This window comes from Hippichthys cyanospilos, chromosome 4 (genome assembly GCF_059441005.1).
Source record: "Hippichthys cyanospilos isolate Australia breed blue-spotted pipefish chromosome 4, RoL_Hcya_1.0, whole genome shotgun sequence".
In the NCBI taxonomy this organism is placed as follows: Eukaryota; Metazoa; Chordata; class Actinopteri; order Syngnathiformes; family Syngnathidae; genus Hippichthys; species Hippichthys cyanospilos.
In genome coordinates, this window is record NC_142372.1 from 16,458,945 (window position 1) to 16,707,320 (window position 248,376).

The 248,376-nt window shown below is 39.4% G+C and overlaps 13 protein-coding genes across 31 annotated transcripts; 5 read left to right on the forward strand and 8 right to left on the reverse strand.

Moving 5' to 3' along the window:
* Positions 1–855: 855 nt before the first annotated feature.
* On the reverse strand, positions 856–8,378 carry sinhcafl (SIN3-HDAC complex associated factor, like). 4 transcript variants are annotated; one of them, XM_088413553.1, is made up of 6 exons: positions 8,251–8,378; positions 7,184–7,352; positions 6,185–6,284; positions 5,797–5,911; positions 4,675–4,825; positions 856–2,606 (listed from the first exon to the last, which is right to left on the reverse strand). In XM_088413553.1, the coding sequence occupies exons 2-6, from the start codon at positions 7,309–7,311 to the stop codon at positions 2,414–2,416; spliced, it is 687 nt and encodes a 228-aa protein (XP_088269679.1). In that variant the 5' UTR covers positions 7,312–7,352; positions 8,251–8,378; the 3' UTR covers positions 856–2,413. The 4 variants fall into 4 exon arrangements, with proteins under 4 accessions (XP_088269679.1, XP_088269676.1, XP_088269678.1 ...); XM_088413550.1 differs by having other exon boundaries at positions 4,675–4,828; XM_088413552.1 differs by lacking the exon at positions 8,251–8,378 and adding an exon at positions 8,093–8,223 and having other exon boundaries at positions 4,675–4,828.
* A 389-nt stretch (positions 8,379–8,767) lies between these two features.
* Positions 8,768–43,615, reverse strand: dennd5a (DENN/MADD domain containing 5A). 3 transcript variants are annotated; one of them, XM_088413481.1, is made up of 24 exons: positions 43,390–43,615; positions 32,599–32,670; positions 31,697–31,806; positions 29,552–30,221; positions 23,144–23,331; positions 21,410–21,721; positions 20,312–20,527; positions 19,538–19,772; positions 18,382–18,532; positions 18,204–18,297; positions 17,937–18,041; positions 16,973–17,104; positions 16,606–16,758; positions 15,432–15,519; positions 15,269–15,356; positions 13,833–13,961; positions 12,833–12,954; positions 12,608–12,753; positions 12,343–12,461; positions 12,077–12,258; positions 11,725–11,807; positions 10,740–10,863; positions 10,494–10,662; positions 8,768–10,128 (listed from the first exon to the last, which is right to left on the reverse strand). In XM_088413481.1, the coding sequence occupies exons 1-24, from the start codon at positions 43,487–43,489 to the stop codon at positions 9,945–9,947; spliced, it is 3,972 nt and encodes a 1,323-aa protein (XP_088269607.1). In that variant the 5' UTR covers positions 43,490–43,615; the 3' UTR covers positions 8,768–9,944. The 3 variants fall into 3 exon arrangements, with proteins under 3 accessions (XP_088269607.1, XP_088269608.1, XP_088269609.1); XM_088413482.1 differs by lacking the exon at positions 32,599–32,670; XM_088413483.1 differs by lacking the exon at positions 17,937–18,041.
* Positions 43,616–44,843: 1,228 nt separating this feature from the next.
* tmem41b (transmembrane protein 41B) lies at positions 44,844–53,882 on the reverse strand. 7 transcript variants are annotated; one of them, XM_088412828.1, is made up of 8 exons: positions 53,498–53,882; positions 49,436–49,553; positions 48,959–49,027; positions 48,665–48,793; positions 48,168–48,261; positions 47,795–47,899; positions 47,096–47,234; positions 44,844–47,008 (listed from the first exon to the last, which is right to left on the reverse strand). In XM_088412828.1, exons 2-8 carry the CDS (start codon positions 49,519–49,521, stop codon positions 46,839–46,841), a joined length of 792 nt encoding a protein of 263 aa, XP_088268954.1. In that variant the 5' UTR covers positions 49,522–49,553; positions 53,498–53,882; the 3' UTR covers positions 44,844–46,838. The 7 variants fall into 7 exon arrangements, with proteins under 7 accessions (XP_088268954.1, XP_088268953.1, XP_088268952.1 ...); XM_088412827.1 differs by lacking the exon at positions 53,498–53,882 and adding an exon at positions 53,110–53,235; XM_088412826.1 differs by lacking the exon at positions 53,498–53,882 and adding an exon at positions 51,879–53,099.
* Positions 53,280–69,911, forward strand: ipo7 (importin 7). Its single transcript, XM_088412823.1, has 25 exons — positions 53,280–53,743; positions 55,966–56,047; positions 57,879–58,032; positions 58,475–58,633; positions 58,703–58,859; positions 59,960–60,049; positions 60,144–60,238; positions 60,309–60,393; positions 60,488–60,622; positions 61,686–61,785; positions 61,883–61,959; positions 62,098–62,214; positions 62,599–62,688; positions 62,846–63,011; positions 63,100–63,260; positions 63,690–63,818; positions 64,868–64,934; positions 65,090–65,215; positions 65,335–65,432; positions 65,514–65,609; positions 67,284–67,504; positions 67,712–67,920; positions 68,329–68,535; positions 68,611–68,727; positions 68,836–69,911. Exons 1-25 carry the CDS (start codon positions 53,660–53,662, stop codon positions 68,931–68,933), a joined length of 3,120 nt encoding a protein of 1,039 aa, XP_088268949.1. The 5' UTR covers positions 53,280–53,659; the 3' UTR covers positions 68,934–69,911.
* A 1,253-nt stretch (positions 69,912–71,164) lies between these two features.
* LOC148424809 (switch-associated protein 70-like) lies at positions 71,165–80,476 on the forward strand. The gene is made up of 12 exons (XM_088414047.1): positions 71,165–71,323; positions 72,255–72,395; positions 73,362–73,535; positions 73,628–73,852; positions 74,647–74,793; positions 75,625–75,733; positions 75,805–75,986; positions 76,862–76,969; positions 77,807–77,973; positions 78,053–78,251; positions 79,133–79,229; positions 79,620–80,476. Exons 1-12 carry the CDS (start codon positions 71,228–71,230, stop codon positions 79,736–79,738), a joined length of 1,764 nt encoding a protein of 587 aa, XP_088270173.1. The 5' UTR covers positions 71,165–71,227; the 3' UTR covers positions 79,739–80,476.
* Positions 80,477–82,401: 1,925 nt separating this feature from the next.
* sbf2 (SET binding factor 2) lies at positions 82,402–164,503 on the reverse strand. Of its 3 annotated transcripts, none has more exons than XM_088412989.1 (42): positions 164,391–164,503; positions 155,672–155,757; positions 135,541–135,678; positions 131,197–131,331; positions 130,991–131,101; positions 129,836–129,941; positions 126,221–126,353; positions 125,709–125,817; positions 125,392–125,505; positions 125,022–125,099; positions 124,719–124,832; positions 123,988–124,116; positions 123,723–123,821; positions 122,571–122,775; positions 122,378–122,487; positions 121,393–121,542; positions 113,881–113,949; positions 107,740–107,910; positions 106,897–107,162; positions 105,493–105,665; positions 105,169–105,242; positions 102,147–102,342; positions 101,916–102,043; positions 100,904–101,079; positions 100,602–100,735; positions 100,297–100,498; positions 99,478–99,674; positions 99,196–99,336; positions 98,265–98,348; positions 97,068–97,142; positions 94,195–94,373; positions 93,372–93,548; positions 93,069–93,170; positions 89,115–89,300; positions 87,557–87,683; positions 87,195–87,322; positions 86,752–86,976; positions 86,571–86,678; positions 85,378–85,568; positions 84,572–84,659; positions 84,368–84,499; positions 82,402–83,449 (listed from the first exon to the last, which is right to left on the reverse strand). In XM_088412989.1, the coding sequence occupies exons 1-42, from the start codon at positions 164,443–164,445 to the stop codon at positions 83,351–83,353; spliced, it is 5,700 nt and encodes a 1,899-aa protein (XP_088269115.1). In that variant the 5' UTR covers positions 164,446–164,503; the 3' UTR covers positions 82,402–83,350. The 3 variants fall into 3 exon arrangements, with proteins under 3 accessions (XP_088269115.1, XP_088269114.1, XP_088269116.1); XM_088412988.1 differs by having other exon boundaries at positions 135,541–135,703; XM_088412990.1 differs by lacking the exon at positions 97,068–97,142 and having other exon boundaries at positions 135,541–135,703.
* A 4,307-nt stretch (positions 164,504–168,810) lies between these two features.
* On the forward strand, positions 168,811–171,108 carry adma (adrenomedullin a). The gene is made up of 4 exons (XM_088413501.1): positions 168,811–168,929; positions 169,525–169,626; positions 169,745–169,858; positions 169,944–171,108. The coding sequence occupies exons 2-4, from the start codon at positions 169,532–169,534 to the stop codon at positions 170,245–170,247; spliced, it is 513 nt and encodes a 170-aa protein (XP_088269627.1). The 5' UTR covers positions 168,811–168,929; positions 169,525–169,531; the 3' UTR covers positions 170,248–171,108.
* Positions 171,109–174,500: 3,392 nt separating this feature from the next.
* ampd3a (adenosine monophosphate deaminase 3a) lies at positions 174,501–187,435 on the forward strand. 4 transcript variants are annotated; one of them, XM_088412438.1, is made up of 15 exons: positions 174,501–174,640; positions 177,869–178,091; positions 178,836–179,022; positions 179,792–179,957; positions 180,029–180,248; positions 181,158–181,287; positions 181,368–181,562; positions 181,666–181,797; positions 181,908–182,071; positions 182,148–182,274; positions 183,567–183,730; positions 183,813–183,933; positions 184,641–184,814; positions 185,064–185,174; positions 186,381–187,435. In XM_088412438.1, exons 1-15 carry the CDS (start codon positions 174,577–174,579, stop codon positions 186,552–186,554), a joined length of 2,352 nt encoding a protein of 783 aa, XP_088268564.1. In that variant the 5' UTR covers positions 174,501–174,576; the 3' UTR covers positions 186,555–187,435. The 4 variants fall into 4 exon arrangements, with proteins under 4 accessions (XP_088268564.1, XP_088268566.1, XP_088268568.1 ...); XM_088412440.1 differs by lacking the exon at positions 174,501–174,640 and adding an exon at positions 175,930–176,323; XM_088412442.1 differs by lacking the exon at positions 174,501–174,640 and adding an exon at positions 175,930–176,323 and having other exon boundaries at positions 177,892–178,091.
* On the reverse strand, positions 187,301–191,789 carry lyve1a (lymphatic vessel endothelial hyaluronic receptor 1a). The gene is made up of 6 exons (XM_088412443.1): positions 191,450–191,789; positions 191,199–191,376; positions 190,977–191,116; positions 189,381–189,563; positions 189,224–189,296; positions 187,301–187,658 (listed from the first exon to the last, which is right to left on the reverse strand). The coding sequence occupies exons 1-6, from the start codon at positions 191,532–191,534 to the stop codon at positions 187,592–187,594; spliced, it is 726 nt and encodes a 241-aa protein (XP_088268569.1). The 5' UTR covers positions 191,535–191,789; the 3' UTR covers positions 187,301–187,591.
* A 1,707-nt stretch (positions 191,790–193,496) lies between these two features.
* On the reverse strand, positions 193,497–220,868 carry LOC148424814 (inositol 1,4,5-triphosphate receptor associated 1-like). 3 transcript variants are annotated; one of them, XM_088412437.1, is made up of 22 exons: positions 220,181–220,868; positions 218,875–219,016; positions 217,991–218,019; positions 214,116–214,322; positions 205,895–206,001; positions 205,759–205,820; positions 205,060–205,233; positions 204,502–204,548; positions 204,304–204,345; positions 203,541–203,942; positions 203,367–203,445; positions 202,147–202,264; positions 202,037–202,067; positions 200,564–200,704; positions 199,898–200,029; positions 199,121–199,274; positions 198,661–198,710; positions 198,451–198,585; positions 197,327–197,391; positions 196,244–196,366; positions 195,773–195,904; positions 193,497–195,485 (listed from the first exon to the last, which is right to left on the reverse strand). In XM_088412437.1, exons 1-22 carry the CDS (start codon positions 220,622–220,624, stop codon positions 195,323–195,325), a joined length of 2,979 nt encoding a protein of 992 aa, XP_088268563.1. In that variant the 5' UTR covers positions 220,625–220,868; the 3' UTR covers positions 193,497–195,322. The 3 variants fall into 3 exon arrangements, with proteins under 3 accessions (XP_088268563.1, XP_088268561.1, XP_088268562.1); XM_088412435.1 differs by having other exon boundaries at positions 199,898–200,014; positions 220,181–220,714; XM_088412436.1 differs by lacking the exons at positions 217,991–218,019; positions 218,875–219,016; positions 220,181–220,868 and adding an exon at positions 217,024–217,179.
* Position 220,869: 1 nt separating this feature from the next.
* On the reverse strand, positions 220,870–224,977 carry LOC148424815 (inositol 1,4,5-triphosphate receptor associated 2-like). The gene is made up of 14 exons (XM_088413196.1): positions 224,959–224,977; positions 224,384–224,503; positions 224,114–224,294; positions 223,133–223,291; positions 222,889–223,006; positions 222,751–222,801; positions 222,295–222,372; positions 222,173–222,229; positions 222,049–222,108; positions 221,888–221,943; positions 221,520–221,613; positions 221,316–221,444; positions 220,992–221,235; positions 220,870–220,934 (listed from the first exon to the last, which is right to left on the reverse strand). The coding sequence occupies exons 1-14, from the start codon at positions 224,975–224,977 to the stop codon at positions 220,870–220,872; spliced, it is 1,431 nt and encodes a 476-aa protein (XP_088269322.1).
* Positions 224,978–226,221: 1,244 nt separating this feature from the next.
* ctr9 (CTR9 component of Paf1/RNA polymerase II complex) lies at positions 226,222–237,504 on the forward strand. The gene is made up of 23 exons (XM_088412220.1): positions 226,222–226,370; positions 226,860–226,958; positions 227,361–227,600; positions 227,676–227,793; positions 228,988–229,077; positions 229,164–229,420; positions 229,495–229,602; positions 229,722–229,958; positions 230,111–230,329; positions 230,473–230,656; positions 230,743–230,831; positions 231,055–231,240; positions 232,044–232,131; positions 232,226–232,374; positions 232,450–232,566; positions 233,313–233,458; positions 233,566–233,637; positions 234,346–234,481; positions 234,564–234,710; positions 234,937–235,085; positions 235,684–235,774; positions 236,716–236,825; positions 236,896–237,504. Exons 1-23 carry the CDS (start codon positions 226,326–226,328, stop codon positions 237,350–237,352), a joined length of 3,534 nt encoding a protein of 1,177 aa, XP_088268346.1. The 5' UTR covers positions 226,222–226,325; the 3' UTR covers positions 237,353–237,504.
* A 409-nt stretch (positions 237,505–237,913) lies between these two features.
* eif4g2a (eukaryotic translation initiation factor 4, gamma 2a) lies at positions 237,914–245,894 on the reverse strand. Its single transcript, XM_088413197.1, has 21 exons — positions 245,884–245,894; positions 245,438–245,545; positions 245,258–245,314; positions 244,796–244,921; positions 244,607–244,709; positions 244,379–244,510; positions 244,200–244,266; positions 243,966–244,117; positions 243,393–243,503; positions 243,120–243,302; positions 242,865–243,018; positions 242,612–242,775; positions 242,426–242,533; positions 242,180–242,287; positions 241,998–242,102; positions 241,698–241,913; positions 240,435–240,693; positions 239,791–239,995; positions 239,501–239,709; positions 239,317–239,438; positions 237,914–238,910 (listed from the first exon to the last, which is right to left on the reverse strand). Exons 1-21 carry the CDS (start codon positions 245,892–245,894, stop codon positions 238,845–238,847), a joined length of 2,766 nt encoding a protein of 921 aa, XP_088269323.1. The 3' UTR covers positions 237,914–238,844.
* Positions 245,895–248,376: the final 2,482 nt, after the last annotated feature.

Sequence of the window (248,376 nt, forward strand, 5' to 3'; positions counted from 1 at the left end):
AATTAGCAATAATAAACTCAAGACCAAAAACGTAAACATTGACGCAGTTAAAACTACAACTTTAGTACAAAACGGTTGTTTTGTACTTTGGGACTAAACGTAAATATGGCAGTAACTAACACCTAACAACGTGGTTGCTTAGCAACAGTTTTGTCACTTCAACCATTCATAATGAAACGTTTTTTGTTTGTTTGTTTGTTTGTTTTTACAAAATACGAACTGGACGCTTGCTTAACTTCATGCGGTTGTTTTTGCCTATTTAATAGTTAATGTGAATAAGGAAATGTAAGCGCCTGCAGGAAACTGCATTACGCGCCCACTTTTGGACACTACCGTGAGCAATTTGACCCCGATAAGAGTTGGGCTTTTTATATAAACTAGACAAATCATTCGCGTGTGTAGAACCTGCACCTCGCATGCTTTTGATCCATATACTGTATATACACAAGTTAACTTGTAAATGCACGTCCACGTGCATGACGTTTTTGGGCACTTTTGCACAATTTATTGATTTCCAATGAGCGAGTTTAGAAGGTCAAATAATGTTACAGTGCGTTATAGTTTTCTTGACATTTCGCCATACACCAATTGGCTTAACAAGTAGCCGTGCATTGTTTTCTTTTTTTTTTTTTTATTTTGTATATTATTCAGTCTGAACCCTGAGTGTTGGAATGAATCTAATTTTTTTAAGGAGAGTACACAAACCCCGAAGAGTAATATGTGGCCGCTTTACCTCGGAAGCAGATCATAACAAGTAAGCTTTAATATAGGATACCTCCTGAAAACAAATTTGTGTTAAGGGTTTTGAATATGTAAATATAGCTATTTGGCGCCATCTAGAGGTAATACAAGACATCAATGACACCGTTTTATTTTGTGTTAGCTTATAACAGTACAGCTCTATGCGATGGTACAGTATATAAAACATCCATCCATCCATTTTCTACAATTGGGAAAAACATCAAAAGCTTGCATGTTCAAGGGAAGTGCGCAAAAACAGTTGGAAAACCGCTACTACACCAGCTAGATCAGTTAAAAAAAAAAAAAAAAAGTTCTGCAATAAATAAATATAAATTACATGAAAAGACAAGGTCAGGTAATTCATTAAGGCACATCTCACTTTCAAAAATGCACCTGCCAAAAAAAAGCTTATCGAGCAGTTTGGAAAGAAGCAAGCAATTCTCCTCTCGATGAGAACCTTAACAAAATAAAATAACCCTGCCACAACAGAACAAGTTCTGTCAAAAAAAAAAAAAAAAAAAAAAGCGTGTGGGGCAGAGGGACAGCATGCCATGGCTATCACAGTGCAACCTGAGCATCATGAACATTAGACATTTTTGGGACATTAACAATGACTAGTCATTATGGGCTTTTCATACAATTCAATTTGGTGGATTCAGGACCAAGGTCACTTCACGCTGGCAAATGGCAAGCGACTGAAAGCCTCACATTCAAAACGTCTGCATAGTTCTTGACACTTGACATGACAAATCACATGCAGTCACCTACGCACACAATTTCGAATATATTACACTTTCCTGAACTTTGTACCAAATTAAAAAAAAGTTTATAAAGACATTTTAGCATTGTCAGTAGGAATGGTAAACTGAGTTAGCATAAAAAAGCACAAGTAGTGGATTCCCGTTGTTGCAAACAAAAACTGTTTGTGGACCAGAATTGTATTTACAAGAAAAACTCATTTCATTGGTGACTGTACAAAAGAAATAAATACACAATTTGTTCAACCCCCCTAAGGGATGAGAAACATACTGCATGCATTTTCTAGCCACATCTATTCAGATCAATGTGCTCAAAAAAAGAACTAAAAAAAAAAAAAAAAAGACATACTTCATCTGGCAAAAAAAAAACAATTGCTTTCTTCTACAAAAATATTAAAATCTGATTTAATTCACTTTGCATCTCTGCTTGCTCGTCGCTAGCTGCCATCCTCATACTCTAATAAAAAGTCAAATGTGAAACAGATGACAGGATAAAAAATTGCAGCATCGTGCAGGAACAGCTCCAACACAGAGGGGCAAAAGCTGGTATTAGAAAAAGCTGGTGTGTGTGTTTTTTCCTCTTTCAAAAATGCAAATCATGGAAAAATAGAACAGTCTTGATATGTATGAAAGTGACAAAATATTTACACAAGAATCAGAGAATGAAAAATAAACAAGCATTTTACAATTTTTCCTATAAATAGAACTAATGCCCATAGATTGATCTTTTTTTTTTATTCTTTTTTCTTTTGTTTTGTATTTTTAAAAAAAGTAAACATGTAAAAAAAAAAAAAAAATACCCACGTGAAAAAAAAAATCAATACAGCTAACTAACTGATCAAAGAAGACTGAAAAAGGGAAGTCTGCCACTGGAGACGAATTCCGGGTGAGAGCCTCAGATAACTCTTGCGAGGTTAAACGAGCGCCATCACCAGGCTTCGTTCCTCGGGGAGTTGTGGTGGGAGCGTTTCCGGAATTAGGGAGGGAACTTGTGTGGATGTCAGAGTCTTCTGCGTGTTGGAATTGCAGCAAGGCTTGAAAAGCCGAGGATCGATGATCACTTCTCCGAAACGACCCTTGTACACAATCCCGCAGCAAACTTTTTGTCTGCAGATGATTACAAAATAAATAAATAATAAGGCATTGCTCATTAAACACCTTGTCATGTCCAACCATTTTAAATTCCATCCGCGTGATGGCTAAACACTCAAACATGGAATCTCAAAGTAGCCCCCAAAAAAATATTTAAGCAAAATGGAGAACAGATAAGAATACTGTAATATCCAATCTGGCAATTAAACAACACAAGTGGGAATACAGATGTGTGACCACAAAATAAAAACGAGACTGCTTCTTGAGAACACCAAAAGTTAAAAAAAAAAAGGCCAGAACAACTGATGATATTTTTCCCACCACAGAATGTTTTACTTACATTTCTTTTTTGCTTTTTTTTTTTTAGCCAAGCCACAATGGTGATTTTTCACCCTAAACACCCCCATTTTTTCCCTTCATTGATGCATTTCTAAGCATCCCTTGCTTATTCCGCACTCTAACACGGGCGCCGCCCTGGCAGGTAAACATGACTTGAAAAGCTTAGGACGCCAAAAGAAATTGGTACCTCCCCTACAACGCCCCTTGCCGCTCGTGAACGAGTAAATACTGTATATGGCGATCTTATCCGCGTCCTTAAGTTTCCTTTTGGTTTGGTTCCGAGTTGAGGAGGAAAGATTTTGCACCGAGCTGGCCAAGTAAACAGCAATGTTTCATTTATTACTGCATTTCCTCAAGTGTAGGATGCACCTGCGTGTAGGACACACCCTTTAATTGGGGGTCAAATTCTGGTATTTTTTTATGTTACCACCAGCACCAACAACTTGGCATCAATGTAAAAACTTTAGCAAGGAGGATAAGATTCACCTTTGTAATTATTCATTCTGTTTTTTTGCATTTATATTGGTAAGATACTGCATGTATTTGTTGCGGGTATGGTGGCAGCGGACAGCTACGTATGTGTAGCTTGCAGGTAGGTGAGTGAGTGGGCGAGCGAGCGAGGGTGCCCTGGGTCTCCTCGAGGGAAGAGCAATCGGGTGCGCAAAGGAGCATTTGGTGGGAGCACACAACCAGACATTCAATGTCTGTCACCCATGGGTGGAACTTTAGGAATACTGGGTTCCCACGAGACCGATTTGAGATGAGGAACATATACCAGTGAATGACATCTATAGACACTGTTTTGCACTGTTCAAATCCAGCGCATTTTCATTTACTTAGTTTCCACCCCTTTGAGATGAACCATCTCATTTGAGAAGGGGCCCAATACAAAAAACACAAACCAAATGAGGAACTACAGCATCATTGTGCTTACTATGTGGAATTGAACCATTGTCCTCTCGCATGGGAGTCAAAGCGTTTACCGTTTGCATGTTCTCCCTGGGCCCGCGTGGGTTCTCGTCTGGCACCCTCCCACACTCCAAAACATGCATGACAGCTGTATTGGACATACCAAATTGTCCCTGTGTGTGATTGGGTGTGTGAATGGTTGTTCGTCTCTGTGTGTTCTGCAATTGGCTGGCAACCATTTCAGGGTGTCTCTCGCTTACTGCCTGAAGACGGCTGGGATAGGCACCAGCAAGCCTGCGCCGCTTTTTGGGATAAGTGGCTCTAGAAAACGGATGCATGGAAAACACCTGGTTTTGGCTCCTTCATTCACTTGACAGTCCCCATTATGTTGTCCTAACTACATAAAAGTTGTTCTTTTGAGGTTGAAATGGTTTAACTTAAGTAGAATCTCCTATTGTATCATTTCCATTGAGAATCTGGTTCAGTTATCAGTGATTTTTACACCTTTTTTGTTGATGTTGCTCTTTTGGCATTGGAGCTAATTCCATACACATTCTTTTCCAATTTCAATGTCAAGTGGCATTCCCACGTGGTTTAAGTCCGTAATTGTCAAACGTGCACTCGTACCAAACTGTCGCCATGCAACTAACACGCCGGTTTCTGCGATGTTGCATCATTTGACCTGAGTCCACGAATTTTCATTTGTTCAATAATTTGTCATGCCCATTCCACTGAATGGACTACTTACCGATCGATTGAAAGCTTTAATAAATAAATGTGAAAAGATAAAACACAAATCAAAGCCAAAAAAATAAAAATAAATAAGAAAGGTCACCTTTTCCAGTAGGAGCGGTCCAAAAAAGAGAACGCGGAAGGTGAAGAGCGCCTTTGTTTGGACTCTATGTCTGAGCCGTCATCAGACAGGTTGCTGTAGCTGGGCGACTGGGCGGGTGAAACACTGGAGGTGGTGCTGTGGGCATCTGAGTCTGCTTGCAAGACAAAACATTAAGTCAAAAGGGGAGATTTGAAGCAACGATTTACTCTCAATGGCGGTTAGGTGAGCAAGGCCTGACCACTATCAAGAAGTGCACTTACATTTAACCTTAAAACTTTTATTTTGTTCCATTAAATTGTGATATAATTCCCAACACTGCCAACAGGCTTCATTTTGTAGCATATTCTTTTGAATAAAATCAGATTTCAGCATCATTGTGTTGCCCTGTGATGGATAATGTGCCCGGGGCCTTCAGAATCAGTCATGCTGGCTTTACCAATTTAACTCAACAGCAAGTGGCCTGTTCTTTCCTCGATTGGATTTGAAGTTTTCTGACCCACGATGACATCAACAATTTTCTTTCCTTTGATTGGTTATTCAAAACAAAACTGTCCGTGGCAATCTGGACACAAGAATTAATTTAATAATCAATATCTCTGGTGAGTAAGATGCACTTGATTTATGTTGTATTTTTTGTCATGTTATTAGATAGTCATTTTAAACTGCTCTAGATGATGGTTGTGGCACACTGTGTGCTATTTAATTGGATGTTTTATCGAATCAATACCTTCCACTGAACTTGGCGAGTTGTCTTCAATGTAGAAAACCAATTTCTAACTTATATCTTGAGGTGTGAACGTTTGTAGAAACCCTGATATAGAATAAGCCATGAACAATACACTTAGAAAACTGATTTGTCCATGGAATGAGAAATGGTCTTAAAAAAAAAAAATCAATATATAGTTGATTGCCACAATAAAACATATGTATTTAATAAATGAAAATGCAGCCATTTGGCTTGGGTATTATCGATATTGGCACTGATCTACATATTTCTAACGAATGAAAAACTACATCATCACAGTGATGCCTTACTTTCTCTCAAACCAAGAATAAAGTAAAAGGGCCGAAAAATGCAAATGGGTTTAAATTAGCAAGAGCCACAGAGTTAGGTGAACTCACTTTGTCTCTTTAACTTGTGAAGCCTCTTAAGCTTGCTTTTCTTCTTGCCATCGCTGTTCTTGATCTTTTTGGGTTTTGCTACTTTGAAGCCTGGTCCAGCTCTGGCATCCACCACCTGTGTCGAGTCAGCCAAAACAACAAGTCTGACAATAAGTCTGATGAAAAGACAATGTATGTTTGTCCTATGCAGATGGTGAAAATTGGAACAAGCTTATCTGAAAAACGGAGGAGTAAAAGGTGCAGAGATATTTTTAGTAGGACGTAAAACTTAAACGGTGGAAAATTAACACACTGAAGTAAATTGCAGACACTGAAATATCTACTTGAGCGCACTAACAAAGTAATTGTACTTTTCACCACTGGTGGAAGAATGGCAGATATGACTTACATGGTTCCAGTTCTTCTTGGAGCCATTGGGTAGTTTCTTCCACCTTTTCACCAACAACACACAAGCATTGCAGATGTCTCCAACACGGTCTTCCGACAGCCTATTAATAATAAATACAATTGAAAGCAGCACATTTTCATACAAAGGATGACCTAAAAAAAATACTTTCCAAATACCCACATCATGACAAACAATTTTTGAAGAACTTAAAATAAGCCAAAATAAGCCAGCTTTTGTCAAATCCAGTCGCCAAAATGCTCCCATACTGTTGATGTGAATGGAGTTTGAAGGGTCCACATTTGCAGCATTAGTCAGACTAACCATCTTTTCTCCTCTTCGCTGCTATGCTCTCCCCAGAGCAGAGTTCGACAAGCCTTAATCACAGTTTTGTTCACTCCTGGTCAGATGACTACCACCAGAGAAAGTCACATGACATGTAATTGGAGGTGGCTTGTTGAAGAAACGTACTCAAATTGGTGCATATTTTTTTAAATGAACGATCTATAATTGAAATAATAATTGTGAATATCATTTTACTGAATCTGGTAGCACCACAAGCGCAAACGGGTGAACCTATGATTGGAGGCATAAAATAAGAGATGAAAAGGGTATGTCCTGCCACTTCAGAATCAAGACAAGTTCTAGTCTTAAAAGCACTGTGTTACAATATTTGGGTTTTGATACTGCCCGGAGTGGAACAATTGTCAACTAATCAATTATCACATCAATCAATTAGAATTTGGATAATCGATTCATCATTTTATTTAGAACCATTGCACTTACATTTGTCCAAATTCTTGAAATTTCAACACCAACAGTAATTGTCCAAACATTTCTGTGATCCATGACACTAGACTGGCTTTGTTTCATCAAGATCCGCCTATACTTTGTAAACCAACATCCATCTTTTCCTGACATTTATAGACAAAAATCAAACCAGTTAAAAGCATGCAAAAACAACAAAAAGAAAAACGAACAAGCACAAGGATGACAAGTTACCCAAAGCACAGCCGGAACGTGTCTTCATATCGACTGCTGTCTGTGAAACGCGAGCTGGATGACTTGGTCTTGCATATGCAACAGCCGTCGTTACTCCGGTAGATCTTTGACTTGTGAAAGCCAAACATAGTCTCCCTTACTTTGCAGCTCAGTGCGCACGTGAATGAACCTGGACGAAGAAGACATCAACACAAATACACAGGTGAGAGCTCGTTCGAACTATTCGTGCAAGGGGAGTGTCTGCGCTGCACACTCTGGCGCTCTCCACCATTGTGCAAGGGGGGCGGTCCCCGCACCGACGACACGTTAAAAAAATTAACGACCGTTTTTAAATTTACACTTGTGAGCCCTAAATAGAGATATTTAGACATCGAAACGCACAACATTGGACTTTACAATCACTTTTTGTATAAATCCAATCTTCAAATGGCGATTTAAGTGCGGCTAAACAAGGTCTTCACAGGCAGCCAAATGTGACTTTTAAAAGCAAACTGCAAGGCGACATCCACCACCAACTGACAACGACGCCGCTTCTACAGACGGTCGTTTACGCGCAACGCAAGTCAGTGTTAAAAGTGCAAACGTGATTATCAAAAGTCTATAGGTGTCATTCCGCTCGAAGACCGAATGCAAAGACGGCAACTCGCGTCTGTCGGAGAAACAAAAAGCTACCCGGGGCGATTTGTTAAAACGTCAACCACTCGTTTTCAACACGGGCAACTTTGTTTCGTTTGGTTATCCACACTCGAATTGGTCGTGTTGGTGAAAGTGCGATTCGTCGCGTGAGAATCGGCGTCCCCTTTAATTTCAAACTTTTGCCCGCTAGAGCGCCAATAGAGCGGCTCATTGTTGTTAGCCGTTAGCATGCTGGCTAGCCCACTCCCCGCACCACGCCATGCTGCCACTCACTTCCATTGTCGGCGGCTCTTTGTGCAGCCCGATCCGTTACTAAAGACGATAACTACACTGTCGACATTAAACAACACTCCCAGTTCACTTTACTCAAAACTCATTAGCACGATTTCACGAATGTCACAACGACGCGATGGAAATAAACGGAGACTTACCGAAGAAAAACTTTGAATCTTCACCGTTTTCTTGTCACGTACTGCGCATGCTCCTTACTACTACTGCATACAGCTGGCCATTAAAATGTGATTAGCATAAAAAGCCCGAATGAAGCGCGCGAGTGCACGATGACCATATAAGGCGTGTAGGCGTCTGGTTTGAAATGTGCTCGGCCAATCGGAGAAAAGCAAAGAAGAAAGGAACGTTGGGAATTGTGGTTTTGAGCTCTGTGGGAGCGTTGTTGGCGGCTTATTTCAAACTACAATACCCACAACCCACGAGGTGTACTCTTTAAAGATAAACAACCATTTGACATGGCGCGAACGAGTTTGTTTACATGATCGAGTTAGAAAAGAATCATTATGATGATGCGATCGCCGAAATAAAAACATTTGTGTTTCATTAAAAATGGCATCTTTGATGTCTGTTACAAGAAATCAGTTTATACTTTAACCATCTTTCTAAAATAAATAAGTTATGTCCATTACGAGTAAAAACTTGCGAATTACACCAAAATTACATTACAGATGCTTTATTCTTGATATATTTATACACTGTACATGGTCTCTCACTTAGTAAACACTACATTACTACATTATTTCATAAATGTACAACTGTCCTTTTTTGGAAAACAAAAATATATATCTTGCAAGATGCTCATGTATGAGTCATACAGAAAGTTAATTCCAGACAATGTTGGCACAGAAAAGGAGTCGTTCCATTATCAAATCTCTTTACTCTATATATACAAGTCCATGAGAGATATCCAGGCGTGACCTCATGTGACCCTGACCTAGGCCTTGTAATGGGGGCACATTTACTGCTGTGGGAATTGCATAGCAAGAAACCATGACAACAAAATAAGGTGGAGAGCCATAATTTTGCTCCTTATATGGATGACTGAGGAGAAGTAGCAAGGTATCGAGGACATTTTTTTTTTTCCAAAGATGCTGACGATGCCTGGACAATGGTTGAGGATGGGCTGGTCTGCGCTATTTACATAAAGGCTGCCATTGTGTAGAAAGTTGAAGAATTGGGAGCTCAAACAAATTGCACACTTGAAGGTGTTCTCGTATGTTCCATCCAGGACAGAGTCAAGTTCATGCAAGAAGGATCCTTTTTCTGCACTGAAGGTACGAAGGAATTTCACATAAAAAGGTCTGCATACATTTCCCAAGAAAAGGCTGCAATGGAAGCATCCTTTGCCTTCTTTTGTAGGTTCCACAGTTCAATTCTTCTGTCTGTGTCATATTCATACTTATAAAGCATACGTCTACATTTGCTTTAAGCTCATCAATATGACATTAAAATCTGAGTTAACAGAGCAAGCAACTTGACTGATTTAACAAAATAATACTGTTTTTCTCTGACAAAATATATTAACAGTTTTGAACCCCCCACCCCCATTAAATACAGCCAGCAATTCACTCCAACAATTAAAATATTAAGCTTTTGATAAAACGTAGCACACAAGTCATTGCCAATAATATGGAAAACATGGTTCATAAAAGAAAACATGACCACATTAATCAGGATAAAAACGAGATTTAAAAAGGCTCATTGCACTTAATACAATATATGGCAAATGTAACAGTATCTTTAACATAAGCCAAAGTATGTCATTTGTTAAGAGTTTGTTCCTGCATATAAAAGGTTTACTGAATTGGAGCAACCAGTGGAAAGCAGGTTTGGTTTAAATGCCGACACCTTTAATGAGCGATGCCTCCAGGGTGATGTTGAACTCCTGCAAAGTCTGAAGAACTCGAATAAGAGAGTTGACCAGCGAGCGATCCTTGATCAGTGCGGCGTCCTCGTACATCTGCGTTGTGATCGGACAATCTGCGAGGAGCGCAATCCAGTGATGCAGTAAATGGTCCCTGAGAGAAAAACACAAGCAGCAGACTCAACACAAATGCACAACTTTGTCATTTAAGTATATTTTAAACTAAGCGTGAAAAATGGCTTCATGATCTGCTCAAGACAAACTCTTGACATTGGTCATTAAAGTGGGAACAAGACTGAGCTTGTGTGCTTTTCTAGTTTGCGAAATGCATTTGGCTATCAATTGCAACTGTTTCAGCCGCCTTTGAAAGAAAAATCATTGGTTGTAACATCACCGAAAGCGTCAGTAGTTTTCTTAAAAACATCCTATGGTGGGATTAAGGTCATCTTTTCCAAGAAAGGTAACATTCATCATTGATTTTTTTTTTTTTTTTTGAGCTGGTTACTTCAAAAAGATTACCTTGCACCCAGACAAATGAGCATCTGGAACTTTCCATCCTTGCCGATGTTTCTCGACGTGTTGTTGATGGCGCGCATGAAGCGGCAGAAGTGGCGCACTCGGCTTTGCCAGTTCTCATCCGGATTCACCTCCCGCTGCTCAGCGCTTTCAAAGTACACTTGTGCCTTTTCTGTTTCATTAAATCGATAAAAAAAGGTTAAAAAAAATGAAGCAAATATGTTATTTAAAAAAGATGGTGACTCTTACCCAAGAAGTCCCAGATGAAGACATTTTTAAAGAGCCTAGGAGATTTAAACCCATGCTGGAAAACCTGCTCCAGAGCCCAGACGAGGCCAAACTCCCCGCAGAGGAGAAGAGTCAAACTTCCTCTCTGCAAATATTAGAAACAACTGTTGTGATTTAAATTTCTCTCCAAGTCAATGTTAATCCAAACAGGGCTTTATTGTGTATTGTTGGGTTATCTTTAGATTACCATTACACATCAAGACGAAACATGTAAATGATACTGTGCACATTGAACATAAATAAAATAAATTTTGCTTTCAAACTATGTACATGTACACCTCACTGCAGTTGAGGGGACATGCCGTGTGTTTAAGATTGAAAGTCCAGATGTTTTTTAGACAATGTCAAGTGATAATAGTTAGGTTAGAGACATTTGACCAGGTAAATGTCTACAAATTCTGTTCTACGTATTATGCTGCTTTTTCAGCTCATTGTTTTATTTACGGCATCACCCTTGCATCTATGTGCCTTGACAAAGTTGGGCAGATGCCGTAACCACATGCTCATTTGCTTTGTTGAACTATAATAGACTTTTTGTCTGGTCAAAGTTCGTCAGTTTTTTTTTTTTTTTTTTTGTGTGTGTGTGTATTAAATTAGTAATTGAACACGACTTTGGGGTGGTGTTCTGTTAAGCAGTGCTTTTAGAGATGCAAGCATTCTGTCTGATTCACAATATAAAATTACACCAAAATCTACATCCACCTTTCAGTTCAATGGAATTAGAATGATTTTCTTTGGTACAAATGCTACTCGTCATTATTCTAGGTCAGACAATTCATGTGAGGTTCAAAACAGCTGTATCATTTAAACTTTAATATGTTTTTTATCAGTCCGAAAGGGACCATACAGTGGCTCGGGGATTGCCAGTGGAGGATGTTGCTGCTTCTCAACCTGAGTGATGAATAATAGAAGGACATGCGGGTTTGTCTAGACTACGGTCTCCCACCTCCTTTTCTGGTTTGTGGAAGTGCTTCACGATGCCGTTGATGGCTTCCCCCACTCCTTCTTGGATCTGACCTGTGTTTAACTCTTCCAGAAGAGAGAGAAAACGGGGGTTGATGAGTGTAGTCATACAAAGGGAAAAATACTTCATTCTCTCTTTAGACTACTGAAATGTAACCCTTGGAATTCTTTTTATCCCAGCTGACTGCCAGAGGCGGTGCTGAAAGCACTCAATGTTAAACACAAAATAGTGCTAATGTCACATGACCAAAAAAGTAACGTATGCAAAAATTATAAAAACAATGGATGTCCTGATTTAAGGGGAATTGGCAAAGTTGCATGCAGCTCTTTCATACTTGGTTTGCTATTTGGTGAGATGGTCACAAATCTCCTCATCATTCCCGGCGACTGTTGCATTGGTGGTGTGCGACACATCCTTTCGTCGTTCTCTGTTGTGGGCGTCATCAGCTCTCCAACGAGGATCCTCTCCAGGCTGCCATCATCTACACCCTTTCCCAGCCACCGGCCGCATGGAAACCTGCCCAGTCAGCAAGCTTTTTTGTCTACCGCTTTTGGTCAAAGCAATGTTGAGGAAAATGTTCCTTGAAAATTCTCATCTTACTTGTACGTGTGTCCAGTAATCTCATTACGAACCATCACGCATTCCACCAACCACTTTGCGTAGAGACCCGTATTATCATGACCCATCTGCACTGTGGTGAGCTTGCCAAGGTTCTGGCACTGGAAGAGAAGAAACAAGTTTCCTTTAAACTTTGCATCAACGTATCAGTTGGATTGAATAGTCCAAATTTGTCCTTAACAGTTTGTAACTTTGAAACAAAATGACAATAATATGAAAACAAACTCTACTAAACTACAAGTCAAACCTCAAATGTGATTTCCTGAGTGTTCCTGGGGACTTGCAGGACGCCCGTCTCGGCCAGTTCTCCTGACACGCACACCCAAGGATTGGCTGTAAACATGGAGCCGCCCAGCTTCTTACTGGGAACCACCACCACGTGATAGGGGATCACTGGCAGGCAAAGGGGATGAATGTTAGAAATGTCACATCAAATTGACAACAAACTAAAGCGTTTACAGCGTAAACTCACTGATGGTGGTGAAGACATTGGTGAAACAGAAGTAGTCCACTGCGTTGAAAGACAGGAGATGGTAGAGAAACTGTTCTTTTTCATCATCACAACGCAAGAAGGCATATCGCTTGTATAGTTTTCTAAAAAGAACGTGAATTGGGGAGAAAAATATTCAGAGGGGTTCATGCTTCCACAAAGGCATATACCGTATGTCACAAAAGAGGTAGAAAAGTCCCAAGTAAGTTCTGATGAAGTTTTAGGCACATCTTCATTGGAGGTTAAGGGGGAGAATTTGGGAAATATTAAAACACAGGAAATTTTCCATGGCAATTAAATGTAATTGAACCGATAAGTCATCACGTTGACTTTTGACTGTCATTTAACATTTGTAGTCAACTAAACACTAATCATGAGTTTTTGGAATGCCATCTTACAATCTGCCTGTTTACAGAGGACCTCGAAGTCACCCGACTGACTACCACTAATGACTACAAACGACCGCAGGCAATGACTCAAGACTCAACACACTCCTAAATTGGGACACTTCTAATTCAAGGCACTACTGTACTTGCATGAAATCTAAGTATAAACAACATTTGAGTTAAACATCAAAAGGTAAACTTTTTTTGAATTGCTGCTTTATTCTTGCTCATTCCCAAAGTTTCCTCCGACTCGGAAAATTGCTGGAATTTTGCCACTAATATCACATGTGAATTTGAGATGATTTGCTTAAGTTAATCGTTGTTGTTTTTTTAAACACTGTTGTTTGGGTGAGGTCAGAAAGGCAGACAGAAACCCTCCTGACCTACTTCACTACTCGCCATATCTATTATGAAGTGATGTAAATTATTTATGCAACGGCAGACTGCAGTGTGATGTTTTGTAGTTTCAGAGTTCATTTATTATATATGAAAGGGTCACATCTTAATTTCTTGTAAGACATTCTTCCACAAACATTAGGTTGCTTGAGCTACTGTGATCTTTAAGCGGCAGAGGAAAAATATGTTGTTTGGCTCACTTTGTAAGCTCAAGATCAGACAGCAGCTGCTTCAGGTGTCTGGAGAGCAACTTCTTCTCCATGGAGAGGCGAACCCAGGCTCTGGCCTTGCCCACGTCGGTCTTGATCTCACTCATGTTTTGAATGTGTCTGCAAGAGAGAAAATGTCATGTCAGCAAAACTTTACACAAAAGAGAAACAAATATTAATTTGGACCTTTTGGTGACATGGGTATATTGGTACCATGGTTACAGTTTGTGATTTTCTGAGGTGCTGCAAAATAGCAGCTTAAAACTACAGCACCTTTGAATAAAACTCCTCACATACCTACTTATTTTTCAACTTGTTTCAGTGAGTTGAAGAGTTTCATTTAGATGAAAGTATTACTTTGGCTTCACATTATTATACAGGAACTACACTACATTGAAGTAAATGAGGAGTTTCATTTGGATAAGTAGGGCTTTGCTGGCCTTTAGGGGCATTTACAGAAAGTTGTCCTTAAAACCCATGAATAGCGAGGGAATTCATTGCAGATTCATTGCATTTACTTTATGTACCCCAATGAGATGGTTTTTGTTTTTTAAAGTCCTTGTTATGACAAAAAAAATTAAAAAGAAGATCCTTGTCGTCGGACTGTACCAGTTGACGTTTGCGTGTGTCATTGCTGCAAGCCACTATCATGCCACTAATGTCCAGACACATTCCCTTCCACTCCACCTGTGCCATAAGGTTGTCTGCTCTCCTCTGCCGTCTGCAGCTCCCCGACTCCTCCCATGTCCCCCATCCTTTCCATCCACTGAGTAACCCACTTTCACTGCATGACATCTCCATGGCAAACAAAGTAACATTGATATGGCAGCCAAATATTACAGTGACCTGTTACCTAGTTAACCGATTGCACCATTAGAATATCAATTTAAATATAATCTATTCATCTATATTCAATCCAAGCTAATACAATGGGATGAATACAATTTATCAAGCGATGTGTGACGGTTGTTTTTGTTTTGTCAGACAGAATGCATGCAAAGTCTGGGTGTCAACAATGACTTGGAGGTGTAGGGGCGTGTCATACTAGGGGCACAGTGTTGTGTATGTGTGTGTGACCTGACTTAACCCAGCGGGCGTGTGTGGTAATTAGGTTGGAAGTAATGTACTGGTTTACACACACACTTCTTCATGCTAGACAAATGCAGGCACCTCATGGTGACAGTTCTGCAGACATAGTAGGAGTGTCAACAGACACAAACATACCAACCAACAAACAAGCAAACAAACATATAGCCACAACAAACAGTAAGGTTCAACTTCATCATCATGGCTTTCACAACGGACTACAACAAGGGACACACTGTGTCACTTGGCCACTTATTAAACACAAAGAAAAGAATTAGAATGCTACAGTATTATGTTTGGGTGCAAAAATGAGCCCCACTGTTCTGTTTGTTGTTCCTCACCTCATGTCCTGGATCAGGGAAACTTTAAGGGGAGGCATGGCAGATCCACCACCATCCGATTTCCGTCTTTCAGTGTCGTGAATAAAACCTGTGGCAGGGACAATCACCAGGTTATATTTTTCAGTCTCTTTTCATACAAAGTCAGTGTCAGGATTTTCTCTACCTGGGGGTCCCAAACCAGCTGGGGTTGCACTTTTCTTTTCTTTGCTTTCCTGGTAATGCAGCAGGTGGGACCAAAGAGCAGATTTACCCTGAAAAGAGAAAACGGGGTCATCAAATCCTGCATCAAACACCTGAAGCGGGCCAAGTTGAGTGCTGGACAGTCCAGTAGTAAGTACAGTGGGCCCCCGGTTCACAAACTCCCTCTTTTACGAACATTTCATCTTACGAACGTGGACCGCAGTGTTTTTTGTCCCCCTCTTACGCACAAACCTTACGTCTTACGCACAATCCAATATGCCGGTCAATGTGTCCGCACTATTTTTTTCGCTTTGCTGCATCAATGAAATTAACTACTCTTGCATGTCACGGTGTCAGTCACGGAGATGCCGATATGCTATTGGACGATTAAGCTCACAGTCCCGGTCTCAGTCACAGAAGTGCGGATATGCTATTGGCCGGCGTCACGTCAATCACAGGAATGCCGATATGCTATTGGCCGAACGCCTTCATCTAGCTTGATGACACAGCTGGTCAGTGTGTTGTGAAGACTTTGCAAACTTTATCTGTTAGACATGGCTTCTAAAATTGCAAGTGGCGGTAAAGGAAGAAGTAAGAGGATGATGTCAATAGAAACGAAGCAGGAGATAATAAAAATATACGAAGGAGGCGCACGGATAGTTAACCTTGCTCGTGAGTATGGCCGTAACCGCTCGGCAATATTAAAGGCAAGACTTTCCTTGCCAGGGGACGGACCTCGGTCAACAACAAAATGGAGAGGCTTCTTCTTTTATGGATTAAAGAGCAGGAAATCGCCGGTGATATGTTGTAGTTTGAGAAAAGTTCCCGTTTAAGAAAATAAATAAATAAATTCTGCGGGTTGGTCTCTGCTCCCCTCCGCCTCCGCCCAGCTCAAGTCACGTCGCTCCAAAGATAAATGTCCTTTTTCCTTTGTATATTTATGTTATTTAACTGTACAGTAGATTATGTTACTAATTTTTAATATGTATATAAAGTTGTGATGTTTTTACCTAAGGTTTTTGCACGCGTTGCACGCATTCACTAATTAACATAGGTTTGGATTGCCCGTCATACGAGCAATTCGAATTACGAGCATAGCCGCTGAACGGATTAAGTTCGTAACACGGGGGCCCACTGTACTGTGTTGTTTTCCTGACCTGTTTAACCTGCAGCCCATGGCTCCAGATTCTCTCCAACAAGTCACAAAGACTTGCAATCAGAGTGTTCTCTTCCACACCAGTGATGCTGACCTCAACATGACCCAACTCCACTGCTTCTCGACCCATCTTCTCAACAAGCATGCGTTTGGTCTGCAGAATGGAGGCAGGGGTTAAGACCAATGCGGGGATTTTTTATTTTAATTTTACTTAATTTCAGGATTTATTTTCTAACAAGTCATTACTCCTTCAAAACAGTTATCAGTACTATTAGTTAAGTACAGAGTGTGAGTACATTTGTCACTTCAGGTTGACACTTGCATGAAGAGGCAATCAGATCAAACATCAAAAGGTGACATTAACAAACCTTGATCCGACACTCTTTTAGTAACCCTTCGACAAACTTCCAGTTGGTCTGAGCAATGACAGAAGGTGAAAGGTTGGACAGTTTGGGTTGTCTGATGGTCGTGCCCAGGTTCCGTGCTTCTTGGATGTATTTCTGTTGGAAAAACACTTCTTTCAATAAACCCTACTTACAAGATCACTATTCACACAAGAAGAACTGTGACGATCACACCTTCATTAGCATTACAACAAACAACAATTAACAAAAGAACAGGAACTAACTCTTAAAATAAATATTGCCTCCTTCAGAAGAAGAGCGAAAAATAGTAGTCTCGTGTCGATGTCAGTTGTTGGCCTTTGTTATTGAGATTATGCAGTTTGGTTCAATACACCAGATTTTTTTTCTGTTCAGTTTTCCCATAAATTTCAACAGGTAGTGGGAAAACTATTTTGAATTTAGCACTTTGCCTTCTTTTTGACTGTTGCCTGAGCTGACAAACTTTTGCTTTTAAGTTGAAATACAAGACCATAAAAAGTGGTTCTACCCAAACATCCAAGCACAATAAAGGTAATCTTGTAACAAGCTGTGAACCATATTGTCAGTCATGTTGTCAGTTAAGATGACATACTGGATCTAAATCCCAATGACAATTTCCAGGTGAGCTACAAGTGTATTGTCAAATCAATATGACCTAATTGGATTGTGTAGGTGTATCTTAAATTACTGAATAACACAACAATAAGACTGCAACTTGCTTTTGCAAGGATTTCACTGGTCCCAGACAAAGGGATTTGAAAAAAAAAGATCACTTTGAATTGTTTTTCATGATAAACATATGTTCAGTGCAAAGAATTTGCTCTTTTCTGACAAAATGTCAGGCAAAGCTGGTTTGATAAAAAAAGCAAACAGGAGGAGGGGAGAAAGGACACGCGTATGTAGCTCATGTGGTCTAAGCATGGAGGCCTGAGCAAAGGCCAGCACATACCACATCCACAGTCACCGACTTTAGACAGGGCTTGAAGGACTGCAAGTGCCAGTAGTAGTCTAGAAACAGCAGGAGCTGCAGCTCCGGAAACAAACACTCTACATGCTGAGAGTGTGCGAGCATGAGTGCAAACAAAGAGAAAGACACCAGAGACGATGAAAAGGCAGAAAAAAACGTGAAGGGAAAGCAAAAGAATCAGAAAGCATCATGCAGAAAGAACACAAGAAAGCTGAGGACGTCAGTTCGCATGAGGAGTGAAACACTAACCTCTCTCTGGTCATTATCTAAATAAAGGTGCTCCGCGTGCTGCTTCTGGCGGTCCCTTCTCCTCCACTGGGCAGGAGCGCTCCTCTTGGCCCATCTGGAACATAAAATGTGGAATAAATGGCAAGAGCTAAAAGATGGGACGTGTCGGTTGAACATGCAGATGGAGCAATGTAGTCACTTGTTGCTTGTGGGCCCAGAGGAGAGTACATCAGACTGTAGTCGCGGGAAGAAGCCTTGCTCGTAACGTCCTTGGCCAATCTTCATGTCCAGCAGGTGAGGATGTAGGGCTGTGTGATCGATCTTCATCAACCTCATCTCAATGGCCTTCTCTGTGAGGAAAATAATCAACTGATCACAGTGTCTTCAAAAAGAGTTGCAAAATTCTGTCTTTATTTTAACATTGGAAATTTTCTATGAGAATTTGTAGACATTAGCATGAGTATCTCAGAGAACACCACAGATTAACATAATTTAAGGTTGGCTCTTAATGAGTAACATACTATAATTGGCAGACTACCCGACTAAAATGCAAGTACTGTGGTGCGTCTCTCAACATGTGATTTTAGAGATCCAAGCAGTCACTTGGGCGACTTTTTCTTTGAAAGCTTTGGATACGCTGCCACGTAAGTGAAATGAAATGAAATTACTGTAATGCCATTACGTGAGCAAGGAGTGCTATTTCGCAAGAATGATTGTTTATGAAGAAATTATAATGGCAGCTTATAATTACAGTAATAACCGATTAAACTGTTGATTAAAAAAAACTTTTTCATTACCATGATACATACATTCATTAAAAAAAGATGGCCTGTTTCACCATTGCAATAATACACAAACAGAAAATGAGTCAGTAACTGGTTTGGCCCATAAAATTTCAGATGTTGTTTCTTTTGTAAAGCAATATCCAGTGTACTTTTGTGTTTCAATTACCTTAATTTCATTGAGGACAGCAGAAAACTGAAAAAATATTTACCTCAACCACTGCCAGTGACGACTATAGACGTCACAGATACATTTTTTCTAGGTCGCAATGAATGAGGTATTGTTGAAAGGCTGAAATGTAGGGGATTGTGTCACTTTTAAATTGAAATGAAATGAAACATTGATTCATTTCGAATCAATTAGTTGAATACTTGTTGCACTTCTAAGATATAAAAAATGTCTATTTATGCACAGACTTCAGTATTAGATGATAAGATATGGAAGTCTGTGATTTACGCCTGAGTATACATTACCTTCCCATTTAATAAACCTCAATTTCCAGTTAATTTTAGATGAAACAATATGTTGATCTTAACTTCCCATGCAAATTTTCCAGCCCTCCTCGTACTTACCCGCCTCTTCAATGTTTGTACACTTTTGGTACATGGAGGTGCGAAGGGTGGGCGTGCGGACGTTCAGCATGCGGACCTTATCGACACGAGTGTCAAATACCCTCAACGTGTGCTCTTTCTCGTCATCATCATGGCAGAGGATCTTGCTGTCAATGAAGGATGCAAACATCTGTGTCTCCAAAAAACGAGACAAAAAAGGTAGGTAGGGCTCCGGCTGGTCGGAAAGAAAGGAGGCCTAAACACACACAAACATGTAAACACATATTAATGAAAATTTGGTGTGAAATGGAACGGAATGGAATTGACTATACAGTAAACCTTTATTTATCAACGTGGCTATGTTACAGATATACCAACGACTGGGGAAAATATATACTTTTTAAATAGTACTACCGCTACATTCATCAATAAACATTTTCATTTATTAAAAGTAAGCCCACCTAATGCTAATGTATAAATTGGCACCTGTTAAAATTTCCATCACTGCTAAGAAATGTGACACCAGCATACAGTACACATATTCTCTTTGCTCTGTTTGAACACAGACTTTACCTGGACATTAGTTGGTGACCGCTGCCTCTTCTACTGTACCTGTGCAGCATTACATGCTGCATTTCTAAAGGCATGAAACTTTAAATACAGATTTGCTCGTACACTGGACAACCCCCACAAAAATGGTCACTTACACATGCGGTGCCGGGCACATGAACGATAAACCGCTATAAAGGAGGAATTTGCTGTGCAATAATTATCAATAAATCTGCAATATCTCACCTTGTCAAAGTTCTGCATCTGGTCTCGATTGGTGAACCAGGACTCCTTATCTTGGCTGGGCTGGATCACAAACACCTCGTAGTCAGCAAACATCTGGGTGAAGCGATTAGCAAAGACCTCACGCAGGTGGATGTTGAGTTGATGCATCTTCAGCTCCTCTTCATCGCAATGAAATCGCGGGTCCTTATTGCCGCCGGCGTCCTCTCGAGCCTCCAGCTGATGTGCACAGATGCATGTGTGAAAAGCAGATAAATTGGATGACTTACATATTTACTTAGGAATAACTGAAGGATGAAAAAAAAACATCGAGACAATGCTGGGATGTCATTGATTTGCTGCCTAAATTAAAATTCATCATTCAGCACTAGAGCATTTATTCAGGAAAAGTTACAACTGTGCAAAGCTGCTTGAGTTATCCTTTATATATGACGCTTCAACGTATTGTTTTTATTTTTTATTTGACATTTATACTTATTTCTACAGCTAAACAAAAAAATGGGCAAATATCCAGGATTAAACATTTTGTATCCCATACTGCACAGTGTAGACCATTCTCCTAATAGTTAACACGTCCTAAATTCGTATTGCTTAACTCCAATTAACACCAAGTAACACTTCCAAAAAAGGTTGCATCTGAGAATCAATGGTCATGATGAAGTGTGTAAAGGGCGCTCTCTTGTGTTTAGTCAAGGTTACTGCGGTATACATTCTTTTTTTTCCACCTTCAGTAACTACTTAACTACATTGTTGCTACAAAATTCTCATTAAAAAAACAAACAAACATATTTTCACAAGTCGAGGTGAGTTCTAAAGGCAGCATTTCATAAGAAAATCGACATTTTACTATGATGGAATTTTTTATCTAAAAATACTAAATGAATAAGTACAATTATTGACTTGTACGTTTTTAGATGGAAAAGTTGTTATGTTGCGTTTTGTTACAAATTCCATCACAGTAAAATATCAATTTTGTTATGAAATGCAGCAGTATTTTTCAAATGCCTGTAAAAATATATATAACAAATCGAACTCATTTGACTTCATTTAATTGTTTTGACTGAATTTGACTTAATTTGACTAGTAAATGTCATGACCAACCTTTTCTAAACTGACACCTGTCCTCTTGACCAGAGCCTGTAGTCTGGCAATGGTGACGTTCTCCCTCAGCAGGTAGGAGTTAAGCGGTGATCCCAGGTTACCGTTGCGCTTGTCAGAGACCGTGTCGACGGATCGCAAGCCTCTGTGCTTAACCTGGGTATCGGTTGAGCGGATGTTTCCTTCCGGTGCCATGCCAAAGGACACAAGTACCTCTGAGATTTCTTGTATGAACTCGAGCTTATTAGGAAACTGTGGCAACTCTTCTGGAAGTTCAATAAAGTGGTTGTCGATGTCCACAAAACATAAGTTGGCCTGGAAGAACACAGGACACCGAAAACTGTGAAATAGCAGAAATGCTAGCATATTACCATAATTTAATGGGTGATCTGCTCGGGAAGTGAACAGACTAAGAATTTCACTGTATGATATAGTATTATACATGTGATAAAAGAAAATCTCCTTGAATCTTTAAAGGCAATTGTTAAAAATAAGTAGTTCATTCCCCCTCACGTGGTGTAAAAGAGAAATGATGAGAGCTTGAGACACAAAGCTAACAGCAAAAGCTGATCTTGCAGAAACTATCTGAACTGAAAATCTTATGTTTTACAATGAAAGCCCAAAGGCTAAAACATCTGGAGGAACTTTTAAAAAGGTCAACATGCATGAATGTGAGTTATGAAAGTGTGGTACCAGTGCTAGTGAACCAAAGTGTCTATACTGTGATGTTAAAATGTAACTTGCACATTTACTGTGTAGTTAATACAGGGTTTTTTGACAGTGTGGTGGTGGTGGTGGAGCAAGAGGTTAAAAATATACTGTATATTTAAAGGTCAACCAATATCATGGACCAGTTTGCCTTCACAAGTCTCCAATATGGAGAGTCAACTGTTTTCTTTTTGTCTGACAGTGTGAACCTTTAAATTTTTTTTATACTTCAAAAATAAAATAACTTTAAAAACGTTTTAAGGTTCACACTGTCTGATCAAAAGACGTCAACAGTTGATTTTAAACTATGGACAGAATGAAGGTTGTTCAAGTACCATGGAAAGTCACCTGAGGTTTTATTCAATATTTGGTATCCAACTTAAGGTCCATTAATTTATGCCTTCTTTGTCTTCTTCTATCAGCTATCATTCTATTGTCCATAAAGGTCATGCAGTAGTGGAAGAATGTTACTAGTGACACAATGGTTCTACTATTGCACTGTATATTCTAAATGGGCTGAATTGCGAATGTATCTATAGTAAATGGATGCTCCAATGGCTTGCCATAGCTCTACCGTATTCAATTAGGAATTGTAGAATGCTGAGCATCCAATGGTACGTTAAGACAAATGGCGCCTTTGATATATTTTTTTCAGATATGATTTTAGAGCACGACAAAAATACAGCTCTCAAAATTCAGATACAGCACTGCAGTTCTTGTTTAACAAAAGAACGTCTGTGTACAGTAGTACTCCAGTGGCGATACTGCATTTTTTACCCCATAGATGACACGTGTGGGACAGAACGTTCCATCGTGTCTATGGATGAAGTTAGTCACAGAGCCAAAGTGAAGGCTGTAGATAAGGACAGCTGGAACAAGTGGTCGTTGATGCCGTCATGTTACATGTCACGCGTCACACAGGATTATGGAGTGTGCAAGTCATACAATATGCAAAGCTGATAGAAGCTAGCTTTGTATGGTTCAATCCTAACAAGTGACGTGACAATGATGGGTTGTGAGACTGTGTACCTCCTGTGGCAACTCTAGCTTAGTTCGGTCATCCTGTCCATTGGAGTGCAAGCCCATGAGATACGGAACAGGGGCATCAAGGAAGTGGAGGAGAGAGGCAGGCAGAATGGGAACGTACACATGCTGCCATTGGTAGGGGAACATTAAGGCTGTGATGCTCTCTGCAACGGTCATCAGCCTCTGGTAATCTGTTTGACACGGACAAAACAAATCAGTGAGAAACACTTTCATTTGCCATTTGGGTGATGAAAACAAAACCCAAGTAAGACAGTTTCCACCAGTGATAAAAGATATCCATCATGTATAGGTATATATATTAAAAAAAAAAAAAAACCTAAATGTGCCCATCCACCAAACAGGTGCCATTTGAACAAACAACCAGAAAATAAAATGCAAATAGCAAATGCACAACCAAACTGATTTTTAAATTATTATTACATTTTTTAAAACATGATGTAAATATTAACTGCCTTTCTTGAATTTGACTTAACTAATAAAATGTCCTACTTTTAATGTTTTAAAACTGTGGTTTTTTTTTTTACATAATTGTGTTGTGCCAAAAGATTTTTTATTAAGGTCCAATTTCCAAAGAAAACAAAAAAAAATGTAAAATAACATGTTTGTCATGTTTCCGTGTCTCAGTCTTGTGCACCTTCAGGAAAAGACAGTGAACTTCAGTTTATTCACAGATATTTTTTTAAACATATCCTGTTCTGTATTGAAAAAAAAGCATAGAAACAGCGAATAACAGCACTGCTTTGGTGCATCATTTTGCTGATAGACTATAGAAGTTCCGTGCCCCATTTTGTAGCATTTATAGGCATTTACAGCACAGTACAATACAAAAATAAGAGTTCAAAAATGTTCAATAACATCTCTTTGGTAGAGGCAATAAAGTCTGTGTCATTTACATGGAAAAGTTGAACGTCAAAAGCTAAATTAGTGTGTCTAGCAGACAGCTCCATAGCAGCTTCGGTCTCATGTCCTTGGGAGATCCCAATCTCTGAAGTGTGACAGCCGAATTCAGCTGACCCTCTAAGCTCATGACAAATTCCCTTTTCGTGACTTCACACATCAGTACTGCTTTGTATTCATAGTTTCACCCCTGTCAAGTGGTCCACATACAAATGCGTCTCCGCTCTTCCGCATTCACATTCCTGCTCTATCCTGTTGACAGCTACTACACAGAGCTGCAGCTCCTCTTATGGTGACGGACTAAATACCCTTCCTTCATTTGGTCATGTGCTGCTGGTCCACAAAACAAGACAGCTACTTCTAAGATTCCATTCTCAGGACGGGGGCTAGAATACTAACATGATCCCCTTCTCCTTTGCCGAGGCCACAAAGACAAGAAGCACTTCACCTCAATGGCGAAAAGCACTAAATATTCATTTGTATGTTATTTACAAGATGAAAACTCATTGGACACCTGTTGAGTATGATTTCCAAAATTAAGGACATTAATGCTCAGTTTTCACTGACCTTTAAAAGATTATATCAACGCACAAGGCAGAATCACCTCTCGAAATGACACTGAAAAATTCTACCACATTGCCTCCACAGAGAGAAATATTTCTTGTACTCAATCCTCAGCATTCGTTTACTTCTGTGTACAACTTCCCCTTTACAGTTTTTATCAGGTTTATTCGTTAGACATTTGTAAGAAACTGAGCACCAAAAGGAGACAATGCAAGTCATCCTGTAAATTTTATGGAGTGGATATCCTCTCAAGGATGTCCTGATTAAATTTTGGGGACAGCCCACACAGTTACATCATAAAAGTATTTGCGTAAACCGAGAAGATCTTCATCTTAAGAAAACCCATTGACTCGTACCTGACTTGAATGTCAAAAACCCTGTTATGTTTTAGATATGTGTCAGATATGGTTTTGCTGTGTTGCAGATGCTTATATCGTTGTCAAATGTTATAAGAGGTGGTGGGTGTATTTAGTAATTGCTGCGCAGTGTCTCTAAAAAAATGACTTAAGAGTCCTTCAATGAAGTAGCTGCGGTTTTATGTTTGACCAAGATTTAAGAAAAGTTGAAAGCAAATGCAAGTCCACAACCTATTAAAAAGTCTCTTGGAGCTGTACTGTATGTTAAATCATACAGAAAGCCTGCCAATGCCACTTTTAATGTTCTTTTACTTTTGACCCATTTTTTGGCGCTCTATAGAGGTTACAGTATAAATTTTAACTCCTCCCAAATATTTTATCTAATTGTCTTGAACTGAGGGTGTTTAATCAAAAGATGTTCGAGATGAAAGGCAAATGTTTTTATTTTGTCGACGGTGGTGACATGCTATTTGCCCCAACAAAAAATGTGTTTTTGAGAATCGGATGGTGAATGGATGCCCATTTCCTCAAAACTGTGTTGGTTGTAACCATTCTCCTGGTGCTTACTGCTTGCTTATTGATGCAGTCCCAACTACGGTACCGCTTTGAAGCGCTCGAGCAATGGATGGCTGGAAGGTCGGCTCTTACCTTGTGCATCACAAAGGTATGCCCAAGGCATATTTATCACCGGACAGAATTTGGAGAAACTATTGCTGCCTAGCAGCTTGGCATGCTTGTAAATGAATAAAACCACAAGATGATGATTTGTATAGCTGTGTATGCTTGTATGTATATTTTTGTATAAACAAAGCCACATAGACACACTTTTATTTATTTTACACAAAAAGGAGAAAATGATCCGGGTTTAAATATCCAGGGTTATGTGCAGACAAGGCCTAAAACAGTTTGAGCTGTGTTATGCTTTGACTAATAATTAAAACTCTGAAAAGGTTTGTGCTCTTTGGGTGCTCTTGCTGTCTATGATATTTTTTCCCCCAATACCAAGACTTGTGCAAGGAAGCTAATCGAGGTTTGTTTTCACACAAAGTATTTGACAGCGAATGCATATTTTACAACATCTTCCTATATTTACACACACACACCTTTTATACTTTATTTCAGGAACCAAGCAAACACTAAGCTATGCAGATTTGGGAAGCATATGTTGCAATTCCCATGCCCACGGGTTTCCAATTGACATTGGCGCAGCATTGTAAAATTGATGTGTGAAATTAAAATTTTCTCACACTGACTGCAGTTCTACTGTGAAGCCTAAGCCACCAAATGGTGATGGCATCACATCTGTCTAAATGAAACCTGAAAAAAAATTGAAAAAAGAAATTTATAGTACTATTGGGACACCTTGTATTGAGCCCTCAAAGTGTTTCCCCATCACTCTCTTTCTTGCCAAAACAAAAAAGCAGAAACAAGCAATAATGTGACTTGAACTGCATCATGGCACAATGCTTGACACATGACTGACAGGATGATGCACCCCTTGAGAGATTGAGTAAACAGATCATGCGAACCACATGAGATCATGCCAACCACAATTCTTGACCAAATATGAATCCCAGTGTCACTTAAAAAAAGCCCATTATCGTCAACTTGTTATAAAGCATCCATTTCATCAGCATGTAAATCACAGTATGTACTGTGTGTTTATGTGCAGCGTTTCCTCCAAACAATCCTGTAGTTTTTTTTTTTCCCTGAGGAGTACTGCCAGCCGACACCCTTCACACATTCTGCAGCTCTCTCTTGGGAGAGAGGCCATGATGTCACCTCCAACCAATGATAATCATCCTGCATCCTGGCTATCCTCCCTCTTCAAAGGTTGCCTGGCAACACCACGGCTTTCCCCTTGAAAAGCTTCTCATCCAGCTCATGGTGTTTTATAAAACATTTGCCCTTCTCTTACTATTGTAATGGATCCAAAGACCACTCCACATCTACCACACATTTTCTAAAGCGGGGGGGGGGGCAATTCCGACCCTCGGGGGCCGGAGTCCTGCATGTTTTCCAGTTTTTTCTCTCAAACACAACTGATTCAAATGATCAGCATCATTTTCAAGCTCTGCAAGAGCTTGCAGACAAGCTAATCATTTTAATCAGGTGTGTTGGAGAGAGAAAACAGAAAAACATGCAGGACACCGGCCCTGAATTGCATACCCCTGAAAGGCTGTTTCCTAAGCAAATAATTGATTCACTCTTGCATGATAAAATAACATCCTACAAGGCTGAAGAAATCAAAATGGTACTAAGGACGTATGTAAATGCAGCATCATTACATAGTACATAAAAATCTCTGACTAGAATGGACAAGGGTCTGTGTATTATACAAGCCCAGACTCAAACTGCATTACTTTAATGGACACTTAGTAGGTTATGTAACCAGAAGTAACAATAGTGCCAAGACGTATCTCAAAGATTTTCCAGCACCTCGGGTCTATTTCATTTAGAGAGAAAGATGTTACATCACGGCAGATCAGTGGTGCAGTGACTAGCACTTTCGCCTAACAGTTAAAGGGACCTGAGTTCAAATCCACCTGGCTCCAGCCCTCATGTGTGGAGTTTGCATGTTCTCCCAGAGACCGCGTAGGTTCTCTCTGGACACTCTGGCTTCCTCCCACATTCCAAAAACATGCATGGCAGGTATATTGGAATACAGTGGTACCTCGGTACTCGACCGCCTCTATACTCGACCAAATCGGTGCTCGACCAAAAAATTCAAGTAGATAATGCATCGGACCTCAAACAGATTTTCGGTGCTCGACTAGCCGAGCCGAGCCGAGCCGAGCCGAGCCAAGCCGACCCGAACGCGCTCCTCGGCCCTTCTCGGCCAGCGGGTAAGCGCCAGTTCAACTCAGACCGCCAGCGGAGTAAGACGTTTGTTCGAGTATTTCTTCCCGGATTTAAACTTTTTCGCGTTGCTCTAGCCCTTAATAATGGGTCCAAAGAAAGACAGTGATAAGGGGAAGGCAAAGAGGAAAACAATGAGGACCACTATTGAACCGAAGAAGGAAATTATAGCAAAATATGAACGCGGTGTACCTCGCGTCGCAGTTAGCTAGCGTCATCATGGAAGGAGTAACTCCCTCCCGTCCTCTCCACATCCATTCCTGTATGCCATCAACCACTCTCCAAAACGTAAGTAAATTATACAAAATGGTTTATAATGCTTTATTTATCTTTATCTTTATCATGTACTGCTTGTGCACATTTACTTGTGCACACATACTTTCCATTATTTCTTATGGGAAAATTGCTTTCGGTGTTCGAACAAATCGGTGCTCGACCACCACCTCAGAACGGATTATGGTCGAGTACCGAGGTACCACTGTACTAAATTGACCTTAGGTGTGATTTGGTGCGTGAATAGTTGTTCGTCGCTGAGTGCCCTGCAATTGGCCAGCAACCAGTTCAGGGTGTCCCCGGCTTACTGCCCGAAGCCAACTGAGATAGGAAAGTGTGTGTAAATGCCAAAAGACAACAATTAATAAGTCAAATGCAATACCTTTCCATGTTCTCTAACCGGTGCATTCTTACTTCAGACCTGAGGATGTCGGCACGTATTTGGGGGTGAAGGAGTTCCACGAGCTAAGATCTGTTAATGATTTGTTAACAAATAGAAGTACTGTATCTTCAAATGAATTCATGAATGTACAGGGAACCAATACAGGAAGGCCAGAATTGCCACCCTAAAACAGGGGTCACCAACCTTTTTTTGAAACCGAGAGCTTCTTCCTTGGTACTGAGTAATACGAAGGGCTACCAATTTATGTGAAGACACCGATCATGTTAATGATTTCTCACAATAATTAGGGAACAGCTGTAGTAAAGACGTATATCAAGTGTAATATGTAGTATAAATGTTATTTATGTATAATTGTCTGTAAAATTCATAGAAAATTACAATTTTCTATCACTTGTATGCGATTGCAGAACAGGCCTGCGGGCTACTCATGCGATCCTTGGGGGTTACCTGGCGCCCGCCGGCAACACGTTGATGAACCCTGAGCTAGAGACATTACAACTGTCCATGATCCTGTTTTCTGTTTTCTATTACCGTTTTGGTAATATTCCTGTGTGTGAACAATGATTGACTTGGACGGTGGTTCAGCCTGCTCGCTTCTTTTATTGAGAATAATGCCATAGCGACCTCAGCTAACCCGGTCTGCTGTTAGCTGCAACATGCACTTGCTGCTAACAGCCAACTGACGTCCCCCTCCAGCTCGTCCCATTTCGGTAATTATTGAAAGTAAGAATGCACATCTGTGCGTCTAAACTTGGCTTTTGCAGTTTTATTGTCTGACTGAAAACAATCTGCAATCTATTACATTCTGTTCAAAAGCAGGGGTGCCTTGAAATATGACTGAGTGTGTTGACAGAAAGAATTAAACTTGGACTTTGAGGCACAACTCTATGTAATGTACTGAATCTATGTTACAGCTTAGGTGTATATCATCTGATTGTATGGATGTGCCTTATGTGGATGTTGGATTTATAAGATATTAAACATGTTTCGGTCATGATGGAATCATAAAATGAATATTAGAAGAAAGGTGTTACTTACGCTGTGAAAAGAGCAGTATCTGCATTTCGAGCAGAGCACAGGTGAACAACTGAAGAACGTTCTCCACCCCCAGCAGGTTAAACATTTCACCAATGGCAAAGTCAAAAAGCGGAAGTTCTGATGTGCTCGGCCTCTGGCACACAACCGGACCGTAGACGCCTGAGAACTTTAGAGATCGCCCAGAGGGTGGCAGGGGCACCTCATAGAGGATGTTGAAGACGTAGCTCTCCAGCGGGAGAGGGGGGGGATGGGGAGAGGTGACCGCTTGGTAAAGTTGTTGCAGCACCTTCTGACATGCTTGGGCAAAGGCCATGGGTGTTATCAAGCAGATGCACTTTGACACGTACAGCGTGTCTCGGCTTATGTCATACGAATTGAAACGTTGCAGACGAGAGATGGCCGGCGCGGCGTGGAGAATGGGTCGAGGTCGTGGGTCTTCGGGTCCACGAGGGGAGGTAGGAGTATGCAATATGTCGTACTGTTCTGCGTTGTGCATGTGGTAAAGAGTCTGCATGGCACTGCAGATTTGCTTACTGGTCACCTCCTCAAAAAAGGTAAGAGCAAATCCGTATGTCCGAGAGCCATCCTCCCTGGTGATGATGAAGGAGTGAAAGTGCGGCTCCCGGGAGTCCACTTGCGTCCTAAAGGCCAAACCCTTCGGCATACAGAGCTGCAGGGGGGTGGAGAAAAAATGTGAATTACAGTATTATTTAACTGTAGGGTTGAATGATTTAGAACAATAATATATATATTTTTTTTTTTTTGCTCAATGCCACAATTGCAAACAGAGCTGGGGAAAAAAGTCAACTAAGTCAGGTAATTCAACCTAAAAAATGAGTTGACTAAAAATATCTACCTTGAAACTCCGCCAGAACGATGTTTGAGCCACTGTTTTCTCTGCAAATCTTTCTTGCATACATACAGTGTTGCAGTGGTGTCAAGGGAAAAATATTCCTCAGACAAACAGGGGCTATCATGAGTTTGGAATAATTTCCAATAATAAAAAAAAGAATGAAAAAATACAGTAATGTTGAATTATAGCAAAGTGGAAAAGGTATTCCACAGCATTAAATCCTTGTTAGCACATGGAGCTTCCCTCAAAATGCAAAGAACTTTCCACAAAGCACCACTTATGTGTGCACTGAGTTAAAAATCTGTAAAATCCACTTGACAGTCAAAGCATTTAATCTAACACAGAGTAATACTTACAGTACGTATACTGGCAGTGCTCAGCCAATCGGAGAAAATTATGTCATATGTACAATAGGTACGCTGGCCGCACTAAACCAATCCAAAAACAATATGTATGTAAAATACATGAGATTACCTCTGCCAATCCTCCATTAGATATACGATGGTATGCTGCAGAACAACATTAATTTGTCTGAAAACCCTCGAAAATGGCATCAATGAAGAGGCATGCTTATGATGCAGACTACTGGCTATCAGTTACGTGGTTGTAAATGGGATTGAGTAGCTGCGAAAGAATTGAGCATTATTGAAACTTTGGTTCAGAAGTGGATGAAGCAAGAAAATGAAATGCGCCAATTTAAGACAAAACAAAGTTTACCCAAGAACAAACTGTTGGAAATTGGTGTAAACAAGGCATTCAAAGTGAAATTGGGAGTGATGGATGAGAGACGGCGAACAACAAGACTGATTAGACAATGATGAGAGGGAAAATAACATGTTTGATTGTGAAATTGCTCACTCTGCAATTCCACTGCAGAGGACTATAGAAGATGAGGACTAATGGATTTATGGGAGGAGATTGATCAAAAATGTGAATACATTGTGAAATAAAGTTAAATTTAACTCAAGGTTTTGCTTCACTTTTCTTTTTTTCCCATTAGTCGCGTGTTTGATCATGCACCTTATAATGCGGTGCACCTTGTGTATGGGTTATGTAAAGAAATAGACCCAGTATCTCTTAACAAATATCAAGCTACAACCTCCGGTGTCGAAAGAATGAACTTAAATTCAGTGTAAATCGCTAATGCATAATTCAATGCATTCTACACATAACCTTTGGTCAGGGCCTTTGACAGAGAGGTACAGTACATTCTTGTCAAAGACAAAAGTGCAGTATTTCAGAAATAATTCTTTCAAATCCAGTGGGAGCCACTGAATGATTTGTAATCTTACCATGCCAACTGCATCCTGGTCAAACGGATTCCACTCCACATTGTCCGGGTAATGTGCAAGAACTTTGGATTTAAAAGTTCTCCGTAGGGGACTCTGCTCAAAATTTTCACCTGAAAAGGTGAAAAGGAAAAAAACAGGAAATGAGAATAAAAAGAAAATAAAGACTCAGCAGGAAATAATAGGCAACAGGAAGTGGTTGATCAGTAGCAGGCACAACTCTAGTGGGGAGAGAGTAAGTCAGCAAATTGGTCTATAGAGTAAGACTGTATTGCATCATGTAAAGCTGCCGTGTATTATCATCTTTATAAATAAAAAAGCCAGATAAAATATTAATGGGCTATCTGATGATGCTCAACAGAAAATTTGAGAGAAAAAAAAAACTTTATAGCTCAAGAATCTTTCTGACAGCTTTAATGGCAATACACAGAAACACACAAAACAATCTGCCAAGATAAGGCCAAACTGAGTTTGATTTGAACCCACAATGAAACAAAAGTGATGCACACGCCCAGGCAGTACTGAAAAGTTAATTCAGAGTTGTAGAGAGAGAGTAAATATTGGCCAGGCAATACCAGCGCAGGCAGCACCGGATTCACCAGTGAGTGAGCGCAACGCGAGCCCGCACAGGAAACAGGAGCAGTGATCGTCAAACATAAGCTCATTGTTCAGCCGCTGCTTAGGGACGTGAGGAAGAGGGGGGAAGGAGAAGCTGGGAGGGGAAACTTGAACTTAAAAGAAAGTGTGCAAAAACAAAAGGGCAAATCTCCACAATCTTTGAAAGTAAGGCTTAAAAAAAAGGTTAACGGATGAAATTTCATAACCAGGTTACAGGTTGAGGGGTTAAAGCTGAGCAAAGGTTAAAACAAGGGAAGGGGGCAAAGAGTGTGTGGTGGGAGGGTTACCTTCATTTGCCCCTGCCAAATTTCCTCTGGCCCCATCTCTGAATTTAGTAGCCTCTATATACTGGCATAAAGCTACACAGCAAATAAAACAAAAATATAATTACAAGCCTGGTTCCATAAATGTCGGATAGAACGTTTTTGTTTTTAGGCTGGTTCTGCCACTTCACAGTGTTTTAATTCGCAGATTAAGACATTTTGCATGTGGAAATTACAAATGATTTGACAAATAATGTATTCAAGTACTATCATCTAAGCCTCTCGCTTGGTGCCAAGTCAGCCAAGAGTGATTCGCTTCCTTTTAGTTTCACAGACACAATAAATATGTTCCCGGGTTTGAAGCTAGCAATCGCTTCTTAATTGGAAACCCAACCATTTGCATACTTTTTTTTTTTTAATTACAAATAATTACAAATGTATGTGTGGTTGAACTAAATAAGCGTGCACTCTCCTTCACCAAAAAGCAACAAGTAAATTGAGGAAGAAAACTTCAAATGTCTTATATAGTGCACATTTTAAGGGATACTTTACTTGTTTGGCTGTTGTGTGTCCATAACTGATTTGATAAACCACAAAAAAAAAAAAAATGTAGAATTAATACTTTTAAAAACCCATTTTGTTGCTCTCTGTTGATGATCCATCACACCTCACCAGTGTTCTGCGTTTGGTCATATGTCACCAACTGATCCTTGATTGATTGTTACCTAAGCTCTGAGTACATATGATATCATTGTCAGTAAACAGAAAGTGGCAAAATGTGTTTTTCAAAGTATTCATTGCACGTGAATAGTTGTTCAGAAATTACAGACATAATATTAACGTTTTACTGTTGAAAAAGGCTAAAAAGCGAAATACTCCCTTTAAGTGAGATGGCTTGTTCAGCAGTTTGTTGGCAAACCAAAACAATTCATGGGAAACTAAAGGTGTTCACAACAATAAGCACAAGAATACAAAGACCAGTCTTGATTAAATGTATAATTTCCAGTCTAACATAACTAATTGACTACAATATACAGAGTGTCCCAAATTTCACCACGCACTTATCTTTTTCGATTTCAGGTATCATTGAGACTGACGTGAGGCCATCAGCATTTGACATTTTAGTCTTTGAAGTTTTTCCCTTAAGCATGTCATTACCTTGTGGCTGGCCGTGACTCACAAAATGAAAGCAGAGCTGCAAAACTCCCACCTGGGAAGAGATTTTTCTACCCATACCTGCAGTTGAACACCAGTCTGGGAACCTACAGTATGTGGACATCACACTGCTCCAGCACATAGCTCAACGTACAATATCCATGCAAATTTCTCGAAACTACACATGAAAACGTTGATCTGATGTGGGGAAAATTATATTAAACTACGGGAATATACGGATGGTAGTACGCATTTCGCATGTATTTTCTGAGAAATTATGTAACATTTAAAGCCTATTTTGGTCACTGTGACCTCAAGCTATAACATGTTAAGGTGGAGGAATGTCAGAAATATCTGCATCCAATCGGTGGACAGTCATGGGTTTGACTTCTGTGAATGGCTCTTCTTGTGTAACAAAGCCTGGAGCAGTTGAGCTGAGTGAGGTTATCTGAACAGAAATGAGTCTCACTGGAGCAAGTCAAAGCTTTTCGCTATTCATAGACAATAATTTTTCAGTTTCACATAAAAATGATAGGACTTACCCCAAAAGTTGCTAATGCAAACAAAAATGTTCCCCCAAAAAATCTACATGCACCATTGCACATGTAAATCGCATTAGTAACTGCTTCTCTTATTCACAAATAAGTAAGGGGAATTATTGCAATTATTATTATATAATATAATATATTATATAATTATTGCAGTATGTACGTTTACATCTGGAGAAGCTAGCTGGCCATACGTAGAGTATGTTCAGTACGTGTCCTGTGATTGAATAAGCACTCCCGGGAGCCTGTCATTTTACCACAAAATGCTGTGAATAGGAACCAGATTTTTTGTTTGTTTCAGACACGTTGTTTATTTATTTTTTACTTTTTTTCGACTTACGAAGGCAGAATGAGGATAAGAGGTGGATCTGGTTGTGAATATACTCGGCACAACATTTTCAAGGAAAATTTGGATATTGTGAGCAGAGGTCAGCAGACTGCTGTGCTAGCTAGTCTGCCCCAGTAGGGAAAAGCCAGAGAATTTAGGGCAGAAACACGACCAGACTGACGCAGAATTCGGCATTAGCCTTTAAGTCTTTAAAAAGAAAAAAACCTGATAGATCTTAAACGTACAGATAAATTGCACAGATAAAGGCCAGAGTTGAAATGAATGATCGCTACTGGCCATCTCAAATCTATATTTGAAAATATATTTACCAGCAACTGTAATTGCTCATGTAGTCTTGTCTATTGTTTAATAATCAGTCTGTTAGAGGAGTATTGTCATTGAATATCTGATAATCCACCCACATTGCAATCACTAGTGACTCAAGACCACGAGGCGATGAACATGCCTACCTAGAGATAACCCTAATGATTGGATTTGTTCTTGTGTTTCTAATCCTAAATGGATGGAAAGCTCGTGGTTATTCTGACCAGTAGGTGACACAGCAGAGTGATGTGTGCATATGTGTGTGTGTGTGTGTGTGTGTGTGTGTGGGGGGGGGGGGGGGGGGGGGGGGGGGGGGGGGGGGGGATTATGTCCACGATCTAATCTTATTTCAACACTGCAGTGAGAGATGTTGAGTGGAAACGGGAAGTAGTGAGAGGATACTCAGATTCATTACACTAATAAACCCTTAAATCTTCAGGATTAAGAGAATTAATCTGTTGTTTTCTTCCACCTCCACATTGGCCACATGGACCAAACACACTGAAGTTTCCATTACATAACAAAAAAAAAAAAAAAAATGCTAAATGAAGCTATTATGATTATATTTGCTGAAAATCAATCAAATATGAAGAAGTAACCAAACCATACTGGCAGGAATGTAATTAGACAAAGAAAAGGAGGGAGTAAGCATTTTTAATTAAACACAAAGAAGGTAGAAATGAGCAAACAGTGATGTTTTTCTCTGCATCCCATCACGAGTTGCATGCTGAAACATGACACACCATTTCTGAGCCTCTGTTTTCATTTATTCACAGAAGACTGTGCAGGTGTCACCTGTCTGAAACTATCGGTTTCCATTTACTGCCAGCTTATTTCCACAATGTCATTCAAATATATGCACAGATGTTGATTTGATTGCAAATAACAAAATCAACCACATGGTTGGTGTTAATTTGGCAGGCGGCTCATGCATGCTATATCTATAACTGTATTTGTATGCCCTCCTTTTGCCTACAAAAATACAAGCCAAGTGTTTTGCCTGCTTGTTAGCGGTTGTTTTTGCTTCCATTTACTTGAGTCAACACACTCATCATAGTTCAATATTTCACAATAAAAAGCCCACCGGTCTCCTGTGACATAAACTTCTATCAATACATCAACACAAAAAATGCCATACAGTTGCTTATTAGAACAAGCCAAGGGATTTACTGTATGTCACCTACTGTACAATGAATTGCCCACATTATGTGATATACACAGTTAGAACACTGAAATTCTGTATAATTGAATAATGCCAACCTATCCATCCACTTAAGTTTCCAAATTGTCAAAAGCCATCAAAAGTGGTCCAATTAAATTGAACAATGTAATCCAGTAAAATACTTAGTCCGCGCCAAGCTTTACATTCATAAACCAATGTAATTTGCTTCAGGAAGCTTTTTACAAATTCAATTAGATACGTACAGTGGACCTCCGTTTTACAGCGTCCCCGGCTTACGCTTTTTTCATGTTTAGATGTGGAATACTGTGTTTTTTCATCCCCTCATTACGGTATTTTCCCCGCTTTGCGACAAAAACTGTCATGACCCTAGGGGCTTGGCTGTATTTATGTTGTTTTGTCTCCATCTGCAGGCGTTTTTAGGTAATTGCACTTATTTTCTGTTGCCGTCAATGCCTGCATGCAATGCATCACTACAATGCTGGTCTGCTATTGGTCGGCGTCTCCTCACGGGGATGCTGGTCTTCTATTGGTCGGCCTCACTCGTTTCAAAATGAAGGAATGATAAAGCTTTGTTCTATTGTGAGTGGTTACAAAACCGTATTTATTTTACTGCTTAATTCAAACTTGAATGGGTTAGCCATGGGTCCAAAGATTTCTAGTGATGTTAAAGAAAGGATTAAGAAGGTGATTTATATGGAAACGACATACTAATCATCTTCTTAATTCTTCCTTTAACATCACTAGCAATCTTGGGGCCCATGGCTGGGCCCATGGCTAACCAAGTAAAGTTTGAATCAAACAATAAAATGTACGATAAATACAATATTGTATGCACTCAGACTAGGATCAAGTCTTCAGCATGTCACATCTTACTGACACAGTGAACCGACCGATAGCAGACCAGCATCTTAGTCACGCGATGCAGCGTAGACAGTTTGACGCGATCATAAAATAAGAGCAATAGAAGATAGAGACAAAACAACATAAACACAGCCAACCCCTAAGGTCATGATAGTTTTTGGATGTTGTAAAGTGTGAAAAATTCCGTGAAGAGGGGACAAAATAAATGTCTTCAGTCCTTGTAGTAAAGTGAAAAAAAAAGTAAGGCAGGGAGTCATAAACCGGGGATCCACTGTACTTAGAATTTGCTCACATTGGTTTGAAAAAAATTGAGTCAGCAATGTTCTGAGCTTAAACATTTGCTACAATTAGGGCTTGAACAACAACTATCTGCATTTCCAAGTATTGGTTTCAAGTAGTGTTGTAAGACACCCAGGTTTCACTAAAATTCCATGACAAATAGACTAAAGAAATGCAATCTCACAAATCCATTGTAAGGGCTTCAGACACATACATTTACGTCTTAATGACAGAGATGAGCACAAACCTACTGCAGCAGCACTTTCATCAGACTAAGACAACAATTCAAAACAGCTTTGAACTGTTGATTTGATTCAGCTGCCTGTCATGATAAATGCAATGTCGTTTCCACATGACCGGGTTGTAATGGGCAATGATAAAGAGACAGTGAGATGATTTGTCCAAACACTGCCTGCTCTTTGCCAACTCTTAGTATATACCTTCCCCAGGAGCGTCCACAAAAAAACAAAAACAAACATGTGACATGAATTTAGAACTTGAACGCGCTCAGTGAATTTTGAGATATCCATAAAACACACAGAAATATGTAATCCCACTTTAGTTGAGACAGTCATCTTCTCTTTTGTCTGCCGAGGAAGACTGGGTGGGGACAATTTGTGAAATTCTAAAGGTTATTTAGCATTTGAATGAGTGGGGCCTGCGTGTGAATGCACTTATGTCCCTGAGCGCCCCATTTTTCTGTGTTGCCTCTGAAGCAGCAGGGTCATACATATGCTAATCAGAATCATCATGTGCCAAAAAGAACAATCTGGTAAAGTCTTTTTGTTTTACTGTAGAACTGGGCTGAACAACTGAGGGTTGGCTTCATGTAGATTTCATTGACAGAATTTGTGATTTCAATTTGACTTGCAATTTTCTTTTCAAATCATGCTTCATTGCTATCAAAAATATAAAAATATAAAATAATTAAAATGTTGATAATTATTACTGTGTAACATTCAAAACTGTACTCTGGTGCAAAATTGTACAAATAATGTTGATATTTAATTAACTTTTGACCTCAAGATCTTTGTTATGGCTAAAGTCAGCAGTTAATGTAATTGTGCCTGTGCTAAATTACTAGTGTAACTGTGATCTTGGTTTATGTCTCGATATGTACGTATTAGTTGTGACACAAATATGCTATACTATATATATACAGCCCAAAGATGTAAAAAATGCAGTTCCTAAATGATTGTTTTATTAACCAAGGGGAGAAAATACTGTAAACAAACCTTTTTGACCTCATGTGAAAATGTAATTTCCCTCTGAATCTTATCGCGAGTTGTGTAACCTTTGACAGCCAAGACTGAAATCAAATGTTTGTGATAATTGGTGATGAATCTCACACCACTGAGGAGGAATTTTGTGCCACTGTTTTTTGCAGAAGAGTTTCAACTGCCATATTGGAGAGTTTTCTATCATGCATTGCCCATTTAAAGTCACATCATAGCATTTTAATTGGACTTAAATCCAGACTTTGGCTTGGCCACTCTGAAACCTTGATTTTGTTCCTTTTGAACAATTCTGAAGTAGTCATGCTGCATGTTCCAAGATCGCATGAGCTTAAGGGCATAAACGGATGGGCAGACGCTCTCCTTCAGGATCTTGTAGTAAAATAGCAGAATCTATTTTTCTGTCAATCACGAGAAGTTGCAGGGTCGCAAAACGGCCACAGACCAAAAGACTGCCACAATGATACTTTACAGTTGGATTTGTGTTCTTTTTATCTAATGCTGTGCCATTCGTAGGCCAGATGTAACGGGCTGCACACGTTCCAAAACCTTCCATTCTTGACTCATCAGTCCATCAGAAGGTTTCTCCAAAAGTCTTGAGGATCATCAAGATCCTTTTGGCAAATGTGAGATGAGCCTTTGTGTTCTCTTGTACCATCAATGGTTTCCACCTGGTAACCCTCACATGGATTCAATTTTTTTGGACAGCGTCTCTCTTACAGTGGTGTCGTAAACACTGAGATAGCGAGGGTCGACATTCTTTGGAAGAATTTCTCGGTTCTTTTCTGAGCTGTCAGGTTAGTTGTCGTCGCACTCTAGGAGTAATCTTCATTCGTTGAACCCCTATGGGAAGGTCTGCAACTATTCCAAATATTCTCCATTAGTGGATCATGGTGCTGAAAGTGGTGCCCTGTAACTCCCCAGAGATGTTGTAACCTTTTCCAAACTGATCAATTTCAATCTTTTTTTTTTCTCTGATATTAAAACGAAGATGAAATGAAACCTTTGTGGGTGATTAAAAAAAAAATCAGGAAAAAGCAAATACTTTTTCATAGCACTGAAGGTATGGTCAAAATACTTTAACTTTGGCTTAATCAGTCAAACAAAATCCCCTAAACACATTTCTGAAAATGTTTTATGTACTCACTGTACCTTGCTATAGTTAAAAAAAAAGCTATGATAGTGTACATGAGTAAAGAAGAAACTATGTGGTATTTCAAAACTTTCACATTGAAATTTGTTTTCGAAAGCAGATCAAATGTATTAGTGGTGTTCTTAACAAAGCTGAGTACCTGCGGGAGTTTTTGGAAAGATACCAAAATGTACAGCTAACAGTAACTGCCACACCATTTCCTCCCTTCGACTCAAACTGAAACAATTGACAAACATATGCCTCCTGTTTTTGACGTGCAGTAAATAGGACAACGCAAGTGACGAGAACCCAGAATCTTATCTTACATTTTACCAGCCAGACCTTATATTTTAAAATCAAATCTGCAGCCAAATTGCTAGACAGTACACTCATCTTTCTATGAAATTTACAAGCAATATTTATGAGAATGATTGCGTGAGATGATAAGAAAAGCAACAAATTCTCACAATTCTGCCTTCCTGTCACTCCATATATACGTAGAATCTGGCTTCATATTTTTTTTGCCCTCGAGCATTGCTACGCAATGAGAGCACGAATGACAACACACGCCAGCGTTTTCACAGACCGCTAATGCAAGATCAGCAATTTTAAATGCATTTGCTGCGTGTTCAAAAGGCCTTGCAAGTGGACAATGGTGACTCTCAGGTAATAGAGGCTCAATGCAGATGAGACCAGGATGGCGACAAACATTCTATATCCTTTTTTTAATGCATTCAAAGAGGAACCTCATTGTTAGAGTGAAAACAGGAAGTATGTGTGGAGAGAGCGGTGTGAATCTTCGAAAACCAACTGTTTGGGGTTAAGCGATGTTACTTCGGAAGAAACACTTTCACAAAGACTTTGACCTCCAGCACACTGACTCAATATGACTAAACATGTAATTCACACTACAGGTTGGAGTCGGAAAATAACTAGACTGAATATCAGTGACTGACTTCTAAAATGTCAAAATTGCTGCTTGGTTAATTTAAATACTTCAATTAGAAAAAGAAACCAATAGTCAAGATTACAAAATGTTGATAAATGTTCTTTCAGTATATTTGGAGTCCACGGTCAAAAATAAATAAATCTTTCAGTATATTTGGGGTAAAAAAAAAAATCCTGTCAAGAATCTTCCACTAGTAAGTCTAAATTTTGTTTAAATTAAAATGAACCTTAACATGAACTTTCCTTATTTAAAGACATAGTGTATGCACCACACTTGTACATTACCTATATTTAATAATGTTCATAATACTTTTGCTGTAGTTTAGATTTATTACTGACGTGTGATGTACACTACACCATCGATCCGCCCACAGCGGTGTCTTCGATCGACATGCAAGTGCTGCCCTACTCAAAACACTGGATCACAAATCATCTTTGCCCATTGAAATGAATGGAAAATGGATATTACCTTGTGCTTCTGTCCTGGTTCAACCAATGTTTACATTCAAATAACTCTAAAAATTGTATTATTGCTGCTGTAATAATGATATACCTACAATAACAAATTTGTCCATTCGCAACTTATCTGTTAACTAATTTAACACTATTTGTCATATATTTTGTATATTTGTAACATTGATTCTGTGTCACGTTATTTTGAGGCAAAAAAATATTATGGCATCCCTAATTATCTTTTTTTTTTCCCATCAATGTCATCTGGCGGGCCAGATGTCATTGGTGCTGGGCCAATTCTGGCCTGTAGGCCAGACGTTGCTGATACTTGACCCCTTTGAACAATTGTTCCCTATTTGTCCAACTGCTTCTTGAGTTTGCTGCCCCAATCTAGCGCAAGTATCTCAATTTTTTCATTACAATTTCAGAGAAGAAATATATTGACTGACCGATGCCTTGGATGGTGAGGAATGCATCAGGTGGGCCACTTGTAAATCAACGTACCACTGTACTTAAAATGCCTCTTCCTTTATAGCCAATTATTATCCAAATTTGGAAGAAGCTTAATTTCAATTAAGGATAGTCAAATCTGTGCTTTTCATGCTACTTTACCATGTCCAAATTGTGCCACTTGGGAATGAAACATTTGAACTGTGCTACTTGAGCCACGTAGCATAAATCCAGCCTGAAAACAATTCATGACAAATTATGACAATACAACCTCTTCTCACTAAGCAACATAAATTAGATGAAAAGCCCATGAACCATTAAGTCCACTATAAATGAGACCACAAATCTTATGTATGATAAACAAGTTGTTACTGTCTTGTAATTTGTTTTTTCTTCATAACAGGTTAACTGACTACAGCAATGTTACACAAGTTCTATTATAATGTTAACATCATACCTACAGTAGTTAATAACGTATTGCATCTTTTCAAGGGCTTTATCTTAAAAAAAAGAAACAAACTGATTTGTAAGTTTTACTGTTGCCAAAAGGTATATGTACACAATTGCCTAATGCCATTGTGCACTTCTTTGTTGCAAAGGTAATACATTCACATGTGGCATTTCAAGACACTGATTAGAGAACTTGGTTTTTGTACAGGTGTGCTTGGGCTGCCCATAATAAAAGTCCACTCCCAGAAAAAAAAACGCCTTTTGTGTGATGCACATAAAGAAAGATTTAGATATTTGTGTTTGGCTCATGAAAAAGTAGAGCAAAAACAAGTATTGCATTGCTATTCTGCGATCTACTGTATATATGCATGAGTCATCACTCTGATATTAACGTGAGACATAACTTCAATTGAACAAATATTTATATTTATATAAAAATATATACATATACACACATATATATATATATATATATATATATATATATATATATATATATATATATATATATATATATATATATATATATATATATATATATATATATACATATATATATGTATATATATATATATATATACATATATATATGTATATATATATATATATATATATATATATTTTTTTTTTTTTTTTTAATTGCGTCCGACTGCAATATATTTGTGTATCTTGATCTGCACTTTGGCCAACCCCCTTATCAGGTTGACCTGCTGCTATCAAAATAAACCAACCACACCGCGGACACACATGCACACAAACAAATATTGACCTATTAGGTTTACTACAACATTGAGAGAGAATAAGTTGTTTTTCATATTTTCCTTGATACCATGTGGTTTCTAAGGGAGAAAAACAAATAGAAAGGCGAGCCATGTAAATGACGCAAGAAATAGATGCACTATATAAAGACAATTGTACTTACAAATTACCCTTTAACCAAGATTATAAAATATATCGAGTTTGTGCTTAAAATCAGAGGACTACTTTTCAACATGTTTTTGAATTATTATACAATTCAGACTGGTATTACCACCATATGTTTGCTTGTTGTTTTCATCTAAGTATTGACGACATCTTCATCTGAACTCCACAAATACACCACCGACCAAATATTATATAATGGTGTGTATAACGGTTTCGATTGGCTTTGACATGAAGAGTATTAAAACCCACAGTACACTTGAGGCTTTTAAATAGAAATGCACATAACAAGTCCATAATCCCTCGCTCTGTACCGAGCATTGAAAACAAACACAGCAGGAAAGGGTCTACAGCCAGGCCTAGCATTAACATTAGCACCATGTACGCTACGATATTAACGCAGGGTGGCTTTCGGGAGAGAGGAAAATACCAGACATACACCAGATTTGTCTTCAAATGTCAAGGCGGGCTGACGAGGATTATTTTCCTTTCGTTCTGAGCTACAGCATTCGCCCAAAGAAAATGTCCTCGATGGCTAATGTGCTTACCGGAGAGTTCGTCTGGTTCCAGCCCGCTTTCGGTGTCCAGTCCGCAGATCACAAAATAATCTGCGAACCGGCAGGAGACAGGGCTGATGCCGGTGGTCATTTTGAGACTGGTCCGTTGGCTCCCTTATCCCAGCGACGGGGAGCATATTAGGTGGAAGCGGAGCAGTGATTTGCATCTGCCATCACCGATGTTAGGTATGTATGCAATTGAGTACGCTACGCACAGTGTGAGTCTAGCGAAGCTAGAAAATCACAATTGAGCTTTTTACGCAACCCTACATCCTTCCAAGCCATTTCCGGTTAATGACCTCTAAAATAAAACCAACTTTTCGAAAGAAAAATCTCGCAATTTGACCAACACTAACGCTGCTTTTATTGTTTATTTTGGTGAAACTTAGTTACACATCCAATTTAGATCACAGTACCTCTAGCTTCACACTTGTGTGTGAAGCGTTGCATAGTTTAGATTTTCAGTCCAAATCCAGTATTGGCGATAGTGGCGCTGGTTTAAATCATAAGAAATCTTGATAGTTACAGGTGGTGATTGTCCACTGAATTTACAATTTGCTATACTTTGTTTCCTTTATTTTCAACAAAATGTGATCAATGTAATATGTCAATTTCAAAAGATGTTGTCAACATTTTTGGCTGAAGAATGCATGTAATATTACCGCCCTCGTACGTAATTAAAGATTGACACAGGCTCTTTAATTGTTTCATTGCCCCGAGAGGTAACGGGATGCACATTTACTCAAGAGAGATCACAACCTACGCCCTATCAGTCACTCGCGCACTTACTCCTAACTTGAACTCGCGTTCATACTTTTATGTCCATTTGTTCGTGTGTCGGTCACCTGTACGTGAAACAACTCGTTACAAGGAGCGATTAAAAAAGCATGCTGGCCTCGCCGTTGCCACATTGCCTCAATCTAACAAACTGTCACTGTCACGACTGTATATTTTGTTTAAATATCGGGGAGAGGGAAGTCTGAGCTTCCCTGATCAAGATGCTACAGCCGCGATCCGGCCCCACAATGCAGTGGTAGAAAATGAATGGATGGATGGAAAACACTCTAGTGCGATTTCCCCCATTAAAACACTTTAAAGAAAATCTGCAGTGTTTCATAGAGTAGAATAGAATAGCGTAGTTTCATTGTCATTGTATAACGACGGGTATACAACGAAATTAGGAGCGCTGCTCCGATTAGTGCATATTAAATAAATATGAACAATTCTTTAACGAAATCCGAGAAAAAAAAACGTGTGTGTGCCGGGCAGGTCATTAGCTAGTGTAGCCACCTAGTGGCGCATTAGCTTCTTCGTTTGCAAGAATTGTTTGACTACACAACAACGTAGTCATAGCATTTAACTCCGGCAAAGAAACAAATAATCATTGGCTTCGTTCATTTTCACTATTGATATACTAATGACAAAAATGACAGAAGAGATGCAGGTTTGATCTTGAAACAACATTTAAGACATTTAATTCACCACTTCAATTACCCTGTAAAATACAGTGTCCTCACAGCGAGAAACAAAAGAAGTCCCCAAACACTGGTGAAGAACACATACGACAGGAAATGTTCATACATTACATGTATCCACAACAAGTGGTTTATCCACTTGTGTTTGTCTACTCATTCAAAATCCTGTTTTAGGAAGCTATTACAGTAATTAGCATAAATCGGTGTTAAGACTTTTCATTGGACAAAGGGGATCAAATAAAAACTGTGAAAACACTCAGTAAAAACCTTTAAATTGTTCAACAAATTGTCATACAAAAAGATGTTGTATGCATGTTTACTTCAACATTTACTATAGTACATTTCACAAGCAGCAAAAAGTTATATGATGGGGCAAAATTCTTGGCCTTCCAAAAAACACTAAGTCATAATCAGTCATTTTTCACCTCAACTACGATGCAAACTTGAATCAATTGGCACTGTGCTGGGAGCATTGCTGTGACTTGACATAAAATCCTCCAGATTCCAATAAAGAGGGTTAATAAGTGCGCCCATGGTTTATGTTGTCAATTAGTTAGGGGCAAAAAATAAAATAAAAAATTAAATTAAAAGGTATGTGGCTGTGGATTCAGATGCATTTAGAGGTAGAAACTCAAACAAAAGATGTATCTCAATGAGGTTTTTACTCTACCATTTACATTTGCTCTCTTGTACATTTTTAATTACTTCTTCAAAGCACATTAAATAAAGCCAGTACTATACTTGATACAATTAAAAACAGTGGTAATTATTGCTCTTGTAAAGACAGAAATAAAATTAAAAAAACAACCTAAGACATAACAGGGAGTGAACGCTGAGGCGCTACAAATAGGATGTTGATGTCATTCACTGAAGTGGAATACCTCAGCAGTGAATGTCGCTCTGAAGGGATGTTATTTTTAGCAAGCAGAAATAATATAATATCTAGCAAATTGCAGGCAATTTAATATTTTAAACCAGTCATATCCTCCTAGAAATAGTGCATTTAAAACTTATAAATAAACACTTACGGATGTCACAGAACCTCTTTAAGGGGAAGCAAAGTTGAACAAAAAATCTTTACAATATATTCCGTGCATCATTACACTTCTAAACACGGCACTCGATTAATTTTGTTGTTGTGGAATATGAATAGAGCAGAAAAATCCACCTTAAGGTAATAACAGCTATAGCTACCCGTTTTCTAATTTTGGTCATGACGACGTTCAAAAGCTGTGCCTTTAAGCACTGTGATGTCATTTTCAATCAACAACAAAAGGCAAAATGTCCAGCCCATAAGATGAGTAAAAACTAGAGAATTTTGCTGCTTAGTTTATATCCATCAAATGCAATATTAATCAGAATGCTATGTTTAGACTGGTGGATATGCAAATAATATATAGAGTATAGAACATTGTAAAGATTTTTGACTTGCGTTCCCTTTTAACAGGTATGGGGGGTATGTTTCTTGTACGCACCAAAAGTTCATCTAACATGGCAGACACCTTTTTGGGTGACACAAATTTTCTTCATGCATGCCAGAAAGTTTTCTTGTGAAGGTTTTGTAGTGTGGATCAGTAAGTTTCAGGTCTTTCCCAGAAAGTTTAAGCCATGAACTGTCACAGAGGCAAAAGGCCAGAAACTCTATTCGTCCACACCATATACTGTCTCCTGCGCGACAGAAACATGTTATCCCCTTTGACACTCCGTAAGATGTGGCACAATCAATAAGGTATAGAACACATGACACTATGTGCGTAACACCAGTAGGAAGCCACCATTTGTGAGGACCATGCCGTTGAGCCATGTTCATCATATTACTGGCGGAGAATCTCCCACTAGGACTTCAAACAGCTGTGACCAATGTCCATCGTGAACGAGAGGCACATGTCCTGAGGCGAAAAGATTTGGGGAGGGGTTGTTAAGTTGGGGTCGGCTTCTAAATCACATGCTGAGGTCTTTTGTGGTCTATTCTAGTTTCTGCTGCAGCTTTTTCTGGAAGCAGACAGGCAAGATGGAAAGCACAGCGAGGACGGCAAGCACAGCCAGAGAGTTCCAGGACACGGCCTCGCCGGCGGTTGTCAGTTTGTACAGTGTTGTACCAGCGTTTATGGCAACGAAAGATGGCGGTGCCACACCTGTGCATAACACAAGCGATTTCATTAAATAGGAGGCAAATGTTATTTTGGCACAACATAGAAAAAAAAATAATCCTGAACACCTACCCAAAAAGGTTCCAACGAAGAAAACCCCTAAAGGCACGTTGATGACTGGTGAGGTGATATTGATGAACCAGTTGGGCAGAAAGGGAGTTATCCTCAGGAAAATGATGTAATTGATTAAATGGCTTCTGTGTTTATCCACCTGATAGTGAAAGACAAAATATTGATGGTTACATGTCTAATCAATGTATTATCAGTGTCTACTGTCAACTTTGTATACTACCTAAAAAAAAAAACGTCTTGTATGAGTATCAGCATCATGACCAACATTTGTAAAAAAAAAAAAAATAAATAAAAAATAGCACCTTAATAAAAATCTGGACAGATTTGATTCTTTTCAGGACCACGGTCTTCTATTAGTGTTAAGACAGCTGCCTTTCTTACGTTACGTGATTTGATTACATGCATGTGTGATGTTTGTTGTATGTTAAACATTACAGAAAAATTACACTCAAAATGGCAACCAACAGCGGTTTGTGTGCTTGCCAGCTTATATCTAAAAAACCCTTAGGTCAGGGGTCACTTGTAAGTGAAGGTACTCCTGTATAATGGGGACTTCTTTTTTTTTTATGTTTCCACAAATCACAAAAGGGAGCCTACTTGCCAACACACTGAAAATTATGGGGCAGCCACCTTTCTACCACTAAAACTGCACAGGCACACATGGATCCTATACTCATCTCCATTCATATTCGTTCTTACCTGGTGTGACCATTTTTGGGCTTTTTCCGTGAGATATTTGTGCACGATGGGTCGGCCAACCAAGTAGGACAGCATGTAGCAAAAAGAAGCCCCCAAACCAGAGCACTGCCAGAGAGACAGACACATATGACAGCTAAATTTTTCATCTTGATATAATTGACTGAAACACAAAAGATTTCCTAGCTGGCACAGGAAAAAATACTGTTGCCGTTTGCACTCAGTCCCCACCATTTGACATTTTTCTGTATCTTGTTATACATTCTAATAGTGCTAATTGAGAATTGGATGGGTATATCAAACTCAAGAGGGCCTACATGAAAATGTGTATCTTGAAAATCAATGTATATTCATAGAAATAATATGTATTACTCACCAAGCAGACTAAGAAGAGAGCCAAGGGGAAAGGGTAGAGATATCCGGACAAGATGCTGAGGAAAATCGATCCAGGGATTGCAAAGGTCTGGAGGCTAATGGAGGGTGTCAAGGTATATCTTTTTTCAAGACATTAAACCGTACATTTATTAAAAAAAAGAACTGCGATGAGGACTCGGGATATGAGTACAGTTAATTCCATGACCACATTAAACCGTACATTTATTAAAAAAAAGAACTGCGATGAGGACTCGGGATATGAGTACAGTTAATTCCATGACCACATTAAGTCAAAATAGAAACACCTTAAAACATCTTTGCCCATTAAGTTCAAGGGAAATTTGATGAATCAGTTCTAGCCTCTCCCATAACACAGATCTTTTTTAAATTGTAAAATGGCACACTAGAATACTGTACAACAACAGTGTAAACAACTATGTATTCGCCTTTCGATGTAAAAGTGAAAGGGGATAAAAGAAAACAAATTCTGGAGGATACAAAACATAAGTTGCAAAGTAGGCCACCAAGACCTGGCTGTAGTAGGTGTCTTTGTATTTGGACAATACAGTTCCCAAAGCTTTGGCATCGTCCATGTCTTTGGGTACCTTGATTTTCTCCATTTCATCACTGGAAGAAAATAAAAACAAATACTATTTTTGCTGTTCTTTTAAATTGATCATTCATTCGTTGATTGATTTGACAGTCAATGTCGATTCTACACTGAACCTATGACCATCAATACAAAATTTGGTGTGAGTTCAATGTACTATTGTGAAGAAAAGCACGCCCTACCGATTTATACATTCCAGTGACATCAAATGTGTTCGCTGACCCATCCCATAGGAAATGAAACCACCACAACTGACTCAACAGATAGACGGCAAACAAAGTTAATAGTACAAAACACCATTTATTTTCTTTCTTCTTTGAAACGATAAACAATAATAAAAGACAACGCTTTGGCATGTACTACAAACGTATCGTTAGAAAAAATGCGAATACTGAGCTAAGGATGAAGTAATGACAAATCTGCTCAACCAATGAGTGATTAGCAGTGAAATGCAACAGCTTATCAAGGTGACATTCTTTCATACATATTGAAATTAAAGACAACTAAAGCAGTGTTTTTCAAATTTTCCACAACAAGTGCCAACTCAAAAACTACTTGAGAAGTTTAAGTTAAAATTTTAAAAATCTAAAAAAAATGTGTGAAAACAAGTAGTTCTACACTGAAGTGTGTTACCACAGTAAAACAGAACTGCAACTTACTCTGGAAGCTCTGGGAAGTTCCTATAGACCAGGTACATAAATGAGGCTGAGCAGGTGAAGATAGCAAGGAGAATTAAGAGAGACATGCGTGTTGACCCCCCTGCGGCATGATGGCTGCCTGTACAACAAGAACAATTTGCATCAATAAAGTTTGTATGCGCACTTCAACAAAAATGAATAGTAAATGCTATTTTCAGGTTCACACCATCCATACCCCATGAAAGCTGGTTTGGAACATCCTAAGTCAAACATAACCTGTTCCCTATAACATGTTGATGTCCACATCGTTCTACTTTCTTCAATAGTCGTGAAATGAAAGTGATTGAATTCTCTCCTGGCTCAAACTGTTGCCGTTATTCAACCTCAAATTGAAGGTTGTACCGTTTGTAAATCAGTCTCTCCATTGCTGATTTTTATGAGAATGAAATAATGTGTAAGTGTGTTGGTACACAGCTCCATACATCCAGTCTGGGAGGACGCACCAACTCGCACATTGCTCTTTGCCTATCTGGGGTGAGGATCTGTGACCATAAAGTTGTCCAGATATTTTCAGACAATGAAGTTAAGAATGAGCAGCACTACCAAAAAAAAAAAAAGTCCCTCCACAGTGGCCACCCATGACTGTCAAGTAGGCCCTATCACTGGAGGTCGGATGGTCCACATTTTTATAAGTCCACTTGTGCATTCATCTATATATATTGTGTGTTCCTCTATGCATCCTCAACAGGGTTGCGTGCAAGCGTGTTGGATTTTTCACCAGTTATAATTTCTTGAAGACTTCTGAGACTTGTCACAGCTTGCTACGCAAACACGGCCAGACTCAAACAGCCATTTAATGAGCGCACGTCCCCCTGCACTGTGGGGTTACCTTATAGCTATAAGTAAGGTGTTAATCTGCAACGCTTCAAATACCAGAAAAGGTGGCAAAAGCACTCACACTCTACAGTTGAATATTGAGTTCTGTTATTTATGTTGTAAAACAAGACTGGAAAATGAAGTACTCATTCAGTTCTCTCATGCTGCTGACACATAAAACAGAAAGAATTGTATATAACAATTCTTCCTACCAATGCTGATAAAAAAAATCAATAAACGTTTTCAACGAACAGGAAAAATGTGGCTAAAATCAGAAAAAATATAAAAATGTAAATAATGACCAAAAAAACAAGATGCAAATTTGCAGAGTATATGGGAGGTCAACTGTATAAAGTCAATTTGGGTTTAGCAAGATTTCCTATAGTACATATCTTTAGGGAAAAAGGAGGGAAATAATATTAACTTTCAATTTATCACAGGAAAAGAAACCTAATGTATCCACTGAACTTGAAAAAAGCAACTAGACTATTTTGACAAAGAATCGAAATGACATTGCAGTGTGAAAAAAAGTCGCCATAAAATAAACAGAAAGTACAATTGAAAAATAAATTTAAGTACAGTAACAATGTATTCGTACAGTACTTGACAGCACTCGAGTCGTAAAATACATCACGCCATATGGAAAGATGCGTTAACCGCCGTACACCACAAGTGTCAGACTCAGGTCTTCGAGGGCCGGAGTCCTTCGTGTTTTCCAGGTTCCTCTCCCCAGAACACCTGATTCAACTGATCAGCTCATCAATTAGCTCCGTGGGAGATGAAAATCGTTCTGATAATTTGAGCCAGGTGTGTTTGGGAGGGTGAATTATCGAAAGCAATAAGAATATAGGCCCTCGAGGACTGGACTTTGAATTTTGCCGTACACCAATTATCACGTGACAGCGACCGGCCACTGCAACATGACAGCACTGGTTCAGTCTTTATGCTAAGCTAACGGAGGTTTCAAATAGTCATTAGTAGCCGCATTCAACTAGCCGAACGAAGCCAAAAGTACATTTCTCATCAGCGCTAATTTGAGAGAACATGGAATTCTAATACACACTTAATAACACTTTACTTACGGACGTTATTTGTTAAATTAGTCACGACAAGCATACCTGTCAATGCTATAGGCTCCTTAGCATTAGCATTCACTTCCTCCCGTGAGAAAATCAAGCCGTCCGTATCTCGCCGCTTTGTGGCCATTTTCTGAGACACAACTATTGGGTCTCGCCGATGTGCTTGTGAGCCGGCGAAACGATAGACACAAACACGCTACCGGGGGAAGACGCGTTAAACCGGACGAGCCTTTCTCATCGCTTCCAAGCATAAGGCGTACAATGGCCCCGTACAAACAGCGCCCCTAGCTGGAGCACATTGTCAATACACTCATTGGCACACGCACTACGATGGTTGAGCTTGCGGCCGCTTATCCTCATAAGGCTTGCTGGTGCGTATCCCAACTGACTTCGGCGAGTAGCCGGCGGACATCCTGAACTGGTTGCCAGCCAATTGCAAGGCACAGAGAGACGAACAATCATTCACGCATCCAATCACAGCCAGGGACATTTGAGAGTGATCAATATACCTGACATGCATGCTTTTGGAGTGTGGGAGGAAACCCGGAGAACTCACGCAGGCTCGGGGAGAACATGCAAACTCCAAATAGGAAGGCCGTAGCGAGGTGGATTTGAATTCGGATCCGTTAATTGTGAGGCTGATGTACTTGATGGTTGAGCGCTCAATTCTAATTTCCTTGACTTTATAAATAAAGTTGACTTATAATGTAGCCATCACAGAGGCTGTGCCTTATACAAGCTCACAGTTGTCAACAAGCTTGTAAAGGCTTGTGTCACTATAGCAGTGCTTCTCAATTATATTTTGCAAAGCTCCCCCAAGAAAGACAAAACATTTCACGCCCCCGACTTAACACGCCGACCATAAATAAGATAATCTACAAAAACTGTATACATATACCTCAAACTGTATCGTTTTTATTATTGACACAGGGATGAAGCAATCTAAATGAAACGTTCAACAACAGTTAACTACTTTTTTACAGCATGTACATGTTAAAGGTTTGTCTAAACAGAATAAAAACCTGAGTGCATCAAAGTGCCTGAAAAAAGATGCCAAGCCTTATTTTATCACAATTACACTTCTCATAACCCTACCCAGCCAAAGAGTGGCCCACCCCACTATTTGAGAAACACTGCACTATAGTAACAAGTAGTTGTCCTATTCTTCCAGCTGCTCGACTTTAATATCTTAATTAAATGTACACTAACAACGAGCAATGATTTTCCTATATTGCTTTCCATCACCTTACAGTACTAAATGGTAATTCTGCACACTTTGAGGACAACTTTGACAGTACTAGCCTATTATATGACTTACTAATGAGGCAAAAAAAAAAGGGATCCAGCAAGCTTGTAGTGCGTATCACATGCTTTCGAGTTGGGATTGCAGTAGTGGGGTTGCCAGAGCAGCATAGTCGTTTATAGTAAAAATTTTGCAATGTGGAAAATAATTCGAGGTGAGTCGAATAATAAATTTTAATACGCGAACAATACTGTAACACTACAGAGCTCACGCATATTTGAGAATGTTGAATGATCTGATCTATTTTCAGAAATGCGGAAGTTGTTATATGACATGAATATGAAGAGAATAATAGTAATAATTGAAATAACGCGTGAAAATAAAATACCTATTTTATTAACATGTCTAATTTTATTATTGAAATTATTTCGTTCGGTTAGCAAAATAGCCACTAATATGAAGCCCTACGACTAGAGCTAATACACCCTCTGACTTACCCACTGTTCTTTGCTTCAAGGTGTCAACTGGTGTTTTCACGAGACACTTTACAATGGCATCATGAAGGATATTACATCATTTGCTTTGAAATTAGTCATTAGTCATCCTTTTTTTGTGCTATCGCGCATTTTCCAACAGCAGTCTACTCACCGTGAACAAGTCATCCGGTAGAAAAACACGTTGTTTTATTATTATGGGAGAATAATATACACAGATAAAAATGTTTTCATCTTTCCAAAACCTAACCAAAGGATGATTCAATAGTTGGTTGTTTTTAATTGTGGGAAAAATATGCAAAACTTCGGTTATTTGACAAACTTATTTAAAGGGAACAAAAAACTACAATTCCCACAGGCGAGCGGGCGCAGCCGGAAATTGGTTACACACATTTTGCGCTGATCTATCCGGGTCCTACATTCGCTTCTTCCTTTCGCGCCGGGTAACTGGAGAGCAGTGCGTCCATGTGCGCAGTGCCTGGGAGCTGATAAGACATCTGAAATAGCCTCAATCCGAGTCAAGCAAGATTTTTTTTTCCTCCCCCTCCCAGCTATGGATCCCGAGGCTTTGGTCGAGGCCCTGCGGGGCACCATGGATCCCATTCTGCGTGAGGCGGCGGAGAGACGACTGAGCGAGGTAAATGTTTCCAACTTGGGCTTTTTGGTGGCTGATGATGGCGCGGTCTCACATCGGGCCTCGGCTCACAACATCAAGATGGTGCGATCGCGCAGGCTGGGCTCTTATTGGTTGCCGTGACCGTCCCACTCTTTCGTTCTTTAGTGTAGTGACACAACGCGAGTACACGACATAACGGCCTCAAATCACAATCGAGCTGTTTTGTCTTCTTCGTTTATCGCCAGCTCAATGAGCCAGCTGTGTTGCTAATAAAATGCTAAGCTAGCTGCCTCATCGTGTAGCCCCCGCCCCACTCTTTCCCCCGCTAAAGGGACACACTAGATTAGCACGTAAATGTTTAAAGTAAAGCGCATAAATAAAATGTGAAAAATTTGGCGAACAGTCTCAATTTTCCGCACCGAAAACCTACATGAGCTATTTGGCTAATGATGAGCCAAGTTAGCGGGGGTTTACTTCGCTGCCGCTGCTCACGTGTCACTAACAAGCCAAGGAGCAATGACATGTGGATTCAACGCCGAAAAACATTTTATTCTTCAAATTCAGCATACACTAACTGCGAATCATTTACGACGATATTTTAAAGAAACCTTTTATTGTCAATTTCTTGGGAAGTGTTTGATTACGCGAGTTTGGCTCGAGTATGGTTGACGTCAAGATAAGAAAAGTTTTGGTTCGGGCAGGGCAATGTTGGCTTTTTAGTCTTTTATTTTAAGCACATATGCTTTCCACAGTCAGGTAGATAAACAAAGAACGTTATTTGGATTAGACCCATGTGCCAGCTCCTAACTATATGTCTATGGAGTTGCGAAAATGAATAAAAGTTATGATACAGTTATAGCGCTGTCAGGATAACCAGTGCCCCTTGACGCCTGCTTTGAGAAATACCTGAAGAAATGAAGGAAGGCAAATTGTCACAATAACGTCGGCGTGTATAGCCAGTGCACATTTTTCTTCTTCCCTCTGTTTGCGCTGTTGTTGTCGAGATTTACTGAATTCTGTCATACAACAATAACATATACTTTTAAACACCTAAAACATTGGTAAAAACAGTCGAATTGTGGGGAAACAACTGAATGTTCACATTATTTTATATAAAATGCGACATTACCGCTGATGTATATTTTTTTGTTGTAAGTACAATATTGAAAGACTTTTGTCACAAAATGTGGTTCTGGGTATATCAGGACACATTTCTGATTCCCCCCTCTGATTTATTCGTTTTGAAACTTCATATTAGACTTTATAGACTAATTAAAATTGTGATCAATGCTCAGTAAAGCACAAATGTGTATTCTCATCTGTGTGACGCCTGCCTATAGTTGAAAGTACTGTTGTGAGTAGGTTCTTAGTCATGCCAGGCTTAAAAGTCAAGAGAATTTTATTTTCATAATCATTCACTGGCATTATAAATTGTATATATTGCTTTAGGTCAGTCCTCTTAATAATACAGGCGGTAAAAAGATGTTGCATCTGAAGATTTTTGACATCGAGGTGTCAGTATTTTTTAGTAGTGGTACATGATGCAACCCTATGCTGTCCTGTTGACGATGTGAGGGCAGTCCAACCTTACTTGAACTGTTGGATGTCCTAAAGTAGCAGGATTTTTGCCACCCAATATAAGTTGTGGCTTATTCTCTGATAACAGCCATCTTACATGGTTGTGATTCATTATGACTGTGATTGTGACCATTATGCAGCTGGCAAAAAGTCCAAATTTGTCATTGTACTGGTTGAAATTCTATACTTGTCATCATGTTGTGTAGCTAGTGAAAAGCACGTTGTCTGGGGGAGGATGGCGTCCTGCTCAAGTGTACCGTTTCTAAATACAGATCTGTGCTTAGTCATGGGTGTGTGTGTGTGTGTGTGCATGTTTTTTTTTAATGGAAAATGGCCAGGTAGTGACTGAACAAGCAGTGTTATATGTTGGAATGTATGGGCTTTCTTGGTGAATATTTAAAATATACCATAGATCTTCTCAATTTAAATCCACAAACAATTAAGAGCTGTATTGTGCCATCTACACAAAAAATGGTTGGGTTATATTGCTTGAAAAAAAAAAATAATAAATATATATATAATATATATATATATATATATATATATATATATATATATATATATATATATATATATATATATATATATATATATATATATATATATATATATATATATATAAACATTTATAAGTGATTGCAAGTTAAGTTATGTCCAATTTACAGGGTCACACCCAGGTAAACTTTTTATCCACCCTGCTGCGCATCACCATGACTGATCAGCTGGATTTGCCAGTCAGGCAAGCAGGTGAGTCTCTCGAGCTATAATGGTTATTACCTTCTTTGTCAATTGTGTTTAAAGTAACATAGATTAAACCTCAAAAACTGAAGGGCTGTGATGCATAAAAATTACAGAAGTTAATCTGACCATCATTACTTGTTCAAGCTCTGCTAAACAATGTGGGAATTTTTCAAAAGCCATCAGTAATAATCAGTACGTCACCAATGAAAGGACACCATCTGCTCCTGTTGCTTTTGAAATCCCCCTACCGTATGCGCAAATATTTTATATATAAACATTCCTTGAGTGAAAACGTCCTAAATTGACATTATCAGTGAGGTGGTTGTCAAAAGAATTTTGTCCATTTGGCATGTACAACTCGTCTGTGCAGCACATTTGTTCTGCTCAATACTTAAGTGATGTGGAAACAGGACTTCAGAGAAAGCGTACAGAGAGCAAGACACCAAAGAAAGTCAACTCAACTTTATTTATACAGTATTTTAAGGAAAGTATTGCTGCATACATAGTGTACATCACACTGAAATCAGTAAGTTAACAAATTAAACCAATAGACCAAAAAATTAACACAATAATAATAATAATAATGATAATAATAATAATAATCATGCGGAACACCAGCTTAAAAACACTGGCCTAACATAACGTAACACCACTCCAAAGTGAATGGCCCCCTCGGAATCCCTCTGAGGCGCCGCTTATTCCTCAGTACCTCCATTAGCATCTGATCTGCATTCCTGAGGCTGCCGGCAGGTATTTGGGGGTGAAGAAGCTCCACCAGCTAAGACCTTTTAAGGATTTGTAAACAAATAGAAGTATCTTCAAATGAATTCATGAATATATAGGGAACCAATGCAGGAAGACCAGAATTGTCACCCTAAAACAGGGGTCACCAACATTTTTTGAAAGTGAGAGCTGCTACTTTGGTACTGAGTAATACGAAGAGCTACCAGTTTATGTGAAGACACCAATCATGTTAATGAGTTTTCACAATTAAGGGACAGCTGTAGTAAATATGTAAATCAAGTGTAATATGTAATATAAACGTATGTGTAATTGTTTGTAAAATTCATAGAAAATCGCCAATGTTCTATCATTTGTAAGCTATTTGCCGAAGAGGCCTGTGTGCTACACGTGTGATCTTTGTTGGCTACCTGGTGCCTGTGGGCACCACGTTGGTGACCATGGCCCTAAACAATTTTTATCAAGCAAGAGTGCAAATACAAATAATAAGATTGCAATGTACTTTGGTAAAATCGCGCTGAAAGGGCCTCAACAAAGATGCAGAAAACGGCATGTACCCTATATGACTCAATCTGTGCCAGCTTCCCGCCATGCTGACTGGTGTGGGTCCACGCCTGCATGATGTCATTGCATGGGGGGGGCATTTGGTCTCTAGAGACTCTGAAGATGGTGTTGAGCAAACCTAATCTAGCAACGCCACAGCATAGTCCAATTGAATCAAACAATGAAATGAATACGAAAAGCAGCCAGCACACTGTACAGTTTGTAACACGTCAAGTAGCCCAACGATATAATTTCTGTTTTGCTCGTCCCACTAAGCAATTATAATTTATAATCTTGAACATGATCTAGTTTTTGTATTAATTAATCAGTCAACACTGGAATACCAGAAACAAGTTATCTGCAGTCACTTTACTAATGTTTAAATGTAAAGTTTTTTTTTTTTTAATCTGGTTTAAAGTCTGAATCTTGACTCCCCATTGAAAGTCGTTGACGAATGTCAGCAGTGTGACATTCCTTCAATCTTCCAATGTATATGTGTTATGTTTGTTAGTTGTCCTGCCTCCTAATTTTTTTCTTACCTATTCCAATATAGGTGTTATCTACCTTAAGAACATGATAACTCAGCACTGGTGTAGTGGAGATGGTTCTTCTACTGAGACGCCTGTCAACAATATCCCTGATGAAGACCGACAATTCATTCGAGACACCATAGTAGAGGCTATCATCCACTCACCTGAGCGCATTAGGTGACTTTGACAGTACATCATTCCTAAAACTTGTCCCATTAGTCTTAATGTCAGCAAATATGTTTTCCTCATCTTTTCCTGCCTATTCGCTAAACTGTGATATCTGGTATAGCAAACAAATATAGCTCAATACAATTCGGAACCCTACAATTAAAATGCAATACCTCAAAATGATTGCAAAAAATTGATTGAGTGACAAACCGTCTAAATTTTCACATCACATTCAATGAGGAAAAATGCATTGAGATAATTTATTAAAGCCTACCACCATCACTAGTATTAATACTCACCGCTAGTGGTTAAGTGGAGACAAATCCACTGGTGGGCTTTCAATTGTTCCAACTTAATTTCTGACTTGGACTTGTGAAGATTCACATGTCAAATTCTTATTATCATGCTAACATGTCAAATTCTTATTATCATCCATTTTTGTTTTGTACAGGGTCCAGTTGACAACATGCATCCACCACATGATCAAGCATGACTATCCCGCTAAGTGGACGACCATTGTGGACAAAATTGGCATTTACCTTCAGTCTGACAATGGTGCAGGATGGCTTGGCATCTTGCTTTGCCTTTACCAGCTGGTGAAAAACTATGAGTGAGTCAGTGTACCTTAAGAACGGGAGTCCACCTTCATATTTGATGCTGACCTGTCCGTTTCAAATAGATACAAGAAGCCTGAGGAGAGGCGACCTTTGGTGGCTGCCATGCACATCTTCATGCCCATGTTGAAAGACCGATTCATCCAGCTTCTCCCAGACCACTCCCCCAATTCCGTACTCATACAGAAACAGATTTTCAAAATCCTCTATGCCCTTTTCCAGGTGAGTGTCAGGGATACTTAAACATGCTGTTTTGAAAGCTTGAATATAGATTCTTTTGTTACCATAAATTCAAGAGTTTTAAAAGACCTATAAAGTTATTTTTTAGGAGTGTAAAAATCAGGTGCACCCCCACTATTTCTGAAGGAATTTATTCATAATGATAGGTACAGCTGGGCGATATATCGTTATCAAGGTACTAATATCTTGAATATTTTTGAAGCCGTTTATAAGTAACCTTAAGGACACTATTACACATCTAATTTGTGAACTAAATGGTAGTGTTGCTAGCTAATGTTAATTTTGACTGCCAGCCATTTTTATTTGGCAATGTATAAAGATAATAAATTAGATTCAATTGCTTCAACTTGCGTTGAACTTTAGGAAATTAAAAGAAAAAAATAGCTCACAGTCAACCTTAGATTATTTTTTTAAAAAAAAACAACAAAAGAGGTGGAGATTCCAGTATTTCCCCAAATATAGGACGCGCCTGTGTATAAGAGTATCGGACGCAGCCATAATTTGAGGGTCAAATTATGGTATTTGTACAGGACGCACCAACAGTTTGGCGTCAAATTAACAACTTTAGCAAGATAGAAGGAATCTAATCTTTGTAATTTCTTTAAATAAAATAATTTCTTCTCCACTGAAAGCTGTGTAATGCATCAGGCCACACATGTATTTTATTACATATCATATCACAGTTGCAGTAGAACCTGAATTCATATATATGTAATATATATACACACACAGATAGATGTATGGATTTTCCTTTTTTTTTTCTTTTTTTTTTCAGATGAAGGAATTAATTTAAATGTGACCTCACATTTGACAGTATATATTAAGACAATTATATTGAAACCTGTCCATGCAAAAAATGTGTTGTCTCCCTGTGCTGTTGAAAACCATTTTGCTTTTATGGTTAAAACTATCACTTATTGTTTTGAAGTAAAAATGATATATTAGATTCACCGCGACAAATATGAAGTGCTGGAAAAGCTGAATATTGAATGTTCTACATTAAAATGACGTTAAGGATAAACCAATTTTGATCAGATGTGGGTGAGAATGATTAAAAGTGAATTTTCCTCCTCTGTGCTCAGTATAACCTACCCCTGGAACTCATCAACAGACAGAACTTGACAGAGTGGATGGAGATTCTCAAGACTGTAGTGGATAGAGATGTTCCCGCGGTGAGAGCATTATTCTCCATGTCGCTGAAAAATCACAAATGATCTCTTGGGCATGTCTGTGCATTATCCACTGGCTTGGCTGTTTTTGGTTCAGGAGACATTGCAAGTTGATGAAGAGGAGCGTCCCGAGCTGCCTTGGTGGAAGTGTAAGAAGTGGGCCCTTCACATCTTAGCACGGTTATTCGAAAGGTATATATTTTATTAGTCTTAACATGTATGTTATGTCACTTTCAAATGTTACAAGTTAGTTCATTTGTAGATATGGAAGCCCAGGCAACACAACCAAAGAGTACACAGAATTTGCAGAACTGTTCCTCAAGGAATATGCAGTGCCAGCACAGCAGGTATGGTCCAAGAGCTGTTATGGACACTGCTACTCTTTGGCCAAACATTGAACTGATAATGATTTTAAAGACTTTTTCATTTATATGCTTTTAGGTGCTGCTGAAAGTCTTGTCCCAATACACGAAAAACCAATATGTGGCACCCAGAGTACTGCAGCAGACGCTCAACTACATCAACCAGGGGATAGCTCATGCTCTAACATGGAAAAACCTCAAACCACACATTCAGGTACAGTGAGCCCTCACTTTTTGCAGTTAATTGGGACCGCTAAGTGATATATCCCCCCCCCCCCCCCCCCCCCCCCCCCCGAATTTTAAACAAACAAAAAAATTGCATTTCTTTCTTTTTTATGTGAAGTCGTCATACTACATATTTCAGACAAATATTAGTGCAGTACATTAATTAAATCTTGATTCATTAAACCGTATACAGTAAATCCTGTCATTCCTCCCCACATCCCCTCATCTGTTGCCATATTAGCAGCGACAAAAAGTCAAAGTGAACGCTGTAAAAAACATGATAAAAGTCACAGTTCACACTTGAAATTCCAACTTATTAGAAATTAGAACCCCCCCCCCCTTTTTAAATAAAAAAAACAAGTCTGCGATGTACTGAGGGCGCGATAGGTGAAGCGAGATATAGTGAAGGATCACTATACAATTAACGTCAAGCCATCAGAATTTTTCCTTTGGAAACTTTTTCGGGAACAGAAGATTAACAATTGGATTGGCGTTGAAAGACTACAAATGTCAGACACAATATTTGTATTTATTATAATGTGCATGTTTTGCTCATTGATTTGATTATACAAGTTCGCCCATGGCGCAAGAGTGGAAGAGTAGTTAGCACATCCGCCTCACAGTTCAGAGTCCCAGAGTTCAATTCCAGCTTGCGCCAGCCTTCCCTTGTTGATTTTGCATGCTCTCTCCATGTTCTCTAGTTCCATCCTACATTCCAAAACATGGATGGATGATAGGTATATTGGACACTCCAAATTGCCCTAAGGTGTGATTGTATATGTGTATGGCTGTTTGTCTCTGTGTGCCCTGCAATTGGCTGGCAACCAGTTCAATGTCCCCTGCCTACTGCCCGTAAATAGCTGGGATAGGCACCACCAAGCCAATGACCCTAGAGGATAAGCTGCTGTAAAAAGTGGATGGATGAATGAACGATTGCCCAGTCTTAATATTTATAATGCTCAGTAATAAAAATGGAAACCCTAAACCTGGAACTATTTTCTGTTCTTATGCTACAATGATACTGACTTGTGTCTTCTGTCTTTGTCCTACAGAGCATCATTCAGGATGTGGTTTTCCCCCTCATGTGTTACACAGATGCTGATGATGAGCGCTGGAAAGATGACCCCTATGAGTACATTCGCATGAAGTTTGGTAAGCCAACCAGGCTACAAACAGTATCAATCTTTAAGCAATTAATTGATTCACTGATGAGTAATGTAACCAATGAAATAACATTTATCCCCCTCAGATGTATTTGAGGACTTCATTTCTCCCACGACAGCCGCCCAGACGCTTCTCTTTACAGCCTGCAATAAACGAAAGGAGGTCAGTTGAGTTTTTTTTTTTTTTTTTAACTTCCTGATGTCATTGAGTATGCTGTAGTTTTTAGAATCTTCGGAATGGCTCAATCAACACATTTAATGAATTTTTGGCAGCAATATGATTTTGTCTTACTCTGTTAAGGTGCTGCAAAAGACAATGGGCTTCTGCTACCAGATTCTCACTAATCCTGCCACTGATCCCAGGAAAAAAGACGGTGCCCTCCACATGATAGGCTCTCTGGCAGAGATCTTGCTCAAGGTAAGTTGCATCCCAACCCACTTTTAAAAGTGACTTGCCCTGACAATATTTTTGGCAAACTTTGTCACTCTGACATAAGTGATTGCCTGCAAGTTAAATCGAGGTTGCAAAACTGGAAATGTAGATTACCTGATAAATTCTTGAGTGGTTTATTGACCTAGAGGGATCTTCAATAGTTTGTTTGTAGTAAGTTTAGTTTGTCAACTTGTTTGAAAGACCTTTCATTCGGCAATATATTCAATGTAGGATTTTAACCCAGTCACATTTGAGGTTTTAATGTCAAATCATTTTTGGGAAGTTATACATCCTAAAGCTACAGTGTGAAGTGTTTTGCTTTGAGTAGCATGACGATTTGACACCCTCCTTCTCCTACCACCAACACAGAAAAAGGTTTATAAGGACCAGATGGAGTTCATGCTGCAGAGTCACGTCTTCCCCCTTTTCCGCAGCGTACTGGGCTACATGAGAGCCAGAGTAAGTGATCATCTGAACATTGTGGTTTGTGCATGAATAGCTATGATCAATTCTCAATAAAACAAGTAATATACCTTCGCAATTTCCATCTTAGATAATTTTGTGTTAAGTCCCTTTTATTTAAAATGTTATTACCTGTCTACTGAACCTATTGTAGGCCTGCTGGGTGATTCAGTATTTCTGTGAGGTGAGGTTCAAAAGTGAGCAGAACCTACAAAATGCTCTCGACCTCACCCGTCTATGTCTAATAAATGATAACGAGATGCCAGTGAAGGTGGAGGCTGCCATTGCCCTGCAGGTTCTCATCAGCAACCAGGACAAAGGTAATTTTTTTTTTTAAAAAAGCAGGAATTTAACGTTTTTCTGACCTTTGTTGCGTGACTTATTTATTTTTTTATTCCCCCCTCTCAGCCAAAGAATACATCACCCCCTCCATTCGGCCAGTAATGCAGGCATTGCTGCACATTGTCAGGGAAACGGAAAACGATGACCTCACCAACGTTATACAGAAAATGATCTGTGAATACAGCGAGGAGGTTACACCTATTGCAGTTGAGATGACTCAGCACCTGGTAAGCACCCGTTTTTTTTTATTATTATTATCTTTTTAATTTTTAAAAAGCCAAAAGTCCGAATTGACTAATGATAGAACGAAGCTAGAGATGCACCTAAATAGTACTGCATTGATTAATCAAGTACGATGAAAAATTCAATTCTAAAATGCAAAATCTTCCACAAAGGTTCACAGTGGTCAGCTTTCCTCACTGATGTTGCAGCAAGCTTTTGTTGCATCAATCTGTAGAAATAAATTGGCACCACAGGAATGAGCCCAGGGGGAAAGAGTGCATAAAAACACCTTGGTACCTGCCCTTAGCCACATCCCATAAAAATGTTGTTTAAATTTGCAAAACCAATTTTTCAGCGCTTTTGTAAACGGATACTCTATGTTCAAAAGCTGCAATCATACTCCAAAAAACAAGTATCTGTTTGCTCTCTGGCAGGCTATGACGTTCAATCAGGTAATTCAGACTGGGCCTGATGAGGAAGGAGGAGATGACAAGGCTGTGACTGCTATGGGCATCCTCAACACCATTGACACCTTATTGAGTGTGGTGGAGGACCACAAAGAGGTAAGCAGCAAAGCCTCGAAGCAGGCTCCCTACGCGTTGTCACACACATGCGCCTGGCTTATCTGGGTACCACTTCCTCTGGTTTAATGTCATTTTTTTTGCCAACACACTTAAGCCGCCCACCAACTCCTTGGAACCTGCTCTGTTCTCACTGTGTTCTGAAACACTCATTCAGGCAGGACCTACAAATAGTTCCAGGCATCGGTGCCAATGTGTCTGTGCAAGCACAGGCACACAAAGCCCAAATGTTGTTTAGATGTTACAAAGCCTTGAGTAGAAAAACTTGACTGTTTAATCCATTATGAATATTTTTTACTCCACACGTATACCAATATACAACTTTCGGACTAAAAATGCATTATAATGTATTACATTACTCTCATTTGTAAAGAGTACAATATTACTTAATTTTTCGTGTGTAATATATTACACTACCGCGTTACAGCAAAAGTAATGCAATTACAGTAATTACTTTTGTAATGCATTACTCTCAACACTGTTAGCTAGTGCGTATAAACCCTTCGTAAAAACAATTTGGTAACAAAATGGTGTAGTAAATGTTACTTATACATAATATACATGTAACATCATAAATGAAAAATGTATATAGGAAAAATTTTATTTAAAGCATGCACTTCTGAAAAGTAATGACTTACCACAATTTTGAAGGTCTTACCACACTTGGCGGTGTGTTTTACTGTCCCGCAGAGCATTAACAAGCAGCACATTCTCCTTTGTACCCCATGTCATAAATAACAGCCAAAAGAACATAGCTCTCATGCTGTGCAGGGATGAAAAATCTTGTGGCGTTCTAATTTCGCAAGAGAAATCTTTAGTAATCTTTTCCCATCCCTCTTTATGACATTAATATGGTATATAGTTGTGCTGAACCCCCCCCCCCCCCAAAAAAAAAAAAAAAGACTCATACACGCATGCATTAAATAGTACATTTTCAAAATCTTCCAGCAGTGCATGCCCCCCCCCCCCCCCCCCCCCCCCCAAAAAAAAAAAATCAGATCTCAACTTGACACCATTTTCTAACTGTGCAGATCACACAGCAACTGGAAGGAATCTGCCTGCAGGTGATTGCCACTGTGCTGCAACAACATGTAATGGGTAAGTTGTGGCCAGTTCTTCCTGTAGAGCCACATTTTGTCCGTGCTTTGTTTGAAACACTGGCATGTTGCAGGCTTGGTGCTGGATTTATACAGATAGAGGAAGTCCTGTTTTCATTTTGTGACTTTTTTTCTTTTTTCTTTTTTTTCCTCCAGAGTTTTACGAGGAGATCCTGTCATTGGCTCACAGCCTGACTTGCCAGCAGGTGTCACAGCAAATGTGGCAGCTCCTTCCACTGGTGTATGACGTCTTCCAACAGGATGGATTTGACTACTTCACAGGTTCACACCCTTGAACAAGTGGCACCTGTCAATGCCGGCCAATACTCTAGATCCACTCCAGTTTTTTGTTTTAAACTTCACCATGGTTGAAACCAGTTTTGTTTTTGTTTCCATTCCAGACATGATGCCTCTCCTTCACAACTATGTAACAGTTGATACAAACTTCCTTCTGTCAACCCCTCAATATCTGGAAATCATGTATGACATGTGTAAAAAGGTAAATTACTGCACTACTCAGTGTTCATAAGCGACTTGTATTGTTACAACAGGTTAAACATTTGTTTTTAAATCTACCAAGATCCTGACAGGCGATCCTGGTGAAGATCCAGAGTGCCATGCAGCCAAGCTTTTGGAAGTCATCATTTTGCAATGCAAAGGTCGAGGTATTGACGAGGTTGGTTTAGGTTAATTTTAGGCATGGGTCAATAACAGATTCTGACGGTATAATAACATTGAGCAAAAATATTTTTGTATTAAAATCGCAACCCTATTTCTTTCCATTGAAGACATTTTGTTTTAAACAAAATGCATGTTTGATACGTTAAGAAAAGTGTACTGTGTTTAGTACAAATAGCTAAAAATGTACACTGACATTCTATTTGGTTTTTAATTGATTTGCCAATAGACCACCGACTGACAAACATTTTTAAAACAACGGACCAAGATTGGAACAGTAAATTTGGTCTGTCATTTTAATCCGTCGTCAAAATCAGCAGCACCTGTGTCACCTGTCACTTTGGGTTATGGTTTGTCACCCATTTAAATCATCAACATTTTTGAGAAGTTTAAATTGCCATGTACTTGGCTTGGCAGTAAGGTAGAAAATAAGACAGCAAGCATACATACAATCACCCAGGAATGAATTAGTGAGTGCTAGGGCTTTAGTGTCGTCAGCTGCTAATAGTGCTGGCAAGTATATTTACCTTGCGCAACACTTTCTCCTCATTGAAAGTATAGTTACCTTGGGCAACACTTTCTCCTCATTGAAAGTGTCTAGCTAGCATGGCAGGTGTGCTGCGTTTCAGTGTCAGGGTTTCATGAACTCAAGACCTAAAGTAAAAAACAATGTTCAGAAATAAGTATGAAGAGATTTTTGTGTTATTTTGCTTTTTAAATATGAATGGAATAAATAAATTGCTTGCACATAGTTGCGCAAAGCATTCTAGGATGACTTTGCATTTAAATAACAAATGAGCACGTCACAAAGTGTTCACATTGGTAGCTGCTCTCTGGGAGCAAAAGATCCAGTGGACCGTTGTTGCGACCATGTTTCCGGGATGAACTTCAAATAAAACCATACCAAGGCTGTTTGTGTCATGCAATACTTGTTATGGTACTCTTTATTCTGAAACAATTTGGCTGTTTTACTACATTGGAGGAGAAAGACGGGGGGGAAAGTCGATCTCGTCCAGTCCTTAGTAGTTACTGTCTGGTAAATGTGTGTATCCTGCCATTTTACTTTTTGTTACGCGATATCACTGCAAAAGAGGAGTGATTAATTAATTATGTAGGTTGCCAGGCTGTATTGGCCACCTATCATAGGTCATTATAAGCCTACCCCTGGTAGAGCATGGGAGGCGGGCTTCTGGAAAAGTAAATCTCAGAACAAAAAGTTTGGGCGCCCCTGCTCTAAAATCTATGATGTGGTATATTTTCAAAATAAATAAGATTGTTATCACATGCAACTCTTCAAATGATACAGAGAACACTTTTGACTGGTTTCAGCATAAATTTGTGTTTTTGATGAAAAATGGGCACTTACTAATTTTACTTTTTCAAATCACGTTTTGAGTCATCTTGTCAGTCAGATACAAACAACTTGATTTTAAAGCTCTATCTAATCACCCAGAAGCGAGCAACATCAAAATTGGGCTCATTTATTGTTTTAGACAAGCAAACATATCATGTCTTCGAGTGACCGTAACACCGCGCTAAACCGTCATCACGGTTATCGGCCCATGCCTAGTACATTTCAAGACATACATAAGGGTTACACGACTAAAGGTTAATCTACACAATGCGTATACAATGCCCAAATGTTTATTTATTTATATTTGTGCAATTTCAGGTCGTTCCCCTGTTTGTGACTGTTGCACTGGAGCGTTTAACACGGGAGGTGAAGACCAGTGAGCTGAGAACGATGTGTTTGCAAGTGGCCATTGCTGCACTTTACTACAGCCCCACTTTGCTCCTCAACACTTTGGAGAATTTGCGATTCCCCAATCACACAGAACCAATCACGAAACATTTCATCACACAATGGCTCAAAGATGTCGACTGCTTCCTTGGGTAAGGATCAAGAATCACTCAATACGCTAATACATCAAGCTTTGCAGTATGTCAGCCAAGAAGACTGTCCTAAGCGGTTAAAAGTATACTAAAATCAAAATGTTGAAATGACCGTAAGACAACCCTAATTAGATAGTTGGGTCTTTTTTTTTTTTCTGCGTATGTCTAGATCATCCCTCTTTTTTGTCGCCCTGCTTTTCCAAACAGCCTCCACGACAGGAAGATGTGCATCCTGGGACTCTGTGCTCTCATTGACCTCGATCACAGGCCACAGGTTGTCACCCAGGTTGGAGGTCAGCTGCTACCAGCAGCTATCCTGCTTTTTAGCGGACTCAAGAGGGCGTACGCCTGCCGAGCAGAGCATGAAAATGAAGATGATGACGACGACGAAGACGGCGATGACGACGACGATAATGGTATGCTTTAAGTTTGACGGTATTTGTTTATCATATAGCTAGTGATGCACCTAGGAGTACAAGTATTTATATTTGAGTGAAAGACTGTCACTACTGCAGCACCTACCCAATGTACTGCAATGACACTCCCACGTCCTAACGTGGCCGCCACAAATGACGGCACTTCTGATTAAAACTAAAACGCTTTACAATGCATATTGCATTTTGCGTGATATCTGTCTTGTGTTCATCAGCACTGTTGAAAAAGAACTTTAACTTAGCTAAGGGAAATCATCAAAATTTGTATTAAAATATAAGAAGCTCAAACTTAGCAGTCAGCATGAAAAAGGGCGGAAAGGCCTCAGATGCTTTACAAGGTGTAATTTGGTAGTCACCCATGCCCATTTTAAACCTTTGCTCCGTTTGCAGCCGAGCTGGGAAGTGACGAAGACGACATTGACGAGGAAGGTCAGGAATACCTGGAGATGCTGGCCAAGCAGGCAGGAGAGGACGGAGACGACGAAGACTGGGAGGAAGACGATGCGGAGGAGACGGCACTCGAAGGCTACACTACAGCTGTAGACGACGAAGACAACTTGGTGGACGAGTATCAGATCTTTAAAGCCATACTACAGAGTAAGTCAGCCACTCCGAATAGCTGTCTCACTTGCAGTCCCTGTCTTTTGACCATTGAGCATCACTCGTGCGCAGATATCCAGACGCGTGATCCGGCGTGGTACCAGGCACTAACTCAAGCGCTCGATGAAGAACAAGCCAAACAACTAGTTGACATTGGCACACTTGCAGATCAGAGACGGGCAGCACATGGTGAGTGGTTTTTAAACTGTACTAGGCAATCGTTTTTCCCAGAGTATGTGCATGTTTTATAAGTAATAATTAACATTTTGTGGTCACATTCCATTTTTTAACTTTCAGAATCCAAGATGATCGAGAAGCACGGCGGATACAGATTCACAGCGCCAGTGGTCCCGCCTACTTTTGACTTTGGAGGCACCGCTCCCGGAATGAATTGAGTCACCTGCTCCACTTTTTATTACTCTGTGACTGATTGTAGTGAAGTGAAAAAAAAAAAAGCTTGTGTTGTTCCCTTAAGTAGTGGTTCCAGAACTGGTTCTTCTCAGTCATTCTTCAATCTTATGAAATGGGGAAAATAACACGAGAAGACATGGGAGAGCAACCCAAATGCAACCGATGGCTGGGGAAAACAAACCAACAACTTGAGCACGATGCAAGAGAAAATGCTCTGAACAACACTGTCTTCTGGAGTCCAGTAAAGAGGGCTGTCATGGTGACAGCGCTTCTGGTTGTTTTTTTTGTTTTTTTTTTGTTTGTTTTGGGGGAGGGGGGGGGGGGTCCCATTTAAAGGAAATTGGAGGATTAGCCTAAATTGATAATGGGACTAAATATTACATTATCACGGTCTCAGCCACATGGCCGTAATAAGATTTTACCTCTGGTAGTGGTGATATTGTTTGTTTCCAGCATAAACGGGAAGGTTTATGTATATACAAGCCAAGGTTATTGATTTTTTTTTTTTTTTTTCAAAATAGCCTTGAAAAGCAAACAGGCATTTCTAAGGCATCAACAGCTATATTCATATGTAGCATATTGGATACTTCATAGCGCTATGTGATGCCTGATCTCTGTAAATTAATGTCTAGCACTTTCATATTGTTCAGGTCTCATAGCCTCCTGTATCAGACTGCATTTTTTTTTTTAAGAATTGAAGACTATTTAAAGTAAGCTCATTAGTCGCGACAGCTGCTTGTCTGCATACATAGCGGATCGAGGGGCAACATGGAAACAACATTTCTACAAGAGGAGACTGCTCTTGGTGTTAAATATGGCTACAGGACGTGTTTGTGAGCACTGAAAAGTACAATTGATTACTGAAGCATGTACAATTGGACTTATCGTGAAGATCTCAAGCTTTTGGTTGGTGTATGGATGAACCATCTATATAACATTAAAAACAAAAAAAGCTAAGGGAATTTATGTCCCACTGTTTTTGATTATGCAGCCATGTTTTCTGTGCATAAGATCACAAATATAGCAGATGTCAGTTTGACTTTACAAAAGTAATGCTAGTAGTTTAAATGATTTAAATCAGGGTCTCAAACGCCTATCCTCGACGGCCGCTAAACTGCATGTTTTCGATGCTGCACTCTTAAACCCGATTCAAACGATTAGGAACATTTTCAAGCACCTGCGGAGCTGCTGATGAGCTAATGATTTGAAGAGTTTTCATAACAGAAGTCTCAAAAACGTGCAGGATTGCCGCCCTCGAGATCTATAACTTAAATAAGTCATGCTCACTAGTATTTTAAATTAAGTCAAACTGAAAGGTAGCACTGCTCAAGTGCAGAGTTTCAGCAAAATACGAGTACAATGATAGATGTAAAAATGAATCTAAAGTATTTGGATAATTTTGTTTCAGTAGTTCAGTTTGGAAGCAAACCAAAATAACCCGTCTTAAGAAATATGAATCCATTTTTAATGATTTTGTGTAGTCTTGAAGATTTTTCCTATTTCTAGTAAATATTAATCTCAAACGGCCGTCCAAATTTGGGCAACATTTTCTGCCACCCTGAAATTTTAAAGGCACAAATTACAAAACATGCACTTGTGTAAATTGTAGTCTTGAAATGCTCTGTCGTGAAAGTGATGCTGAACACTTAAAATGCCAGATAAATGTGTGCTCGTAAGTTTACACATGGTGATATACGCAACATTTCTTTGCGACTTTCAGATATGAATGTTATCAAAAACCTCTCACTCATGGTGCGAGAGTGCAGCCATTTAGTGTCGGAACAACTCTTGAAATCATTATCACAACAAACTCCACTCCTGACTGATCACAATTGTACATACCCATGAGTTTTGACTAATAGCATGCTCATAATTTTGCGTTTGGCTTTGAATGGTTCCTGAAAGTAGCCGTCTTGCGTTTTTATAACCCTAACCCACTCCTCTGGATTCTGGTTTATTCGTTGAATTTTGGACTAGAATTGAAGGATCCCTCAAACCAAAGATGTCCATTTTTAACAGTGGTGGCTACTGATTGCGGAGCAGAATTATTAATAAAAGGAAGTGTTTTAAAAACATACATTATTATTACTTATAAAGTAATAACACATTCGTTTTTAAACGCTTCCTTTAGTCAAGGTCTTTGCTCCAAATCTAGCACAAGATGGCGCCATCAGCAGGATTTATTGGCCAGGACAAGAGGCAGGAGGACACCGTCGCATGAACTTTCAAGAGGCACAAAACTCGCACAGACACACAACAAGGAACCCTTGAAGACGAAATGTGGCTTCGCGAAGACCTTTTAAAGTCCATATGGCACGCTTTCACAGCCCTGGATGTGGACCAGCGTGGCAAGGTGTCCAAATCGCAGTTAAAGGTGAGGGTCATAAATTCTCAATGTCACGTTTGGGAAACTAGATTTAGATTTAGATTATTATGCGTAACATTACGCCCATACAGTATGAAAATTGACCAACACAGTGGGTGATATAAAAAAATAAAAAAATCATTTGAACTGTCGTACAGGGCGCACAGTGTAAATGTCTATTTTAAGAAAAACAAGCATATAAAATTACCCTTTAACTTGTTAACTTTTTGTTGTTGTTGAGAATTTTGACATTTTCAGTACACTGAACCCACGAAATGAAAGCATCATTTCTTCCTTAAGCTTCAGGTTTACAAAATGGTCTCAGTGGATTTTCAAACCGCGTTGCTCTCATATCTAAAACAAGACTTTGTTGTCATCTACTGACATTTACAGTTTACAGAATAAGATACTTCCCTACCCATACACGTTGAAAAAACAATCGCCATCTAGACTTGCCAATGACTCTTTAATCAGAAATTCAGTGTAGACATTGTTGATGTGGTGAAAAAAATGTTTTAAGATGACTAAGAAAGCCAAAAGATAGTAGATTAAAACGCATTGTATATATTGTATAAGGTTTCTTAATACGGTATCTTCAAACAACCATTGTTATACGTTCTGTGGCATAATTTGTGGGTGTTCTGTGAAAAGTGTTAATATGGCATCCACCTTGGCAACAACAATTAACTCTATGTATAATTACTTTATCAAAATGTGTTTTGACAAACCTATGAATAGTTATGCCTAATTGAAAAGTAGCGCTTAATCCTGCTAAATCTTTCTGCTTCAAAGGTTTTTCTGAGAACAGAGTTGTCGCTTGGTTGGTCATGCTTGCAAATGTCATCCTTTATTTGTGCATTTGCGCAACCTTACACATTTGTACTACTGACATTTTAATGTTGATGTTCATGTGGATTAATCTTTTTGTGTTCTTCCTTAGGTGCTGTCCCATAACCTGTGCACGGTCATGAAGATCCCCCATGACCCCTTGGCTCTTGAGGAGCATTTCAAAGATGACGATAAAGGGCCTCTCTCCAACCAGGGCTATATGCCCTACCTCAATAGGTTCATTCTTGACAAGGTGGGGCAGCTCTGAATGAATTCCCTATCTTAGCTAATATCACTATTTTTGATGTCTTCATACAGTATACACTTATGGAAATGTACACTTAGTAAAAACACTATATTGCGCATTATTGTGTTTGACAGAACCTTTGGGTTGTATCACCATCTGCTTGGCCATTGATTAGTAGAAATTTTGTGACCATGACGACTATGTTCAGAAAGAGTGTTGGCTACCCTGAATTTAAAATAACAAGTGACCTCAGCGCACAGGCAAATGCCTAAAAAGACAGCATGGATTGTGTTTTCGCTCATTGAGACATCATCAATATGTGTGCAGATGAAGTACATGTGTTTTGAGGTCAATATTTTCACTTTTACTTCAAATGAATATCTGCAGCAAATATCTGATATTGGCCTCTTTGACTACCAATAATTAATAGAGTTAGTGACTCGGAAATAAACATATTGATCGATTTCCAATTGAGAAAATTAATTTTCAATAACATGTTATCTCCTTTAATAAGTTTCTATCACGGTTGTTTTGAATCTGTGAATACATTTAAATACATCCTGCTCTTCAATTATATTTAAAAGGGAAGCAATCATAACCTTATGCCCTGTGGGTGTGTAGCATCACTTGATAATGCGTCAATAAATACGTTTTAATAGGTAAGCTTTCTTATTCACACGTTTGAAGCAAAATAAGTGAAGTGCCGTCGTTTCTCTTTTTGTTCTTGGGAGCTGTTTACTTGCTTCACTCTGCTGGGCTCTGACTTGAATCGAAATGAAGTCTTTGGCTAGTTGCACAATCAAACACTGCTCACACTTGCAGAGTTTCGAGAGTTGTGGCTATCTATAGACGCAATAATTCTCAGTTTTGATTGACACGGGTTTGTTTGAAAAAAACAACAACAACAACAACAACATTATATCATTGATATTGTGTGAGAAAAAGTACTGAATGCTGCTTTTTCAAGTTCAGGTACAAGAGGATTTTGATGTACTGGAGTTCAACAAGATGTGCTGGACGCTGTGTCACAAGAAAAATGTCTGCACTAATCATCTACTCATCTCCGACTACGATGCTTTTAAAATCTGGTGCATTTTCAATTTCCTGTCTGAAGACAAGTACCCGCTCGTCATTCTGACTGAGGAGGTGAGTGGCTCTTTCTTCTGCTTCATCTGTCTTATTGTATTTGTGTTTGAGCTCTGAGAGTTGTCTGCATGTGCGCGTGTGTGTGTCTTTAGGTGGAGTATTTCCTGCAAAAGCTGTCTGAGGCCATGGCGAGCGGGTGGAGGGAGGAGAATCTTTCAGATTCCGTGCTTCAGCTGAGGAGGAGAAGCTGCTTGACTGTGTGGGAGCTGATCCAACTGGTGGGAACAGGTGCCTTCAGCAAGGGCATGGAGCAGCAAAGTCTGTCTATGGGCATCAATGAGATCTTCCAGGAGCTCATACTGGATGTGCTAAAGCAGGTTGGCACCGAGAAGTCACCCGTCAATGCGGAGAATTATATCCTCTGGCTGTCTGATGCAGTGCATCTCAACCTTATTTAAAATTATAAATGTATTTTCCACTCACGTTAAATAAACATTTGACCTCATTAAATGTTCAAAAACGAACAGATCTTGAAGATAAAGTGCATATGTATTGCACTCACGCCAAAAAAAACAAACAAAAACAAAACGGTACTTAAATATTAAATTCATTTATCGTAGAAGTGTTAGCCATAAATGTTAAATACACATTGTATCATCCTTCACTTCTAAAATAATCATGATGGGAATTATGATGGGAAATAATCAGTGCTTCAAGTGGGGAAAAAAAATCGACTGTTGCCAGGTAAATGGGGCATGGGTAACAGCAGGTCATGAATGAATTAATAAATGTATTTATAATAAATAATAGGTAATGAATACATAAATTCTTTCTGATTTTGAAATCTCTGAATGCATTTTAATACACCCTGTTCCTTTGCTCTTAATTTGAAAGGAAAAACATACCGATTTTGTCACAGCATTAAAAACAACAACAACAATTACTGTTATTTTAAATTTATTGATACCTGCAGAAACCCTTTTAATATCTCACATATTTGTTTGTAAGCGCCTTTACGTACCACCAGGGGTATTTCTACCTCATTTGAGAAACACTGTTCTAATGTAATTATGAAGAAAAATAACAATTAAATAGAAGTGTCAGATTTTCAGTAGGTGAACAATTGCATGTTTTTAATGCCTAGATATTAATACTCCCCATGTATTTATAGGGCTACATGATGAAAAAGGGCCATAAGAGAAAGAACTGGACAGAGCGCTGGTTTGTGCTGCGGCCCACCTCCATCTCATACTACATTTGCGAGGATCTTGTTGATATGAAAGGTCATATCGCCCTGGACCAAAACTGTTGTGTGGAGGTAAATTATCATTGGTACATCTTAGATTTTACTTTGTGCAGGGATGAGCGGCAGATCCTAAACCAAACACGATGGGAATCATCGCCCTACATGTACATCCTAAATTCCGAGATACAGTATTTGGGAAATACCCATTCGTTGACATTCTAATGATGGTTTTGTGTTGTTTCTCTTAACTGCGTTGCTTTCAATGTGTATGGAAATGTTGGATTTTGTTTTTTTTAATTGACAATTAGATTTCATTCTAAATGTGATTGACTGCTGTAATGACTTATAGCTATTAGAAATGGGAGTGTTCCAGATTTCGCCATTTGTACGCACAATGATTTCACATTCGTACACATAATGTGCAGTGACCTTAAAAAGTCCACACACCCATACGGTATCTAAAAATACAAAATTTAACACCCTGAGGTGACTTATGGGGAAGTAAAAATATACAACTTAGATACGGTTTTTACACATTCAGGCACACCCTCGAATAATTGGGGATGGAGCTGTATTGAGAATGAAGCAGTCACTTTCAAACTCCGGTTCAATGCTAGTTGGCACACACCTGCCATCATTTCAAGTGCCTCTGATGTGCAAGAGCTTTCATGAGCTTTATCTTTTCATTTCTTGCAAAGGCCTAAATGTTTTCTGCTAACCCATTGGCATTTGGAACTACCCCATAGGTTCGTCCATCCTGACCAAGGCCCTTCTGAAGGAAAACTGTGTCGACAGTATTCATTTTGCATTTGTGTGCTATCACATATTTGTTTTTTTTTTAATAGTAAAAATGGTCCTCACAAGTGGGAAAATACATGGATCAAATAATATTCTGCCCTAAAGTCTCTCCCAGACAAAGAAACCAAGAAATGTCTGTTCATCATCAAATGCCCCGATAAAAGCTTTGAGATCAGCGCGTCCGATAAAAAGAAGAAGCTGGAATGGATTCAAGGTAAAATATGTTGATTTCTCGTTGCGCCGTCTGTGCGCGTTTGACTCAAGTGTCCCTTGATCACCGGGCAGCTGTCCAAAGCTGCATCCAGCTTCTGCGATTGGGGCTGCCCTCCCCTCATCGCGAGGCCAGGCTGAGACGGCGCGAGCTCCGACAGAAACGGCAGGAGGAGGAGGACCACCTGGTCGAGAGGATGAAGCAGCTCCAGGCGGCCAATGACAGCAACCAAATGCAGCTGGACGCCATGAGGAAGGTGCCTCTTTCCAGGACACTTTGACAAAGAAAAAGAAGTTAGCCACAAATTTCATTCAAAACCCCAGCAGCATGAGTGTCAATCACAAGGACACAACCGTGCTGGAAATTTGGGCTGGGCAAAGTTTATCATTCGTGATATAAATCATTCATATCAGTTAACATTGATATATATATATATATATATATATATATATATATATATATATATATATATATATATATATATATATATATTTATTTTTTTTTTTTTTTGCCTAATCAAATTAAGATTTAAATCCAACAAGCATATATATTGCATTTAACGCCAGACATTCAATTGCAGGTACCTAATGCATTTTTTTAAATGAAATTAATGAAATATTAGAGTAATCAATTCCTTCATACACACTAATCATTTACTTTAGTGAATTTAGTAACTAAACTAATCCAATACTTCAGTGGTAGACTACCGAAATAATTGCTTACTTTAGTACTTATTACCTGCATTAATTGATAAAAAAAAGTATTAAAGTAGTAGCTCTAAAAGTATCAGAGTAATCGATTACTTTAAGCACTCATTGCAGGATTTATCTCAAGGCAGATTCCATTTTAAACGGTTACAACTACACAAACATGCTAATGAGGGAAGTGAAACCTCATAAGCAAATAGAAGCTCATACCGTACACAGACAGCTGCATCTTTAAGCTTATCGCTCACGTTCCTCTTTTCCATGACACATTCTATATTAAAATATGACAGCATCTACAAGCGGCTGCAGAAAACGGATGGATGAATGGATGTGGGTTTTTTTTTTTGCATGCCATCTACTGCAACGGCATTGCACCCACTCAGCTCGTGTCTCAATGTGGCCCGATGTGGTGCTTTGCCGACAGAAAATGGAGGCGGCCGCAGCTGAAGCGGCGACAGAAGAAGAAAGGAGGAAGAAGACGCAGATGGACCTGCATGATCGTTTCAGATTGGATCTGGAAAGAGAGAAAATGGTGAACGAACAGAGGCGTTTTATTTCTGTACTTCTGCCTTCACTCGTGCGTGGCTGCGTTCTTCCAGGACGGGCAAGACGTGCAGATGATGTTGACTCATCTGACTGTATGTGTCAGATTCATGAGCTCTCATATCGCCAAGACTACGTGCAAAGATTTAGATGGATGTTCAAAATCTGCACATTATTCCAATTTTACGATACAGAAAATGCACAAAACAGACGGTTGCTGGTTTTGGAAATTGGCGAAACTTTTGATATAACATAACATAAGATAACATAACATAACATAAGATAACATAACATAACATAACATAACATAACATAATTCACCACAAGATGGCATTATATCTCTACAAATGCCACTATTCCTGAATACTTGGTGCTATAATATAATATAATATAACATAACATAACATAACATAACATAACATAACATAACATAACATAATATAATATAATATAATATAATATAATATAATATAATATAATATAATATAATATTGTATAATTCACATTACCACAGGGTGGCATTTTATTGCTACAAACACCACTATTCCTGAAGACTTAGAAATAAGCCTCCTTGAATGAATCCAAATCCAGTGCTTGTATCTCAGGTTTTTGCTCATGAGTCAAAACTACGCTTTGACCGACGACCAGCTCTCTGTAACAAATTTAAAGTGGGATCACTCGTATCTCCACTTTCGAAAGGTTGGAGCCAGACTTTGCGCGCGTTGAAGGCGGCTGAAAGCCTCCCAAATGCAAAACGGAAACAAGACACCATAGGTGTTATCCAATGTGTGTGTGTGTGCGCGTGTGTGTAATTGCTCTCGTGCAGGTGCGTCAGCAGATGGAGGAGCAGGTGGCCCAAAAGGCCAGTGAACTGGAGCTGTACCTGCAGCGTGTCCGCGAGATGGAGGACATGTACCGTCAACTGGAGGAAGCCTTGGAAGACGAGAAGCAGGCCAAGCAGGACCAAGAGGCCATGCGCAAGCTGCAGGCCAGGTCTCACACACACACGCACACACACACACACCTGCCTTACGAGTGACGAGGAGGAGCGTACTAGCACGTTGCATCACAGGCTGCTGGAGGAGGAGACGGCCAGGAGGGCGGAGCTAGAGCGCCTCCACCTGCAGCAGGAGCAGACGATATGCCAAACGCAGGCCGAGAAGCAGGAGCTGGTGGTGGAACGCTTGGCCGAGGAGCGAGCGCTGCAGGCCGCCGTGGCGCAGCTGGAGAGGGTGGAGGCCGAGCGACACGGCGCTCTGCGCAAGTATCAGGTCAGCTCACAGTTGGAGGCTAGTAAAGGGATTCATTCTGGAATTTGAATATTACATACATAAACATAATCAACTTTTATTTTTCATGAGGACCACATGCATGATTGTTTTACTTTTTGAGTTGCCTTTTTTCCCAATGTTCTTCTATATTTTAATGTATGTCAGTCATCAGCAGTTTGAACCTACCATCACCTTTCTCCCTGTTACTGTGTTTCTTCATATAAAATACCGGATAAGCCCGGTCAACCGATTAATCAGCCTTCTGATTAAATCGGCCATTTTGGGGCAAAAATAATCGGCCAAAAATAATTGGCCAAACGTCTCACATTTGACGATTATTCTAACTTTTTACCTTTATTTACTCTATCGATTTTGCAGCTGTTGTATACAAGGTGCTGTCATTGTTTGTTCCAGATAATTCTATAATCCTTATATGCTTAACTAAATATCATGAAATGTGTTGATGAGGTCATTCTGTGGACCTGTCATGCAAAACAAAGTGAATCCTCATTTTTACAAGCGGTGCCTGAGCTATGCAAGGAAGTGACAAACAACCTAAAGTCACAAAAATCATAACATAGTGCAACATAAATTAAGCATAAATGTCTCAAATATAACATACATTCAATAACTGGTAACATCCTCATAACTTCAATTAAATACTTTGAGCCACACAATGCATTCTGAAAACCTTAAAAATATTTACAGTTGACCCCAGCTATAATCTAAGATAAGTTGAAAGACATTGGAAGAAAACAAATGTTATTTGACTCAATATTTTTTTTAATGAGTTAATCTATAATCTGTATTTCCGTTCTGCCAAAAGTCAGCATCGGCCTAAAATAAGCCTAAAATTTTGGTCCGGCCTTAAAATACTACAGGAGGTGTCGAGAAATCTTGAGCGAGCCACGAACAAGACCAAGAAGTGGAAAGACCAAGTGGCTAAACATGAAGGACTGGTGCGTCTCATCCAGCCAGGTACAAACAAAAGCATTTTTTTTTCATCACTATTAAATTAAATATTAAGGACTCTTGTACCATATAGTACAGAGGTGGGAAAAACATAACCCACTCTGCTGTTTTAATCCGACCTAAAGGAAGAATTTTTTGCATCAATTGCATTTTACTGGGATTGGTTAAGTATTTGTATATGTTTATTTACGTTTCTAGCAAAATAAATAAAAAAAAAAAAAACATGGTCTACTGTAAGTGATCAATGGAAACCAAAATATATCGCATGAAGAATTTACCGTATTTGGTACTTTTAACTCAGTTTACTGTGTAAAGAAGTACAACCTGACAATCTATAAACTACACATGCGACCTCTAGCATGAAAAGAGGAATTGAGAACATTTTTATTCTTGTAGGCCACAAGGGTCCTCAGAGGGTGAGCAACTGGGGGCCTGCCTCGGTGACTGACGTGGAGCTTGAGCTGAGGAAGAAGTTCTGGCAGGAGAGCAAATACCACCAAGCCCAGACTCCATGAAGGAAAACCGAAGACGTTTTGATACATTCCATTTGTTAATTACACACTTTGGTACCTTGCTTAATGATCATTTAGCTACTACGCTCCAAATATTCTGACCATCAGTGTCCACTAGATAGCAGCATCAGACCTTACTCAACGAGACTTTTGACTGTAAAAACCCGAGCATTTTTTGGAACATTTTTTACACGGTGTAGATTAGATTATTTATATATTAATCAATGTAACACATTGTACTTGAATACTATCATCTGCCTTTTTTTAATCATGATAGTGATTAAAGTTGAATGGAAACATTTGAATAATATTGTATATGTTTAAGCATTTACACCATTCGTCAAGTTCAGGAGGAGGTGACATTAAAATTGGGTCAACGTTTTGTTGGCTTTCAATTGTTACAAAACGTTTTACGCAGAAAAGGACACGCTTTCATTTGAATCATTTGAAAACTCATCGTCTTGTTGTCTTGTCTCATTGCATTTGTACTATATGCAGGTGTACCATACACATTTAATTCTGCTTTCTCCTTTTCTTTTTTTTTTTTTTTTTTGCTCTGCTTTGCTGGGTCATTGCTATAAGAAGATTGGACTAGTACACGCAGGATACCGGCCCTCAAGGACTGGAGTTCGACAACTGTGGACGAGTCAGTTGCGAAAAAAAATAAATAAATAAAACCCTGAACGGGGTTGAAAAAGCCTGTGTAACAAGACTAAAACAATAAAGGTGCTTTAAAGTCAAGATCTCTGTATTAGTTTTAAAGGGATCGTGTCTAATATTTAGACCTTTTTCATCATGGCCAGCAGGAGGTGCTGCATTTATCATTGTCCGTAGCTGTAACAAACGTGGCCGCTTTCGGGGAAATACCGCCTCCCATTTAATATAATTTAATGATAACTATACCAATTCTTATATTTAAAACATACTGTAAGTCATTGAGGACACGTTCATTTGCAAGTTTTTGAAATTTACAATCATTTAATTTATTCCTTTAAATGACAAAACGGCCTAAATCTTACACACTGTCCATTTAAAGATATGTTAATTGGCAATGATAGAGCCCACAAAATGCTACGCTTTTGCCTCATAGTAAGTTCGCCCATCATCATTTTTCCTACGTATGTAAAGTATTTATATATCTTAGCCAATAAAAATGTAATCACCCCCTAGCCCCCAAACCTTCATTTTCAACTTTCACAATCACACAAGCATTCCGAGAACATCTCCAGTTGTTTTGCCTCATGTCCCCCCCCCTCAAAATCACCCGGAACAAATTCATTTGGATTCCTCTCCAACATCATCTCCTCATCCTGATTGGGAACATTCTCTTTCGTTGGGAAAAAATAAGTCTGACAGATGCAATCTTTGCCTGGTGACATCACGGGCCAAAGTTTCACCGGCACTACAGGACAGCAACAAGATACACAAGTCCAACCTCAACAGGCCTAATTCTGGTTCAGTAAATTCGAAAATGTTATTCTTTATGCATTCTTATTGCAATTTTTAAAAGTAATGTATATAAAGAGGCTGCAATGATGAAAGCTTGCATCATTTCAGAGTACCAGATGGGCGTCTGTGCCCAATTTACAGGCCACATGGGGGGCCAGGTTTGCCAAAACCTCACACAATTTCTTGTTGATTGTTGCTTACATTTGTATTATTGCCCACACTGCGCTTACATAACATCAATAGTGCGTGCTTGTCCGAGCGGATTACACCAAATATCCGCATCCTCATCTGGGCTCACGTCGCAGGAATGCAGCAAAGAGAAGAAAAAGGCTCTGGACGTGGCATGGGTCCACGCTTCCTGCTGGAAAGCCTTCATTAAGTATTATGAGAGCACGCTTCCTTCCACAACAGGGGTCAGAAACCCGCGGTCAGGGCCGTGCAGAGGCTGGGGCCAATATGGCAGCTGCCGGGGTATACACCTGGAGGAGGTTGGGGGTGGAGGGAGGCGCAGCACAGTACACCAATGTGTATTTATGGACGTGCATTGTGTAGAAGGCATCAGCGTATGAAAAAGGCCATCTGTCTTATTGTACATGCACAGAGTTGAACAAAAATGACGGTTTTAAAGCAGGCCTTTAAAATAAGGGTTATGGGTTCCAAAGCGGGGTTTTACTCGGGCTTCTTCTTCTAAACAGGGTTTAAAACTCGGGTTAGGGCATGCAGAGGGTGAGCATTTACCAATTGGGGTCATCTACTGCACCCCTTTCTATAACAAGTGGAGAAGGACAGCCTGATGTCATCAATGGGCAAAAAGTTAGGATAATCTTCATCATAATGTAGAACCCATGACACATATACATTTTTTTAAAAAAGAAAAAAGAATTTTCTCTCAATAGCCGCTTGACTGCTATAAAGCTATTGTAAAACTGGCTAAACTGGAACAAACACTTTTCAGGTGAATCCGAAAAGCTCATGTACGAAACTGACAAAAGGAGAAAACAGGTCACGTAGTTTGACTCAGTGTAAACTACAGCTAATGATTTGCTACTGTATCAGAGCACACTCACAGCTGACAACAAAGCACTCTAAAGGGGCCAGATTAGCATGTTATCTGAAGGGTAGCCCCCACGTCGGAATTGCTCCACAAAACCGCTGATGTGAAAAAGGTTATATCGTGGAAGAAGAGCGACTAGTACAAACACATCACAAGCACAATGTGTATTTCAAGTACGTGATTTATTTCCCCCAAAAATAAAACAAACAAAAAAACAATAGGTTTCGGCACAACACGGTCAAAATATAGTGAACAAAAAGCATCTGATATCTTTGAATAGCTTCATTTTGTTTTGATGCGACAGTAAGACACACACAGTAACAAAGCGTCTGATATCTTCAAATAGCTTCATTTTGTTTTGATGCGACAGTAAGACATTTGTTTTATTAAAAGCCTTAAAATCCAACAAAGACATCTTTGTGACAAAGAGGAACAGGCCACTCAGGTGTTTATTTGCACATTAAAAAAAAAAAAAACAATTAGTCAAGTCAGGAAAGTTAGAAAAGTTTTGCTTTACAAAATCAAAAATGGTCACACAAATATTTACACAAAGCACAAAAAAACGGTCCCTAAAAAAATAATTTACAAGCCACGAGACAATGTCTTTTGTCTTGATGGACATTTCACAAAAACAATTAAATATAAGAACGTAAGGTAACTTTCAAACTGGCTGTGCAAATTGTTTTGTTTTTTTTCCTCTTTGTTTCATCATGAATTTTATGTGTCACTGAGCTGGAGAACAGCTCACGTGTAGTGTGAATGGAAAAGCTAACAAAATGGCTTCCGCCTCACTTGGGGAGAGCATACGGTTCCTAAGTGCAACAAATTGCCTTGTCATATTGTGCATTCAACACGAAGCAGCAGTAACTTCTCCTGGTAGTAAAATAGAACTTCTTCTCCGTTAGAAAAAGGTGGCCACAGTTTTGACGGCCAGTGAGTCAGATTGCTTACGAGTGGTCCTTCGACCTCCTCCGCAGAGAATGTCGGCTGTGGTCCCTAAAAAGAAAAATGTCTGAAGGGGAGGATGACAAGCTGTCTTTGATGTCTGATGGCCCCCCCCCACCCGCTCGCCGCGGCGTGGATAACCTCGCTCGACCTCCCGGCGACACAGCTCAAGCGTCGGAGATGCAGTTCTGGATCTTGTCCATCCACAACTGAGCACTAGCCGCATCCGATGCGCAGAAGTTGTACACTCGCTTGCTGGTCTTCAACTAAAGAAAGAAAAACGACAAAATGTGACAGTTAAACTGACACTGAAGTGCCTTGATTTTGACGGACTGGGGAACCGCACTCCATTCGCTTACAAATGCATCTACTGTCTTATTCCACAATTAACGGGACCTATAATCTGCACCAATTGTTTTTATAATATATTTCAAGGCAAAGAAAATAAGAATCAAAGCTCCAATCATCCTAAATTAAAAGCTAAAGCTAATTATTACAGTGTTCATTTTAATCACTGGAATTCTAATAAGGTAGGCAAACTTATGACAAAACACACTAAACTCACGATTCAATCCCTAGCGCACATGCAATAATGTGTAAGCTGTACATTTGTTTAATGTATTCCCCCGTAGCTGGACTATATCAAGTAATCACGCCCACAAGAAAGTATCATTGTGTTTCAAACAGTGTTCAACGTCTGGATTCATTCTTTGAAAGGCCGTTTATAGTGACGGTTACATAAAACAAAATTCACATTTGAACACATCATCTGTCATATACATTACAAGTGAAAAGCAAGGTTTCCTGAGCTTAAGTTTCTAGATAATGCCTTTAATGGGGGACTTTTGAAACTTCGATCCTGCATTTCCTGGCTAAGAGCCAATCAGAGTGAGATTGTCACTTTGCAAAGTGCCCATTGGTTACCTATAGTCACCTCTTTGCCCGCGTAAAGGTATGCCAGAACTTTTTGCTCGACTATGTGCAAGCTATTTATTCATTCAAATCATAGTTAAAGAGCAAAATAACACAAAACGCAGAAGCTTGGGGGGGATTTGTGCCAATCATGACTACTGTACTAATTCCTTCAATTCCTAGGTATTTTAATATTGCTTTTAATAATGGGGTTCCGATAAGTAGAATAAAATCCTTATTTAAACATGGAAGGAAAATAGCTAACAACTCACATCAAAGAAAGCCTTTTCGCTAATGTGTTTGGGCGCTCCGGTGGTCGGCGCCGCAATGAACACAGACTCCACCTCGGCTAGCTCAATGTGACCCCGACAGTTGGTATCCTCGCCGGTGTCGTAGTACCTCATCTGCCGAGGGGAACAAGCCACGTCGTGAACACCAAGCGCTCTGTGGCGCCCCCTACAGGGAAGTTGTCTGACCTGGTGCTTGGTGACATCCAGCACGAACCAACGAGGCTTCCAACCTTTTAGCAGGGCTCCACGCTTGTATAGGACACCCTCGTACGACCTGCATGTATGGGAAGTTGAAAAAGCATAAGTTCTCTGCCGGATACTTAAGACTACTGACAATTTAGCAAAAGTCATTATAAAAAAACGAAGCATCTAGCATGACTTAGGACACCGCCCCCTCCGGTAGAACCTCCCCAGACAAAGGTTCGCTTGAGAGAGGCGGCTATCACGAATATTCTAGATAGCTATCTTTAAAGCCCGGGCCTCACAAGGAGGACGCCTTCCTATATGCGGTGGATACTGTTAGCATGATGTGGCGCACGCTAACACATGGTGACACCACAAAGCAAACTGTACATTGCGTTCCTGCTGTGTTGAGGGGGGCCGGCTGAGGGTTCCTTGAAGAGGTTCACACATGTTCTCTGGAGATTTCCATTCGCGCTTGAGCCTTCTAACAAAGCCATTCGCGCAGTCGCGTACGTGCACAGGAAAGTCAACCGATTAGGACGCTCAGGTATTAACACTCGGCCTCGCTGAGGAAAGGTATTAACAATTAATCGGTGAAAGACGATTTGGGAAACACAATATTCTCAAGTAAGATTGGCGGAAATCACCCCACATATGAGCGCCAAGATATTGTACGACTTGAAGCTCTCTGACGCCACGACATCACGCAACATTCTCCAGCGATGACTCAAGAGCAGGCCTGCGCCAAGTAAATCAAGTGCGAACCTCCGACGCGGGCGGTTGGGCGGGGGGGGGTGTTCACGACCCACCTGTTTTCCTCGCTCTTGGGGGTGAACTGGTTGTAAAGCGTGGCGGCGCGGCGATTGATCCCATTGGACGTGGCCGTGCTGCGGTCTTCCACCAGGCTGCTGTCTGGCAGGTGCAGCATGGAGCGCCGCTGGAGAGCCTGCAAGCTGGACGTGGGAATGAGGCCGGAAATGGACAGCGACTGCTTGCAGAGCTGCAACACATAAAATAGGCCACCGATGATGCAGCGGCGCATAAAGAATTATTTTTTTCCCATGTGGAAAGATTATGTTGGTATAATAATACTATACATATGACACTAAAACTCTTGAATCTTGAACAGGGTGGATTCGGAGGATCAGCCCATCAGCACGCTGAGCAGCTGTCAATCAAGATAACCATCTTGACGGTTTGAATCAGTTTTCTTGGATACAGAGAAATCAAAAACATGCAGGATAGCGGCCCACGAGGACCGGGTTGGGCGCCGCTGGTGTAGACGCTAAACGTCCATAGGTATGAATGTGAGTGTGACAGGGTCGAAGATACAAAGCTCAAAAAAGATGGACAAACAGATCCAGACACAGCTTTTACTTTGGACAACTACCACTCTGAATAACAATCAAACAGGTACACGGTGAAAATAACGATTGCACTCCTGTCAAACTATGATTTATATTTTATTTGATTTATCTTTATATATTATTTATTCTATTTATAGTTCATAATATTAACATGCACCAATCGAGCAGCACTCCCAATTCTGTTGCATAATACCCGTGTTCAATCACAATAAGGGCATTCTATTCTATTCTGTACTATTGTATTCTAGTTGTCTGTATACTCTGAGATCAGACGGTAACCACTTCCTTTTGCCGTCTCCTCCTGTTATCTCTTCTCAATGCGTGCTCATCGTCTTTAGGTTCGAATGAAACATGTTAGAATTGCGGCTTATTGCTGGAACGGAGACAACATTTAGTGATTTAAAGCAACTGTGGTAAAAGGTGTCTAGTCGCTATTGCTAGCCAGCCAGAGGTTTTTTTGGAGCACGTTAACTTAGCGCCTAGACTCAATCAATGGCGTCCAAGTAATGTGTTCAAAGTGGAAAGACCATTTTTTGTAACTATCTCGGTGTGGGAAAGATGATGCTGTGGTCAGATATGCTCGAAGCCATTTTCACACTGAGGCAGTGCTATAAAATATGGGTTGATAGACTCACACTTCCTTCTTGCTTGAGGTCTTCCTGGATACTGATGAGGACTCTGTCCAAAGTGGTTTGCCATCTCTCAGGGTTTTGGTTGGCCTCACCCTCCAGTCTCTCAACGTCCTGCAGTACACGAAAACGACGGGTGAATAGAAAATGGCCAGCAAGAAAGAAGTCTGAGGATTGGAATTATTACGGCGAGCAGCTTGGTGATGGCATCGGGCTGAGCGCGATTCACGCTATTGTAGCAAGGCCACACGATTCTCCTTTTGCTGCTGGAGATAGCCTGGGGTTCCTCGGAACCGTCCGGCCTCGCCGCCATTAGTCTCCAGTCATAGCACGGCCCCGTCGATAGCGTCTCGTCAGTGAAGAAGTCCCACTTACTCAGGTTGGGGACGGTGACCAATGGCTTGAGAATGGTCTAGGAGATCACAATGGTTTTAAAGTGCTATGCTGTATACTTGAAGGTTGTGGTTGATAAATAAGCATGTAGAAAATGACTGAGATTGAGCTATATAATCAACGAACGTTTGGGAATCATTGAGTATTGCGGCCAAACCATATAAAGTGATCATCTCACAGCTGGTGGAAATGAAAAAGTGCTGTGACAAAGCGCCCTAACCGGAGGGAGAAACTCACCTCGCTCTCTGATGCGTTGTAGAGATAGTTGCAGAAGATTGGACTTCGCCGATGCATCCTGTTGATGCACTCCCAGATGCAGATGCCTTTCCTCGCCTGCTTGTCACCCTTATCGTCAAATAACAAGCCTGACAAACAATGGGAGAAGAGGCTTTTGAGCAACAAGAATGATTGCTTCCAGAGATTGCTTTCTTTGTGCTGAAAAGATGGAATTTCAGAAGGATTAATTATCTGCCTTGGGGAGCATGTATGAGAACAACAAGGGGACAATACTAGCCGTAACAAAGTGTCCATTTAAAATAAATGTTCAAAAAAGATTAAAAATCAATCCCTGCTGGTTTGGACCGCAAAAGAACACCAACCGTGTTCCAAGCGCTCGTAGTCGGAGTCCAACAGGAAGTTCTTGAAGCGGTTGGAGATATGATGATAGGCTAGAAACTTCAGATAGTACTGATTAAACTCAAACTCCACAGGATGCTGCATCAAAATCTGATAGGATACACACAAATGGACAAAGGCAATAAACAGTTATGAGAATAACATCACAAAAGTGTTTCCCTGGAACAGCTCATGTAACTGATTACTATGTCAAACATTACTTACCATTAATTACCATAATTACCATAATTACCATTATTGTTATAATGTTTTTTCGTGATTCACAATTAAAAACAATTTCATGGTAGGTCAATCAACGTTAAGTACGTTGGTTTTGTCGTTGAAACCTCAAGGTATGCCCCAAACAAGGTCGAACAGTCGAATGAAAGTACAAGCACTTCTTCTATGTCAATGGCTTAGCCCAATTATAGGTCATCCCTGCCGACCGGCAAATTATTCTACCATTAAATTCCAACCCCACTCACAACAGTGACAAAATGACCCAGAAATGCCAGAAAAAAGTTAACATAATCTTGCTCCAGAAAAGGTGCTTAATTGAGCCACCCACTGTTTTGTTGAACTTAAAAGTATACCTCACATTACATTTACACTTTATTTGGCAACTGATGTGCTCAAAAGCAAATGACCAAAAATCGGTGATATCAGAAGTACGTCATGAACTTAGACGCGCATCGTCTATTACTATTAAAAAAAAAAAAAGTCATTTCAACCCTGGTTAGACAGGATGAAGGAATCTCCAGAATGACAGCTGGGTCGTGTCCTAGTGACTTTATGACCCTCCAGGGCCTAAAAGATCAATTTTGAACAGGAAAGAACTGGTGGTTGTCTTATGGGGGGGCAAACTATGTCATCACTACACAATCCAAAACTAGCCAACGGCGTCCAGCGGCATTCCTCCCGTCCAGTAGTGTGAAGTGGCCACAGAATTTTTGAGGCCACCTGGGTCTGCTGTAGAAAACAACAGCTGCTTTGGACATGAGGCTCTTCTATTTTCAGCTCTTATCTGAAATCTCAGTGTTTAGAACCCCCCAGAGACCCCCCCCCCCCCATCATCTGCCAAAACTAAACTTTCAGAAGACAAATGCCGAAACTATGTGTTGATGTAAGTGGGTGTGCACATGAATACACAGTGTTGTCTAAAGTAAGCATTTGAGTGTGAACCTCATGTGTTTGCACTTCATTCTTAAAAGCCCCACACGCGCACACTAGCCTTCCACTCAATCCCCCAAACGGTACTTTTTCACGTGTTGCTCCTAATGCGAGGAGATGCCGAAACACGCAAGCACAGACAGTTCTATGCTGCTCACCGGGTTCACGCGCCATCTGGGACACAGCCTCGCTGGCGCAAGGCATTCGTTCTAGGGAATTGAAAGTGCAAAACGAAAGCAAATGTATGGCTTTGCACTTGTTGCCTTCTTCCCCCTTACGCCTGTTCCGTCCTCGGGAATGTGATGAGCTCACGCAGAAGATATGAACGATATGGGGGTCATTTCCAAAGTGGGGCGTAATCAAAATGCTCACCTGGTGCACACAGTCTAGAAACTGCAGAAAGATGGGCGTAAAACCGCTGCCCTGACTGCTGGGACTCAGGTTGCTCCGTTGGCTAAACTTGTGGCCGAAGGAGAGCCACTCTTTCTCCAGCAGGACCTGAAAACCCTCCAAAGTGCGGTAGAAAGGGTCGCTCAGTAGCTGCACTAAAGACACCACCTGTCAAAAGAACGCCAAAAAGTGGAATGACTATTTGATGACAATTCATATGTGAATTTGTCCGAACATTACGAAGTGTCCTCATCAAAATTCATCGCAAATAGTTTACAAAAGACTCTGTAGGTGGCTAAAAATTTGCAGAAAATACATAGAGCACATGTCACTCTAAATACATTCATACGCTAGGATTTACTCTAAATATTTTATTCTCCCTACCAAATGTGTGACTTTTATATTTTACTCTGTTTAGAATGGGACCAAAGATAGTCCTTTTAAGTCTAAAATGTACTCTTACTAGAATAAATCTTGGCAAGCCTTTACCCCACTGAGATGCAAACATTTGCAATGGTTGACAAAGGTAGCGAATGTACATTCGTGTCAGTGATTTGTCAGGGTTCATTCAGAGGTTCTTAAGACATTGTGAAACGAGTCGAAATTGACTGCATTTCCACTCGTTGCAGGCAGAACTTCATTTCCATGTGAAGCATGCAACCAACATATTCCTAAACCCGAACATCGCAGTTAATTATTCCGTTTTCAATAGGACAAGTAGAAAAAAATAAAATGTCATTATGATGTCATTATGGAAAAAAAAAAAGAGTAAAAGGGAAAATGTGAGCGATTAAGAAAAGGGGAATGGGGGTTAAAAATGTTCCCAGGAGTCATAATTTTGGCCAAATGATGCGCAATTTTTCAAACGTGTTATCTGCTTTTTGGAACACTAACATTTAAAAGTCACAGGTTCTGAACAGTTTTGATTGAATCTTGTATCTTTTTTCTTGATTTTGTTTTGTCAATTTTTTTTTGAACACGCTATTTTGGCAACGTTAAACATTTCCTCACGACACGAAAAACAATTAAGACTCTTTCAGAATCAATACTGTTTCAGAATGTTGTAGAAATGTCTTCTGAACAATTGCGACCTTGCACGAGCCCAGACAAGGTGAGCCGCAACCTTTGTCAACCGTCGGCAATTTTTGCATCTCAGTGGTTTTATTGCTGAGAAAAACAAACCAAACAAAAAAATCTTGTTCTTCTATTTTCATAGAATATTTAGCATTTTCCTGAAATGGCTGTTCACCTAGTCATGAAATTGTAAATGCCCCTTTAAAAAACCCTCTGATGTTTTCAGTTTGAAAATACGACCAGAATTTTGTCCTCCTTCAATGGAAGCTAAAACAACTAATAGTTCCCAAATTGTTTCATAATACTATTCATTAGGTTATGTTATGCTTACCATATACTTTTTAGGTTTACCTTGTAAGCAAGCTCACGTATTTTTTTGCTCTGTGAATTTACATTGTTAGCTTGCATTTTATTTATATAAACAAAACAAACAGACAAAAAACATCCATCTGTATTTCTAAAAGCATAACATCTGATTAATACAATAAAAAGAAGTTAAATGAGAAGTGAAACACTTCAAAGGCACTCACTGGTGATATTAACTGCGGGCTGCAGCATCAAAACACAAATAAGTCCCCCTTTAAAAGTGTAATGACGGTGACGCAGGGTTTACTATAGTAGTATTATTATCAATAATAAATATCGCAGTTGCAGGGTGCACTGGTCGCTTCTACTACTTTGGATAATTTACCTAACACGAGCGCAGTATGACCCATTGCAATTCTTTACTACTGCTGAAAACTACAACCTTAACAATAAACACATTCTTAAAATACTGCCTCGTTGTAAAAATGTCAAGCTGAGTTTAGCTTAACAGCATTTACTGCCTTGGTGAACACAAAATTCACTGTGTGGAATACTCCTTTGTTTAATGCTTACATAACCATGAATAAGAATTCACTATTTTTAATAATCTGTCTTTTAAATATGTAATGAAGACTGACATTTTAATCATTCTGGGCATTGAATTGGGATTTCCTTTGTCACCTTTTGCGTTCTATGCTAAGAGACAGAATGTAAGATAGGAATTAGTAATATTAATTTCAGTACAAAAAAATACTAGGAAGAAATACTGTACTGTATATACTAGTAAATGTGTAGTTGAAGCATTTTACTAGTGAATGGAAAAAGCGGCCTTCTCAAAAAGCAGCGCTCAGCATATTTGTCAGACAGGGCATACATGCACCCCCTTTGTAGCTGATCCCAATGTCAAACCGATCATCTGTTATCAATAACACTTATATAACCGGCTAGTTGAATTCCGGCTCACTCCACTTGCCCACACATGCAAGATATTTGGACGGCCTTCCTGTCCGTGTCACCTCCGACGCTTCTAATGAGCCCTGACATCGACGGAATGAGAGGGACGCGAGGGGGTTCGCGGCTTGCCTGCGGGCTTTACTCTCACGTTTAACCCCCGATGATGGAGAAAGCCACCGGCGCCCCGGCACTGATACGAGGCATTTAAATTACGGGCAGACCACAGAGACAAAAAATGAGGACTTATGGGGGGAAAAAACGTCAGAAAAGTAAGTTGCGTTTCCTGTCTGCTGGGTGTCTGCGGCCCGTGGAGAGCAGCCAGCGCATATGGACGCCATTTGCCTGCGCGGGCCTGAAAGACAATCGCGAGATGAAGCCGGTGGCTCGAGGAGAGAGAGTGCCCCGGGATCAAACTTCAACCTGGCATCAAGCACCCACAAACTGCTTTTTTAATAGAAAGCCCAAGGCTTTGAACACCCCATAAACACTTTGATGGCCACGCGCTTGCAAAACAAACATGGAAAACATGAGCAATGAGCATGACGAAACACGAACACCGAAAGGACCCTGACAAGTGTTTACATGCCTTGGAACCACAATCAGAAAACCTTTGTGATTGAATTCAGCACAAATCGGTGACATCAGGCTCGAAGAACCTCAAGCCCTCTCATAATCCGTCTTTGCACGATAAGTGACACAATCGACTGGAAGATGAGCAGAGAAAACACGTTTATGATTCATACACGGACGGTTACTAAAGTGGAGTCAGTTCCTCCGTACCTTGTTAATATTTTGACTCACGCAGGGATTTTGAGGGACTTTTTGTACTGTGTTTGGGAATGGGATACTTTTGACACAGCTAGCGAGGTTTCATGTTGTGCTTAATCCAGTTATTAGTCACGAAAAGCCAGACAAGGTCATTCAGCATCATAAAATGCGGGCGCTTTCAAATTCAAAGCGCGCTCAATGTTTTACTATATTGAGCGAAAATGAGGAATCACAACTTATGTCGAAAGTCTTATAATTCGGGCCTGGCCAATTAACCCGGCCGATTACGGTCGTTCAAATACTGGCCAAAATAATTGTCAAAATGTTTGCCAATTATTTTACCCAAAGTCACAATATGTTTAAGGGAATCATCAAACATACAGGCCAACATAAATTAAGATTATTTGATTTAAATATGACACCCATTAAACAATTAGTAGCACAAACATGCATGGCAAGAACGAATTTCCTTATAACATAATTTAATGTGCCATGCAATGTATTTTTAAAAAATAATCAGCTGGTTAACCCCCCCCCCCTTTTGTATGTTTTTGACAAAAAAATCGGCATAGGCTTTAAAAATGCATATCAGGTCATTTTTGTTTTCAAAAACAAGAAGAAAAATAATGAACAAAACATTTTTTTTTTTTTTTTTTTTACTGTGAACTGAACAATAATCTGATTGGAACTAATGCAGTAATCTTGAGGAAATGTAGCACAGTGGACTCAGTAGACTGGGCCATGTGGTTATCATGTCACCTTTCTCTGAAATCCTTACGCATTCCTGTTCTTTTTTCGGTGTATTTGTGTACACTACATGTGCAATATTCTCACTTGTGTGGTGATGTCCCAGCCGTCCTCGAGGCTGAGCAGCACAGAGGAGCCACTGTCCAGGAGCTCCACCAGAATGAGAGCCAGCTGCAGGATCTTGTGAAGCTGTGACAAATGGGCATATGAACAATTTATCTCAGCACTAAATCCCTTATAAATGTTGCTTTGTTTCTTCTTGTCCGGTCTTTGACCGTGAAGTATATGTATCAAAAATAAAACAAACAGTCTACAGATGGTCAAGCAGATGAATGACATGAAAAATGTGTGGCTTCACGGAAAAAGCACCCAGGAAAAAAAAAATGTCACCTGCAGGATCCATTCCGAGTCCTCCAAGGCTTTGAGGAAGGAGTCTTCAGAGTCGGACGAGTTGGCACTGGGAGCGCATGCCCTTAGCAGCTTCTTAAAGGAGCTTTTCACTTGCCGTATGTCTGCAAAGTCCACCGGCACCAGTTCACAGTTCACAGAGGTGTCCACTCTGAGGCCCTGCACAAGGGAACACACATTTCATGCAATTTCGCATGAACCAGTTTTTCACCACTTTAATTGAGCCGCGAAACACATTTCAGGTTTGGAAAAGCCCCCTGTACCACCACCCAACAATTCATTGATAGTGCTTATTATGATGCTGTTATTATTATTATTATTATTACGGTATATGCTATTATGATGTAGTTCTATCATTGAAAGTACATTCTTGTTTACGGTAAGATTTTAATAAACATATTTTGTGCTACAACATGGGTTTCTTTTTTTTTTCGGAGGGAGGGGGTTATGCGCAGGCTTTTATTTGCAGCTGGTCTCAGTCCTTATCCCCTGTGAAGAGATGGGATACACTATACTTCGGTATGAATGGCAACAGTTGGATAAACAGTTTAGGTCAGTAAAACGTTATTTTTTTAAATATTGGTTTAACTGTACAATATACAATACAATACAATGATTTTATATGTAAAATACTGAAGGATATTAATTGGCCCTTCGTCATCAGGAGTCAGCAATGTACAGCTGTGTGTCATCTGTATAACTGTGCAAGTAGATGCCAGAAGAGAAGAAGAAGGGCTGCATGTATAGATTTAAAATAATTTGACCTAAAATTGACTGTTGGAGCAAAGCAAACCTCCTTTCTTACTCTCAAATGTGACTTTTCACCGAACACGTAGAACGCAGCTTGCTGTTTGAGTAGCTGAGCCTGTAGGCTGTTACTCCCTGCAGGGGGCGCCAAATCCTTCCCCGCGAGTCTGGCGCCCACGTCTGCTGTGGATGCGTGCTGGCTGAGCCTGCTGCTGGAGCGCAAGCTGGCCCACATGCCTGCAAACGCAAAGACGTAAACAAAAATCACAACACTCATACACATACACACGTGTTCATTTACACACACGGGGCCGTTCCAGTGCCTCTGATGCAGGCATGCTGTCAAACAAAGTAGGACTGAGTGATGAACAACACATGCAGACGGCGTGTAGAAGTACAGCAGCACAAGGAATTATGTAAACACCTTCATTCTTTAGTCCACTAGCAAAACAGTTAGTACCCCGAATCAGGCGGTGAGATATTAGAAGCAGGGAGTGATGGATTGTTTTATAGGATGTCAACAACTCTACAGACGTTTCTCTGGAAAAACTAGCATGCAAGATCTTCCAAACACCACAAACTACAGAGAGGAATTACATTTAACAGTAAATCCCTTTAGTTATTTCAGACGAACATTTAGATGTCAGATATAAGGGCCAATCAAAAAATCTTTGAGTTAACCCCAAATGTATTTGATGGGCTTGAGGTCAGGGCTCTACAGTTCTCTTGCACCAAATTCTTTAGGTGGAAGTATGGCACTGTCACAGTATGTTTAAAAATTAAGGTTATGCAGAAACAAAAAGCAAGGTCAAACCGTGCAGTTACAGTCAAAAGGTTGGACACACAATTCCACTGACGAAAAGCCACGTCGGAACATAACGTTGTAGTAGGACATAAAATAATAGTACAGTTGTGCTTCCCCCACCCCCCTCAAAATTCCATGCCACCAAAATACACTAGTATTTTCGTATGATGTTTTGAATGGTAAGAATAGCACTCTTTATCAATATACTTCATAAAAAAACAAATAGTGATGACAATTATTTAGGACGTAAAGAATTAAAACCATTGTTGCTGCAATTTTTGCTTTGCTTTAATGAACTTTGTTCAGTCTAGGTGTGCACACCTTGACCAGGGGCAGGATGATACAGACATACGCAGTACCGAATATAAACAGACTATGGCCAATTTAAGATCTTGCCACGTCTCGCTGCGACTGATGCTGATTGGCTTAAAGTGGTCACATGGTTTTCATGGAGGGATCTTGAAGTGTATTGCCTGCTCTCCCAATTGCTTTAGTCTATTACATTTCATGAGACTTTCTTCATGTAATCATAATAAAAAAGAAATATTAAAAAAAAAAAAATGTTACATGCTAGGCTGTCTGACGGCGCCCGTGAAGTGGAGAAAGTGTCGAGCGACACAGATTCACTGTGACCACAAACAACTCAAAGTATGGGCAGAGAAAGTGCGTGGCCAGGATGATTGGACATCAAATGACAACTCTTTGCCATGTAAGTTTATTGTCCCTTTTCCTCTTTGTCAGTTAGAAAAAATGAATGAAAATATACAGACAGGGCATCCAGAAGTAGTTTGTTTAGCTAAGAAATCTTTTGTTGGAGTGTCCATCAGGTACCATATAGTCGCCTCATAATATGCTTTGCAGCAGTCTATTTTTTTTCATCAGACAAAGACCCTTGTTGCGACATGTTGATCCCTCAGTGTCATGACAAATGGGACTAACCTCTGAGAAAAATTCTTTACTGTGCGCCTGCACATATGTGCAAAAAATGCCAATCAAATTAGCAACATTGCAAGCTGGTGTGGAAGAAGACTGCAAACGTGGCAGTGAATCAGTGACCATGACATCTCTGGTTAAAAAGAAACAAAATCGCCTTCCAGTACATATGTACAGCAATTGTACAGATTGTTTTAAATACACATGTACTTATCTCTGTTTTATGTTTAGATACAACAGTGAATCTCAACTGGAAGTAGAAATAAACAGTTTGAAGCCACTTCTGAAAGAATTGCACCCAATCTGACAAACTGCTGCTTGGTGCGAAGTTAGTTGAATTCACTGTCATTATACAATACTCTATCTGAAATTTTTGACCGCAAATCAAAAATTCTAACGACGACTCATATCTGGGAAAGCCCATAATTGGGTCACTCGTATTTCAAAGCCCCATGGTTTCATACTTTTGCTTATTGTGTGTACTGCTCTTGTAAAAACTACAAAATGTAGCCCTTGAGGGTTTCTACTTCTTTTGTCAGCCATCTTTTTTCACCAATTTAAAATGAATACCTTTGACGTCAAACAGATTCATAAATAGACATCTTCACAATTTGTCACCTAAGAGCGCTGGAAAACAACTTGGTTAACCTTTGACTGCAGCTAAATGAAACATCAAGACGATACAGGAACGAGTCCCGACGGTTTGGAATAACGAACGATGACGAAAACCTACAACCAATTGGAGTTTATGGTCGTGTTGCTTCGCCGGGACTCAAATGAGTTATTCCTTTTGAATTACATTTAGACTTTATCTGGGCTGTTGTCGCTGAACTACGTGCATGGTCAGAGGTGCCTCATTTCATTTGATTCATGACGGTCTGCCAGGATAAACTGCTTCTTTCTTTCCGCAGTCTGCGCTTGGCTTCCAAAACTGACCACAGTGGGCCTTGCTGAGCCAACACATTAGCCACGGAACAGGCCAGATCAGAGGGGCCACTTGGGTTTGGGAAAAACCGCAGCTCCCAGAAGTGCACTTATTTCACTCCAGTGATGATTAGTCATTAGTATCTCAGAGGGACTTTGGAGAATGGCAATCTGCCTGGTGTCTGGTTAGTTTGTGAGAGGAAAGATGAGATGATAGAATGAAACTCAGCCCTGAAGGAGGAAAGTGTGGTGGGGGTGCTGCACCCTACCTTGGTTGTGGAGTCTCTCCTTATTGGTAGGTTTTGGGTTTGAGTGAGTGAATAGTTTATCTCTGTACTCAAGCACTGCATGGTGGTTGTGTAGAGGAGGTCAAGATGAACATGAAAAATAATGTCAACGTCATAAAAACATTTCAGCTTGACATAGCGCACACGGTCATGCATGGTCGGAATGAAGAGCTACAGCTAAAGGTCAGAGATTGCACGGCCAATTTTAGAACCTTTTACATTTTGAAAATGAGTAAGGGAAGCATGCATGATATACACATCTGTGGTTATGTTTTGTCGTGAAATGATGTATGTAATCTTTCGCTCTCCACAAACACACACATCAAGTTCTCAGGAAATCGAATGTTTTGCACGTTTTCAATAGGCGAGACTCACAGAGATGTGTTTCCCTCCCTAAAAAAAATCGTAATCTTGAAAACAAGCTAAAATGTAATCTAAAAAATGCATCATTGCTCCACTTATTCCAGTATTGCAAAGACAAGTCGGGAAAAAAAGGCACCCAAGAAAAACTCTCTGGAATGTGGATAGATTTTTTTGGAAAGGTCATCCTGGCAATTTACAAGGAACTAATGTGGGAGCATGGCGATTAATTGGAGGTGGATTACGTGTCCAACCCACTGCAGCGATTAAGGTTACGGCCACCTTTAGAGCGGTCAGTCTGGATTTGAAAAATAACGTGCTGGGAGAATGAAGCAATATAATCACGTATTTCATAAGTTTGCACATGCCCGATGAATGAAACCAATTTGTTTTTGACATTTTCTTGGCACTCCTGTCAGTCCTTCCTCTGTGGGCAAACAGTGTCAGCATCTATTTGAGTAAAAACCATGTAGGTAGACAAACCTGTGTAAGCTGTCCTAAAATGAAATATGAGCCTGAACGCATTTTTGCCTTTGACCTTGATCTAAAGTAATGACTAACGCCTCAAACATGCACCGACTCTAAGCACGATGCCATTAGGTCAAGAAAAAAAATTCAGTGCTAATGGACTCCTAAACGCTTCACATTCTTGCATGACGACATTTACAGTAATATTTATCTGGCGACAGGTTTGTACAAGTTGTAGTGATCAGTCAACCCGGTTTTATGAAGTTATTGCTGACTTTGCAATCTGCATATTATATAATCTGTAAACTTTGTGACATTTTGCCTTTTAGATTAGAACATTGCGACACTCACCTCCTCTGGTAAAGCTGCTCGAAAATGGGATGTCTAAATGGACAGGAGCCATCTTTGGCTTTCTTGATGTCCTCCTTTCGCTTCCTGAGGGGACACAAAATTCACTCATGATGCAAGACTGTTAAAACAAAGCCAGGATGGTTATTTTCCCTGAAGTACAAGAACTACACAAAACGTCAAATCTTTTACCAAGTACTTTTATCAACAAGTAGATACACCCCAGGTGTCTTTAGCCTGACATGTTTAGTCAAAAACTGCTCATATATATATATATATATATATACCTGCAACACTAAGCACGCTTTACATAGAGAAACAATAAATAGGGTTTGCTTGTTTGTGAGAGCAAAAAAAGCTGTTGTGAAGTGCTTGAGAGGAGGATACAAAAAAGGCAGAAAAGATGGATGAGCCGAGTGGTGACCCGTGCTCTTGAATAACCTTTTATTGTATGCGTTTCCTTCCAAATGGTATCAAATATCAGCTACAGTGCCACATTGTCACATAAAACACATGCACGTGCACACACAATAAATAGGTATAAAATAAGCAACGAGCAGCACTAGGGAAAAGATTGATGGCAATGCACAACAGACCAGGAACAAACCAAAATAATACTGTGTAAAAGTGCAAGCCTGCGGTTTCGTCTCATTAAAAAAAATACAGCTGGCCTCTTTTCCTTTAGAAACACAATTGAGTTATATTTTTCCCACGGCGAGATGTCACTTGACAAATTCAGGTCAGGTGGAAGTGCCAGTATGAATTGTCGTATCACAAAGATTAATTTGATGGCCGCTAACTTCAAGTCTGGGAATTTATGACGAAATAAAGAAAAAATAAACACAGCTTCTTGACTCAACATGGTTCCAGAAGGGGATCAAAATAGCAGGCATCATAACAAAAACGAATGTGTACATAATAATGATCCACGTACCTGGGGAGAGGCCTATGACAGAGCGGTTTGAGAGGGTGCTATGACCATTTATCTTGAAATACATGGGTATGGAGTCCAGGATGGCTTGCAGGTATTTCTCTTGTTCAAGGCTACTGGATGACTCAGATGAAGAGGCAGGTGCTAGATCAGAGCAAAGTACGCCATTTAAACAAAACACACGAAAATTGAAATCTGGAAACGGCTGATTGAAATTACAAATTGGATGACTTGGTTATAAAAACATGTCCTGAAAAAGTAAAGTATGTGCACATTTAAGCTCACCTGTTGAAGAGGGGTTCTGTGACTTAAACAACCCCACCACACTTTTGCCGTGGAAGCCTCCCGATCGTAGCAGCACAGCTTTGGTGCGAGGATGTTTCCAACACAAAACAGGCAGGCGATTGTGTCTGTAGCATCGTGCCACTTTGTGCAAACTGCTGTCTTGTATGGCCTGGGGAACCACCAGTAGACCTGGATAACTTTCAGGCAAATAAAACAGAATATTTTGAAAATTACCGTGGGACCAGTCTTACGCATTTTCGCATGTTTGCGGCACTGCTGCGAGTTTGCTGTGCAGCACCACCATCTGTTGATTTGAGCAAGGTATCAATGTTGCCGATGCCAAAATCTTTCATTGGAAATTACAATAAACAACCTTTGCCCCCTCGGTGTAGGTTTTAGACACATTATACAGTCTAACAGTACGTATGTAAATCATTTATCCAAATGAATAAACTTATCATCTCACACTTTACATCAATAATCATACAGTGCAGGATGAGAGAGGATTGAGATTCAATGATCTCTTTCGATACTACAGGGCGAAATAGATATTGGTCTTGAAATACATTGCGTTTTTACAAACGTATGTACACAATAGTGTCCCGAAAGTGGAATAACAACTAAAATAAGAAACAAAATTGAGTTATGACCAGAAAAGAACAAAAAAAATCAGTTAGAAAGTGAATTTGGAACCGCAATGAAGGGGGGTTGTTGTTAACCTCAAGCCAACACATCATGGAGGAGAGGCCAGTTCAACACCTATGCATCACAAGCGTAATGTGTGTCAGTGGAGTTTTAATTTCCCGAGATGTGTGGTACCTGCGACAAAGGGAATACAGCCTATTCACAGCCGTAATCCTAAACTGGTCGCCCGACTTGGAGCGAGATGAGCTGGCTGTGATGGTTCCGAGGCCCATTCGTTGGTAGTCACGGAAACAGGATTGTTCTACAAGCTGTTCCATGGTGGACTTCTCTGATGCTCTCAAAGTGCTGCAAGGTGGTGGCTCGCCATCATCTGATACTAGAGCGCACATGCAGAAGTGAAGTTTGACACTTAGCCTACAATTACTACTTTCGCTTGGATAAGAAGAAGTTGATGGATGCATTTTTTTCCCGCCTCTCACTTGAAATTTCATCATCTTCGTGCCACGTCATTCTGCTGGCCCGATCAATCCTCTTCAGGGACGTCTGGCTACCACGACCCATTGTGATCTTGCTGGCTCTTTTGGCTCCCTTGACTATAGTTTTGGATAGTGTTCTGAAGTGATGACAGAGCAGAAAACAACATAACTTGTATGTTTCTCGCCCCAAATGAAGATTGTCTATCACGACTAGCCAAATGTAAAGGATGCCAGACTTTTGGAAATGAAAACCTCAGAAAATCAAAACGGCGTTTAGTGAAAATCAGTAGATGTTAACCACAAACCTAAAGCCAGTGTTCCTCTCTTTTTGCTTTGGAAGGATAAGCTGAGGTTGCGTTTGCCCTGCAGCAAATGCAAAGGAGCTGAAGATGGACTGTGGGTAGCGTATCCGCTGTATGTGCTTCCTAAACATCTCCACCATCTCCGAGCTCACCTCTTCATCGAAAGCCACCTTTATCAACTGCAAAAAAAAGGTGATTCAAAACACATCTATCACAAGTCCTTCCCATTTCCCACTGTAATACTGTAAGTGGAAATGCCATTAATCCATTCACCCCGACCCACTCCAAGAGAACCCTCTCCAGTTTTTTTTTTTTCAAATCAAAATAAATATTACTCAAAATCCTGCATTGTACGAAAGCACAGAGTAATCACACATAATTGATCGGAATGTAGAGATTTAAAGCATTTGTGTATCATGATTTGATGCTGCAATCTAATTCTTTATGCTGCTCTTTCTGTTATGCCTGCCTTGGCCACCAGGAAGTTCATTTTAATTTAGTCATTTCGACACCAATGAACAAAAACATGACCTTAGGAGTCACTTTTTGCAGGGATTAAGGAATATATAAATATTGTATTATCTTTCTGCAAGTGAATAACGAGTGAACTATGTTACTCCACCACTGTATCTGTTGCTTCTTAAATTGCGACTATTGATATTGACCATCATTATATTTCCCACTTTCAATCAAGCATTGCATTTATAATTTCCCAAAGTAAAGTTATGGGGTTGTTTTAAATGTATACTTGTAAGTTGAAATTCTATATTTTATGTTTTGGTAGAAAGTAAACAAAATGTAAGCAGTATTTAAAAAGTCTAAAGGCTTTTTATTGGGAAAAAACACTCTATGTAGCAAATGGCTGCTCAATGCAAAGAGAGATGCATTGTTGTTCACTGTGACCAAGCAGCACTCATATCTCAAGCTTGGTCCCTCAAACGAAAACATAACGAAATGCCGGAATGTCGATTCTTATTTAGCAAAAACCTTTCAGTCGGGTCGATTGTCTAATCACCTGAAAGGATGCAGAGCGGAGCTGGAGGCCCTCCTGCATATTCTGCTGTAGCTGATTCTGGATACTAATCTTCTTCTCTTTAGTCAAGGTGGACACCGGGAAAGCTCTAATGACTGCCTGCTCCCCCACTGCAGACAATGACACATGTACACTGGCTTATCAGCTTGAGCACACCACCACAGTGTACTTTCTGTTATTTTTGAAAGCGTCATTGGCGCAGAGTAAATTTACCCAAGGGGTCATGGGGTATGCCTTTGAAGATGATGCGATATGTGGTGAGGAAGAGTGCTCCCTCTGCTGGTAGGATATGTGGGCCCCCCAGAAGGCCCCCAGTAGCTTCTTCCCTGCCATCAGGATCCAGAAGTACCCTCAGCCCCTCGGTTACAAACTCCTCCCCAGGAAGCAGTTCCGGACGTAGGATTTTAGGCTGGTGGGACAACAGGTTAAAAATTAACTCGTCGAGAAAAGACACAATATGTCAAATTTCATTTAGCGCTTGATATCCAAATCCAGTCACAGATGATTTAAACATTTTAAATTACAATGTTAAATTACAAATCACAGTGCTATGATGGACATTTGAGCTTCACAAGCATGCCACTTTCAAAAACAGGCACGCTTACAACTTTTATTTAAAATAAATAATTAGCACTTGTGGTTTCATTATGGCAAAAACGTAATCACGGAAACGAAATTCAAAATGTCACGTATTAATTCCAAATATGACGCATGCTAAATCAAGCTCATTAATCAAAATAACAAAAAATGATTGCGCTTCTCCAGCTGAGATTAACCTTATTTTATCCCCCAATTAAATTGAGGCTCGTCAATGTAGAGCTGCAATATATTCAACACCTTAGCAACCAAATTGGGTATAGCCTCATTCAAAAAAAACACCAAAAGCGAAATCAATAGCACTCAATGTGGCTGGCAGGTAAATAATTACAGCATGCGCATGTCACACTGACAGAATATGCAGCTCGCACTAGGATCACAGCAGCCGTGGAACCAGTCTCATAACACTGTTGTCAGTTTGACATTAGCTGTTTTTGATGAATGTAGGCCAATGTGCGAGTCCGTACTTTGAACTGTATTTGACACAGTACCCACCACAATAGACATTTTTACAATGTTTTGGAAACATTAAACTCTCGGGTACTTCCGGATGGCAGAAAACAAAAGGCCACCACTGACTTGGACATAAAATAATGGAAAAATAATGTTTGTGGTCCAACAGTACTACAAAAGGTTTAGGGTATTTCAATTTTGTAAAAAACAAATAAATAACTTAAGAACAATTGCAAAATTTAACAAAAAAAGAGGCTGCAATTAATCATACAGGCAATATGACCAATCTGCCTTGGACAAATGACATCAACAAGTTTGTTTACCAAGTTATTGCCACCCGGAAGTACAGAAATCATCATGATGAATAGGTGTCGAATTCAATTCTAATATCCATAGTTAAATGAGTCAGGCAACGCCAAAGGCTCCCAGTGCATTAATGGGGACCTTTTAAGAACGGTCCAGGTTTGCTTATTGCTCAGTTATGCAGTTGGTTCTTGCAAAAGAAGAAGAACATTGGCCCAAAAACCTTCTTTGACCCAGGTCAGCAGTTTAAAAGCGGTATTATATTGCATCTTTAATGCAGTCCCTCTTTTTTTTTTTTCCTTCCAGGAATCAGCATTGTTATTACCAAAACTACACTGACTCGTCATGAGGCCGGTGCCACTGTTGTTTAGACACTTTTTAGTATTTGGCATGCGTCTTGCATCTAGCGATCCAGCTTGGAATGAGCCACAAAGTTCAGCGGAGAGCTCACCACAGCTTCCAGGTCGGCCTCAAAGCAGTACTGGGGTGCTGTTTGTCTGTGTGTATGAGTGCGTGTGACAAGGATTACCAAATACTGGCAGACACAATAAAAGCGCAGCAGGGTTCAAAATACCAAGTAAAATATTTGAAAGTACACATGAAAACATTGGCAATCTTCCACTTGCTGCACATGAGCAGGAACGAGAATAAAAACAGTGAATGGGAGTGGGATGACTGTCGGTAAAAAGGTCAAGATATATTATCAGTTTAAGTTTCAAAATAGACCGTCTTTTGTTGTTGTTTCTATAGTTGAGCAAAAGTGGTTCTGAAATGAACATGTGTTGTTACGTTTAAAAACAATGTGGTACCTAAGGAAGGTCATCAAGGAAAAACATTATGTCTTATTTGCCTGCTAAACTGCGGTTGTTTACAGTGTCACAATATATAGTTTCATATCAAAGGTTAAATTGTGTTCATGTTGGGGAAAACAAAAACACAATACTGACAAGTTAGTGCAGCACAGTGAGAAAGTGGTAACATTCAGTGTGTGCTTTGTGGGAAACTCCTGCTCCCCAAAATATGCATACTGAGTAAATTGAAAACTAAATTGCCCTATTATTTATTTATTTATTTATTTTTTACTAATATTGCCCTAAGTGTGTGCATATTTGAGGGGTGTCAAACTCATTTTAATTTAGGGGCCACATGGAGGAAAACATTTTCTTAAGAGGGCCATACTCGCAAAAGATGTTTTCCTTGAATTGCATTTTAATGAATGGCAATTTTCTGATCTCTTCTCCATTTGTTCATTGAATACATATTTTGCAGAGAAGGCATAAGATGAACTAAAATAAATAATAAATACAATGAAACAAACACCTATTGGGTGCTAACTGCTGAGCTGTAAAAAAAGTAAATCTGAAAACAAATACAAGACTGATCGATCGTAATACAACATGGACCAAAGTTGAACGGTGATTGCCTAGATGGCGATCCTCGCCCATTGTGAATCTCTTCAGGCGATCAATAGATTTTACCCATACTGAGCAGTAGCACGAAGTTAGATACAAATGCTAGCATGAAAGCTAGTAACGTGTTCCACTTTCTGTCACTGAAGGGATCAGCAAGCTATTTCACACAAGGGTGTCAAGTGGTCACTACCCCTTGTAAGTTGCAGACCTCAGAGCGGCATCGCTTGTAAAAATATATATAATTTTTTGTTTATTGATTATAGACAGCAGACTAATGGGTCTTATTCATTTTTTTAAATGCTTCACAAAAGCAACTTGCGGGCTGGGGCTGGCCCGCGAGCCGTACGTCTGACACCCCTGGCATATTTGTATAGAAGTACAGTAGTTACATTTCTTGAGGTCAACCTTAGAAAGGAGTGATTCGGAAGCACATTTTAAGAATATATGTTGCAATGTGGAGCATCACACACCTTCTGAATGGGTGGTAACCTCCTGCTCTCCCTGTGAACTGCCTCGAGAGCCTCCATCTGCATAGCGACCACGCCTGTAGGTCACAAGATGAGGTTACCTGGTGTCCACACACGCACAGAGCCCATACAAAGAAACACATGTGCTCGCACACATTCACACAAAGCAGTGTGTGTATTTAGAGCTTTTAAGGCCATTTAACATGTCAGGAGTTAATCCGCTCAAAGGACGGTGTTGCTGAGAATAAACACCGGCAGGAGTTACTCTGCACAAAGCTGAGGGAATTAGGACAGCAGATGCGTGAATGAACACTGTCCGTGACGTACCAGGGATCATGCTGTGGAGGTTCTTGATGTGTTCTTGGGTTACACCGCTCTCAGTGCACACCTTGTCGATAAAGCGAGCCACAAATCGGACCACCGAGTTGGCCACGTCGCTGTTCTCCGAATCCTCAAAGCCGCTTTCTGTATCGAAGCTTTCGGCGACGCTGCCGGCGATGCTATAAATGATAAATGGCATGATGAAAAGCAAAATATGTAAAGGCTGTGTCCCTGGGAAGACGTGAGAGCTGCTTGTTGACAGAAATGATCAGCAAGTGGTGAGCCAGGCACAAATGTGTTGCTGCTAGGATCAATATATCAGTCATTGTTTCACAAACTGCCTTCTAGAATCCTCACAACTGAGTGGCACGATCCAAATGTCTTCTATAATAAAACCAAACATCTGGGTCGACAATGAAAAAAAGAAAAACAACGAAAGCAAGTCACGAGACAAACAATTTTGCAGCTGTTGTCTCATTAAAATTGAATGGAAAGAGTAAAGAATACATTTCTACATCTTGAGGCAGTTTCATGACTAAAACACCAACATTGGGTGCAAAAATAAGTATTATACTACAAACAAAATAAAAACACTGTGTTCATCTGAAGGATTTTGGCAACAAACTAGCCCCTTTGAAGTAAAGATTTCTTTCACAGTGCTCAGCAAGGGAAATCACTTGTTATTTTGTTTGGTTTGAAGTGAGTGCAGAGTGGGCCCATTATGACCCCCGAAGGGTTGACAGCCTCCCTTTTTGTGCAGTAGCAACATCCTGAATGCATCTCAGGTTGGATTCAGAACCAACATCGAAGACATCCTTCACTTGATTTCGCAACATGTGAAGTAACATGAGTGATTTCCACCCACAAGTACCTTACATGTGCTCATTGGATTAACTCAACGGCACTCAAAGATTTTATGAATGAAACAAATCCAAATTCAAGATTCAAACTTAAAGTTCTAATTGTATAAATTATTTTTTGAGCGATTGAAAAAAAATAGGAACATGCTACAATATTGTACTTTATGACAGACACGATAATGCAGAATAAGTTAAAAATAATTCCCCTGTACTGGTTGCCAGCCAATTGCAGGGCACACAGAAACAAACAAGCATTCACACCCACACTAACACATAAGGGAAATTTGGAGGGTCCAAATACACCTACTATGCAAGTTTTTGGAATGTGGAAGGAGCCCAGAGTGCCCGGAGAAGACCTAAGTGAGCATGGGGAGAACGTGCAAACTTTACACAGGAAGACAGGGGCAAGCTGGAATTGAACCCAGGACTTCTGAACTGCTATGCAGATGTGCTAAAGTCTGCCACCGTGCCACAACAACAGCCATATCCAAAGCCTAAATCGTAAAGCACTGACTCAAGCGCGTAAACGCGATTTCCTCTCTATGCTGACCTGTTGGTGACGATGCTGTTGCTGCCGCTCTCCCAGTCGGCTGCGGGCGTGTTGCGTAGCAGTTTGTTCTTGCTGGTGTCCAAAGGAACGAGCAGGTATACCATGAGGCTGGCGTAATGGATGGCCTGGCTGAAAATGGTACTCTCCTCGTTCTTCACAAGTTCCTGCTGTTTCTCTTTGCTGAGTTTTGGCCACAAGCGCAGCTGCTCAGCAGCCAGATCCATAGCTGTCTGCTCCTCGTCTTTTGCAGGCGCTGTGCCCACATCCTGGTAGAGAACGGTAGGAAAGAAACATTTCAAAAGAATTCTTGCTGACAACAAAATGCTGGTCAGCAGATAATTATTCAACACAGTCTCATTGGCTTTAAATATAATTATACACATCGAAAATATGTCAACAAAATGAATTTTGACAAAGCTATTTACAGTCATTTGATTATTCTAATAACCATGTTTGACCTAACACATGTGCCAATAAACATCACCTGTCAATCACTTGAAAATTGTATTTAAAATTAGGTTAATAATCTGCTTTGAGAACTTATCTTTTCCATGATCTCAAAATTGTATACTTTATTTATTTCAAAATAGTTCAACAGTGTCCACTATACAATTAACATTTTAAAAATCCGACAATGACGGCACAGTCTTTGTTTATTTAGTTATTTTTAACCAAAAATGCTTTGTGTTGGTTAGGGGATGCTTGGCTGAAAAGGTTTACTGAGAGTACACCACAAAAGAAAAAGAATGAGAACTACTGTTCCAAGTGATCTTTAACAGTGATTAAGAGAGATCAGCTACATGAGACTCTAGATAAATCCATCCTCAAGTGGCATAATTTTACCTTTAGCGTGGCAGTGATGCCCCACTTCTCCTCCGGGGTGTTGAGGTACAAGTCTCGGATCTGACTCTGGACCTCGCTATAGAACGTGGCCTCCCAAAATTGTTGATTTGTCCAGATGGGGTGGTCCTGGATGCAGGTGTAAGCAAACTGGTTCACCCCAGCAACCAGTTTCTGAGAAAACAAAAATAAATTTAAAAGGCAACGCAAATGAGTTGTGTGTGATTATTCTAAGAAATGCATCCAGAAACTATCCACGGGGCTTAATTTTCCAAATTTTGTCATGTTACCCCAAAATTCTTTATTATGACAATTTGAAAAAAAAAAAAAAAAAGTTTGGAATTTATTATGACATTTTTTGAATTTATTATAAATAGAAATAAGTAATCACATTTACATAACTATTTACAGCCTTTGTCATGGATCTAAAAATTGAGCTCAGGGGCATCATTTTCCACTGATCATCTTTGAAATGTTTCTACAGTTTAATTGGAGTAAATCCAGTTGATTGGACATGATTTGGAATTGCACACACTTGTATATATAAGGTGCATGTCAGAGCACAAACGCCATGCACAAAGTGAAAGGAAGTGTCTATAGACCTGCGAGAAAGTATTGTCTTGAGGCGGGCTGCCTAAACTGAGTGATCAGGGGAGAAGAGCCTTCGTGAGGGAGGTGACCAAGTCACTCTGTCAGAGCTCCAGCATTATTCTGTGGAGAGTGGAGAGCCTTCCAGAAGGACAAGCATCTCTGCAGCAACCCAACAAAGTATTAAATCATGTAAAAGTGTGTTTTTTTTTTCGATTTTCAATAAATACAGAAAATGTCCATCAAAACGTTTTTTCACATTGTCATAATGAGGTATTGTGTGCAGAAATTTGAAGTAAGGAATTCATTTAATACAGATTGGAAAGGCTGTAACATAACAAAATTAATACTACTAATTTGCAATGTGATGACGCTGACAGGTACTCTTGTTTTTCCAATGCACTCAAAAACAGCGGTTGAACCAGACATCACTTAAAGGACAAGCAATAACCAAATTATATTCAGTGAAATGATAAGGTCACTCAATGCAGCAAAAGATCGTCGTTTTTTTTTTCTTTTTTCTGGGTGTTGTGGAAACTATCAGTGTTGCTTATTTGTCGTTTGGAGGCTGAAGATTAAGCACTTGTTACTTGCAAAAATAATCCAGGAAGGGACTGCTCAATGCTTAGCTTCAGGCAAGTGGTCGCCACCACTGGAACACTACAGCATAGGGGGGGCGGGGGGGCAGGTCAATTCCTTCCCCCAAGAATTACATTTTTTTTTCTTTTGTTTTGTTTAAATTTTCATTTTGTTGTTTCTCCTCAAGTATGAGAAGTGGAGGCAGTTGCTATAATTATAACCACCCGAAACAGCTTTAATCCCTCAACGATGGGAGCGAAGCCAAGAGATGGACAGCCCGGCATGCTGTTCCTGATGTGGCCGATCCAAGTTCAACGGATTCATGATATTCTTTTAAATACCAAAACTCTTGGAATTCAACATATACCAAAGTGGCAAATTATCTCACTTAAGTCCCTGTAATTGTCAGATCAGAGGTGTTTTAAACGTTTTGAAATGTTGAGCTCTTCTTGGAGCTTCTTCATGTTACTTTTGCGCGCACTGGAATACACACTGCACACGCTGCTCTTTCATAATAAATCATGTCACTTTAAATCAATACACGATGAGTAATATGCCTTGTTCTCTATTATACAACATTTATGGCAATAAAAATGTCCCTTCATCAGCGAAACTAATACAATTAGTCATTCCGGAGTTCTTTCAGAAAAAAAAGAGCTCAACATATGCCGTCCTATATAATTCGAGGAAAGGCTTTCACTATGACCAAAGCTGACAGTACATGCTGAAGAAGAATGTGTCTCACTCTAGACTTCGCACAGACAAGATGTAAGGTAATGGGATGGGTAATGAGCAAAAGACGAAAGAGCCTCTATCCCGATTAAATGCGAACAAGTAACACCTCTCTGTTTCACATGCTCTGTGTCTAAATGCAGATATGTGAACGTGCTAGTGTGTTTGGGGTTGGGGCTTGTGACGAGCTTATGCTGTCTATACTCAGCCTGGGTGTGTTTTTCTGACTCTTCAGATATGTGCAGGTCATTTTGACCTAGGTCTCCCTTCTTAATAGAGCAAGACACTCACAAGACAGATGGCAAGGCGAGACACGGGGAAAGAGAGAATAATGGACAGGGAGGGGGAAAGGAAATAAGGAAGTCAAGTTAAAGGGAAAAGGGGAGTATACTACTATCAGGCCCATCTGGCTGAGAGTCTCGATTCATGTAGGGTGGAATGTAGAAGTGTACAAACAAGCCAAAAAAAAAAACCTCAGCAAGGTATCTGAAGGGGAAAAATTGTGTTTAGGTAAAAGATAAATGGGCTATCAGGACCTGAGGTCGTTATTAACTTTAGACCCACAATTCGGAGGTTTATAGTATGGCAAGAAGCCTTTAAGCACCGACTGGACATCAGGTTAATTATGTCACGCAGATAGTGAGTGATGGTGCATGTTGTCACTGGAAAAACGCTGAGTCCTACCAAACATGTCACCAGCCTGGAGACAGAAAGAGTCTTAAGAAATTCGGGAAATTCCCAAATTGCAGAAAAAAATGATGATTTCTTCCTCAGGGGGAATGCATAAATGTCTTGCAGATAATCAATCTCTTTGTGTAAATTAAAAAAAAAACAAAAAACTATTTACTCACTGAAAGATGATCCTGAAAGTCCAAATCATAAACAAACCCACCAGTAGAACATAACTGTGTAATAACACAATGTACAAGTAATATAAATGTTCCAAAAAGAGGTAAACATAGATTAAATAAAACGGAAGAACATTTTTAGAGCGAACCAGAGCATCACTTTCCTCATGTGGACAAGCTTAAGGAGGACTTCCCACCTAACTGCGATATGTTCTTGCAATGTTGGTCATCATTTTGTTTTTTTTTATCCAGTTGAATAAAATACATTGTTTTCAATAAGACAAAGACGCTTACTTTGGCACATTTAAATAAATCAAATATTATGCAAAAGAAAAAGTGAAACTGAAATGTTTGTGACCTATTCATCTCCTGATAAACACACATTTTGCATAACAAAGGGCAGAGGAACTGTGCGAGTCTAAAATCTAGATGAACTTTACCAACTAGCATCATACATGCAAATACACAGCAGCATTTTTATTTCAGTTTGTCCTTCTATTGCAAATATATTGCCAAACATCTGAGGTGTAACAGAGTTGTTTTAAGAATGTACGGAGAATGTGGGTCAATAACTTCAGCTGATGAGCCTCAACATATGATAACAAACCAAACACTATGTCGAGTGATGACAAATGCGGTTGCAGTGTGAGGAAGTTCACATGTTCCATGGCCTGGGGAATCTACGTAGGAGCTTGTGGACGGCACCACTGGTAACATGAAAATAGGGCAAACTCGGACTTCAGAATGTGAATTTTGTTCTATTTAAAGACTTACAGTATGATAACAACACAAATAAAGTGGAAGTCAATGTTTATTTTATAAAAACCCCAATGATTTCACTCAACCAGTGGTTCCAACAGAGACTTAGAATGTTTAGTTATTTCGACATCAGGTCAACTGCGATCTTGACTACAATATATATTATGTACATTCAACACCCTCCCTTTTCAAAGTAAAAATGTGCAAAATGTGATTTGACATGACTCAAATATTAATTGACATGACTCAAATATTAATAGAAATGTATTATCTTAGATTTCCAACCAAACTTCAAAAACATGATTAATAGTGACTTGTACTCTGTTGTACAGATAGTGACAATCAAATGATCAAAAATACAATAAAAAGCAGAAAAAACCCCCAATGCATGCTGTTTTGAAGGGTTGCCAAGAGAAAATAACTAAACTAATCTAATAATAATCATTTATAATAATAATCTAATCTAGAATAAACATGGCAAGCGGTCTTTGTTGTAAAAAGGAAAACAAACGGACAAGATTTGTCAAACAGTCTTTTTCGGAGTATAAGCTCAAATTGGAGAGGCCAGGCCATAAGGCAATGCACCAAATTTAGCCAAAGCCAAACATGTCTGGCTTACTTCGCAGCTGTAGAATCTAAGGCACTTGTAGTCATTTAGTCAAACACATCGTTTGAGTACCAACATATTTTGGAGTCACTTGATAGGACATCGCAAAAATGATAACGCAAGGTCTTGGGGGGCGAGGGACAGTAATGGTCTAGTCCAGTACTGTTCACTGTTCTGTATTTCTTGGTTTATGTCTTGCACCACAGCATGAAGAATTACAGAATCAATTAAAAAAAAAATCTGACATCAATACAATGCTTGCACTCACCAAAACAGCCATCCTATAAAACACTTAATTCAACTCAAAATCCATTCTTCTTTCTTTCCTCAAGAAGACTTCAATGACTTGCTTGTAGAGTTTGTCTGTGCATTTCAGTGCCAACAATAAATCCTTTTCTATGCTACGTTTTAATTCGCTATAAAAAAGGCAGAGAATGACCATTCAACAGAAGCCAGAAGCGCAGGACACAGGGATTGCCACAGTCAAATGGCCAAGCTTGTTTGACCTGCATAGCGCTGCCCCCCCCCCCCTGGTGAGTATTCAATCACAGAGTGCATGCGTGTCACGTTAGAGGTGAGGCTTTCTAGCTGGCCTTACTGTCGCCACCTCGTGATCTGATTGGCTATTGCGACTGTCAATTTATTCTATGTGCCCGTTCACTCACAATGGAAGGAGCGTAACCAAATGGATATAATACGACACGAAGAGACCAAAATATGGAGACTAATGATAACCAACTGGTATGAAAACAAATGAGGACAGTAGTGTCTGCCCCCTCAGGGCAACGAGCTGTGGTTACATGTGATGAGCGAAGGTGAGCTACTCTACACTGTGGTTTGGAAATCTCCTGTGACATTGATGCCATGGAATTCTTTTGACTTTCCTCTTCCTTCATCAGATATTAGCACAGCAAGACAGGTTGCTAACTCATATCAGTTTTGTGGATAGGTTTTTATCGGGCATGCTCTTCCTGCTGCAACCCAAACACTTAACCAAATGGGGGAATTCCAGTGGATGAGTTTTCAAGAATTGGCCAGAAATTGAAGGGTGTCAATTTGTTCCACTCCACTAATATACAGTAGGAAAAACCATATTACAAACAGGTTATACAAACATTAAAGTGACAAAACTTTTATCGAGATTTATCAAGTTTATCGAGATGCAAGCCATTCTTTGCTGTGAGCAAAAATGTGAGATCCATTACTAGATGTAGGCAGCAAAATTGTCAACAAGCAGCAATTTTGAAAATAGTGGACAATTATTTAGAAAAAGAGGTCAAGTGCTTGCTTTGAGCCCTTCATTGCCATTTCCAGTTGAAGTTTACTGTACAACTAAACATAACAAAAGTGACATACAAGTTGTATAATCATAATCACATGACTTTGCCTCAGGAAAATGTGCTGGCATAATGAAAACGCACAATGCCACAGATGGGATAGTGTAACTCGCACTGATGATGTGGCTGCACAACTCACTAAGCAACTGATATTAAAAAAAAAAATGGTGCAGCAATGAAATACATGCATACGGTATATGCTTTATCGTCAACAAAAATGTAATATTATTAGAGCTTACTGAGAAGTTCTAACTGTATTTTATGTGCTCTGTTATAGAGTACTGATTTCTGGTAGGTAAGGTGCCCACCCATGTGAAGCAAGCGTGAAGCAAGTACAATTCTGTATAGTTCTATTTTTGTTATCTAAAAAACACATTACTTTTTTGTATTGTATCGAGGGGGTGCAGCCAATTAATGCATTTCAATTCATTGCAACGGGGAAATATGAATACAACTGTTTTAAGTTCCGAAATGTATCAAGTAAAAAATTAAACTCATCAGTAAGGTATTGCTGTATAATGCAAATGGTATATTGCTGAGTATCTCAAGCCCCAAAACACGATTTCAAGTGAAGTTCTGGAAGTGGTTTTCGCAACAGGCGCACCGCCCGAGCACTTTGTATGCATTATCTGTGAAATGAGCGAAACAGAAGCCTTACGTGGAACACACATCTGTATTTAATGAACCTACTTACTCTGTAAAAAGCTGTTGACAGTGGCAGCAGTGCAGCAGCCACGGTGTACTCCTCTGAGCTGGAACAGTCCTGTGGGTCAAACAACAGGGGACAAGTGAGAGCGGGGCAAGACACAGCAGGTCACAGGTTACGCATTTCGGGTAAAGCTCCCAAGACACACCAGGACCACTGGAAAAAAAACATGCATGTTTTGGTAAAGGAAAAGTGAGACATTGCGTTATTGCCGGTACGTGTTCCTAAGCTATATCTTAAAAAAAAAAAAAAAACGTTCTAACTGGACATCAAGCATGCATGTGACATATGGGAACGATAGATGTGATGAATACTAAGGGGTAAACAAGCCAAACACACATTACATAAAGACTGCCATATCCTGTTAAATGTCAGCGCCAAGCAAAAAAAAATGTCTGCCAAAACCACTCAATTCACCGTGTTCCATAGTTGACATAGACATATGCTTTCAATAGCCTTATATAATCCTTGCCCTGACACACTTGTTAAAGCGGACGAGTCTTGAATTTATTTGCAACTTTTTTCTCAATCTTGAACCAGATTAAACTAAAAGTCTTATCACAATCAAAAAGTGTTACATAAAATTTCACAGTCATATGGCCAAGGCGAGATCCAGAACCAATCATTTTTCTTTTATGCTTTTACTATATGAAAGAATAGTTGCAAATATTTCCTTAGCGGCAAATACAAACGTTATTGTTTCTTTTGTCATCTCCATGTCCCTGTCTTGGAATCCTTTTTATTGGCCAGGGGCACATTTCAAAAATAAAAGAAAAATAGATGATCTACGGAAAATAATCGACACAAAATGTTATTTAACACTAAACTATTAAATCCTGGCCAATTTTGTGAATTTATATTTATTGAATAGCTAACCTTTGGCTAATTATTCATTTTTAACATGTACTATGGAATCAATATTATGCATAGTGACACACTTTTTTAAGGTATTCTACATTTGTGCATCTTAATTTGGACTTGTGACTCAAATATGAGATCAAACATTATACTTATAATATTATAATATTAGTAATAGTATAATATTATAATATTATACTTTCCCTTACACAAATTGCATAAACTTTGCCATTGTATGATTGGACATTTTTATCATTTGATTCTTTCCGGAATTTTGAAAATCTGATTCTTTCCGGAATTTTGAAAATCAGTCACATCTATGATTTTGTGTAAACAAAATTTTACCATTGTAAAGGCTCCATCTAACACAACTTTCCTGTGCATTCTAATCATTTAGAAATCTAGAATCCTGGAAAATCCTCTATTGAGAAAGAGTAACATTTGACGTGGAACTTTTTGTAATCACAATATATCAAATGAATCTATCACTTATTCTTTTCACACAATTTTAGAGTGCCTTTATTGATTCTTGATCATTTGTGACTAAAAGATAGTGAACCCATTGAACTCACAACTCAGATAAAATACATAGATAACTGACCAACTTACATACTTATCATGTGCATTATGCTTCGAATGATATAATGCAATGTTTCAATGAAAACAATGGCAACTAAGTGGGAACCACTTTGGCAAGCATGTCCAAACTAGATTCAGTCAGGTCAAAAAGGTGGCGCTTATCGGTGTTTTAGGAAGCACATTAAGAGAAATCAAGTAGCAGCCTTAGGGGCTCCACAAAACCGATGAGAATAAGAGTAAGGATGCAAGTCGGACTCCAGAAGTACTTAATTCACAGGAAATTGGTACTTATTGGTGCTAAGCTATATCGGGATAAGCTTAAGGAGAATATAGCCAGAGGGGGAGAAAAAAACAAACAAAAAAAAAACCAACCAGAAACAGCACACTGATTTTGACCTGGTGGTGTACCTCATAACCCTCAGTTGGACTGATTCATTCGATACAAAAAAAGTATGAGCATTTGTTTTGCAATCTGCCTCACTTGAAAGTCATCAAAAAGAATGTTGAGTGTATACATAGTCACACTTTGAGAAATCAAAGAGTTCACAGCATAGGGTGAAGAATGCACATTCTCTGATAGTGGTCTGTAATGGGGCCCCTGTTGCCACCATTGCTCAAGAGAAGACCGGGGGGGGGGGGACAAGGAAAAAAAAAAACAAGAATGTACAGACGAGCAAAAATGCAAAACACAAGTGGCGCAGCTACAGATGAAAGCATGCCTGCCCCCTGCGTAGACTAAGCAACAATGTTTCTGTTTTATTTTCAGTGTCACTTGTGTTTGTCTTTTCTGCCATTTGGGTTTCGATAAAAATTTCCATCTTAGAGCGGCAGCTGAGCATTGTTTATTGGCATCGTGTACTGTACAATGCTGCAGGTCACTGGCGTTCACGATTGGAAATGCGTAAGAGAAAATCTAACAAACAAAAACACTTCCAAATCAGTGATGCTCTCATCTTTTCTTAGAAACAGAAATATTAGAAAACAAAATGATCATAAGATCAGAAAGAAGTTAGAGGCCAGAAAATCTGTGCCATTTTCATGATAAAAAAAAAAAAAAAACAATTTTCTGGATTTACAATCCAGGCTCAGTTAAAATAAAATGATTGACTCAAACACCACAAAATGTATGAATGTGTAAATGATACCAGGTCAACATTATCGCCTACAATCGCCTCTTAACAGACCGGTTGAGTAGCGAAAGCACAAAAGATTTCGAGATAAATTCAGAAAGAGATAAGCACGGCAATCTACAAAGGGCCTGAGAGTAAACAACAAGTGAAGTGAAAATTAATTTTTCGATGACACGAGGATTTACCTCTTGCAGGCTGCGGAGCACATGCAAGTGTATTTGGTATGTCAAGAAAATGTTATAATGTATGGCATCGGGTTTCGGTCTGCTATGACATCCCACTGTCTCCTTTTCCTCCCATTATTTATTGTATTTTTCTCCAGTCTTTTTTTCTCCCTCTTGAAGCTGCGAGAACTCCTAATGGCTACGATGACTAACGTGGCTATTTGGTCTCAAACACGTACGCGACAGAGAGCACACACAGGGAACTGAAACATGTGACAAAAAAGGTACAGGAATTGAACAATGAAACTTCCTGAGACACTATCCAGGAAATCTGCAGGAATGAAGTGATGCATCTGGAATGCACACGTAAATGGCACCTTTACACACAGAGTGGATAACCATATTTTATGAATAGCGTTTACCAAAAGGAAGAGAAGGCCACATAGTTGACCTCGGCGGTCTAGTGAGAGCTGTGAAACCTGATTACAGCAGATGTTCACCTGACTGCAATGGGCATTCACTGGAATGAGCTGAACATGGGAAGCGCCATTTCTGCTATTATGTCAAGAAGCCCATCAAGGCTGCAGAGGAGAGGTTGTCGTAGCAACAAACACATTTATGTGCTAAATGTCAAAAAATAATGAAGTTACGCATTAACATTGGGGCTTGTGCTCGTCTTTCCCATTTCTCACCTCAGCAGGTCAAACTCACTATCACGTGCGACATATGGCTATGGCCACATGAACCTCGCACCGTAATCCCCACTCCTAGTAAACTGCCATTCAGAGTGTGTTTTTGAACTAGGATGAGGCCCTGGGCCATAAGAGAAGCAGAGCACAGAAGACTAATAATCCTATCTGACAGGAAATGGTTGGGATGCCAGGATACATCCACAGCAGGCCTCATTCCCCCACATGGCTTGTGTACTGTGGGGAGCAGGAGCACTGACCAGTGTGTGTGTGTACAGGGCACACACAGCTAGATGTGCAATTAGCTCAAATGCGTCAGTGGGGCTTGTTACTTAGTGTGATTCATGGCAGAAACACAGATAAGGATAATAACCTTTGTTTAAACAGGAAAAAATATTATAAAATCTTATTGGCGACAGCAACACATTCCTGGGAATCCATCTGTTTTTCCATACAATATTGGCTTTGAAAAATGTCTCCTTGTAAAAACATGTAACTAAAGGGCTGCAATGATGAATTAGTTTACTCAATTAGATAACCGAGAAAGGTCGATGCAAATTCTGGCTCACAGGATTAATCCCCACAGACACATGACTCTGAAGTTGCAAGGACCGCTGTAAAAATAATAAAAGCCCCTTTCACACCGCAGGAACTCTTATGCTGTATGTAGCCTGGCAGCTTGACTTTCCCTTTTCGTTCACACCAAAAAACGTTCCGGGTCTGGAGGGTTTCCCTAAGCGTCTACCAGGAACCTTCTAAGCACCAAAGCGTTCAAGGGTGCCCGCCTTAGCCGAGCATTTTTGTGTCCTCCTGCAAACTATTGACTATGCAAGCCCCCAAAAAGAAAATGGACCTACACTCGCTGGTTGTCAGATGGTCTTTTCCACCAGGTACTTTTAGCAGTCTTTCCGTCACAAAGCACTTGTTGGAGTACGAAAGTGCTCGCTCTGCCAGCGACTCGTAGCTTTGTTGATATATTGCACAGCTTGAAAAAACGTATATCAATTTATAAGTAACAGAGCTTCATATAAATAAATAAAAAAAAGCTAATTAGACTTTATTCTCATCCAGTGTGTGGTAGTTTCTTTAGTTCATCATCCTGCTTGTCATTCAACTTGTTGAGACCGCATTCGAGTGGAAGTTTCCGATACATTCTTGACAAGATGCATCTCAGTCTGAACAGCTCCAAATACACATCGGATTTGACAGTCGTTGACGTCACGCTAAGTGACGCAGCGAGCACACCTTGAATTGTGGAAGCTGTGCAACGGTACAGCGCTTTTCTATATTGCAAAAAAAACAAAAGAAAACAAAGTACTCTCTTGCATTCGGCAGTACACTTGAGGCATGTTAAATGACCACTCTCACATTAGGAAATCAAATGCATACATAAGAAAAGCTCATTCAAAGCACAATAAAACAACAATTGATGTGTGAGTACATAACATGGGGGATGCGGAAACATTTTAGAATATATTTGACAGACCAAAATCAGAACAGCCACATATAAATTCAGGTTGCAGGAGCAGGGAATACCGTTTTTTTTTTTTTTTTTATGTTGTAACAAGGGTTATTGCATTGGCGCATCAGTGCCACACTAGCCACTCCCACTGAAGATCTGGTGCGCCAGTGCGTCAAATCGTACTACAGATGAAAGCCTTTCAAGCACATGCTTCTGATTGAAAAATAATTACATCAATGAGAGTGGAGAGCACTATGCCTCTCTGAACACACACGCGCACTCTCACAGTAGTACACGGGCATGAATTTTTGAACGCTCTCTTCGTTTAAACGCAGAATAGCTTGCCTGTCAGACAACTGTCATTTGTTGACTCATGTCACTCACTCAGCCAGGCTATGCCAGGTAAAGTCAAACGCAATCAAAGTCACCGATACTATAGGAAAATGTATTTGTATATATATAGACCTCACATAAACTTACTGTATTTAAAATCCAGAATTATGTTTGATCAGGATAATCGGTAGAATACATTTCTAAAAACATATTCAAGGTGCAGTCCAACAAGTAACTCAAGTCAACTTCATTCTAAATTTCAGACAATTGACTTTGTGCAGTTTTGTGACACCCTCCAGGACCTAATCCTCCCCAAAACATTTGAACACTGATTACAACCATGAAACAAAACCTTTTGGTGGGGCGCCGCGCATTAATGATGAATGCCATGATTGACCTCCTAATGATGATGTCATTGTGAATGAACGTGTCACCTACATGTGGGAGCCAGAAATCCTAATGAGGCATCTTGTAATCGTTCGACAATATCAAGCTACATTTTTTACAAGATAGGTCACTCTGATCCCTTATTTGTGCACGCTCTCTTATGCACGCACACACTACTAAAATATCACTGTGAGTCTATTATATGGCAGGGTGTTGCAAGAAAAGGGTGTGTAGTAATAATAACTTGACTGCCAAATTGCTATTTATGTTCCTTTCTCAGCTCATCTCTAAATCCACAAACACTGAGTTCAGAAAATATGCCTGGTTCCAATGAAAGAAGAAAAAAAAGACGGTAAAATCAGAATGTGTGTCACTAGTGTTCAAGGCACACCACAAGTGTGATTCTAATTTTTCTTTCCCATTTTACTAGGTCTGACTCCTCAAGTAATATGAGTAAATCGGTTAAAAAAACATTCTCAAAGCACTTTTCTTGGTCCTGCTTATTAATGTAAATGTGTAAAAAATGTCAAGCCAATCACAGCAAGAATTGCTATTGCTATGCATGACAGTAAAGCATGGTGGAAACATGCCCTGGGACACTTTTATTTCAACAGGAAAACTTTTATTTTGAAGTGTTTCCCAGCAGCGTGTTGCAGTGTAACTACTTGACTAGTCACTCTACTGTATCTGTTGCTCTCACTACAAACAAAATAGGGCACTAATAAACAACTTAATTAGCCTGACATTGACATATGGCACTTGTGGCCAGTGTTTACCGGTATTCCAGGCTCAATTATAGCTGTGCATACCATAAATTAGCTGCTAGATAGCAGCGCTCGAGAGCTCCATATAGGCTGGCATGACAGATATAAATGACTGCACACGTTGATGCTGACAGGCGATCATAGTTCGGATGTTCTGTTTTAGACGGCAAATTCGCTGTCACAGTTCGAAATTTACGGGGAGACATTTGTCTAAAATGGTATGCTTTTAATGTGCAGCTAAGAACAATTTAAATTTAAGTGAAAAAAAATGTTGGTCATTCAAAATTAAGTGGAAAAATGTTATATGGTTTCTGTGTTTATAATTGTTTTTCAACAAGCCAATAGATCACATGGCGACAACTTCAACATTGATTTCATGCCGGGTAGCTGAGCAGCTGCTGAGATTAATTGGCTTTGTATTAAAAAATGACTGGAATCCAAAGTCCCCCTGTGAAATCTGTACAGTGAGAACTGTTAACAATGATCAAACGCCAAAAAGTGAGCCCAATCAAGGCAGTAAAAATGAAGAATTAGCTGTCAGGTTGCTGTAGCTGAGCTTCAGATGCGTCCAAAACTGCACAAAGCACAGTTTACTGATTTTGACACTTGTTTCAACATGGGGGCACCAGGAAGAGACAAACAACTCGTCTGATAAACAAGGAGCAACATTACTGGACACATTCTTACAACATGCTGTAAACAACTGGCGAATACAGGAAACCTAAAACCAAGAGGAAGGGTGACCATGGACAGTAGGTCTTATGTACAATTGTGCTTCTTTGACACTGCTTTTGCTTAAAAGCCGAGGACATTGTAAGTATTTTCCTGTTTTGATTTTCCTTCTGGACGGATCTGCTATCATAAATCCTGGTTATTTTTACCCCAAAATCATTTTATGTAAGAGGTCGGAAAAGAAATGTGAAGTAGTTGCAGTTTTTGCAACAAAAAGTAAACACAGCACTAGAGGCTAATAATCATTCTGTATTTTGACTGAAGAGAAGCAAAATTATCACAAGTTCAGATAAAGAAAACGATTCAGGCATTTAGCTGACTGGCTGAGATTATTGTCTTTTGAAAAGTGATAAATGTTTGTGTAAAACTTTTTTTTAGTGGGTTCCGAATTCTGTGAAATACCTGCAGGGCACAATTCATCATCCGGATGATGTAGTCAAACTGTTGGTGGTCCAGTATGGCCCGATTTTGCTGGACGTGAAGTCTTAGCTCATCAGTCAAACACTGGCGAGCTGCTTTGCCTTTGAGTGCCCGCAGAGCAGCAGGAAGAGTCTGTTAAGAGGGTGAAGATGGTCAAAGACAGGCTTGGAAAATAATTCAGTGAGACTATAATCAATATAGATGGGCTTGATTTGAGGGAACCATAGTAGAAAACAAACAAATAATAATTTCAAATTTACTGACTGATTAACATCTTCAAGTAGTCAACGTGCGGTCTGCAATGGTCCTGAATAATATAATGTAATGTCGTTTATTTTTTGACTAGATCTGTAGTCTATTCCCTCTTACAGTCTTTAATGAGCAGGATGAAACGTTACTATTTTACGATAAAGTACGCGATCGCAAAAGCAGTACGTACATTCCGTTGAATAGAACTCCATGTTTATTCTGACCATCTGTCAAAGCAGGTTTTACGGGCTCATTGACGGTTCACAGGATAAATGGTATGCATTCTTACATAAGCGCCAAGCTGCATGCTTTAATTAAAAGATAAATACACCAAGTCGGGAAGATACAAAGCAACCTGGCTGTTGGCACAGATTAAAAACAAAAGTTTTTTTGCCTACAATATCACCGTTTGTATACCAGAGCCCCAGTAAAAGGAATTGAGACAACCACCACGCTGTTAAAACCTCAGGATGTCAATCAATCAGTTACTCGAGGAAGCAGGCAGTACTGTAGAAATGTAACTACTAAACTGCAAAAAAAAGTGTTATGGATACCACCACTATATTGTGGTATGTGGAACATTTAAACTTGCATTTAAATTTCATCTTTCTATTGAAATGACTAAGTAGTTTGTTTACGTTTGAGAACCACTAAGTAGTGGAATAAACTTACAAGTACCTAAATATTATGAAACCAATGAAATCATTGTACACTGTACCTTTTCAGTCTCTAGGGTCTTGTTTTCAAATATGAAGGCTATGCAGTTTCTCACCACCTCAAGCCTGCGAGCACTGTTAAACACAGAGCCAGTCTTCCCTATTATGGACACTGAAAAACATAGATACGAAATCATTCCAAATTTTCTTATTAAGAGTGGGTGCTGATATTAGAATAGTCATAGGCGGTCATACCAACAGGAGGACCAGCAGGTACAACACACTTCTTGTCAAGCCGTGTTAATGGAGGGGCATTTGTGTGTTTGGCCAAGCCCTCCTGAAGCAGCTTCTCCACTTGATTGTCACACAAGAGGGGGAAGGGTACCTGGTGGACTCGAAGGTGTGACCCCTCTGATGGTCTAGGCACTTTCTGGAACGCCATGTGAGGGTTTGGAATCTCCTAGCGAAAAAAACAAAGTATTACAATCAACTGATCGGTGGTGCCTTGAGATACAAGTTTAATTCGTTCCATAAGCAATGATCACGCTCGTAACCTACGTACTATACCTGTAACAAAATGAATGGAAATGCCATAAATCCGCTGAAGCCTGAGCCCCAAAAAGAAAAAAAGTTGTTTTGTTTATTTTTCCTTAAAAGGAAAATATTATTATGTAACACTGTACTTCATAAAGATATACAGTGATTAAATAGCATGTAAAACATTTAAAAGTTATTTCCAAAATGTTGCCACACAAGAGGGTGTATATACATATATATATATATATATATATATATATATATATATATATATATATATATATACACACACACACACACACACACACACACACACACACACACATATGGATAAGGTCACTCATCAGCGGGCAAAGGTTGTACACTTGTCAAAATCTTCGGTCCATATCTGTTGCGCCATCATTTAGAATTAAATATTTGTTGCTCAAAGCGTAATACAATGCCAATACAGATGCTATTCATTAGTCCATCTTTAGTGTTAAGTTAGCCTTGAGTTAAGCAGACAATCCAAAGCAAAAGTGAGTATGTAGTTGTTTTAAAAACACAGTATGTATGTTTTTTGTTGTTGTTGTTCATTTGGGAATACATTTCAAATGGGAGTGGTGATCAACAGCTTCAAGCAACTTTTTTTTTTCAACTGAAGACTTGATCACTGCAATATTTTTGTGAAGTGTGATAAGCTGAGTTCCCTGCCACTTTGCAGCACTTGTATCAATATTTGCTCGTAAATCAAGGTGAAAGCAATACACCAAATCTTGAAAAACATGTAAGTAAGGTCACTTGTATTTAAAGACACCACAAAAAAATCACATTGATTATAACGCATTGGTTAAAAGGTGCTTAATACTGACTATTAAAAAAGCAACTCACATTTCTGTATAGCTGTTCGGCAAGTTCCCTGATGCACCTCTGCAGTTTCACCACATTGACATCTTCTTCCCTAAATTTCTCAATGCCAAAGGCCACCAGCTATGAACACAAACAGAATAAAACCAAGATAAAAACTGCAAAATGGTCCAGAATAACCTGAAGTTACAAAAATGGCTTGTCTGGTAAAGGGAAACGAGGTGACCAGGTTATGTTTAAAGGCTTTCTACAGTGCATCGTATCAACGAGCATGGGGGTAGGTGCTTACCTCGTCAAAGAGATCACAAGCTCGGTAAGGAGGACCACGCTCAGAGACAAACCCAGCGAAGGCCATGCCATCTAAGACCTTGGTGAGGAAATCATTTTCAATGAGGCCTCGCTGGCCAAGAAAGGCAGTCTGGAAAATGTCAGAATATCGAACAGTTTTAATACTGTACCTTTGCGAACAATGTTATACAGCTGACATGGATACAAAGCAGTGTTTGCTTGAAAGATAATAGCTCAAATACATCCTTTGATTATACTCTGCTATATTGTAATGAAGTACAAGTTCTTGTATCCCAGAAATAGATGTACCTAACAGGGCCTTTAATTGAGGCCTCCTTTTTTGTTTGTGAGTTCACTCAAACATGACCCACTTCCTGATTCCAGAAAAATAAGCTGAGCATAATTGTAACAGAATCCATGTGGGGTACTTTGATGATGAGGAGGAGGATCTGCGCTGTGGTTACAATGGAAACACCTCCGACATAAACAAACAAAATGCCTTGTAATCTGTAATGTGTTTCATATGGTAAATTTTAGACATAAAAAAAGACTGCAAATGTCACATTTTAGGCACAGATGTTAAAACACTTTAACCGTCATTCCTGGAATATTACCGCACAAGAAAAAAAAGTCCTTCCTGGGAAGTTATTACGAAAACTGTTTAATCAAGGGATGACTAGCAGAAAAACTAGATCTTGGAACATTTTGCACGGGAATTGTTACTTATCTTACCTTGTGAAAGTGAATAACTGGTTCGGAATGGATACGAATGAGCTGCAGGCATGACCTGTAGCCCTGGAAGAGTTGTGCAAACAGCCTGAGAAAGACAGCCCTCACCTCCTTGTCCTGACACACATTCACAAAAACCTTTGATTATAAATTAATCTGTCGACTGAGATTACAGTTGATGCTGAATCTCCCTTGTGAACTTTTCGGAATAAGAGGCCCATTGTTGAAAGAAGTATATCCTCCTCATGTAGAAGGAAAATGTCAAACTTTGGGGAGAGAGGGCATGTGATTGTGATGCTGACTTACCAACAATTTGAGGTTGGAGGGTGCAGTGCGAGGTGGAGGGAACGCATTGTCTGCAATCTCCAGATCAGGATGCAATACCTAGAAGATTTCATATGTTGATTTTTAAGACACAGAAGCAGACTAAATGCCTAAAAATAATGATTTGTGAGACAGATTCAACATATTTGGTGTTCAGATTAAATTCTAGCATTGAAATGTTTTTTTTTTTCTCCCCCAGGCATTGTTTACTAAGTGTGTTGCTGCCAATTTTTACATTTTTATGAGTAACTCTGGACAGTCTGAAACTGAGTGAAATGCACTTTTACATTTCAGCATTTTGTTATGATCAAAATGTTATTGCGTTAAAGTGTACTGGTGTGCACGTGCTTACTAGTGACAAGGCCGCTTGTGTTTGGCTGAGCAGAGGTTCAGGAAGCAGAGACAAGTGGATGCACTCAGGGATTTTTACGGTGCCTCCATCCAGGTCCGCAATGATGACATCCAACTGGTGACAAATTAAATATTGAAAAATGAGATAGTTTCCTTGCAACTGGAGGGAAAACCACAACCTGTGGGACAGGCAGCGAAATCTAAACGCATATTACTTTATGTGTGGGCATCTTAAGTGCTTGCTTGTTGAACTGTAAACATTGTATCATCACATTAAAGAAAAAAAGACATTCTTGGGAAATTTAATTCTGTACGTACCAGATCCTGGATTTCACTCTGAAACAATGAGTTCACTCCGATGATAAAGGGTGTTGGGGAGCTCAGAACCTCAAGAAGGCGTGAAGGCAGGATAGGGATGTAGGGATAACTATGGTACAAATACAATATATACATACAAAAACACATTGTATTTTAAGCAAGACCAGGATTAAAGAAAATGAAAAAAAATAACTAAGGAGTGTCACCAAAAACCTTCTTGGCAGTAGGCAAAAGTATTTATTTGAAAGGCCTTCACAAGAAATCTCAAATGAGCAAAGTTATTAGAAACTGCACATTGTACAAAAAGTGCAAAATAACATCACTATGACTGGACTATCATCATTTACCGAGAACTGACCACCCCTAATTTGGCAAACCTGAATGCTGTTACAAGAAATTGTTCTAAAGTTGGAAAAAAACACCGGATTTTTGGCCCCCGAAAATTTTTGTCCAAAAATTGCAAAAATGAATTGAATGCAAACAATGATCAAGGTGTCAATGCACACACTCACCTATATTTGAGAGGAAACATGAGGGCTTCCAAAGCACGACATGCCTCCCCAAGTCTCTGGTAACTTGTGGAGTGGAACAAAACTTTGTGCTCGGTCAGAATCGCACAAAACAGGGTTAAAACATTTTGAATACCTGGAACAAGGAAACAATGAAAGAACAGAACAAAGCACAATTAATGAGGTGTTCGTAGGAAGGAATGTTGAAAGTAAGAACCACATTGTTGAAAATCAGTTATCTAACATAATCAGCTACTTGTAGTTGATTTACAACTATGGGAACAGAGAAAATAAGAGCAATTAATTGCCTTAGAAGTAAAAAGACAAAATTCAACAAATACCATGCACAGTGATGGGTATAAGACTAGTGTTTTGGGTTACTCAAATTCTAAGTTAATTGGATGATAGGATGGATCAGAGTTTAAACGGGGGGGTGTAAATTATTTTACAACTTACATAAATAAAGAATAAAGCAAAGACAAAACAAAAAGTAACTAGCATAGCTCAGGACTGAACTTAAACATAGTAAGTATCATCTATTTTAACTCCTCTAAAAGGTTGACGAGTGATGGTATTAAAATTAAATTCGGTCAACAGAAATGGAAAACACACACACACACATTAATTAAAAATAACTTTTCAAATAGCAGTGTGACAGTCAGGAAGAATTCTAAGTTTACAGTTCCTGTTATTGTTTCCTAGCATCTGACAGATTAATTCATCACACACAGGAATGACAAGTGAGAAGAACACGAGCAGACATGTCTGGTCCAAGGTGGGCACTGGGGCTGGATGTTTGGCACCCCTGAGTGTCGTTTGATGCTGATAAACAGTAAACTTTGAATATTTTAAATGTAGAAGGTGAGCAAATTGATCTTTCTGAATAGATTTTCAATTCACTAAAGCACATGTATAAGAATATATAATAATGTAAAAGTATACGTCGGTCTATATGAAGAACTTTCCTTTCACGGAGGAGGCCCAAGTTTAATGTTAGATGCAGGTGTTTGCTCATCTTAAGAAAACAGTGACACATTTCCGACCCTTAAATAAAAAGAGACAGCAGAGAGACCCCTGATAACAGCAGACAAAGGCAACAAACAAACAAACAGCCGTATTCTTGATGGCCGTTTTTATCTCCTTCCCGGAGGGAACCGGGGGGGGGGGGGGGGGGGGGGGGGGGGGGTGTACTTCCTCCACAGTGTGACATGTTTAACACACATTCCTCTCTGCTTACTTCAACGACCTGTGCACACTAAATGAAGTGGTGAGCTGCCAGTCTTGTACGTCTATTGCGGCGATCCATATTTGGACAGGAAGGTGGTCGAATTAGTGGAAAAGCTACGTTTGTTTGTTTTGCGGATCAGATGCCAACAAATTACTGACAGCACCCGGGAGGAATCTGAGAAATGATTAACAAGTCATCCTGGACATGCTTTGAGGATAATGATCAAAAACAAATACTCTATGTGAACAGCTAATCAAAGAGGGATTAGGGACTCTGGCAGAAATTATACACTGTCACTCGTTGCTACAACAACATACTCAGCAGACTGAGATACAGACAGACCTGTACTTTGGTTCTTGCCTGTTCAAAAGGCTGACAGACAGTAAATGTCAGGAGATGGAAGAACTGCTCCTTTTTGGGCAATGTATTTTCATGAGTTTAGTGGGATCATAGTAGGATGTTTGGAAAGGAATAATCCCTTGAAATGAATAAGGAAGAATGTGCGTAGTGTTCACTGGAATTCCGTATTTAATCCAATTTAGGACACTTGAAATGCTAATATATCGGTCGCAAATTACCACATGAAATCTCGCCAGGCATCTATTTTCTCAACCACTGCCAGCCCAGTCAAAATATTTTTTTTACCTTAAAAAAAAAAAAAAAAAAAAACTGTAGTGAATGTTTATGATACTGTACACGGCAAAAAAATGAAGACAAAATGAATGCAACATGTGATTCTGTTGTCTTCATCAGACCATGCTGTTCAACTCGCACTGAAGCAGTATGCAGCAGTGTGGAATCAGCATCACCAAATCAGAGGCCAGGGTCGTCTAGGAAAACCACAGGGTGACCTCTCGGGTTCGGGAAGGAGTTTCTACCCAAAGACCAAAATGAGGTGGCTAGGTCATCCGATAAAGCTGGATGGTGATGTGTTTCAGGCAAGGCCCCCATGAAGCAGACCCTAAGGGCAACCAATGAGACACTGGAGAAAATATCTTCCATCTTAAGAAAAATGCTTGAAGTGGCTCGGGAGATGGAAGTCGGGAGCTTCCTTCCTCAAGGTGCTGACCCTGAATCCTGACCCCATATAACCGACAGTAACTGGATAGGATGGAATGTATGAGCCATGTGAATGCGCTCAAGTGTGGATGATAGCTGTAAAAGTTAGTGTCTCAACAGGGGACAGGGAGGAAGGAGTAATCGGGCAGAGGCCCAGTGTATCAGAAGTGATTCAGTGTAACTGCCCTAATTCTTACCTCGAATGACCTCAATTTAACTCAACAAATCGAACAAGAAAAGGGCCACACTGAAGTCTTTCGGAGAATCGCTCTTTTCTTGACATTAAGAGCAATGACTTTCTACCTTTCCAACACACGCATGCTCCAAAATCTGCTTTTAAAGGACCAACAGAATTTTCTGCCGATAAACGAAAACAGACGTCTAAAGACTTTTACGTCAAAACTGTTTTGTTTTATTTACACAAATTGGCTACAAACATATGACTTCCACATGACCTAGCTAAGTGTATCCTGTAAGTACCCCCCATGTGTACTCACGATATCAAATGAAATCTGTTTTCAAGCACATTCTTGTCCCCAAATGAGGCTAAACGAGTGCCAATTTTCCATTGTAAATCAGATTTTGTAATTAATTCACCCCAAGATCACAGATACTTGTCGGCTTACTTCAAAAGTGAGGCCAAAATCTAAAAATACAACATACATCATCTACGTTAGTGGCCTATGGGGAATAACACTTCTGTGATGGATAAACATCCTAAAAGCTGCACGAGTCACAGCGAACTCAGCACGTACTGTACCGGCCCTACAAATGGCTTACGCAAAGGTTAACATATTGTGCAAATGGAGCAACGTGAGCCCAACAAATGGCATCAAATCTTCATCATGTGCTTGTTCTAGTTTGGAGGAAATTGCAGAATCACTAATAGGAGGTCAAAACCTCATAATCTTGCCTCAGTCACATTTACAATACAATAAATCCAAACGTCTCCTGACTCTAAGATCTGCACTTGTGATTATGCCAAAAGAATTGGGACTCTAAAATCTGATAAGACTGACTTAACTTATACACGTCATGTCAAAGATATTAAGCTGCTGAGTTAAATCAACTAAGATGGGGATTTGAGTAATGATTTGGAATATTATTTCAAGAGATTAAGAGCATAAAAAAATGCACGGATTGGATGCAACATCCTATGCAATCTAAATTTAGAAGGAATTGTTGGTATACACAAAATGCTACAAGATCCTTACCCCGTTCCAACTAAACGTGACTAATAGACATGAGCATGACAGGGCAGAAATTCATTATGTAGGCTTCCTGTCAAAGGATTACTAACTGGTCGCTCAGTGTTGGGAGGGGAGACGCACCTAGCTGCTGGAAGAGCAAAGCAACACTCTTGCATGTGACAGGTAGTGTGTCATTCAGAGGTGTCTGGATTAGCTGTCGGTCGCCTGCTCCCAGGCTAAACAGCTTCTGTTGAATCAAAACAAGGCAACAAAAATCAGAAAACATGATTGGTGACGCCCATTCATTTAAAGTTATAGGGAAGGCAAATCCAAACCCGGTCCTTGAGGGCCACCTATCCTGCATGTTTTTGATGTTTTCGTCGTCCAATGTAGCTGGTTCAGGATTGTGATCAGACTCGCTGAAGTTGCTGATGAGCTGATCATTTGAATCAGGTTTGTTGGGAGGACAGAAACCTCAAAACATGCAGGATAGGCAGCCCTCAAGGTTATTCTCGAATGTAATTCTTTGACATAATTTGTCATCGGTACTATAGAAAATTTGTGTCAATAGGATTGATATTATTGGTTAATTGGTATTGGTGTCAGTGATGACTCAAAAGTTGAGGAAAAAGGTGCTATCAAAAATCACTACACATGACCCACTAGATGAAGCAACAGTCTTAATAGCTTGCATCAGACACTATAAGATGCAACAACAAAACATTTTGTCTCAGGAAAATCCAGGTTTTTCATTCAAACAATTCCTCTCATACCTGTCAGATTTTACTATGTGCTAGTTGGACTAATATATCAAGGATTTGAAGAGGCGTCATGCTGGTACCAAATTCTTCACTCTTCCCGGAGTAGGCCATATCATCGGGCACAAACGAAAATAACTCCTGAAGCTGTTGTACTTGCATGTCGACCTCAAAACTGTCAGGTAGATTTGCTACCCGCTCATCAGCTGTGCCACATGGTTTACATTTCATAATTGTGAAATGACTTGAGTTCTAAACTGTGAGTCTAAATAAAACTCTACGCAACATGTCACAGCCTCAAGTCCTTGATAGGGGGATCCTTTTTCGTACAACTGATTGTTCTGGTGCTGACATTTTGAAGCTGGGACAAAGGAAAAGCCACGTTCGCTTTTTCGACCTTCAACTTTGGTTATCTCAGCCAGGCTATGTGGTAATCCTGGTAGTCACTGTTTGTAAAATGTCATCATTAAGCCATGGCCACCTCCAAAGATAAACAATCAAGATCAATACAAAATACTATAGTTTAAACAAGACATACCTGGGATCCACCAGCCACCGGAACTTGAAATATAAATAGATTGGCCACCAAACCCTCTAAAGGGACAGTAAGGCTATCGATGTGCACAGTGTAGATCAGTCCCAAACACCCCTGGTAGGAAAACATATAGAGGAACATACAAAGTCAAGGTTTTCTGAACAAGCCAGAACATAGTTTTTAAAATCATTCACATTAAGCCTTATTACCCTGAAGATTTCTGGATGATCCAATCTTGACACAAGAATGAGACTTTTTGGTGCAAACACTTGAGCTGGCTGGATCAAGCAGTCCTCTTCCACCTCTTCATCTTCATCTTCATCAACCTCAATACTTTTAGATCCCTGAAATGTTTAAAAAAAATGAATTAAAAAAAACAACAACTGGAAAATGCACGTAAGGGTCGAATCCTTATCCAGTTCTGGATATCCCCGCCTACTGCCCAAAAGTAAGCTAAGATCGGCACCAGCAACCCTGCGACCCTTGTGGGGATAAGCGGCTATAGAAAATGGATATATTCTTTTAAATGAAAAGCAGAAGGGATTGTAATTTTTCTGGTTGTTTTGTTGCCATTTTATAGATAGCCATAAACAAAAAATATTGGTTGGAGTAATATACCACACATTAGACTCTAATCTTAGTTGCTGGCCGGCTAATTGGATTTTATTCAGTTTAATAATTGGATCATATTAACTATCTCTAGTGTTTCAGATTAAACCCTGGCAGAATAAACCACAAAATGAATGCTGGCTCCCACAAACACAGAAATATGAAAAAACTTCAGGCATTTTAGTGGACTATACGATGCTGATTGTTGCACAATGTTTGAACTTAACTTGCATCGTTCTTTAATGGTGGCCAAACACGTTACGACCAGCACATTGTGATTAATGATATTAGAAAAAAAATGTAACAAACTCAATGAGCAAGTAATCTTCAGTGGGATCCTCAGCCAGTGCTCATTCCTGACTAAACTCCTTATCAAAATCTAGTATATTTCTTCACTCAATGAAAACATGCCAGGTGAATCTGAATAGATCTTATTCAGACGGAGTCCCATTTCAACATTATTTTTAGGATTTGGTTCAATTATTCGAGGCAAAACATTCCTCTCCCACCTGTCTGGAGTCTCGGAAATCTGATTAGACAGATAAGGATTCATTTAGAGTAAAGGCTGTTCAAACAATGTCACGTTTCAAGGAGATCTTCAGCACCTTATGCAGAACTAAGGAATGTGTGTTTGTTTTGCTGGAGTGATGTCAGGAGAGGACCAAATATAGCTCCAGTTCCTTTGCAGGCTGAAGTTGACCAAAGGTGGTATAATATTTTGTTACATAGTTGCATTGAATCAACAATCAACTGTCAAGATTAGAGAACAATATGAGAAGATAAATATGTACTAGCTTACTCACATAAAAAAATCTACTTCGTTTCGTGTATCTTTTATTACTTTTATTGATAGGCTGTGTTTATTTAAAAAAAAAAAATCCTGCTTCTGGTGTGGAGCTTTCCTTCACAGCCTGCTTGCCAATTGCATTACTTTCCCCAAGGCCCTCTACACACCAACCCGAATGATGGGCCGTCATATCCCCCCTAATACGCTATTAGGCAGATCGAATGTGAAAATTCACAATGAACTACTGCCTGCGACGGCAACTACTATGGACCTTCTGCTTATGCTTTTGATGTTCCTACCACATAGTGTAAATTTCGCACAATGCATTGTGGGATGCCTGACGTCACATTTGTAGTTTTAATCATACGAAAATAGACTGCTTTCATTTTCATTCCTTAAGCCAAACAAATGGGATATTGCCCAGAATAGATAGTTGGAATGAGTAAGATCCAGTAAAACATGGTTTATATACAGTTCCTGGCTTCACCAAAAATAATCAGAGGAAGACATCATTTCGGTAACAGTCATATTTTTGTCGTCCACTATGACTTCTATTTTTGAGACTTCATTTTGCACTTGGGGTGCTCTTCTTTTAGATGTGGCTGTCTCCACAATGTTAACACTTGTTGCCCACAGCATTTGCATCTGTTTGGGGAGGGGAACAGGTTATTAGAAAGTACTATATGGGGTCTTCGTAAAGACATTTGAGGCCTACATCTGTTTTTTCACAAAAATTAAATGTCTGTGGAGGAAAGGTGTACTGGGCTACTGTGACAAAAATAACAGAAAAATGATGATCCAGTGAGCTGCAGTGTTACACAACAGAAGAACTTTAACAGCTAATGACAAACAACAACTGATGTCATTTAGCCCCTACGCAAAACAACAGTGCTATTTCGGGTTATTTTCTGTCCTTGATGTGGTAATTTTGCCTAAGTTGCTTTTAAACCACTGGGGAAATGTATACTTGGTTGCACACTCAGAGGAAAAAGAATAATTATGGTCTGATTCACACAATACAATGTTGTTGTAAGTTTAAAAAAGAAAGATTAACAACTGTTTATTTGGAAGATTCCTCAACAGTGACTTGTTCACTTTTTGAGACGTGACACATACGTTTTGCATGAGGCTCAATCTCAAAAATCACCTCATGGTTTGCTGATCAAACTGGAATGTGATTGACGGCTGCCGAGCACATGTTTGAGGATGTGAAATCAGAATGGGCAGAATGACAAGAGCCATTGGAGGCCTCTTAAAAAGGCCAACACAGTGAAACAATTACTTTGGTATTCCGTGGGCTTTTGGCAAAGAGACTATAACAGGGTCATTCATAATCATACAATAATCAAGTCCAATTAAATATGTTGCGATCAATGTTACTTGGGGATGTTGACTTGCCAGAATGAATGAATCCAAAAGCCGAAGGTGAGCACAGGTTCATTGTATCCCTACTATCGACATCCATCATGCATTTTATTGGCTGGCTTCAGATAAGACTATTGTTTTGTCCTAATTCTGGACGATGTCATGGATCTGTGATCCTCCAAGTAAAAATGTGATTAAAAAAAAGTGTTAAAGAACATTAAAAAAAAGAAAAACTAAATGATAATCAAAAAAATGAATGAAGTTGACATAGGTTTAAATACATCACACACATGGTGAGTGTTCAGCAAATATAATTTTACTATCGTGGAAATCTACAACAGGGTGAAGAGCCTGAGAGTTCAGATTTAATTAGATCAGGATTAATAACGCTCGTGCAGCAGGTCACGGGTAAGCGGGGGGGGCTCATAGTTAATCTGGATATTCTTGTGTGCATCGTAAAAACAATGCAGCCAAAGGTCCATCGTATGTCTTTGGGCTATGACACAGATTTGATCAACTGACACATTTGAAGTCCAATGAGATCTCAGTGCAATGGAAGGAGGACATTATAAGGTTGAGAAAACAAAATAAATCTATTAGACAAGAAAAATGTAAAAAGTTTGGTCCATTATTGAAAAGCTCAAGACAATCAAAACGACTGGATAATTATGGCGGAAGAAAAAAAATGAATATTGCAGATGAAACAAAGAAAAGGAAATGCCTCGGAACTCTAAAAAATCCACATTAACCTTGTGGTGCTTGTGAATAAGGAAGGTTAATCTAATGTAAATAGTTGTACAGAGAAGATCTCTAGACTGCACCTTTGTGGAAAATTCACCTTCAAATCACTTCTTGGGTTGTTATTGAGCAATTTGTCAAAATTTGTTGCAGGGGTAGCCCACTGTTTGGAAATCCTGGAAAGCCGTTGCTAAGGATGAAAGTTATATTGTTTATTGACTAAAATCACTTCCTCGAATGACACGATTTCAGGATTGGATTTAATCTAAAATAAAATGTATTTTTACATACACTATTTACTATTTCATATAACAAAATAATAATTATACATGATGAAAAGTAGTTACAATTGTAAACCATTAAAATGGACTGTGTCGCTCACAAAAACTCTTTAGTGTCCTTGGAGTATTAGTTATAAATTTAAATGTTTTGATGAAATGATGTAATTCTGTGTCATGCTTTTAAATGTTGTTTTGAATGTGCAAGAGATTATTGCACTGAAGCTTGATTTGAAAAAAAAAAATAAATAAAAAAAGTAAAAAATGGAAAAAAATATCAACTTTTACAATTACATTTGTCTGAAAAAATTTGAATTTGTCTGAAAAAGTGCTATGATTTGTTGTTGTTGTTTTTTTGAGCACTAAACTGCCCTCAAATGTTATCTGTTTTTAAAACAACACGGTTCCCGAATACACTTGCCCCCGCAGCTAAAAAAAAAAAAAAAAAAAAAAACAAACAAAAAAAATCTTAGAGAAAACACTGTGCAACTATACCTCTAATATAATTTAGAGGTTTCATAAATTACGGCTAGCCTTCCATCTCCTTTAGAAACAGTTTATCAATCAAGTAACAATTATCAAGTGACTTTTGATTTTCTTTCAACTGACACTTCAAACATAAGAACAACGGCGGCAGAGCTAAAAATCTTCTTCCTTGGTCAGATGACAAGTTACCATTTGTTCACTAGTGGCGTAATCGGAGTTTCTGCCACCCAGAAGTACGTGTGACATCATGGTGAGACGGTTTCTAGCTGCCTGCATGTATGCAACCTTACCTGTAGATTGACCTCAGCCTCATAAAAAGTGAGGCAGGAGCAGTAGTGTCTGTCTGATTCAATATCCGTCAGCACGACAGTGAAGAAAGTGGGTGCTTTTCTTTCTCTCGACAGCTTCCAACCTCCTGGCTGGCAGAACTGTAAAAGTAATAAAACAACATGACTGTAAAATGTTGTAGAAATCTCTGTAATTAATAGCAAAAAGACATTTGTAGTTTGACGAAACACAATGATCAAGTGCTTGATTTGTACATGCAGGGCTTGCCGATTTTGTCTTTCGAGTAGGTTTACACAATATTTTTTTTTCCCATGCCAGCAGTGATGAATTCCTGTTTCTCCAATAACACTCAATTTTTAAGACTTTAAGATTTTTTAGACTTAACTATAGTTTGTGCACAACTGGAGGAAAGAAATACTTAGACAGATTGAACCAAATACAACATCACATTGATAACAAAAATCAAAAACAGCAAATTTAGCAGACAATTTGGTGAAAAGCATGTGAAATGTCTTCCTCTTAAACAGTAAAGAAATACCACATGATCAATGTCATGTTTCATGTGTGCTCAATGCACATTTAACAAGGGGCGTATTACAGTAAGTAGAAAGGAGAGCTTGATTTGTTCACCACGATATCTATGCTGTTTGTCTTGAGCAACGGTGGGTGAGAAAAGAATAGAAAATAGAAAAGGGTGCACTGACAGCAAAGTACAGCTTCATTGGATTTTCATTTCTTGAACTTTAAATCGGCTCTTTTTCTTGTCATCACATTTTTTTTCTGACCTCATCCTAACAGCCCAATCATGATTGGTTCCATATTTATTATGTATTCCTACTTTTGAGACTCCCTGCTAGTATTCATTCCAGTACTTTATTGGTAAAGGCAATAGTCTAACCATCATGTCATTCCTGATGCCCCTGTGAAGAATGCAGACAGCGTGTGCTCTTTTGGTGTTGCAATTACATTTGCTCATCAAAGCTGGAAGTGACATATCCTATTAAAGAGAAATGCCCAGCTAACTTAGTGTTTTGTCATAAAAAGAAAACAATAAAGAACACAAAAGTGTTGCATTCCAGTTACAGCTTTTGAAATAGCCAAACAAATTGACAGGAAGTAGCGCTATAGCAAAAAAATAACAAGATTAAAGGGGGCAGAACAGGGACATTTTGATAAAATCATATGATGACAATGCAAAAAACACATAATATATTCATCTCTTCCATATTAGTTTCTTTTCATTCATTTGACCATTTTTCCTTCTGGATGGTTTACAATCCTATCCTCATTGTGACACTTACTGCTAAAATATGATCTTGTCAAGACCTTGCAGAATAGTTCTGGAATTTATCTTTCATTTTCCAGACACATAAGACAAATCATGACTTTTACAACCGTCCTAAAAGTCATTTGACAATGGAACTCGGCGGAACCTTAAAATCATGTTTAAGCAAGATTAATTCCACAAAACAACAGTTATATACACACAGTATACATAGTATCAATTGACATAGATACTGCGTGCCCTAAGACAGTAAATCAACACACCTCTGTTCTCCACAATTGGCAATGATAAACAAATTACTTTGAGGGTGGACAAACTTTGAATACGTAAGACAGAAGTGATGCCAAAATATGGGAGGCAGACAGGCATTTGGAGTTGAGTGTTTGTGTCTGCTCTTGTTGTGTTTTTGCTGGAGGCTCAACTGGCCTGGCTCTGAAACCGTGTTTAGACTGCTCTGTGGAGAAAGCTGGACAGCAGGCGGAAGATAGTGGGGTTGCTTCGAGTGAGTGAGTGAAAGAAAGAAAGAAAGAAAGAAAGAAAGAAAGAAAGAAAGAAAGAAAGAAAGAAAGAAAGAAAGAAAGAAAGAAAGAAAGAAAGAAAGAAAGGGGGGCAGGACTGGACAGAAACTGATGTTTCCGTGTACAACCAATAATAGATACTATAGAAACTCTACATGGAAAAAATGTAGTGAGACACACCTTCTAATTGATGATTTATGCAGGAATTGGACAAGACCTTTTAAGAGTAGAGCATTCATTTCCAAACCGCTTTAAAAGGCTTGTAAAACTTGCATTGGCCCGAAGTGTCAGGAAAAATGTTAATACATCATGATGTGTGACATCGTCTCAAGCAAACCATCGGAGCACCTCACATGACCTGATTTCAGCCTGCGTGAAATGATTGACCCGATCTGTAGGGAATGTTTTGCCTCCACACATTTTTCAAGAAAGAGGGACTGTGATAAGAAATGAGAAGAAGAACAGGAGGCTGGAGACTACTGAATGTTTCATTGACAAACCTATCAGATTTGTTCAGATGTAAACTTGTGGTTGACATCTGATAGTGCCAGTTCTGGTTAGTATATTGGTTTTTCTACTTAAACTGATCCTACTTTGTTTTCAGAGTGAGTGAAGCACAAGTACTTACATTTGAGTACTCGCCAATACCGAGCTGTTTAGGGAAAGGGTTGGGATGAGTTTGCAGAAGTTGTAGTCGTGTGGCATCAGACAAAATAGAAAAGACAAAGGAAAACGCAGAAGAGAAAGGAAGGATCGGGAAGTGAGAACGGAAATTGCTGAGGAGAAAGCGAGCTTCTTCAACATGAAGGTTTTGACCAGGAAGCAACCATATTCAAGCTTACAATGGCTTACAGGAAATCTGTTTAACCTGCATTGTGGTGTTGTAAGGCTAGGTGTGTGAGCACACACACACTCAGGCCAAGAACGAACTAAGGATGACAACTATGATCCTATCCTAAACTATTCCAACTATGTTATTCATTGTTGTCTGAAAGAAAGATCAAAAGTGCAAAGACCACAGAGACCTCATACAATGACATATAACATCCTGTGTGTGAGTATCTAAGTGAATAGCGAATCAGTAGTTGGTGTAAAGTGGCTTGATTGTCTGCATGGTAGCCTGTTAAAACAATTTCAATATCATTTGGTGGCAATACTTTCAATCATGAGTCACTTCCACACACAAAGAGATTAGTCAACAAGAAGCAAAATTCTACGTAAAACGATAGGTGATTACATATTCTAAGGAACAGAGATGAACACCAGTAAGCTCTACACATCTTAACATGACTTCTGTCTACATCTAGTGCTGACTGTGTTGCTTGCTTGCAAAATAACTACTGTTTGGACTGGATCAAGTGTCTTGAACTCAGATTTGCATCTTTTGCAAGATTGAAAAATGTGTTTATCGTGAACTTTTATGATACACAAGTGCCCGTAAACAGGGCAAATATGCTTATGCTACTTTTTCAAAGCCAGCAAAAAAAGCCAGCAGTCAGTGAAACATTGCAGCTTGTGTAAATATGTACAGTATATGCATGCCGGGGCTCATCATGCTAAGTAAGATAATGTTGAAGAACTAGAAGAAAAAACAACGATAATGAACTGAGAAACAGTCTCAGAAGACTAGGAAACACATATTCACTTTGTTTATTCTCAACACACGTTTTGCTTTAACTAATTTACAAAGAAGGCATGATGTCACATCAAATACAAAAGTTTTGTGCAATAACTGCTGTGCTGTAAATAAAGTAAGCAAACTAAAGATCAGCAAGCTAATTCTCACAAGTGTGGCAATTGGTCACTTCCACTTGCAACTTGCAGTGCTCAGTAACTTAGTAACTTGCTTGTAAAATCAAAAATTTTTGTGTATTGTAATTTTTTGTAGTCAGATATGAAAAAGACTGCTGAGGAGGACTGAGTCAGTTGTAATCAAGGACGGGCAGCTCAGAATGACATGCGTGTTAAACCGTTTCCTTTTTCAGCCTTTCAGGTGAAAGGCTGAGAAAGTCTACATTTTCTTTTTGTAGGTTATGTGCTTACATATATTGTCACACAGCACAATATTTTGTGCGTCTTTAAAGATGAGTCAATATGCTCTAAAACGTCTGGCAATATGAAGAACTGATATGAAAATGGATGGCAGTGAATCATTTTACAAGCAGGCATAGTTAAAGTAAATCAGGTTGCTATCATCCAATGGCAGTAGAACAAACGCACATCTGGAAACTCACCAGCAAAAGCAAAGACCGATCGGTTTCCTATTCAGAGAAGCAGGGATTATGGGCTTTGCTCTGGGTACATCTGATGTCTCATTTACAACTCTATGCACCTGAAGCTGGGAATTTTATTCGGCAACAAAAAACAGACAGCAACAAAGAAAAGATGTACTATAAATTAGCTCAGTGAAGGCATCAAAAATTCATGTCAGCGCAACAGGTGCAAACATCAGCACGTAGCCTTTACACAGCGCATGCTGTGCACACATCGACACGCGCACAAGGCAACAAGACAGGGCATCTCCTGTTCTCAAATTAGCCTACAGTCAAGTGACAATGGAACTCTGGGACATGCTTGCCGTGTTGATGTCAAAGTTGAGAAAACCGTTGCCCTCCGGCTTAACTTGCTGCATCACATCATGTGCTGCAGCCTAGCATGACTGACTCCTACCCAACTGCACTATGCATCACCTCCGAATGTGACACAAGATCTGCAGTCTGACCTGCTAAGCATAGTCACAGTGGGGTACGTGTGGTGCAGAGTTGATTGAAAATAAAAACGCACTTGAGGGAGCGACATTCTCCAGTTGTGACGGAACACCTACTGGTAAGGGTGATCCTATCCCAAATATAATTGCGGTGGGGATGACCAGGGAAAAAAAAGAGGAGAGTCACAAGGCTTGCCTCTCTCTGCAGTGATAGACCTTTAACCAGGGAAGGAAATAGATTTGCCCTTATACTTGCAGAAATATTTGTTAGGGAACTAAAGACAGTTTCTCACACCCTTTAAAACCTCCTTAGACACTGTTATGCACTGAAACCAAAAGTGAATTGTATTTGTATTTGCTAACTCTTTCCTTCGCTTGGCGCATGTTTCCTAAGTATGGTCTCTCTGTGACGTTGTAGCGTGCATGTCGCATTGACGTAACACTAGTATACGTCAACTCTAAATATTCCACTCTGCGTTTTTAAATGTAACAGATTGGTAATATTCCAGCTCTGGTATGACAGCACTTTGGACATTGCCAGATTCTGCATTCGTCCATCCATTGTGGTATTTCCATAAAAACTTACGTTAAGGACACCTGCTGTCTGTGAAATCACATGTCTTCAGAGCGCATGTGGGCTAGTTTTGGGCAGCTCAGTGTTCACATACAAATCATATTTTTTGGAACAGTAAACAACCCCTTGAAAAAAAAATGGATTTCACAAAAAAAATAAATAAAATCAGAACGAGCATTTAGCCATGCAGTGTGAACTTGGCCGAAGTTTTTTCAATGAGTCATAACAACTTTATTTAGCTATCAGTTGCTTTGTGCTCCATTTACTTTGGTTTTAACTTGAAAAGAAAAATGTCAATGTAAGACATTAGTTCAGATGCCTGCCAGAAATTCTGTAAAAATCTCACGAGCGTCTATACAAACACTCAAGGGTATTCGTATCACTATTTGAGAATAAAGACCAATGCAGTGTTCCACCACTTTATCATATTCCATACTACTTCTTAACAATCTGAATATTCAAAACAATAAAATATTAAGCGCATGAAGAGAAGAAGGAGAGGTTCCGAATTCCTTCTGACTGACTCCAGTAATGGAGTGCACAAATTGTTTATAATTAATATAACATCCATGCTCATCTTTTTAGCCCAATTTGTGCTTATGCCTAGAATTATGCTCATAATTTGACATACCTACAAAGGTACCCACAAGGTATTTCAATTATGAGCAGAACGGTATACAACATATGATCAGTCACCATTTGTTAGCATACTCATAACTTTATAACCCTATGAAAATTTATAAGCACAACACTAGATTGGATGAAATTACATGGTTTGATATGATGTCCTGGCATTTGAATATACAATGTTTATCTTTCTTTTGTTTGATGTTAGCCTCACTGGAGAAATATGTAGCAGCTAGAGTGTTAGAACATTTCTTTTGTAAAAGTGATGTTATTCATCATAGTTGGCTATTTTTTGACAGGGAGAGGTAGAGAGAGCAGGCATTGAAGGATACAAAATAAATGTTTAAACAAGTTGTTTAACAACTGTGTTTTAATGTTTAAAATATGCCGTAAGCTTATGGGAAGGGTACAAGTACCATTTCCTTCTCATGTGGTCTTGCTGTATTACAGATTTTCCATCATCGGTGGTGGCTCTGGAGAGTGCACCCCAGATAAATGGGGTCCACTGCACAATGGAATCTCTTATACAATTTTTAATGTGGTATTATTTTTCAAGAATGATGTATTTTTTATTTTATTTTTTTTAACTATACAGTGGTTAACTTTGATTATTGTCCTCATATTTTTCAAACCTCACATTTGCAAGTGAGTAATGATGAAATGAGTTCTGACTGATCAATCTTTACAACATGCGATGCAATACTGACCACATTTAAAAGAGACACTATGGTAAGGAAAATGTGCTCTCTTCACATGATGTACTTCCATCACTCATATTTTACCTTGTATTTTCCGGCTTCATTGGAAGAGTCGCATGGCCGGAAGACAAACACAATGACGGAAAGTGCAGTCTGAGGTGTCAGAGGGCAGAGAGGGGTGAGGTCAACAACATGCTGCTTGCCCAGAAGCGCTATATTATCGGGTCTACAGGATGAACAGAAAACAAAACAACCCTAAAGGTACAGCCAAGATGGTTGATGGCCCAAATTTAATCTCTCACCTTCCTCACCACGCTCAATTGCTCAAGGTCAACAGGAAAAATATAAGAAACTAACATGTCAGCAAACCTAGTTGGAACCATTATGTGTGGTCTGTTACGTTTAGTTTCATCATGAATTGTTTCCCAAAAACGGCACCGCCGTTTGTTCATCTTAGCTTCCCACTGTTAACAACAATCCTAGTTCCGCCTTGCTGATCTATTATGCAATGGTGGGTACATATGGTTCAATTTAGGGGTAGATATTTTTAGATGGCCGTGATAGCCAGAACCACAGAAATAAGAACAAAAAAGTTAAGTCATACAGAACAGGAAGAATCATCTAGGAACGTTTCAAATTTTCCTGCATGCAATTTCGGCTTCATAAATGCCATGTGTGTAGGAACTGCAATGTCAGAATAAATAGTTTGTGTAGTCATGTATTGTGAATGCAGAGATTTTGCAGCCAAGCATTGTCCAGAAACAAGCTCAATATGCAGATTATTTCAGACTCAGAATAGATTGAAAACATGCAACAAGTTCACCGCATACAACTTGAAAGCATAAATACGACCGCCCCTTGCCCCAAAAGACTTCTATTTTTCAAGTCAGTTCCCTGACAAACTTTTTAGCTTTAGTCGAGTAGTACATTAGAATATTTCCAATATATATATATACATATATATATATATATATATTTTTTTTTTTTTTTTTTGGCGGTGGTGGTAGAGGGACTTTACCTCACACGAGTTCACCTGAACTATGACTCACAATATAATCACTAATCAGGTAAGCTGTTGAAATAAATGCAGCTTACAGCTAGCAGCACAAAGCAATTTCCCACTTAGAAACCATGAAACTGCTGCATGAAACAACAGACTGTCTGGACAAGATTGATATTGAAAGAGGCGTAAAGTGGTAAATTATCTCATCTCCATTTACAACATTTGGAGAAAAAAAATATCTTTGGAATCGTGTGAAATGTGAAAGAAATATCTTGGATGGTTTGACTAACCTGCCTGCAAACAGTGAAGAGCAACAGCCGTCGCGCCTTTCAATTTCACATGCAGTGGATATAAAATGTCTTCACACCCGTGTTTGATTGCCAGGTTTTTGTCATATTAAAAAAGGAGAACAAGATAAATACCCCCCCCCCCATTATTGTGACTCAGTACCTAAACAACACATTAACAGCGTTGCGTTCTCACTCTCAACACAGCCAAAGTGTTATCTTCCTTCATTGAAGCATTTCTGAGCATTCCCTGCTTATTCATGCGGGCATCTCCTCCAAGCAGATAAACATGACCTGCGAAGAGGCCTGATGACGATAGCAAGCCCTCGTACCACACAAGCAAGAATAAATACACGTCGACCTTACCCACATATTTTTGTTTTGTTTTAGTTCTGGCGTTGAGGAGGATTTTGCATTGTCGGCTAGGTAAACCGCAAAGTTTCGTTTATTAGTTACAATGTTTTACTGTGGTGAAAGTGCGTATTTGGGAGCACATAGCCTGCACATAGCAAATGTGTGTTTGACAAGTGTGTTTTAATTTGTTTTTGTCTTTTAATAGCGAGAGAATCTTGTTGTTTTGAATTGTACTAACGGGACGACATACAATCTTGTAGATTGGAAATAAAAATTCAGATTGAGATTCTTCTACGGATGAATGATACAACAACAAGCCCTTACTACCTGTTTCACCAGTGTAATCTAACATGTTTCCATGGGTGTCTTGTGCAATATCAAAAGACAAAACATCAAAAACACACTGCTGAGCTCAAAGAGTGATGAATGAAAAGAGTAAGGGTAAACAGCTTTATCCTGAGCATGCAGAAGAGTACAATGAAATCCTGCGTCAGAGTGCTGCATGCCGGCTTTTAGAATGCGCTGAGATAATGGCTGATAGTAACCCTACTATGGAACAGGTGCTTCCTCTACCGCCTACGGAGGCCCTGTTTAATTTATTCACTACAGGCTGCAGTAACTCTTCTGTTCCTCATCAACTAAGCTAATACAGTACTTGTGAAAACATGGATACTATCTAAGAAGCATAAATAAACCAGTGTACTGTGTGTCAGTATCCATGCATTAAATGACATTCTACTGACTGCAAATACAAGAATGGTGATGAATCTGAAATCAACACAACTGTGCCCCCCCCCCCCCCCCCAAAAAAAAAAAAAAAAAAGAAAAAAGAAAAAAGTGACTAGACTGGACAGGAGAAGCTATTCCTCTGAGAGGAAAAGAAATACAATGTGCACCCAACTAATTATGGAACAACTTCAGCACGTGGCCTCTACCAAACGGGGTGTTGTTTTAAAACAATAACAAAGGATGCTACTTGTGATGTACCAAACACATCATGCCTGTCCTCAGCTTTCATCTGCATAGTCATGTTTCTGTAAAAGTTATTTATCTTTCAACGAAAATTCACCTTAGACCACCTTAAACTTCACCTTAGAACCATTGAAATAGAGAGGGAACCTCTTATTTGGAATCTTATGTATGTGTGTGTTTTAATACAGGTATCTATCAGCTTCAATCAGAAACCACACAAGATATGCTATAGATAATCATTTTTTTCAGAATATTTGATATTTCAACAACAAAACTTACGTGTATAAAATTTGTCCATTTGTAGTCACCATCCACACATTCCACATTAAATTATTTATAAGAGTGTGTGTGCCCTTTTTATTTCCAAAAAAAAAAAAAAAAAAAAAAACTTATAGCATATATTTAAAGTTTAGGATACTTGTTTTAAAAAATCCCACTTCTTTAGATTAGGTTACAGGACCTGGGATTTTTTTTTGTCCCATCTGTATTTTATGATGGGGTTATAAATCCCAATGAGTTTATTTGAAACACTTCACTTGATGGAGCCTTATTTATTTAAGCAAATACACTTAAAGCATAGACATATATAGCACATATTATCAATATATTTCCACAGTACTAGATTGTTCATTCTCAAGAAATTGAACGCAACCTACCTTGTTGACAGTCGGCCCAGCACTGGCTTGTTATGTATGGAAAAATTAAATGTGTTTGGAAATGCTAAATGCCACTAGAATCTGTAGATAGCTGAGTAATGAACCACTGGTATGCATAGGGTGAAAGAGTTAAAAGCCAGGTCCTGCACTGATGAGTGATGTGGGAGTCGGCTAATGAGATAGCATTTGTTTAAAGCAAAATTTCTCATCACTGCACAGGAGAAATTGGGGGGTGCAGGAGTGCAATGGAAAACACAGAAGTTTGCTGTGTGTTGTGCTTTGCATGACAGTAAAACATTGGGTCTGTCTTTCCTTGCCCATTTATGGGTGGCACCACAATATGCTTTAGCTGACAACGATAAGCTATAATAAATAAGCTACCAATACAAGTTTTCTACAGTTCCAAATATGATCAGTGTTATATGAAAAAAATAAAACAGCCCTATCATATGCCATTTTAAGCCTTTCAAAAATGGATGGATTTTCACAGCTATGCTAAGCCGCCCAAATGAACAGTTAGTCCACATATGCCAAACACATAATAATACCTCAAATTAAAAACCCAACACAAAAGCCATCCAAAGATAGAGGAGAGTTTGCATGTTTAAGTAAAATTAAATTGAAATCGTTCCTTTAACTGTGCCGCACATCATTCTTCAAAGTCATGTGCTACCTATGGTATCACATGTTTCATAATAATTGGATTGTGCTTATTCCTGGTTGGAAACAAATACCTTAAGGGTTTCAGTAGAAATCAAGACAGCTTTCTCTTGGTAATTTTGTCATGCCATGTTACAACATACAAGTGGGACGCTTCTGGTTCCACACCAACTGCCTGAACATGTCTGATGTGAGTGATCCTTTGCTCCAATACAGGTGGTTAAATCGTCTTGTGCTGATATGACAGAGTGAGGCTAATTACTGAGACAACGGCAGAATTTGGCAAACGTGACGACATATTTTGTCATATAGCCAGTAACCTTAAAATTTCATAATTGCTTTGCTGTTTGTCAAAAGTTTGACAATCTCATAAGGCTGCCACCCTAAGAGCCTCACAGGCTTACAAAGTGAACTAAAAATGTCAAGAACTGAAATAATATATTGCTACACCATGTTATTATACTGTCATACGCAGAGGCTGGTCCAAAGGAATATAGATATATTTTTTTCCAAAAAGAATCTCAAGTATCTCACCCAGGTCAATATTGATACTTCTTGAACGCCATCTTTCGGGATTCAGGATCTGTATTAAAAAGTCATCGCTTTTAATATCTGCTTTAAAGAGCCTGAAGCGGACACGGAAAATCAAGTTGGCTTACAATAGACAGCATCCAAAAAACCTTGGCAGGAAAAAATAAGATGTATAGCAACAAAGTACACATATAGGAATTACAAAAACAGATCTATTTTTAAAGAAGATCAGAATTAACACACCTGCCTCAGGACGCTTTATTGCATTTGGAATGCAATAGGTTAAATGCATAAAAACATGCTAAGTAATACAGATACTGTATACGGTATCATAAGTTAGCATTATAGAATGCAAGTGTGAATCCAAATATTAGCACTTCAACAAGACCAAAACTGCATCCAACCAAAAATAAGTCAAAAAGAGCTTGAGAAAAGAAATGTATCATTCTTGCTTTTGTAACATCAATCTATAAATCAACACAAATAAGAACGAGAAAGTATTTTTTATTGTTATAATAGTAACAATTTACAGAGTTACCTAAATGTGTCAGATGCCATAATTGATGTATTAACCAACATTCATAACCTAATCTCTTCCTTCTACTCAAAAGCTGCTCTGAATTTGAATCCACCATTGATCATGTTGTTCTTGAGACCATTAGTGAGGTTGACAACACGGTGTCTCTGCTAGCAGTAGCCAAGTAGTGCCTCAATTATTTCAAGGTGCATTTGCTTTTACAGAAATACAGACGTATAAAATGTGTACTCTTCAGTGTCCTGGCTTCCATTTATACAGTTCCATTTTGGGGTGATCTGAAAGCACTTTTCAGCATGGAAAGTCCTGCTTGCTTGACAGCTCTAGCATTGTTTCCTGGTGTGTTTAGCATCAGTAGGGCACATAAAGCATTGATTACTCATGTGTTGGTCTTCTTGAATAACACATGATCCCGTTCCCCCCACTGGCCAGGACAGCATCCTGCTATGTGGAATGCACTGTTTAGATTTTCTCGGAATGTTTTACAAACACCATGAGACAGACGTGCAGAGCGACATGTCAAACTGTGGTGATGTGACTCAAAGCATCGAGTGATAAAATGTTGCTACATTCTTTCTTGAGTCTGTGCCATGGCGGTGAGCATGAGTAACTAACAACGTGGCTGAAGATGAACAATGCCATTAAGGTTTGGCATAATGTAGCTGCAAGAAGAACAAGCCCAGAGATGATTGGTTGTAGTGCTGAGGGGAAATCCTTCCCTACTGAACTGACCCTGACCTTCGCCAAGTTATGCTGAAATAAAATCTTGAAATATAATTTACCGAAGTCGCATAACTGTGAGCATAAGTTTCTTTCATTTTCTGTTGTCCGTATTGAGCCAGCAGCGTGCAAGTTTTTAGGATAACATCAGCGTCCTTCCCGGAAGTGTGAGCCATGCTCCCCATTAAAGAAGGGGTCAACATTTTAGACAAGAAACACTGTTTGCAGGCTGGCCAGGCAAAGTCAAATTCCTTCATTATAAAAACCTGGCCTGAACATTTTCATATCCCTGTTTTATTTTTTTGTTAGATGGACAAGCGAGACTGTGTGCTAGCACGAAACATGCACGTCTGTTTGTGAGATTAGTGTACTTGCATACATATGACCTTTTTTAAAAATCTGTGATTTTTTTTTTGTCATCCACTAACTGATTTACTTTTTACACATTACATTAAATAAAGAAGAAACAAAGAAGTTGGAAATGATCTCAAATTACTGTATAGCAAAATAACAACCTTGCCATTGTGGTTTATATCCACGTCATGGATATTGAAGTCATAACTTGCTGGTGTCTCAACTGAGTTTCCTGTTTACATTTTTGTCAATGCCAAAGTATCTGCAGTCATTATATACGATTATACTAATTCATGACTGTGACCTTCCTAGCTTAGCTTTACCGTAGAATCGCAGCTCTAGCTCTATGGGGGGGTCACAACTACCGGTATCTTATCATATCAGTGGTAATAATGTCATCAGTAATGTCATAATAATGACATACAGTAGAACTCCTCTACAACGAAATCATGTTTGCAGCCAGAAATTTTTCACAACAGAGGATTTTTCACTATAGCAAAGCTATGTCTCGGAATTAAACATAAAAAACATGTTATGCCATCCACCATCTGAGACTGAAGTTAAAATCAAAACAATCCAATTAGCCCACATAGAAAGAAAGAAAGAAAGAAAGAAAGAAAGAAAGAAAGAAAGAAAGAAAGAAAGAAAGAAAGAAAGAAAGAAAGAAAGAAAGAAAGAAATGACCAACTCTACAATAAGCATGCATCTATTGTAATGTCAATGTTTGTGACTCAGCAAGTCCCTTCCGTTACGAAAAGCCAATGTCAAACTCTGCATCAATGTTTTTCTTTTGTCAAAAAAACATAACTTAAAACTTGTAACTAATGAAAATATATACAATAATATATATTAATCAAAATAACTTTTATCCAATCAATTTCTGTTCAAAATATGCAGTTTTTCAGATGTTCACTTGGAGGTAAACATGACCCAGTGTAGACAGCAGGAATGAATCTGATGATTGAACAATGTCCGCAGGCTACATGCAAAAGACTTACAATCATGTTCAACACTGAACCCTGTGGCGTTTTAACCTCTCAGGTGTCGTTTCCAAGACAACCCTCAGAAAACATACACAAACACAAGCACAAGGGCAGCCTAGCACAAACATAAACAGCTATTTAGTTCAACTGCAGAGTATGTGGCACAGGCGCAGTACCATACCCTGGTTAGCAATTTTCTCCCCATGTAAAGAAAACTATAATGTTTATTAGATAATAAATTAGCAATACAATGAGTCTCATGAGGAGAACGTTCAGACACGTTTTATTGCTCTGAATTTTCAGGCGTCGAATTCTTTTGCAATCAAGTATTATGCCAATAACTATCAATTCATCAGATACCAAATGATTTTGAATTGCATGCAGAATTTTTTGTCCACTTGGTTGCCATCAACTCATTCTACTGCTGTTTTGTGAATTTGAGAAGGTATAGCTATAAAACGGGGAGCCTGGGCTGATGACAATGACATAGGCATCAGCGAATTAGAATGGAGAGTTAGTCTGCTGTTAACTTGGCATGCAGTTACTTAACGTGAGTTATAACCATCGGTGGTTGACAGCTTGTGTTTAAATGTGTTTATTTCAGGCTTGTTTTCTTAATGTTGGGTCAATAAAGCTGTCAAAAGTGCACTGGATGCTGTGTCTATCGTTTTGTAGTGATATCACCGTATATTCTAACGATGGAGGGCGATATTTAAATCTGCCTCGCCGCTACTACATCAACGTATTTATACACAATAGTGCATAAAACTTCAGTAACATAAGACTGCGTGGAAATTCCTTTTGTGGACAATTTTGTTGTTTGATTAATCAATGCATGCCAACTATTTAGGGAACTTGATTTCAGGTTTCTTCAACATGATCATATCGCAATCTCCCAAGCATCCTTTTAAAGCACTGAATGCAATTTGAATCTTTAGATCAAAATACGATGTGGTGGAAATGTACTGACCTCCATCGAAAGACAAGGCTCATCCATAACAGATGAGGATTTGAGCTGGTTCCTATCATCATCACTTGCCTGAAATGATTAGAAACACATTTTTGCGCGCACGAGTTGTAAACGCTTTTTCTTGGTGCATTCCTCATCTGTGGTTATTTAGTTTGCTGGGGGCCGGTTGTGACCACAAAATGCTTTTCGTGCTCAACTCCATTGCACTGTTTTCACCAGATGTGTTTCTTGTTTGTAAATGACTCATTTTCTTTTTCATGGAGCAGAGACAATCTGCAACTAATAATGGTCAACATACCAGCGCAAAACACTGCCAAAATGCAAATTGCTGAGTAGGTCCTCTAAATACTATGGTCTATCTCCATAAAGCTTCAAAGATGGAATTCCTGTCATTTGGCATCACTCAACAATACATTGTCACACATGACTATATAGCAGAAGGGCAGAATTTCTGGAAAAAGCCCTATTCTCTGTCCCAGATTCTTGGACCCTGCAGGGAAATAACGAGAAAAGTACATGAATCCCATTTCAGTCTTTTATCCAACTATTTAATTCATATTGAACATTTCATCTCATTCAAAAACAAGGTAGGTGTGCATCAGTGACTGTAGAATTTTGATGCTCCTAGCCCATAATAATTAGGAACACATCTAAAGCTCTCTCTGTAGAATCCAAACTATACTACTTGTCAAATTTAGTGTAGGCTGACGCATAATGAAGAAACAATGCAGGGTCACCCAGATGAGACGGAGAACAAAATAAATTACAACACCCAAAAGGATACAAAAACAATGTGCAGGTCTTCCAATGACATCTGGAAGCAATAAACAAATCGATTTAGTGAAACATGTGGATGTGTTTCTATATTTAAACGTGACGAAACCTCCACAGGACACTTTAGAGATGATTCTTCTCAGTAAGGAGAGCCAACATGGTTTATCACCCAGTGTGACTAAAGGGCCAGTGCTGATCTTTGAAGTCAGACAAAGTAAATCCAAATCTAATATTAATTACAATTATTTTTTGTGTGTGAAATTGGCGTATTTTTACAGGATGCAACGAAAGTGCTTCAATACGACAAACTGATATTGCCAACCACAAATCAAGAGCCGATCGAGGAAGCCACGCTACCACCATCCCGCTCCGACGGAGAAAGGCAGCCCATCTTACTGGTATTCTCAAGACACAGTCGTGTATCCATTACTCTCTTTAATTTATATTTAACACACAGAGGTAACTATGTTTTTCTTTTTATCTACTTTGCGCCATAATTTTCCATGTTGTGTCTTAGTGTTCAGACTAGTCCCTTCCCTATCTAGACACCACAAATGAAATCTCTTCATAGAGGCTACATTTAGGTGCAATGTGTTTTTGAATCAAGTAGTAAAATAATACATAAATAAATAAATAAATAAATAAATAAAACACATGCTCATCATTATCGTGGGACAAAATGTCATTTTCAGGTATAAGTACTCTGCATAGGCGAGAAATGTGACTGCCTCTGGACTTTTTACCTTACTGTTATTTAGGCTTTGTCTTGCTCTTTTGTGTCTGCACTGGGGAATGTGAGGAGCATAGTTTTGATTCATTTGTAATCCTCCCTTTAGATTCATCCTCAAAAATATTAAGCAAATGGCGAGTTTGACATAAAACTGGCTGACCACTCTTAATACTATTAAAATAACACTAATCAATTTTTTGAGCTTGAATTGTCATTTAAATAGACACCATTTTTACATATAAATCATAGACATTTATCTCAACAATGTTAGTTGGCACAGCAAAAGAAGGAACAAATAATTTGAGAATGCTAAAACAATTTGCTTAGTTGCTTCTATTTACTGTATATCTTTAAGTTGGGAGACAGCAAACAATTAGTTCTATAAACGTGTATTTCTGTGTTGCGAATTGCAGGAAAGTCACTTTTCAATGAAATCAAAACTTAATATTTAAAAAATATATTTTAATTATTAAATACTTAAAATATTAAAATTACACTTGGCATTTGCTTAGAAATTTAGTTGTTTTTTTTAAAGTATAGACTAAATAAAGAGTGGTATTGGTGCGACCTTAGATTTTTCTATATCACTATATCCGTATCATTTCAATTTGAGTTTTATTTGCTAGTCTCTACACGGCAGTAAACTCAGAACCAGCAAGAACAAACAGACCTCAACATATTTCTTGGCTTAGATTGAAAGACCCAGCATGCTGCTCACACTTACAACCTGTCTGTTTGTGTTGAAATAACCACCTCATTTGACCTCAATTGCCTGATAAATCCCACTGCACAAACAAGTGCTGTGGTGTCTCTTTGACCGCATTCACTCAGAGGTATCAATTCAACTGCGGCTATAATAATTGTGGTCGACCTCTGACAGTATCAGCGATAGAAGGCTCTATTCAGGCAAAACAGCGCATGGCTCCAATCAGCCTCGTCTAGTGAGTTTCTAAAGAATGCTTGATGGTTTGGCTCGCTTGGCTTAGATGACTGACTCGTATTATGTAACTGGTTGGCCTCAACACCTGCTGTTCTTCTCTACATCACTTAGCTCTTGAACCTAATACCTCAGGTTGTGATCTCTTGACATTCTCCTAACTCAAAACACCCAGCGCACGAGACAACGTGGAGAATTTAGCAAGAAAGCGCAACAGGGCTCCAGAGAAAAGTAGTGGGTAGAAAACCAGCGGTTCTGTTAACAATCTTACAACATGACTACAAGATAAGTGTTTCTCAAACCAGCAGAGCTTCAATTGCTTGTTGACATGCAAACCGTTGTGTCTTGCATTTCTGTTTTTTAATCACTGTTCATGCAATCATTAGACTGTCTAATGATTAATCATTTATATGAGCTTGCTGAGCAACATAAATACATATTGTATCTTTGAAAGTCTCCTAAACATTTTATTTCTTTTCCTTAATTGAATGTTTCACTTGTACCCTTTGTTATTGATCAGTTTTGCAATTTGATACAATACAGTTGTTCACTTGTTTTTATGAAGAACAAATGTTGAACAGAAAGCTTACCCGTGAATTCCACATACAGTGGGCCCCCGTGTTACGAGATTAATCCCTTCCGCAGTTGGGGTCGTAAGGCGAATTGGCCGTATGACGGGCAACCCAAACCTATGTTAAATAGCTAATAGCTAACCCCAGGTAAAAACATCAAAATTGTACGTACATATTAAAAATTGGTACCAAAATAGTATAGCAAGTGCTACGTATATATATATATATATATATATATATATATATATATATATATATATATATATATATATAAGTAATCAATCAGAAAACATCTTAAATAAAAAATATAGAAAGGATTTATTTACCTTTGAGTGCTGCTTGTTATCCCCATATTCACTGATAAGGATTACTTCCAGCATCGTTTCCATATAATTCATCTTCTTACTTCTCTCTTTAACTTCACTAGGAATCTTGGGACCCATGGCTAATCCTTTCAACTCCGCCATGTTAATGAATGAGTGCGATTCCACATAATTGGTGCTCTAACGTGTGTACAAGTATACATTATTGTTTGAGTCATGATTCAATCAATTAAGTTTAAACGAATACTGTATGGACTAACTAACCCACTGTAAATGAATCATGCAATGAAGTGTTATCCGTGCAAACGTTTCACAAATGGAGCTTGGTTTGTTTCCGGAAGGTGAGAAAACTCTTATTTATTTATTTATTTTAATCGTGCAAGTTGGTAGTAGCAGTAGTTGGTAGTGCAGTATGACCTTCCAAGTACTCTGTGACGTATGCAGTTGGCGGGGGTGTGCTGTATTGTCGTGATAGCGCTTTGCAGCGCAACGGAGTTGAGACGCAACACAGTATGTGGAATCCAGGGGTGAGGCAAAAATGTATCTGCTGAAGCAGGCTGTTTTTCCTAATGTTTATTTTAACATTTTGGTCATAGTTGTCTTAGACTATGAAAGTTTTAAAATTGCATGCCAAACTTAAAAAGGGTGGAATGAAAAATATATTAAATACAACTGTACTCACAAATGGTGACTGACCATTTGTGAAAAACCAAACAAGTTTTACAAGCGCACCAGCCTAATTTCCCTTTCAGTCAATGTGTACACTATGATTTGGGAATAACTGGCCAAGAGCGAAAATATGTATGTATAAATGAACAAACTGAACCCAAACTCAAACAAGTCAAGTCATCCCTGAAGCCTTTAAAAGGGACAAGCTTTACAGACTTGTTAGCACTTTGTCCGCCAACTGCAAGCAACGATGCGTACAGATCACAGTGTTAAAGAATGTAACATAACCACATTGTGGATCATCGTATAGAGAATTACCAAAACCAAAACACTACGGCAGTATATCATGATCAGAACTTCCAAGAGCTGTACTAGGATCAGAAGTCAACATGTGGTTTTCGCTCCTTCACTGCCAAGACCACTGAGCTTACCAATGCACTGCAGCCAAGACAAATGAAGAAAACTGAAATAAGACAGACGCTGACATCCTTTGGAGAAAGATACAGTTACAGATTTTTCAGTGAGGAAGATTGAGAGGTTTTCGTCCACTCAGATAAGCAAGTATGTGTTGCTCCAATGGAATGTCCTTGCAATGCGGGTAATACAGCCCCTGTCACAGACCCCCAATGGCCTTCCAGAGATGGAGGAAGCATCTAAGAAAAGCTTCATGTCGCCAAAAAGATGACAGAATGGGTCAATTATGTAAAACATGACAAGAATTGGCTAATTAGTGAGCACCGGAAGAACCTTTGAGTAAACAGTTTATAGTGAATGTGGCAGGAAATGCCATTGTCCAAAAAACTGTGAATTCACTGGGGGTGGGTTGGCCAGACCAATGTAGAAATGACTCAATTCAGATACGTAGTAGGAAAACTGATGCATTGTCAACTAGTTTGCTTAATTTCTCAGCACTTTTAGGTATACATTACTTATTTAGCCATTTAAGCATTAAAAGGTTGATCTATAATTATTTTAATAATGTTCGGTTAATATCTTTAACAAAAATTCTGCCTGCTTTTACCTTAAAATGACATCACAGGTGCTCAGGGCTCAGGTAACAAACACTTAAGACTCATCTGATTTTTAGATTTGGATATGTGACGTTCGCAAGCTGAGCCGAGACTGGTTGTTACCTGAACCCTGAGCACATATGATGTCATCTTTTGTCAGCAAGTGGCAAAATGTGTTTTTAAAGGTATTATTCGTCGATGAAGCTTTATGAAGTTATCACGTTATTTATAGACAAAAATGTTTATTTTTACAGTGCTGAAAATGACTCGTTTGAAAATGGTATTTTGCATAACATCTTGTAAATTCTCTCTAACTAATTTCCAAATGCAGCAAAATCCTCAACAACAGCATTTGTTCCATAAACTTTGAGTTGTTTCAGTTTTGAGCCATGTTTTACTAAAGAAAATGAGAGAAATTTAAACACTCAGTTGAAGTGTAAAATAAGTATAGAATTAATAAGTATAGAATTGTTAGCAAAACCTATCACCTTGGTATAGATAATATCTCAAGAGTATCCAATTCAATGCAGACCAATCCCATGGCCTAATAATAAAATAAGACATTCACAAAACAGCCCAGCGGCAACGTTAACATCTTTTATTCCTGTCGATGGCAATAAAACCCAAGACAATTTTTCAATAATCAGACAGTACATTATCTAATTTATGAAACTCATCACTCACCATCTCCACCCCCTGGGGGAAGGCTGTCCTCTCCCAGTCCTTCTTGGGGAACCGTTGAATGATCTTCCCACATCCCTCTCCTGAGCCTGCAGATTAAAATGCAATTTAACATCAAAGACTCAAATAAATAATCTAATTAAATCTGACAACATACATCATATGACACCCAAGAGGCAAACAAAATGTATTCCTATAGGAATGACAACAGAATAATGGCTGGTCAATTCCTAATGCAGATATGAAATTGGTGCTATGTGAATGATACAAATCTAGTCACTTTATAGTTCATTTATTTAAGGAAAAAAGTTAACTTACTTATATGAACCAGGATTGTCAATATTATCACAATATTTAAAATATAATTGTATTGATTGAAAATCGCTTAATTTGTTTGACAATGTTTGTTTGCAATGTTAATGGTTGAACAAATGAGACTTTTGGTACCATCAAAAGGGGGAGGCATATATAAATGCTCTAATTTCAAAACCGTTCATCTGATTTGGATTTTGTTCATTTCATTTTAAATCCTTCATGGTGGCGTTTACAGCATAAAAACGTGAGGATTATATTGATGTCACAATATTAATGTCATGCCTGTTTCCCTCAAGAAAATCCCCATTGCATATGAGCTTTTATGTGTGGTTTACCTGATCTCCCCTACTTAACTGTTTTTCATGGCAATTATAATCAACAGCAATTATTCATTTTCACACTTCCTGGTCAACCTTGGTTGCGAAGAATGTGATCCTTTGCAAAAGACATGGGGCGACTTTATATAAGCAGGATCGTTGTTAGCCCAGAGAAATCATTTACCAAATAGAGCATATTTAGATTTTGCAGTTATTCTTTTAGTTATATCTATTTAGAAATGTAATTTTACATGATCAAAGATGCATCTTTTATTCATACCTAATTGCTTGACATTTTTAAACATATATTACAGAAGTTAAGCTTTCCTAGAAAATGTGTTGATGTGGTAAAAACAAAACTTGCCAATTCCTTAACAAGCTGACAAACTTCCCCAATGCTCAGATAAAGTTTCCTGTATTGCATTCCCTTTTTGGAATGGCATTGGCACAAACTTCAGCGGCTTCCTCTTTGTCCAGTGTTACGTGACTATAAAGTTGCACTGAAGCCACACCCCTTAAGTGAGACAGCCAAACAAAAACCTGACAATCACCTCGGTAAAATCTTTCCACTCTGATTGCACCAGTCTTGCTTAGGGGTGTCCCGATCTGATATCGGCATCGGATATTTGTCTGATATCAGCCAAAAAACAATCCAGTATTGCATTATATCGGTTTACATCCAACATTGCTCATATTAGCACTTAAGTACATGGGTTCTTTGCATAATTTTGTATGTGACTTATTTATTTTGTAGTTCGTTGATTAAAAATTCTTATTTATGAGGTTGAATTTATGGAACCTAAATGTTTTCAATAAATGGGTCATAATTTCTCATACCTATTGTTGCAGGCTTATTGTTCTTTGGTTGAATAGTATCAATTAAGTTTCTTTTAACATTTCATACTAAAAAAATTGTAAAAGCATGCATCGTTGCTGCCGATATAGTATCAAATTGATATCGGTAGTGGACAGTACTCTCAGTTGCAGTACTGTACAGCATTGGCAAATTGAAAGAGTTGATAGTGACACCCCAAGCCTTGCTACAGCTTGGTCTGTGTCAACCCTATCTCTCTCTAATTTACCGGTATATGGAGTGACACTATTTATGGGCAATGTTTTGGCACCTGCTAGATCTACACCAGAGACGTAATTTATTTACACGAAACAACATATAATTTACTAATCGGACTGAACTGCTGTTAAACTCTAATCAACAAAAGACTCCAATGTCTTTCACACATCTTACATGCATACAAAGGGCTTGTAAAGTTGTACTAAATCAACACAGCGCTCGCTACTCAACCACACATATGGCTTCCGTGGGTGTTGCATATGTTACCATGACTTTGGTTTTGTATGGTTATTTCCGTAATTAGTTTCATAAGGTTAGTTTAGCTCCCCTCTGAAAGTATTAAAACAGTGAGGCCAAACGCAAATGTTTTAACACCTACTTCAGCAATGTCTGCAAGCAAGCAAACTCAGCGTAAACAAGTATATGAAGACTTAATTAGCACTGCTGCTGTTTTGATTTGGTAGATCTGACTTCAGTTTCATTATCAGCCAACATTATGTAGCCTTGTAGCTCCTGGAATCGACAACGATGTTGTGCACATTAGATTTAGCTGTTAGAGCGTTTAACAAAAAGGAGCTGTGAGACATATTGACAAAGCTGTGTGTTAATATTTTTCATCAGGGGCGTCCAAATCTGGTGCTCGAGGGCCTCCTGCTTTTGGTATTTCCGACATGCAAAACACCCGATTTAAAACATGTAGGAGAGCGGCCCTCGAGGACAGAGTTTGAACAACCCTGTTTTATATTACATGCATAAACTATTTAATTTTTCACTTGTTTGACAGTTGTAGAGTGAAAATAAATGAGGCCCGGGGTCATCTGTGGTGAACCATTCACTTTTTTTTCTCCCCCAGCATGTAAGAAAAATATATTTTCACATAACCTGCAATGCTAAATCTAATAGTAGGCAGCATCTAGAGGAAAAAATCCTAACTTGCCACATCACCTTTAACAGAAAGCCTTAACGCATCAATTTTTCAAATGAACTACATTACGTACTGTAGACAAGTACAATTTTTTGTTTGATAGATTTTTAGCATTTTACCAAATTAAAGTTCAGAAAACAAAAAAGGAACCCTCTTGCTTTTTTATTTTTCTGTATGCGGCCCTAAGAAAAGTATACCTCTCTTCTATTGTTTTAATCGATTCATTTTCTCTTACCATCAGTTTGTGCTTATATAATAATTAATCATGTCAAGAAAAATAACAGTTTTATGCTCGTGACAGATTGTATTTGGGGCACGGGGGCATATTGTTTCGACAGCCTCTGTCTGATGAGTCCCTTTTGATACAGTTTGGTGGGTGGTAAAATATCAAGCGCCACAAGATTGCAGCTCAGGCACAAGTAATTTTGATGACATGTTACCGCTGACTGCACCAGTTCTTATAGTTGAAGGTTTGCTGTCAACAACTAGTTGAAAGCTCAAATTCTTTTAAAGAGTGTGAATAAAATGATAAGGATTTTTGGTTTGTGCGCCGTCTACATTTCTGCATGGAGCATCATATTTGATCTTAAACATGAACTGGGGTCTCTTGATGAGCGTGTACGTGAGGGAAGAGTAGTAATGCTAATAAAACAGCAGTCTGCATGACTGTTATGTGTATTTTCGATTTTACAGTTCCCGTAATTGAAATCGTATGGTCGGAACGCTCCAAGTTTTAATTTTCGAGCGAGGATGAAAATAAATGACAGAATTCCTGGCATTCCGTGAGGCGACTTTCGTATTAAAACAAGCTGCGGCCTCCAACGCTACCTCCCCGATATAAAAAGAGCACCATCAGAAGCAATAATAGAAGCCAGGCTGAGAAGAGACATGCTATTTTTAACATCCGCTCCCAAGATGCACTGATGAAATATTTTTATATAAAAGCTATTCAAGTCCTTTAGCAGAAGTTAATTTGAAGTGATCGAAAACAATCAAAGGGTTTGGAGTGTGATGTCATCAGGACCAGCATCTTGTTCAGGCACATTACCATACAACAAGAGAGGAGACGTGACTCCCAAGTGTTAACCATCACACTTCTGATCAGCTCTTGCCTCTGAACTCAACTCAACAAAATGTCTTGATAAAATGCCAAACCTCCCCAAAGTCCAGATGAATTGCCTATTTCCACGGCTGAATGGCACTGCGCCAAAGAAGAAACATTATCAACATATTCATTTACAAGTGATGCATCTGACCTTATGCAATCTGACCTTATGTTTTATCTATAACCCAATAAATGTCATATATTTGACTAAATGTTTGGACCAAAATGTTCCCTGCCATGAATTTGAGTTTGATTTGTTTATTCAAATGAAAACAAAAAGGTCTGATTGTGTTCTCTCCTATCGACAGGCTTAATGTAGTGCTGCAGGTAATAGTTGTCATTTGAGTTTCCCTCAGTATCATTTTTTTTTTTTTTTTTAAACTTTACAACTCTAAAAGGAAGGAACTGTTCCATTGTGGTCAGGGTCACTACCCAGTCTGAAACTGAGCATAAACCACCAAATGTGGATAAAAAAACAAACAAAGAAAGCAGCAAAACCAACATATGTTTCTATCATCGTGTACTGAGAACTGTAAATTTCTATTAATTGAGGAATATAAAACGAGAAAACAAAGGCTTTGTTTCGTAGTACGTTTGTGGATGGTGTTACTACTCCTGCCAAGTCCCTATTTCAACATGTCTTTGTCTTTCTGTTTATAAAAAGAAACATATTATGGGATTAAAATAACATATTTTTACAAAACAAACCAAAGCACAAGGGAGCGCTTCAACAAATGGCATCTACAACAAGGACTCCAAATTAAATCTCCTGCAGTTGAACTAGTTATATTTCGAAAAACTATTCAAGTTTGTGAAATGGTTTTATGACCACAGCTTTAAATTATTGGAAGATGTCAAATGTAATCTTGCATTGATTGAGTAAAATTGACCATTTCTTGTAGGACTATCACTATTTATTATTTATTTATTATTATCATTATTATTATTACATTGTATTTATTTGGTGTTTAAATGTAACGCTTTTTTAGATTCTTATGTATACTGTTGATTTGGTATTGTTTATTGAAACAAAACCAATTAAACAACAATTGAGCAATATTACGCGATAACCATGAGCCAACATATCAGTGTCACGGTATTAACATTGCAGCTCTATTTTTTCCATTGAACACAACACATTTTATTTTTAAACAAAATATTAAATATCTGGTACATTAAGAAATGCGTACCGGTTTGCGTGACAACAAATCGTAAAAAAAAATAATGAATAATTAATAACAATAACATTCTTATGTTTTTAAATTATTTTTAGCAAGTCACAGTGCTCCATCGCTATGTAAGCTATTTTTAAGATAGAGACCCAGACTTCATCCTCAATGCATGCCAAGGAGGTACAGTGTATTGAAAATAAATAAATAAATAAATAAAAGCGAGATGCCATCGATTTTCATGGAGATGGCTTATTGAGTCAACTCTGCAATGCAGCCAGTTATATTCTGTTTCAGTTAAACACTTTTGTTAGATTACACAAAACTAAAAGTGCTCATTACTGGCGAAAGACAGTATTCGCGGTAACTGAAACCTTGACTTTTTCAACACGATGGGAATCATATGAAAAAAAAAAATGTCAAACTTAGTGTAGGAGATCCATGATTGAAAACCATTTATGTAGCAGACTTACATATAGTATAAGGACAATAACTCACACCAAGGGATAATTTAAAGCCTTCATTGAACTAACATACCCAGTCGTACACATATCATTCAAATCAAAGATGATAAAAGGTCAAATGCATTTCCTTTCATGAAAGCACTGTTTGTGTGTGTTCTAAGTGAGCCAGCAGCACAAAACAAACCGTCTTTGTTATTTTGCAACAAGGATCCGATTCATGATGCTTTGGGATGATAAAGCCGAGTATGGACTCTGCAACAACATGCCAAAGTTATTGCGAGGCATTTACTGTGTTAACTTTTTCACAGTTCCACATTAGAACTGAACAACTAGGGATACACCTTTTTTTTTTTAATAGAATTACAGTGCAGTACAATCTAGTGCTCGACTATACAGAAGTGTGGCGACAACATACCATACAGATACTTTATAATGCCATTACTTCTTCAAACTGTGATAACTGTGTTTTTTTTTTCTTTAAGAATTATGGTTCATTAGCACAATGTGGAGATTTCGCTTTTTTGAGACCAAAAGCAATGTTATCGCTGACTCCAGGTCTAGATACTTTATGCAATAGCGTCTTGTAATTGTGATATACGTGTCTTTTCATTTTAACATATTGTTGAAAAACAGAAAATGGTTGGCAGTGTTAAATGTAGCATGTAACACAAGTGTGTCTCAAATTGTAACTGTCAGAGAACAATCTGGCATCCTTTGTATACTTAGGTCAAAACATAAGTAGTGGATTTGACCCCACTGGACTCAGCAGCCATTCCACCCACAGCCCGTCACTGACATCATGATAGATTGTGAGAGAACTTAAATCTGGAGAAAAAAAAAAATATGGTTAATACATCACAGAGGATGTAAACGGAAGAGAAGCAATTTACATAGGTAAAATGTATGATCTCTTATATATAACTGTAAAGCTGATATGAACCAGGCAAACCAAAAAGGATGACTGGATATTTGTATCACACCTGTTTGGAAACAAGTGCATCTGCTTACCATCACAATGTCCAACACTCAAGTGGATGAAAATAGATATAAAAAATGATCCCCCAACTGAGTGTGACGCTATTTAGACATCTTCAATGGAGCCAGGAACATTTTGTCCCATGAGTATATAAAAAATAAAATCACTTGTCAGTTGGCCGTGGAATGGACAGAGCTGACGAAAGTCGTTTAGCACTTGTGCAAAGCCACCATAACATGCCTGCTAAGAGGTTTCGGCTGTAGAAGAAATGTAGTTTATTGAATCTTGGTGACCTATTTTAACAAAAAGAACATACAGAGCCCACATTTCGGTGAATCTAAATTGACTAATTAACATTAATTTTTACATTACTTTTTACCCAATGTCAAAACATTTTAGAATTTCAAACTCAACTCACAACTTTACCCTGAAAAAAAAATGTCTGACAAAGAATTTGTCTGTAACCTTCCATTAACAACCCAGGTAAAACCTTGTTCTTCTCCAACCTACACATCTGGGTTGAGATGTGTCACCGCATAATTTTTGAGTGATAAGTGATTCACAGTTCTTTTATCCATCTTTTTGTATTGTTAAAGGGTAAGACAAGTCTAAAACATTTCCCTAAAATAGTATGTAGTATGTTTCCCCACATTTCTGACTGGCATCGCAGTGCTTAAGGGCCTAGATAATAACCATCACAGCTCACCTGTTTTTTGGGTTTGGTCATGTGGTGTTTGCAAGCTGAAAATGGCCATCTCTATGATGGCTAAAAACAGGTTGTTTTTGCAGCTGAACACTTTAGTGCGCACAGTATCAGTCATTGCTGAAATTTCTAGCATACCCCTAAATTTCTCTAAAAATCCTGAAAATTCTTGCCTGTTTAGGACTTAAAAATACAAAAATGTGTGCCTAATAAAGGCCGTTTGTGCCTGTTTAGACTGTCGGCCGAAAAAGGGTCGACATTTCCACTGATGTGATAAGGCTCTAATATGAACTTTAATTTTCATCTTCTTTTACTGCACCAGTGATATGTATGAGTCACATCTGTTTAGTTTGTCAAGAGCACCGAGTGAAGATGTAGACTGTCTCCTGTGTTAGCGTCTTTAAGCGAGAGTTCACTCCCATATGCTTAGCATATGTGAATCTCTGGTTAAAAGTGTGAATGATTTACTCTGCATGTGTTATGTTTTAATATTCTACATACATTACAATAGTGGTTCGTTTAAAGTCCCCTGAAGACCTAAAAATATAAAAATAAAAACCATACTGTTCCATCCAGCATCTTTTTTCTTCCCACACATCCTTACAGATTTGAGTAGCTATAATACCTCCACTTAAATCCTCAGTTAAAGTCTGTTTTTGGAACGTGGGAGGAAGCCGGAGTACCCAGAGATAACCGTCCAGAGTGAGGAGAACACACCAACTACATACAGGGAGGCCGGAGACAAGGTTCTAACCCCTAAACTTAAAAGTTGGCATGACCAACTGTATTAACCACTCCCCCATACTGCCGCCAAAATAATCAATTGCAATGAAATGTTTGTACAGTAATCAATATTTTATGATGGAAGCTGTTTTGAGTTATTCCAAAGCTTCTCTGTGGATTTTTTGGGAGCGATCGGCTTTAAGAAAAACGATTGTGGTTGTCATTAGATACTCCAATGTGGTTGAATATCTTTTCTGACTCAAAGAAGGAACCAGGGGTGCTGTGCTTGAGGCACAACAAATAGAAGCAGGGGAAATTTCTTATCCTAGCACAGATCAACATTTGAGAGGGTAAAAAAAAGGGAAGACTTGTCAATTCTTTGATTCACAGCTGCATGTTGCAGCTATCGTGGAAAAAAAACGTGCAGCTCTCTTCCGCAAAAACAAACACATGACAACAAATCATCAACCGCATTTTTTTCAGCAGGAGCATAGTATAAATAGACAGCGAAGTGGGCAGGACTTGTGCATGCCGACAATACTTAGGCGATCATGCAATGCTGAATTCACTCATGACAACAAAGCTTTTTATGACAATCTGATCCTTTCACTCAGTCCCCAAACTTGTGTGAGCATTTAGTGACTGTAATCCCCTTTTCCTTGAGTGACACCCACTAAGAACAACCGCCACGGACAGGATGTGAGTCATTCTGGATTCGTGAAGATTCCATTGATTTACAAGCACTACGGTATATAAAAGTTTCTTACCCGGAACAAAGCAGTGCCCCTAGGGGATACACGGTAATGATCGGGTTAATGAGAAAAAAAATGTGTCCCCCTGAACTCGACTGTTAGCATTGCGGCTAACCAGAAGCTAGTCGGAAAGCTATGTAGCATCAACATCATCCCACAGGGAGTGTCGGCCTGGCCACAAAGATCAGCTTTCACACTTACCGGCTTTTTCCTGATCGTATCCCACAACAACAAAGTAGTCAGCCAATCTAGCCATGTCTGCCGCTTTTCCGGAACTTTGCCAACACAATTCAGCATTTTTCCTGCTTCCAAAGCTCAGCCATTTTTGACAGAAGGACCGTCAGTGCGCATGCGTGGAGGACATGGGGCTATCCATGGGCGTGGGTCTCCGAGTACTGTACAATATACAAATACAAACGCAGTTTGGCCCTCGGAGTCGGGGGATCCGCCCAACACTCGACCAGGGATGACCAGTGCTTGGAAATGGAATGCAAATGGTAGTCGTCTCAGATCAGTATCTCTATGAACACACTAATCACAGGAAATATTATGTAACATTTTATTTTTATAAATCCTTGTGTTTGCATTTCCAATAAATCACTTCTCCTACATTATAGAAAATTATAGTAACAGTGCAGGTGAAATATTTTAGAGCAGTACTGCACGCTAATTGTAGTGATGGCTACTCATAAAGTAACCGTTTGATGAATTTTGTACATTCATCAGACCCGTGACTGCAGTCTGTTGTTTCAGTCATTTCAGTCATGTCTAAATAAAATTAATATCAACTTTCTATCATGCAACTGGAAAGTTGTTCAGAGAATTTACTCCATAATTTGATATCAATGCACTTGTTTGTTAGTTTGCCCATTTTAGATTTTGAGAATTTACTCCGTAACCTTGATATCTACGCACTAGTTTGTTAGTTTGCCCAGAGGACGGCCTATATTGACCATAACGTTGTTGTTGTTTTCAATTGGCGTTGTTAAAATGAAGGCATTTTCCCCAAACCATTTTGAATGCCTCAACCTCCTGTTTGTTTTTTGTTATTTTTTAATTCTGTATGGAAAGTTGTTTGAGCATCCATGTCCTTGACATCCATGTACTTGGATGCATTTTCACTGTAAGGCTGCAACAAACTTGTCTTTTTTAATAATATTTTTTCACCTTTACCCGTGCTACTTTTTGTCCACTACCGTGCATCTAAAGTCTGTTAATACACTGTGCGGTGCTATTAATAGTGGACTACAAAACCCCAACTTCATAGAAGTCTAACAGTTTATTTATTTGTAATCTCCTAGACCCCACAAATTGCTCCAAAATGTCCACTAATTGTTTACCTCGTTTTTAACACGTGAGCATGTCAAAGTTGTTCTACTTGTGTGCAGGTATATCATATAATAGTGAGAAAAAAAATCAAGTAAGACACAGTCATTCTGCGAATGCGCTGAATTGACTTACAGTTACCCATGAAGACAAAGAGCATACTTGTACATGGATCTTAAGATGGTTATCATTATGCCATTGGAGCTTTTAGTTTGTTCAATGTACTTGCACATTCTATATCCTCACTCGTAGGATAAATTTAGCATACTAAAACACAACTTTTGAGGCAACTGTGCACTAGTTGCAGTCTGGCCTCTATAAATTCTACTCGTGAAATGATAGATTAACCACTAATTAATAAGCATATTTAATACTTTAATGTTTGCTACGCATTTTTTTGTACAGTATTATGAAGCAAGCCAGAATACGGGGGGGGGGGGGGGGGGGGGGGGGGTACTGTCAAATTGAGATGAATTAAAAGGAATTACACCACACAAAACCCTAAGCCATGTACAGGTCAAGACTCCCACCTGGCCACCGAAAATCATTTTAAATCTTTTATAAAATGGATCGTCGTAGGTAGCCACCTTCAAGGAAGTGGAGGCTTCCAATAATGACCCAGTCACACGGAACAAATTCTGTGCAACATCATCTTAGATTCAATCATCATCACCTACAATAGCTCCCTCTCCATGGAGGAGGTGTGTCAAGAGAGGAGAAGAGACAATAAAAAAGGCCAAATCTGCATTTCTGGGGGTGAGACACAACAAAAGACTGAATACTCAAGTACAGGGTTTTTATTTTACAGGATCAATTGCATATTGTTCTTTTGTGTTTGTATTGATGCACATGTTTTTCTGCAAATGTATCCAAATCTTTAGTCAATGTTATTTGTAGCCAAATAAAAAGTCACACCCCACTAGTCATTGTAACTCCCACAATAACTACCTGTCCAAAATATGTAAGCAACATGAAAATCATGTGGTCTAAAAATATTTCCCATCTTTTATAACATTCATTGAACGTTGTTATATTGGAATCAGATGACACAACTACAGGGGCATGTGGGACGTGAGGTTTTACACATGCATCTGGTTAGTTAGTCAAATTTAATGGCAGAAAAAGTTGTCTTGAACTCAATTGATGCTGTCAAAATTAAAAATAGCGGGGGTGGGGGGGGCAAATTAAAGAACAATATGTTCTATCAGCTTCAATTTTTCCATGATTTGACGTTTGGTCCCACCTCAAGCTCAGCAAAAAAAAAAGGAAACATGCAGAAACATTTTTGAACTTGTGCCAAAATATGAGGAAATCCATTGTGGTTGTTTCATCGTAGTGTTGATCATTACACAAGAACATACATATATAAATACAACACGTGTTTGACTGTTAATCAATTAAAATCATGAGTCATCTATCAAAAGTGTGCCCCTCGGCTACACACGTTCTTTTTTTCCTGACATACATGAATGTAATTACAAATGCTGCCACGCATATCTCGGAAATGGCAGTGAAAGATGGGACAAACCTTGTCACTCAGCCTACAATTGCCAAAAGATATCTTTATAAGGAGCCAAAGAGAAAGCCGGAGCTTTTTAATGTCGTCATTTCACAATTCCGATTGTTGTTTTCCTGTAAGTGGATCACTTGGGGGCAACTGTCATTACTGGTTTAAAACACATGTATTTGGAATTTATGTGTTATCTTGAGTGTGCAAAGGGTCCATGTATAAAATACTGACTAGCTAAAAGAGGGTTCCCTTTTTCAGACACTAAAGCGAGTAAAATTTACTGCGGTATTTATTTATAGACTTCTGGGATGCTGATGGAATGTTGAGTTTATGGCAAATTAAGAAAACATGTCGCAACACGTTTCCCCTTTGATTCCAAACTGAAAGGAAAATCCAAAACTGATATTGTTTCTCTGTTGCGCCCCATAAAAGAAATTTATAGTTCACAAGACCTTAGGGAATTACTATTGTGGAATTTGTGCAATGTTAAAACCAACAGTAATCAACAGAATTTCATGTGCTGTGTTTTCGACAAAGGTACAAAGGAATTTCCACAAATCTCTCTCTCTCTCTCTCTCTTTGTATATATATATATATATATATATATATATATATATATATATATATATATATATATATATATATATATATATATATATATATATATATATATATATATATATATATATATATATATATATATATATATATAGATTTATCTGAATACTCTCTTCTGGTTTCTATTAAATATTAAATATAAATATATAATATATATAATATATAAATATTAAATATTAAATTTAATATTAAATATTAAATATTAAATCGTATATTTAGCTAGTAATTGTGGTTTGTGCTTACTTTACATTTACTTTTTAATTTTGGTGTTGTATTAAAAAGGCATGGCACCAGTAGTAGCACACAAACATGTAGATTTTATTACTGTGATTTTGCTTGTTACTTTTTTGCATTTTACATTGCTACAGACTTCCCTAATTTGCATGTAAACTTTCTTTTGTTATTTTGTATATTGTAATTAAAAAAAACTTGAAATATAGAAGCACACAAATCTGTACAAATGACAGTATCTATTCTATTCTATTCATTGAAGGATTTCTATGCCTAAGGAGAAATGTGTGGCTAAATGACTTGCCAAGTCTTTCCTGAAAGCAACAAATCATCCAAATTATTCAAAACATGTCTGGACCAATATTGTTTATCTTTTTTTTCACTCTAGATTTATTCTTAGATAATTGTAAAATTCCACCTCACTGTAGTCGACAAGTAAAACAAATCAAGGCGTAAGGCAAGTTATTTATCTTTTACAAATATCTTGAGAGTGTTGGACTTACAGTCAGGCATATTTACCTTATTTATTGACTTGACCATTGAAAACACTTCTCAAATTCATCAAGCTGACATGGAACTTCACTGTGTCGGGGAGTGGTGTGAAAAGGAAAAAATGGGAACATTAATTCCATTTAACATGCAACAATTATGGCACAGAATCAAATCAATCGAATAGTTCAAATATAACCAGCGAAATTTCCATTTAAGGATGCATTCCAGAAATTGAGTCAACTGGTCAAATTACATACTTTGATGTATGTTTTTTTTTTTTTGTATTGAATACACGTTCTACAACTATTCATTGTGTTTTTTGTTTTTTTTTGCGCCGCTGGGAGTAGGAAAGGGTGGGGTGGGGGTGGGGGGTAAAGGATGAGAGTCAGTCAATGAGCCCCTCCCACCTTCTGTATAAAGGCTCCCAGTCTGGTGTGTAGCTATTAGCAGAGTGACACAGCTGCCTTACAGAACCAGTGGCAATATTCCCCAAACCTGTGGAATACTCGTCTGTACATCTGAGGAGAAAAAGAAGAGCTTTGTCATCCAAGTGAGAATTTCAGGTAGGCTTATTTGCTTTTCTTCCCTTACTTACTTCTGAGCACCTTCATCTGATTGCTGCTCTCCCAGCTGATGGCTTTATCCTTGCTTTTTTTTTAGGTCAGGGCACAAGTGTATAGACAAGGACAGGTTATCTGTCTGGTTATATAAGCTGTTCAGCTCTTAATGTGTGTACGTCTGTGGCACTTTTAAGGTGTAGCACATCTAAGAAAAACCCTTACACTTGCGATTAATTACGGACCATTATAATCACCAGTAAAATAGATTTTTTTTGTGTAGCTGTTGTTTTACGGTTTTTGCGGCAAGTCTATTTTGGTCGGTTCTATTTGGTAGACCGTGTCCTTCACATTATTGGCCAGGGGCCCAAAGCATGGTTGTAGGTTTACTTAACTGAGGAAAATGTGACCCCAGCTTAACTTCTCAAATAAATGAATGATAAGTGAAAAATAACTTGGCTTTTGGACTCTTGTGTAAGCATTACTAGTTTACAAGCATACTGTACTAGAAGGATTAACACATGTAGTGGCACAGTAGGTAGTTTGGAAAGTTAAATTGTAATGTGCAAATGTCTAACCGGATATTTTCTTGCTTCCACAGGTGGAAAATGAAACTAATGTACCAGGCTTTCCTCTATTGCTGCCTGGTGGTCACAGCAGCACACTGTGCGGAACTTGAAGTGAATCCCAAGTTAAAAAAGAGGTGAGTCGATTCAACCGTCTCTCCCGCGCGCTCGTCAAAGCCATTGTCGATTGCCCAGACGACAGTTGTCAGAATGATCTGCCTTAAGACTAATGGATTTTTGCCCTCCCTCATTTAGGCTTAGCATATGGCTCGGGGGCAGACTCAGACGGGATCTGGACAGCAAGGCCGCAAACTCGGAGCACTTTGTCCGACAAGATGACATAAGGGATACCATGCTGCCGCATTCCAGGTATGTAGTGTACCTCGCTGCCACCTAAATGCGCTTGCCACAGTAATAAGCAGCTTGAATCAACTTGTTTCCGTGTCTCCTCCAGCACTGAAACCAACGTGCGAACAAAGAGGTCCAAAAATTCTGCCAACCAGCCAAGAAGACAGGGTTGTTATCTGGGGACCTGCTCAGTGCACGACCTAGCGCACCGTCTGCACCTCCTCAACAACACGCTGAAAATTGGCAGCGCGCCCCCGATCAAGATCAGCCCGCAAGGATACGGCCGGAGACGTCGTTCCCTACCAGAGCGCAGGGTGGCACTGAGGCTGGAGCAGGGCAAGCTCAGGCCTGTGTGGAGCACCACTGACTCCCAAGTCCATAAACTGGAGGCTCTGTTCAGGCAAACATGAATGGGACATTGCAAGAAAGAAGAACAAAAGCCAAGGGAGTCTAAGAGTTAGCGTACTCTCTGCTCTGTTCTCAAATTCTCCGAATGCCTCAGATTTGCCAAGTATTCTCCAGCATTATCCAGCTCTGGGGACCGAGTCAAAGCAAGGCTGGCTGCACTGAGTTTCTTCAAGAGCCTCGCCGCTCGGTGATGCGGAGCGAGCAAACAACTGCAAACACTGGAGAGAACAGCGTGGAGCAACTACAGGTGCTGCTCTTTGCTTGGTAGGGGGTGACGGCAAGAGTGTTGATTCCTGCCGAAGTGAGTGGACTAATCCGCTGGTGTAAAAGCGTGAACTCTCACGATTCCACCTCCACTTTGATAAGTGCTATCCTGCAAGGGTGAAAAGCTGTGAGCACTTTTCCCGTTGGACTTTAATGAATGATCAGGAGAAGATGCCAAACAAGGGGATAGACGCTAGTCAGCCTATATCAAGTTTTGGGCACTGTATAAAGGAAATTAAATGCCTTAGATTCTGTGAGTTATGTGCCAGTCCACAATGGATTGAAATATACTTGAAGTTGTTATTTGTACAAAAACACGTGCAATCTATATTTGTGTGGTTTTCTTGTTCGTTTGTTTGTTTTGGAGATACTTTGTATGTATATAGGAATTCATTTATTTAATGTTATATAGAAATTATATCTAAATACGCATATAACTATTTTTGTACAGAAAGAAAGATACGGTATATGGGCATTGTATTCTTTTTGTGTCTGTGGAAATAGGATAACTTTTATTTTATATATATTTTTAAATGTTTTCTATTTTATTTGTGCTAAAGCAATAATATTGCAACGTAATAAACATTTTGCAAACAAAACCTTGACCTTGTCCAGACTTCCTTTTGCTCCCAGCCGTCATAAATTCCAGCACAAGTGGCGCGGTCTATTGTCTAGAATCTCGCAGGACAGGCAGCACCTGGTCTCTGTTAAGTGATTACAGGCTCTCATTAGAGTTTGCCCTCCTCTCACTACATTCCCTCAGTTATGACCTCCCACCTCTGCAGCCCCTTCTTTCAAGAAAGGGCAGACAGGGTGCGAGGCGCATTCCTGCTTGATTCAGCTCATATTCGTCGACTAAGCCATCTCAGAGCCGCGTTGGGATGCGGAGGCTTAATCTTTATCTGTATTCATTGCTGAAGGATGGTTGGAACAGAAGAAGGATGTGGTGGTGTGATGGGGTTGAGGGGGGGTCTAATATTTCTGCGGGAGCAAACTGTTGGCCATTTTGTTCATATTCAAGCACCCAAAGGACTACAAAGATGCAGATCTCATTTATTATCAGCGTTCACTTATTTTTGACAGCCTAGAGCAGGGTTGTCCAAAAATTTTCCACTGGGGGCCACAAGCAGAAAAATGGAAGGAAGAAGTACCACGTCAGCTTGTGCTTCGGAAACATGTTTAAACCAATCCAATACTCTACACTGTAGGTCAACATATCGGTTAGCCTGATAGCATACTTTCCAAAGTCTTTTTATTTTTTTTACTGGATCAAAAAATATTGAGAGAATAATAATGTCTACTCCCCATGTAATATCATATAATGGTGACTAGATCTACAATTATATTTAAAACATCCTGTTGGTCTTTAAGAACACATTTATTTGCACGTTTTTTAAATTCTTTATTATTTTATTATTATTTTGAATTCAAAAATCGGACGCTAGATTGAACATCAAATAGAAGAATAATAGACAACTGCACTGACACGTCACATTAATATTAATCTACATCACTTATCCTGTTCAGGGTAGTGGGGAGTTGGTCAGGCAAATGAAACACTAAAATTAATATAAACTATGCTTCGTTTTTCAATGTTATTTTCTTTATCAAAGCAGTTCCAACATGACCTTGGTAATGGACCATGATAACCCACTGTGGTCATCCAGAAGGTAGGAACAGGTTATCGCAATTCAGGGATTTATTAAATGCTATGGAGTCAAATGAAAGCGATAAGGTTGTGTTTTAATAAGAGCATATCTTTTTTTTTTTTTTAGATTGGTTTGTGTAAAGTTTGACCATTCACTATCGACACCACTTAACCCTACAGGGTCACAGGGAATCTGGAGCCTATCCCAACTCAGTGATCAAAGTCAATTATAGGACAGACACTGCTGTAGATCAAATTTAGAATCTGCAGAATTTTGAACATTCAAGTGCTGGACTGTGAGGAACAACGAGTTTTTGAATATTGTGCACAAAAAGCAAGATTTTTGAACGCAGAAGCCAACAAACCTTTTTGAATGGGCGCAAATCACACTTCCACTACGGTATTGAACACATACAGTATTTATTTAAATTATAATCACTGTTGCATTTTTGTTTTTATAAACATCTGCAGGGGATCTTTGATTTAGTTTAATATACAAACCCGAAAATGGATGGTGAGAACCCGCTAGCGTGACAGTATGGTGACCCATTTACACCAACAACGCATTCTCTATTGCCATCTAGTGCATAAAAATAGTTACACCTTTAAATTCATATTGGTAAGATTTCCGCTATTTTGTTACGATATACGATTACACAGAGGTTAAAAAAAACATGATTTATAAATATGTAAATAGTCTATATAGGGAGGATTTCAATTATATTCACTTTCACTACATCCACACAGGACTCAGAAGACTAGACATTCGATTGAACACGTAACGTTTGATTCTGATTGACAAGAGTTATTACTTTTGCTATTGTTGTAGATTTTACTGATGTCAATCTACACTGCAATATATGGAAAGTTGTTATTAATAATTTCTATAGACCTACCGTAAAACTTTTGCTAAATGAGAGCAAAACAATACTGTTCTCATTTTTAGCTAATGAAAAAAGCCACTCACTTAACAGCACCAGAATTGTGTCTCCTATAGCTCTACACTTTAAATAATAGTTAACTGCAGCCTTGTCGATTGTGTGAAAAGTAGGCTATATGTGGAAGAAAGGTGTCCCATGATTAGACTCAATTAACCTGAATGTGGCCTAGTCACTGTACTCTAATTATGTGCTGCAGTGAACACTTCAGTAAGCCAATGAGCCAATGACGCCATTGGTGTGATCACAGCGCAGAGACACTGATTAGTGCAGGTCAACATGCCTGTTAAGTCACAGGGAAAATAATCTTCAGATAACTGATGTGTTGGATGACTGTGCACTGGAGAGGGCAAGTGTATAATCAGTTGTGCCAACCCTGATGTCCATTAAGGCGATACAGGCAGCTCAATATGAGTACTCTAAAGCCAAGTCTAAAAGTACACTGATAACCTGGACTGAGAGGATTAGCCTCATAATCTTAACAGTGCCTTGCTAAATCAGGGACTGTGGGCTTTTGGTTGCTTATGATCCCGGCAGGAAGACTGTCATCTTCGTGCCTCAGGGACAACAAAGGGAAATTTGAAATGAACTTGATACTATGTTGGTGTAACATTATTCAAAAATTACGACAAACAAATCTGACAAACATGGACATACAGTACTGTGCAGATTGCAGTTGACTTGTCAACAGTAACATGCATGTTGTTGATATTTTTGCACGGCAGTTATTTCTGTGTCATAGATCAATAACTGAAATCTTCATTGCCCATCTTGATTTTTTTCATCCTGTCTTTTCAGGAGTGACCGACAACAAAAATCTTGAATTTGAGCATTTGTAATATTGAGCAGAATAGTAAGTACAGGGTGTACCCAAGGTCTTCACACATTTAGGCTTTGAATTTTTTATCTGCACACTGCATATCAATTTCTAACTGACATGAGCAACAAACCATAAGTGCAGTTCAGTCTGGTTCTGAATCTCTGTGCTGTCCTATCAGTTGCTATGCAAGTTGCCTTAGCCATATATTTGTCACCTTTGTTATAATAGTCATGTTTGTCACCTACTGTCATTTGTATGTATTTATCACCGGTGATACACTGTCCTGTATTTACTATTTGTGTGTGTTTGAGACTAGTTTGTTCCATGATGTATCAGTTGCCACTCAGTCACTGTAGTTCATTTGTATTCTATAGAATTGCTGTCTGACAGTATTCAAGCTCTAGTTTCTCAGTGGCACATCATCAGAATGTCAAGAAGTTCCCAAGATATCCTGTCAAGGTGCCCTCCTAGTTTTCTTCCTAATGTAGTTTCAGAGTCTTTTTTTTAATCCAGTTCAAGTACGACTATAATGGAACTCAGTATTACATTGTCTGTTGCAGTGTGAATATTTGTTGAGTCCCCTTTGTCAAGATGATGTTTTTGCACCAACCTGTGGCAATGAAGGAGTTAAGGATGGACTGACGTGGACTTGCAGGGCTGTATGAAGCATCAAATACTACTTGAACCAGACTTGGAAACATGTACAGTACACTATTTACAAAGCGGTAAGTGAATTTATTTGAAAATCCATAATTGTGCGGATGGGCTGCGTGTTAAAAAATGTTTTGCTTTTAGCTTTGTGATCCTGCATGAACAGGGCACATTAGAAGTGGAACATTACCACAGTGTGTGCTATTACAGGTATGTAGTTGGTAACTACGTAATGTGATCCTATTCATTCAACAACATCCACGCACACGTGCAGTAAAGTCTTACTTTAGGTTAGAAGATGCCAAATAAATTGTGAAGGGGAAATTGAAGGGCATCGTGTATTTGAGTCACCAAGGCAAGGAAGTATTCGTTGAATAAGTTATAATAGCTTTCCACAACAACTGGTACAATATATTATTTGTACTGTAGTCAGTGTCAAAGCCTGGCCTCGGTCTTATAATTTACCATTCGCTAATCATGGCTACGTCAGCAAACAATTCCTGGTTGGATTCGTAATGTAATATTATGACAGTGTTTTATTTAAAACATGCGGTTCCCAATGCGTTTTACAAAGCCATCAAATTATTTGAAAACGTATTCAGGCATATTTCTGACGCAAAAGGCCTATATTGTTCTAACTACGTAAATGTTCTTTTAATCTTAAAATTGTCTACCTTAAGTAGAATCTCCTATTGCACTTTGGCCAACAGTATACGGGTCGATTGTGCACTCTGTGTCAGTAAAACCCGAGTAAATCCTAAATTGTCAAGACAGTCCTGAGAACTTTGCACACTCGCTAATGAAAGAGCATAGAGCAATATTTAAGAATGAGCCTTAGTTTCTTCATGACCTACATATAGCAGCAGCCATCTCTCTTTTTTTTTTTTTTTTTTAGCGATTTTGACGCAGATTAGTTTTTACAAACAGGCATGCAGCTACAATACAAGACTGGTGCGCCGGTCTATAATCGGGGCTTTAAAAAGATCGCGGGACTTGCTCAACACCGCAGCCGCTGCTATATGAAATTTCCATGTACAGTATCAATATCTATCCGAGTGATGCTCGCTTGAAAATATCCGTGAAAGGCCTCGATCCATTTCTAAAGCCGCTTCTCCTCACAAGGAACCTCTTTTTCTTCCAAATCATCGCGAAACTTATAAATGTTCATCCAATTGCGTTCGAAATAAAAAGCGGGAAGAAAAAAGCCGCGCAGTCAAATCACGCATCTATATTTGCTTTACATGTACAGTAGTTAACCGAAGTTGATGTGCAAGGTGTGCCTTAAAAAGATTAATAGTGTCACAAAGACATCGGGTATGATGTCACGTGTATTGTTACCTTTCTTTTCCAGTCACTGTGCTCGGCTATGTACCGCGGTAAGGGCGAATTGACGGTAGTTCAAATATGTGGCCCCTTTGATAGTAGCACTTTCGGTGAGGTCACTACATAACGGGATAGTAAATTGTGAATAAGGGGGCGCGGGGCTGCCTGTGGCAAACGTGTCTTTATTTTTAACCTGCGACCAAAATGACACTTTGAGTCAACAAAAACTTCTGGACACCCTCCTTTCGCGAAAACCTCTGGATCCCTCCCACCTTCCCTTTGCAAAACCGTTACTACGTATACAAAACGCCTGTTCCTGTGACGTCACGCCATTTGATCGGTGTCTGCAAATTATGATTCGATTATTAACGGCCACTCCAACAAATGACTAAATTACCAAACACTCGTTCTGACAACTTTTACTCCTTGACAACGTGAGTGTATTTTCTAAATACTTGTGTTTTCTAAAAACTGCATACGCCCCGTGACTGTTAGGCGACTAGTCTAGGATGTACGTGTGCCTTTCGTCTGCAAAGTCAGAAAATGTATGGCTGAATATTTATTATTATTGCAGGAGTGAGCCTCTCTGACTGCTATATAATTAGCGTGGTTTCGGATTGACTGTTTTATGTAACTAAATAAGGGATAGGGGTGGGGCGCAGAATGAGATGTGAAGATGTGAAGCTTGAATCTCTAATACAGCTCTTGTTTTGAAGATCATTTTACTACAAGTGGTCATGCATTTTATGGCCCAATGAACTGTACGGAATATTCATTTTTAACAACGATGTTAAAATGGACTATGAGATCAAGCTGCCACCTGTTGACCCAAAGCCGGAATGCATGACTGAGTGAGTGCGCTTTACCGTATCTGCATTGATCCTGATGTCTTCTGGGAAGGAAAAGAAAAGAAAGATCTTTCAAAGCGTGTGCTTTCGGAAATTGTGAAATTACTTTTCTCTACTGCTTGTCTGGTGATGAGGCTTTAAGGCTCAGTATTAGACTGATTTTATGGGATGAACACACATCATGGGAAATAATGAATGTATGAAGTATGTCAGAGATCATTTTTATTCATGTCTTCAATTCCAAATTTACAGTGCATATCAGCAGACCCAACGTTGGAGCATGTGGATTTGCTAAACAACAAAGAGAGCATCATTAGCATCTCGAGGACCGGAGTTGCATATACCTGGTCAATGCCAAATATGTTTTGTGGTATTTAGAGCAGTAAAGTTGACAAATTACATGGCCATTAATGTCAAAATCTGTTAGTAACAAGTAAGTACACTTTAGGTTCAGATTATTACTCTGCTGCCCTATTTCAAAAAGGATGGTATCATGGTCTTCGTCAGTATATCACAAAACATGCTTGACTGTACTGTAGGTTTGAAAAATCTAAACCGGTTGCACTCATGTTAGTGAAATACTGTAAGTCAGCTTTGTCACAAACGATAATGGTACCATTCAGCGCAAGATGAACTACAATGATATTACCGATAGAGATTGCTTATGAAAGTAAGTATACTGTAATCTCATTTGAGTTTCTGAATAATTGAAAAGGTTGCCATTAGCAGATCAATACACCAGTATGAGCCTATCATATTTCCTGATAATGTTCTGCAGCAATATACACTTGTCTGGATAGTCGAATGCATCCAAGATGACGGCACTCTCTGAGTGGAACACTGTCTTGGTGCCCTCATTGTCTTGCTACTGCATTGAATTGTAATTTTAGTTAGTTAGGACAAAGAATTTACTCGTCCTTGAAAATTACGCTGTTGCCAACGAAACAGTTAACTCTTCCTCAGTGGTGCTGCTTGTGTAGCAGCTGTCACACAAACTGTCCCATGTGAGAATTTTCTTGTTTACAAAATAGTACGGCGTCCTGGCAAATAGGACAAGGCATGCATCGCTGTATTGTACACATGCTAGTTGATGTTACTACTTACGCTTCTCTGGCTTCTTCTAACGTGCAGACATGCCTCGTCAATTCCCCAAGGTAACTCTAAGTGAGGTTGAAGAGGAGACTCAACTCCTGGCGGAAAAAGTATATGCTTCGGCCCTGAAAGAAGAGGACAACAAAGATGCATTATCAATGTTCACGGTGCCCGAGGACTGCCCCATTGGCCTCCAGCAAGCCAAAGAGCACGAGTTGCTTAAGGAGCTGGCAGAACAACAGTCTGTGGAGAGCACCAAAAGGTAGGCCTTGCTTAGATGACTGACTGATAGCATTGGTTTGTAAAACAAACAAAAAACGAACTAAATTGTCGATATTATCTTATAATATTATCTATATATTGTCTAACAGTGACTATATATTCAGTTGTGGTCAAAAGTTTCCATACACTTGTGAAGAACACTTGGTCACTTTTTCTTTTCACCCATAATAAAGTCATAAAAGAATCAAACTTCATGAATGTTTTTTGTGACAAAGAAGTATCTGTTCCAATCACTCTATCAGAGAAAAATCTGAGTTTTAGAAATAACTGGAAACCCAAGAGAGCCATGACACTATGTATGTATATAATTGATCATTTAATATAGTTGGCCATAAATGCCACAAGATAGAGCAAAAAACACAATTTTTGTTTCGATGAAGCTCTTTAATACATAGTTCCATAGTGTCAAAGCACTACTTTTGACATGATGAAGCTCTTCAATTCATTTCAACAAATTCCTCAGCACCTAGATGCCATCAAATTAGTACTTATATTTCTCTGGCCTACAACATCCATCCATCCATCCATCCATCCATCCATCCATCCATCCATCCATCCATCCATCCATCCATCCATCCATCCATCCATCCATCCATCCATCCATCCCATCCCATCCCATCCCATCCCATCCCATCAGCAGGAAAGCCCCTCTCCCTCTCCTTCACAACATAAAATCTGACCGACCTTTATAGTAACTTCATCAATTGTGTTGCTCAATCCATAGGCGCAAAAGCTTGAAGATGATTCGTTCCCAGTCCATGTCAATCCAGATCTCAGGATATCAGGACTGGACATGGCCAAAGGCTCCAACGCCATACCTGTCTCCAAGCTCCAGCTCGCTGTGTTCACCTGTGCCAGAATACTGTCCTGATTACCAGAGAGTCACAATTAGTGGTGATTACTGTGCAGGAGTGAGTTCAGCAGCAAGTGCAAGGATTGGCACACACACACATGCATGCTCATGAGAAACATTATATTGTTATTAATGGGGATACTAGTTTGATTTATGACTCCAGTATAGTGGTATTGAGATTACAGCTCTAAAATAGATTTTAAAATCTTTTTTGGTAATAGCCATTTTACTAGATTACAAAAACATTTAAGATGGCATTTCTTACTAACATTTACCATGCACCACATTTAAAAAAAATGAGAAATTGATTTGAAATTAACTACCTTCGCCTGATAGTAGTTAATTTCAAATCAATCATTCAACTTATCTGTGTATTAATTATTAGTACAGTGTGGATTCTGTCATTTCATGTCAACGAGGGTTCGCTTTCTTGACCCACACTTTAGCTCGATAGACTGTCCTACCTATCTCAAGCGATATCCTTAAAAGTAGCATAAGCATGTTAGCCACATTAGCCGAGGAAGTTAGCTGCATTAGCTAACTTACAGAGGTACTGAAGATGACAAACAAGAAAGTTGACGTGATTGGCTGCGGCAGCCAAAGAGTATGTGTCCAACCAAGAAGAGGCTCCCGCTGCAGACTCCATATTGCCCGTTAAGGCAGATGACTCAGGAGGGGAAAAAACTTACCGGTGTTGTCAGTTTTAGTTTAAGTTTTAAGCAATCGTGACTTTCAAAATTGCGGTATATTGCGGTTATCGGCCCATGCCTAGATGTGTGAGTCTTCGCTGAATAAATGTGTCCTTATTACTTTCACACCTGATTTAGGTCACAGTGGAAGACTACGAACAAGCAGCCAAGAGTCTTCTCAAGGCTCTGCTGATTCGTGAGAAATATTCCAGACTGGCCTACCACAGATTCTGCAGAACCACAGCGCAGTTTCTTCGCAGGGCTGAAAACATCAGCTGGAGTGAAGAGGAGGAAGTTCAACCAGGTTTGAAGACACGTGAGCAAATAGAACTGCATGGATTGGTGGAAGACGTTAATTTTGTCTTGGGTCGGCAGAAATGTGCCCATATCCAACCAAGGATGAAGATCCTTACAGTATGGAAAACATCCCAGAGAACCTGACCTATCAACTAAGACTGTTGGACGGAATAGTTCACGTGTATGATAGCCTTGAGGATCTCCGAGAAAATCATCCACATGACCTTCCATATCCAGATCTGGAAACCTTTGTTGTAGATCTCAGTCATGTGCTGGCAATGATTGCAGATGGACCCACGTAAGTTGCCACAACAAACAGACAGCAATGAACTATGCTGGTTGGATAGGTACCGTAGCGACAGAGGGGGACACGCGTTTTCACAAAAAATGCCTATTGTACTGACGCCTCATTTAGAGGTCTATATCTATGATTCCCAATCCCAAACAATGTATCATTGTATAGTTAATTATCCAATTTAATTCATTACAATTTAATTGGTCAGCAAATTACTGTATTATTCAACTATTGGAAATAATAAAACTTTGTTCATCTCTATTTATCTATACACCGGCAATGTACTGTATAGTAAGAGACAAAACAACTAAATGCTCTTCCGTGAGATTGCCAGTGAGTTTTTAAAGTTATGTGAAAATTGTGACAGCAGCAAACCAAAAACACACAACAAACTTACAAGAGCTGAAAGGAAACGGGAACCTCAATACACTCAAAACTGACGAGACACCAATGAAAACCTGAGCAAGACACTGTTGCAGGGAGCTGATTGGCTGACACAAGAAATGCGGGTTGATGAAGACAGGTGGACGCAATAAAACTAACTCGACACTGACACAAGGGGAGCAGAAAAATGAACTAAAAACATGAACAAAATCCAACCAACCCAGAATGTGAAAAGACAAATCAAAAAGCAACAAAAACCCAGAACAGAAGGGAACCAAAAACCCAGATACCAACCCCAAACACAACAAATACCACTTTAGAACATGACATTGTGAGAGGTGAATTTAAATTACGGTATTATTTGAGCTTTAGTTTTGAATCTACCTCTAACACATTTGACCTGGTTCAACAGACAAAAACATTTCATTTCTTTCGTCTACGATTATTATGATATCCAACTGTGACTTATATGCAAATGGCGCTTGTACATTTAAAAATCCTGACCTGCTTTGGGTATCTGATTTTTAGAAAAACCTACTGTCACAGGCGACTCAATTTCTTGAGTTCAAAGTTCCACCTCCATGAGATTCTCAATGAGATAGCTGAGTTGAAGGAACTCAAAAGTGTTCCTCACCGAGATTTCTACAACGTGAGAAAGGTTGATATTCGTCCTAACACATGAGCAACGGGACCATTCATTACACCCTTGAAAAAATATTAACTGTATTTTTCACATAGGTGGACACGCACATTCATGCAGCTGCGTGCATGTCACAAAAGCACCTGCTGACGTTCATTCAGAAAACATACAACACAGATTCGGACCGCGTGGTCATGGAAAACGCTGGCCAGAAGATGACTCTTAAGCAGGTGTTCCACAGCCTCAACATGGACCCCTATGACCTTACTGTGGATTCTTTGGATGTACATGCTGTAAGAAAAGGAACACAACTTTGTGTGTGTGTGTGTGTGTGTGTGTGTATATTCTATTTTACATACATATACAGTATATTTATTCTGTTTATAATCTTCACAGGGAAGACATACATTCCATCGCTTTGATAAATTCAATTCCAAGTATAATCCCGTTGGAGCCAGTGAACTCAGAGAACTCTTTCTCAAAACGGACAACTATCTCAACGGCGAATACTTTGCTCAAATAATAAAGGTAAACAGTGTCTGAGCTGTAAATGTGTCTGTTTTAAGGTTACTGTATATTTTTTTTAAATAAAGTACTCAAGTACTGTTTTGGTCATATTCCATTTCCACCATGAATAGGAAGTGGCCCACGACTTGGAGGAGAGTAAATACCAGCATGCAGAGCCACGCTTGTCCATCTACGGACGCGCTCCCGAGGAGTGGCACGACCTGGCTAAGTGGTTCATTTTGCACAAAGTATACTCTCCAAACATGAGGTGGATCATTCAAGTGCCCAGAATATAGTGAGTCTTTATTTGTCGGACCGTTGCTGCATTTTTCCACTTTTCCCTGATGTGAAAATATTTTCTATGTTTTTAGTGACATTTTTAAATCAAAGAAGCTGGTGCCCAATTTTGCCAAGATGCTGGAGAATATATTCCTTCCCCTCTTTGAGGCAACCATTCATCCGCAGAGTCATAAAGAGCTTCATGTTTTCCTCAAATATGTAAGTGAAGCTACAAAACTGTGTTGAAGATTTGCTGCAACAAAAACTCAACCATTTTAACCATAATTTTAACCTTTCGCAAATATCTGAAAGGCGCATTAAGCCCTTTTATGTTAACAATACGTATTTTCAGTCCCACAATTACCAATAATCTTTATCAGATTGAAATGCTACAATCGAGAAAGGTGGCAACGGATTCATCCCATTTTAATTGTCCCTAGTTCCGATCTCAAAGCGTTCGTCGGCGAGTGTGAACGTTTTTTGTTGTTGTTGTTGTTGTTTTTTTTAGGTCAGGGTCCCCTTTTCCCCATTTCGCAACTGGGACCTCACAGTTCAAAGGGTGTCGAGTGCCGTTTTTTCTCTAGTCAAATGTTGCAAAAGTCCGACTTCCTTTATTGCAGCGTATTGCAAGAGTGAAGAGGAGAGGTATTGGACGAATGGAGACGGTTCAGAACAGTTTTGGATTTCAAGGTTGCAGTTACGCTTAAGGCCTAAAGATGTCATCGTTTCGCAAGAAACTTGTAACATCCCTAATGCATGTTCAAGTTCCAAAGTGTCTTAATAGCATGACGATAAAATAATTTCATACAATCTCTACAAAAAAATATTGCACATTTTCGACTCCATATTTATGACTTCCTTGCCCAGAGGTACACACTAAATTTCTAACATCATATTTGCTCCCAGTCTAAACAGATTGAAATTTACACTCTATATTTGGTCCCAGTCTTAACGGACTAATTTAATTTTGGATTTATTTGGAACATTGTAATCTCTTCCAAGTGTACATTTTCACCTTTGAACACCCCGTTCAGGCTGGGGCCAAAATAGCCTTTTTTTGAGTAAGAATAATCCACAAAATTCACTGTGTAAATTGTACCTACTTTCTTTAGTATTATGTTTTCAGTCTATTAGATATATATTCACTCCGAATCGCTTTGGATGACATAGTATGACAACTCTTGAATAAGATTAGTGTAGAAGAGTGAAGAATAGAAGAAAATGAATAGAATACAGTGGACAGAGGCATTGTTGTATGCGATTATATTGTGATTTTGTGTAGTGGCAGTTTCTCTAATTGTGACGTGACTTTGATGGTGCAGAAGTGGACTCACATCAGGAAAATCTTGTGTGATGGTCCAAGTACCAAACGTGCAGCCTGCCACTGTATTGGTGTCACACTTCTCTCATATCTTCAAAGAAATAATCTCTTTATTTGGGCAGTCCTGATTGCTTTTACGACAAGGTGATAATAATTTTTTACACTCGATGCATTCTTTTCCCCTCCACAGGTATCGGGTTTTGACAGCGTAGATGATGAGTCCAAACACAACGATCACATGTTCTCATTCAGGAGCCCAAAGCCAGAACAGTGGAATGGGGAAGACAACCCTCCATACAGCTACTACCTCTTCCACATGTACGCAAACATCATGGTCCTCAACAATCTCAGAAAGTAAGAGCTCCTTCTTTGGCCATCTTCTCCGCATAACAAGGATTTTCCAAGGGATGTGGTTTTCACCCTATGTGATTTGCAGGGAACGTGGTCTGAGTACCTTTCAGTTTCGCCCCCACTGTGGAGAAGCAGGCTCCATCACCCATCTTGTATCTGCCTTCCTCACCGCAGACAACATCTCACATGGACTCAACTTGAAGAAGGTACTTCGCAGCAGCACCATTCTTTGATGCGAGGCCTACGTGCTTTCGCAATGCGCACACGATGTCTACTTTACACAAAACAACCGTCACATAAGGTCTTGGACCAAACGCATGCCCAATTGGTTGTTACCTGAGCAAGTGAGATGTTATTTTATAGAGGTCAGCCAGTGGCAAAATGGCAGCCGCCAAAGATGACTAAAAACGGATGCATTTTGCTGCTTAATTCCACAAATGCAATATTAATGAGAGTGCAATGTTAGACTACTAGGACTGCATGAACCTGATGTATTATTGTTACAAACATTTGGAGGTGACTTCCTCATTAGGAGGAACTATTGGGCATGTCAAACGTTGAATGATATGGGTAAAGACTAATTGAGCACTAATTGATGTCGTTTTTATCTTGCTCATTTGAAAATAAATACACAAAATTTTCTTTTATTGTTAATATTTTTGTCAATTGTTTTTTTTTTTGTCTTTGTAAAAAGTAAAGTGGTGACCATTGGAAGAGGTGGGGCAGTGCCCCAGCTTCTTCCATTGGGTGGTCAACATAAGCGAACTAAAAAACTCTTTAGCTATCTGGAAAAGGAATAGACGAATGACTATCAACACAAGCTATGTTGCAGCTATTTTTGATTCTCGCTAACACTATCAATGCACAAATGTTCATGTCTGAAATATAAAAGAGCCTTTATTTTATTATGTAGAGCCCTGTGCTTCAGTATCTGTACTACTTGGCCCAAGTTCCCATCGCGATGTCGCCATTGAGCAACAACAGCCTCTTTCTGGAATACTCTAAAAACCCCCTGAGAGAGTTCCTGCACAAAGGCCTCTGCGTGTCCCTGTCAACAGATGACCCAATGCAGTTCCACTACACTAAGGTAGCATCGCAATAAACGTTTGTGTGGATTCAAACATTATACAGTATTATGTTTTATAGCGGTGATTACGTTTGAGTCAGATCCAATACATGCAACTCGATAGCTACTGATTCCTTGTTATTTGTCGGTTGCCATCTGTATTTGCACTGCTAGTGAAGCGCTGGATGTCTCCTGGTAGTATTGTATGTCCATAGTCTAGTTCTTGTATGAAGTCTCACAACTGCTAATATGAGAATTTCCCGTTGGCAGGAGCCACTAATGGAAGAGTATGCTATTGCCGCTCAGCTGTGGAAGCTCAGCACTTGTGATGTGTGTGAAATAGCCAGAAACAGCGTGCTACAATGTGGACTCTCAGACAAGGTACAGAGTCATAGTTATATCCGGTAAAGTGTTGCGAAATTACAGGAATTTTCAAACTCGTAAAGTTTTATTTGTCAGACAAACAGGGATTTATGTAAATAAACAGCAATTCAGGAAATTGAACGTTGGCTCATACGTACCCGTGCTGTATAAAAGTTTCCAATTTTACTGGTGAGGTTCACTTTGATATAAGCAATCATTTATTGTTGCATTTTTTGGAAATTTTATTCGAGAGTAAAAGGGAATTATGTAAATACACGGTAATTCGGACGATGGCAGGTTGGCTCATAATTGGGTAGTTAAAAGTTTTAAATGAAGTTTTTTTCATAGAAAGTTGTTGAGCTATTTTCACTGGTGACATTCACTTAAAAAAAAAAAAAAAAAAAAATATATATATATATATATATATATATATATATATATATATATATATATATATATATATATATATATATATATATATATATATATATATATATATATATATATATATATACAACTTTCTATGAAAAAAACTTCATTTAAAACTTTTAACTACCCAATTATGAGCCAACCTGCCATCGTCCGAATTACCGTGTATTTACATAATTCACTTTTCTTGTATCTCAAAAATTCCTTGTCCTCCGGGGGGGAGTGCGTAGCATGAGACTCTGAATGGGCTTCAATTAGCCGAATTAGCAATAAATCCTGCAATGCTCCAACTTTTCCATGATGAAAACTGTTTACCTGAAAGATTCAAGAACCTCGTCAGTTTGCGGATCAGGTCACTCGTAGCTGATTCTGATTCTGAGCATTGGTCACTCACGCAATGCCTTCAAAATGGGCTCGCAGACTCTCCTTCAATCGGGCCGCATTCACCTGTGCAATTTGTCAATCCAGCAGAAATTCGCAGACTCCAATCAGGAGGATATATGATAGGATGGTAAAGTATAAATGAAAGGAATGAAAATATAAAGAATGTTTCATTACATTTGTATGAACAATGGTTTACAAAGTTGGACACAAAACGCCAGAATATATCCTAAAGAAGTCAAAATGATTGTTCTTGCATGCTTCCATTAGACCAGAATTTTAGTCATTAAGGTTGTAATAAATTCCTATTCTACTCCAGTTTACATGAAATCATTAAGGATTTTCTTTTTTTGCAGTAGTCGGTTAGGAAGAAAAGTAATCATCCAATCGACATTTTGTATTTTTCATGTCCAGGACAAGAAGCACTTTTTAGGGGTGAACTATCTGAAAGACGGACCCGAGGGAAACGACATTCACCGCACCAACGTGGCTCAGATCCGCATGGCCTACAGGCACGAAACGCTGTGCAATGAACTCAGTTTCCTTGTGGATGTTGTCAAGTCTGAAGCCATGGACTCTGTTGTTTGAATCCATGAAAAAGCGTGAGGGAGATAATGAGAGATTACATAAACACTCTCATACACTCTATTGAAAACTCTCATAAATATTACATCACTGAAATGCTCTCAAAAACGACAAAAATGCCCCCACACACTCTAATGCTTTCGTACATACAGATTTTTTCTTTGTGCTCCTATTCGCACAGCCATTACCGAAATGCTCTTTTACAAGCTGTTGAAGGGTTCTCGCTCGATTGAAACGCTCTCACACATTACGAAGATTGTTTCATTTATATCCTATTGAATCAAGCAATTAAAGTGCTCTCATTCACACACATTATTGAAATGCTCTCAAAAAACGAAATCTTTCAAGCTCATATGTTACTGAAACACTCACACACAACTAAACCTCTGATTGTCATATTATATTCGGCATATTATATGACAATAATCTGTAAAGGATTTCAGTAGTGCGTGTGTTTTGAGAGCATTTAGGTCATTTACTGTATATCCCTCATACTGAACTCTAATATTTACATGATATTTTCATTCTTGACTTTATGGGAGTCCCAGTACCTGTAGGTAACTGGACTGTAAATGTATACAGTCTTTAATAAGGATATTCACCAAGCTAACAAGAAGAAAAATGACTTGTTTGTTTAAAGAACTGTGAAGGCAAAGGCACACCAACTCACACTGTATAAGCATTTGCACTTCGGACTGAATTGTGTGATGGGGGTATGTGCTAGAGCTGTTTACACAAGACACAAGAAACCTGTCGAGAAAGCGAGTTTAGTTTGAAGCAATGTGATTACACGCAGATAAATGATGTCGGCAAATTTAGTTCTTGAAGGTGTCATTTAATTGCATGTACATTCCGATATCAAAATAAAAACAAGAAATCAGTCTTCAAAACGATTGTGATTCTTTTGTAGAGGCTATATATACATCCTTAGAAAGCTTTTAACAATAGATACAAAACTATATGCACGGCGCAAAATCAGATGTGTGTTGCTCAAACACATGAAAGGTGAAATCAGGTATGCAATAACTTGAAGCGATCATTTAACTTGCAGTGTCAATGACGTCTCCAAGCTCTTGAGTCACGTCAGCTCTCTGGAGGCGCCTCTTCCTGTTCACAAAAACAGTCACAATGAATGACTGCAAACAAGTCATTTTATATTAAAAATTGACACCCTTACAAACAGGTTTATAGTTGTATCTAAACGGCTCAGATGACTTCTGAACTCATGTCAACATAGTCTACAATCTATAATAGCAAATCCCAAATTAGAACTTTTCTATCATTTATAATATGATAATAAGTAGATTGTAATGACTATACAGTTTTTGCACCATGATTATTAATTGTACTCTTTCTTGTATATGGGCAATTTGGCCACCAGGAGGCAGTACAATATTCAGTAACGTTCAGTTACAGCTACTCAGCGATTCAATAAGGTGGAGTAATAGCATTTGGGATGAAGAATACGCTTTAGGCTATAAATATTGTTATATAGTCTGCTACTTACTACTTTGTGACTTAATATAGGTTTCTTAAAACATCACAACATTGCCCAATATATATAGCATGTCCCAATATGTGTCAGCATTATATTAGCAGACCTTAAAAGGATACAGTGTAATTTTTCGCATGCGCCTGTGGGAGCTTTAGGGGCATTACGGTAAATGCAGCAAACCACACTACCTCTCTTGCTGTAGCTACATGACGACCTCCGGAGGACTGCTACCCCCCATGTAATATAACTTCATGCTAACTAGACCTAAGATTATATTTAACACATTCTGTTGGTCGTTAAGAAGAAATTTATTTGCAAGTTTTTTTTATTTTATTTATAATTACTTAATTTATTCATTTTTAATGAAAACGGTCTAAATCTTACAGTGTCACTAGCAAAGTTGTTTTAACATCACAACATGTAATTGTCCTTGCTTTAACAGTAAATTCCAGCTGGGAAGGGCATTAAGCAGCTTGAAGCATCTCTGTGAAAAAGAAATCTTCACCTCTGCTGCTTGTTATGTAACTAACTAACTAACTAACTAACTAACTAACTAACTAACTAACTAACTAACTAACTAACTAAATAAATAAATAAATGTAATTCTTTTTACAGGACTTTGGCCTGACCACTCAAACAAGAATGACGATACAGATCACAATCACAATAATAGTATTTCTTGAGTGCCCTAAGGAATTGTGAGTTGAATAGCTTCATTTAGAGAAAAAGTAGTGGTAGTCATCACCACCATATGTAGGCAATAGCATTTTTTTCAGGAGGGTGTCAAATATTTGGATTTCTGCTATTTAGTACTTCTTTAAAACAACCTGAAAACTAAGGAGCTATATGGTGGCCACCTCCACACCAAGGAGAACATTTGCTATCTGTGACTTTCAGCCATTTTTACATGCAGTATTCACAGACCCTTGACACCCCGCCACAATTTTTGAATTGCAGATTAAAATCTATGTAATAAATATAATCATTTTATTTAGTAAAATCCTGATTGTAATGGCCTGATAAAGAAAAATGCACAGACGCAGGTATGCATGGCCACGGTTCAGTGAGGCGTTGTGTCACCTTGGCCCCCACCTGGCCTCCTGTCACCTGGCCCCCCAAGAAAAAATTCTGGCTACACCCCTGCTGAGAACGATTGCTTCAAAAGAAACCAACTTACACTTTCATGTATGCAAAGATGGCTATTGCAACAAGAAGAACAGCACACAGCGAGGTGATGAGCACCACTTTCCCTGCAGCAATGCGACATGACAAGTTACATAAGTCACACGTGGACCTTAATTATGACATTTGTGTAATAGAGGCCGGTGGCAAACCTCTCCCAGAGTTCTGTTCTTCGCCAGCCAAACGGGCGAGCTGTGCCCCATCTAGGCTCTCCAGCACCGTGAGGTCGGAGGTCAAGGAAAGGTTGAAAATAAAGAGGGATGGGGTAGGATTTAGGTCGTCAGAGGACTTGGGAATCATGGTCGTCGCTTCTTTCTCGGGTGGTTCTGTGTAATCTGCACATAGCAAAAACACAAGGAAAGAGGTCTTTCATAAAGCCCTTTTTGATGTAAAATTACTAAACATACCAGTATTGGTGCAAGTGTATTTTAAACATCCACTTCTATAAGAAATTTATAGTGACACTTTCCTAAAACGATGGCCAAAATGCTGCCCAAACCAAGACAGACATTTTATTCTTAAAATGTATATTTATAATTATTTTAGACCACAGTTTGAACATTGACACTAAACCATCTTTTAAAAACAGTCGAACTAATTAAATATAAACAATGTTTATTATTGGGGTTGCAAGTTGCCGTGTTGAGACTGAATGCTAATATTTTGGTTATGAATTTTTTTATATCATTAAATGCAGATCTGTGTCACAAATTATTATTTTCTTTTCTTTTCTGCACAACTATATTCTTTTAGACAAGAAATGAAAATCTGAAATTTACGGAATAGGGGCGGGATTGAATACATTTTCTTCTGGCAACCATTCACATACAATTGTTGAGTCATATATTGTTTTTAAATTGCCTGAAATAAATGAAATAAAAAAAGGAACACATGACATAAATATCAGTTAAATAATTTTTACTTTAATATTAATTTACATTGTTCCCAGTTACACACAATTGCATTTTACTACTGTAATACATGAAAAAGTTAATCTTAAATCTCTTGAACCGTTTTTATTTTTGAGTCTCAAAATTACATTGGCATGAAAGGAGTTAACATGGCCTAAAAATGCCATCAACAACGACAATAATAAACAATATTCCAAAATCTTTGTACTTGTAAAGACAAATACATATTATTATGTATTGAAGAAGACATTAAATTGTACTTATTTACATACCTTCCAGAAAATAAAAATAAAAATAACATGCTTAAAAACGTTTTGACATTCGTGAGTAGGTCTGTGTGTCAAATTTGGGTATAAAAATTTAGAGTTTCTTATTCCAACCCAAAATCCAGAAACTTTCAAAGCTTGAATTAAAAAAATTAAATTGCATTCATGATGCTGGATTCTCATTTTCATGATGGCTTGTCAAAGAAGGGTGTTAAACCCTGTACATATTACATGCATTTTTAAAACATTGACTGCCAGTCATTTTAGTAATGAAGACCTACAGTATATTATCTTAATTAATTATATATTGTGTACACCAAATCTTCCAAATGAAATAATATACTCAACTTTAACCAGAAAAAAGGTTTGATTTAGCCTTTTCCATTTTATTTATTTATTTTTCATGGTTAACAGTACTGTACTTTACTGATGCTCAAGTGGCGCTTGAGCATCAGTAAAGTGAGAAATTTACAGTTGAGCAGCATCCCACCCTTGCCCCATGTAAAAAAAAAAAGTTGACATAACTGACACGTTTACTCACTAAAGGTAGTGAATGACAAATACGTCTTACCTGATTGGTTGAAACAAAACACATCAAATTTTTTGTCCAGTGCGGCTCGCCATGACAGCAAGCCGGTTTGGTTTTGGCCGCAGTTCAAGAGCGCCTTGACACGGGGGATGACTGCGTAGTGCTCGTCAATCCAACCAAACCTAAAAAAGAAGAAGATAAAAAAAACAATCTCAAATGCTTTTTTTTTTTTTTTTTTTAATAATTCGTGTGATTTGTACTTACCTGCATGTTTCTAACCCCCTCTGGAGGGCTTCATTCACTTGGTCTTTGGTGGCAAGGGTGAGTCCGAGATTAGTGCAAATGTCTCGCGCTTCGGTAACATTGAAGCCATACTCGGGTTTGTTTTGGTCATTCACAAGACTGAGCAGGATCACTCCAGCGATGCTCTTTGCTGGGAAAACTGTCAACAGCAGATGCCATGTCAATTTTGGAAGTGCAAAGAACCCATGAAGTAGAAAAAAAAAATCATTTACCTTGCAGGTTGATTGTGACATTCTGCTGAGAGAAAACCACAGTGATAGACAGCGCTACGGCCACGGAAAGCAAAATGCTCTTCATGGCTTCGGGTGGTCGGGACGAATGAATTCAAACAAAGCGTGGAGCGCTGTGTGCGCGCCAACCAAATCGGTCGGGTTAAATAGAGGTGATTTGCTCGCATTGGGCTGTGTGGACTCTCTGCCCGTTGCCAGAACGGAAAGGAAAGGGAAGTCGGGTCAAAGGACTGAGCGCAAGGCCCACGAGACCAGTAGAGAAAACATATTGAAAAGGATACCCAAGTTCAACAGCAGGCAAAATTGAAAAAAATTAAAAATTAAAATTAATAATAAAAAAAAAAAAACTCTTAAGTGTAGATGATGTGAAAATGGTGGTAAAAAGAACCATAAGGAGGACTGTGTTTTTGAAATGGCTGTATGTCACAAAAAAGTTAGGGATCTTCTGATTTGGGATACTTTATGCATGACTTGCTTTTTTCTTGCAAGGAACTGATTGGCAAAATCGGCAACAATTGAATTTTTATTTAGATTTCAAAGGAAATCCACTTCTATGCCTGTCTGAAAATCAGCCTATCCCGCATTAACACAGTTGGTGTCACTGACACTTGACATTACGTGCGTGGTCCAAACGATTTCAACATCTGCAATGAAAATGCCCTTGATCCCGCGATCCTCTCGTGATCCCATTTCCACAAAAACACCTCCCCAAATGTCACGGCAGTGGAGGAAATGACGCAGGCACAGAACTCCTGTGGTCATCATTCACGAGCAGCATTTTCAGTGCAGGTCTTACAATAAAGAGTGCTCGCTTCTATGATTTGTCATCAAACACCGTGGAAGTTAAATGAACAAATTACTTCCAAGACCAGAAAAAATGAGGAAGCATATATTTTAACTGATTAAAAAAAAAGAATCAAGGTTCATTATGATTCAAAATCAATATAAAATGTCCCAAAACAATGTTGTATATTGAAAAAAGTAAAAAAAATCCGTCTCATGTCTGCTTTCGTGCGAAGGCCAACTTCAAAATAAACACACCAAATAATACATGAATGTAGTTTGCTTTTATTTTGAAGTTGGTCATTGAAGAGATGCTTGCTACCAGCGAGATTTACTCCCCTAACAACATAATTTTATTTGGCATCACATCACCTACTTTGCAACATCAATACAACGCAATCAAAATTGTATTCATTTGCTGATTAGGGATTGCAAGAAACCACTGGTTAAATACACTGTCATTAAACGATACAGCTGACTACGTGGCGCATTCAAAAACAGTCGGATATTTTAAAACAGAAAAAAAGGTCCATCGAGGCCTTAAATGTTGATAACTGTAGATATCAAAAATAATAAATATGGGCTTTCTAGCAATCTAAAAGAGCTGACATATCAAGAAAGATGGGTGTGGTTTGATAGTTTTCCTAAATTCAAAAAAATGGTCCATCAAGTCGTTTTCAATACCCAATGAAATATCAAGGTTTACGTCTTCCGTTCTAGTGGTATGCCACTGAATGAAAATACAGAAGAGAACGGCAGTTGTGGTCCTCATGCTGTTTTGTGGAAAAAGGCTTTTTCTTTTTTTAAATTCAAAACTTAAAGAATGTATAGAAATGAGACCACCAATTACAAGTTTGCAATTTTTCATTTGAATTTGCTTATTCTAGGACTTTTATGTCAAGATTAACAGCATAAATGACCTGTATGACTTCCACCTTTTCCCTTCTCTCTCAACTTGGGTTTTCCAGCTAGCCTTCAGTTTTGTTTTGTTTGTGGCCCAAATTCATGAAGTGACCCTGCCATTTTACAAAATGTTATCTGTCACATGATTTAACGGCCAAGCACAATAACATCCTGCAGCCCCAGCTGCTTGACTGCTTATTTCACTAACAATACACTGTGTGTGTGTGTGTGTGTGGGTGTGTGTGTGTGTGTGTGCATTTGTATGCGCGAGCTGCAAGCAGTTCATTCACATCATAACCATATTTCTCAATAGACATCATATTCAATTTCTCAATAGACAGTGTGATTTACTGAACCGACAAACCTTTATTTTAAGGTGAAGTGGCAGAGCAAATCCCTGCAGAGAGTTGGATCCACAAGTGGGCACACGTGTAAAAACGATCAAAAATGAATAGTGTGCAACATCTCTTAGAGTTCCAAAAATGCAAACATTACACTCTGCACGCTAAAGTGGAAGTCACACTAAAACAAGTCCTTCCTGACTAACTTCTCTATTGCAGCTTTGCTTCAAGAAAGTCCACTTAGTTTAATGCTCGCTAAATGTCATTGAAAGGCTAAAAAGTAGAATGGATAGTCGTGTCGGTACAACACTTGGGTATTCGAACAAAAACAGTGCAGCAACACATGTAGACAAACAGAATATTATACATGAGTAATCCTATGTGAAAATGACTAGGGCCTTACAGTTTCATTGGCTGGCCAATTCTATTGCCAATTGTTAATTTATAAAAACTGGCAGATTATTTTTCCTTGAACACTTTACAAAGACATTCGAACATTAGTTTTCTAGAAAACAAAAAATCAAACAAAGAAACCGAAGATTTTAGCTCTCTGCTGTAAAGTAAGGACAAATTAAAACAGTAAATCTGAAATTCACATCTTTATCATTTTAAGTGTTAAGGGGCCCCATTCTCCTCAAGAGTTATTTTATTCACAATACACTTTTTATATCCATCAATGGGTTTTCAAAAAATGATCCTGCCTAATATCCTACCCTATTACTGCATCTTCATTACTGCATCTTCTAAATGCTTTTATAAAGTATGATGTTAGAGTGCTACTTTGCTCATACAAAAACAAACATTTTTAGGGAGGCTGGAACAAATGGATGGTATTTCCCAACAGGGAAAGTGTTTTTGAGTGCCATCTCAAAAAGAAATAAACTCGCATCTCAAAGCACCACTGTACCAACATAATTCTAAATAGTATTTTAACATTTTTGAACTGTCATAAATATATAATGTAAACCATCGATGAGGAAAAAAAACCCACAAACCTAACACTACCTACCCAATGAAATGCTGGCTACTTGTAGAATTTTATAGCTACTGCTAGAATTATGGAGTGGCACATAGACAAAAGGGGATTTATATTATTATCTTAGCATGTGTTTGGTACATTTGCTGAAATAATGTTTGATGTCACACACGATGGAATTACCTCCATGTTTAGATGGAAAGTGTGCTTGAACTATATCAGTTTTTGGGGTGTTCAACTTAGCCACAGTGGTGTCAAACTTTAAATCACTTTCTTTTCCAATGGCAAAAATGGAATTATTCCACTCTTGTTCGCAGTGATTAAATTTTGGTTCCAATTTTAGTGAGAAACATGAGGTAGAATTTGCTTTAGCAGGCTACATAAACTCATGTGATGGGCCACATCTGGGATCCCAAGCTTTGAGTTTGACCCCAGTGATTTTGAGGATCCACTGATCTGAAAATGTGCTTGTATTTCAATTCTTTAAATGCACTTTATATAAATAAGAAGCATAAAACGTATATTCTTCTCTCTAAGTATCAACTGGTACTCAAGGTCCTTGGAAAAATTTATGGGACCCGAGATACACATTATACTTTTACATGATTGTAGATTAATGTGCAATGTGAAATCTACGCCGGCACGCACCACATTTACCATATTTTCATGTACCACAATTGGATTTGGTCCCTAAATACCAATGTACAAGTAGTAACTGTTACAAACATAATACATAAGGCTGCTGAAAACCTCTGCTACTGTATTCAGCAAAGATCCGCTACAGGCTAAAGTGACAGAGGGGTATCTATGAAGGAATTCTTTGGTTCTGGCCTGAATAAAGTGCTTGTATTCTTAAGTCTCGTCACGCTTGTAGTAGTAGCCAGAAAAGAATGTGTAAATGCTGAAAAGTAGACACATCACCAGAAAAATCATCAGTGCCACCCAGAAAAGCCGCTTTTTCCATGAAATCTTTGGGCAAATGCGGCTAAGAAGAACCAGGATCTCTTCAATCTTCCTGTGGAGAAGAAAAGTCCTGTTTACCTGCATGAGCTTTAAAGTGGTAGGTTACTAGCCACAAGAAAGCATTAACACATTTATTCCACTTCTACCTTAGTGTCTATGCCTCTGGATCAGCATCATAGTAATGGATATTTACAAGCATTTCCAATGTTGAGATTTACGTGAACCATGAAATTGTGTCAGAATGTTGATAATCGTTGATCATTCATATGTAATTTATCTGTGGTACAGTAAATTTATTGTCATCTTGACAAGATACACAATATAGTATGTGTGTTTTACCGGCTTGCTTTGATTTTCTTTCCACTTTCTTCATCCCTTATCTTTGATTCCACCATCTTGTCTGCAGCTTCATCCTCCTCTTCACGCTTTTCTTCCTGGATCGCTTTGTTTTGCTTCAGTCCTTCTTGGTACCTTCAGGAAAAATATTACAAATGTAGCCCACAGAAATACAATATTAAGGGAGAAAATGACTGTAAAGTGTACGGTATATGTTTTTTTATACTGGTGACTGATGGACCCTGGAGAGTATTTCTATTATTTCCTGTGGCAAAAAAATGTCTCATGAACATTCTGGAATCACTTGTTTGCCCTTATAGAGGTTGCGCTGTATCTTAAAAAAAAGTTTGTAGTATGTATAAAGTCATAAGTCATTGAATGTGTTGTTTTGTAACGAACAGCTTTAATGGCTGTTTTTTGTTTTGTTTTGTTTTTTATCACAAAAGGTGCATGAGCATAGAGAGAAGGCCTCACCCTTTATTGTATGCCATTTCCTCAATCTTGGCTTTGAGCTCTGCCCTGATTTCCGCTCTGATCTCCTCTAAGTTGACGGCGGGCTTGGCCGGCTCGCCTTCCTGCTCCGACACGCTCTTTCCACTGTATTGTTTTGCATAGGAAAGCAAAGTTAGGGCTCGGCAACATCGCGACACTCATCACAACATACAGTAAACCTGATGAACTGAAACACTGGCAGTCCAAAGACAAAAGAGACAAAATACCATTTTTTATGAAGAGTTAGGTGTCTTTGTGAAACATGGTATAATATATACAAATACTGTATTGGTATGGCCACGCAACCATACCAATAGCCAACTGGTTCCAAGTCATCCCTTAGAAGAGAGTCATGCAATCTACCAATACTACTATACATTCGATTGATTGACAGCTATAGAACATTCATAAACTCAAAAATTGTGCAGGTGAATAGGCGTAATGGCATTTAATATATTTCTGTCTGGCATTTCTGAAATGTCAAAACAAGATGAAAACTCAACTTCATTTATAGAGCATGTAAATATGACCACAGTCCTGTCTGTATATGCACTTGCCTTTTAGATAAACCATTTAAAGACTCAAAATCCGTTATTGCAATTCATCTCAGGTATGATTAACAACATTGCACTTTGTTAATGGCAAGTAAATCAGGCTCATAGAGAAAAAAAAATAGCAATGTTTTTATCATTGCTCTTCCACGTCTTTGGCTCCATCTGTGACCAGGATACGACTGGAGTCTGGACTTAGTCAAAAAATTGTGTTTAGATAATGAGCCTGGAGAGCAACTTTGGTGACATTTGATGATATTCTTCCATTCATTTCCACATTTCTCAAGGTCGGCCGCTCTCAAACACATCCTCTAGGTCACACAAACAAGATAAAAGTTCCCACTGCCACATAAAATGCTTTTCAGGCATTTTTGGGCCATTGTTTGAAAAACGACTGGTGACCTCAGGAATCGACTGATGTTATGTGCACGCACATGGTGTGTGCGCGTGTGCATGCGTGTGTGTGTGTGTGTGTGTGTGTGTGTGTGTGTGTGTGTGCATGTGCAAAACCTACCATTCTGTTGTCAACTGTTGTGTGGATTCTGGTGAGGAGTTTCCTTTCGCATCACTCGCTTCACTCTGCCAGGACGGGAAAGGTCACGGAATCATTAAGACATCCTGTAATCTAAAGTTGACACACTTTCACATTTCTAAATGGTCAGATCATAAAAATAAATAGCAAAGTTTATGTCAGTGTTTATGCAGGGGAAAGACATTCTCCAAACTGGGATGGGGGACGTAGGTGGGGGCAAGGAGAGCTCTGCCCTAATTTACCATGGAATTACCATGCCAAAAAGTGGATAGTCAAATACAGTGGTTCTCAACGTTTTTTCAGCGATGCTATTTTGCTATTTTTTAAAATGTTAGCTTGCGGCCATGAATTTGATGGAGTAGAGTATGTAGTAACAGTAAATAGTTGCTTCCGAGATCGGGTAAGACTTTCAAGACAGGTTAGAGCAGTTCTTCTCAGTTACTTTTTTCAAAGCCCGCTCCTCTCGCAGGGTTGACTATAGGATTATTATCTATAAAGATATATTAATATACCTACAACTGTATCATTTTTAACATTAACAAAAGAAAAAAAGCAGTATGAATCAACTTTCAAAAACTGTTAACTAGGTCCATTTTTAAACATCATTTATACAGGTTACAGATTAGTCTAAAACAGAAAAAAAGACAAGTGCATCAAAATACATTTCCTCACGATTTGAACAGGATTTAGAGGTATGAGACATCACATGCATTGCAGTTTATTTTGTGCACATCATATCTACTTTGTGCCCACAAATGAGGATTTTTTTGTGTTCATCATAATTAGTTCATGGCTCCCAATTAGTAATGGGTGTGAATGTTATGCCTATTCTGCAGACACAATTTAAATGTTTTTTGTGGCGTCACGCCTGTGGCTTGTAGAAATGTTGATATGGTTGTTTTTGGGTGCCAGCTGTTTCATGACTGGCACACACTTTGAAAACACATCAAAGTATCTGAAAGAAACCATATCTACCACATAACTCAGGGTATTTTCCAACAACCAAAAAGCTGCAAAAAGGAAAGTCTTTTGATATGTCCTTGCTGGCAACACAATAGCAGAATGAAATGAATCCCCTATGGTTGAGATTAGGAAAGGAGACTCACCAAGGCAGGAAGCGCTGCACCAGGCGTGGAAGTTGTTGGCGCATTGGGGGGGGCAGTGGGTGGCGTCTGGCCTGGGATGTTCAGAAGGTTAAACTTGGGCACCACAGCGACACTCACCCTGCGTCTGGGCAGCGCCTAGATGACATGGCCTTGTCAATATTACAGTCCGTAGAAACATTTTGAGAATTTTGTTTTAGGACTATTGCCCACCTTTCCAAGAGTAAGCGACATGGACCTTGAAGCCCGAGAAACACCATCATCTGGAAGAAGAATTATTATTACTCTATAGTGTTTTAAAATGATCAAATAATATGGATTAACTCTTCAGTGCCATGGACGAGAATTCACCTCTTTTAAAATACTTGCATTGTGTGCCAGTGAAGAGAATTCTCGTCAGATATGTGTGTTTTTTTTTTTTTTAAATGACGGGTAGCCAATACCTTTGACTAGTGCGTATTTTAATATTTAGCCAAATGAGCACCGTAGTGATGAACGATATACATTGGATGGCAGTTGGGGAAGAAAGTCATACTTACTACACATAATTCACATCCTTGTAATTCTAATAAGGAATAGAAATCAATCTTTCACATGATACCACCCATGTTTGCTTGGAACTGAGGGAGTTAACAAGTTAAGAGATTCATCCAGCTCTGTGTTCCTGTCTTACCTCCAGTTTCTACGGAACCTCCATAGCAACGATTGGAGTTTTGGTTGGCGAGCTTTTTAAACTCCATCAGCTCAGCGTGGTCTTTCTCATACGTCCTCTTTAGGTTTTCAACATATTGCATCATCACCTCAGTAGCCTTGCTCATGCGTTTCTCCTGTGGCCAAATTAAGAAAAACCTTCAGTGTAAATGCCAGTTTTTGGCTACTTAACCCGACTCTGAAAAAAGTTTATGTCAATTTGACAGCTGCATGCTAAAGTACAGTTGCATATTATTTTGTAACACCGACGAAGACACGTATAAATTGTATTAATGTATGTATAAATTTTATAAATGTATACATTTTGTGGACGAAAACCTAGCCAAATAGGTTTTGTTTCACTAAACAGCCCATAGACTTGCTTCTAGTTTACGCTGGAAAATTTAGAGGGAAAACACCCTACTTGAAACTTCCAGGCTGATATATGTCTCTCATTGAGATTCCCATGAATGATTGTGCAGCTGCACAAAAATACAGGAAATGAATTCAGTTCGAAGGTTAACCTCATAAATAGTAAGAGTAAATGTTTGTTTTGGCCGGAAGAATGTCTGCCGTGTCATATCGACTCATATACTTCTTCAAATAGCGCATAAACATGCCAAAAAGCACATTCCTCATGAAGAGTCCAAGAAACTGACACTCCATTAGGTACACCTGATGAGAACCAAGAAAACATTCTGCTTTTTGTTTTTGAGCAGTGAGTATAGAGTACAGTAAACAAAGATTAATGTAAGCGTACCTGTCGAACTGCTCCCACTATCTCGGATCTGCTTGACAGACGGGTGGCCAGCCGATGTAGCACTGCCAGTGTCTCTATGAGCCGCTGGTAGGCCTCGCGTTGCTCCATGTTCTGCCACTGTGGAGCAGTCATCTGAGAGTTTCAACAACAGCAAAAAAAAAAAAATTCTTCAAGAAAAACAGTGTGCAAATACTCACATGGTGCTAGTGCAGTTAAAATTATTATTGGGAAAATGGTTTCACTAGAAGTACACATTCATCTCCAGTACTTCAGTACAGATTTTGAAACGTATATTCATTCACTGCCATTGACAGCTATAGACTAAGACCCATTTTAATTGAGCTGGCATACAAAAGTAAAAATGATTCTTGTATATTTTGCACAATACCTTTTTCCAATATCTTGTTACAACAGGGGGGAAAGTACGAATATCCGTTTTAAATGTAGAGAGTAATAAACAAAACAAAAGAAGTAATCCGAAAAATTAAAACTCCAAAAAATGACAGAGACCTGAAAAGTCAAGTACAAAGGTATTTGTATTTGTATTTCCTCTCCACCAGTGCCATCACAAAGGATAGGATTACCAACCTGACAGGATAAACCTTAGCAGTGGAAGCATGTGCAGGAAGCACAATAATTTTTTTTTTTTTTCCTAAAAGAACCAACCTTCAGTGCGCCTTTGAATTCCTCGAGTTCTTTCTGTGTATCTTCCTCAGTCAGGTTTCTCTCCCTCTCTGCCTGTTTGAGGCGAGTCTCCAGAGTGTAGTTGTCATTCCGAAAGGCCAGTGACAGCTGGACGAATGCATTCTGGTGGAAGGAAGCAACAGCAATTTAACTCTGAGTGGCACATTATGTTCCACATAAAGCACTGAGAGGTAGACAGCAAGGGAAGTCTCCAACGGTAAAGGGCACGGTGAGTGTTATTGTTTACTGTGCGCATTAAAGGTTAACGTCAATGCGTGACAGTCAAGCAGCCCGAGGGACTCGCTGCGAATCTGACTTTTCACCTTGTGCTGTGAATCCATCAAAACCGGGCTGCACATTTTCCAACACACTATAGCCATGACTGAGAGGAAACGTATGACCTCCAACTGTTATGATGAACAAACAGCCCAGCGGGACCGAGCAGACGGGCCATTGCCCGAGCCAGACGTCACTCATGTTTTGCACTTTTCCAAACGGAAATCACTCCGAGTCTCTTTTGGCCACAAAATCACTTTCCTGTTGACGAAAAATGCCGTCACACCCAGGCAGGTGTTTTTGTGTGGCTGTAATCCACGACTATGGAAACAAAATTACTTTTTTCGGTCACTTTTAGGTGCAGCTGGCAAAAGTACAGGAGGGATCAGAAATTTATGGCCCAAAGTAGCCTCAGGTTCATAATTGAAACTACTGTTTGAGAGTGTTAATTGAAACGTAACTGTGACGTTTCAATTAACACTCTCAAACAGTAGTTTCAATTATGAACCTGAGGCTACTTTGGGCCATAAAATATCTAGTTGTTCAGGGTGACCCCAAAGTCACTGCAAAGTACAGGAGGTGCATTTTTTTCTATTTAGGATATTATTAGAGAGACGCGAACAAAATAGAAAAAATAGAACAAAATAGAAAAAAATAAGTGTACAGCAACTTTTAAGACATCCTGTATTGTTATTACTTATCTTTAGAAGGGCAAGTAAGTGTTGAGAAATTGACTATTTCCATTTAAATACAGTGTATTTAAGTAGTGAAATTGAAATAGTCAATTAGTAGTATATAGAGTATTCAAAAACTTGTTACTAGAAAACAGACACAAATCATGAGAGTTGTATTAATGATTTTGACACAATGCCAAAATTTGCAATGGCATTTTAGTAATTTACTGTATGAAATTACAACAACAAAAATGCACGTTTGATTGTTCCAGACAATCAGTTGTGAACTGATTTAAATGTAGGAAGACCTTCCCACATCCACAATAGAATGAGCAAACTGAAGCTTTGTCCAAATTCGTTTAAGGATGAGGTTGTAATATCCAAATTGCTAGAAACAATTAAATATACCTTCACTCTGACAATTTTCCTGCCAGTAACTACATTATTCGAATATGCATCATTGTTTTCAAGCAAGTCAAGCTGGAAACATTGAAGAATTACAAACCTCAACTTCTTTTTCAGTGAGGGGAGGTGGACTGAAACCAAAGAGAATGGGTGGTTACTTTATTGCAGTTGCATGGAAAAATTGATCATCTGTTGCTTTGAGACACACACCAGCCAGGAAGGCCTCGATGAAGTTTGAGTTTTCTCAGCATGACATCCGAGATGTTTGGCATGGCGTCTGACTTGGTCTCCTCACTGCTCGGTGATGAGTTTGTAGGGGACGTAGGTCCTGCATACGAGAAGCTATTTGAGCATTTATTAACATTTTTATTTATGCCGCTACTACTACTTCATCCCACCCCCAAAGTGTATGAGAAAAATAACCAACGATAACCCAATAAACTAATAATCCACAATGGGTGGATAATACAGCTCCATGAATATATTAAGACGTAGACACCTTTACAAAACAAATGCACCCAAAATTTAATGAAATATATGGGAAGAATTCAATGCCTGCCAATCTTCTCCATTTTAGTAAAGCAGCCAAACATTGCAAGAAGGCCAGCCCTTGCATCGAAATAAACGGTAACATCACGAGTAATGTACAATATGACATAAACGGCCTTGGTAAGCTTTTATCTGGGACGTTCCTCCCAGAAGTATGGTCGTGACAACAATCAACTTGACAATCATTACCTCCCAGGTCAGGTTCTGATGTAAACAATGCAGCGTTTGTTTGTTTTTTTTTTGACTGATAGTCCTTTTTTCGGCTCACTTTTTTTCCCCTTATGTAGTTCAATGTCATGTGGTCGCCCAACACTAACTTGGCTGGTGACCTGTCGACCACGGTCGACGCATCAAACACTCTAGCCCTAAATCTTCAACTCATTCTGCTAAAAAAAAAAAAGGTCCATCTGCTCAATATCAACAGTTACCCCTATTAACTAATTTATAGGCCACCAAGTTAAAATTGACTTTTAATTTATATAGCTGTCAATGGCAATAAATTTGACCTATTCACTGGCAAGCCAGTAAAAATGGATCTTTGACGTCTTTGATCAGCAATGGCAGTGAATGAGTTCAAGGTTAGCTTGGGTTTCATTCGTCAGCGTTAATGTGAAACTTTGTGTAGATTGTACTTTGATGATCATAAATCCGCTTCCATTTGTACACTTCCACAACCATTTGGTCACAGGTACTCTGTGTTTAAACAATCACATAATCGGACAGGAAACCTGAAAAGAACATCTGATCGCCAAAGGAAAAACACCATTATTATCATCATAATCATCATCAGATTTTCCCAGAGATTCAGGAAGTACACACCCTTTGAGACATTCTGTACTTTTGGGTCTTACATGTGGAAAAAGGCAAACAAAAACAGTCACCTTTTTCCTGTTCAGCGGCTTCACTCAGGTCTGGTAACTTGGAGCCGACTATGGTTTGGTTACGCATCAGCTTGTGTTCCTGTGCATGCATGCATCACATAGCCATGCACACTTAGTACATTTACTGAGGAGCTAAAACTAACAGTACTTGGAATTGCAAGAATGATGTTTTACCTCGCGGAATTTGGACAGCTTTGGTGCAGGGAGCTCTTTGAGTCCCGAGGATTTAAAAACGCCATCTCGAGCTTTGTCCGAGCTTGTGTCTTCTGCTCCATTTCTAGAGTTAATGCCCCCAATGGCATCCCAGGAAACCGCCCTCATTAGTGGTGGAAAGGCACCAATGGTCTTTATTTCAGCTGTACAGGGGGCCTGCTGCGTTGGGGGTCGAGGGACGGGCTTGGCGACCCCTGTGGCCGGGGCCTGGTTGGAATTTCGTCCTCCATCGTCACTTTTATTGGCTCCCGGGGGACTTTTGGCTTCACAGTTTTCCTTTGGAATGGCAAAACGTGGCGTCAGGGTCCCAGAAGACACTTTCCGCTTCTCTGTGGGCTTCCAATCCACCGCTAGTCTGCTGCCCTGAGGGAGGCCATGGCATTTAAGTTGTTGTGTGTAAACACTGAGCTGAGAGAATCACATCAACGTAGTTCAGACCCTCTTTTACATAAGTTCATTTGCGGCAGTGTAAACAGTGGTGCGTTAAAAGTTTCCTGATTAAATAAATGACAGTGCCATCAATTTGTTCCATACTCCCCGCCCCATAAAACAGCTGACATAGTTCTTGTGTTTTATTTATTGTACTTAAAGAGCAATCAGATCTAAAACAAAAAAATATGCCAAATTAATGCTTGTATATTTAAAAATGTGCAAATAGGGTAACTTTTATCTCAATTCACCAGTGTTAAGTTTGAGTGATAGGGTAAATAAAAGGAAAGCTGACCTCCAAATCCTTTGTTCCCCTCACTGAGGCAACGTCCAGATGCTGCAGGAGAGGGCGACACAGACAATGATTTTAAGCAATGTGCACAATGTCTTGACCTACCTTCTGAGACAGAGAGAAAATGAAAAAACAGCTTTGGGAACAATAGGAGGGAGGTAAAAACAGGGAAATTAACAGAATTTGTATGAAACTCTTTACCTGACTGATTGACTGTGAACTGCAAGTCACCTCTGAGATGCCCACAACTGAACCAAGAGAAACAAACAACCACACGGATTCATATCAAAAATTTCTACCAATTACTTTGTAGTTTCGTGTTAAAGATCTCATGAGTTAATTGCACTATAACTGAATCTTGAAAAAAAAAACATGGTGGAAGATCCCAGGATTCCAAGAATTTCATCAAAAACAATTTAGTAGTTTTGCATAGCACTGCTAACAAAATACCACTTTAAAACAACAACCACACCGATTCATATCAAGAATTTTTACTAATTACTTTGGAGTTTCGTGTTAAAGATCTCATGCATTAATTGCACTATATATAACTGAATCTTGAAAAAAAAAAAACATGGCGCAAGATCCCAGGATTCCAAGAATTTCATCGAAAATAATTGAGTGGTTTTGCATAGCACTGCTAACAAAATACCACTTTAAAACACCATGCAACAGAGAATAATACCATTTCTAAGGAACACATTAGAGTGGAGTACAATTGCTGTACCATACTTGTCTACCACCAACAGTGTGTGTCACCTGTGTTAGAGTCGGAAAGGCTGCTGGTAGAACGGCGACCCCGTCGCATCAGGAAGCGGTCGCTGACCTTTTTGGCTTGTTCCAGCAGCTCCAGATTCTTCTGACGATCCTCCTCTGAGAGCTGCAACTCTGGTAGCTTGTCCTTCAGCAGGTCGATCACGTGACCAGTGCTGTCTAGTAAAGTCATGTAGAAAGTTAAGTCAAGAAGTATTCAAAGAGTTTTTAATTCAAGTATCACTATTTGTGGTGATGTTTACACTTTAAGGTATACTGTAAGGTATGCCACATAATGACTCTATAACACATATATATTAATAACATGATTCTCCATATTCTGTTTTCATCATGTCATATTATGTTCATTTGGTTATGCTCCTTCCATTGCTGTAGTTTTAGGTTTAAGCTTTTATCCAATCAAAATTCAGCTAACCTGTATCGCCAGGTTGTATAAAAGCTGTCCGAGGCCTTCAGAATCAACAGTGCGGGCGTCTGTGCACTGTAAGTTAACGGGAACATATAGTTGATAGATAGTTGCAATAGCCAATCAGATCATGAGTTGGACAGAATAAGGCCAGCTAGACGGCCTCACGTTGAATATGACATGTACATGCCCTGTGATTGGATGGATTAGATGTGAGGCGGCACTGTTTTATTTCTGAAGAGCACTTGTTTGTATGTGTTTGTGCATTTTTTATCTACCAACTGTGGTGATGGATCCTGTGGAGAAGTTTCTGGACAGACGAGCTCTGGGACTGAGTGGCCTATTACACAGCACACAAATTATAATGACAAGTGGGCGGAGCAATACAATTGAGCCATATTTTGCTGTGCTCACCTGGCCTGCTCTAGAGGACGTCCATCTTGCTGGACAATGGAGGCCTGCTGTGGGTATATGATCGTTGGGCCAGTCATGACAACAGCGCTGTTCTCAGTGGGTGCACACTGGGCAACATGGAAAAAAAAAGTTCATTGTGAGGAAGTCATGCATGTTATCTTACAAAACAGTTCTGTATTTGTAACTGTTCAGATGACTTTGCACTGAATTAAGAATCTCTGGAGGAACATTCTCGTTAAATTGACCAAAAAAACACTTTGGCAATTCTGAGTTTTGTTGTAGGGGAATGAAAGGTAAATAAATGGTAAAGTTTATACATTTTGACAATTTGCATTAATAAATCTGAGGAAAGAATTGTGTGAATGAGAAAATTAGCCCAGGTGTCCTAAATTTCTGCAACATGAGACGTGACGAATATCAGTGTTGGAGCCAAAAAGCTTTTTGTATATTCTAATTTGTTTATATTAAGAAAGTTAAACAAATTGTCTGAAGACATGCCAATCTATGGTGGGTGGAACCATGGTTGCCATGGTTACATAAATACGTGCCAGTTGGTGATTGCAGTCAGGTGCGACAGGGCAAGGGGCAAACAGTTTTCGACCGTGCGAACGTGCGAACGTGAGTGGTCTTTAAGTTTGGTTTGTAACCCGAATTATTGTTTTATCAAGATATTGAACGAAAAGGAATGTGGACGAAATAAACGGATTGGCATATCCAACGCAACACAAAGAGACTATTGAAATTATTTGATTGACGCACGCGTCAAAACAAAACTTACCCAGTTGCCCTGCTGTCCAGCCTATAGGCAAAGGCTGTACAATGTCGAAAACTGTAGTCTTAGTTTGAGACGGACTACCAGTTTAAAGTATATTGGAAACCGAGAGGAAACGCAACGTGACGGCTGCTCGGTTTGGACGGCATCCGATCGTTGCATGAAAGGACAAATAAGTGCTGTTTCGCTGTGTTGTTGCGAAACTTGGACGGACCACAAGACTACGCCAGGGGAGACACGGCGTGCGGGCCATTGGCTTGGCTCAGCGGAGGCACCGCGAACGTTGGGACCAGCAAGGCAGCCAGCCAGAACATCCACGGTGAGCGGACGGCCGCGCTGCCCAGCCACCTCGCATCGCATCGCATCACACGACCAGGACAACGGCCCGGTGCTTGAACTTTGCATTGGGGCACTTTTCCAAACTTGGACAGGTACACTGTGCACATAAAGGTATGTAGCGCGCTACCAGCTGGTTAACAATATATGGCCATTTAAAATACTGTGTGCACACATAGGGGACTTTGAGGATAAAAAAGGTGTCAATACGAGCGCTCTGGTAAAATCCAATGCATTGGTGGTTTTATGGCATCATCTCCGTTACGTTTTACAAGGTCTTGATTGTAATGTGATGAATTTCTGTGGGGTTTGACTGAAATAACAAGGTACTGTTTTACATTTCACACTGCTGGTTGGGTTTTGTATTGCAAAAATGGATTCAGGTAAAGGTGTTGCTCATGTTATGCGCTCAAATGGTGATGCAATGCAAATAATGGATGAACCTTCAGAGGGTGAAAAACGGTCTAATGTGACCACCACAGGTCAAAGTGCTCGCAGTGAAATTTCACAGGTTAAATCTCAAGTTGGGTCACAGGTTGGCTCCAAACGCAAGGTGAAACTAACACCAAGGGCCTTAATGGAGAAAATTGATTCATTGCAAAAGGAGAGAAATTCTAAATTAAAAAGGGCATCCAACATGCAGAAAACAATTGGAGAATTAATGGAAAATGGAGGATGCAAACAGGAGGTTCAAAGTGCACTTGTGAAATATCTTGACCTATGCAAAGGTGCCAGAGAGGCACAGTGTGCTCTTCTACCACTAATACCTCAAGAAGAACAATACAAACATGACATTTGGTTCAAGGCTAAAATGATCAATAATGATCAATTTATTGAGGAGGTTAATGATTGGACAAAAAGGACCCAAGCTGTGCAAAGTGGCGATGATGATGTGGAAAATGAAATCAATCCCAACGACAGCATCTCTAATGTTGAAAGCACAAAATCCACTAAAGGTCACACCTGGAGTGAAGCGAGTAGGTCCAGCACCTCTTCGTTGCGAGCTCGCAAGCAGGTAGAGGCAGACAGAGCTGCCCTTGTAATTCGTGCAGCAGCATTAAAGGAGAAGCATGCGCTTGAGGAGATGGAGGAAATGCTGCGAAAGAAAAAGGAAACATTGGAGCTGGAGGCAGAACTGGCTGCTGCCAATGCCAAAATATCAGTGCTACAATCTCCCACTCACCAAACCCTCTCACAAGCACCATCTGATGGAATGGACTCCTACTTTAGGAAAGGTGCAAGACCAAAAGAACCTTCGGTGGCACAACACACCCTAGCCAGAAAACATGAACCAGTCACACAACCTATCCAACCACAGCCACCCCGACAACAATCTGCACAATCCTATGTACAACAACAACCGCCTCCTATACAACAGCAGCAAGGACTCATTTCACAACCACCACAGCAGCAAACGTATATTCAAACAAAACAACCACCCCGACGTGTACAACCACCACCCTTTTCACAATCACACATGCCTATGAATGCAGCATGGGACATTGGCCATACTACCCACAGGAACCCCCCTGTGGAACAAAATGCTTCTCAATTCAATGACACTTCAACGGTGTGCAACTTGCTCCAAAAACAAAATGAAATCACAGCCATGCTAATGGAACAGCAAACCTCTCATTTACTGCCACCCAGGGAGATACCATGTTTTGATGGGGATCCTCTACAATATAGAACCTTTGTTAGAGCCTTTGTACATTGCGTTGAGAGAAACGCAAGCAACAAAGGGGATTGTCTGTACTATCTGGAGAGGTACACCAAGGGTCAGCCGAACGAGCTTGTACGGAGCTGTCAACACATGGCACCAGACAGAGGGTATGACATGGCAAAATATCTTCTTGACCAAAACTTTGGAGATGAATATAAAATTACAGCAGCATATATGGAGAAGGTGCACAACTGGCCGCTGCTGAAATCTGAGGATCCAAAATCCCTTCGAGCATATTCACTCTTCCTTCGTCAGTGTTGTAATGCCATGGAAACGGTACAGTATATGAGAGAACTTGACATGCCAGCCAACATGAAAGTCATCATTTCAAAGCTTCCATATAAGCTAAGAGAGATTTGGAGAGTCTCTGCATGCGGCATAATGGAAAGACACTACCGCAGACCCCAGTTCACAGACATAGTCACCTTTATAGAGCGCCAGGTAAAGATAATATCAGATCCAGTCTTTGGTGACATTCAGAATAACACACCGGGCACAGGAAAGCCAATGAACAAATTGAAGTCCCAAGGCAAACCCAGGTTTAAAGGAGACAGCTTTGCAACTACTATCGAAACCCCTCCGCCTGAAGAAGAGCAAGCAAGATTTCCACCTAGTCCCAAGCCAAGTAATACTGCTCACAACACCGCCTCTTGTATATGCTGTTCTAAAGACCACACTCTGGATCAGTGTCCAACAATGGAGAAGAAGTCACACAGAGACAAACTTGCTTTTATAAAACAAAATGGAGTCTGTTTTGGCTGCCTTCGCAAAGGCCATTTAAGCAAATATTGTGCTGACCGTTTGATTTGCAAGGTGTGCAATAAAAAGCATCCCAGTATTCTTCATATTTACTTTGACCAAAAGCAGAGGTCAAGCAACGCAAGTCAGCCAAATAAGCCTGCAGTGAGCAACGCACAGGTCTCCTTGCAAACTTGTGGACAAACAGGGGCCGGTGACAGTAATGGCGTTTTGTCAATCCTACCTGTGCAGGTGAAGTCCAGCAAGGGACATAAAGTAATTAAAACCTATGCATTCCTCGATCCCGGCAGCACAGATACCTTTTGTTCAGAAGCCCTCATGAGGAAGTTGAATTTGAATGGAAGAAAAGCCAAAATCAGCCTTCTAACCATGGGCCCAAAGGCATCTGTATCCAGTTACATGTTGACCGATTTAGAAATCTCAAGCCTCACTGGAGAAGAGTTCTTTGACCTGCCCAAGGTCTACACTCAAAAGAAAATGCCTGTTACAACCAGTAACATCATTAAAGAAGAGGAGCTGGCTAAGTGGCCATATTTAAATGGGGTGGTTCTTCCACGCATTCAAGCTGATGTTGAGCTATTGATTGGTACCAATGCCTCTAAACTACTTGAACCGTGGGAAGTTGTGAACAGTCGTGGTAATGGGCCATATGCCATTAAGACCCTATTGGGGTGGGTTATTAATGGTCCCCTTTCCGGCTACAGTGAGCAGGCTGAGTGCGTTACTGTCAACAGGACCTCCATAACACATTTGGAGGAATTGCTGCACAATCAGTACAATCATGATTTTAATGAAACGACATCGGAGGACAAAGAGGAAATGTCACAGGATGATAAGAAGTTCATGAAAATCATGACTGAATCTTGTAAGCTTCAAGATGGACATTACACCCTGGAACTCCCTTTCAGAAAAAAGGAAGTCTGTCTGCCAAACAATCGGTGTGTTGCTAGGCAACGCATATTTGGATTGAAGAGGAGGTTTGGGAGAGATAAGAAATTCCACAGAGATGCTGATGAAACTAAAGAATGGATTGAGAAAAAAACCCAGGCTCTCAACACCGACAACTACGGTCATGATTTGGCAAGTGTTCAGGCTTTGCAGCGCAAGCATGAGGGCTTTGAAAGAGACCTGGCACCCCTAGGTGACAATGTGAACTCTCTTGGGGAAACCGCACAACGTCTCATACAGTCCCACCCAGAAGCAGTGGATGACATTCAAGAGAAATGTACTGAGCTCAACTCTGCCTGGAGCAGCCTTGTTAGACGTGCTGATCAGCGCAAAGACAAGCTGGGAAATTCACATGACCTGCAGCGCTTTCTATCTGATTTCAGAGACCTCGTGTCCTGGGTTAATGGTATCCGAGGACTGGTGTCCTCTGAGGAGCTAGCCAAAGATGTGACTGGAGCGGAAGCACTTCTAGAAAGACATCAGGAACATCGCACAGAAATAGATGCTCGTCTTGGTACATTCCAGGCTTTTGAGCAATTCGGGCACCAGCTTTTGGTGCAAGGACATTATGCGACTCCCGAGATCAAGCAAAGATTGGAAACTTTAGAAATGGAGCGGGCTGACCTGGAAAAGGCCTGGGTACAGCGCCGCATGATGCTGGACCAATGCTTGGGGTTCCAGCTCTTTAGCAGAGACTGTGAACAAGCTGAGAATTGGATGGCAGCTCGTGAAGCCTTTCTTGCAAGTGACGACAAGGGAGACTCCCTTGATAGTGTTGAGGCACTAATCAAAAAACATGAAGACTTTGATAAAGCCATTAATGTGCAGGAAGAGAAAATTGCTGCTCTCCAATCCTTTGCCAATCAACTCATAGGAGCGGACCATTATGCCAAATCTGAGATCTGCAGTCGACGCAATGAAGTTCTTGACAGGTGGCGTCGGCTGAAGACCCAGATGATTGAAAAGCGCTCAAAACTTGGTGAATCCCAGACCCTGCAGCAATGCAGCCGAGATGTGGATGAAATAGAAGCTTGGATCAGTGAGAAACTGCAGACTGCTTCTGATGAGTCCTACAAGGACCCTACCAACATTCAGCTATCCAAGCTTCTGAGTAAACATCAGAAGCACCAAGCATTTGAGGCGGAGCTCCATGCCAATGCTGATCGAATCCGTGGCGTCATAGATACTGGTAACACACTCATCCAGAGAGGTGCCTGTGCTGGCAGTGAAGATGCAGTTAAGGTACGCCTTGGTGCGCTGGGTGAACAGTGGCAATTTCTCGTCAACAAATCTGCTGAAAAGAGCCAAAAACTCAAAGAAGCCAATAAGCAACAGAACTTTAACACTGGCATCAAAGACTTTGATTTTTGGCTCTCTGAGGTGGAAGCACTTCTTGCTTCAGAGGACTATGGGAAAGATCTGGCCTCAGTCAACAACCTGTTGAAAAAACATCAGTTGCTGGAGGCTGATATTTCAGCCCATGAAGATCGTCTGGAAGATTTAAATGGACAGGCTGACAGTCTGATGGCAAGCAACGCCTTTGATACCTCTCAAGTGAAGGACAAGCGTGGTGCTGTTAATGGTCGTTTCAACAAAATAAAGAGCATGGCAGCCAGCCGCCACGCGAAGCTGAATGAGTCTCACCGTCTACATCAGTTCTTCAGGGACTTAGATGATGAAGAGTCTTGGATCAAAGAGAAGAAGTTGCTTGTAAGTTCAGAAGACTATGGGCGTGATTTGACTGGAGTGCAGAATCTGAGGAAGAAACGCAAGAGGCTTGAGGCTGAATTGGGAGCCCATGAGCCGGCAATTAAGTCTGTGCTTGATACTGGAAAGAAGCTGTCTGATGACAACACCATTGGCCAGCAGGGGGACATTGTATTGATCGCGGATGCAACAGCCCCACGTGGATCCTGGCTGCTGGGAAGGGTCTTAGAGATCTATGCTGACAAGAAGGGACTAGTGCGTTCTGCACGAGTTAAAACAAAAACCAGCACACTGGACAGACCAATAACTAAGCTTTGCTTGATTCAAGAAGCAGACACTTAAGCTTCTAAGAGGTTTGTTTTGTTTTCGTTTACATGACTTGTTGGCTCCATTTATGTTAATATTGGTTTGAATTGTTCACGGTCTCCTGCCGTTCTCAATTAGGGGCCGGTGTGTTGGAGCCAAAAAGCTTTTTGTATATTCTAATTTGTTTATATTAAGAAAGTTAAACAAATTGTCTGAAGACATGCCAATCTATGGTGGGTGGAACCATGGTTGCCATGGTTACATAAATACGTGCCAGTTGGTGATTGCAGTCAGGTGCGACAGGGCAAGGGGCAAACAGTTTTCGACCGTGCGAACGTGCGAACGTGCGAACGTGCGAACGTGAGTGGTCTTTAAGTTTGGTTTGTAACCCGAATTATTGTTTTATCAAGATATTGAACGAAAAGGAATGTGGACGAAATAAACGGATTGGCATATCCAACGCAACACAAAGAGACTATTGAAATTATTTGATTGACGCACGCGTCAAAACAAAACTTACCCAGTTGCCCTGCTGTCCAGCCTATAGGCAAAGGCTGTACAATCAGGTTTTGTTCAAGTCAATCGGGATCATAAATATTCAGTTTTATGGACACTAGCATTAAATGTACAAAGGAATTCCTTCCTACGTTTTGGATTTCCATGAAAGACTTGATGGTGATGCCAAAAGACAGACCACAGAAAAGTCATGTACATTTTTACACATGAGCAAGAGCCCTGAAGATTAGATTTTGTTGTAATTTCTAGTTAATGGTGTAAACAGGTAGTACATGTAAATGTGTGCAACAACAAGAATGAAGTATACTGTATTTCATATTCATTCTACTTTCTAGGACAGCAAACTCAAATTCAGTCTAGTTGTGCTATGTTACAAAATATGAGTTTGTTTCATTCTGTGTCCACACTTGTAACGGACATTTAGGCCATTTGCAAGCCTACTGATGACTTCGATGATCAGTCTTCAAAAGTCTCTAATTATGACATAATTAGAGAAAAAAAAGTCACTCAGCAGCGTTTTTGCGTTTTAAAATTTAAATAATAATTTGCTGTCTTATTGAAATGTAGCCCATTCCAAATTAGTCCACATGGCTTTTGTGGTGTTGAACATATTGTAAAGACGTTTATGTTTCTTGCAAAGCCATGTAACATGATTCTTTGGGAGCGTGCGTGGATACGTGCACGTAATTATGTGTGTTGAAGTCTGAGCATGCGCAAAATAAATAGGCGCGGTGAGCAAACGCTCGCAACGCGGAAGTAATGGCGAGAGGCTGTCACGTACTTTTCTTGTGAATGAGTTAACCACTTGGTGATTGCGACACGCATAAAACTGCTGCAAAGATGTCCAGTGCAACATGTGGAAATTAAACATTTTTTAGTTACGATGGCAACAGACAAAACAAACATAGGCCTAAGTATTACTGCCTGTATCACTTAGTACACTGTGGAAAGGCTAGAATTTTCTTCTACGGCATTCATCAATGCTTTGAAAAGTCCTAAAAGCATACCTTTTTTGGAGGAGGAAGCCTAGAGTGGTAACACAGAGTAATTCCTCACCATGGCCAATTCGATTACTCAGGAGCAACTTTTATAGAGTCACATGCTTTAGCCTAATATGTGCTTCTTCTTAGAAGGACACTGTGTTGTGTACTCACCGTACTGGGCGAGCTTGAAGAACTGTCAAGGTCCTCGGGGGAGTCTTCTTCTTCTTCGGGCAGCGTGGGCATGGCAGGGAGCACGCAAGGACGGGAGCGGGTGAGGGGGAAAAAAAAGGGGCCCTCTGCAGTCGAGTCTTTGCTTGACTCCTTAGTGTTGTGGTGAGTTAGAGATGCCTGCAAAAAGTCTTTGGCTTTTTCGCTGTCCTGAAAAACAAAGTTGAGAAAATCGACAACAGAAGGTTAACATATCTACATGCTTCCCTTTATAATTGCCAGAATCCTCTCTTGGTGTCAATCCAATTACAATTCCTTAACATATGTGCCCTGCTTTTGCAGTTCAGTTGGTGCGTGGCGAAGAGTAGCCCATTGTCATTTTTTTCATATTGCTCCACTTCATTTGGCCGCATTGTTAAGTAGGCAGCAGAGTGTGTCTGATTGGGTCCATGAGGGGGCCGTAACAATCATCATGTTACATGGCTGGCTCTGATTCTGGTTATTATCATTTTCATAGCTACAGTTTGATAAATGTTGACAAGCTATTGCTGACCACATAAGCAGGGTCACCAGATTAACTCACTATGTGATATTGCAGCAATACTTTGCTAACTAAACAGTGGTTATGGCATAATTAACAATTTAAATAAAAGTGTTAAATGCAGAGAGCAAAATCACAGCTAAATATGATACAATATCACCTTTTGACAAACAAATCCAAAAATAGCCATAGTGCAACTGTTACTAAATTGATTAGCAAAAGGAGACCTGCTACTGAACAAACCTAAGGCTAAATCAAAATGAGAACTATGTGCTCTTTCAGTTGATCGAGTGTAAGTTCCAGTGGAGCTGTGGACAGAACTTGTTTTCTTTTTGAAACATAAATGGATGATATGGTAAGAAAATGAACGTTCCCAGTAAAAGATATTCCTATTAGTATCCTCAGCTGTGGGGGTGTGGGGGTGAAAGAGTGACTCGATTCTTCAAGGCCCTGGGCTGATACGATTGACTCCCACAGGTTGACTGTGGCAATGAGTTTCTGAGGGACATTGTAAAATAAACACATGGGGTTTACATACACAATATAATAAGTACATCCTGTGTGGGAATCACACATTCAGTCAGAGGGGGAAATTACATAACTTCAGCTGTGTTACCCTTTTTTGGGGGGTTGAATCAGGAAGTGTTTAGAAAAAAAATATTCTTTGGAGATTAATAAAGTATAAACAGATTTGTTCAGGGAAAATTGGGAAGAATATCATGCATATAAGCACACCTATATATACAGTTTATACACCTATATATATATATATATATATATATATATATATATATATATATATATATATATATATACATACATACATACCCGGGCCAAATCCATAATTAATCCGCTGTGGTAAACAAATATGGAGACTGGTAAACATGTATTTAATAACCTTTAATCATGGAAAGAAGCTAAAAAAGACAACCTAATAAAATGGAGACAAACTACACATTTTATCCATCCATCCATCCATCCATTTTCTATAGCCATTTATGTGTGAACAAAATGGTTTGAAATAAACACTTGTAATTCTAATAATAATTATTGTCTTAGCCAATGTAGCACTAAAACACATCAATGGCATTCATTATTCAAGTAAATGTATTGTATATTGTTGCTTAATGATAGAATATAGTATAATCAACCTTCCTTTGAACTCCCTTCTTTCTTTTGAAGCAAATGTATGCAAATTAGCACGCAGCGCCAAGCCACTGTACTGTATCTCCATTGGTCAAGGAATATTTGCATATGGTTCTATCTGCATCTGCCTCATCATATGAGAGTCTCTGTGAGATGGAAAGTACAATAAAATCATAGCACTTTTAGGCACTCTTGACAAATGTACAGTCAGCTTCACCGTGTGAGCTGTCTGCTGTTGCTTGTCATGAAAAACAGGATGAAATGTTAAAGGAACATGCTGGGACAAAAGACATGTGAGTCACTGGTGAGGAAACAAGCAATCCTTGTCGAGAGCAATAATGACATTTCAGGAAAGTAAAACAGCAACACTAGTTAATCAGAATGTCAGGTTTACATTTGACAATCTTCCACTATTCAGCTCTTTTTTTATTTCTTTTGGTCAGTTTGTATGGTTTACAGAGGAGAGGCAAGACATAATGCAACATATAAATTATGTCATGATAAATCAGCAATGTTAATTGAACTAAGTTTCCTGAGGCCATTTCTATGAAGAATATCTTATTTAGCAATCAAATCCTCAGCAAGTCGCTTTTGCAGTGGTAGAGCATTTGGACAGCATTTGTCCTCCCCAGCAGATAAAACATGGCACAAACCTGCAACAATCTTGAAATTAGCAAACTCTGTATAAGGCTTCACACTGGAGACGTGACCGTGAGATACAGAGCGCTTTGATTATTTCCTGTGGGACAAGGGGACAGAACACACATTTGTGTGCGCACACAATCGAAACGCAGTCTTGTTTTCTCGCGCGATAAGATCACCCAAAGTGCTTGAAAAAAAAGCAAAACAGAGAAACATGGGGACTGTCGCCTTTGTTCCCCTCATCATCACGTTATATAAGACAGACCCCTCCTGCCACATTTGTGTAAGATGTGGCTGAGTCAAGCACGGGGCCCAGAGAGGAAGTGGTCTGCTACAGAGCCACAATGTGACATAACACGGCAAAGGAGTGAGAAACAGTGAACAAAGATCTACAGCCTGATGGCTTTGGGATGCACCAGCACAATCAAACATAGTTCCAGTTCCAAGTCAGAATACAGTAAGACCCTTCAAAAGACACAATAGATTACCTTGCCTCTCATTCTGCACACAACTCAACCAACAGAGACCTCCACACTATAGAAGCCCTCCATCTGAACCTGTCCCGTCAGACTGACACTTTACCTGAGTCCAGCTTCAGCTCCCAGCGGACCTCCTGACTCAAGCCGACTTCCCACCAACTCTCACCGCACTCTGCCTTTTCTCAGAAAGTGTCTCCAGCCTCTTGGTCTCCGCTTCCTTCTCCCATCCCCTTGGTTCCCTGTCTTTTTTCAGCAGCAGCCTCTCTTTGACTCCTGGGAGCTTTGACCATTTAAGGAGAAGGGCTGTGTGCCTCTTTGAGCTACTTCAAACTGTGTGTGTGTGTGTGTGTGTGTCGGTGTGTGGATAGTTAGTGAGTTAGTTGTCCAAGAGTTTGTAGAAAACCACATTTCCTTCTCCAACCTATCAGACACTTTCACGAGGCATAACCACTCATAGCAATTTCAGACTTAACAAAGACCCAATTTATGTGAAGTTTTAAAACATATTTTTCTTTGAGAGTGAGTGCCGTAGTCGCTGAACACAACTGATGTTCACTGCAAGTTGCAATTTAAAATTGACATGAATTATCTATTTGGATGCTTAGTATGTGATTTGATACTGTTAGCATCAAAGGTAGCGTCATTGTGAAAACTTGTCGACTTGTTATTTGTATTTTAAGAGCATGATTTGATCCTATGTATTCTCTGTAGATGCACATTTTTAACTGATAAAAAAGCATATCATCGGCCACATAGCAAAATAGCCAAAGTCATTTTTTAAATATTTTTTGAAAAAAAAAAGAAAAAAAAAAACATTTTTAGAGCACATTGGTATTTTAATCTGTTTTTTTTTTTCCCTTTTGCTTACTGGTTCATGCACCTAGTTAAGTTTTTGTTGTTCAAAAGATTTCAACGTTTGTTCGAAAAGGTGTGCTTTTACTCGTTTTCCAAAAATATTGATATATGTTATGTGGCTGACAATATATACTATTTCTGTCATTGTAAATATCTGTTGAGCTCTGCTTCATGCAAAAACAAAATTATGTATTTTATAAAAGGAAATGTCTCACCTTTTTGCAGCTGCCTTCTTCTTTGTCACCTATGGGAGCCAAAGAGATAGAACATTTGATTTGCATCTAACAGGAAATCATATGCAAAGCGAATGCGACAGGGCAACCGAGGGAGAGACAGTGTGACGCACCAAAGAACGACAGGAAAGAAACTGAGCACTCGGTCTTGGCAGGTGTTGGGAAGAGCAAAGTTAATCTACCAAATCCAACTGCTGTAACGCCATCATCTTCATTGCTAGGGGTAACAACAACCTGGCAACCAAGTCCGGAGACGTGAGTGAGTCGTTTGCTCAGGCTGCTAGCAGTGACACCAGGCCGCAGCAAAACTGCACTAAACTAAGTCACTGCAAGAGCAAATGTCTCAAAGTTAAAGAGCGGGGTCATACTTTTTTTTTTTGCAGTGAGTTAGTATTGGTGTCAGGGTCAATAACCAGGTATGTGGGTAAATGTCAACTATGATAATTTGTTAGCAGTTGTCCAGGTTCAGGTTTGAGTTGCTCGACATGCTGTGGGCCTCCACAGTGGTATAAGTTGTTGTGGTCTACATCCTTATAGTTTGTGATAAAAAGCACATATTTAGTCATAAATGCTACTAGGCTCTTGTCAAATTTTAAATACAGATAAATATACGTGACTCTCCCATTGCACAGTTGCTTTCCATTCTAAAAACAAATTATACTTCTTCCAGTTTTATGCAAGGCCAGTAAATGATTACATGTGCCCCCTAAGACATCTCAGCCCCTGCTTATGACGTCATCTGTTAAGCGTGATATAAATAACTGCCTGTCATATTTGTTTTCATTCCTTTGGGCAACAAATAGAAAAGGACCTCATTTCAATTCATCTGCATCTGAAGTGGTATTACTGTAATGCAGCAATCATACCATGCACGGGAAGCTGCAGAGACTCACTGACTTCTGAGATTACATGAGGTGGTAGCGGCGGTGGGAGACTCTCCACTCTGTCTTTGTCGGGCATAACACACTCAGTTGGGAGGTCTGGAACAGCTGGCATCTCGGGACAAGACTGCCTCAAACAGCACACAGGAAAAACTATTATTCTTCCTACATTATATTGTGTTGCATATAAGATGTTCAGGAAAATTTGTCACTTGTGGAGGATGCTGCCAAGGTGTTGATTTCAAATAAACAATGTAATGAGGAATATGACAACATATGTATGTATATGTATAAAAGGCCTTTACAAAGATAATATCATCAATCAGAGGCACTGCCATGTTGTCAAAAAAGATGAATCAAAATTGGCCATCATGATTATTGTCTTTGCACGATTGCAGGTTCTTATTATTTCTCACACAAACGCCTAAATTGTGTCGACGTAAGACATTAAAAAAATTAAATTTTTTAGTTTATCAAGAGTAGTTCGCTTCTTGGTTTTTGTCATGATTGTTTCTGTAGGAAAACTGAGATATTACAGGTGTAATTTAAGTCGGATCTTTGGTATCATGACAACACTAATTGTGTTCAGAATATTGCTGTGAGTGTAAAATATATTTTTAAATACAATTCAACCAGGCGGATTTGTGATATAATAACGCTACATCTGTGAATACCACTACAGTGTAATACAAAAAAAGGTCAATTAAGGGGGAGAAATCAAATACATTTATTGTATTTGCTACTATTTTCATGTACACATGATTTATTTATTTTTAGACTAAGTTTTACAACTGTGTTTGTTTTTGCTTTGTATTACATGCATTGCATTTAAATTTGTAGTGACAACTTAGACAAATTAGTCGTATAGAATTCCACTCAAAAGATTAAAAATGGACTCTCAAACATACATAAAAATATTCAACCTATTAATGCTTTATAATGCTGAGCAGCGGTGAATGTCATTTCAGTTCATAATGCATCCACCACATCGTTAAGCTGACTGAGATAAATACCAAGAGCTGCAAAATTGTTATCTGGACAATAGGGATATACTTAGAAACGGAATCAGCTAAATTATACATCATTGTCTTAATTTGATGTATTTTTTTTTACCTATATCATTCTATTAATATTTCTTCATAATGTTGATGACTTAAGAATTCATGTAAACTTTAGAAAAAAAAAACACTAAACTACATGGTGGTTGTAAACTTTTCACTTCTGTCTTATTTGTAACACTGTTGTGCTTCGATTGAGAAACAGCACAATTTTTCTCTCCTCTCAAACCAACCTGATCATTTTTTTCCGTGGTCAGTGCCTCAAGAGAGTTGAGCTGCAAGTCAGTGTCGGCTGTCCGTCCCAGAGCGGCCTCCACCCGCTGAGTGATGTTCTCCATCTTCGCCCTCACCAGGCTCACCCTCTTCTCGCTCTCCTTCACAAGTTTGGCCGACTCCAAGGCGCTGTTGACCATGGCCTCCATTCTTCTGAGGGCCACCAGCAGTGCGTCTGCGGTCACCCCAAGTTGTCTATGCTGCGAGGATGTTCCGTCTGGGATATGGACAGGTTCCGTGGCCACTGAAGCATCCTTCTGCTCCTTCACGCGTTTGGCCTCGACTGTGTCTGTATCTTCCCTCTCAGTGTTGGTTTCCTTGTGTACTAGAACAATGCTGCAGCTGCTCTTTTGCTCAGGCACACATTTAAGAGAAGCTTGCAGGTGGCAGACCTGCTCCCTCATACCAGAGATGGTCTGCTCCGCGTGATGGAGCCGAGCTCTCTCGGCCAGCTCCCTAAAGGTCTTGCTTTCGCCAGTCCGGGCCTTAGCTCCATCGACGCTAAGAGCTTTCCACCACTTGACGATGGCCACTTTCTTGGACTGCGGAACCGACTTCCCGGTCTGGTTTGGCTTTGGGTCCTTCTCACAGGCTTTCCGCAGCTCGTCTACCTTCTCTCCTTTATCCTCCCACACACACTTCTGGAGCTCTAGGTCCTGCAGCCTGTAACCACCAGCACAGCTTTATAAACATCTCCTTCACAAGCTGTTATGTCTGCAGTCACCAAAGAGGCATTAAAACTGCACTTAGCCTCAATACAGTCTTACATACAGAGGATGGTAAAGCCTGAGTGTTGCGTAAGGCAGGTGCCCATAAATATTCTGTCAAAAGCAGACATTTTATTAGCGGGAGGAAGTTGCTCAGAGTAGATTCTAACATCAACTAAATCCACTCTGTTACCATAACAGGAAAAAGGAAGGTAAAAAGTCACATACACATTGACAAGCCGCTGCTTGATGCTTGCCTGTTGCTGCTGGTGCTGAGGAAAATTCTTCTCCTCAACAGATGAAGAGTCCTACGATGAATAAATCGGAGAAAGAATCGATTTATGGGATTTTCGATGAACTAGATGTCTCTGGTGAAATTTTAACCCACCCTTTCTGGGTGTTTATTGCGCCAAAGATGAGCTATTTCTCCAGATTTTATTCTGTGGATGATGCTCTGAATGTCCTCACATTCTGTATGGATAGGAGGGAGGCTCATTTCGTCGACAGCTCTGTGATTCTGCCGCCAAGAGGAACAAAAACTGAGAGTTGATTCACCGAAAGAAAACGTGACTACAGTTTTTAACCTGTTTACCTGCTGCATGTCTTGCATCTCGCTTTGCAGAGAGCGTAGGTTTGGAGGATCTCGACCATACAATGTCTGAGGACTGATGCACAGTCTGTCATACCTAGCAGGTGAAAATAAACAGCACTCAGGTAGCATGGATATAAAAAGTCTCCACACAGCTGTTTAAAGGCCAGGTTTGAAATATATACATTACAAAATAAACAAATAAGCCAAATATAAACCAAAACTAGATTGATTTTTGTAATCTTCTCCTACATTCTCCTGATCAGTTTGCAAGAAAGCAGAGATATAAAGAAAAGCATACCAGAGCTGGATTGTAAAGTTCACAAGTTGTTTGATCCATGAATCAACCAATGAATGTTTTGCAGAAATACCTGGATAGAACTTGATGTGAATGTTCATGTAACCTCATCAGCTCTGCCTGCACCCCCTATAACGTCACACCATGAACAATGATTATTCATGCATATTGTTTATGCTGATTACTGTACATTATTTCATACTGTGCACTCCTGATTACAGTGTTGACACAAACCTCGATAATATTATGGTTTTCCACATGAGAACTCTTCATCTTATCCATGAGAATGTCTTTCTACACAGGAACAAAAAAAGGTGTGGTTTTGGTGTGAAAAAAAAATATTGATCAAAGAACCAACCTTAGTCATTTCTCTGTCTTTAAGAGTCAGCATGACCAGAGTTTCTTGAAGTTCAGCCTGTCAATTTTTGAATGTTTGAGAACACAAAACCAGAGCGGAAAAACTAGTATTTCACATCCTACCCTCAACTCAGCATTGACTTTACGGAGTTTGTTGATGCCGTCTTCTGAACATGACTTTTCGAAGGAGAGTTTTTCATTCTATGGAGATGACATGTTATGGAAGGTTGACAGAAATCAAAAGTTGATTGCATCATCTTAGTTGAGACAAAACAGATATTTTTTAAAGTCCGGAATCAAAGTGCCACACACTTTGACATACTGTAATTTAAGGGGAAAATACAGTAAATTGTAAAATAAACTCTTTTCTTTTTTCTATTTCATCCAAGGTATCAATTGGACAGTCTGTCCAAAATGACACCTAAAACAAAATAGAAAGAAAAAAACTTAAGGAGGCTTTATTAAGACACTGTACAAAAAAAAAAAAAATACCATTACATCTGCGAAATATGAATGTAGACCGCGAAAAAGTAACTAGCAACATGAGGGGTTGTATTTTGATAAGAACATCTCTATTACCTTATCTTCAAGCCTCCTGATGTGAACCTTCAGGCATTCAACCTCCTTGCTCTGCAATAGACCAACAATTCAGAATTGACTTTTCTTTCATCCTGTTGGTCACTCAATTGTAGTAATTATGTTATGTGCATGAGGTACCAGTTTGGTGCAACTGGCTTGCATACGGGTGGCTCTTTCCTGAGCCTCTTTAAAGGCCCGCCGGGTCTCCTCCAGTTCCTCTGTTATGGATCGTGCTCGAACTGCTGACCTCTGGGAACTACTCATGACAAAAAAATGAAGAGTATATTACTGAGGTCTATTGGAGTATACATGATAAGATAACACTTCCTTCATTGTAGATCATAAGATATATTGTTTAACATGCTCCAATGAGATATTTTACCTGGCCAGCTTTGCTCTCAGTTCAGTGATCTCAAGGGTAAGCTGCAAGTTGACGTCTTCACATTGAGCCAGCGACCTCAACAGGCTGCTGTTCTGCTCGCTCAGCTTGCGGTGTGCTTGCTTCAGTTCGGACACTGTTGCCGACAAGTCTTTTCCGCCGCTTAAACCGAATGAGCAGTTTAGTGATGAAAAATCACAGAGCATCACTCAAAGAGAGATGAAAACAAACCAGGCACAATGTTGGCTGTCGGTGGGAGCAGGTTTTGTTGGAGTAGTTGAGAATTCCACACCTGAAAGAGCATCTGGTCAACTCATAACAATCATCATCATCATAATTATCACCATCATAACAATAATAATAATAAAAGTGGCCTACCATTTAAAGGCAGAACTGAAGCATCTGGATAAGATGCATCACCACTGTCCACTTCAACACTAAACAGCAAGAATAATCATCGTGGTAGTCAATGTAAAAATAAAATAAAATACCAACACATAGTTGAAGACTTTCTCTTTTTTAACTTAGTCGCACTGATGTGTACAGAGATGTTTCTGTCCACAGTTTGATTAGTATTGTCATCAAATATACAGTACACAGCAGTGGTTTGATCTCAATTTCATCTCTATTTGTAAGCCATTAATGAGATTTCAGATTTTCTTCCATATGGTTAATAATCAGCTTCTTTCACTACAATAATGTATTTTAATTATTTGTATTTTTTCATGTTATTATCCCAAACTACTCCAGTATAACACAGTTGTTATTGCATATTTGTATGATTTAATTAATAGATTGACTCTATAATTGTGAAGTGATTGCGGTCAAAATAATAAGTGGATAAAATCAGATAACTCACTACTGAAATATCAGACACAAAGTATATCATGCATCAGAATGCATTCCAAGACTTGTTGACAATTGACAGTATGTCAAATGCAATTGCTACATGATTCAATTTTTACCCATAGCAATATGTTGTACCTGTCCTGACTGCACTGGGCAATCCACTCCTTCATGGTCAGATGGAACATCTCTCTGCTCACAATAGGATCCTGACACTCAGGATCCAGCAGCTGCTTCAAGGATACCAGCCGACCATGCTGCTGACTTTGAGACGTCACCTTCTGCAGGTATTGTAAGATGGATGATGCTGACACCTCACCTGATGGGAGATTGACATATATGGATCTAATGGTGCACACTTTTTAGTGAGTGATTTACGATATTCATCTTTGATATCGCTCAACCCACCTGTGCTGGAAGTGTTACATGCATTGTACATGATGTCAAGGAGTTCATGTTCAGAAAATTCATGGGCCTCACTTGATTCCTCCAGCCTGTCCCTCATCCCATTGTCAGGAAACTCCCACACTAAACATTCACAGGAATGTTTATGTAAATAGTGTGTGGAGGTCAGATGTGGGCAGAAATGCTAAAAACTACTGAAATAAGAGTACGCAAAGAGTAGTGCTTACTTGAGATTAAGAATCAGGTAAATAAAGTCCCCTCAAATTACTTGGAGAAGAAATTGTACGTTTTTTTTCAGGTCAGGCCAAGGTATGTGTGCCTCTTCTGACTGCAAGTCACACTTGTCTCCTCCATTGTACTGCTCTGCTTCACATAAATTACTCTGAAAACTTTGCTCCAATGTGGGATAGTGATACTAGAGCCTTTGTGCAACACGTAACTCGTTAAGAACAGTACAGTACTCCTACGAGTTATTTAACTAAATGTAACGGTAAATATAGCAGAGTTTCTACCCATCTCTGCTAATGATGATGAATAAATTGTTGAAAGGATAAAGGTGTAGTCCATGCAACACTTACCATCATTGATGTCAGACATTGTGCAAATTGTCTGGATTCCCGTACAGCAAAGAGACGGACGGGCTGTCACATTTCTGCGTATGCTGTAATTGGAGTCAAGTAGAGAAACAGCTACCTATTTTTTCAGGTTGATTAATGAAATAATAAATCCTAATAAAATGATAAAAACAAAACAATGAATGGTAATATTAAATATAAATATAAAAGACCAAAAAATAAACCCACATTCTCAGTTCTTTAAGGGCGCTAAAAAGACTTCTTTACAACACAACATATGCTAATCTAACTCTCAGCACATCAATCTGGTTTGCGGTTAACAGGCAACCACACAGTTTAAAAAGATAATTCAACTGTAATGATAAATTCTTACTCCTCAATCCATGGCAGTTCCTCCGAAAGGGAAAACAATGCTTAAATATATATTATTGTCATTGTTATGAGGCTTGTCGTCTGATTAGTAAGAAGCCTACAAGATGCTCTTGTGCTTGCATGCACTTGACATCAAAACCAGCTGACACCCCCAGCGCTACACCCTCCATCAGCCCTCTTTGCCTCCTACCTCTCTGCTGATAAAATATGACTGTCTGTGACAATGGTGCATTTAATTGATTCGTATTTTAATTACCTGCTTGAGCATACCGTATACTGTACATGCGTTCTAAAACATGCACGCATATTCTAGTTGCGTTCTTCAAAATTGTATGTCCACTCTTGAATGTGGCTTGTGACAAATTCGAACTTTAGGTCGCGTGTTGTATCATTTTTAAAAGGTTTATTTGGGTTTAACGACTATAATTTGACAAAGTAGTAGAAACTAAGAAGATCTATCTTTTATCAAATGTCAAGAGTAAAATTAAAAAGTCATGTTGAATACACTATAAGTAAACGACGGATACTTGAAAGAATGTACTGCCTATCCCTGCCTCAAAAACATTAATGTACATATAGCACATACAGTACCAATTTGCATATTAATGTCACAACATCCAGTGGGTGGCGGTAATGCAGACAAGATGAGATTAAAAACAATAACGTGAAGAAGAATTTGTTAGCTCAAGGTCACGTGATTTTTTTTTTTTTTTTTTACTTGAATAAGGTTTTTGAATACTCCTTCACCAGCGAAAATATCATGTGAATAGGTCATAGATACTAAATACTAATTTCCCGAGTCTGCGTCAGTAAATCTGTAAAATCGTGAAAAAGAAGGAACCACAAAATCTTAGAATTTTTCCCCGACGAACACAGTTCTGGTTGGCACAATTTTCATGGTGGCTTCCGGTTTGAGGCATCAATTTACGATAAAGCTTATTGACTGCACTGGCTTTACGTTTCCTCTTTAACGGCAGTTGGGTTTTTCTTCATCCAAGATGTCTCGAGGGTCTATTGAGATCCCTCTGAGGGACACAGATGAGGTATATGTTTTTGATTTCTTGCCAATTTTTATACGACCGTTGTTGTGTGTTGCTAGCCTTGGGTGCTAAATATCGCTAACATCAGAACAATTGCTGCAAGCTGCATTAGTGACGTTATGACCAAATAAGCATTTCTGTATTTTAATATACATACGGAGGATGGTGTGCAAAGAATATAGTATGGATGATCAGGAGTTAAATATGCTAACAAAAATAGTATAAACAATTACTGTAATGGCTGTAATAGCTTTTTCTTATTTTTAAGTTTCTTCAAATTTACGCCGGTTTAATAAGGTAATGCATTAAGAAAAACGCCATAGCTGGGGTTACAAATTAATGTTATGTCAGGGTATGAACATTTGACCATAAACTACATTAACTACTTTACAAGAATAGAGGTTATACTACTACTGGAAGATTTCAACTGTCTTATTTGTGTCGTTTTCATCACATCAACTTGATTTGAATGGAACACGTTTTATCGTGCAGGTCATTGAGCTTGATTTTGACCAGCTTCCTGAAGGCGACGAGGTTATCAGTATCTTGAAGCAGGAACACACACAGCTGCACATATGGATTGCCTTGGCGGTAAGCTTGTATTAATTTTGTTACATAAAACTCCTCAAATAAGGTATCATCATTTGTAGCCTTTTACATAAATCAGTGAACGTTTTTATTATTATCATAACAAAACAACCTAATCTGATTTGAGGGAATGCTATTCCCATGGAAAGGCATAGAAGTGGACGTCCTTGAATCTATATTGATTGAGTCATGGCTCAAGTGTTGTGAAATTTGTTGTTCAGCTTCATTGCCTGGGAAGTGCAATTTGTGCAAAAATTCCTGAAACAATGAACTAATTTTAGAGAAACTTACCTGTTAAGGATTTTGTGCATTTTAGGTTCTTCCTAAATTTACAGCAAAAAACTGTTGGAAAAAATATGTATTGCATTACCAAAACAATAACACTACTTTGTTTTCCTCCCTTAGCTGGAGTATTACAAGCAGGGCAAAACAGAGGACTTTGTCAAACTCCTCGAGGCGGCTCGTATTGACGGGAACTTGGACTACAGCGACCACGAGAAAGATCAAATGACATGTCTGGACACCCTTGCAGCCTACTATGTGCAGCAGGCGCGCAAAGAGAAGAACAAAGATGCCAAAAAAGAGCTCATCACCCAGGCCACACTTTTGTACACAATGGCAGACAAGATCATTATGTATGATCAGGTGAGTGCAAGATCTTTTGGCAGATGATAACAAAACGGTTTCTATCAAACACATACAACTCTTTGTTACATTCAGAACCATTTGTTGGGAAGAGCTTGCTTTTGCCTGTTGGAAGGAGACAAGATGGACCAGGCTGACGCTCAGTTCCAATTTGTCCTGAACCAGTCCACCAATAACATCCCTGCTTTACTTGGCAAGTCTATGAAATTGAGCAATTTAGATGTACAGGTGTTTGTGACAGTTTTTAAGCATGGTTAAGACCTTATAAATTATAGCAGTGATTCTCAGCATCATATCTTATGACACTTTTCTAGATAGTCAAAGAGGCTTTGCAGTAGATACAATATTCAAGCACTCACACATTCATGCACCAGTGGTTGTAAAATACATTGTGTAGCCACAATTGCCCTGCAGGTTGGCGGAGGCATGGCTGCCATATTGTGCCTATGGCCCCTCCGACCAACCATTGAAGGCAAGGTGAGTGAAATATTTTTCCCAGGGACACAACAACGCATTAATCCGACAGAGTGTGAGTCAGACAGACAACCCTTCCGTTGCTGGGTGACCTGCTCTACCGCCTGACCCATGGCTGGCCCTGCCAATTTTAGGCAGAGCCCAGTATCATGCAGATGAAATTCCGATAAATGTTTCATTTAAAAACTTTACAATGAACAAAATATTGATTCGTTTTGGTACCGTAAAATTTATGACAACAATGATATGGATTTGCAGCATAACATTTTGTTTTACAATACTTTGCCCTTCAGTAATTTTTTTTTTAACTTAACAACAAAGAAAAATATCCAAGTACAAAAACATGAAGAAAATAATTAACTGATTAATATATCTAGTTTGGATTTTTCTTATGTTTTCTTATCTCTAGGAGAGTGTACAATCTCACGTTAATCGCATAATGGAAAAGCAACGATAACGTTGATGCTTTGAGAAAAAGTAAACAAAAAGTCAACTAATAATATGAGGTTTAAAGGTTATTTTACTGTCATTATACCTGCACAAGTACGAGGCAACAAAATTTCACTTCACAGGCTCGAACCGTCCAAAAAAAACACTCCAAGACTATGTGCAACAGAAGGAGACAAGACGGAAAGGCGCCCCGAGAACTTATATGAGGAAAGTAAAACATGGGGGATAAAGGAGTAAATAAAAAAAATCAATACTCGGGCCACCCCTTGCGCATGCCACATAGACATCGCAATGAATTAAAAAAAAAACAACGCTTGTTCTCCAATCCAGCCGCACCCAGCTAGACAATTTTGCGATAAAATATCCTTCTGTATGATAATGAAGCAGCTTGGTTATAGATTTGATCAAATGGTGACCCCTCATTGACTGAATTTTAACACTCCCCCTTTTTGTCGTTTAACAGGTAAGGCGTGCATCTCCTTCAATAAAAAAGATTACAGAGGATCACTGGCATATTATAAAAAGGCTCTGCGCACAAATCCCGGTTGTCCAGGTAGAGTTTTAAAGCTGGTGATTTCACATTGTTTTACTGTCATGCACAGATGACATGATGTATCTCATTGTTTTGTATGTGATCAGCTGAGGTAAGGCTGGGCATGGGCCACTGCTTCGTCAAGCTTAATAAACTGGAGAAAGCTCGCTTAGCATTTGGGCGCGCCCTGGAGCTCAACCCCAAATGCGTGGGAGCCCTCGTTGGCTTGGCCGTACTGGAGCTCAACAACAAGGAGGCCGACTCCATCAAGAACGGAGTGCAGCTGCTGTCGCGAGCCTACACCATCGACCCCAGCAACCCCATGGTGCTCAACCACCTGGCCAATCACTTCTTCTTCAAAAAGGTAGCCGCGCGCATCGGAAACGCTCAGCTCCACTCCGTTTTGACTGTTGTCACATCGTTTTATTTTGCTTTCAGGACTACAGCAAAGTGCAGCATCTGGCGCTCCATGCTTTCCACAACACGGAAGTAGAGGCCATGCAGGCGGAGAGCTGCTACCAGTTGGCTCGATCTTTTCACGTGCAGGTAGTTTTTCTCCTTTACTATTTTTTGCCTTGATTTCACCTTTGCAGACAACCAAGACCTGCACGACTGTGAATCTTTACAGACATACATATCCGTATTTTCTTCTTCCCTGACCTTAGGAGGACTATGACCAAGCCTTCCAGTATTACTACCAGGCCACACAGTTTGCCTCGTCCACTTTCGTGTTGCCGTTCTTTGGCCTTGGGCAGATGTATGTGTATCGACGAGACAAAGAGAATGCCGCCCAGTGCTTCGAAAAGGTTTTAAAGGCCTACCCCAACAACTATGAAACCATTAAAATTCTGGGCTCCCTATATGCGACGTCTGACGACCAGGAAAAGAGAGACATTGCCAAAGTATGTGTCATAAATACCTATCGATAATGTCATGCATTTATTGTTTGTGTTCTCTAGACTGTTATCCTTTGTAAAAAAAAAAAAAAAAACACACAAAAAAACACCTTGTGGTCATTCTTGTTGTTACAATAAATCTTCATCTTTTCTACTAGGGTCATCTGAAGAAGGTCACCGAGCAGTACCCTGATGACGTAGAAGCCTGGATCGAATTGGCTCAGATCCTGGAGCAGACCGATATCCAAGGCGCACTGTCAGCGTACGGCACAGCTACCCGCATCCTTCAGGAGAAGGTGCAGGCGGATGTGCCCCCAGAGATCCTCAACAACCTGGGGGCGCTTCACTTCCGATTGGGCAACCTGGAAGAGGCCAAGGTAGAGGACGGCAAACTATTACTTTACTATGCTATGCTACGTTACGTTGTACCGTACTGTATTGTACTGCTTCTTTCAGCAGTTGTAAGTCAAGGTATCTTTACAAAGATAAATCTAAACATTAATTGGGTTTCCTTTTCCAGAAATACTTCTTGGCGTCTCTGGATCGTGCCAAAGCTGAGGGTGAGCACGACGAGCACTACTACAATGCCATTTCTGTCACTACCTCCTACAACTTAGCGCGTCTGTACGAGGCCATGTGTGAATTCCACGAGGCGGAAAAGCTCTATAAGAACATCCTGCGGGAGCATCCCAACTATGTGGACTGTAAGCACACTAAATATACAACTATGCATCACATAGCTGGAGTATGACAAAAACGGACTGTGCTGCATTTGGTTTTTGACTTCCAGGCTATTTGCGACTCGGTGCGATGGCACGTGACAAAGGCAATTTCTATGAAGCTTCTGATTGGTTCAAAGAGGCCCTGCAGATTAATCAGGTATGTCTAACTTAAAATATCTGGTAAGTTTCCATGGGTAGCTGTAACCAGAAGGCTTTTCCTTATGGGTTAGGACTTTATAAATTTGGATTCAAACATAATTTTAAACATTTTGTTTAGTTATAAACTGTTTTTCAGTGCTCTTTCTCACATCATTACTGTGCCATTATCATTTATGTTTTTCTAGACTCTCGTAAACATTCTGCGTTACTGTTTGTTGCAGGATCACCCAGATGCCTGGTCCCTCATAGGGAACCTTCACTTGGCCAAACAGGAGTGGGGGCCGGGTCAAAAGAAGTTTGAGCGTATTTTGAAGCAGCCATCCACGCAGAATGACACCTACTCCATGTTGGCCCTGGGCAATGTGTGGCTGCAAACCCTCCACCAGCCCACCAGAGATCGGGAGAAGGTGCAGTCACAGATATTGGTTCGCTAATGTTGCAAGCGTATTATCCTGAAAAACCTGTGGAACAGTTTGGACTGTGGTTGTTAAAACCCATGGTAGGTTTTGACGTCGACCAACTTTGGATGCTGAAATGCAGCACCCTACCTTGGCCCTATCTTGTATTAAAGAGGAACTACTGCAATTCGCATTTTTAGCGATTTGATACACAAAAATGTCCTAGCAGGAAGTATTTCATTTAATCGGGCAACAGAAATGATCACCACAGCTTCTGATCAGGAACTACACTATATACTATTTATCCTACCCATCTACAGTAAATATAAATGTATGTGTTGGATTTCCTTTACCACTATCAACGTACTCATCAAAACACAAATCACACACAGGGACCTTCACTGCTTCACAGTGAGTCGGATAATCATACTCTCCTCTTATCCATGCCTCCCTCCCTCCAAATTCGCTTATCCTCACTTGGGTCGCTTGCTCGCTGGTGCGTATCCTAGCTGTCTCCAGGCAGTAGGCGGGGATACCCTGTACTGGTTGCCAGCCAATTGCAGTTCACACAGGGAAAAACAACCATTCACGCATCCAATCATACCTTAAGAAAATTTAGAGTGTCCAATACACCTGCCGTGCATGTTTTTGGAGTGCGGGAAGAAGCCAAGGTTACTGGAGAGAACCAACGAGCTGGAATTGAACTCAGGGCTTTGAACTGTAACTGCAGACATGCTTTTTTTTTCACAGTTCTTCCTCTGTGGAAGTTTGTTTTGTTCTGACATTTCTTGTTAATGTTTTTGTATATGCAGGAAAAGAGACACCAGGATCGTGCCTTGGCTATTTACAAACAAGTGCTACGAAATGATGCCAAGAACCTCTACGCAGCCAATGGAATCGGTGTGTAGTGCTTCCAATCTGACATGTATTAAAAAAAAAAAAAAAAAAAAGTGTTTAATGTCTATCTTAATAAAGAGCGATAATGTGTGTGCAGGTGCCGTGCTCGCCCATAAGGGTTATTTCAGAGAAGCTCGAGACGTGTTTGCACAGGTGAGGGAGGCCACGGCCGACATCAGCGACGTGTGGTTGAATCTGGCTCACATCTACGTCGAGCAGAAGCAGTACATCAGCGCAGTGCAGATGGTAAGAAGCATACTTTTTGACAGCTTTTGTATGCATATCAATGAGTCCACTAAATGGTGGCTTTCCGCTGTCCAGTACGAAAACTGCCTAAAGAAGTTTTACAAACACCAAAACACGGAGGTCTTGCTCTACTTGGCTCGAGCACTCTTTAAATGTGGGAAACTCCAGGAGTGCAAACAGATGCTGCTCAAGGTAAAATCAGACATTGTTCTCAAGCCGTAACTTAGATGTCTGCAAACTATTTAGCCCTAACTTATGGAATGTTTTTGTTGTTGTTGTTTTTTTAAATACGTTCATTCAAATTTGTTCCATGGCTATATTATGGTACTTTACACAAACAAATTAATGACATTATTAAAAAGAATGTAAATCATTCAGGTTTTCATCACGTTTTTTTTTTTTTTTCCTGTACTTAAATGGACTGCTCTGGTCTTCATAGCTGTCCTAATATTGGTTGTTCTTTGTAGTTGTTCCGTGAGTATTGTTATATTTTTTTCTCTCTATGTTGACAACTATTACACATGCTATCTATTACATTGTTTTTTATGATTAATAAGCTAAACTGTGCTTTTGAAAGTAAAGCTGTGGTGGTTTTAAATATACAGTGTGTAATTCTTTTAAGTTGAGTTTGACTTATCTTTAACTGGGAGTTGCGTATTCAGCTTGAAGTCTTGAAGGAATTGTTTACTACAGTATTTACCAAAATTGATTTTGGTTCAATGCAAATCCCTTATCCAAACTCAACTGTCAAAAATTAGATTTTATTGTGACTTTCTGCCTGAAAAAATATGTCTTTTTTCTTTTAAGATAACAACTTTTAAGTTAGAACAAATGCTCTTTTCCTTCATGTGGACATCACTACATACTCTGTTCTTGAAAAAAGAAAAAACAACAAAACAGATGTGAAAGAGAACCTGTGCCATATGTTTTGCAATCAGGCACGCCACGTGGCACCCAACGACACCGTCCTTATGTTCAATGTGGCCCTGGTGCTTCAGCGGCTTGCCACTCTGGTGCTCAAGGATGAGAAGAGTAACCTGAAGGCTGTTCTGAGCTCCGTCAAAGAGTTGGAACTAGCTCACAGGTATCATCAGTCACTCTCCATTCAGGGGAGATTGGTGAAATCGCTTACAAAGTGATCATTCCAATTAGGCTGTCCTGCACGTTCCTCACTTTGTTGTCCTCTATCAGGTATTTCAGTTACCTGAGCAAAGCTGGAGACAAGATGAGATTTGACCTTGCACACGCAGCTTCGGAAGCCAGGTACAATTCCTTTTATCCCCTCTCTCTTTTTAGTCGTCAAACGGTATGACCTCTATTTTATTGGTGTTTATTGTTAATATTACCACAAATGACTCAACTTACTGGAGGCACGGCAAGAGATAACAGAAGCACAAAGAAAATTGGATATCTTTTTTTTTTAAGTTTACTGTTACCCTCAATATAAAATGATAATTATGACTCGTGTGTTTAAAATAACCACATACGTTTTGCCTCAGGAATTTTTAAGCTTTGTAAAACTACAGTATATAGTGAAGCGAACAATTAGCATTAGTTTCACTGTAGTAACCCTTCAAGCAACAAATATTAAAACATATGATGCAGCAACATAGGTAGATAAGCAATATACAGGAACAAAATTCACATATATTCTTCATTCAATGCAAAGAAGGACTAATAATGCTGTGGTATATTGAGCTTAAGAAATGTGCAGAAACTGATTTTTATACATTCTATAAAAATGTTCTATTTAATGGGCTTCACAGTATGTTTCTATAGACTGCAATCAAACACACACACACAGTACACATCGTTGTGGTATGTTGTTCAGTTCTCATTTCCACATTGTTTTAGAAAATGTCTTGAAGTTGATTCGCTTGCATTGCTCGTGCTTTGGGTGGATTGTCAGAATCCTGTTAGATTGGATTCTGCTTGTGTCATAATTTGACCGTGTGCATTGTGGGACGGCAGGCAGTGCTCCGACCTGCTGAGTCAAGCTCAGTACCACGTGGCGCGCGCGAGAAAGCAGGACGAGGAGGAGAAAGAACTTCGGGCCAAACAAGAACAGGAGCGCGACCTGCTACGCCAACAACTGATGAAGGAGCAGGTATGTGAATCAGGGCAACAGTTTGACTTTTGGAGTCGTACTCTGCTGACACTGCGCTCTTTGAAAAACAAAAACTGTTCAGGAGGAGAAGAAGAGCCGAGAGGCTGAAGAGCAGAAGAAGCTGCTGGAGCAGAGAGCTCTGTATGTGGAGAAGACCAAGAATCTACTCACCTTTGCGGAGGGCGTCTCCAAGGAGAAGAAGAAGGGAGGAGGTGGAGGTGGAGGACGTGTGAGTGATGCACACGCACGCACGCACGCACACACACACACACACACCTTTAAAAGTATGTGTGCTGGCTGAGGCAGTGCTTAAATTCCTGTGTGGATCTTTTCTCTCCATGCTTGTAATGACATAAAACTTAATTCTGTTGGCCGACTCGTGTTTATTTTTTCTTATTAACAACACGTGTGACTGTAGCAAAAATAATAACACTCTTTTTATCCACTGTTCCCAGCGCAAGAAGGGAGGCGACATGGACGAGTTTGTCAACGATGACTCTGACGAAGATCTGCCTGTGAAGAAGAAGAAGAAAAAGGCAGCCAGCGGAAGCGACCAGGACGAGGGCGAGGACGGAGAGAAGAAAGTGCGCCGCAAGAGGAAGAAGTGAGTGCGCTACCGTCATCTAGATACTGGAAGTGGTTCTCAAATGGGGGTACATGCAAGCTCTTCAGAAAAGATGAGATTTTAACAGGGTTTCTGTAAGTATCAGCAAATCTCATTTACTGCTGTGAAAGGAACAGTACAGCTTCCTTTTCAAATTCAAAGCTAATTAAGTGGAACATGAAGCAACTTATTGCCTGTGACTGTGAGTCCTTTGCAAAATGTCTGAAGTCTTTATTTTGTTAAGTTTTCTATAGATATATTTACATTGTCTTTAATGACACAATTCTATATGGCAGACAAAGTTCCAAAGTTTCATGTTTTGCGCTGGTTGGAGGGTACTTGGCTGAAAAATATACGTCACAAAAGGTACGCAATTGAAAAAAAAAGTTGAGAACCACTGATTTAGTTGTGATTCTCAAACTAGAGCCCCTGAATTAAATACTGAGAGAATACATATATTTAGTTGATTTCAGTTGTACAGTATGTAATGTTTTTAAGTGCCTTCACAGTTTTTTGTAGTTTTTTTTTTTTCAAACATTTATATACCGTAGGTACAATTTAAATGAGTGTTGCTGAGTTTTGATTTGTATTGCTGCAGAGCTCCAAGAGAAGATGACAGTGATGATGAGGAACAAGGAGAGCAACCAAAGAAGCAGCGCAAAACCAAGGAACGCAAAAAGGCTGAAAAGGTATCATTTTACTGATCGGCTTTACAGTATATGAGCACACCTAATTTCTTTACGATAGCTTTTAACACTTTATTTATGTTTTATTACAAGGCAGAACCGATTTATTTAAAAAAAAATATATATATATATATGTCTTTCGGTTCTGTAAACACAAAACAAGCTAATTGGTAATTTGCAAATGTTTTGCTTACAATTCATATCTTTATTATTGTGAACTTTGATTGAGCAAAAAAATTTTTTGTTGTTGTTTTTTTTAAGTTGTTTGGACAATTACTCGTTTATTCAAACTGTATTCTGCCAAATCAACATTGTCCTAGAAATAACGTCATCAGTCAGGCCCCCCAAATGAAATCAGTCAGTCGGAGCATGGAAATGCTGCTGTAACATTGAGCTTAGCATGCAGCGAACAAGCCATCATCCAATAGGCCACACCCCTCAAATGAACGGCGACAACTCGATTTGTTGTTGTGACTTGCAGCTTATCGTACAGTGTTTCCTTTTGAGAGAATCATTTCTATACAGTTTATTTTCTCCTGATTTTATGCAATATTGATACAGTGAATCACCAAGTGTGTTTTGCTGACTCCCTCTAGTGGAACAATGACGAACCACTAAGTACTTTTCCTGTGCAATTTACATAACTGTTTGCATTCAACGTTTTAAATTAAAAAAAAAAAAAAAAGTTTCTATAGTCCTGAGTTGATGGTGAAACAGTGTAATATTCTAGGTTCTGCTGTCTCGACCAGTTTGTTTTCTTGGCGGTAGTTAAGTCAAATGTATTAATGTGGCCCTTAATCTCGAAAGAATCTCCAGTGTAAATAAATTTGACAACCACTAGACTAATAAAACGAGTGAATAAAGTTGAATCTAATGCGGCAGTCAAAGGCCAAGACCGTTTTTCAAATTGATCAACGTCTTTAACTCTGATGTCTATTTTTCAGATTCAACCTGAGCGTCTCCCGCCTTCTCTCAAAGGAAAGATCAAGTCAAAGGCAATTATCTCGTCCTCTGAGTCGTCAGACGAGGATGGCCTAAAAATTGCGGAGGACAGGTAAAAGCCGAGCGGATTGAACGATGGACGCAAAAGTCTCACAAGTTCACTTCGCTTTTCTCCTGCCTAGGAACCAAAGGGACAGCGGTTCCGGATCCGACGACGATGACGACGACGACCACAGGAAGCGCATCGTATCGGAAAGCGACTCTGACGTCGGGAGGAAGCGCTCCGACAGCGAGGCGGGCAGCCCTCGCGGGAGGAACCGCTCCGGCAGCTCGGCGGGCAGCCCCCAGCGCTCGGCGGGCAGCCCCCAGCGCTCGGCGGGCAGCCCCCAGCGATCGGCGGGCTCCGACGACGACTCCGGCAGCGACCGTCCTGTGAAGAGGAGGGCGCAGCGGCAGTCTGACTCGGACCAGTCCGACAACGAGAGCAAGAGGTCGGGATCGGATGACGAGTCCCGGCCCGGTTCGCCCGTCGCGGCTTCCGAGCGAGAATCGGAGCCGGGTTCGGACAACGAGGGCTCCCGTCGCCGCTCCGACAACGGGTCGGGACCCGAGGCCTCCAACAATGATGACAGTGATTAAGTTTTGATAGACTTGCCTCATTTATGCCCATACGCAAAATTATTTTTTGTCCAAGCACAATTACTCTTTTGTTTTTAAAAGTCCAAAAATGTTTTGAGTAGCTGTATTTTGCATCACCGTAAAGACAAAGGACAATAAAAAAGTGACTTTTACATTTCCACTACTGTTTTTATTAGTCTATTACCCATTTGATATATTCAAATACATCAACATAAAACACAGAAAAAGTACCACTGGGAAAAATGCTTTGAAAGACAATCAACACCGTCAGTTTGAAGACCTCTGTAGCTAGTGTATGATGTTCACTTTGCCCAAATTCTTTAGTCGCAGTTGCAAGCTCTGTTGTCATGACCTCATCCCAAGAAAACGGTCCTGGCAACTAGAACATGTTAGCGGTGCATTCTTCCTCAAACACATCTACGTTCTATCAGTTTATTTCTTGTTGGTATTCGCATTTTTGCTCTGCCTGGGACATATTTTACATCTTAACGGGAAAATAATTTCAGATGCCACTTATCGAGGGCACCACTAATTCTGTCCAAGCAACAGACAAAAACAAGCACCCGTGAAATGTACTTTATTCAAGGTTGATCTGTAGATGCCCACTCAAACCGTTACTTATGTTACATCGCCACCTGGAAAGAGAGCAGGTGGCCCACATGCAAGATTAAAAAGACCACTTTAAAACCCCGGATGATATGGCAAACTGGAAACTAAGCTTTGGCTGTCTTGTTATGATCAAACACTTTCAAGTATAGTCAGATACAGAGGTATATTCATAAAAAGTGATAAATTAAAAAAGGCAACATTTATTTTACAGCACATTAATGTTCACACTCCAAATACTTGATTAAAAAAAAAAAATCCTGCCATCAAAAGTGATTTTGCAAGCATCAAATATAGATAAACATCCTGTTGAAGCAAAAACAAAGCTCATTGGTTAAGAGGAAAAACAAAATACAAATGGCAACCTACTGGAGCTCCCGTTATCACTTGCGCCACTGACATACAAAATGGCCACCTGGTGTCAAATTCAACAAGATCATGATCGGAGAGCTTCCAGACAGCTGTCACTCACCCCTCAAAAAACAAAAACTATGCGATTTAGTAGATTGTTCTTAATATCAAAATTAAGAAAGTGTATGATAATATTGCAACGACTCATGATGTGCAGCAAAGTGCATCTAAAAACAGATAAAAATGAGTCTCTTTACAATGCATGTACTCATTTGTAAACAGCAGCACATGATGACTGCAACCTGATCACGGAACCGTGTATATGCTCTCTGAAAGACCTCCCGTTAATGCTAAACGCAAATCAATTCCAAAACATACTTTGACAAATTACATGTTGAAATAAAGAGAACTATAACATGTTGATGCTGGTTTAAGTTATTAGTAACAGTGGCGTTGTTGACTTGAGGCCAAGTAGTTAAAACAGGAATCAAATTCCAACATTAGGGTGGTGGTGGTGGTGGTGGTGGTGGGGGGGTTAGTAATCTTCATCCTCAGACTCCTCATCTTCAGCGGTCTCTAGCCAGGTGAGCCACTGGTTCACCTGCATTGGGAAAAAAGAAAAAACAACTATTTTTAACGCGTATAGACGGGCAACTATTATTTGCCAACTAAAGGGCAATCAATTTAATCTTTAAGTTAGTTTGGACTTACAGTAGGGTTTTTTTTTTTAGGTCTTTAAAATAAATTCATCCAAAATCATTTGAATTCCTGTAGCAAAAAACTAACCGGGATTAAACTGTGCAGCCATACTTGTTGCCCATCAAAAATTTCTCATTTACATGTACATATGTACAATTTCTGTCATATGAACTGCGTTGAAGTGAAGGGGTGAAGCTATTTTTAGTCTGACAGCCTTGTCTATATTAAAAAAAAAAAAAAAAAAAACTCTCTCTAGTCACCATCTATAGGTAATAGGTAAGGTGCTCAAATTGGTGACAGGAACGTACGTGAAACAAGGCTTTCCCTTTTCCGGGATACTCTTGGGTGACGTCTTCTTTCCATGTCAGGAAGGCTTCTTCTTCAATGATTTCCATGTCGTAAAAGTAGGCAAAGAAGCGCAGCAGCATGCCTGGAAGTAGAAAGCAAGGTTAGCATTTGGGACAGAGGGAGCGCGCGTGTGGGGTTGGTCACCTTTGGGGAAGTGTTTAGCGTTACAGTGGACCTGCAGCGCATACAGCGCGCCCACTTGCAAGTCAACGTGATCGTGTAGGAACTTCTGCATGACCGGCTTGAAGGACAGCAGCAGCTGCTTCTCCTCATCCAGCTGCTCCTTGCTCGGCGCCGCCAGCTGCTCTTCGTCGTCATCCGGGTTGATCTCATAGGCGATGTACTGCAAGAAACTAGCAGACAAACAAACCCGAAGAAAGGTGAGCGGGGCTAAGACCAAGTAGGACGGACGTGTGAAGGAAATTGCGGTCTACCTAGTTGTGAGGATGTTGATGAAGCCTTTGTCTGTGTGGAGTTTGGGAGAGATGTTGTCTTTGATCCACTTGTAGATGGACTGCGGGGACGGGTCCACTTTGATCTGCTTCAGAAGCTCCTTCTCCAGCTTCATTAGTGGGAATAGAAAGCTCAGGCCTTTGCCCTCCAGAATCTCCAGCATTCGGTCCTTGTTCTGGTCCATTTCTACAGATGTGAGAAGAACGCGATCAAAGCGCCACTCCGTCCCAGCACAACGTGGAACTTTGCTTTAAAAGTTGATCAATTCTGGACTGCGATGCAGTTTTACTGCGCCATACTGAAGTGATTTGGATGAGAAAATCATTAGCGCCTCCAATAAGGGGCGACGCTTTACCACGACACTGTCATCTTTGAGCACGCCCATGCACAACAAGAAAGGCAGGTGCCTTCTTCAGGCTTTATTTGCATGGGTCTCAAAGCAGTACAACTATCTTGGTTTTCCTTTTCAACTTTGTAATCAAGGCACAGATTACTTACTGTTTCAACGATTTGTTCATGACGAAGATTTCTTTGCTAACAAAAATTCATTCCACAGATTGGCCAGCATTCCTAATCCACGCCAAATTAGTCTAACGAATAAAGAGGAGAGGCGCGTCGGTCATACCGGGCAGCATCTTCTGCATGTTGACTTTGCTCTTTTGGAAAACATCGGCAAGCCACTCCCGATCCTTGAGCTTAGCCACCTGTTGCAGACAGAGCAGGAAGAGCGGGAAATGGGCGCCGTTCTCCAGCTGGTGGGCCAAATCCGTCATGCTGATTAAATCGGCAACGTGAGCCCGGGCCGCAAACTGGGCCAGGTATGACTTCACCAGCGGGACTTCTTCTTCGATCTTGGGACACTGGTGCAGGACACTGAAGAAGGCCTGTTGAGAGAGTCGGCACTTTTAAAACCTCATTGTATAAGCGTGGCAGTGGCTATGGAAAGTAGTCATCCCCTTCGAAACTTTTGGATTTTCGAAAATGGTTGCAATGCCACAAAGCTGTGAGAAACTTAGGAGGGATCTGAAAACATTATAGCATGACTCTAAAAACTGAATTCACAATGAAACTTTTTTTAGTTTAATATTTTGGGCCTTAATGTTTTAAAGACTTATTGTTATGACAGCTACGCTAATTCCTTTTTAGCCCTTTTATGTATGTTTGCATTATACTAGTATTAGGGCAAAAGGACTTAAGTTCAGCAAATGCATGGTTGGGGCGAATATATGGGCAAGATTGATGCTCTTCTGGCATAGGCTATTTGTCTTGTCTGATCTGTGTGTTCTAAGGCAGTTGTTGCATAAAGGTTCATAAATGACTATGAGCCTGCTTTGCATTCTATGTGAACATTAAGCGAGTGCAGTTGTTTACCAAATTTGATGGTTCAAGTAAACATTCTGGCAGTTAAATTTACATTTTATTCTTCTTTGCTATTTTCCATGGGCCTGTTTGTAGGGTTTTGAGTTTGTGAATTAGACTAGCAGACTTCTAAAACAAAAAACATAAACTCTCTTGTGTCCGTTTTACATTTAAGTCAAACCAGAAGAGCAAAAAAGCTTATATTTGGAGAATTGTGAGGAGTCATCTACCTCCCTCAACATGGTCATATTGAATTCCCATTTTACGCAAACGCATTTCTGTTTTTCTCCTCATGTGGGTGTAGTACATACACTTCAAAATCCAGTCCTCAAGGGCAATTGCCCAGCACGTTTTCAATTTTTCTCAATCAACACGACTCGTACGATTGCTGATGAGGTCATCGTTTGAATCAGGTGTGTTGCAGAGAGAAACAGACAGGATAGGGGCTCTGGAGGACTGAAGTTTGATGTCTGTGTCAGACATAACCTCCACAACAAACAAAAGGTCACATGGTCAACTTTACACTCACCTGCAGAAGGTTCTCACTTGTGACGAGGCCCTCTGTGCAGAGATCGTGAATCAAGGTGCTCACGAGTTCCTTATCGTCATCTGAACGACTGAGCGAGGACACCACAATCTTGTTCATCATCTCAGAATAAAAGTGTTTCGGAGCCTTCATCTCTTTGACAGCGGCCAGAGCCTCACTGACATTCTTCCTGTTCATATAATCTGCAACAAGCGTCTCCTAAAAGCACCACAATAGCAAATATGTTAAACTACATTTAATAAACGAGCAGCAGTACATGGCTGTGAAAAGAAAGAACATTACCGTCATTTTGTGCAGCTCTTCCTTAGTCGGAGGTAGTTTTTTGTTGGACTTTGCAGGCTTTTCCTGAATTGGTGGCGGATTGGTTTTAAGACCAAGCTGTGGGGACTACAAAGAACAAAAATTATTCACAATTCAAGTTTTGTAAAGGATTTTTTTTTAAACCAATATTCATGTATTTTTACCTGTCCCATTAAGGAACCTTGGGCACTTGGCGGCATCATTGTCATCTGTGGCTGCAGCTTTGGCACTTTTTTGTTTAAAATGAATGACTGAGCTGGCCTCAGGCTGATCTAAAGGCATAACAACAACAGTTAAAACCATCACAATCTTTTATTGCCAAAATGAAAGCAGTCATAAGGTTAACTAAATTCACAATACGTAGAATATTGGGACAGTCTTTCCACAATCTTAAGATAAGGCCCAAGTACCTCATCGACATTGAGCTTCCCTTTCTTGCTAAAGCGTGGGCCCATATCCTTAGACTGCATCTGAACAGAGCCATTCTGCTTATGAATGAAAACTGGCGAACTCAGACCCTGTGAGACATATTCAGGGTTAAATGGTGGCGGAATCAAAAGGAGGAAAGCAAGATGAATTCACACAGCCGCAATCACCTGCATCGGCTTGATAAAAGGTTTGCTTCCAGTATCAAACTGGGGCTGATGCGAGCTGTTGTTCATCCCAATGTGGCCATTGAAAATTGGGTTGGAGCGATGGCGGCCCAATGTTGGAGAGTAATGATCCTGGATAACTCCAGGTCCTGTTCCAATACCAATTCCTACACAAATTATGAAGAAAAAAAAAGGCTATTGTAAGTGTGCTGGGTGTGGCAATGTGGGTCATGGGGACAAGTGCAATGTGGCATACCAGGCATTTGTCCAAACATATCAGCCAGACCGCCAAGCCCTTCTTTGTCAAACCTGACCCTGCTCTGTAGGAAAGAGTTGTCCAAGAACGTATTATCCATGAAAAAGTCAGACCTCGAGCAATCAGACTGCGGTGGAATGAACACGCCCAAGTCCTGCAGAGCACATTAAGACAGAATCAGGTCATAAGGACGAGTGAGAGGAAAACGGCTAAAAAAAAAAAAAAAAGAGCACGGGTATGAAATTCAAAATCTACCTTTACGGCATCCTGGCGAACTTGACTGATGGTCTTCGGTCCATTGTCAAAATACGCTTTACGAGGCACCCAGTTGTTCTCCCGAAGCTCAACTGTGTTCTGCAACAGGAAGCGAATCCTTGCAGGTAACTCCTTGTTGTTGTTTAAGGCCTGCATGCGGTCAAAGTACTGATTCATCAGGGACTAGAGGAGGAAGAAAGATGCTTTGTTAGATAAAGTGCTGAGCTTTAAAAAGGATTGCTTGGGCATGGCAATGTTTCCTACAAAACCCACCCTAGCCTTCTCATGATCAAGCTTGGGTCCCACGGTCTTCATTATCTGACAGAGGCATTCCAGGTCTTCCCCCATATCCTTAATTTGGACTCTCTTCTTCTTTTCCAGAAGCTTGAAGCAGAAAAATGCATGTTAGGAAATTTCACATTCAGGATGCCAATTTGTTTGACTGTGCTGTGGTCCCTTGACTTAATATTTTATCTTATTCAGTCAATTGTGAACAATTGTGAACACACTCATGTCTCAAATCATCTTTCCCCACTTAAATGAATGGAAATGTCATTACTGCATGCCAAGTCCCAACTCAATGTAATTTATTGTATTTTTTTATAAGACAAATGACACTGGCATATTGCAGTTTAGTGTGAGTTTTGTTAGTCTGAGGAATGTGGCCAAACAGCTACTTGTCGAAAGTGGCTGCTACCATATAATTTTTTCCTCATTAAAAAAACAACACACACACACACACACACACACACACACACACACACACACACACACAAATAACCAGAAAATCGAGATCGAGAAACAATAAGTAAAAGTACCACGGTACAGTTCCCGAAATGAACCTACTGTTTTGATGCATTTATGGAGTATGGATTCATGGATAAGGTGGAGTTTCCCAAGTTCTCCAATAAATTTGATGTTGCCAAGCATTTTAATCTTGGCAATAGCACGCTGTTCCTCCTCCTCGGAGGTGAGAGGGCAATCTTGTTTGTCAAAGACTACAGAGGGACAAGAGCAACAAAGTTAAATGGGATCTGGACCCAAAAACATGACAGTATAAATGAAATACTCGCTAGACACCTTCAACATTTCTGGCACGATTTTCAAACTCATCTTGAAGCTTGGATATGAGTAGCCTCCTGAAGGTCTGTAAGAAAAAAGAAGAAAAAAAATATCTTTTGAGTAGCAAAAAAAGGCCACTTTAAACAAAAAAAAAAAAAAATGTGAATGCTTTCTTATGAAAAGATTTTAGCATTTACCGTATTCTGCTTTTTTGTTGTGGGATTTTCTGTTGCTGGATCTTCAAAGTTTGGTGCGTCTTCTGCCAGGCGTAGACATAGCTGAGCATATAACTGGCTGTACTTGGGCTCTTCAAGGGCTTTGTCCACAATCTACAAAAAGCAAACACAACCACCACGGACACACATAATGAACAGAAGCCTTGATATGCTAGACAAAAGGATGCAAAAATTGTAGAAACAACTGACCAACAAGATGATTCCTTTCAGGACAAGCTTTGAATCCACACCAACATTGAGGAGCTCCAGGCACAGTTTGTCAAACTTCTCAGGTGTCAGCTTATTAAGGATGCTATATAAAACAGGGACACGCAATCAACCAGCATCTTAATACAAGGCAAAGGTAGCAATAGTCCTGAACTGTGAACCAAAACTCACCCTCTCACTTTTCGGAAGATTGCATCATGTTGCCCTTTCTCAGCAGAGACGCTGACTTCTCGTCTAGTGCTACGCGAAGGTATCCATTTCTGAGCGGCAGAACCTGGGGGCTTCCCCAGGAACTCGCTATAATGGACAAAATAAATGAATGTTGCAGCAAATTTACAGCAAAACACAACCATGTGTCACTTTATTGGTTACAATGCAATTTGATAGCTTCATAAGTCAACTCAAGGTGGTTAATGTCATGTGTTCAGTAGCCCATTTTAGCATACAGTAGTTACGGTATAAAATAGTTGTTGAATGTGTAAGATTGCAGCTGCTAAAAATATGCTACTGTATCATTGGAGTCAATAAGTTAGTGGACAATCCATACCTCCATTTGTGCACATTGTGACTTTTAGGCCATCAGATTTATTAATAAACCTAATATTTTATTAAAAATTAAAATAAAACAATCACCTTTTGCTTTCAGCCTTGGGAAAGTGCTGAGGTGCACCCCCGCTTGCTCCCCCTACTCTGTGATGCAAAAGAAAAAGAAAGCATGTTGAAACGAGAAAAGGCATATGCTATTTCTTGTCATGTTTTTGGAGCGGTTCTAATGCAAGTACCAAGCAACTGGTCACAAGATATTATCAATACCTGAAATGAGAAGGAACCCCTGGTGCAACAACACTCTCCACTTTGGCGGCTTGACTACAAATATTTGGAAAAGAATTGTGTTCTAGGAAGGAATCGGGGAAAAGCAACCTACAAAAGAGAAAAACCCTCTTACAAAACAAGCACACATTTAGACTTCGACAATTGAAATGTCAACTTAAAACCAAATAAACAGTTCAATACCTTTATAACCGGCTTTGAATACTCAAAACAGCATTTTTTGACATCTTTATTGTACATCTACTAGTCTGCTCTTTGTCATTATTAGAACAATTTGGGGCGACCACTTAGAGCACAATGGCATGTTACTAAGCCATTTCTATACTGATTCTACAGGTGTTTTTTTAAAAAAAAAAAAAAAAAACTAAAACATTTTGACATTGGGTATCTCAAAAATCATCAAGGATTTAAAAACACATCTGACATACCCTGAAAGCATTTCATCTCAAGTGTTACAAAAAATGTTTAATATAAGCAGTGCCGGTCGTACATCAAGCTGATGTTCTGATTCAGGCCAAACGTGTTCCAGCATTGCCCTGTAGATTATTTCACCTTGCAACAGCTTGTTATCAGGGCCTTCATTTCATCCATATCTTATACAACTTTGATTAGTTTATTGTAAAACTGTACGAGTTTCATCTTACAATCATTCATAGTTCAGTAGATATGAGGAACTTGATATGTGTCCAGGACTTCTGGAACATCCTGTCTGTCTCTGACCCTGTGTCTGTCCCCACTAATACAACCAGCACACATAGATGTCTTATTACTATGCCAAAGACATCCAACATTTTGAGAAAAAAAAGAACTCTAAGTTGATACAAAGGACATTATTATTAAATTGAATAATTAAAACAAGTCTTCCAGGCATTTAGGTCTTATAAGAAAAAAAGTGATAAAGTGTAGTAGTAGGTCTAATAATGTGACAAAAACGTTCTCAACAATGAGGATCAAACTGCTGCGTGGGTGGAATTCATTTTAAGAGTCTGGTCGGAATAACAAAAGATCAATATTTTTGACTGGTTCTGGTTCTAGACAAATGAAGTTTGTTGCTAGGAAAAAATGATAATGAAAACAACTAGCTACTACGATGTGCATCACTTTATGTTTATCACAATCTGATGTCACAAGTAGCACAGTTGTGTACCCGTGCAACTTCGCCCTAGTAGTGCGGCTGACGACCTTAAACCGACTAAGACGGGGATATAATATTTAACTACTATTCAATTGGCTTTTCACACTCGCTCCAAGTCCATAATAAAGTATAAACGTTTAATAAAGGACGGTTGAACACGTGACTACTCCACGTGCCGGGAGAAGGGGGGGGGGGGGGGGGGCAGATTCTTTGGTGGCGTACACACGGGCGGCGCTAACCTGGCACGAGGCATTAGCTTAGCAAACATCGACGTCTCAATTCGCTTTCACAACGAGGTCCGAGACGCGTAGGCTGAATACGTCATTCAATGGAAAATTCCTTGTGATAAAGTAAAGTCGATTAAATTGCCTCTGTCACAGAACATTCATAGCTAAAGCAGGGCCGGAGCTACGTCTAGTGTTTTGGGCAATCCGAATACATGTATCGAAATCATTAGGATTCTCAAACATTTTGTTTAGAGGTAATGTTCATCGTCCGCTTTTGCTGGTTAATGTATGTATACATATATATATATTTAAAAAAAAGTGTTGAAGGACCATTTGGACGTTAATGGGTAATTGACCCCAGTACTATTTCCAGATTCTTCTTACTGGATTCATTAAAAAAAAAAAAAAAAAAAGCGAGCGAGAGAAACAACAAAGGAAGAAGCGTGAGAAAAGGAGCCCAGGATCTGTTTTTCCTCAAGTCTTTGTTAAGAAACCGGATGTTAGCACACGGCTGCATACTGGTCCAGAAAGGGCCGTTAAAGACGCCACGGTCAGACATTCACTACTGTAAATCAATGTCATTTCAAAAGCGATTCTTTGTTCTGTTAACGTCAACTAAGGACGAAAACAATCAAAAGAAAGCCGCAAAGTAGGTCAATTAGCTAACATTAGCTAAGACGTGAAACGTCGAAAACGCTTACCTTTTACAAAAAGAACGTCAGCGTAACTGTTCTCTTTTCGACAAGTTATGAGAAATCTAGGCGACGATTTGGAAAAGTGGATGGTAAATCTGTCGTAGTTGACACCAGAAAGCTTCGCTTTCCAAAAAAAAAATAAAAAAAAATTAAGAGGGCGGCCTAGTCGTAGAAGCTTGCGGCGACAGTGAAGAAAGACTGCTGACTGGCTGTGTGCGTCACGCGGGAGGTAGGCGCTTTTTGAATGGGGGATGTGTGAGACGTCACCGCCTGCCCGGTGACGTCACGTACTCACTGAGCGTTTCGCAATTCACCTCCATTTGCAGAACTGCTTTATTTTACCGTTTAAGAAACAGCCATAAACCCAAACCAACCCTTATCTTCTCATCTTAACAACGAGTCAGAACAAATTATAGGCATGGCCTATTGTGAATCCAATATTTAAATGCTAGGTTTGAGTACTTTGGATGTCAACAATATTTTGCTGATGAGTCATAATTATATTCTGGAAAATTAATGTGCACCCTGTTACAGCTCAAAAGAATAAAGCCACCTGAATAGCATCAGCGACAATGTCATCCTTTCCTTGTCCTTTTCTAGTAACTGCTAATCCTCACAAGGTTCATGGGTGTGCTGGAGCCTATCCCAGCTGTTTTGGGTCAGTAGGTGGGGTACACCTAACTGTTTGCCAATAAATTGCAAAGCACATAAGGATGAACAACCATTTGCACTCTAAATCACACCTAAGAATTAGAGTCTCAGACATCCCTATAATATATGTTTTTGGAATGTGGGAGGAAAGCAGAGTACCCAGAAAAAAACAGGCATGGGGAGAACATGCAAACCATACACAGCCGGAAGCGA

What these genes read in the sequence shown, in the direction of transcription:
- sinhcafl (XM_088413550.1), bottom strand. Translation starts at nt 7,311, where the DNA reads ATGTTTGGCTTTCACAAGTCAAAGATCTACCGGAGTAACGACGGCTGT. An exon ending in ACGTTCCGGCTGTGCTTTGG is followed by an intron (nt 6,285 to 7,183) that starts GTAACTTGTCAT and finishes TATTATTAATAG; the next exon opens with GCTGTCGGAAGACCGTGTTG. An exon ending in CCAAGAAGAACTGGAACCAT is followed by an intron (nt 5,912 to 6,184) that starts GTAAGTCATATC and finishes GACTCGACACAG; the next exon opens with GTGGTGGATGCCAGAGCTGG.
- dennd5a (XM_088413481.1), bottom strand. Translation starts at nt 43,489, where the DNA reads ATGACCACCGGCATCAGCCCTGTCTCCTGCCGGTTCGCAGATTATTTT. An exon ending in AGATGCAGAACTTTGACAAG is followed by an intron (nt 19,773 to 20,311) that starts GTGAGATATTGC and finishes GTGTGTGTTTAG; the next exon opens with GCCTCCTTTCTTTCCGACCA. An exon ending in TCTGGGCCCACAAGCAACAA is followed by an intron (nt 18,298 to 18,381) that starts GTGACTACATTG and finishes TTTATGTTCCAG; the next exon opens with ATGGGCCAAGAGGAGCGCTC.
- tmem41b (XM_088412824.1), bottom strand. Translation starts at nt 51,496, where the DNA reads ATGGCCACAAAGCGGCGAGATACGGACGGCTTGATTTTCTCACGGGAG. An exon ending in AACTTCCCAGAGCTTCCAGA is followed by an intron (nt 49,028 to 49,435) that starts GTAAGTTGCAGT and finishes CTGTTGAGTCAG; the next exon opens with TTGTGGTGGTTTCATTTCCT. An exon ending in CTCTCTTCTTAGTCTGCTTG is followed by an intron (nt 47,900 to 48,167) that starts GTGAGTAATACA and finishes TCTCTCTGGCAG; the next exon opens with TGCTCTGGTTTGGGGGCTTC.
- ipo7 (XM_088412823.1), top strand. Translation starts at nt 53,660, where the DNA reads ATGGATCCCGAGGCTTTGGTCGAGGCCCTGCGGGGCACCATGGATCCC. An exon ending in TGGATAGAGATGTTCCCGCG is followed by an intron (nt 60,050 to 60,143) that starts GTGAGAGCATTA and finishes TTTTTGGTTCAG; the next exon opens with GAGACATTGCAAGTTGATGA. An exon ending in ATGCAGTGCCAGCACAGCAG is followed by an intron (nt 60,394 to 60,487) that starts GTATGGTCCAAG and finishes ATATGCTTTTAG; the next exon opens with GTGCTGCTGAAAGTCTTGTC.
- LOC148424809 (XM_088414047.1), top strand. Translation starts at nt 71,228, where the DNA reads ATGTGGCTTCGCGAAGACCTTTTAAAGTCCATATGGCACGCTTTCACA. An exon ending in TACTGGATGTGCTAAAGCAG is followed by an intron (nt 73,853 to 74,646) that starts GTTGGCACCGAG and finishes ATGTATTTATAG; the next exon opens with GGCTACATGATGAAAAAGGG. An exon ending in ATCTGGAAAGAGAGAAAATG is followed by an intron (nt 76,970 to 77,806) that starts GTGAACGAACAG and finishes GCTCTCGTGCAG; the next exon opens with GTGCGTCAGCAGATGGAGGA.
- sbf2 (XM_088412988.1), bottom strand. Translation starts at nt 164,486, where the DNA reads ATGCTGAATTGTGTTGGCAAAGTTCCGGAAAAGCGGCAGACATGGCTA. An exon ending in CCTCCACAGCATGATCCCTG is followed by an intron (nt 105,243 to 105,492) that starts GTACGTCACGGA and finishes TGTGACCTACAG; the next exon opens with GCGTGGTCGCTATGCAGATG. An exon ending in GGAGAGACTCCACAACCAAG is followed by an intron (nt 94,374 to 97,067) that starts GTAGGGTGCAGC and finishes TTGCGTTTGCAG; the next exon opens with GCATGTGGGCCAGCTTGCGC.
- adma (XM_088413501.1), top strand. Translation starts at nt 169,532, where the DNA reads ATGAAACTAATGTACCAGGCTTTCCTCTATTGCTGCCTGGTGGTCACA. An exon ending in AATCCCAAGTTAAAAAAGAG is followed by an intron (nt 169,627 to 169,744) that starts GTGAGTCGATTC and finishes TCCCTCATTTAG; the next exon opens with GCTTAGCATATGGCTCGGGG. An exon ending in ACCATGCTGCCGCATTCCAG is followed by an intron (nt 169,859 to 169,943) that starts GTATGTAGTGTA and finishes TGTCTCCTCCAG; the next exon opens with CACTGAAACCAACGTGCGAA.
- ampd3a (XM_088412438.1), top strand. Translation starts at nt 174,577, where the DNA reads ATGAAGCATCAAATACTACTTGAACCAGACTTGGAAACATGTACAGTA. An exon ending in TCTGTGGAGAGCACCAAAAG is followed by an intron (nt 178,092 to 178,835) that starts GTAGGCCTTGCT and finishes CTCAATCCATAG; the next exon opens with GCGCAAAAGCTTGAAGATGA. An exon ending in ATTCAAGTGCCCAGAATATA is followed by an intron (nt 182,072 to 182,147) that starts GTGAGTCTTTAT and finishes CTATGTTTTTAG; the next exon opens with TGACATTTTTAAATCAAAGA.
- lyve1a (XM_088412443.1), bottom strand. Translation starts at nt 191,534, where the DNA reads ATGAAGAGCATTTTGCTTTCCGTGGCCGTAGCGCTGTCTATCACTGTG. An exon ending in AGAACAGAACTCTGGGAGAG is followed by an intron (nt 189,297 to 189,380) that starts GTTTGCCACCGG and finishes GCATTGCTGCAG; the next exon opens with GGAAAGTGGTGCTCATCACC. An exon ending in ATCTTTGCATACATGAAAGT is followed by an intron (nt 187,659 to 189,223) that starts GTAAGTTGGTTT and finishes TTTTGTGAACAG; the next exon opens with GAAGAGGCGCCTCCAGAGAG.
- LOC148424814 (XM_088412437.1), bottom strand. Translation starts at nt 220,624, where the DNA reads ATGAGGGAGCAGGTCTGCCACCTGCAAGCTTCTCTTAAATGTGTGCCT. An exon ending in CTTCAAGCTCGCCCAGTACG is followed by an intron (nt 206,002 to 214,115) that starts GTGAGTACACAA and finishes CATGTTGCCCAG; the next exon opens with TGTGCACCCACTGAGAACAG. An exon ending in AGGTTCCGTAGAAACTGGAG is followed by an intron (nt 198,711 to 199,120) that starts GTAAGACAGGAA and finishes TTCTTCTTCCAG; the next exon opens with ATGATGGTGTTTCTCGGGCT.
- LOC148424815 (XM_088413196.1), bottom strand. An exon ending in CTGAGAGCAAAGCTGGCCAG is followed by an intron (nt 223,007 to 223,132) that starts GTAAAATATCTC and finishes TGTCATGAGTAG; the next exon opens with TTCCCAGAGGTCAGCAGTTC. An exon ending in TCAGGAGGCTTGAAGATAAG is followed by an intron (nt 222,373 to 222,750) that starts GTAATAGAGATG and finishes TCATCTCCATAG; the next exon opens with AATGAAAAACTCTCCTTCGA.
- ctr9 (XM_088412220.1), top strand. Translation starts at nt 226,326, where the DNA reads ATGTCTCGAGGGTCTATTGAGATCCCTCTGAGGGACACAGATGAG. An exon ending in TAACATCCCTGCTTTACTTG is followed by an intron (nt 227,794 to 228,987) that starts GCAAGTCTATGA and finishes GTCGTTTAACAG; the next exon opens with GTAAGGCGTGCATCTCCTTC. An exon ending in GCAAACAGATGCTGCTCAAG is followed by an intron (nt 232,567 to 233,312) that starts GTAAAATCAGAC and finishes TTTTGCAATCAG; the next exon opens with GCACGCCACGTGGCACCCAA.
- eif4g2a (XM_088413197.1), bottom strand. An exon ending in GGGGTTCCTTCTCATTTCAG is followed by an intron (nt 245,315 to 245,437) that starts GTATTGATAATA and finishes TTTGCATCACAG; the next exon opens with AGTAGGGGGAGCAAGCGGGG. An exon ending in CAACAAAAAAGCAGAATACG is followed by an intron (nt 244,267 to 244,378) that starts GTAAATGCTAAA and finishes TTTTTCTTACAG; the next exon opens with ACCTTCAGGAGGCTACTCAT.